The 215,981-nt window shown below is 42.5% G+C and overlaps 2 protein-coding genes and 1 long non-coding RNA gene across 3 annotated transcripts; 1 reads left to right on the forward strand and 2 right to left on the reverse strand.

Annotated features, from left to right (window-relative positions):
* Positions 1-56,812: 56,812 nt before the first annotated feature.
* Positions 56,813-119,573, reverse strand: LOC134355041 (calcium-activated chloride channel regulator 1-like). Its single transcript, XM_063064714.1, is given in 14 exon segments — positions 56,813-57,485; positions 61,208-61,444; positions 65,298-65,465; positions 73,098-73,368; positions 73,462-73,683; positions 73,768-73,874; positions 77,534-77,711; positions 77,795-78,019; positions 84,522-84,743; positions 85,639-85,795; positions 91,392-91,497; positions 93,929-94,079; positions 107,939-108,079; positions 119,404-119,573. Coding segments are annotated over 14 exon segments (2,835 nt in total). The 5' UTR covers positions 119,566-119,573; the 3' UTR covers positions 56,813-56,997.
* A 5,036-nt stretch (positions 119,574-124,609) lies between these two features.
* Positions 124,610-211,056, forward strand: LOC134355042 (outer dense fiber protein 2-like). Its single transcript, XM_063064715.1, has 18 exons — positions 124,610-124,852; positions 126,837-127,081; positions 127,416-127,521; positions 137,817-137,974; positions 140,960-141,086; positions 154,172-154,246; positions 156,037-156,108; positions 156,204-156,320; positions 161,419-161,604; positions 164,200-164,309; positions 176,572-176,707; positions 178,516-178,626; positions 181,386-181,490; positions 193,141-193,293; positions 193,697-193,797; positions 197,748-197,910; positions 199,461-199,586; positions 202,673-211,056. The coding sequence occupies exons 3-18, from the start codon at positions 127,417-127,419 to the stop codon at positions 202,871-202,873; spliced, it is 2,046 nt and encodes a 681-aa protein (XP_062920785.1). The 5' UTR covers positions 124,610-124,852; positions 126,837-127,081; position 127,416; the 3' UTR covers positions 202,874-211,056.
* LOC134355043 (uncharacterized) lies at positions 128,739-163,474 on the reverse strand. Its single transcript, XR_010019954.1, has 3 exons — positions 163,297-163,474; positions 132,380-132,523; positions 128,739-128,911 (listed from the first exon to the last, which is right to left on the reverse strand). It is a non-coding gene; the product is annotated as an uncharacterized LOC134355043 (long non-coding RNA).
* Positions 211,057-215,981: the final 4,925 nt, after the last annotated feature.

Genomic DNA, 215,981 nt, shown 5'->3' on the forward strand with positions numbered 1-215,981 from the left:
TGCAGCTTTTACACATTATTCTGCAATGTTTCACCTTGTTCTACTTCAGTGCACTGTGTAATGATTTGATCTGTTTGGGCAGTATGCAAGACAAGTTTTTCACTGTATACTGCTGCATGTGACAATGATAAATCAATTCTAATATCAATAATATTAGCTTATTTTTTCTAGTCAGTACAGTAGTATAGATGCTGTTAAACATACTGATAAAGCATGGAAAAAGACCCTTTCTATTGATTGATGTTTGACTGATTCTACGCCAAACATTAAGCATCCATTTTTGCACTCTCCCACTCCGATCCATTTGATTCTCTCCACTTTCCTATTGACCTTTCACACATTCGGAAAATCAATGTTGTGCGGCTAGAAATGGGCTAGCCCAAAGTGGAGCAATATTGTTCACATTTATTAGGACAAGGTCTTTTAGGAAGCAGCTTCTTTTCCCCAGACAGTGAGACTACTGAATGCTTTGCCACCACCCAGGTCTCATCACTTCTGAAGCACCAGTATTTACTTATTTAGAGATAAAGCACGGAATAGGACCTTCAAGCAGCACTCCCAAGCAACTACTGACATCCCCAATTTAACCCTAACCAGATCACGGGATGATTTACAATCACCAACTAACCAACCCAGAATGTATTTGAACTGTGGGAAGAAACCAGAGGACCCAGAGAAAACCCACATATTCCATAGAGAGGATGTACAGACTCCAATCCGACAGATGGAATCGATCTCTGATGCCCTGAGCTGTGAAAAACCGTCACGTAACCACGGTGTCATACTTTTTACTTCTGTCAAACTTCTGGAATATTTTATTACTTGTTAGTTCATTTGTGGGAATATTACTTTATGTATTGTGTGCGAGTTACGTGTACTGTGCTGTGCATCTTGGTCTGGAGGAACGTTGCTTCATTTGGCAGTATTATTGACTGAAAGTCAATAAACTTGAACTTGAACTTTGTGCGAATACTAGCAACTGACTTTCCAACAGGGTTTTATTGCGTGCTTGCACCAGCAGAATATGCTCCCAATGAATTGTGCAACATGAAAAATTCCATTCCACAAGCTTCAGGGATAGTCATAGTCATACTTTATTGATCCCAGGGGAAATTGGTTTTCTTTACAGTTGCACCATAAATAATTAAATAGTAATAAAACCATAAATAGTTAAATAGTAACATGTAAATTATGCCAGGACCAGCCTATTGGCTCAGGGTGTCTGACCCTCCAAGGGAGGAGTTGTAAAGTTTGATGGCCACAGGCAGGAATGACTTCCTATGACGCTCTGTGTTGCATCTCGATGGAATGAGTCTCTGGCTGAATGTACTCCTGTGCCCAACCAGTACATTACATAGTGGATGGGAGACATTGTCCAAGATGGGATGCAACTTGGACAGCATCCTCTTTTCAGACACCACCGTCAGAGAGTCCAGTTCCATCCCCACAACATCACTGGCCTTACGAATGAGTTTGTTGATTCTGTTGGTGTCTGCTACCCTCAGCCTGCTGCCCCAGCACACAACAGCAAACATGATCTCACTGGCCACCACAGACTCGTGGAACATCCTCAGCATCATCCGGCAGATGTTAAAGGACCTCAGTCTCCTCAGGAAATAGAGACGGCTCTGACCCTTCTTGTAGACAGCCTCAGTGTTCTTTGACCAGTCCAGTTTATTGTCAATTCGTATCCCCAGGTATTTGTAATCCTCCACCATGCCAACACTAACCCCCTGGATGGAAACAGGGGTCACCGGTACCTTAGCTCTCCTCAGGTCTACCACCAGTTCCTTAGTCTTTTTCACATTAAGCTGCAGATAATTCTGCTCACACCATGTGACAAAGTTTAATAACTTTTGTGATAACTTTTGCTGATGGGGTAGGATGAAGATCATATAAATAGTTTAGAAGAAAATAAATAATTAACAAAAGCTGTAGTCTAAAATAAAGAATAATTCATTACGTAGAACTGAGGCTGAATCCTTTCCCTTTAATGACACTATACCTCAAACCACTGCTGAACCTAGATGAACCCAAACCATGAAGGAAGTACAAATTACACAAAATGGCATATCACAGTTCAATGAGCCATTTACTGCAATCAAAGGAATTATGACCCTTGCACAAAGTATCACTCCAAATGAGGAAAAGTTCACTATTTCATAGACTATGTGAAAACAGGAAATCATGGACTGGTTAGCCTCACATCAGTGATAGGAATGCTACTGGAGCGGTTTCACTGAGATGAAATTTACTTGCATTAGGAAAATCATAGACTGATTGAGGACAATCAACATGGGCTTGTGCAGGGCAGGTCACATGGTACAAGCTTGATAGGGTTTTTATTTTGCAGAGGTGACAAAAGTAATTGATGAGAGTATCAATTAATGTGGTCTACATGGATTTTAGAAAGGAACTTGCCAAAGTCCTTTGCAGTCGGCAATCCAGAAGATTATGATGCATGAGATCTATAGTAATTTGGTAGTTGGTAATTGGCTTGTCCATAGAATCAGATTTATTATCACTATCTTATATAACATGAAATTTGTTGTTTTCTAGCAGTAGCTCAATGTAAAAACATAAAATTTACTATAAATTATAACATAAATATATTGCAATGTAAAATAAAGAGGTTAGTGGTGGAGGTGTACTGTTCTGGCAGGAAGTCCATGACCTGGGGTGTTCCTCAGGGAATTAGTGATGGACCTTCTGTTGTTTGTGATATAAATGTCTTGGATGAAAATGTAAATGGGTGGCTTAACAATTTTTCAATAACATGAAGACTGGTGGAAGTGTGAATAAGGTAGAGGATGCAGTAGAAAATAGATCAGTTACAGATAGAGAAGGGGAAGTGGCAGATTGAATTTAATCCAAGCGTGTGTGAGATGTTGCACTTTGAGAAATCGAATATGCAGTTAATAGCAGGGCCCTCTGCAGCATTGATCTTGGGGTCTAGGTTCAATTCTCACTGAAAGTGGCCCCGCAAGTAGGTAGAGTGATAAAGAAGGCATATGGCATGTTTTGCCTTCACTGGTTGGGATATTGAGTATAAGAGTAAAGAAGTGATGTTGCAGCTATTTATATTTTCGTTAGGTCACATTTGAGGATTGGTTCAATGGTTCCATTTAATTTTAGAGAATGTATACAAATACAACGTGAAATTCTCACTCTCCACAAACATCCTGGAAACAGAGGTAAAACCCAAAATAATGAATGACAGCAAAAAACATAAGAACCCCAAAATCTCCCTGCCCTGCTTGCATGCACAAGCAGCATCAATCATACCCCTTCCCACACTTATTTTGGCATAAAGCATCAACATTCCAAACACCCACCTTGCCAGCAACAGCAAAGTCCCCAAAGAGAGATTATGGTCTACAGTACATCAAAAACTAACCATTCACTCCAACATTTCAACATCCCTCAGGCTCTGTCTCTCACTAATAAGGGAGAGGCAGATATCACTTCCACAACAAGAAGGGAGACAGACTGTGACCATATCGATGTTATAGTCACAGTCTGAAGTGCTGCTTCTTACTTTGAGTTCCCTGACTCAAGAATTGTCAGCAAACTCTTCCTCACCATCGAGAGGGGAGAGAGGGGAGAGAGGGGAGAGAGGGGAGAGCGTAATCGATCACTGAGCGCCAAGGCCTCCAACAGCCTCTCACTGTCTCGATGTTCCAGTTCCCACATCTCCACACTCCCCTCCACTACCACCATCTCACTCTCTGCTTTCCACATGACTCCCTTGTCCATTTGTTCTTCCTGAATGATTTTTCTTCTAGCACTTATCCCTGCAAACTTGAAAGTGAAACACACACACCTCCTCTCTCATTACCATTCAGGGTCTCAAATAGTCCTTCCAGGTAAGTTGACACTTCATCTGTCAGGGTCATCAGAACCAAATAATTACTTTGGTTCTGTCTTCACTAAGGAGGACATAAATAATCTTCCAGAAATAGTAGGGGACAGAGGGTCCAGTGAGATGGAGGAACTGAGCGAAATACATGTTAGTAGGGAAGTGGTGTTAGGTAAATTGAAGGGATTGAAGGCAGATAAATCCCCAGGGCCAGATGGTCTGCATCCTAGAGTGCTTAAGGAAGTAGCCCAAGAAATAGTGGATGCATTAGTGATAATTTTTCAAAACTCGTTAGATTCTGGACTAGTTCCTGAGGATTGGAGGGTGGCTAATGTAACTCCACTTTTTAAAAAAGGAGGGAGAGAGAAACCGGGGAATTATAGACCGGTTAGCCTAACGTCGGTGGTGGGGAAACTGCTGGAGTCAGTTATCAAGGATGTGATAACAGCACATTTGGAAAGCGATGAAATGATCGGACAAAGTCAGCATGGATTTGTGAAAGGAAAATCATGTCTGACGAATCTCATAGAATTTTTTGAGGATTTAACTAGTAGAGTGGATAGGGGAGAACCAGTGGATGTGGTGTATTTGGATTTTCAAAAGGCTTTTGACAAGGTCCCTCACAGGAGATTAGTGTGCAAACTTAAAGCACACGGTATTGGGGGTAAGGTATTGGTGTGGGTGGAGAATTGGTTAGCAGACAGGAAGCAAAGAGTGGGAATAAACGGGACCTTTTCAGAATGGCAGGCGGTGACTCGTGGGGTACCGCAAGGCTCAGTGCTGGGATCCCAGTTGTTTACAATATATATTAATGACTTGGATGAGGGAATTAAATGCAGCATCTCCAAGTTTGCGGATGACATGAAGCTGGGTGGCAGTGTTAGCAGTGAGGAGGATGCTAAGAGGATGCAGGGTGACTTGGATAGGTTGGGTGAGTGGGCAAATTCATGGCAGATGCAATTTAATGTGGATAAATGTGAAGTTATCCACTTTGGTGGCAAAAATAGGAAAACAGATTATTATCTGAATGGTGGCCGATTAGGAAAAGGGGAGGTGCAACGAGACCTGGGTGTCATTATACACCAGTCATTGAAAGTGGGCATGCAGCTACAGCAGGCGGTGAAAAAGGCGAATGGTATGCTGGCATTTATAGCAAGAGGATTCGAGTACAGGAGCAGGGAGGTACTACTGCAGTTGTACAAGGCCTTGGTGAGACCACACCTGGAGTATTGTGTGCAGTTTTGGTCCCCTAATCTGAGGAAAGACATCCTTGCCATAGAGGGAGTACAAAGAAGGTTCACCAGATTGATTCCTGGGATGGCAGGACTTTCATATGAAGAAAGACTGAATGAACTGGGCTTGTACTCGTTGGAATTTAGAAGATTGAGGGGAGATCTGATTGAAACGTATAAGATCCTAAAGGGATTGGACAGGCTAGATGCAGGAAGATTGTTCCCAATGTTGGGGAAGTCCAGAACGAGGGGCCACAGTTTGAGGATAGAGGGGAAGCCTTTTAGGACCGAGATTAGGAAAAACTTCTTCACACAGAGAGTGGTGAATCTCTGCCACAGGAAACAGTTGAGGCCAGTTCATTGGCTATATTTAAGAGGGAGTTAGATATGGCCCTTGTGGCTACGGGGGTCAGGGGGTATGGAGGGAAGGCTGGGGCGGGGTTCTGAGTTGGATGATCAGCCATGATCATAATAAATGGCGGTGCAGGCTCGAAGGGCTGAATGGCCTACTCCTGCACCTATTTTCTATGTTTCTATGTTTCTATGTAACCATTGCTCCTGGTCATCATTGAAACCCAACAAAGTGTAAGGGATTACTGAGCACCTTCAATCCATCCTCCGCAAAAGGTAACATCTCCCAGTGACTACCCATTACAATTTGATTTCCTATTCCTATTCAATATATCAGTCCATGGTCTCCACCAAATTCTCAGAGAGACTTCAGCTGCAGGCAAATGTCACACTGGAGAAAGTTATCACTATGGTAAGGCAGAGTGAGAGTTTTTGTCAGCAACAGGCAGAACGCAGGCAAGAAAACAATGCTGAGGTAAAGCTAGAAGCTGTACAAAAATAGTACAAACAAGATGCAGTCAGAAAGACTAAAGAAAGAAGTGACAGTACAGCTCAGCTCAGTCAAGTGAAACAAAAAGCAAGTAAAATGTCCAATTGCAGCAAGTATCAAGTCCACATTGAAGAGTTCTGTACAGCAAAAGTAGTGAAATGCCACCAATGCAATACAGTTAGCCATTATACACACCAGTACCACACAAAAAACAGTCTTCAGGAGGTCAAAGAAGATGATGATTCAGGGGGAGAGCTTTCCTTGGGGCTCTAGATTGAAATCGACAAGGCTGGTGTACTATGGTTCAACTGGAAAATGACATTCAAAGTGGACACTGCGACAGATGTCTCAGCTATCCCCAAATGTCTGCTCACAAAACTGGTGAAGAAAACAGGCATTACGCTAATTCCGCAAAGAATGTGATCATAGGGCCATGGAAACAACCAAATTTAGACAAACTGGCAGTTGTCTGGAACATGGAACTACCTATGAATGTATCAAAGATCCCCAGTTTCCTTGGCATTGTAAACCGTCTGGGAAAAGTCATTCCAGTTTTGCCAGAGAAAACAAAGACACTACGTGACCTCCACTCTCAGAGAAATGTTAGGACCTGGGACGCACCACAGGAGAAGTCATTCTCATCAATTAAAGCAGAGTTTATCTCTCTACCAACAATGGCGTTCTTTGATCTAAACAAAGCAACCAAGGTCTCAGCAGATGCCTCAGGGAGTGGGGGAGTGCTCATGCAAAACCGTTGTGGGGTATGGAAACCGGTGGTATACGCATCAAGAGCACTGACTCCTACTGAACTCCATTATGCCCAAATCAAAAAAAGGAGATGCTGGCTCTCATGTGGGCTTGTGAACGCTTCAGCTACTACTTGATAGGCACTAAACTCCTGCTTGAAACAGACCTCAGACACCTTATCAGCCTCCTCAGCTTCTCAGCTCAAAGCACTTCAATGACTTACCTCCACATCTGCAAAGATTCAGAGTGAGACCTAAGCAACACGGTTATGACATTGAACATGTCCTCGGTATATCTTTCACAACACCAGACACTCAGTAAAGATGCCATGTAAAAGAGCATGGATGGAAGCTGACTCTCCTCATGGAAAATATTGACATCCACTTAGCTCAGGTAGATGAAAGCTTTCCGGCATCACAGAGTAAACTGGACAAAATTTGAGCTGAAAAAAGTCTAAATCTACAGCAAGGTCATGCAATACTGTGAGCTGTTCCAGAAGGAGCTCACTGACTAAAACCTTACTGGCTTGAAAGAGACACACTCACCATTCTTGATGGTTTGCTGCTGAAAGACTCCAGATTTGTCATTTCTGATTCTATGCACACAAAAATCACCAGTCAAATCCAACAAGTACATCAAGACATAGAAAATGTCACCTAAGAGCAAAGCTGTCCTTGTGCTGGCATGGTCTGAGCACACAGCTGGGTGATTATGTAAAGCAATGTGAAGCATACAGAAAATTGCACAAAATTCATGCTGAACTTCTCTGTCCCACAGAATTAAAAGACTTCCCATAGCAAATTAAGGGCACAGGTATTTTTGAGCTGAAAAAAAGATAAATATCTTCTCACTGTGGATTACTACTCACAGGATGTTGAGCTGTCCAAGCTGTCCTCCACATCCACAGCAGCAGTTATCTATCCATTCAAACACTTCCAGGAACCAAGACCAGATTAGTAGTTTATCTGCCCCACCACAGAGATGGACTCCATAGCCTAATAGTTTAGGGCAAGTGACTAAAGAGGCAGAATAATCCTCTCACTTTGCCAGAGTGTTCAGAGAGTCTATTCTGACCTCCATTAGATTTTGTGTTTTTAAAAGAGATCCAATGTTGAAAACACTTCACAAAATGAGACAGTTCTTAAAAAAAATGGAATTGGTGGGAAAAAAAGGAGAACCAAGAGTGACAGACCACTAAAGCAAAGAAAAAGACAGTTAGAATGTTGGCAATGTAAGGAGCATGTAATGTGCTATGGGTAAAGTGAACTGATCACTCAATTTCACTGACTATAATTTCAATGTGGTTCTACACACAAGTACCTACCTAGTTTTCCTCTTTTTTTCCCAAGGGGAGATGTGGTAGTTAATAGTTAATCCTATTCCACTCAGTTAGCCACCCCAACATGGGAGGAGTTCACATGTTGTACAAGCAGCATTATTAATAAAGTTCAGTTGTATAGCCTACATGCTGGCCTTCAGGTGTCTCTCTGCACCCTTGCTCAATATCGAACAAAATAGTCAACCTCTCGCCACACGCACCCCATCCTCTCTCTACAAAAAACACCCCACTCACGCAACCACTCCTCCCCACAACTCCACCTTCAGTCCCCCTCCCCAGATCCTACCTCCTACCCTAATCATCCCCATAGCTTCCTCTTTCTTCTTATAACCCCTCCCAACGTCTCCCTCAACACACCACATTTTTCCTTGCCCTCTCCCTCCCTCCTGCCTGTCACTTCCTAATCTTGACGTCTCCCACCAATAATCTCCTCAAATCCCCCCCTCTCTTTTTGTAGCTCACACAAACCTTGGCTAAGGTCCCTCCAGGTAATCTGACCACCAGAATGTTTGGTCCCCCTGCACTGAAGGAAGCACCTGGCTCTGGAGAACACTGCGGACACCAACCAGCATTCAGCTCTGCTCCACACCCGGCTGCACTGGAACCGGCCCTGCAATCTGCAGGCAGCCAATCAGCAGAGGCACCCGGTGTCAGGCAACAGTGGCTTCCAAACACCACTTGTCTCCCTGGCATCGGGACCAGCGCTCCCTTCCCGGGCTGAATCAGCAGGAAGAGACACAAGGTGGGGGAATGGGAATGTGTGGAAGGAAGGGATGGATGGATGAATGATTGAAGCAGGAGACTGTACAGTAGGAAATTAGAAGAGGGGTTAAGGGGGATGGAGCTGGGGTTTGGGGACAAGGGGAGAGACATTGGAGGAGGAGTTTGGAGTGGGGGTGTTAGGAAGAGGAGAGAGGACAAGGTTGGAGGAAAGAGTAGAACAATGGCAGGGGAGGGGTCAAGGGCGAGGAGCTTGGAGGAGGCGGTAAGGGGGAAGGGAATTGTAGATTAAAGTGGTTGAAAATGTAATGATACAAGATGGATTTAAAACCAGTTCTGCTATATCCCACACGTCTGAGGATCTGATTGTCTGATAGGTCTTCCTGTTTTTTCCGAGTCTCCGTCAGATGCCCAGAGTTACCTGGATTAACTTTCGCCTTCAACATCCTAATCGCACTATTAAATCATCAGTGCCTGATTGGAGGGTGTTAAACTGTATGGTTTTATTTTCTTTTTTCTTTTTTTTTGCTCTATCTGAGGGCAGATTTTTTTTTTTGTTCAATCAATATGGTTGCCGAGCTCTTTTTTTAGCTGCATCATTCCTTCTTCTTCCCTGAGGATTCTGGGTGGCTACACCCACAGCATCATTTTTCGTACATACCTGGAGGCCTTAAACTTTGTAATTTTTTTGCTAGTCTATACAGATATTTCATCTCCTTTCCTAATTATACGGTCTGGTGTATGTCAACAGTTTTTATATACATATATTTTTTCTTTGTATTATATCTTTTTCATTTTAGTTGGTGTACTTTTTGATTTTTTTCACTTTTCTGCTGTTTTACAACTTTAGTTGAACTTTTTTTATATATACACTTTTTTTGGAGTGTCTATCGAAAGTCTTGGGGGTAGATTTAATGCTTGCTTCTACCTGCTAGTCTATTTCAGATTTAGCTTTGGGATTATGGGGTGGGGGTGGGGGGCTTCACTTTTTTAGCTTTTCCTTCTTCGGCTACTCATATATTATTGAAGTATTTTTCGCGTCCTCTTTCTCGCTATCTCATGTTTACTCTGTTCCCTTTTCGGGTTCGTGGGTTGAACCTATTGTCAATCCTCCCTTTATTTGAGGGTTGACTTTAGGGCTTGTGGATTCTACTATTAATTTTGTCTCTTGGAATACCAACGGTCTTAACCATCCAATTAAAAGAAAAAAAAAATCTTCAAAGTATTCCAGAGCCTTAAAGCACATATTCTATTTGTACAAGAGACCCATGTGCAGAGGGGGGACAGATTACGTTTTTTTAAGTTCTGGAAGGATTATCAATATCATTCGAACTCTAATGCCAAAGTTAGAGAAGTTTCTATTTTCATAGATCCCTCAATTACATTTGTGCAACAGGATATTATCTCTGATCCGAATGGTAGATTTTTACTGGTTAGTGGTTTACTCTTTAATAAAAAGGTAGTTCTGGTCAATGTTTATGCTCCAAACTCGGACTGTCCGGAATTTTATAAATCGTTATTTAGTATTTTTCCAAATTTGAATGAGTTTTCACTAATCTGGGGCGGAGATCTTAACACTTGTTTATCCCCATTATTGGACTGTTCGGCCCCTATATGAACTGCACCCAATAATTCCACAACCTTAATTAATTCATTTCTCTCAGATTCGGGGTTGACGGATATTCTGCAGTTTTTACATCCCCAGGAAAAAGACTTCTCTTTTTTTTCCACATGTTCATCATTCATAGAAACATAGAAAATAGGTGCAGGAGTAGGCCATTCGGCCCTTCGAGCCTGCACCGCCATTTATTATGATCATGGCTGATCATCCAACTCAGAACCCCGCCCCAGCCTTCCCTCCATACCCCCTGACCCCCGTAGCCACAAGGGCCATATCTAACTCCCTCTTAAATATAGCCAATGAACTGGCCTCAACTGTTTCCTGTGGCAGAGAATATCACAGATTCACCACTCTCTGTGTGAAGAAGTTTTTCCTAATCTCGGTCCTAAAAGGCTTCCCCTCTATCCTCAAACTGTGGCCCCTCGTTCTGGCCTTCCCCAACATCGGGAACAATCTTCCTGCATCTAGCCTGTCCAATCCCTTTAGGATTTTATACGTTTCAATCAGATTCCCCCCTCAATCTTCTAAATTCCAACGAGTACAAGCCCAGTTCATCCAGTCTTTCTTCATATGAAAGTCCTGCCATCCCAGGAATCAATCTGGTGAACCTTCTTTGTACTCCCTCTATGGCAAGGATGTCTTTCCTCAGATTAGGGGACCAAAACTGCACACAATACTCCAGGTGTGGTCTCACCAAGGCCTTGTACAACTGCAGTAGTACCTCCCTGCTCCTGTACTCGAATCCTCTCGCTATAAGTGCCAGCATACCATTCGCCTTTTTCACCGCCTGCTGTAGCTGCATGCCCACTTTCAATGACTGATGTATAATGACACCCAGGTCTCGTTGCACCTCCCCTTTTCCTAATCAGCCACCATTCAGATAATAATCTGAATTTTAATAATAATTTTTGCCCCCAAAGTGGATAACTTCACATTTATCCACATTAAATTGCATCTGCCATGAATTTGTCCACTCACCCAACCTATCCAAGTCACCCTACATCCTCTTAGCATCCTCCTCACAGCTAACACTGCCACCCAGCTTCGTGTCATCCGCAAACTTGGAGATGCTGCATTTAATTCCCTCATCCAAGTCATTAATATATATTGTAAACAACTGGGGTCCCAGCACTGAGCCTTGCAGTACCCCACTAGTCTCCGCATGCCATTCTGAAAAGGTCCCGTTTATTCCCACTCTTTGCTTCCTGTCTGCTAACCAATTCTCCACCCACACCAATACCTTACCCCCAGTACCGTGTGCTTTAAGTTTGCACACTAATCTCCTGTGTGGGACCTTGTCAAAAGCCTTTTGAAAATCCAAATATACCACATCCACTGGTTCTCCCCTATCCACTCTACTAGTTACATCCTCAAAAAATTCTATGAGATTCGTCAGACATGATTTTCCTTTCACAAATCCATGCTAACTTTGTCCGATCATTTCACCGTTTTCCAAATGTGCTGTTATCACATCCTTGATAACTGACTCCAGCAGTTTCCCCACCACAGACGTTAGGCTAACCGGTCTATAATTCCCCCGTTTCTCTCTCCCCCCTTTTTTAAAAAGTGGAGTTACATTAGCCACCCTCCAATCCTCAGGAACTAGTCCAGAATCTAACGAGTTTTGAAAAATTATCACTAATGCATCCACTATTTCTTGGGCTACTTCCTTAAGCACTCTAGGATGCAGACCATCTGGCCCAGGGGATTTATCTGCCTTCAATCCCTTCAATTTACCTAACACCACTTCCCTACTAACATATATTTCGCTCAGTTCCTCCATCTCACTGGACCCTCTGTCCCCTACTATTTCTGGAAGATTATTTATATCCTCCTTAGTGAAGACAGAACCAAAGTAATTATTCAATTGGTCTGCCATGTCCTTGCTCCCCATAATCAATTCACCTGTTTCTGTCTGCAGGGGACCTACATTTGTCTTTACCAGTCTTTTCCTTTTTACATATCTATAAAAGCTTTTACAGTCTGTTTTTATGTTCCCTGCCAGTTTTCTCTCAATCTTTTCTCCCCTTCCTAATTAAGCCCTTTGTCCTCCTCTGCTGAACTCTGAATTTCTCCCAGTCCTCAGGTGAGCCACTTTCTCTGGCTAATTTGTATGCTTCTTCTTTGGAATTGATACTATCCCTAATTTCTCTTGTCAGCCACGGGTGCACTACCTTCCTTAGAAACATAGAAACATAGAAAATAGGTGCAGGAGTAGGCCATTCGGCCCTTCGAGCCTGCACCGCCATTTATTATGATCATGGCTGATCATCCAACTCAGAACCCAGCCTTCCCTCCATACCCCCTGACCCCTGTAGCCACAAGGGCCATATCTAACTTCCTTTTAAACATAGCTAATGAACTGGCCTCAACAGTTTGCTGTTCCTTGATTCCTTCTTTGCCAAACTGGGATGAACAATTGTTGTAGTTCATCCATGCAACCTTTAAATGCTTGCCATTGCATATCCACCGTCAATCCTTTAAGTGTCATTTGCCAGTCTATCTTAGCTAATTCACGTCTCATACCTTCAAAGTTACCCCTCTTTAAGTTCAGAACCTTTGTTTCTGAATTAACTATGTCACTCTCCATCTTAATGAAGAATTCCACCATATTATGTTCACTCTTACCCAAGGGGCCTCTCACGACAAGATCGCTAATTAACCCTTCCTCATTGCTCAAAACCCAGTCCAGAATAGCCTGCTCTCTAGTTGGTTCCTCGACATGTTGGTTCAAAAAACCATCCCGCATACATTCCAAGAAATCCTCTTCCTCAGCACCTTTACCAATTTGGTTCACCCAGTCTACATGTAGATTGAAGTCACCCATTATAACTGCTGTTCCTTTATTGCACACATTTCTAATTTCCTGTTTAATACCATCTCTGACCTCACTACTACTGTTAGGTGGCCTGTACACAACTCCCACCAGCGTCTTCTGCCCATTAGTGTTACGCAGCTCTACCCATATCGATTCCACATCTTCCCGGCTTATGTTCTTCCTTTCTATTGCGTTAATCTCTTCTTTAACCAGCAACGCCACCCCACCTCCCCTTCCTTCATGTCTGTCCCTCCTGAATATTGAATATCCCTGAACGTTGAGCTCCCATCCTTGGTCACCCTGGAGCCATGTCTCTGTGATCCCAATTATATCATAATCATTAATAACAATCTGCGCTTTCAATTCATCCACCTTATTACGAATGCTCCTTGCATTGACACACAAAGCCTTCAGGCGCACTTCTACAACTCTCTTAGCCCTTATACAATTATGTTGAAAAGTGGCCCTTTTTAATGCTTGCCCTGGATTTGTCGGCCTGCCACTTTTACTTTTCTCCTTAGTACTTTTTGCTTCTACCCTCACTTCACACCCCTCTGTCTCTCTGCACTCGTTCCCATCCCCCTGTTGTGAACTAACCTCCTCACGCCTAGCCTCTTTAATTTGATTCCCACCCCCCAACCATTCTAGTTTAAAGTCACCTCAGTAGCCGCTGCTAATCTCCCTGCCAGGATATTGGTCCCCCTAGGATTCAAGTGTAACCCGTCCTTTTTGTACAGGTCACGTCTGTGCCAAAAGAGGTCCCAATGATCCAAAAACTTGAATCCCTGCCCCCTGCTCCAATCCCTCAGCCACGCATTTATCTTCCACATCATCGTATTCCTACTCTCACTGTCATGTGGCACAGGCAGTAATCCCAAGATTACTACCTTTGCGGTCCTTATTCTCAACTCCCTTCCTAGCTCCCTATATTCTCCTTTCAGGACCTCATCCCTTTTCCTACCCATGTCATTGGTACCTATATGTACCACGACCTCTGGCTCCTCACCCTCCCACTTCAGGATATCTTGGACACGATCAGAAATATCCCGGACCCTGGCACCAGGGAGGCAAACTACCATCCGGGTCTCTGGACTGCGTCCACAGAATCGCCTATCTGACCCCCTTACTATCGAGTCCCCTATCACAACTGCACTCTTCTTCCTTGCCCTACCCTTCTGAGCTACAGGGCCAGACTCTGTGCTGGAGGCACGGCCACTGTCGCTTCCCCCGGGTAAGCTGTCCCCCCCCCAACAGTACTCAAACAGGAGTACCTGTTGTTAAGGGGCACAGCCACCGGGGTACTCCCTATTACCTGACTCTTCCCCTTCCCCCTCCTAACCGTGACCCACTTGTCTGCCTCCCGTGGCCCCGGCGTGACCACCTGCCTGCAACTCCTCTCTATCAACTCCTCACTCTCCCTGACCAGACGAAGGTCATCGAGCTGCAGCTTCAGTTCCGTAACGCGGTCCCTTAGGAGCTGCATCTCGATGCACTTGGCGCAGATGTAGACATCCGGGAGGCTTGGAGACTCCAGGGCCTCCCACATCCGACACCGAGAACAGCAAACTGCCCTCACACTCATACTGTCCCTCTCCTCAAATAACTACAGAAAATGAATGCCAAACCTTCCTCGCCTCGCCCGTTTCCGCCTAAACCCGTTGAGCCGAAGCCTTTAAGTCTTCACTCTGCTCCCGGCTCACTCCGCCACCCACAAACTACGCTGCCCGCTCTATGAGGCTCTGTTCCTTTTAAATCTGCCGCGCTGCACTGCCCGACGTCACACGCCTGCGCAGTCCCGCCTCTCAGAACGCCGTTGGAGAAAAAAAATAACGAAAATTTCAAAATTGTCTTTCTCGGCACTCCCACTCAGACTCCTTCTTCGAATCAAACCCGAAGCAGGATGTCTGCCCTTTTAAATCTGCCACGCTGCACTGCCCGACGTCACACGCCTGCGCAGTCCCGCCTCTCAGAACGCCGTTGGAGAAAAAAAAATAACGAAAATTTCAAAATTGTCTTTCTCGGCACTCCCACTCAGACTCTCAGACTCCTTCTTCTTACTCAAGAATTGATTATTTTTTTATTGACTCTCGTCTTATTTCTTCAGTAATTAAATGTGGTTATGACGCTATAAACATTTCGGACCATGCTCCACTTAAGCTTTCTATTAAATTATTGGCCAATGCTCATAATAATAGACAATGGTGTTTTAATCCGCTGTTGCTTCAGGACTTGGATTTTGTTAACTTCATGAATGAACAGATTGATCTGTTTTTTACAATTAACAGTACAGAGGATATATCCATGAACACCCTTTGGGATACTTTTAAAGCTTACATTTGTGGCCAGATCATTTCGTACTCTGCTGCTTTGAGGAAAAGGTTGAAGAAGGAAGAGCTTGCTCTTGTGGACAAGATTAAGGAAATAGATAAAAAAAATATGCTACAGCTCTGTCTGAGAAGCTGTATAAACAAATAACTGAACTTCAAATGGAACACAGTTTATTACTTTCCTCCTCTATTGCAAATCAATTAATGAAGACAAGAAGCAAATTTTATATACACAGTGACAAAGCTGGTAAACAGTTGGCTAATCAGTTGAAGACCAACTCTATTAAATTTCAAATTAATCAGATTTATAATCAAAAAGATCAACTGACATTTGATCAACCTGAGATTAATCAATCCTTCTTTGATTTTTATTCCTCTTTATATCAATCAGAATCTCCATGTGATTCTATACATATGTGTGACTTTTTAGATAACATAGACTTCCCTAAGATTTCACACGATATATGTCCTATGTTAGAAACTTCCTTCACTACTGATGAGATTAAGAATGTTATTTTTTCTATGAACTCCGGGAAAGCTCCTGGCCCTCATGGGTTTACCGTGGAATCTTTTAAATCTTTTGCACTCTCATTAGTCCCCTGGTTATCCAGGGTTCTGGAGGCCTCATTAAAACTTGGGAAACTACCAGAGTCCTTTTATAGAGCATCGATCTCTTTAATATTAAAGAAGGATAAGGACCCCGCTCAATGAGAATCTTATAGACCAACATCCTTGTTAAATGTTGATTCTAAGATTTTTTCTAAATTATTAGCAAATAGACTAGAAAAAAACACTTCATTATATTATTTCAGAAGACCAAACGGGTTTTATTAAGAATCGCTACTCTTTTTTATAATATTTGTGCACTTTTAAATATAGTCTATATCCCGTCACAAACTGATCCTGAATGCGTCATTTCCCTAAATGCTGAAAAAGCCTTTGACAGGGTCGAAGGGCCCTACTTATTTAAGGTGCTTGAAATATTGAACTTCAGCCTGAAATTTGTATCCTGGATCAAATTGTTATATCATTCTCCTATGGCGTCAGTTCGTACTAATACTCAAAGCTCACCTTTTTCTCCTCTTTTTCGAGGTACCAGACAAGGGTGTCCTCTTAGCCCTTTATTATTTGATATAGCATTAGAACCACTTGCAATTGCTATTCGAGAATCTCCTAACATTATTGGTATAACTCGTGGGTTAAAGTCTCATAAAGTATCACTTTATGCTGATGACTTACTCTTATATATTTCCAATCTTCAAAAATCTATCCCAGCAGCTTTAGATTTATTAGCACAATTTAGTCTTTTTTCAGGATACAAATTAAATCTTAATAAGAGTGAACTTTCCCTATTAATAAGCAAGTTTCCTTATATCAGAACCTGCCGTTTAGATTGGTTAATAATTATTTTTCATATCTTGGGATTAAAATTACCTGTAAACATAAGGATTTATTTAAGACTAATTACTTACCCTTAAGTGACCATATTACACAACTTTCCTTTAAATGGTCTCCACTTTATTTAACTTTGACTGGTTGTATTAATGCTGTTAAGATGTTTATTCTGCCAAAATTTATATATATATTTCAGGCATCACCGATTTTTGTTCCAAGATCCTTTTTTGATAAAGTAGACTCTAAAATCTCTTCATTTATTTGGCAAAATAAAAACCTGAGGTTGGGTAGAATACACCTACAGAAAGCTAAGAGAGATGGGGGCTTGGCATTACCTAACTTTAGATTTTATTACTGGGCAATTAATATTCGACACATGAAATTTTGGCTACTGGACCAAGATACACTATCCATTCCTAAATGGGTAGTATTGGAATTACATTCTGTTCAAGGCTGTGCACTTGGCTCTATATTAGGATCTTCTCTTCCTCCCGATTTGAAATGCTATAAGCAGGTTTGCAACCCGATAGTTAAACATACCTTACGTATCTGCTTTCAATTCCAAAAATTTTTTGATCTTAATCAATTTGTGCTAGCGCCTCCTATTATTGGCAACATGTTTTTTTCTCCCCTCCTCTACGGACCGTGCCTTTCAAATTTGGAAGACTAATGGTATATCACGGTTTTTGGACTTATTTTCAGATGGCTCCCTTATATCTTTTGAACAGTTATCTAACAAATACAATTTACCAAGAACACAGTTTTTTTAGATATTTGCAAGTTAGAAATTTCCTAAATACCACACTTTCTTCCTTTCCGGTGTTACCCCCTTCAAATATTTTAGACACTATCATCAACCTCAACCCGTGTCAGAAAGGTGTAATGGCTACTATTTATAATACTATCATGAAATTTAGGAAAGCTCCATTTGATAAGATTAGGACTGACTGGGAAAAGGAATTGGACCTTACTATCCCGGCTGAGGACTGGGCCCATATTTTACAACTGGGTAATACTTCCTCTATCTGTTCCAAACACTCCTTAACTCAATTTAAAGTTGTCCATAGAGCACACATGTCTAAAGATAAATTAGCTCATTTTTACTCTCATATTAACCCTCTTTGCGATAGATGTCATGGGGAGCTAGCTTCCTTGACCCACATGTTTTGGTCTTGTCCTACTCTGGGAACTTTATGGAAAGCCATTTTTAATATTATCTCAAAGGTTTTGAATAGTGATATTTCTCCCCATCCTATTACTGCTATCTTTGGATTACCTAAAACTTCTACCCCCGCACAGCGTGTAGAATGATTGCATTTCTTACTTTAATGGTGAAAAGATGTATTCTACAACATAGGAAGGAGATTAATGCCTCAACTATGTTTTTTTGGTTCTCTCAAATGATACTGTGTCTAAATTTGGAAAAAATTAGACGTAATCTTTATGATACTTCAGTTAAAGTTGAACAGACCTGGAGATCATTTATTCAATATTTTCATTTAATGTAACTTTTTTTTCTCTCTGAACATACATACATTCCCTTCGCGGATTTTATCTGTTATTAGCGGAGGTCGGGTTTGAGAACATGATTGTTTAATTTGTTCAGGCCTACTATTTACCTAGTTAGCCCATTGCTTTGCTTTGTAGGTTAGTAGCACGGTAGTCTTTTTTTCTGTTTTTTTTCTCGTTCTATTGGTATGTAGGGAAAATTAGTATGCAATTATATTAACTTGTTATTCTATAATTAACTTATGTTGTTTGCATTGTTTTTTTTGTATTAATATTACTTGTATATTTATATCTTAATAATGTATTGGTTGCTATATGTTTTACTCTTTGTGTACTAATTCAATAAAAAGATTTAAAAAGAAAAGAAAATTTAATGATCTAGGTCACCAGTGAGCTAACCAGCACACTAAGTTTGATCACTTACACCATTTCACAAAATATCTGTATGTTGTTTTGTTGAGTGAATGCCAACTGACCTAAAGCCAGGTTATGCTTGCAGGAGGTTGTATGATGTTGAAAGACCCGAAATACCCGATGATTCCAGGAACATCACTGAAGATGTGTCCAGAAGCATCAATAGATGTATGTACACAGCATATCCACTTCTTTAGTATGAGCTGAGAGATGAAAAACAAGCCAATAATTGAAACAGAAGTATTGGACTCAGCAACATCAATCTGCGGAAGGTGACTTTCATCAAAGATGAAGACGTGACGGCAGCTGGCAAGCCAGTATAAATGATGGAGAACATCGATGAAAACGCACCAATGGCTATACTTCATTAGGAGTTTGAAGAAATTTGCTATGTCACAAAAGACTCTCTTTCCAGGTTTTACGATATACTATGGAGAGCATTCTGACTTGTTGCATCACCATCTGATATGTAGTCTCCAATGTACGGGATTGTCAGAGGGTTGTATCCAGCCAGTACAAGCCTCCCCACCATCAAGGATATCGTCAAAAGGCAATGCCTCAGGAAAGTAGCATCCATCATGAAGGACCCTCACCATCTGGCTCATGCCCTCTGGCATCAATACCACCAGGCTGGAGGTACCTGAAGATGCACACTCAACATTTTAGTAACAGCTTCTTCTCCTCTGCTATCAGATTTCTGAATGGTCCATGAACTTGTGAACACTACCTCGCTGCTCCTCTTTTGCAATACTTGTCTATTTATTTAAGTATTTTTGTTGTAGCTACTGTTTGCAATGCCTCCACCGTACTGTTGCCACACAACAACAGATTTCATAACTTATGCCGGTCACAAGGAATCTGATTCTGATTCTGAATTGGTTAAATCGATCTGAATCATGTATATGTTTCAATATATTGGCAGGGATAATATATTGATAATCATAAACACGAGAAAGTCTGCAAATGATGGAAATCCAAAACAACACATACAAGATGTTGGTGGACAAGTCAGGCAGTATCTATGGAGATGAATAAATAGTCGAAGTTTTGGGCTGAGACCCTTCTTCAGGACTGAGAAGGAAGGGGGAATTGAATTGAATTGACTTGAATTAACACACATAAAAGTTGCTGGTGAACACAGCAGGCCAGGAAGAGGTACATCTCTAGGAAGAGGTACAGTCGACGTTTCGGGCCAAGACCCTTCATCAGAACTAACTGAAAGAAGAGCTAGTAAGAGATTTTGAAGTGGGCTGGGGAGGGGGAATAACCAGCTTAATCAAATATCTCAGATATTTTCTTTTCTCCCCTCTCCTATTCTCCAGGGTCGAAGCGCTTGGCAGAGATGATGCTCGATGCTCCGTGTCGGAGGGCTGGTCAGAAGCTCAAAGTTTTCGGACGGACTCAGAGTCGGCTGTGGTCAGGTGCTTCCAGGGTGCTGCATCGGCAAGTTTGCGGTGCTGGAGGTTCATGGCAGGGAGAGTTTTTCTTCCTTCTACTGTCTGCGTGAGATGATGGGACTTTCGAGAGACTTTGAGACTTTTTTTTACTGTGCCCATGGTCTGTTCTATATCAAATTACGGTATTGCTTTGCACTGTTGTAACTATATGTTATAGTTATGTGGTTTCTGTGATATCATACTGGAGGAACATTGTATCATTTCTTAATGCATGCATTACTAAATGACAATAAAAGAGGACTGTGTGTCCTCATAATCTAGTAATCTAATCTAATCTAATAATAAATGCCTGAAAGCACATACTGCCAAGATCAAGGATACCTTCTGTCCTGCTCTTATCAGAATCCTAAGCAAATCTCTTGTATAATGAGAGGGACTCTTGACCTCACAATCTACCACATTATGATCTTGAACTTTATTGTTTAACCCCTGCAGTTTCTCTGCAGTTTTTAACGCATTATTCTGCAATGTCATTGTTTCACCTTGTTCTACTTCAATGCACTGTGTAATGATTTGATCTGTTTGGGCAGTATGCAAGACATGTTTTTCACTGTATACGGGTGCATGTGACAATGATAAATCAATTCTAATATCAATAATATTAGCCTTATTTTTTTCCAGTCACTACAGCGGTGTAGAAACTGATAGGCATACTGATAAAGCATAGAAACAGACCCTTTCTATTGATTGATGTTTGACTGATTCTACGCCAAACATTAAACATCCATTTTTGCACTATCCCACTCCGATCCATTTGATTCCCTCCACATCCCTATTGACCTTTCACACATTCCAAGAAAATCAATGTTGTGCAGCTAAAAATGGGCTTAGCCCAAAGTGGAGCAATATTGTTCACATATAATAGAACAAGGACTGTTAGGATGGGAAGCAGCTTCTTTTCCCCAGACAGTGAGACTACTGAATGCTCTGCCACCACCCAGGTCTCATCACTTCTGAAGCACCAGTACTTACTTATTTAGGGATACAGCGCGGAAGAGGACCTTCGAGCAGCACTCCCAAGCAACTCCTGACAAACCTGATTTAACTGTAACCAGATCACGGGACGATTTACAATCACCAACTAACCAACCCAGAACGTCTTTGAACTGTGGGAAGAAACCTGAGGACCCAGAGAAAACCCACATATTCCACGGAGAGGATGTACAGACTCCAATCCGAAAGATGGAATTGATCTCTGATGCCCTGAACTGTGAAAAACCGTCACGTAACCATGGTGTCATACTCTTTATTTTTGTCAAATCTTCTGGAATATTTTATTATTTGTTAATTCATTTGTGGTAATATTACTTTATGTGTTGTGTGCGAGTTTCGTGTACAGTGTTGTGCATCATGGTCTGGAGGAACGTTGCTTCATTTGGCGGTATACATTGTTACGTACCCCGTAACTGGGTTGCCAAACCAGCAGAAATGGATCACTCAGTTGGAGTCTGGATTACTAGAACTAAGAAAGTTTTATTAAAGAAACAAGCAACACAGTAATCGAAAGGATAATAAATGCAACAGTTCAGCAATGATAAACACACATGTGCACAGAATTAAGATAACAGCATCAATCAAGCTCTAATCGTTGTCTAGGGGTAAATAACCAAATTCAAAGTGACACAAAGTTCAGTCCAATTTAGTAGTTCAGTTCGCAGTAATCGTTGCCATGGCGATGGACAACGTGGGGGGGGGGGAGAGAGAGAGAGAGAACGGGAATGACTGATCATTCAGAACGGCTTCCACTCACAGACCGGCGATATTGCTCACAAGCAGCTTTCCGGGCGGGTCCTTTGTGATGTCACCTAAGGTCACCGACTGTGACCCCTCCTCCAGATGCGGTCGATCCTCTGCAGTGAACCCGGCACCCAAGCAAGGGCGGACACACACCGGGTTCCCGCTGATCGTACCTTTCCACCCTGGTCGTTGTCCGATACTTCCCACTGACTCGTGAGAGGCGCACTGCTTCCAGGGTCTCGTTACCTCGGGTGTCGTGTGTGTCCTGCCTTAGCGAACCTGTCCCTTTTTATCCCCCTGCTGGGGTATCGCCTGTCCATCACTTCAAACAGTTCAGGGTTCAAAGGGGGAGCCGCTCCAAACAGCTCTCTCTCTCCTCCGTCCCTTCATTACACATCTCCAGATCGTCTGTCCATCACTTCAAACAGTTCAGGGTTCAAAGGGGGAGCCGCTCCAGACAGCTCTCTACACATCTCCAGGTGCTGTTTCATTGTGTCCCTTATCTCTCTCTTGAAGACAGGTGGCAGACCAACTGCTGATCACACAGGACAGCTAACATCTTATCTATGTGTATTCGTCACACTTCCCCCCTTTAAGGATTTTTACCGGGAGGTAAAAATTACAAACATGAATACATTATTTGATACACGCACGAATATACATCTTTATCAGCTATTTGGCTAACACAGCGAGTCTGAAGTCGTCAACACCTTGACAGACAGTCATCACATTTTCTGTTCCTTTTACACGTGTTATTAATAATCCCTTAGACCAGGCTCCAACTCAGCAAACTTCATAGTGGCCAAAAACACTGATGAATTGCGACCAATGTAACCTCTCATTTGGTTTTGTCCCGGACCACAATAACAAGGGTCGTCCCATTCCGACTCAGTTTTCTCTCGCAAGGGCTTAGTAGGAGGGGGGCGGGTATGGACCGCAGAGTTATTGCAAAACTTCCTACAGTACCCCACCATCTCCAAGAGCCTTCTGAGGGCCCTCTTGTCTGTTGGGGTTGGGAGATCAGCAATAGCCTGCACTGTAGCTTGCATCGCTGCCAGCTGCCCCTGTGACACCACAATTCCCAGGTAAGTGACCCTCGTGTGGCCGAATTCATTTTTTTCAAGGTTCACTATCAAGCTGGCTTCAGACAGCCGTATTAAATTGCCAATACACACCTCTGTGTTCATCAGCCCTTTAGTCACTGAATTACTCATTATATATGAGTGTTGTTTGCTAGGCTCACCTATTATAACAGACATCACCCAACGTCCCAGTTCTTTGCATTTCCTCGGGACAATCAAACACACGGGTGCGAGTCGTTTAATTACTTCTTCTAAAGATTCGCTTTGTTCGGGGATTAAGGGAGAGATCTTATCAGTAGACCTGGCCAAAACAATAGCCTTCTCCCATCTGATCGATCCCATACTAATCTTTTCAAAATGGTTTTTTCCTCTTATCAGGGGGCCCCTAGCTTCTTTGATTTCCACGCTAACACCGACTAGGCTTGTTAGCATATCAAAAGCCGGTGACCGTCTCAGTTCGCGTCGGTCATGATCAATAACATTCTTCCCCCTGAGCAGCCGGTAAATCTCTTTCATGATTCCACCAACTGTTTCCTCCAGCACTGCAAAATGTCCACCGGGGGGTACCTCGTGGGCCATGTTAAAAACCTCATCCCCATTACTCTTTTGCACCACCCCCCACTCCTCATCTGCGGGTACTGTACTTGATTTCCCTTTTTTCCTTAACACTTCCTCCTCCACACAATAGCCTACTAGTTCCCTTGTTAAAGCTGTGTCAGAGAGAGCTGTCTCTGCCAAAACCATCAGCCCCTCGTCTCGCTCCTGCGTCTGCACAAATTCTTTCCTGGCTACTGCTACGTCCATCCCAGCTCCCTCACTACCTCTTGTCTCACTACACCCCGTCTCATACAAGGTTGGCAGAAACGTTTCAGCTAAATTCACTACCGCAGCTAAATTCACTACCGCAGCCCCATGATGAATCTGTGAGTCCATGGGCGGGGCCTCACTGCTGGCAGCTGACCTGTCAATCTCACGACTGGGAACACGATTCCTCCGGCGATGTCATTACCGAGCAAGACTTCCACGCCTTTCATCAGTAATTCGGACCTCACCCCGATCGTGACTAGTCCAGAGACCAGGTTGCTTTGTAAGTGTATCTGGTGCAAAGGGACTGACTCTGTCCCTTCCCCAACACCTCTGATCTTTACCTCCCCAATCTGGGTCTCTGAGCTAAACTATAATACACTCTTCAGTATTAGTGACTGACACGCTCCCGTGTCTCTCCAGATCCGCACTGGAACTGGTTTTAACCCCTCCTTCACTGACACCAGTCCGGCCGAGATAAATCTCTGGCGCCCTTCCTGGACTTTTTCAGACCTGTCCTTCCCTGGCGGTTCGCTTAACAGCTCGATACAGCCATTCAACATTGCCGTTTTTCCTTTTCCCGTCTCCTTCTTTGGGGCAAAGCACCTGGACGCAAAGTGTCTGGCTTTCCCACAATTATAACAGACGACCCCAGGAGACTTCCTACCAGACTGCTCCCGGTCTACCTTATCCTTTTCACTAGTCCCCGGCTTACTTTCTGACTTTTCCGGCAGACTCTCCCCGCCGTCGTGACTACCCTTCTGGTAGCCTTTACTCGGGGCAAACTTCATTTTATGCGTCAACGCATACTCATCCGCTAATTTAGCAGTTGCGGCTAACGTGGCTGCCTCTTTCTCATCGAGGTAGGGTCTCATACCCTCAGGGACACAACCTTTAAACTGCTCAATCAGGATCAGTTGTAGCAGTCTGTCATAATCCCCCTCTACCCCCTTCGAGGCGCACCAACGCTCACAATATGTCTGCATCTCACGGGCAAACTCCAAATACGTGCGGTCCCACTGCTTCCTCGCATTCCGGAATCTCTGCCGGTATGCCTCCGGGACCAACTCATAAATCCTGAGGATGGCCTCTTTCACCACCTCATACCTCTGGGTATCTTCCGCGGACAAAGCGGAGTAAGCTTCTTGGGCTTTCCCTTTCAGTACACTCTGAAGTAACACAGCCCACTTATCCCTCCTCCAGTCCTGACTTATAGCCACCTTTTCGAAGTGGAGAAAGTACCGATCCACATCGGTATCATCAAATGGGGGAACCAGCCTAACCTCCTGGGTCGCCCGGAACCCTCCACCTTGGTTCGGCACGAGCCCCTGCTCGGCCCTTATCTTTAACTTCTCCAGCTCAAATTCTCTTTCCCTCTGTTTCCCTCTCTCTTCTCGCTCCCATTGCCTCTCTTTCTCCTCTCTCTCCAACTGTCTTTCTCTCTCTTGCCTTTCTACCTGCTTCTCTTCGTGTTCTAACTGTCGTACCCGGAACTCGTGCTCGAGTCTCAGTTTTTCAAGCTGTACCTGTACCGCGTCTCCAACAGGTTTTTCAATAGACACCACCCCCAGCTCACCTTGGGGAAACACACCTTTAGATACATAGTGCTCTACAATAGCTCTGTGTATCTCCTCTCTCCTCATTGTCGACTTCACCTTAGCAAGATTCAACCGTTTGGCCACAGCTATCAATTCCGATTTCCTGGCATCCTCTAATGCCTCCAAGGTCGGCGCCTTTATAAATTCCTCAGCCTCCATTTCTGCTGTTTGTCTTTTCTTTCTTTTGGGAATTTTAACACAATCAATTTACTCCGTCCCAAATTTAGCGTTCAAAATTGCGGACGAGAACCCCACTTATGTTACGTACCCCGTAACTGGGTTGCCAAACCAGCAGAAATGGATCACTCAGTTGGAGTCTGGATTACTAGAACTAAGAAAGTTTTATTAAAGAAACAAGCAACACAGTAATCGAAAGGATAATAAATGCAACAGTTCAGCAATGATAAACACACATGTGCACAGAATTAAGATAACAGCATCAATCAAGCTCTAATCGTTGTCTAGGGGTAAATAACCAAATTCAAAGTGACACAAAGTTCAGTCCAATTTAGTAGTTCAGTTCGCAGTAATCGTTGCCATGGCGATGGACAACGTGGGGGGGGAAGAGAGAGAGAGAACGGGAATGACTGATCATTCAGACACCACTTCCACTCACAGACCGGCGATATGGCTCACAAGCAGCTTTTGGGCAGGTCCTTGGTGATGTCACCTGAGGTCACCGACTGTGACCCCTCCTCCAGATGCGGTCGATCCTCTGCAGTGAACCCGGCACCCAAGCAAGGGCGGACACACACCGGGTTCCCGCTGATCGTACCTTTCCACCCTGTGCGTTGTCCGATACTTCCCACTGACTCGTGAGAGGCGCACCGCTTCCAGGGTCTCGTTACCTCGGGTGTCGTGTGTGTCCTGCCTTAGCGAACCTGTCCCTTTTTATCCCCCTGCTGGGGTATCGCCTGTCCATCACTTCAAACAGTTCAGGGTTCAAAGGGGGAGCCGCTCCAGACAGCTCTCTACACATCTCCAGGTGCTGTTTCATTGTGTCCCTGATCTCTCTCTTGACGACAGGTGGCAGACCAACTGCTGATCACACAGGACAGCTAACATCTTATCTATGTGTATTGGTCACAACATGTATACCACTGAATGTCAATAAACTTGAACTTGAACTTTGTGCGAATACTAGCAACTGACTTTCCAACAGGGTTTTATTGCGTGCTTGCACCAGCAGAATATGCTCCCAATGAGTTGTGCAACATGAAAAATTCCATTCCACAAGCTTCAAAGATAACTTTTGCTGATGAGGTAGGATGAAGATCATATAAATAGTTTAGAAGAAAATCAATAATTTAGAAAAAGCTGTAGTCCAAAGCAAAGAATAACTCATTACATAGAACTGTGGCTGAATCATTTCGCTTTAATGACACCATATCTCAAACCACCACTGAACCAAGATCAACCCAAACCATGAAGGAAGTACAAGTAAATTACACAAAATGGTATCAAAATGGCATATCATAGTTCACTGATATATGAGTCATTTACTGCAATCAAAGGAATTATGACTTTTGCACGAAGTATCACTCCAAATGAGGAAAAGGACACTAATTCATAGACTATGTGAAAACAGGAAACCATGGGCTGGTTAGCCTCACATCAGTGATAGGAAAGCTACTCGAATGGTTTCACTGGGATGAAATTTACTTGCATTTGGAAAATCATGGACTGATTGAGGACAACCAGCATGGGCTTGTGCAGGGCAGGTCACATGGTACAAGCTTGATAGGGTTTTTATTTTGCGGAGGTGACAAAAGTAATTGATGAGAGTGTCAATTGATGTGGTCTACATGGATTTTAGTAAGGAACTTGCCAAAGTCCTTTGCAGTTGGCAATCCAGAAGATTATGATGCATGGGATCTATGGTAATTTGGTAGTTGGTAATTGGCTTGTCCATAGAATCAGATTTATTATCACTGTCTTATATAACATGAAATTTGTTGTTTTTCAGCAGTAGCACAATGTAAAGACATAAAAATTACGAAATTATAATATAAATATATTGTAATATAAAATAAAGAGGTTAGTGGTGGAGGTGTACTGTTCTGGCAGGAAGTCCACAACCTGGGGTGCTCCTTAGGGAATTGGTGATGGACCCTCTTTTGTTTGTGATATAAATGTCTTGGTTGAAAATGTAAATGGGTGGCTTAACAATTTTGCAATAACATGAAGACTGGTGGAAGTGTGAATAAGGTAGAGGATACAGCAGAATACAGATCAGATACAGATAGAGATGGAGAAATGGCAGATGGAATTTAATCCAAGCGGGTGTGACATGTTGCACTTTGAGAAATCAAATATGTAATTAATGGCAGGACCCTCTGCAGCATTGATCTTGGGGTCTAGGTTCAGTTCTCATTGAAAGTGGCCCTGCAAGTAGGTAGAGTGGTAAAGAAGGCATATGACATGTTTTGCCTTCACTGGTTGGGATATTGAGTATAAGAGTAAGGAAGTGATGTTGCAGCTATTTATATTTTCGTTGGGTCTCATTTGGAGGATTGGTTCAATGGTTCCATTTAATATTAGAGAATGTATACAAATACAATCTGAAGTTCTCACTCTCCACAAACATCTTCGAAACAGAGGAAAAACCGCAAATAATGAAAGACAGAAAAAAAACATGAGAACCCAAAAATCTCCCTGCCCCACTCACTTGCACAAGCAGCATCAATCATACCCCTTCCCACGCGTATTCTGGCATAAGGCATCAACATTCCAACCACCCACCTTGCAAGCAACAGCAAAGCCCCCAAAGAGAGATTATGGTCTGCAGTCCATCAAAAACTAATCATTCACTCCAACATTTCAACATCCCTCAGGCTCTGTCTCTCACTAATAAGGAGAGACAGATGTTACTTCCACAGCAAGAGAGGAGACAAACTGTGACCGTATCGATGTTATAGTCACAATCTGAAGTGCTGCTTCTTATTTTGAGTTACCCGACTCAAGAATCGGCAGCAAAACCTCCCTCACCATCAAAGGGGAAAGGGGGGAAAGAGGGGCGAGGGGACAGAGAAGGGAGAGGGGACAGAGGGGGAGAGAGGGGAGGGGAGGAGAGGGAGGAGAGGGGAAGAAAGAGAGAGAGTAATCGATCGCTAAGTGCCAAGGCCTCCAACAGCCTCTCACTGTCTCGATGTTCCAGTTCCCACATTTCCACACCCTGCTCCACTACCACCATCTCACTCTTTGCTTTCTACATGACTCCCATGTCCATTTGTTCATCCTGAATGATTTTTCTTCTGGCACATATCCCTGCAAACATGAAAGTTAAACACACACATCTCCTCTCTCACTACCATTCAGGGTCTCAAATAGTCCTTCCAGGTAAATTGACATTTCATCTGTCGGGGTCATCCAGTTCAGTTGTATAGCCTGCATGCTGGCCTTCAAATTGTCTCTCTGCACCTTCATTCGATATCGAACAAAACAGTCAACCTCTCGCCACATGCATCCCTTCAAAAAACACCCCAATCATGCAACCACTCCTCTCCACAACTCCACCTTCAGTCCCTCTCCCCAGATCCTACCTCCTACCCTAATCATCCACATAGCTTCCCCTTTCTTCTTATAACCCCTCCCAATGTCTCCCTCAACACACTACAGTATTCCTTGGCCTCTCCCTCCCTCCTGCCTGTCATTTCCTCCTCTTGACTTCTCCCATCAATAATCACCTCAGATCCCCTCCTCTCTTTTTGTAGTTCGCACAAACCTTGGCTTGGATCCTTCCAGGTAATCTGACAACTGGAATGTTTGGTCCCCCTACACTGAAGGAAATGCACGGCTCTGGAGAGCACTGCGGACACCAACCAGCATAGAGCTCCGCTCCACCCCCGGCCGCGCTGCAACCGGTCCCACAGTCTGCGGGCAGCCAATCAGCAGTGGCACCCGGTGTCAGGCAACAGCGGCTTCCAAACACTGTTCATCTCCCTGGCAACGGGACCAGCGCTCCCTTCCCGGGCTAAATCGGCAGGAAGAGACACAAGGTGGGGGAATGGGGATGTGTGGAAGGATTGAAGCAGGAGACTGTACAGTTGGAAATTAGAGGAGGGGTTAAGGGGCATGGAGCTGGGGTCTGGGGACAAGGGGAGAGACATTGGAGGAGGAGTTTGGAGTTGGGGGTGTTAGGAAGGGGAGAGAGGACAAGGTTGGAGGAAAGAGTAGAACAATGGCAGAGGAGGGGTGAGCGGCTTGCAGGAGGCGGTAAGGGAGAAGGGAATTAGAGAAGGAAATTTAATGATGGAAGTCACCAGTGAGCTAACCAGCAGACTAAATCTAATCGCTTATAACATTTCCTTTTATTTCTAATTACACACAATATCTGTATTTTGTTTTGTTGAGTGAATGCCAACTGACCTAAATCCAGGTTGTGTTTAGTTTATATCCACTTCTTTAGTCTGAGCTGAGAGATGAAAAACAAACCAATAACTAAAGCAGAAGTATTGGACTCAGCAACATCAATCTGTGCAAGATAACTTTCATCAAAGATGAAGAAGTGATGTGGCTGGCAAGCCAGTATAAATGATGGAGAACATCGATGAAAACGCATCAGTGGCTATACGTCATTAGGAGTTTGAAGAGATTTGTTATGTCACCAAAGACTTTTGCCAATTTCTACAGATATACCATGGAGAGTATTCTGAGTGGTTGCATCACTGCCTGTTATGGAGTCTCCAATGTATGGGATTGTCAGAGGGTTGTATCGAGCCAGTACAAGCCTCAAGGCAATGCCTCAGGAAAGTGGCATCCATCATGAAGGACCCTCACCATCTGGCTCATGCCCTCTGGCATCAATACCACCAGGCTGGAGGTACCTGAAGATGCACACTCAACATTTTAGTAACAGCTTCTTCTCCTCTGCTATCAGATTTCTGAATGGTCCATGAACTTGTAAACACTACCTTGCTGCTCCTCTTTTGCAATACTTGTCTATTTATTTATGTATTTTTGTTGTAGCTAATGTTTGCAATGCTCCCACCGTACTGTTTCCACAGAACAGCAGATTTCACAACTTATGCCGGTCACAATGAACCTGATTCTCATTCTGAATTGGTTAAATCGATCTGAATCATATATATGTTTCAATATGTTGGCAGGGATAATAATGTTGATAATCATAAACACGAGAAAGTCTGCAAATGATGGAAGTCCAAAACAACACATACAAAATGCTGGAGGACAGGTCAGGCAGTATCTACAGAGATGACTAAATAGTCGAGACCCTTCTTCAGGACAGAGAAGGAAGGGGGAATTGAATTGAATTGATTTGAATTGACTTTATTTCTGATATCCTTCAGATACATAAGGAGTAAAAATCTTAAGGTAACATGTCTGTCTAAATGTGTAATTTATAGTAATTTATAATAAATATTATATACAACAAGATTGACAACATAACATACAAATACGGTTGTGTCAGCATGAATTAAGCAGTTTCATAGCCTGGTGGAAGAAGCTGTCCCAAAGCCTGTTGGTCCTGGCTTTTATGGTGTGCTACCATTTCCCTGATGGTAGCAGATGAAACAATTTGTGGCTGGGGTGACTCCACTCCCCAATGATCCTTTGGGCCCTTTTTACACACCTGTCTTTGTAAATGTCCTGAGTAGTGGGAAGTTCACAACTGCAGATGCACTGAGCTCTCTGCACCACTCTCCCTGCAGAGTCCTGCAATTAAGGGAAGTACAGTTCCCAATCCAGGCAGGGATGTAGCCAGTCAGGGTGCTCTCAATTGTGCCCCTTTAGAAAGTTCTTAGAATTTGGGGGCCTATACCAAACTTCTTCAACTGTCTGAGGTGAAAGAGGCACTGTTGTGCCTTTTTCACCACACAGCTGGTATGTACAGACCACATGAGGTCCTCGGTGATGTGTATGCCGAGGAACTTAAAGCTGTTTACCCTCTCAACCCCAGGTCCATTGATGTCAATAGGGGTTAGCCTGTCACCATTCCTCCTGTAATCCACAACCAGCTCCTTTGTTTTTGCGACATTGATTGTTTTCTTGACACCACTGTGTCAGGGTGATGACTTCTTCTCTGTAGGCAGCCTCATTATTATTTGAGATTAGGCCAATCAGTGTAGTGTCCTCAGCAAAATTAATTAGCAGATTGGAGCAGTGGGTGGCGACACTCTCATGAGTATACAGAGAGTAAAGGAGGGGGCTTAGCACACAGCCCTGAGGGGCAACTGTGTTGAGGGTCAGAGGGGCAGAGGTGAGGGAGCCCACTCTTACCACATGCCAGTGATCTGACAGGAAGTCCAGGATCCAGCTACACAAGGCAGGGTGAAGTCCAAGATCTCTGAGCTTCCTGTCTAGCCTGGAGAGAATTATGGTGTTGAATGTGAATTGTAGGTAGTCCGGCTTTACCGAATAAGTCGGCGACTATTATTAACTCTTTTATGTTGGATTCTGGGATTTCAGAAATTTGGAGATTTCTACATCCAAATGATAAGGAATTCTTCTTTTTTACATATGTGCATCGTTCTTTTTCCTGAATTGATTATTTCCTGATTGACTCTCGTTTGATTCCATATGTAGTTGATTGTAATTATGACATTATTGCTATTTCAGATCATGTTCCAATGAAACTTTCCATCAAGTTAATGGACACCTCTTGTACTAGCAGACAATGGCGATTTAACCCTATTTTGCTTCAAGATCAGGACTTTGTCAAATTTATAAAGGAGCAGATTGATTTCTTCTTTTCAACTAATACTACAGAAGAAGTTTCCAATGGAACTGTTTGGGACGCCTTTAAAGCTTATATCCGTGGTCAGATTATTTCCTATTCGGCTGGTTTGAAAAAACGTATTAACAATGAAATACTTCTGTTGGTTGATAAAATTAAAGAAGTCGATAAAAAATATGCTATTTCTCCCAGTGAGGAGCTGTACAAACACAGAGTTGAACTCCAATTGGAACATAGCTTATTATTAACATCCTCGATCGAAAATCAATTAATGAGAACTAGAAGTGATTTTTATGTTCATAGCGATAAATCGGGTAAATTACTGGCTAACCAATTGAAATTTGATTTGGTTAAACGTCAAATTACTAAGATTCGCAAGCAGGATGATACTTTCACAGTTGATCATGCTGAGATAAACCAAACCTTTCAAGAATTTTATACCTCTTTATATCACTCTGATTTTCCTCATGATTCTAATTTCATGCATGATTTTTTAAGTAAATTGAGTTTTCCGAAACTATCACCCAAAGATTGCCTATCATTAGAAACTTCCATTTCAGAGGAAGAAATAATAACTGCAATCTCATCATTGAATTCCGGTAAAGCACCCGGTCCGGATAGGTTTACAGTGGAATTTTTAAAATTTTTTTCCTCCATTCTTTCTTCCAAGTTGTCTAGAATATTCAAGGAAGCAATCAGTTTAGGTAAATTACCACAATCGTTTTATGAAGCCTCTATTTCCTTAATTCTTAAAAAGAATAAAGATCCTACTGATTGTGCATCATACAGACCGATATCTCTTCTGAATGTAGACTCTAAAATTTTTTCAAAAATTCTAGCAACTAGACTGGAGAAGGTGTTACCTCAAATTATTTCCATGGATCAAACCGGATTTATTAAAAATCGCTATTCATTCTTTAATATTAGGAGGTTAATGAATATTGTTTACACCCCCTCATTTACTACCCCGGAATGTATTATCTCATTAGATGCTGAGAAAGTCTTTGACAGAGTTGAATGGCCTTATTTATTTAATGTTCTTGAGAAATTTAATTTTAATTTGACATTTATATCTTGGATTAAATTGTTATATTACTCCCCGGTAGCCTCAGTTTGTACAAATAATTATAGATCTCCTTTTTTTCGTCTTTTTCGTGGTACTAGGCAAGGTTGCCCTCTTAGTCCTTTACTATTTAATATTGCTCTTGAACCTTTAGCAATTGCTATTCGTGACTCGCCAAATATTGTTGGTATTACCCGTGGAAACGAAATACATAAATTATCATTATATGCAGATGATTTGTTGTTATACATCTCTAACCCGGAGAAGTCAATTCCTGCTATCCTAGATCTGTTAGCTCAATTTAGTAACTTCTCTGGTTACAAATTGAATCTTAGTAAGAGTGAATTATTCCCTTTAAATAAGCATGTACCTATTTATGGACGTTTACCATTTAAATTGGTTACTGATTCATTTATATATTTAGGGATAACAATTACGAAAAAATATAAAGATTTATTTAAAGCTAATTTTTTACCTTTAATTGATCAGATTAAACTTTTATTTACCAAATGGTCCCCTATCTCTTTGTCTTTGATTGGTCGGATTAATGCTATTAAGATGATCATTTTGCCCAAATTTTTGTATATACTCCAATCGGTTCCAATTTTTATCCCAAAATCTTTTTTTGATAACGTAGATTCAAAAATTTCCTCATATATTTGGCAGAATAAAAATCCTAGGTTAGGTAAAAGGTATCTACAGAAATCTAAAAAGGAGGGGGGGCTCGCCCTCCCGAATTTTAGATTCTATTATTGGGCAATTAATATTCGATATTTAAAATTTTGGTTACAAGATTTGGACACATCTTTAAACCCTCATTGGGTAAATCTTGAATCTAATTCATTACAAGGGTTTTCCTTGGGTTCGGTTTTAGGAACTTTACTTCCTTTTACTTCTTTTAAATCATATAAACAAATGAACAACCCAATAGTTAAGCATACTTTACGTATATGGTTTCAATTCCGAAGATTTTTTGGGTTTAATCAATTTATCCTAGCAAGTCCCATTATATCAAATTTTCTTTTTCAACCTTCCACGATGGATCAAGCTTACTTTGATTGGAAAACCAAAGGTATAATATCTTCTCGCGATTTATTTTTGGATAATTGTTTTATGTCTTTTGATCAACTCTCTAATAAATATAACTTACCCAGATCTCACTTTTTTAGATATCTACAGATTAGAAACTTTTTAATTACTGTCTCCCTTAATTTTCCACATCCATATCCAATGGACACTTTGGAAAAAATCTTAGATTTAAATCTCTCTCAGAAAAGTGTAGTAGCAATTATATATAATATAATTATGAATTTATGTCCTGATGCTTCTAATAAAATTAAAGCTGACTGGGAAAGAGAACTTGAGATTAATATACCGACTGAAAAATGGGAAAAAATTCTTCAGTTGGTGAATTCATCCTCTGTATGTGCTAAGCAGAGGTTGATACAGTTTAAAGTAGTGCACAGGGCTCATATGTCCAAAGATAAACTATCTCGTTATTATTCTTATATTAATCCAATATGTGACAGATGTCATTTCGAGATAGCTTCTCTAACCCACATGTTCTGGTCATGTCCCTTGTTGGAGAAATATTGGAAAGATATTTTTGATATTATTTCAACGGTCCTAAATATAGACTTACAACCTCATCCAATTACTGCTACCTTTGGATTACCAATGATATACTTAAATAATTTAACTTCTTCATCACGAAGGATGATTGCATTTCTTACTTTAATAGCTAGAAGGTCCATTTTGTTGAATTGGAAAGAGATTAACCCTCCTACTGTATTTCATTGGTTTTCACAAACTATGGTGTGTTTGAATTTGGAGAAAATTAGAAGTGCAGTTTATGACCCTTCCATTAAGTTTGAAAAAACTTGGAGGCCATTCATTCAACATTTTCATTTGATGTAATTTGATCATTTCCAAACTTGTTTTATCTCTCTGTACTGTTGTTGGAGGAGATTGGAGTCGTCGACACTAAGGTTTTCTTCTTTTCCATTTTTAAGTTGTTAGTTTTGCCCAAGTCTTTTAGTTTAGTTGATTAATTTTGTTTTTCTTTGGGGATGGGGTTTACATTTTTTTGTTTTTTTTCTTTTTCATGATTTTTTTTCCCAGTTTTTTTTTGCTTTGTATTATCCATGGTTAGTTCTACATGTTTGGGAGCTTTGCTAATTTACACTACTTGGTTTTGCAATTACTTTTTTTAAGTGTAACAATATATCTCCTACTATTTGTATTATTGCTATGTTTTGTTTCTATATTTTGAAATTAATAAAAAGATTGAAAAAGAAAAGAATGTGAATTGTAGTCCAAGAACAGCATTTGCACATAAGTATCCCTCTTCCCCAGATGTACAAGGAAGGTGTGTAGAGCTGTGACTATTACGTCATCCGTCAATCGGTTGTGTCAGTTAGCAAATTGTAGGGGGTCCAGTGTGGGTGGTAGCATGCTGCAGATGTGGTCCTTGACCAGCCTCTCAAAGCATTTGCTTATTATTGAGGTGAGTGTGACAGGACACCAGTCGTTCAGACACGTTACCTTGGTCTTTTTAGGTACAGGGACAATGGTGGATGTTTTGAAGCAGGAGGACACTCTACACTGGGAGAGGGAGAAACTAAAAATGTCTGTAAACACATTTGCCAGTTGTGCCACACGCATCCTGAGTACCCGCCCTGGGATACCATCTGGTTCTGCAGCCTTGCGACTGTCCACTTGTTGGAAACAGCTGCGTACTTCGGCATCAGAGATGACCAAGCTGCAAGTCGCATCAGCTGTATGTCACTTCAGGGACTCAGTATTAGCGACATCGAGTTCAGCATAAAGAAGATTTAGCTCGTCTGGGAGAGCGGCAGTGATGTTGGAAACTCCACGCGCTGCATTTAACTTTGAAGTCTGTGATGGTGTGCAGATCTTACCATAAGCTGCATGTGTTGTTGGTGGAGAGTGGATCTTGTCCCTGTAATGGTGACGACAAAGGTGTGGGAAAGGGAAAGAGACAAGCTGGAAGGTGATCGGTGAAGCCAGGTGGGTGGAAAAGGTCAAGGACTGGAGAAGAAAGCATCTGATAGGAGAGGAGAGTGGACTATAGGAGATAAGAAAGGAGGAAGGTACCGGGGGAAGTGATAGACAGGTGAGAAAAGGTAGATTTGGGAAGAGAGGAAGTGGGGTGGGGGCAATTTTTTACTGGAAGGTGAAATTCATATTCATGCCATCAGCTGGAGGCTACCCAGGTGGAATATTAGGTGTTGCTCCTCCATCCTCAGGATGGCTGCATCTTGACACAAGAGGAGGCCATTGACCGACATGTCAGAAGAGGAACGGGAATTGGACTTTAAAAGTGTGGACATCGGGAAGTTTCACTTGCGCGGATGAAACAGAGGTGCTCGAAGAAGTGGCCCCCCAATATACAACAGGTCTCACCAATGTAGAGGAGGTCACATCAGGAGTATTGAACACAAGAGAGGACTCTTAACGGATTCGCATGTGAAGTATTGTCTTACTTGGAAGGGCTGTTTGGGGATAGAAATCAGGTTGTCGAGGTTCCCTGAAAGGTCAGCATAGGCTTGTGAACTGCATGCCGATACTTGCAAGCTGCTCCAAGCATACCACCATGTGTGCTGGTTGTTAATGCAAAGATCGCATTTGACTGTATGCTTTGATGCTGCATAACAACAAATTTCTCAACATAGGCCAGTGATATTAACCTTGATTCTGATTCAGATTCTGATAAATAAACTTGAATCTTGACCTTGAATTTTGAATCGTTATCTTTCCTATTGAATTTTATTTAGGATGAAGTCAAGACCATCTTTGCCTACAGTCAATGTCTATCTGAATGAAGCTACTCCTGTTTGTGTTTATATTCAGAAACCCAAGCTACTGCCTTCTATTGTGGAAGTAGGTAAAAATGATGTCAATCACTTACATGATTGGTACCTGATAATTACTCGGAGAAAGTCTTGGCTGAAAGGGGATGATGGAAGTTATTGTATATGGCATGTTGTGGCGATTTGTAATCTTCTGTCTAAAAAGAATGATAGTAGCAGATTAAATAGCAAAATATAAAAGAGAATTGGATAATCAATTAAAACCGAAATAACTTATTGACTGTGCAGAGGGATGGCATTACGAGAGCTGATATGGACATTATGGGTTGAGTGTTTGTCTCCTATATAATATCATTCTAGGAATCTAAATTTTCCTATTGGCACATAGATGAAAGAAAAATGGAGGGGTTATGAAAGCCCTAGATAGAGTAGACAATGAGAAGATGTTTCCTATAGTGGGGGTGTCTAGGATCAGAGGTCACAGCCACAGAATAGAAGGACATCACTTTAGAACAGAGATAAAGAGGGATTTCTTGAGCTGGGGAATTCATTGCAATAGACAGCTGTGGAGGGCATCATTGGGTATATTTTAAGTGGAAGTTGTTACATTCTTAGTTAGGAAGGGTGTCAGAGGTTACAGGGAGAAGGCAGGGGAGAATGGGATTGAGAGGGATAATAAATCAGCCATGATGCAATAGCAGAGCAGGATTAATGGACCAAATGGCCTAATTCTGCTCCAATGTCCTATGATATTATGGGAGAGAAGGGTTAGATTGATTTTCGAGTAGGTTAAAACGTCAGCAAAACATTGTGGGCAAAAATACCTGTAGTGTTGTATGATTCCAGCTCAGGTGCTTGATTGTTTTAGATATGCCGTGATACACCTTTGCCAAAGTACTAAATGCCGGCGAGTGATAAGGAGATAAGGATAAAGAAGAAATAAATACTTGTTCTTGTGCAGTACCTTTCATTTTCATTCCAGGACAACCCCAACAGCTTTACCACCAGCTATTCAGAGGCACAGTCACTGTTAATGTATAGGAGACCCAGTAGTCAGTTTCTTTAATGAGAAGCTCCCACAAACACCTGGCTGAAGATGACCCAATACTTCAGTAATGTAGACTGAAGGATAAATATTATGCACATATAATAATAGAGATGGTTTACCTCTTCTTCAAGTTAGTGCCAAAAGTGTTTTGATTTCCACTCTACAGAAGATAGAGTGCCTTGGTTGAATACAGGGGTTTTCTAACTTTTTTATGCCATGGACCAAAATCATTAGGCAAGGGGTCTGTGGACCTAGGTTAGGAATCCCTGGTTGAATATATCATCAGAAATGCCACCCTTCCCAATGGCACCTTCACTCCTTAAAGAGAGATTCTTCTGGACCACAACCTCTCTTATTCTCGACTTTCTTGCCAAACTAAACGGTGTCTCTGTACCCACCTTGGGTTCCATACTGAGGGTTGCACCTTCTCCCAGTTATTATAGGTGTCCAGAAGAAAGGTATCAGCTGAGTCAGAAAATTGGACAAAATCTCAGAAGAGGAAAACTAATGATTGCCACAAATCCAAAACTTTTCTATGGAGTCAAAATTGCAAACAGGAAGTAAGTTATCAAATTATTCTTATAAACAAAGGCACAAAGAGCTTGTATATCTATTTTTTATGAAAATAAAAACAAAAAGTTATTGGAAATATATCTTTCAGGGTGACTATGCCGCTCTAATTGGGCTAATTACTTGTATTAAATTTTAATTGTATTTAAACATGTCCTCTAGCCGAATCCGTCTATGCCGACCATGGTATCCACCAATCTTGCCCCGTCATTGGCCTACATCCTTCTTAACCATAGTTCCCTCTAAGCTGTGCGTGTGTGCATGCGCACACACGTTTTTCAACCAGTGCACAAAGAAAATTAATGTGTGCACAAAAGGTTAGTTACCTAAAATAATGCAGTAGTTAATAATTATACTTATTGAAAATAATCTTTTAGCTAACTGTTTCTGTTAACTAATTAGTCGGTTTATCAAATACCACAATGCACGTCACTAACTTACGTCACCTCACCTTTCCTGTTCCGGTTTGTACAGCTGCATCACGGCGGCAGCCATGTTTGGCGGACAGTGTTCATATCGTAAAGTTTACAAAGATCTGTTTCAAATCCTGTAGATAACTTACTAAGTTTTTGTTAGAAAAAATATTGATCTTTTTGGGCGTGAAGCGCAGAAGAACTGCAAATTTGTTTAAAGTTGAATGGCTTAACCAAATAGTAGAAACTGTTACACCAAAAGCTCATGAGGTCATGAATGTTCAGCTACGAGAAATATTAATGTCTGATTCGGAAACTGGAGTTATCTGTTTGTATTGTCGTGATACGAAAGTTGCTGGAAAATTTGCTAGTGGAAAGAAGTGACATGATATTTAGAAATTTGACTTTTTGAAGCGTCATTTGGCAAGTAAATCGCATTTGGATGGTGTACAAAATCTCCGGTAACAGAACCCGTCACTACCCGTTACAGGAGTGCTACACATGTTACGGTTGAGTGCAGATGAGTGAGAGCAAAAATGATCGAACTCAGAGGAGATCAAAGTTGAGGTACAAGAATGGTCAGCTTTTGATTCTCTGCAATTGCAGATTGTGACTTCACATTTGACGATGAACAAGTTAATGCCTTATGTCTAAAGTATCATGATTTTCTAGCTGAAAATATTGTAATACTTAAACAGTTTAATGATTTCAAATTTTCCATGCAAGAAAAAATTAAATCCAAACCAATTTCAAACTTTTCTCAAATGGTGGCATTTGTACTTCAAAATGAACAGTTTTGCGACCTTGCACAGTTGATGGACATTGGGGGAACCTTTCTTGCGTCTAGTACGGACTGCGAGCGAGGTTTCAGCCTAATGAATCAACTCAAAAACAAGCTGAGGAACCATTTAGGTGAATGTCATTTGGATATGTTAATGAGAATCAAAAGCTATCAATGCGATGGAAGTTCTATTAGTCGAGACAGAGTTTACAAAGAATAGGTAAATGCCAAAGACAGGAGAGGGAAAAAATAACTGAGTAACAAATATGACAAAAATTAAATATCTCCAACCTATTGGCATGAACATTGACTTCTCTAACTTCCGTTAATGCCCCTCCTCCCCTTCGTACCCCATCCCTTATTGATTTATTTATTTACTTATTTATTATTATTATGATAATAAATCATTATATGATTTTTTTCTTTCCCCTTTTCTTCTCTTTTTTTTCTCCCTCTAACTTCTTGCCTATTCTCTGGGCTTCCCCCCCTCCCCCTTTCTTTCTCCCTAGGCCTCCCGTCCCATGATCCTCTCCCTTCTCCAGCCTCGTATTCCTTTTGCCAATCAACCTTCCAGCTCTTAGCTTCATCCCCTCCCCCTCCTGTTTTCTCCTATCATTTTGGATCTCCCCCTCTCCCTCCCACTTTCAAATCTCTTATTATCTTTTCTTTTAGTTAGTCCTGATGAAGGGTCTCGGCCCGAAACATCAATTGTACCTCTTCCTATAGATGCTGCCTGGCCTGCTGTGTTCACCAGCATTTTTTGTGTGTGTGACTTAAATATGTATGTTATTTTGTTGTTCTGTGCAGTTTTATGTCAAGTATTTTGTAAACCTACATAAAACCTACATAAACTGTCCCATGTGTGCACACATACTTTTGTCACAGGAAAAAAAATTGCACAACATAAGATTTTTGCGCACACTGATTACTAAAAATTAGAGGGAACATTGTTCTTAACGCCTGCTATTCATGTACTTATCCAAATGATTGTCAATGTTGTTATTGTACCTGCCATGGGTGCTTTGTCTGGCAGCTCATTCCACATACACACCAACCTCTGCATGAAAAGGTTGCCCCTCAAATCCTTTCAAATCTTCACCTCTCACCTTAAACCAAAGCTCAATAAGTTTCTTTTCTAATGGAAAAAGCTATGTGCTTTTTATAACCTTTATGCACCTCTTGGTTTCATAGATTCCAAAGAATAAAATCCTAACCTGCATTACCTCTCCCTAATACTCAGGCACTTGAATCCTCGTAAATCTTTTCCACACCCTTTCCAGATTACAGATTGACCAAAATTGTGCACAGTACTATAAGTGTGATTCCACCAATATCTATATAATGTCCTCACTCATAAACTCAGTGCCTCTGACTGATCAGAGTCAGCGTGCCAGACACCTTCTTCACTTCTAAACCACGTTAACTTGTGCTGCTGCTGTCAGTGAACCATATACGTCAAGATCCATCCATTCTGCAACATTTTTGATTACATCTAGGATGTCTCCAGTGCATTAAATCCTGGCAAATTTGCTCCAAATTTATAGTACTTTGCAAAAATGTTAGGCACATGTAAAAAATACTCTGTAAAGTAAAGATGCTTTCAAAAATAATAAAATGAAAACTTTCTAAATATCAAAAAAATTACTGTAGACAAGTAAGTAGTAAAAAAACTATATCAAATCAATATTTGGTGTGACCACCTTTAAAACAGTATCAATTCTCTTCAGTTCACTGTTATGTAGTTTTATTAGAAAATTGGCTGGTAGGTTGTTTCAAGCATCTTGGGGAACTTGCCACAGTTCTTCTGCAAACTTTGGTTGTCAAACTTGCGGCTGTCTCTCCAGGTAATCTGAGACAGCCTCTGTGATGTTAAGATCAGGGCTCTGTGGTAGCCATACCATCTGAAACCATATAGGTAATCTAGAGTGCCTAAGACTTTTGTACGTTATTGTATGTCAAATACTAAATGGGATAGAGGTGCTTTGAAAAAGAATTTTATTTTATTCCAAGTTTGGTTGGAATTGAGGATGCAGAGGCAGATGCTCTCTTATCCTTTAGGAAGTAAATAAAGGGGCAATGGATTGCCAAGGCAATGGAGGTTCTGGAACAAGTGCTGGTAAATCAGATTAGTACAGATAGCTTGCTTGAATCTCAGCATGGACATGATACGTCAAAGGGTCTGAAACCTGATGATATGGTCCAATATGTATGAAACAGTCATCATTCAATTGAGAAGAATGGTATTTGATAAATTATATTGTATTTTTCACATAAACTTTCATGAGCAGAAGCTACAAATCCTTTTTTATTGATTTCCCAATAATCATGTGAAGTTATACTGGCCAAGAAAGGCTTTGAGGTGGTACTAGCTTTGCTGACTGCAAAGTTCTAAACTCAAGGATCTTTAGGGCTATCCTATATAGATAGCTGTGGAATCCTCAGGAAAGGGAGGTTATTCTGTAACCACCTTCTCTTCCAAGAGTAGTTGACTTCCTTGTTTATCCTCTGTGCTGTGCTTAGCTCCCAATACTTTGACTCAAGAGATTCTGGCAGTTTTGGCAGTTGGTCTGTGCAATCAAGTCAATCAAGATTTGAATAGATTAGCAGAAAGCCATTGATTAGACAATCAAGATTTGAATAGCTCAGACTCAGCAGAAAGCAGCTGATTGGGCAGTCGAGGTCAGGTGACCAAACATTTTGAAAAGCTCAAACAGATAAATAGAGGGATAGCTCAAGGGAGGCAGCCAGTGGAAAGCAGCCAGTGAGTGAGTGGGCCAGTGAAGGAGTGGAGCTTTGAGGCTTTGATTGAGAGATTCTAGCAGTTTTGGCAGTTGGTCTGTGCAATCAAGTCAATCAAGATTTGAATAGGTCAGCAGAAAGCCATTGATTAGACAATCAAGATTTGAATAGCTCATACTCAGCAGAAAGCAGCTGATTGGGCAATTGAGGTCAGGTGACCAAACATTTTGAAAAGCTCAAACAGATAAATAGAGGGATAGCTCAAGAGAGGCAGCCAGTGGCTGGTGTGTGAGTGGGCCAGTGAGGCTTTGAGGCTTTGAGGCTTTGAGGCTTTGAGGCTTTGAGGCTTTGAGGCTTTGAGGCTTTGAGGCTTTGAGGCTTTGAGGCTTTGAGGCTTTGAGGCTTTGAGGCTTTGAGGCTTTGAGGCTTTGAGGCGAAGGACAAGCTAGCTTGCAGTTAGTTTTTACAATGTCTCCTGAGATGGTGATGTGCCTCTCATGTGAGATGTGGCAGTCTTGGGGGAACTCCCCTCTCCCGCAGAGTCACATCTGCCAGAAGTGCATACGGCTGGGTGATCTGGAAGACTGTGTAAGGAATCTGGAGCAGCAGCTGAGTGACCTTTGACTTGTAAGAGAGAATGAGGCAGTCATAGATGAGAGCTACAGGGAGGTAGTCACACCTAGGCTGTCGGAAGCAGGTTGTTATGTGACAGTCAGAGGGGGGAAAGCGAAGGTGAGCAGACAGGTCGTGCAGAGCACCCCTGTAGCCATTCCCCTGAATAATAAGTTTACTGATCTGGATACTGTTGGTGGGGATGACCGACCAGGTGTGAGCCACGGTGGCAGGGCCTCTGGCACTGAGTCTGACCCTGTGGTGCAGAAGGGGGGGACGGAGAAGAGGAGAGCTGTTGTCATTGGAGACTCTATAGTCAGGGGAGCAGACAGGAGATTTTGTGGGCATGAGAAGGACACCCGCATGGTTTGTTGCCTCCCAGGTGCCAGGGTCCGAGATGTCTCTGACTGGGTGCATGACATCCTGGAAAGAGAGGGAAAGCAACCAGAAGTCGTGATACATGTAGGGACCAATGACATAGGCAGGAAGAGGGATGAGGTCCTGAAGTGTGAGTTTCGGGAACTAGGCTGAAGAACAGGACCTCAAGGGTGATGTTCTCAGGATTGCTGCCAGTGCTACGTGACTGTGATGGTAAGAATTGGAGGAGATGGCAGTTGAATGCGTGGCTGAGGAGTTGGTGCAGGGAGCAGGGTTTCAGATTTTTAGATCATTGGGATCTCTTCTGGGGAAGGTGGGACCTGTACAGATTGGATGAGTTGCACCTGAACTTGAGGGGGAGCAATATCCTTGCAGGTAGGTTTGCTAGCATGGTTCAGGAGGGTTTAAACTAATTTGCGAGGGGGATGGGACCCAGAGCGATAGAGCAGTGAAAGAAGTGCATGGAGTAAAGCCAGATCTAACATATAGAGAGGCTTTCAGGAAAGAGAAGCAGAATAAATGGTGTAAAGACAGTAAGGTAGAAGGGCTGAAGTGTGTGTACCTCAATGCAAGAAGCATCAGGAACAAAGGTGATGAACTGAGAGCTTGGATTCATACGTGAAATTATGATGTAGTGGCCATTACAGAGACTTGGCTGGCACCGGGGCAGGAGTGGATTCTCACTATTCCTGGATTTCAGTGCTTTAAAAGGGATAGAGAGGGCGGAAAAAGGGGAGGAGGGGTGGCATTACTGGTCAAGGATACTATTACAGCTACAGAAAGGGTGGGTAATGTAGCAGGATCCTCTTTTGAGTCAATATGGGTGGAAGTCAGGAACAGGAAGGGAGCAGTTACTCTACTGGCGGTATTCTATAGGCCCGCTGGTAGCAGCAGTGATACAGAGGAGCAGATTGGGAGGCAGATTTTGGAAAGGTGCAAAAATAACAGGGTTGTTATCATGGGTGACTTTAACTTCCCTAATATTGATTGGCACCTGATTAGTTCCAAGAGTTTAGATGGGGCAGAATTTGTTAAGTGTGTCCAGGAAGGATTCCTGTCACAGTATGTGGACAGGCTGACCAGGGGGAATGCAATACTGCATCTAGTACTAGGTAATGAACCGGGTCAGGTCACAGATCTCTCAGTGGGTGAGCATCTGGGGGACAGTGACCACCACTCCCTGGCCTTTAGCATTATCATGGAAAAGGATAGAATCAGAGAGGACAGGAAAATTTTTAATTAGGGAAAGGCAAATTATGAGGCTATAAGGCTAGAACTTGCGGGTGTGAATTGGGATGATGTTTTTGCAGGGAAATGTACTATGGACACGTGGTCGATGTTTAGAGATCTCTTGTGGGATGTAAGGGATAAATTTGTCCCGGTGAGGAAGACAAAGAATGGTAGGGTGAAGGAACCATGGGTGAAAAGTGAGGTGGAAAATCTAGTCAGGTGGAAGAAAGCAGCATACATGAGGTTTAGGAAGCAAGGATCAGATGGGTCTATTGAGGAATATAGGGAAGCAAGAAAGGAGCTTAAGAAGGGGCTGAGAAGAGCAAGAAGGGGGCATGAGAAGGCCTTGGAGAGTAGGGTAATGGAAAACCCCAAGGCATTCTACAATTATGTGAAGAAAAAAAGGATGACAGGAGTGAAGGTAGGACCGATTAGAGATAAAGATGGGAAGATGTGCCTGGAGGGTGTGGAAGTGAGCAAGGTCCTCAATGAATACTTCTCTTCGGTATTCACCAATGAGAGGGAACTTGATGATGGTGAGGACAATATGAGTGAGGTTGATGTTCTGGAGCATGTTGATATTAAGGGAGAGGAGGTGTTGGAGTTGTTAAGATACATTAGGATGGATAAGTTCCCGGGGCCTGACGGAATATTCCCCAGGCTGCTCCACGAGGTGAGAGAAGAGATTGCTGAGCCTCTGGCTAGGATCTTTATGTCCTCGTTGTCCATGGGAATGGTACCGGAGGGTTGGAGAGAGGCGAATGTTGTCCCCTTGTTCAAAAAAGGTAGTAGGGATAGTGCAGGTAATCATAGACCAGTGAGCCTTGTGTCTGTGGTGGGAAAGCTTTTGGAAAAGATTCTTAGAGATAGGATCTATAGGCATTTAGAGAATCATGTTCTGATCAGGGACAGTCAGCATGGCTTTGTGAAGAGCAGATCGTGTCTAACAAGCCTGATAGAGTTCTCTGAGGAGGTGACCAGGCATATAGATGTGTGTAGTGCAGTGGATGTGATCCATGTGGATTTTAGTAAGGCATTTGACAAGGTTCCACATGGTAGGCTTATTCAGAAAGTTAGAAGGCATGGGATCCAGGGAAGTTTGGCCAGGTGGATTCAGAATTGGCTTGCCTGCAGAAGGCAGAGGGTGGTGGTGGAGGGTGTACGTTCAGATTGGAGGATTGTGACTAGTGGTCTGTTCTGGGACCTCTACTTTTTGTGATTTTTATTAACGACCTGGATGTGGGGGTAGAAGGGTGGGTTGGCAAGTTTGCAGACGACACAAAGGTTGGTGGTGTTGTAGATAGTGTAGAGAATTGTCAAAGATTACAGAGAGACATTGATAGGATGCAGGAGTGGGCTGAGAAGTGGCAGATGGAGTTCAACCCAGAAAAGTGTGAGGTGGTACACTTTGGAAGGACAAACTCCAAGGCAGAGTACAAAGTAAATGGAGGATACTTGGTAGTGTGGAGGAGCAGAGGGATCTCGGGGTACATGTTCACAGATCCCTGAAAGTTGCCTCACAGGTAGATAGGGTAGTTAAGAAAGCTTATGGAGTATTAGCTTTCATAAGTCGAGGGATAGAGTTTAAGAGTCGCAATGTAATGATGCAGCTCTATAAAACTCTGGTTAGGCCACACTTGGAGTATTGTGTCCAGTTCTGGTCACCTCACTATAGGACGGATGTGGAAGCATCGGAAAGGGTACAGAGGAGACTTACCAGGATGCTGCCTGGTTTACAAAGTATGCATTATGATCAGAGATTAAGGGAGCTAGGGCTTTACTCTTTGGAGAGGAGGAGGATGAGAGGAGACATGATAGAGGTGTACAAGATAATAAGAGGAATAGATAGAGTGGATAGCCAGCGCCTCTTCCCCAGGGCACCACTGCTCAATACAAGAGGACATGGCTTTAAGGTAAGGGGTGGGAAGTTCAAGGGAGATATTAGAGGAAGGTTTTTTACTCAGAATGGTTGGTGCGTGGAATGCACTGCCTGAGTCAGTGGTGGAGGCAGATACACTAGTGACGTTAAAGAGACTACTAGACAGGTATATGGAGGAATTTAAGGTAGGGGCTTATATGGGAGGCAGGGTTTGAGGTTCGGCACAACATTGTGGGCCAAAGGGCCTGTACTGTGCTGTACTATTCTATGTTCTATACCCACTATTTGAGTGGTGGGTCCATTCTCCCAACCAAGGAGAGATACTTCCTACTAACAGTAGTTTAAGCACAGTTCATTTATTTTACTGGCATGTTTAAATCAAGACAAAACTCTTAAAACACATTTAAAACTCAGAGATCATGTATCTGATAAAAGATTTCCAAATTACAAACTATTTCTAAAACACAAATGATTTCCAATACACAGGTACAATTCCTATAAGCTAAAAAGATGTACCAACAAGTCGTAGACAAACAAATCGTCTGTCACAGAAATCAAAGGCAGAGGAATGAATTCTCATCACCTGTGTGCTCTGACCCAGCATTCCATGTTCTAAGGATAGTGCTGGTTGTTTGCTAAGCTCTCTTTCTAACTTCAGGCTGATTATTGCTTGCTATTTACATTAAGGTGTCGGCTGGTGGTGTAGGGGCATCATCTCTGGACTGCGAGGCGGAGGTTCTGAAGTTCAAACCCAGCCGGCTCCCCCTGGCATGCTTTCCATCCATGCAGGGTTAAGAGCTGGTGATCTCTTAGAAAAAAAAACTCACCTGGCAGAAGGCAATGGCAAACCACTGCTGTAACTTGCCTCGTACGCGAATTCCAACTACGTCAGAATGGCGTGGGAGGAAGTCGTCCGCTACCCAGAATAATTCCGAATGCGACCTACATTTACATTAAGGACTGAAGACTGGCTCCTGTTTATGACAAGAAGCTGAACAAAGAATACTAGTTGGAAGTTTAACTTACTAATCTCTACAAATATCAGCTTATGTCAGAAAGCTGAGCTCGGCAGAAAAGGCCCTGTGACCCTGCACAGTGAATATCAAGCACAGTTCAATAGCCTGTGAGCTTACTTTAAGATTAGGAAAGCTGGAGTACAATTGACCAAGAGTAGAACTAGGAAAAAGTTAAAGATTAGCCTTATTTGTCACATGCACATCAAAACATATAGTGATATGCGTCTTTTTGTGTGAACAATCAGCACGGTCTGAGGAAACCATGTTTTTGTCACCACCCTAGCTCGCTCATGATTTACTAACTCATATGTCTTTGGTATATGAGAGGAAACCAGAGCACTCAGAGGAAACCTTAATTAATTATAATTAGATCGTAATTATAGCATGGATAGGAAGACACGTGGATGAGAAAGCAACAATTTGAACATGTAAAAGAAAAAAAATAAATTATTTCTAACAGTGAGGTTAAAAATCATTTGAGACCCAAAATTACTGTAAATGCTGATGTCCCACATGAGCATTCTCTCATTTTATTTAACACCATGTAACTCACTTTCAAAGACTCTTCATCTCATGTTTTTGATTGTTATTGCTATTTATTTATATTTGCATTTGCACAGTTTGTTGTCTTCTACACTCTGTTTGGACGGACTTTCATTGATTCGGTTATAGTAACTATTCTATAGATTTGTTGAGTATGCCCACCAAGAAAATGAATCTCAGGGTTGCATATGGTGATAATAAAATTTACTTTGAACTTTCTTTTCATTCTGTTTATTTTCATCTAGCTGTGCCTTAAACATTGCTATTTAATGTAGTTGTCCTTAGTATCAATGTGTCCCACAATCAAAGCAGAGGGCAGAAAAATGACTCCTGAGTGGATTTGTTGGTTAATCTCTTTTATTTAGTATCCTTAAATAATATGATGATGCGGTATTATAGTGGTTAGCGGAACACTTTACAGCGTCAGTGATCACAGATCGGAGTTCAATTCCCTCTGTTGCCTGTAGAGGGGCCACATGGGGTTCCTCCAGCTGTTCCAGTTTCATCCCACGTTCCAAAGATATACAGGTTAGTGTTAGTAAGTCGTGGGCATGCCCACGTTGGCACTGAAAGAGTGGTGACACTGGCAGGCTGTCTGCAGCACATCCTCAACCCAAATGATGCATTTCACTGTACGTGTCAAAGCAACAAATAAAGCTAACCTAACCTAATCACTAACCCGAGAATTGTTTGACATGAATAATTTGAATATATGGAAAATATATCATTGTTAAATTGGAATATTTTGTTAGCATCCTTGAATGTATTTTTAATAGGGTGTGGAATCCAGTAAATTCAAGTTTTTGAAATTTTTAATTAAAGTTATATACGATATATACTGTATAACATTTATCACTTTAAAATTCAGAGACCAACAAAAGCTCTTAAAACCACCCCTGGCAGGATAGAAAAAGTCCCTACACTTTACCATTCCAGTAATACAAGCTTTAAAGAGGAGGCCAATACTTATGAAGGAATGAATCAGTGTGGGCAGCAGATTGACAGAATAATGGAAGACATGAAACAATTGAAAAATTAAGTAAATTTTGATAATTTTTCATTTAAAAAATAGATTGATGAAATTCTTTTTTAATATTGCCTCAAGCAGTGCGAGCTAATTATTTGCATTTTCCACTTGAACCTTTGATTGGAGAACAGTCTCTGATGAAGCATGGTGTAATAGCTTGAATCTGAAGGTGCACTGAGCCAAAAAAGCACCTAAATATTTGCTGTGTAATGGATAATAAATATATTGCAATTCACTTGGGGTAATTCATTAAATTTACATCTGTTACCACTAAAATAAATTGTTAGATTTCCCCCCAAAGCTGGACACATCAAATGAACTATTTGAGGAAGACTTGGATGTCTCCAATAAATCAAAATGCATAGCTGCAAATTTAGAAGCTGGACAGACATGAACAAGCAATAAAGCTTTCTGGGAGACCTTTGAAAAGTTACTGGGCTTGAAAGTGTAATTATGTGTGACTTTTGTGTGATAATGCAATGTAAAAGAGAATGCTTCAAGTTCCAAGTCCACTTATTATCAAAGTATGTGTAATATGCTGTAAGGGTTGACTGCTTATGTAATGGTTTTTCTGTACCAGCAATGTTTGGGTTATGGCTGGAGATAACAGGACTGTGGATACCTGTTAGCCAATCAGAATTTTGTTGCCCTGTCTTGTGATTCTGGAAGCAGTTGATTTTGCGGGGGGATAGGGAGGGAGGGGGGGATGGGGATGGAGGGAGGGGGAGAAGGGGGAGAAAGAGAGGCAGACAGACAGACAGAGAGACAGAGACAGAGCGAGAAAGATGAAAAGAGAAGACACGAATGGAGAGATTTGGTAGACTGCCAGACGGGGTGGACTCCGAGTGGGGTTCCGAAAGTCGGCGACGCTCGAAGGAGACTGATGGTGGAAGAAGGACTACTGAGTGAGCTTCAACTTTGTGCACAGACTGCTTAAATAAGATTTAGGCCCTTTTTCTTTTATATTTTATAGTGACGTCGGGCAGTGCAGCACGGCAGATTTAAAAGGGCAGACATCCTGCTTCGGATTTGATTCGAAGGAGGAGTCTGAGAGTCTGAGTGGGAGTGCCGAGAAAGAGATTTTTGAAATTTTCGTTATTTTTTTTCTCCAACGGCTTTCTGAGAGGCGGGACTGCGCAGGCGTGTGACGTCGGGCAGTGCAGCGCGGCAGATTTAAAAGGGCAGACATCCTGCTTCGGATTTGATTCGAAGAAGGAGTCTGAGAGTCTGAGTGGGAGTGCCGAGAAAGAGATTTTTGAAATTTTCGTTATTTTTTTTCTCCAACGGCTTTCTGAGAGGCGGGACTGCGCAGGCGTGTGACGTCGGGCAGTGCAGCGCGGCAGATTTAAAAGGAACAGAGCCTCAGAGAGCGGGCAGCGTAGTTTGCGGGCAGCGGAGTGAGCCGGGAGCAGAGTGAAGACTTAAGGGCTTCGGCTCACCGGGCTTAGGCGGAAGCGGGCGAGGCGAGGAAGGTTTGACATTAATTTTCTGTTGCTATTTGAGGAGAGGGGCATTATGACTGTGAGGGCAGTTTGCTGTTCTCGGTGTCGGATGTGGGAGGCCCTGGAGTCTCCAAGCCTCCCGGACGTCTACATCTGCGCCAAGTACATCGAGATGCAGCTCCTAAGGGACCACGTTACGGAACTGGAGCTGCAGCTCGATGACCTTCGTCTGGTCAGGGAGAGCGAGGAGGTGATAGAGAGGAGTGGAAGGCAGGTGGTCACGCCGGGGCCACGGGAGGCAGACAAGTGGGTCACGGTTAGGAGGGGGAAGGGGAAAAGGCAGGTGATGGGGAGTACCCCGGCGGCTGTGCCCCTTAACAACAGGTACTCCTGTTTGAGTACTGTTGGGGGGGACAGCTTACCCGGGGGAAGCGACAGTGGCCCTGCCTCCGGCACAGAGTCTGGCCCTGTAGCTCAGAAGGGTAGGGCAAGGAAGAGGAGGGCAGTTGTGATAGGGGACTCGATAGTAAGGGGGTCAGATAGGCGATTCTGTGGACGCAGTCCAGAGACTCGGATGGTAGTTTGCCTCCCTAGTGCCAGGGTCCGGGATATTTCTGATCGTGTCCAAGATATCCTGAAGTGGGAGGGTGAAGAGCCAGAGGTCCTGGTACATATAGGTACCAATGACATAGGTAGGAAAAGGGATGAGGTCCTGAAAGAAGAATATAGGGAGCTAGGAAGGGAGTTGAGAAAAAGGACCGCAAAGGTAGTAATCTCGGGATTACTGCCTGTGCCACGCGACAGTGAGAGTAGGAATGCGATGAGGTGGAGGATAAATGCGTGGCTGAGGGATTGGAGCAGGGGGCAGGGATTCAAGTTTTTGGATCATTGGGACCTCTTTTGGCGCAGGTGTGACCTGTACAAAAAGGACGGGTTACACTTAAATCCTAGGGGGACCAATATCCTGGCAGGGAGATTAGCGGGGGCTACTGAGGTGACTTTAAACTAGAATGGTTGGGGGGTGGGAATCAAATTAAAGCGGCTAGGTCTGAGGAGGTTAGTTCACAACAGAGGGATGGGAACCAGTGCAGAGAGACAGAGGGGTGTAAAGTGAGCGTAGAAGCAAAAAGTACAAAGGGGAAAAGTAAAAGTGGCAGGCCGACAAATCCAGGGCAAGCATTAAAAAGGGCTAAGAGAGTTGTAAAAGAGCGCCTGAAGGCTTTATGTGTCAATGCAAGGAGCATTCGTAATAAGGTGGATGAATTGAAAGTGCAGATTGTTATTAATGATTATGATATAGTTAGGATCACAGAGACATGGCTCCAGGGTGACCAGGGATGGGAGCTCAACGTTCAGGGATATTCAATATTCAGGAGGGACAGACATGAAGGAAGGGGAGGTGGGGTGGCGTTGCTGGTTAAAGAAGAGATTAACGCAATAGAAAGGAAGAACATAAGCCGGGAAGATGTGGAATCGATATGGGTAGAGCTGCGTAACACTAAGGGGCAGAAGACGCTGGTGGGAGTTGTGTACAGGCCACCTAACAGTAGTAGTGAGGTCGGAGATGGTATTAAACAGGAAATTAGAAATGTGTGCAATAAAGGAACAGCAGTTATAATGGGTGACTTCAATCTACATGTAGACTGGGTGAACCAAATTGGTAAAGGTGCTGAGGAAGAGGATTTCTTGGAATGTATGCGGGATGGTTTTTTGAACCAACATGTCGAGGAACCGACTAGAGAGCAGGCTATTCTGGACTGGGTTTTGAGCAATGAGGAAGGGTTAATTAGCGATCTTGTCGTGAGAAGCCCCTTGGGTAAGAGTGACCATAATATGGTGGAATTCTTCATTAACATGGAGAGTGACGTAGTTAATTCAGAAACAAAGGTTCTGAACTTAAAGAGGGGTAACTTTGAAGGTATGAGACGTGAATTAGCTAAGATAGACTGGCAAATGACACTTCAAGGATTGACGGTGAATATGCAATGGCAGGCATTTAAAGGTTGCATGGATGAACTACAACAATTGTTCATCCCAGTTTGGCAAAAGAATAAATCAAGGAAGGTAGTGCACCCGTGGCTGACAAGAGAAATTAGGGATAGTATCAATTCCAAAGTAGTAGCATACAAATTAGCCAGAGAAAGTGGCTCACCTGAGGACTGGGAGAAATTCAGAGTTCAGCAGAGGAGGACAAAGGGCTTAATTAGGAAGGGGAAAAAAGATTATGAGAGAAAACTGGCAGAGAACATAAAAACGGACTGTAAAAGCTTTTATAGATATGTAAAAAGGAAAAGACTGATAAAGACAAATGTAGGTCCCCTGCAAACAGAAACAGGTGAATTGATTATGGGGAGCAAGGACATGGCAAACCAATTGAATAATTACTTTGGTTCTGTCTTCACTAAGGAGGACATAAATAATCTTCCAGAAATAGTAAGGGACAGAGGGTCCAGTGAGATGGAGGAACTGAGCGAAATACATGTTAGTAGGGAAGTGGTGTTAGGTAAATTGAAGGGATTGAAGGCAGATAAATCCCCAGGGCCAGATGGTCTGCATCCCAGAGTGCTTAAGGAAGTGGCCCAAGAAATAGTGGATGCATTAGTGATAATTTTTCAAAACTCGTTAGATTCTGGACTAGTTCCTGAGGATTGGAGGGTGGCTAATGTAACCCCACTTTTTAAAAAAGGAGGGAGAGAGAAACCGGGGAATTATAGGCCGGTTAGCCTAACGTCGGTGGTGGGGAAACTGCTGGAGTCAGTTATCAAGGATCTGATAACAGCACATTTGGAAAGCGGTGAAATGATCGGACAAAGTCAGCATGGATTTGTGAAAGGAAAATCATGTCTGACGAATCTCATAGAATTTTTTGAGGATGTAACTAGTAGAGTGGATAGGGGAGAACCAGTGGATGTGGTATATTTGGATTTTCAAAAGGCTTTTGACAAGGTCCCACACAGGAGATTAGTGTGCAAACTTAAAGCACACGGTATTGGGGGTAAGGTATTGGTGTGGGTGGAGAATTGGTTAGCAGACAGGAAGCAAAGAGTGGGAATAAACGGGACCTTTTCAGAATGGCAGGCGGTGACTAGTGGGGTACCGCAAGGCTCAGTGCTGGGACCCCAGTTGTTTACAATATATATTAATGACTTGGATGAGGGAATTAAATGCAGCATCTCCAAGTTTGCGGATGACACAAAGCTGGGTGGCAGTGTTAGCAGTGAGGAGGATGCTAAGAGGATGCAGGGTGACTTGGATAGGTTGGGTGAGTGGGCAAACTCATGGCAGATGCAATTTAATGTGGATAAATGTGAAGTTATCCACTTTGGTGGCAAAAATAGGAAAACAGATTATTATCTGAATGGTGGCCGATTAGGAAAAGGGGAGGTGCAACGAGACCTGGGTGTCATTATACACCAGTCATTGAAAGTGGGCATGCAGGTACAGCAGGCGGTGAAAAAGGCGAACGGTATGCTGGCATTTATAGCGAGAGGATTTGAGTACAGGAGCAGGGAGGTACTACTGCAGTTGTACAAGGCCTTGGTGAGACCACACCTGGAGTATTGTGTGCAGTTTTGGTCCCCTAATCTGAGGAAAGACATCTTTGCCATAGAGGGAGTACAAAGAAGGTTCACCAGATTGATTCCTGGGATGGCAGGTCTTTCATATGAAGAAAGACTGGATGAACTGGGCTTGTACTCGTTGGAATTTAGAAGATTGAGGGGGGATCTGATTGAAACGTATAAGATCCTAAAGGGATTGGACAGGCTAGATGCGGGAAGATTGTTCCCGATGTTGGGGAGGTCTAGAACGAGGGGTCACAGTTTGAGGATAGAGGGGAAGCCTTTTAGGACCGAGGTTAGGAAAAACTTCTTCACACAGAGAGTGGTGAATCTGTGGAATTCTCTGCCACAGCAAACTGTTGAGGCCAGTTCATTAGCTATGTTTAAAAGGAAGTTAGATATGGCCCTTGTGGCTACAGGGGTCAGGGGGTATGGAGGGAAGGCTGGGTTCTGAGTTGGATGATCAGCCATGATCATAATAAATGGCGGTGCAGGCTCGAAGGGCCGAATGGCCTACTCCTGCACCTATTTTCTATGTTTTGTTTCTCTACTAACCATATTGTCAAAGTAAGAGTTATAAAGCTTAATGGTTTAATGCATATTGTGTACTGTTTGTTGTTTCGGGGTATTGATTTGTAACAGGGGACACATTGCGCAGCATCCACCCAAATGACATTTCTTAAGTTTGACCAGGCAGGGGGTTATCACCCCCTAGGTTAAGCCCCTAGGTGAAGCAAGTGTTACATATGTATACTATATACAACTTTGAGATTCATCTCCTTACAGGCAGCCACAAAACAAAGAAACACAACAGAACCCATTAGTGATCATCTTATGATCTAATAATGGAGAACCGGGAGCTGATTTAGACAGAATAGATCTGATTTGGGACTGTCAGCATAGCTTTGTAATTGGGAAGTCATTCTGACAATCCCTTGGGGTTCTCTGAGAAGGTAACCAAGAGGGCAGTGAAATGGATGTTGTCTATGCAGACTTTAGTAAGCCCTTCACAAGTTCTCTGATGGCAGGTTATTTTGGATGTATGCAATCCCGGCTGGAGATAGCAGATTGGATTCATAGTTGGCTCATTGGTTGGAAGCAGAGGGCCAAGGGTTGTTTCTCAGTCTGGAGACCTGGGTCTAGTGGTGTGCCAGGTGGGTTGTTGTTTGTTATTTATATAAATGATTCGGATGTGAATGTACAAAGCATGGTTTATAAGATTTTGATTCTGATGTAAATCCTACAAGCTGGATCCAATTGCCCTTGTTTATGCAACACACATTTCAACTATTGTTCCCAAATTTATTAACAATTGCCTATTGAAATTCTACACATTACACAGTAGGATCGGATACAATTCTCACAGAGAACAATGGAATGGGCATCTGTGATATAGCAATTGCTGTGAAGATGTGAAATGACAGTGAAATATGTGGAATATTAAATTTTAGTGCAGGACACACAAGACTCCCCTTGGTCTTTGTGGGAGGCTGGGTCAGAAACTTCATGGGCCTGGCAGAGATATTTTTAACGTTCTTACCCATGGGTGAGGTGCTGGACACTGGAATATAGCTAATATCTCTCAGTTCATGAAATGCTTTAAGAATAATCTGGGAAATTATTGGTCATTGAGTCTGTCATCAGTATTAGGTAGATTATTGGAAGGTATTGTAAGGGTCCAGATACTGTATATAAGTATTTTGATAGAAAATGCCTGATTAAGGATAGTCATCATGGCTTTGTGTGTGGTAGGCTGTGTCTAACCAATCTTACAGTTTTTCAAGGAGATTTACCAAGAAAGTTTATGAAGGAAAGACAGTGGATATTGTCTACATCGTATTTAGCCAGTCCTTTGACAAAGTCCTGCATGGGAGGCTGGTTCAATTGCTTGGCATTCAGGATAAGGTAGTAAATTAGATTTGACATGTGCTTCGTGGGTAAAGCCAGAAAGTGGGATTAGATGGTTCGCTCTCTGACTGGAAGCCAGCGGAGCAATGGTCTTCATTTGTCTACCATGTCCCTCTTCACCTGGTTTGATTTATACTCACCAGCCCCTACCTCAGCCCTCCTGTTCCCACTCACCTCCTCCCCCTCTACACGCTCAGGATCTTTATGCAATATGTCAACCATCCCTCTCTCACCACAGATGGTGCCTGGCCCGCTGAGTTTATCCAGCTGTTGAGTTTTGCCTCAGGTTACAGTATCTGCAGGTTCTTGTATTTCCACCTTTCCCATTTGTTTTTTCCAAAAATCAGGAATTAGATCCTGGCTCAATAACTGGAGGTAACATCTTAAATCTAACTCTTCCAAGGGGAATTAGAAGATAAACAACTTCTACCCAATTTATATAAGGCCATATTAACATTAGCTGTAAAATTTCTTTGTCCATTTGATCCCAAACACAATAGAGATTTGGAATGAAATACAAACAACCAAATATGATGTTTATACAAAAAAAATTCAATGGCATTTGTCCAACTTTTAAAATATTTATTGAATGCACATTACCTTTAAGGCTCTTAGTGTCAAATATGGATTCATTGAGAAACTGATTACTTGCATGTTGTAAATTAATAAAAAGACTAAATGATTTTGGTTACTCTCTGAGAATAATTAGAGTAAAATTAAGGATGATCAATTTTAACATACTGAAGCTGATTAGTGTTCTAACTGGGTGACTCTCTCTGACGATGTCTAGTAGCCACAATACACACAGTGATGGCAACAATCAGAGTCATTATAATTAGAATACAACCAGCTACTAGAAGAATTTCTGAAATGTTAATCACCAGAGATTCATTAGTTTGGGTAGTTGAGAGCAATGTGGTTGTGGGTGTGTGATTTGAATGAGATGTTGTTAGCGACTGTATCTGATTTGATGGTGTAGGTGGAGTAGATTGAATTCATGGAGTTAAAATCAAGGCAGCCTGTGCTATATTTGACAACTCCGAAGTATGGTTTGCTTTATCGTGTGCAATGATTCCAAAGTAGAGTACTGTCCCATTTTTCAGTTCAATATTCTCAGAGATCATAAACGATTCCTCCGATTTTGCAGTCTTTGGATTCAGCCCGTTGGTATTGACCTTATGAGCAGATTGAAAATCATTTTTCAGCTGTGTAAAGTTTTTACTCATCCGTATTTCATAGTAGGAAGCTAAATAAAGAAAAACGAATGAATGAAAGTTAATGAACAGTATAAAGATCACCAATTCAAACTTCGTTACTATCAGAGCAGTGCTATTAAAACATTCACTCAGAATTTGTTTGCCTTCATTATAATTTTTTGGGTTGTTTTCTATATTCTCTTTGGTACATTGGACATCTCCAGAAGTAGTTTGATGTCCTTTGGTATTGCACTGTGCCATTGACGTCCAATACAGTTTCTGAATCCATTTAAGTAACAGGAGGGCAGAGACAGGTTTAAGAAAGGCAGATTTCCTCCCCAAGGAACAATGGTGAACCTGATTGGTTGTGATGCACCCCTAGCAACGACTCTTGTCGGTGACCTTGACCTTGTTAGAGGGCGAAGGGAGTTCAGCAAGTGTAACCACAAGCACCTCACTCAGGTTGAAGCAATTGGCCTTGTGGCACCATTTCGGCTCCCTTCACTGAACTGATTTACACGTTGTTCAGGCACTTTACTTCCACACTAAAGTTGGTAAAGTCTGTAAGCATTCTGGAAAAAGACAAGAAGGGAAATAACATGCAAAATACGGGAAGAACTCAGAAACTCAGGCAGCATCAATACAGGGCAATAAACTGTTGACATTTCAGGTCAACACCCTTCATCAGGATTGCTTATTCATTAACTGTTTACTCCCTCCATAAATGTTTCCTGACTTGCTGAGTTCCTCCAGTATTTTGTGAGTGTTGCTCAATATTTCCAGCGTCTGCAAAATCTCTTGTGTTTAAATACGAAAGTAAACTGCAAAGTGCTGGAGGTACCCTGCAGGTTAGCTCAGGTGGTATCTATGGAAAAGAATAAACATTTGATGTTTCTCACTGAGACCCTTCATCAGGATTGGAGAAAAAAGATGTGAGATCAGACTAAGAAGATGGGGGGGGGGGGCGGGGGAGTGGAGGAAAATGTACAAAGCGGTAGGTGATAGGTGAAACCGGGAGAAGAGGAGTGGTGAAGTAAAGAGCTGGAAAGTCAAAGGGCTGGAGAAGAGGGAATCTAATAGGAGAGGACAGAACACCATGAAAGAAAGGGAAGAGGGAATGGAACACTGGGGAGGGGGGCGGGGAGTGATGGGAAGGTAAAGATACAAAGTGAGAGAGGGAAACAGGAATGATAACTGGAGAAGGGGAAGTTGGATGGCAGTTACCTGAAGTTTGAAAATTTGATGTTCATACCATCAGGTTGAAGGCTACCCAGACGGTATATAAGGTGTTGCTCTTCCAGCCTAGGTGTGGCCTCATCGCGGCAGTACAGGAGGCCATGGGCTGACAAGGATAAGTGCCAGGAGGGAGATCGGAGGGGAGGGACGAATGGACAATGGAGTCACGTAGGGAGCAATCTCCCTGCAGAAAGCAGGAAGTGGGGGAGAGGGAAGGATGTACTTAGTGGTGAGATTCCATTGGAGATGGAGGAAGTTATAAAGAAATATGTGCTGAACACGGAGGCTGGTGGGGTGGTAGGTGAGAACATGAAGCACCCTATCCCTGGTGAGGTGGCGAGTGGATGGGGTGGGGGCAAACGTGCGCGAAATGCAACAGGTGCAGATGAGGGCAGTGTTGAAGGAGGAGGAAGGGATGCCCTTCTCTTTGTAAAAGGAGGACTTCCCCTTAGTTCTTAAATGAAAAGCCTCATACTGAGAACAGATGTGGCGGAGACAGAGGTACTGAGAGAAGGGGATGGAATTTTTACAAGTAACAGCATGTGAAGAGGTATAGTCCATGTAGCTGTGAGAATCAGTGGGTTTATAACAGACATCATTAGATAAGTTGTCTCCAGAGATAGAGACAGAGAGGTTGAGACAGGGGAGAGAGATGTCGGAAATGGACCAAGTAAGTTTGAGGACAGGGTGGAATTTGGAGGCAAAGCTGATGAATTCGAGGAGCTCAGCATGGGTGCAAGAAGCTGAACCAAAGCAGTCGATGTAGTGTAGGAAAAATTGGGGAGTGATACCAGTGTAGGCTTGGGACATATACTGTTCCACTTAGCCGGAGAACAAGGCAGTCATAGCTGGAATCCATGGTGGTGCCCATGGCTACACCTTTTGTTTGAAGGAAGTGGGAGGAGCTGAAGGAAAAATTATTGGGAGTGAGAATCAGTTCTGCCAGACAGGGGAGAGAGGCGGTGGAGGGGAACTGGTTGAATCTGGTGTCCAGAAGGAAATGGAGAGCTTTGAGGCCTTCTTGATAGGGACTGGACATCCATAATGAAAATAAGACGATCGAGGCCAGCGAACTTTAAATCATTGGAAAGATCAAGAGCATGCAAAGTGTCATGGATGTAGGTAGGAAGGGACAGGGCCAAGGGAGACAAAACTGAATAAGGTGTGCAGATACAACTTCAGTAGGGCAGGAACAAGTAGAAACAGTGGGTCTATTGGACAGGCAGGTTTGTGGATCTAGGGTAGGAGGTAAAAATGGGAAGTGTTGGGTTAGGGAACTATGAGGTTGGTGGCAGCAAATAGGAGATCTCCAGAATTAATAAGGTCAGTGATGGTGTGGGAGGCAATGGCCTGGTGCTCCTTAGTGGGATCCTGTTTGAAGGGTAAATAAGAGGAGGTTTCTGACAGTTCTCGCTGGATCTCAGCAAGGTAGATGTCAGACTACTACAGCACCCTCCTTATCTACAGGTTTGATGGTGAGGTTAGAATTAGTGCAGAGAGAGTGGAGAGCAGAGCGTTTGGAAGGAGTAAGGTTAGAGTAGGAGAGAAGAGTGGTGAATTCAAGAAGCCCGATGTCCCATCAGCAATTTGCAATGAAAAGACAGAAGACCAGGGTGGGGTGTCCAGGAAGAGGAGGAGGGTTGAAGACAGGAAAAGGTGTCATTGGTGCGGAGTGCAAGGTCTTTGCCAAAGAAGTAGGCACGGAAATGGAGGGAGCAGAAGAAGAGCTCAGTGTCTTGATGGGTGCAGAACTCACTGTGGTGTGGGCACAGGGGGACAAAGGTGAGGTCCTTACTGAGGACAGAACATTCTACCACAGAGAGAAAAAGATCAGAGGGGATGGTGAAGAGCTGGCATGGATGAGAGCTGGGATCAGAGTGGGGGAAGGGGATTGGTAGCGTCTGAGGAGAGTAGAGGGTTTGGCGTGTTCAGGGAAGGTGGAGTGAGAGGAAGATGGAGTCTCCGAGGACCCAAGAGCTGGCGGTGGGACCTGAGAGACACGGGATTGCAGAGTGGTGCGGGTGGGGGAAGGGGAGTTTGGGGTTTCAGCAGCAGCATGTAAAACTCGGCCTGGAGGTGCTGTTGGTAACTGAAACGCTTTCACAACTGGGTTTAAAGCCAATTTATGTTAATCTTTGAATTTAAGTTAGAAAGTTTATTTGCATTGTGCCCTATTTCTAGTAATTCAGTTGAAGAGTACAGATTAAATTACAAATATTAACAGTTTTTAAATGGTGCATTTTTAAAATGATAAATTAATTCAGTACAGAAGCAAGCCCTTCGGTCTATCTAATCTGTGCCAAATTATTAGACTGCCTTGTCCCTGCACTTAGATTGTAGTCCTCCATACCAATCCCATTCATGTATCTACCTAAATTTTTCTTGAATGTAAATTGAACCTGCAAATGTAGAGATAAGAGGCCTCTCCATGTATGGAATTGATCATACAAGGTAATTATTGGTGAGAACTATTTAATGAGCGTGCTCAGAAATTAAATCCCACACTGTTTATACTTGAGAATATAATTAGAATTACCAGATCCTTGATCAAAATCATTGCCTGGTGCTGTCCAGTTCAGTTGTATTTTATCTTCAACTATTGCTGCTTTAAGATCCATGATTTTATTAGGGGGAAACACATCATGGGGTGATCCTGGAGGAACCTGACTTACAATAAATGTGCCACCTGACTTGACTCTCTTGAAACTTCGAAAGTTTGTCTGAGGATTGTCATCAACGGGCCGTGTCTTCAGCAGATTTTGTTGAATGGAGTCTAAAAGGAAACCAAATAAAGTATTTCAGAAAAAAAATCAAGATATTTTAATAAGGGACTCTGAAAATATAATGCAGATTGATCAGAATCAGGTTTATTATCACTGGCATGTGACGTGAAATTTGTTAACTTAGCAGCAGCAGCTCAATGCAATACATAATATAGAAGAAGAAAAAAATAAAAAATAAAAATTATAATAATAAGTAAATCAATTATGGTATACGTATTGTGAGGGGATCCTGGAGTGCCCCTATTAACTGTTTGGAGAGAGACATTTATCATTGATGGTTTGTTTGGAAAGGAGAGAGAGACAGAGTTATTTACCACTGATATGCTGCTTTTGAAAAGACAGAGAGAGGCGAAGATCCACAGTTGGACTGTCACTTTAAAGCATTGGAAGTAACTTTGGATTTCTACTGAGCTTGGAGTTGGAGACAGCACCGAGCAGCTCGTAAGTTGCTATGGTGACCGAAGGCAGTGTTATTTAATGGACACTCGATGTTATGATTTTCAGCAGGTTGTTGATATTTCTTCAAGGACAGGTTGCCTGCTTGTGCATTTCTTTGCAGACAAAGGAAGGAGGGACTCTTTGAGTGACAGGTGATGCTCAGCCTGGTGAAATAAATAGGAGGTCAGATGATACAGATCTCAGGACACATGATCTGGACACTGAATGAGCATTGTTGTGCCCGCAGAAAAAGTGGGTTTTGGAGGATCGATCAGGCGGATCGATCCAAATTGCTATTCCATCGGTGAAGAAGGGGTTGACTGGTGGGGAGTTGTCTATGTGTCCACCCTCGCCTGGGTGATAGCTCCACCACCGAAGACCGGTCCCCCTGGTTAAAGTCACAGTCGGTGACTTGTAAAGGATTTCAGAGGACAATGAGAAGATCGATGGCATCAGCTCACCTGAAGACTCAACTCACTCTGTCTCTCTCTCTCTCTCTCCATCACTACTCAACTAAATACCACGAACTGAACTGAACTTTAGTCAACATCATAAGACTGTATCTTTTTACCCCTGGACTTAAAGAAGCTTGGTTTTTTCATACATATATATTCCACACTTACTTTTATGCATAATCATTGCTAACCTGTTTGATTTATCTACATTTATATTATTGTATTGTGTAGTTACTAATAAATATTATTAGTTGTTAGCAATACGAGACTCCAAAGTGCTTTTCATCTCTGCTGGTTTCTTAACCTCTGTCACGGGGTACGTGACAGTATATTGAATAGATTAAAAATTGGGCAAAAAACAGAAATACCGTATATTAAACAAAGTGAGGTAGTGTCCAAGGGTTCAATGTCAATTTAGGAATCGGATAGCAGAGGGGAAGAAGCTGTTCCTGAATCACAGAGTGTGCGTGCCTTCTGGCTTCTGTACGTCCTGCCTGATGGTAAAAGTGAGAAGAGGGCATGCCCTGAGTGCTGGAGGTCTTTAATAATGGGCGCTGCCTTTCTGAGACACCGCTCCCTGAGGATATCCTGGATACTGATACCCCAAAGGCTACAGCCCAGTCTCTTTCCATTTTACACAGACCTAAGGAGGAAAGTTAAAACCCAGGGCAGGTTTGTTTTTTTACACCAAGAGTGGAAGGTATCTGGAATGCTCGACAAGGGGAAGTGGTGGAAGAAAACATAATTGCAATGTTTTAGAGGCATTTAGATAGATAAGCTTTGTCACATGCACTGTACATCAAAACACACATCAAAATACATCTTATGCGTCAAATCAAATCAGTGAGGACTATGCTAGATAGCTTACAAGTGCTGCCACACTTCTGGCGCCAACATAGCATACCATTAACTAACCCTAACCATATTGTCCTTGGAATGTAGGAGGAAACCAGAGCACCTGGAGGAAACCCACATGGTCACAGGAAGAATGTACAAACTTTTAACGGACAGCAGCAGGAATTGAAACCAGATCTTACAGCTGGAATTGTAATAGCATTACGAAACTACTATGCTAATGGGCCTGTACAGTGGAGAGCATTCTACCTGGTTGCTTCACTGTCTGAAATGGAGAGGCCATTGCTCAGGATCAGAAAAAGCTGCAGGAAATTGTAAACTCTGCCAACTCCATCATGGGCACTTGACTTCCCAGCATCCAGGACACCTTCAAAAAGTGATGCCTCAAAAAGGCCGTGTTATGTTTGTTCTTAATAAAGGTAAACGTGACGTGGGTTTACATTAGAGCATTTTATTACTGAAACGCTGCTCAACCCTATGCACGTGCGCAACCAGGTCACCATCATAGCTTCCAGTTCCAGGTGAACACCTCGCATTGCCCACTGGAAACTGAAGTTCTTTATTATGCACACATAATAACACAGGCAGCACCATCATTAAGGATCCCCATTACCCAGGCCAAGCCCTTGTTACCATCAGGGAGGAGGTACAGGAGCCTGACGGCAAACATTTAAAATTTCAAAAACAGTTTCTTTCCCTCCACCATCAGATCTCTGAATGGACAATGAATCTGTGAACACTACTTCACTATTTTTTATTTCCTTTTTTTGCTCTACTTATTTAACTATATACATATATTGCAATTTATAGTTTCTTTATTATGTATTGCAATATACTGCTTCTGCAAAGCAACAAATTTTTGTGACATTTTCCAGTGATAATAAAACTGATTCTGATAGGCTGCATCATTGTCTGTTATAGTAGGGTGGGAGGGCTACTGCACAGGACTGAAAGAAACTGCAGAGGGTTGTAAGTTTAGTCAGCTCCATCTAGGGTACTAGCCTACAAAGTACCCAGGACATCTTCAAGGAGCAGTGTCTCAGAAAGGCAGCGTCCATTATTAAGGACCTCCAGCACCCAGGGGATATCCTTGGATACCCTTTTCTCACTGTTAGCATCAGGCAGGAGGTACAGAAGCCTGAAGACACACACTCAGCGATTCAGGAACAGCTTCTTCCTCTCTGCCATCTGATTCATAAATGGACATTGAACCCGTGAACACTACCTCAATTTTTAATATGTATTTTCTGTTTTTTGTACAATCTTTAATCTATTCAATATACATATACTGTAATTGATTTACTTATTTATTATTAGCTTCTTCTATATTATATATGCATTAAACTGCTGCTGCTAAGTTAACAAATTTCACAATGCATGCCGGTGATAATAAACCTGATTTCGATTCTGATTTATTGATTTATATTGCTTTATGTTTTCAATTTCAACGTCAAACCTAAATTTTCACATTGGGAATTGAGGACTTAAACTAGGTTAACACTGAACTGCAGTGCACTCTCAATGTATGGTATGTCTTCATGCCCACTCTGTCTCCTAATTCAGAGAGTTAGCAGCTAACTTGTAAACATATCACTGTTTCCTCATCATCATGCTGAACTCACTACCAACAGAACTGCAATAACTTCACCAGAAAGTTCACAGTGCTTAATAATAGCAGACCACCAAAAGATTTTCAAAGAATATTAGCAAAGGTTTAGCTTCAAGATATTGATATCAAGCAGCGAGGACAGTGGACAACAGAGTACTGGAGGAGTCGAGTTTCAAAGAAAATTAATGACAGGAGGTTGTTCTGAGTTCTTTGGAGTTGTCAAGTCCAGGACTAGGAATGCAAAGGATGAGAGCTTCAGTGGCACTTGGGCTGAGGAAATGGTGAAAGCAGATGGTGTTACACTATCAAACATAGTAGAAAACATAGGAAAAAAATAGAAAACCTACAGCACAATACAGGCCCTTCAGCCCACAATGCTGTGCCAGACAAGTACTTACTTTAGAAATTACCTAGGGTGACCCATGGCCCTCTATTTTTCTAAGCTCCATGTACTAAGTGCTTAACATTTATCCATTAATACATTACCATTTTGCACATATCCTGGAATGTACATAGCATGTCCTTGCCGCCTGGCTGCAAATCTTGTGATCCCATCTTTTCCTTGAACAGATATTTTAAGGGTGTATTGTCCAGTTCCACCATAATCAACAAAGTATCGAGAATAAACACCATCATTTCTAACAATATCAGGGTCTAAAAATAAAAAGGCATATAAAGGTTTAAATAAAGGCATGCATGAAAACATGAAATACTAATTTCCTTTATAACGATCTACTTTAATTGCAAAGAGAAGTAATAAATGGAATAAATGGCTATATGTCAGACTGTAATGGATATTCACTGTTCTGGGCCCAGTCAAGCTTTTAGCCAAGTTCAGCTTTCTAACACAGCAGCTGACTCTTCCAAAGGTCTAAGAGTTCTTTTTGAATAAGTTAAGCTCCCAATCAATATTCTTTGCTCAGCTTCTTGTCGTAAACAAGAACCAGTCTTCAGTTCTTAAGGTAAATTACAAGCAATAATCAGTCTGAAGTTAAAAGGACAGCTTTGCAAACAAACAGCACAGTCTATAGACCACAGGCTGCTGACACACAGCGTGGGGTTGGCTGCTCAAGAGATGCAGTGTAAGACAATGGGTATGCGTTAATTGTGCCTGTATCAAACCAGACAATACCAGCTATTTCGTTCAAGGAATCTTGTAGATCAGATTGATACTATTACCTAGCGTGTTAAATAGCTAATCTATCACTACGTCCATGAAGGTTCTCAATTATCCAGGTCATTGTATATCAATCAGTAGTAAGTCAAGACAACTGGACTTGTTGTGTTGTCTAGAAGATGTTTTGCGTCTCCTCCGAGAGGCTTCTTCAATTCTGATCTATCTGTGAAATTCATTAACCCAAATGGCAGTGGAGGCCAATTCAGTTGCTATATTTAAAGCAGAGGCTGAATAAGTTTTTCATTAGTCAATGTGTTCAAGATTACAGGGTGGAGGCAGGACAATATGGTTGAGAAAGAAAATAACTCAGCCATGATCAATTGACAGAGTACATTAGATGGACCGAATCCCTAATTCTGCTCCTATGTCTCATGAACTAATTAATGGGTTCGCACAGAGTCAATATCAGTGAAGGACATTTTCTAGAAAGGATGCATTATTTCTTTGATAGTTTTTTTTTCCAGTCATTCTCGCTGCAGTGCACCAATGAACATCCAGTGAGATGGGGAACTTCTTAACCTACAAAACCTCAGTAGGCAATCTGCAGTACACAGATGACACTTGAGTTTTCATACACTTAATGGTGTATGTAATCTTAGCTTAAGTTGAAAGGTACAACAACATTGTGAGTAAAGCATTCAGACACAAACTTGAAATACCATAAGACCATAAGAAATGGGAGCAGAATTCGGCCATTTTGCCCATTCAGTCTGCTCTGCCATTTCATCATGGCTAATCCATTTTCCCACTAAGCCCCAATCTCCTTCCTTCTCCCCATATCCATGAGAAGGCCTTGGCGAGTAGGGTAAAGGAAAACCCCAAGGCATTCTTCAATTATGTGAAGAACAAAAGGATGACAGGAGTGAAGGTAGGACCGATTAGAGATAAAGATGGGAAGATGTGCCTGGAGGCTGTGGAAGTGAGCGAGGTCCTCAATGAATACTTCTCTTCGGTATTCACCAATGAGAGGGAACTTGATGACCTTGAAGACAATATGAGTGAGGTCAATGTTCTGGAGCATGTTGATATTAAGGGAGAGGAAGTATTGGAGTTGTTAAAATACATTAGGGCGGATAAGTCCCCGGGGCCTGACGGAATATTCCCCAGGCTGCTCCACGAGGCAAGGGAAGAGATTGCTGAGCCTCTGGCTAGGATCTTTATGTCCTCGTTGTCCACGGGAATGGTACCAGAGGATTGGAGGGAGGCGAATGTCGTCCCCTTGTTCAAAAAAGGTAGTACGGATAATCTGGGTAATTATAGACCAGTGAGCCTTACGTCTGTGATGGGAAAGCTGTTGGAAAAGATTCTTAGAGATAGAATCTCTGGGCATTTAGAGAATCATGGTCTGATCAGGGACAGTCAGCATGGCTTTGTGAAGGGCAGATCATGTCTAACAAGCCTGATAGAGTTCTTTGAGGAGGTGACCAGGCATATAGATGAGGGTAGTGCAGTGGATGTGATCTATATGGATTTTAGTAAGGCATTTGACAAGGTTCCACATGGTAGGCTTATTCAGAAAGTCAGAAGGCATGGGATCCAGGGAAGTTTGGCCACGTGGATTCAGAATTGGCTTGCCTTCAGAAGGCAGAGGGTGGTGGTGGAGGGAGTACATTCGGATTGGAGGGTTGTGACTAGTGGTGTCCCCCAAGGATCTGTTCTGGGACCTCTACTTTTCGTGATTTTTATTAACGACCTGGATGTGAGGGTAGAAGGGTGGGTTGGCAAGTTTGCAGATGACACAAAGGTTAGTGGTGTTGTAGATAGTGTAGAGGATTGTCAAAGATTGCAGAGAGACATTGATAGGATGCAGAAGTGGGCTGAGAAGTGGCAGATGGAGTTCAACCCGGAGAAGTGTGAGGTGGTACACTTTGTAAGGACAAACTCCAAGGCAGAGTACAAAGTAAATGGCAGGGTACTTGGTAGTGTGGAGGAGCAGTGGGATCTGGGGGTACGTGTCCACAGATCCCTGAAAGTTGCGTCAAAGGTAGATAGGGTAGTTAAGAAAGCTTATGGGGTGTTAGCTTTTCATAAGTCGAAGGATATAGTTTAAGAGTCCCGAGGTAATGATGCAGCTCTATAAAACTCTGTTTAGACCACGCTTGGAGTATTGTGTCCAGTTCTGGTTGCCTCACTGTAAGAAGGATGTGGAAGCATTGGAAAGGGTACCAGGATGCTGCCTGATTTAGAGAGTATGAATTATGATCAGAGATTAAGGGAGCTAGGGCTTTACTCTTTGGAGAGGAGGAGTATGAGAGGAGACATGATACAGGTGTACAAGATATTAAGAGGAATAGATAGAGTGGACAGCCAGTGCCTCTTCCCCAGGGCACCACTGCTCAATACAGGAGGACTAGGCTTTAAGGAAAGGGGTGGGAAGTTCAAGGGGGATATTAAAGGAAGTTTTTTTTCCACTCAGAGAGTGGTTGGTGTGTGGAATGCACTGCCTGAGTCAGTGGTGGAGGCAGATACACTAGTGAAATTTAAGAGACTACTAGACAGGTATACGGAGGAATTTAAGGTGGGGGGTTATATGGGAGGCAGGGTCTGAGGGTCAGCACAACATTGTGGGCCGAAGGGCCTGTACTGTGTTGTATTATTCTATGTCTATGTCTATATCCCTTCATGTCCTGACCAATCAAGAATCTATCAACCTCTGCCTTAAATAGACCAAATGACTTGAGCTCCACAGCCACCTTTGGCAAAGGATTCCACAGATTCACCATTCTGGCTGAATAAATTCCTCCTTATCCGCCATTCAAAAAGGACTCCGCTCTACTCTAAGGCTGACCCCACCAGTCTTAGACTCCCCCACCTTAAGAAACATCTCTCCACATCCACTCTATCAAGGCCTTTCAACATTCAGTAGGTTTCAATGAGGTCACCCCTCATGCTTCTGAATTCCAGAGAGTAGAGGCCCAGAGACATCAAATTCTCCTCATAGGATAAGCCCTTCAATCCCTGAATCATTTCCATGCAAACAACAGGATTTCTGCAGATGCTGGAAATTCAAGCAACATACATCAAAGTTGCTGGTGAACGCAGCAGGCCAGGCAGCATCTATAGGAAGAGGCGCAGTCGACGTTTCAGGCCGAGACCCTTCGTCAGGACTAACTGAAGGAAGAGTGAGTAAGGGATTTGAAAGCTGGAGGGGGAGGGGGAGATGCAAAATGATAGGAGAAGACAGGAGGGGGAGGGATGGAGCCGAGAGCTGGACAGGTGATAGGCAGAAGAGGATACGAGAGGATCATGGGACAGGAGGTCCGGGAAGAAAGACGGGGGGGGGGTTGACCCAGAGGATGGGCAAGAGGTATATTCAGAGGGACAGAGGGAGAAAAAGGAGAGTGAGAGAAAGAATGTGTGCATAAAAAAGAGTAACAGATGGGGTACGAGGGGGAGGTGGGGCCTAGCGGAAGTTAGAGAAGTCAATGTTCATGCCATCAGGTTGGAGGCTACCCATACGGAATATAAGGTGTTGTTCCTCCAACCTGAGTGTGGCTTCATCTTTACAGTAGAGGAGGCCGTGGATAGACATGTCAGAATGGGAATGGGATGTGGAATTAAAATGTGTGGCCACTGGGAGATCCTGCTTTCTCTGGCGGACAGAGCGTAGATGTTCAGCAAAGCGGTCTCCCAGTCTGCGTCGGGTCTCACCAATATATAAAAGGCCACATCGGGAGCACCGGACGCAGTATATCACCCCAGTCGACTCACAGGTGAAGTGATGCCTCACCTGGAAGGACTGTTTGGGGCCCTGAATGGTGGTAAGGGAGGAAGTGTAAGGGCATGTGTAGCACTTGTTCCGCTTACACGGATAAGTGCCAGGAGGGAGATCAGTGGGGAGGGATGGGGGGGACGAATGGACAAGGGAGTTGTGTAGGGAGCGATCCCTGCGGAATGCAGAGAGAGGGGGGAGGGAAAGATATGCTTAGTGGTGGGATCCCGTTGGAGGTGGCGGAAGTTACGGAGAATAATATGTTGGATCCGGAGGCTGGTGGGGTGGTAGGTGAGGACCAGGGGAACCCTATTCCTAGTGGGGTGGTGGGAGGATGGAGTGAGAGCAGATGTACGTGAAATGGGGGAGATGCGTTTAAGAGCAGAGTTGATAGTGGAGGAAGGGAAGCCCCTTTCTTTAAAAAATGAAGACATCTCCCTCGTCCTAGAATGAAAAGCCTCATCCTGAGAGCAGATGCGGCGGAGACGGAGGAATTGCGAGAAGGGGATGGCGTTTTTGCAAGAGACAGGGTGAGAAGAGGAATAGTCCAGATAGCTGTGAGAGTCAGTAGGCTTATAGTAGACATCAGTGGATAAGCTGTCTCCAGAGACAGAGACAGAAAGATCTAGAAAGGGAGGGAGGTGTCGGAAATGGACCAGGTAAACTTGAGGGCAGGGTGAAAGTTGGAGGCAAAGTTAATAAAGTCAACGAGTTCTGCATGCGTGCAGGAAGCAGCGCCAATGCAGTCGTCGATGTAGCGAAGGAAAAGTGGGGGACAGATACCAGAATAGGCATGGAACATAGATTGTTCCACAAACCCAACAAAAAGGCAGGCATAGCTAGGACACATACGGGTGCCCATAGCTACACCTTTAGTTTGGAGGAAATGGGAGGAGCAAAAGGAGAAATTATTAAGAGTAAGGACTAATTCTGCTAGACGGAGCAGAGTGGTGGTAGAGGGGAACTGATTAGGTCTGGAATCCAAAAAGAAGCGTAGAGCTTTGAGACCTTCCTGATGGGGGATGGAAGTATATAGGGACTGGACATCCAAGGTGAAAATAAAGCGGTGGGGGCCAGGGAACTTAAAATCATCGAAAAGTTTAAGAGCGTGAGAAGCGTCACGAACATAGGTCGGAAGGGATTGAACAAGGGGTGATAAAACAGTGTCGAGGTATGCAGAAACGAGTTCGGTGGGGCAGGAGCAAGCTGAGACAATAGGTCGGCCAGGACAGGCAGGTTTGTGGATCTTGGGTAGCAGGTAGAAACGGGAAGTGCGGGGTGTGGGAACTATAAGGTTGGTAGCAGTGGATGGGAGATCCCCTGAGCGGATAAAGTCGTTGATAGTGTGGGAGACAATGGCCTGGTGCTCCTTAGTGGGGTCACGATCGAGGGGTAAATAAGAGGAGGTATCCGCAAGTTGTCGCTGTGCCTCGGCAAGGTAGAGGTCAGTACGCCAGACTACAACAGCACCCCCTTTATCAGCGGGTTTAATAATAAAGTTAGGATTAGTGCGGAGGGAGTGGAGAGCAGAGCGTTCCGAAGGAGTGAGGTTGGAATGGGGACAAGGTGCGGTGAAGTCGAGACGGTTGATGTCCCATCGGCAGTTGGCAATAAAGAGATCCAGAGCAGGCAGAAGACCAGAGCAGGGTGTCCATGAAGAAGAGGAGGGTTGAAGACGGGAGAAGGGGTCATCGGTGGGGGTGGAAGAGTCCTTGCCGAAGAAGTAGGCTCGGAGACGGAGACGGCGGAAGAAAAGTTCCACATCATGGCGAACACGGAACTCGCTGAGGTGTGGGCGAAGGGAGACAAACGTTCATTTCCATGAACCTCCTTTGAACCCTTTTCAATGTCAGCACATGCTTTCTTAGATAAGGGGCCCAAAACTGCTCACATTACTCCAAGTGTGGTTTCACCAGTACTTTATAAAGCCTCAACATTACATCTTGGCTTTTATATTCTCGACCTCGTAAAATAAATGCTAACATTGCATGTGACTTCCTCACCACCGACTCAACCTGCAAATTAACCTTCAGAATCCAGCATGAGGACTCCCAAGTTGCTTTGCATCTCAGATTTTTCAACTTTCTCCCTTTACAGAAAGAAGTCTACACTTTTATTTCTTCTACTGAAGTGCATAACCATACACTTCTCAACACTATTCTATCTGCCACTTCTTTCCCATTCTCCTAATCCAAGTCCCTTTTTTAGCCTCTCTGCTTCCTTAAGACTACCTGCCCCCATTTTTCTTCACACTGTCCACAAAGCTATCAAATCTGTCATCCAAATCATTGATATATAATATCAAAAGCAGCTTGACCCAACACAGACATAGCCCTCCATTTTTCTATCATCCATGAGTCTATCCAAGATTTTCTTAAATCCCCTTGATGAACCTGCATCTTCTACCAGCCTGGGCAGGTACACACACACACACCACTCTCAGTGTAAAGAACTTACCTCTGATATTCCCCTCCTTTTATCTGACATGTTATCTGAGCTGGATACACTGCCTGGAGGCAGATTCTGTAATTATATCATTGGAGCACTTCACCAAGTCCAAGTACAACCTGGTCTATTTCAGTACAATAAATCATTCAAAATGAAATGGCAGTGCAGACTTGATGGGCTGAATGAGCTAATTTTGCTCCTATGCCTTATGGCCTTATGACTCCCTTATCTATCGTTACTTTAAGTTACAGCATTTGAGATGATATTGAGACCCTCAACTCCATGCATTGGGAGCACACAGAAGCCTGGTGTAAATGGAAGAAGGAGCAAATCTATGCACAAACCGCCCATCCACTGCTTAATTACGCATCTCCTGTCCTATCTGTGGAAGAGTCTGGGATTCCTTTTTTTTTAAATTAGCTTTACATCAAAACACACAGTGAAATACATCATTTTTCACATCAACGACCAACACAGTTTGGGGGCAGCTCAAACTGTTGCAATGCTTCCATTGCCAACATAGCACGCCCACAACTCATTAACCCTAACCATACATCTTTGGAATTTGGGAGGAAGCCAGAGCACCTGGAGGAAACCTACACAGTCACAATGAGAACGTATAAACTCCTCACAGATAGCAGTGTGAACACTGATGCCAACCACCTTGACAGCGTGCTGTCCTACATGAGACTGATCAGTCTCTACATCAACTCCAACATCAGTCACTTATGAATCCACAAAACCAGTGTGGAAGCCGTCCTTAATTCCAAAGTTCTAAAACATGCAGAAGCTATTTGTGGGAGGAGACCATATGCAAATCTTTCTTTTCTAATGAGCATAGTTTATAGTTCAATTGTACTTCAGGACCTGCTGTATTCTGTCACTTTCTGAACGGAACGTGAATAATGCTTTGTAATTGCATCCTTCTCTTTCTTTCATATGCACTTACCTGCGCCATCATCCAGAAGATCGATGCTGACAGAACTGCCGTCTGCCCGGTCCACCGTGGCTATCACATTTGCATAAAGGATGGGTAAGAAACCATGACTGACTTCTGCAAAAATGACCAGAGGTTGTGGCCATGTTGATTTATCTTGACTGACGTGTCCGTTGACAGTGACAGGGGGAACTTTCTCATCTGCCGCACGGGATGTCACTGTGATGGTTAAATCCTCAACTGTGGAAGCCTTATTCTGCATCGCATAGGTCCATTCTCCAGTCTGAAAGAAAAGTTAAGCCATTTTAATTTGAAACAAAGGAGACCAAAAGAAAAAAAAGAAAAAGATAAACGCAAAATCCAATAAGAGCCATACCTCTGCTGTGCCAGGAATGGCAAGCCTGCCTGTATGTAAAGAAGAGTCCATCTCGAAGTTTACATCTTTGTAAATCTTTCCACGAGGGTCTTGTACAAAGACAGATGGTACGGCATTCTTCCATGTGATTACAAAGGAAGTATCATTCCCAATGGTTTTATCAATGTAAACTGTGCCATTGAACCAACTATTCCTGTTAATGCTCTTTCCAAAACTTTCAACCTGTAAACCAAACAGGAAAAAAATGTAAACTGGTAATGTAGTGCATTTTCAACCAGTATTGGAAAGTTGTTCTCAGAAACAAACCTGGATTGACTGTTGGCCAAGGTTGCAATTTCCTGATACTAATCCAGTGAAAGCATCAATTAAACTATTTTCATCCAGATTATCTGTGGCTGAAAAGCTCAAACCACCTGATAATTGAAGAATAAGAAATTGTAGAATTAATATAAAGATCAGTAATCACTAAAAAGGGAAAACCTTTGCTTAAAATTTAAGTTTTGCAATTTTTTTCACTCCCTTTGCAATTTTTGCTCATTTCTTTCTCAATTTCTGCTAAAGCATTGTTTACACTTACATTTACATAATTTATTATATTATAATTTGTCCTTTACTGTGCCTATTGTCTTGTTTATTACTTATTGTACTGTCTTGCACTGTTTTGTGCACTTTATGTAGTCCCGTGTAGGTCTGAAGTCTAGTGTAGTTTTGTGTTGTTTCATGTAGCACCAGGGTCCTGAACGAACATTGTTTCGTTTTTACTGTGTACTGTACCAGCAGTTACGGTTGAAATGACAATAAAAGCAACTTGACTTGAATTGAAGTGATACTGTTGAATATAAGACGAATGAGGCAACAATTTGGCCCACAAGCCCCTCAACCTTTCCTATCATTATCTGCACAAATGTCTTAAATGGTGTTAGTATATCTGCCTCAACCATGTCCTCTGGCAGCTCGTTCCATATACACACCACCTTCTGTGTGAAGAAGTTGCACCTTTATGTCTCTGTCCTCTCACCTTAAACCTTTACCCTCTAGCATTTGATTCCCTTTTCCTGGGAAAAACAAGACCTGCGCATTCACTGTATCTTTGCTCCTCATGATTATTTACACCTTTTTAAGGCAGGGCCAGGAATTCATCTGTAACGGGATGAATCCCTGTCTCTGCACTAAAATGGACCAAGTTGTACTTGGATTTTGTGAAGTGCATTGATCATATAATCACAAAATCTGCTTCCAGGCAGTGTGTCCAGCTCATGACAACATGTCAGATAAAATCATTCATATAAGGGGGATGTCAGAAGTAAGTTCTTTACACCAAGAATGGTGGGTGTTTGGAACACCCTGCCCAGGGTGGTGGTGGAGGTAGTTACATCAGAGGCACTTAAGAAAATCTTCAATAGGCACACGAACAATAATAAAATGGAGGGCTATGGAGGAAGGAAGGGTTTGATTGTTCTTATAGTAAGTTAAAAGTTTGACAAAACATCATGGGCCAAAAGGACCAGTACTGTACTGTAATGTTCTATGTTCATTTCTTATCAACAGCTCTTTCCCTGACTACCTTAAATATACAGAAAGTAACATACAAGATACCGGAGAAACTCAGTGGGTCAGGCAACATTTATGGAGAGAAGTGAACAGTTGGCATTTCACGTACAGACCCTTTATTGGGACTGAAAGATAGAAGAAATATCCAGTATGAAGAGGTAAATGCAAAGGGTGTAACAAGAGCTGGCAAGCGATAGGTGGATCCAAGTGGAGAGAGCTGATGGGCAGACAGAGGAGAGCAGAGTGGAAGTAGTGACATGAGCCAGGAGGTGATAGATGTAGGTGACACAGGTGATGGAATCAAATAGGAGAGAAAGATGGAGTACAGAATCTAGGGAGCTGTGGTAGGCAAATGGGAGGGGAACCAGTGGGAGGAGTGAGTGGATGTACTTCCTTTGAAGTTGACACATCATCTAAAACTGTGACAAACTTGTATAGATGCATGGTGGAGAGTGTCCTGCCTGGTTGCATCATGGCCTGGAATGGAAACATCAATCCCCTTCAATGGAAAAGCTTACAAGAAGTAGTGGACACAGCCCAGTCTATTATATGTTTCAAAGGTACATTTAATGTCAGAGAAATGTATACAATATACATCCTGAAATGCTTTTTCTTCGCAACCATCCCTGAAAACAGAGGAGTGCCCCAAAGAATGAACGACAGTTAAATGTTAGAACTCCAAAGTACCCCCCAGCTCCCCTCCCTCCCGCATGTAAGCAGCAGCAAGCAACAATCCCTCCTCCCCCTACCGGCAAAAAAAAGCATCAGCACCCACCGCCGAGTACTCAAGAGTGAGCAAAGCATCAGCAAAGACACAGACTTGCAAGGACTACATTATCCACCTGGTAATTCAACATACCACAGGCTCTCTCTCTCTCTCCCCCCCCCCCCCCAATAAGGGAGAAACAGATGTCTCCATTTCGCAGCAAGCCCTCACAACCATTGAGCACATCCACAAGGAGTGCTGATGCAGGAAAGCAGCATCCATCATCAAAGACCCCCACCATCCAGGCCATGCTCTCTTCTCTCTGCTGCCAGCAGATAGGAAACACAGGAGTCTCAGGTCCCAGGCCACCAGGTTTAGGAACAGTTATTTACCCCTCAACCATCAGGCTCATGAACCAGAGGAGATAACTTCACTCACTCCAACACTGGACTGATTCCAAAACCTAAGGACTCAACAACTTGTGTTCTCAATATTGATTGCTTATTCATTTATTATTATTTTGTTTCTCTTTTCTTTTTTTTTATTTTGCACAATTTGTTGTCTTTTGCACATTCATTGTTTGTCAGGCTTTGTTGTGTGCATTTTTTCATTGATTCTATATATTTACTGTGAATGCCCACAAGTAAATGAATCTCAGGGTAATATAGGATAGCATATATAACAGGACAAACCAAAGGCTGACACTGACAGAACCACAAAATGTTATAATTATGTGGTTCTGTCAGTGTCAGTCTTTGGTTTGTCCTGTTTTTCTGTGATATCACTCTGGAGGAACATTGTATCATTTCTTAATGCATGTATGCATTTCTAAATGACAATAAGAGAGGACTGAGTGTTCTCATAATCTAATCTAATATATGTACTTCCACTGTGAATTTTCTTTGAACTTTGAGGTAGTGTAGGTGGAGGGCGGGAAATAAATATGGTGATAAAGGACTGGGGTGAGTGCAGCAAGAACGAGGTAGGACAGGAGGAGGAAGAAAAGGGAGACAAGGGGAGTTTACTGAAAGTTAGAAAATTCAATGTTCATGGCAATGTATTGCGTGTGGACTATTCAGGTGGAATACGGGATCCTATCCCTCTAGGTCGTGTTTGGTCTTACCCTGTTACAGGAGGAGGTGAGGACTCACATGTCAGTGTGAAAATGAAGAGGAGAATTAATAGAGGAACATCATTTGCCAGCCCTTACACCACCCCTTCCCATCATATTTTACAGGGCATCTCCCCTCTGCTCCCTCAGTCCAGATGAAGTCTTCTTCTGAAACGTTATCTGCCCATTTCCCTCAATAGATGCTACTTGACCTGTTGAGTTACTCCAGCATCGAGTGTGATGGCAGCACCAGCAGTCTCTTGCAGCTCAACCTTATGTGCACACATGTAATTAGAGGAAACTATAGGGGAACGTTAGAGGCAAGTCCTTTACACAGGGAGTGATGGGTGCAGGAAACACCCCTCCAGGGGTAGTGGCAGAGGCAGAAACATTAAGAGTATTTAAGAAACTCTTAGATAGGAGCATGTCTGATAGAAAAAATGCAGGGCTGTGTGGAAGGGAATGGTTACATTGATCTTAGAGTAAATTAAAACATCAGTAAAACATCATGGACAAAAATGCCAATACTGTGCTGCACTGTTCTATGTTCTAAGACATGTTGATTGAATAATCTTGCACACCATAAACTTATGTGGGCCTAAATGGTACTCAGGCTCAGTTCCAAACTCACTTAAAACATTGACCCGATATCAACCTGCCCAGTCAGATGTCATTATCAATCCATTTAACTGTGTATTCCTTGCCTGTCATAATGGATAGTTGCTCCAGTTCCACAGCTGCATTTGGACCTAATGCAATGGTGTGGATAATAGTTCCACTTTGTTCCACATCTCCAAAGCAACTGCTTATAGTAGAGTCCTCCCCAGCAACAAACACAACCAGTTCATCACCATTTGTGGCACCATCGTCTCCACGAAGTACCTGAACAACAATCAGTTCTCATCAACAGGGGGAAATAAATAACAATCATAAAAAATAATTCTTGAAAATTGCATCGTACTTACCTGAAAACCAGACCGAATCCCACTACAGATATTTATTCCACCACCTGCTGATGTAGGCAGAAAGTTTATAAGCTCCTTTCTCACATCATCATTTTCAATTCGTCTCAGATGCGTTCTAATAATTGCAGTGCTGTCAAAAGTAACGATGCCAACCTGGGATCCTAATTCAATGATCTGCATCAGGAATATCGAAGCTGCCTGTCTGAGCCTGGGAATTCGGTTTGCCTATTTTCATAAAGAAGATAAACTGGATTAGAAATTCATCTCCATGCTTTAATGCTATGTATCTCAGGGACTAATCAAATGAGCCTTTCAATATCATTTCAATAAAGTTCTATGAATTCCATCGTGGATCTAAGTGTAAGTAAAGTGGAGAAGAGAAGGTGGTTAAAAATTACCATTGGTAAAAAAAGAAATCAAATCATTAAAAAGAAGTGACTTAGGGTCAGAATGTGTTGAATCATTGTGGGTAGAGCTAAGGAACTTCAAGGGTACAAAGACCCTGATGGAGTTATATACAGACCCCCAGACAGTAGTAAAGATGTAGTCGATGAATTACAACGTGAGATAGAAAATCTGTGCCAAAAGGGCAATGTTACAATAGTCATTTGGGACTTCAATATGCAGATAGGTTGGGAAAAACATATTGATGCATGGTCCTAAGAGGGGAACTTCTGGAATTCCTGCGAGATGGCTTTTTAGAGCAGCTCGTGGTTGAGCCCACTAGGGGATCAGCTATTCCCAATTGAGTGCTGTTATATGAACCAGAATTGGTTAGAGAGCATAAAGTAAAGGAACTCATAAGGTAAGTGATCATAATATGATAGAATTCACCCTGCAATTTGAGTAGAAGCGAAAGTCAGATATATCAGTATTACAGTGGAGTAAAAGTAATTACAGACCCATGAGAGAGGAGTTGGCCAGAGTTGATTGGAAATGGACACTGGTAGGGATGATGGCAAAGCAGCAATATCTGGCATTTCTGTGAGCAATGCAGAAGGCGCAGGATATATACATCCCAAAGACCATAAAAACACAGGACTTAGAAGCAGAATTAGAATTAGGATCATGGCTGATCCTTTTTTTCCCCTCCTCAGCCCCATTCCCCAGCCTTCCCGTAATCTTTGATGCCTTGTCCAATCAAGAACCTATCAAGCTCAACTTTAAATACACCAAATGACCTGGCCTCCACAGCTGCCTATGGAAGTAAATTCAACAAGTTCACCACCCTCTGGCTAAAAAAATTTCTCCACATCTCTGTTTAAATGGACGCTTCTCTATCCAGAGGCTGTACCCTTTTGTCCTAGACTCTCTCACCATGGCAAACATTCTTTCCACATCTACCATGTCTAACCCTTTCAACATTCGAAAGGTTTCAATGAGATCTCCCTTCATCCTTCTAAATTACGGCAAGTACAGACCCAGAGCCATTAAATGTTCCTTGTATGATAACCCTTTCATTTCTGAATCATCCTTGTGAACCTCCTCTGGACCCTCTCCAATGCCAGCACATCTTTTCTAAGATGAGGGGCCCAAACTGTTCACAATACTCAAGGTGAGGCCTCGTCAGTGCCTTATAAAGCCTCAGCATCACATCACTGCTCTTGTATTCTAGACCTCTTGAAATGAATTCTAACATTGCATTTGCTTTTTTCACCACCGACTCAACCTGAACGTTAACTTTTGGTCCTTCTGCACAAGGACTCCCAAGTCCTTTTGCATATCAGATTTTTGGATTTTCTCTCCATTTCAAAAATAGTCTGCAAATTCATTTCTTCTATCAAAACGTATGACCATGCATTTTCCAACATTGTATTTCATTTGCCACTTTCTTTGCCAATTCTCCTAATCTGTTTCTCCTTCTTCAGCTTACCTGTTTCATCAACAACACCTGCCCCTCCACCAATCATCATATCATCTGCCAACCTGGCAACAAAGCCAAATATTCCACCATCAAAATCACTGATATACAGCATAAAAAGAAGTGGCCCCAACACAGAGCCCTGTGGAACACCACTTGTCACTGGCAGCCAACCAGACAAGGATCCTTTTATTCCCACTCACTGCCTCCTATCAATGCTCTAGCCATCTTCAGAACTTTCCTGAATACCATGGGCTCTTAACTTGCCAAGCACCCTCATGAGTGGCGCCTTGTCAAAAGCCTTCTGAAAGTCCAAATATACAACATCCACTGCATCCTAGAAATATAGAAAACCTACAGCACAATACAGGCACTTCGGCCCACAAAGCTGTGCCGAACATATCCTTACCTGAGAAATTACTCTGAGCTCCATATACCTGTCCAGGAGTCTCTTATAAGATCCTATCGTATCCGCCTCTACCACCATCACCGACAGCCCATCCCACGCACTCACCACACTCTGCGTAAAAAACTTAACCCGATATCTCCTCTGTACCTACTTCCAAGCACCTTAAAACTGTGCCCTCTGGCACTAGCCATTTCAGCCCTGGGAAAGGGACTCTGACTATCCACACGATCAATGCCTCTCAGTACCTTATACACCTCTCTCAGGTCACCTCTCATCCTCCGTCGCTCCAAGGAAAAAAGGCCAAGTTCACACAACTTTTTCTCACAAGGCATGCTCCCCAATCCAGGCAACATCCTTGTAAATCTCCTCTGCACATTTTGATGGTTTCCACATCCTTCCTATTGTGAGGCGACCAGAACTGAGCAGTCTGACCAGGGTCCTATATAGCTGCAACATTACCTCTCAGCTCCTAAACTCAATCCCACGATTGATGAAGGCCAATGCACCGTATGCTTTCTTAACCACAGAGTCAACCTGCGCAGCAGTCTTGAGTGTCCTATGGACTCGGACCCCAGGATCCCTCTGATCCTCCACGCTGCCAAGAGTCTTACCATTAACACTAACACAAAATACGCAGCAGATGCTAGGGTCAAAGCAACACTCACAACATGCTGGAGGAACTCAGCAGGTCGGGAAGCATCCATGGAAACGATCAGTCAACGTTTCGTCAATGTCAACGTCCTGACGAAGGGTTCCGGCCCGAAACATTGACTGATCGTTTCCACAGTTGCTGCCTGACTTGCTGAGTTCTTACCATTAAAACTATATTCTACCGTCATATTTGACCTACCAAAATGAACCACCTCACACTTCTTTATCTATTCCACTTGTAATCTCCTCAAAGAATTCCAGCAGGTTCGTCAGGCAAGATTTTCCCTTGAAGAAGCCATGCTGACTTTGTCCTATCTGCTCCTGTGTCATCAGGTACTCCATCACCTCATCCTTAACAATTGTCTCATCTCTCCTCTATTTTTTATATACCTGAAAAAGCTTTTACTATCCACTTTGATTTCCAAAACGGAAGAAGTAAGAACATAAGAAATAGGAGCAGGAGTAGGCCATCTGGCCCGTTGAGCCTGCTCTGCATTTAATAAGATCATAGCTGATCTGGCCATGGACTCATCTCCACTTACCTGCCTTTTCCCATAACCATTAATTCCCATACCATGCAAACATCTATTCAACCTTGTCTTAAATATATTTACTGAGGTAGCTTCCACTGCTTCATTGGGCAGAGAATTCCACAGATCCACCACTCTGGGAAAAGCAGTTCCTCCTCGGCTCCATTCTAAGTCTACTCACCCGAATCTTGAGGCTCTGTCCCCTAGTTCTAGTCTCACCAATCAGAGGAAACTACTTTCCTGCCTCCATCTTATCTATCCTTTTCATAATGTTATATGTTTCTATAATATCTCCTCCCATTCTTCAGAATTCCAGAGAGTATAGTCTCAGGCGACTCAATCTCTCCTCATCGTCTAACCCCCTCATTTCAGGAATCAATCTGCTGAACCTCCTCTGCACCACCTCCAAAACCAGTATGTCCTTTCTCAAGTAAGAAGACCAGAACTGCACGCAGTGCTCCAGGTGTGGCCTCACCAGTCCCTGTACAGTTGCAGCATAACCTCCCTGCTCTTAAATTCAGTCCCTCTAGCAATGAAGACCAACATTCCATTTGCCTTCTTGATAGCCTGCTGCACCTGCAAACCAATCTTTTGTGATTCATGCACAAGCACTCCCAAGTCCCTCTGCACAGCAGCATGTTGCAATTTTCTACCATTTAAATAATAATCTGCTCTTCTATTTTACCTTCCAAAGTGGATGACCTCGCATTTACCAACATTGTATTCCATCTACCAGACCTTTGCCTACTCCCCTAACCTATCTATATCTCTCTGCAGACTGTCCGTCTCTTCTGCACAATTTGCTTTTCCACTCAATTTAGTAACATCAGCAAAGTTAGACACACTACACTCGGTCCCCTCTTCCAGATCGTTAATGTATATCGTGAACAGTTGCAGGCCCAGCACCAACCCCTGCGACACACCACTCACCACTGACTGCCAACTAGAGTAACATACATATATCCCAACTCTCTGCTTTCTATTAGTTAACCAATCCTCTGTCCATGCTAATACATCACCCCCAACCTTATGCATTCATATCTTATGGTAAGTCTTTTATGTTGCACCTTATTCAATGCTTTCTGGAAATCCAAGTAAATAACATTCATCTGTTCCCCTGTATCCACTGCACTTGTTATATCCTCAAAGAACTCCAGTCAGTTTGTCAAACAGAACCTGCCTTTGCTGAATCGATGCTGCATGCCTCGCTATTTCTTCTTTATTGCCAGCTTCAAGCATTTTCCTAATTTCAGATGTTAAACTAATTGGCCTATAGTTACCGGCCTTTTGCCAACACCATCTTTTGAATAGTGATGTGACATTCACCGTCTTACAATCTGCGAGGGCCTGCCCAGATTCCAGAGAATTTTGGTAAATTATCACCAAAGCTTCTACTATAACATCTGCCATTTCTTTCAGTATCCAAGGATGCATTCCATCAGGACCAGGGGACTTAACTATTTTCAGGCCCACCTCTTTAGTGATAGCTCTCATATCAAGGTCTTCACCTCCTATCGCATCCATAACATCTCTTTTTGGCATGTTAGACGTGTTCTCCACCATGAAGACTGACACAAAATAGTCATTCAAAGCCGCTGCCATTTCCTCATTTTCCATAATTAATTCTCCCTTCCTGTCCTCCAAGGGACCTATGTTCACTTTAGCCACCCTTTTCCGCTTTATATAATTATAAAAACTTTTACTATCTGTTTTTATATTTTGTGCTGGTTTAATTTTATAACCTATCTTCCCTTTATTTATTGCTCGTTTAATGGTTCTTTGTTGCTTTTTAAAGTTCTCACATTCCTCCAGTTTCCCACTACTCTTGGTGACTTTGTACACACAAGCTTTTAATTTGATGAAATCCTTTATTTCCTTAGTTATCCAAGGTGGCCCCACCCTTACTGTTCTTGCTTTTAACTGGAATATACTTTCGTTGAGCACTGTGAAAAATCTCTTTGAAAGTCTTCCACTGTTACTCGACTGTCCCACCATATAGCCCGTGTTCCCAGTCTACACTAGCCAAATCCTCCCTCATCCCATTGTAGTCTCCATTGTTTAGGCATAATACACTGGTTTTCAATCTAACTACAGTTGTAAGAGAAACTCAAGCATACTGTGATCAGTCTTTCTCAACTACAAGATCACTAATGTTACCTGTCTCATTGCACAGGACCAGATCTAAGATAGCACATTCCCTTGTAGGTTCAGTAACAGACTGTTCAAGAAAGCCATCACGGATGCATTCTATGAAGTCTTTCTCTGAACTGCCTCGACCAACTTGATTCACCCAATCTATGTGCAAGTTAAAGTAGCCCATGATAATTGTTGTTCCATTCTTACATGCCTCAGATATTTCTCTGTTTATTGCTTGTGGCACTGTAATGTTACTGTTCGGTGGCTGATAGACAACACCCACCAGTGATTTTTTTTCCCTTTACTGTTCCTAATCTCTACCAAGATGAATTCAACATGGAACACGAAGATAAGCTATCCAATAATATTAAAGAGGATACCAAAAGTTTCTTCAGATATATAAAATGTAAAAGAGAGGCCAGCGTCGATAAGGGAAAGGAGAGAAGACAGGAGATTAGGGCTGAAAGGGAAAACGTATCAGCCATGATGAAATGTTGGAGCAGACTTAATGGGCCAATTGGCCTAATTCTGCTTCTCTATCTTCTGGTCTTATAGTCTTTATCCCTAGTCTGGCACAGAGGAAATACAGCATGTTCCCCTTAAACATTTCACCTTTCACCCTTAACCCATGATCTCTAGTTCTATTCTCATTCAACCTCAGTGGAAAAATCCTGCTTTCATTTACCTCATAATTTTGTATAACTCTATCAATTCTAGCTTCATTCTCCAGTGCTCTAGGGCGGGTATTCCTGGCTAGCGTCCACAGACCCCTCGGTTAGTGGTAGGTGTCTACGGCATTAAAAGAGTTTGGGAACCCATGCTCCAGGGAATACAGTCCAAATCTATTCAACCTTTCCCTAAATCTCAGGTCCTGAAATCCCGGCAACATCCTTGAAAATTTGGCCTGCGCTCTTTCAATGTTATTGACATCTTTCCTGCACTTCAGAATCTCTTGTGTTTTAAAATCCATCTGGTATTTTATAGCCTATTTCAGATTGATCCTTGAAATACTTTATCAGGTTCCAGCTTGCATGGACAACCAAAATGCTAGGATGAAGTCTCCAACTACATGATATTACACACAGGCACCTCAAATGAAGGGATTATTCCTCAGTATAAACCAACACCACTATTTCATACCACACCCATGCTTCCAGAGACATCAAGAACTAAGCATAGCACTCGATCCTTGACTTGCAGTAGAGTAAGTGTCGGCACAAGGGAAGTAATATCAGCTGGAGGGTTATTCTTGAAGTCCTCTGATTGACTGATCACGTCCCAAGTGCTCCTGTAATTGCACATTTTGTTCTGCATCGTTGGTGCTTCGGGATTATGGGTGTCACTGTCGCAGAATTCAACCACCTGAAAAATGAGGATGCAAGACATGTCACAGTGTCTGTCAGCATTTGCAGGTTGGTTTATTGGGTTTCACTTCAATTGGTGGAAATTTTACCCCTGAGCCAGAAAGCTGCCGCTGCTAGGCTTACTTGATGATCTGTGTCTGTGACCCCTTCTAGCTCTGCATTCCCTCTGCAAACTTTTCTTCCATGGTGTAATCTGATGACTTGAACCAATGACTATGTTCCAGAGGACCCAATGGGCACAATATGTAGCACTACTAGGGATCATCATGGTATCAAAGGTTAGCCTAATCACTTTACAGTGCCAACCGTAAGATTGGGTCCAATTCCCACCATGGTCTATAAGGAGTTTGTATGTTCTCCCCATGACTCCATGGGTTATCTCCGGCTGCTCTGGGTTCCTCCCACATTTCAAGACCTACTGTGTAAGTTGTGGGCCTGATACGTTGGTACCATAAGCACAGTGACACTTGTGCGCTGCCCTCAGCACAATCCTCACTGATTTGATTAGACACATTTCACTGCACGTTTCAATATACATATGATAGATAAAGCTAATTTGTTAAAATAAATCTTTATCATGCTTAAGAATTTGTCTTTATTTACACCAGCTATAGCTCAACAAAGTCCAACTTTATGAGAGAAAAATAAATCAATTAACTTTTAACATTGTGATACTGCAGTAACTAAGTTTGAGGAAATGTAATTTCTAAGTGGGGTAAATCATACTATTCTATTGGAATGAAAATCTGACTTGTGGCCTTCATAACACGTGCACCATGGTTACTTGACAGGGTACCTAAAATGAATAGAGATTTTGTCTTTTAATCAATTTACAAATGTTCATTTGCTGTTCCAGAAATTGTTTTCAGAAAGAAATTGCCAGTTCAACTTACATCTTTTAATCCTTGGAGATACATTATCGAAGCTGTTGTTGTCTGACTTTCATCTGGGAAAAACTTACAATCATCAATTGGGGGACCGATGATACCACAGGGAAAACAGGAAGTTCCTGTGCATGAGAGAATCTTTCCTGTTATCTCTTTAGAACACCTGAATGTGAGACAAACCAAAAAATATTTAAATTAATTTCCAGCATACACAAGAAACAAAAACTAAATCTGGAGATACAAATAACTGCAGATGTTGGATTACTCCACCGCAAAGTCTTTTCAAGGTAAAGCTACATTGAAAAAGTTTTCCTCCTCACTATATATTTGGACAGTTAAAGTTTTGGGTTAAGACTCTTCATCTGGATTGAAAGACGAAGTTGAGATAGCCAGTGAAAGAAAGGTGGAGGAAAGGGGTGGAGCAAGATCTGGCAGATTATAGGTAGATCTAGTTGAGAGAGCTGATGGACAAGAGAACTGCAGGGAATACAGAGGGGCAGCAGAGAGATCTGAATCTCTATGATGGGACTTCTGTGAGAACCCACCACTCACTGAACTAAAGGCCCGAAGGCAACCTGTCCTGGGGTCAGAGGTCTGTCTGTGTGTGGGAAAGGGGCTTGTTTTGCTGTTGTTTGTGGTGCTTGTGTTCTTCTGCTGAACATTGTGGGCATACTACGTAGGCAGTAGAACGTGTGGAAAGACATCCTTGGGCATGTTGCATGTTAATGTAGATGATGCATTTCACTGTATGTTTCCATAGACTATCAGACCATTGATATAAAACCAGAATTGGGCCATTTGGCCCATCAAGTCTGCTCTGCCATTTCATCATGGCTGATCCATTTTCCCTCTCAGCCCCAATCTCTTGCCTTTTCCTCGTATCCCTTCATGCCCTGACATTAAGAATCTATCAGCCTCTGCCTTAAATATACCCAATGACTTGGCCTTCACAGCTGCCTGGGGCATCGAATTCCACAATTTACCACCCTCTGGCTAAAGAAATTCCTCCTCATCTCCATTCTATATGGATGTTCCTCTGTTCTGAGGCTGTGTCCTCTGGTTCTGATGCTTCCACCACAGGAAACATCCTCTCCACATACACTTTATCGAGGCCTTTCAACATGACATAGTTTCAATTAGATCCCCCTTTCATTCTTCTGAATTCCAGTGAATAGCGGCCCAGAGCCATCAAATGCTCTGCATATGATAAGCCTTTCAATCCCAGAATCATTTTCGTGAACCTCTTTTGAACTCTCTCCAATGTCAGCATATCCTTCTTCAGATAAGGGGCCCCAAACTGCTTTCAATACTCCAAGTGAGGCCTCACTGGTGCGTTATAAAGTCTCAACATTACAACCTTGCTTTTATACCTTTGAAATGAATGCTAACATTGCATTTGCCTTCACCAGTGACTCAAACCACAAATGAATGTTTGAGGACACAAAATAATCTGCAGATGCTGGGGTCAAAGCAACACTCACAACACGCTGGAGGAACTCAGCAGGACGAAGGGTTCCGGCCCGAAACGTCGACCAATCTTTTCCACGGATGCTACCCGACCTGCTGAGTTCCTCCAGCATGTTGTGAGTGAATGTTTGAGGAATCCTGCACGAGGACTTTCAAGTCCCTTTGCACCTCCAATTTTTGAATTTTCTCTTCTTTTGGAAAATAGTCTGCGCTTTTATTTCTTCTATTAAAGTGCAGGACCATACACTTCCCGAACCTGTATTCCATCTGCCACTTCTTTGCCCATTCTCCTCACTTGGCCGCAAAGCCAGCAATTCCATATTCCAAATCACTGACACACAACATAAAAAGAAGCAGTCCCATCATAGACCCCAATCAGAAAAAGGCTCTCTTTATTCCCAGTCTTTGCCTCCTGCCAAACAGCCAATATTCTGTACATGCTAGGACCTTTCCTGTAATACCATGGGCTCTTCATTTGTTAAGGAGGCTCATGTATAGCACCTTGTCAAAGGTCTTCTGAAAACCTTGATTTAAAAAATAGGCTACACTTTTCGATGCACATGTGTTAAAGAGAAATCAGAATCACAATATCAACCTCGTCATTAATTTTACCCATCTGTATACAACACCTTCTTCTGTCAGTAAATGCCCATTGCAAGACCTAAGAATACTTAAATCACATCTCACTTCGAAAGAGCCAATATTCAAGGAAGACAAATATCGATGACAAATTCACCATGACTTCCAATGATCCAGTACAGCTTTTGGCCATCTGAAGAAAGCAGAATGTGAAGATCAACCCTTTAAGCATAGCATAAAGCTCATAGTTGACCAGGTAACAGTGACCCCTGCTCATTTCTATGTTTTTAAAAAATGGAGCACCTATAGTGGACACCTTGAAGTTCTTCATAAAACCAAGACTAATGTCATAAATTTCTCCAAATCTATAAGCAGAATAAGTAAACTAATAGAAACAACACACACAAAATGCTGGAGGAACTCAGCAGGCCAAGCAGCATCTATGGAAAAGAATAAATAGTCAACGTTTCCAGCTGAGACCCGTCATCATGGGCATTACTTTTGTTGTCCTTACATTTACATACGTAAGTATTTCTAAGGAGATCTGAACTATATCACTAGCCATTCTTGGCATTGAAACCTTGGCTTTCTGAGGATCAGACTTTCGCAGATCTGATTTCCTTTCTCTTGCCAGTCTCCAAATTCTCTTGGACTACATCGAGTGTTAATTCTCCCTTATCATGTTTGTTCATCAATGGCATCACTTAGGTAAAATACATATTTATGAAGAGCTCAGAAAGGGTGTATCTTAGGGATCTTTTCCCAAGAGCAGAGGTGTCAAAATTGAAATAGCACACTTTTATGATTCAGGGCAAGAGGTTCGGAAGAAAGCTGTCAGAGAACACCCACACTTCCCTTCCTTTGTCAGATTTCTGAATGGTTCATGAACCCTTAAACACTGTTTCATTATTCGTTCATTTTCACTATTATTTTGTAACCTATAGAACTTTTGTAACCTATAGAGCCTTCCCCAACCAGAAACCCTGGATGAGCCATAAAATCTGCAATCTACTGAGGGCAAGATTAGTGACATTTATGTCTGGCAACCAATTAAGATAAAAGATGTCTAGGTACAATCTCCAGAAAGTTATCTCACATGCAAAGTGGCAATTCCAGACTAAACTTGAATCACTATAGGATGCTCAATTGATCTGGCAGGGCTTGAATGCTATTACCTCTAATAAAGGGAAACCAAACAACAGATTCACTCCCGGATGAGCTCAATGCTTTCTATGCTCAGACTGACAAAAAAAAAATGGAGGAACCTTCATAAACTCCCACATCTCCCAATAACCCCATGATTTTAGTCTTTGAGGCTGGTATGAGAGCACCCTTTCGGAGGATGAACCCACAAAAAGCACCCAGCCCAGATGGGGTACCTGGTCAAGTACTAAAGACCTGAGCTGATCAACTACTGGAGTGTTTACTGATATCTTTAACCTCTAACTTCAGCAGTCTGAGGTACTCACCTGCTTCAAGCAGGCTTCAATTATACAGGTGCCCAAAAAGAACTTGGTAACCTGCCTCAATGACTATCATCCAGGAGCACTTACATCCACTGTGATGAAGTGCTTTGAGACGCTGCTGATGAAATGTATCAACTGCCTGTGATGTGATTTAGATCATCTCCAATTTGCCTACTAGCTGGTGCCATTTCATTGACTCCTCTCAAACCAAGAACATCAGGACAGCAAAGGTGCATACATCAGGATGCTCTCTATCGACTACAGCTCAGCATTCAGTACGACCATCCCCTGAAAAATAGTCAATAAGCTTCAGCTTCCAGCCCGCAATAACTCCTTGTGCACTTTGATCATCGATTTCCTCACTTGCAGACACCAGTCAGATCGGATTGGCGACAACATCTCCTCCACAATTACAATTAGCACAGGTGCATCACAAGACAGCGTGCATAGCCCCCTGCTTTACTCATTTTATATTTATGACTATGAGGCTAAGCACAGCACTAATGCCATATGTAACTTTGCTGAAGACACCACTGCTAGTGGCTGAATGAAAGATGATAAAATATCAGCACATAGGAGGGAGATTGTAAAACTGACTGAGTGGTTTCACAACAACACTCTCTCACTCAATGTCGGCAAGACCAGGGAGCTGATTATTGACATCAGGAAAAGGAATCCAGAGGACTATGAGCCACTCTTCATTGGGGAATCAGATGTGGAGAGGGTCAGCAACTTTAAATTCCTCAGTGTTATCATTTCAGAGGACCAGTCCTGGGCCCAGCACATAAATGCAATTATGAAGAAAGCACAGCAGTGCCTCTTCTTCTTTAGGAGTTTGCGAAAATTCGGCACGACATCCAAAACTTCGACAAACTTCTATAGATGTGTGGTAGAGAGTATATTGACTGGTTGCATCATGACTTAGTATGAAAATTCCTACAGAAAATAGTGGATATGGCCCAGTCCATCACTGGTAAAGCCCTCGCCACCATTGACCACATCTACACGGAGTGCTATCGCAGGGAAGGAGCATCCATCACCACCAGGTTCAGGAACAGTTATTACCCTTCAACCATCAGGCTCATGAACCAGTGGCATAATCTTCACTCGTCCCATCACTGAACTGTTCCCACAACCTATGGACTCACTTTCAATGAGTCTTCATCTCACGTTCCAGATATTATTTATTATTATTTATTTTAATTCTTTAGTATTTACACAGTTTGTTCTCTTTTGCAAATTGTTTGTTTGTCTGTCTTGAAGGGTGCAGTCTTTCATTGATTCTATTGTGTTTCTTTGATTTTCGGTGCATTCCCGCTGGAAAACACATCTCAGGGTTGTATATAGTGACTTATCTGTACTTTGACAATAAGTTTACTTGGAACTTTGAACAAATTTCATGTCATACAAGTCAGAAATTCTCAGAAAGAACTTTTTCCACTCAGAATGTGCTCTGGAATCCACTGCTTGAGGTGGTGAAAGAGATAGGTATTCTCACAATATGTAAGTATTTGAATCATTAAGGCTTGGAAGGCAAGTGCTGGTAAATGGTGTTAGTATAGATAAATTCTTGATGTTCAGCATGGATTCGGAGGGTCGAAAGGCCTGTTTTGGTGCTGCATGACTCAATGACTGTGATCAAAATGTGGCACAGGCATTGAAATGTACACACCAGTCAGATACATCAATCTGGGAGGACACAATCTTAATCACAAAAGATTTGGCTGGTGCTGGAAATCCGGAGTAACACACATAAAATACTGGAGAAACTTAGCAGGTCAGGTAGAATCTATGGAAAGGAATTAAGAGTTGATATTTCATGGATGAAAGCACAGAGTCTGTCTATGTACAAAAGACAAAATTACAAATTTTCAGTATAATCTCAAACTGTTCAACCAAAGTTTCAGCATTGCTTGATCAAAATGCATTTGTGCATGCACAGCTCACACAGAAGGATGCTTGCACCATGCGCTCCAGTGCTGCTTCTGCACCTGCTGATGAAGAGCCACTCCACTGCTATGCAGTTTAATGATTCAATCCCCCCCCCCCCCCCGAGTGACAGGCTACCTTTAAAATATTACTTGTCCACCCCATCTATTTGCCTCCTTGCTGCAGTGGAACACCAAACAATTAACAATTAAATTAAATTGTTAAGCTACATAATGGGTACAAAAGTAATCCTGAAGCAAAAACATAGACTTATTTTATACCATCATATCACATGACATATATTGAAGTGTAACTCACCCAGTTGGGCGCATTCTGTTGCCAGAAAAATTAAAGGGCTCCAAATCATTATATTCATCAAAAACACCCCACTGAAGATGGGCCCACTCATGTACAAACACTTTACCTAGAAAAATAAAAGTACATTGATACAATCAGATTTAAAACTAAACAACCACGTCCATCCATGGGGAACCTTGACACAATAAGTCATCTAAAAGTGCTTTACTGGAGCCTTATTCAACTATATATATATATAGAGATATTCGAAGGGGTGACCAAAAACTTGGCCGTAGTTATAAAGGAGGGACTTAAAAGAAAGAAGAGTGGTGAAGAGTGACAGCTTATGCACAGGAAGCAGATCAGCTGGCTGTTCATTAGAATGTGCAGAAACGGTGATTGGGTGCATGGTGCAAATCTGTTGCTGTGGAAGCCATGCATGTAAAAGCACATTTTTAACAAGTAATACCAAAACTTCAGCTAAACAGAGGGGTGCAGTGAGAAGAAATAATTGAACAAAATTGGTAGAGGAGAATGCAGTATCAAGAAAAAAAAGTTGGTAGGAATGGAACCCTTGTTTCTATTTTAGGAATTTGTGATTGTTCACACCACTGTTCTTGAATTCATTACAGAATCTAACTGTTTTGCAATGGAAATGAAAGCAATGTACATTCTGATTTGATAAAGCCAACAGTTCCCCTTTGAATTGCCAGTGTTAATAGAGATAATTAGGCTGACGTTTCTGCTAGCATCTGTCCTGTTTCAGATCTCCAGCATCTGCATGGAGTCTAAGAGCACCACAGCACAGAAACAGGCCCTGAGGCCCCTCTACCTATATCTAGCCCATCATGCTCAATACCTTTCTCATCCACGTACCTATCCACATGTCTCTGAAATGTTACAACTAAACCTGCATTTGCACCACTCTCTGAGTGAAGAAGCTCCCCCCTTAAATTCCTCTTAAATATTTCACTTTTCATTCTACACCTATGACCTCTATTTCTAGTCTCACTCAACCAGAGGGAAAAATCCTGCATGCATTCATCCTCTCTATACCCCTCAATTTTGTATACCTCGATAAGATCTCCCATCATTTTCCGCACTTCAGTGAAGAAAGTCCTGACCCGTTGAACCTTTCTTTAACCAGCTGTCAAAGTAATTATGGGGGAGGGAGTTGTAACTTAAGGCAGGACCCATTGATAAGCTCAGAATCAGCTTTTTGAATAGAGGAACTTGCCCACAGACCCACTTCAAATAAAAACATGGAAATAGGTCAGATTAGACTACCAACAGGTATTGGAAAATGTGGGCTATATTTTCTTACTTTGTGTTATCACCATTATAGTATTTTATATCAACTCCCAAAATTCACTAATTAGCTTTAACAGAAATTCAAGAGGTTGTGCAGATGCTGGAAATCTAGAGCAGCCCTCACAAAACGCTGGAGGAACTCAGCAGGTCAGTCACCATCTCTGGAAATTAATAAACCGTCAGCATTTTGGGCCAAAACCCTTCATTAGGACTGGAAAGAAGGGTGAGAGAAACCATAATATGAAGGTGGGGGAAACAGAAATAGTACAAGCCAGAAGGTGACAGGTGAGGCTGTGTGGGTAGGGGAGGGTGACTAAAGTGAGAAGCTGGGAGGTGATAGATAGAAAAGGTAAAGGGCCGAAGAAATCTGATAGAAGAAGAGAATGGAGAAAGGGAAGGAGGAGCAGGGGAAGTGATCGTCAGGGGAAGGGAAGAGGGGTTAAGAGGGAGGCCAGAGTGGAAAATCGAAGAAGTTGGAATGAGGAGGGGAGAAACAGAATGCCGTCAACTCCAAAACAACTCAGATTTTCCAGCCCATTTGATATAATACCTCCAAATATTTGTATTTCCCTTTTTGTAAATGTTATACAGCAGTATAACAGTTGTATTCTTGTCAGTGAACCCAATGAGTTCAAAGAGAGCAGAAAATAGAACCCAGTGAGCTTCAGGTTATGGGTATCAGATTGTTTCTGACCCACCTCCAATCACAAACCTATCCATTTCTGATATTCCTGACTTTGGCACTGACTGCGCCAATGACCTGCAGTCTGGAATATCTGCTCACACTTCAGACATAGATAGATGCCTGAAGAATAGATAGAGTGGATAGGCAGTGACCTTTTCCCAGGGTGGAAATAGCTAATACAAGGGGTCACATAGAGGATCATGTAGGAGGGACGGGTTAGATTGATCTTAAAGCAGATTAAAAGCTTGTCACAATATCGTGGGCCAAGGGTCCTGTACTGTGCTATAATGTTCATTGTTCAGACTAGTGAGGCTGCCATTCAGATTTCCCAATGATCATATACTGGATTATCAATGTTTTACTTTATTTAACATGTTCCGAAGTGTACTTCCTTAACAGAATTTTGATATTCAATGCTGCAATCTTCCAGCCTTGCCTGGAATATGATTAAGGGAAGATTTTGTTCTACTTCAGCACCACAAACTGAATACTGAAGGTTTATCATTTCAACAAGAAATTCCAACCAGTGTGTGTTGAAAACATTTTCCAGCAAAATTGTTACCTCGTGGACCATAAATAGGGATGACACTATCATTCAGCATGAAGCCAGGGGTCAGGTGAATATATCGGCCCCGCTCACCACATCTGCCATACTGGAGGGTGTACGGATCATCACCAAATTTAATGTGTGAATCAGCAATGATCACATCAGCCTAGTAAGATAAAGACAGGGAACTGAAGTAAAAAAAAAAGCTACTTTTAAACATAAAGAATATAAGCATGGACATACAAAGCGAGAAAAGAGTAGCTACAGAAAATGTTAAGACAATAAGACATCAGACAAGAATTAGGCTATTCAGCCCATTGTGTCCCCTCCTCCATTCCATCAAAGGATGCCTCTATAGTATTACAGTTAGTGCGACTCTATCACAGCTCGGGTTGTTGGTGTTCAGAGTTCAAACCCGGTGTCCTCTGCAAGGTGTTTGTACTTACAAAATACATTTATTATCAAAGAATATATAAATTATACAACCTTGATATCTGTTTGTTTACAGGCAGTCACAAAGTAAGAAACCCAAAAGAACCCAATTAAAAATAAAATCCAACACCCAATGCGCAGAGAAAAGGGGGGAAATAACACAAATCATGCAAACAATAGAAACAAGCAACAACATTACAAACAAAAATGAGTCTTTAGATCCAAACCCTGGAGCAGCCCAGAGGAGGCCTAAAGCCTCAGTGTCAGTCCATCATATTAGTGGGCACAGAGCGCAGTAGCTGGGGCAGTCTTCATAGCCTCAGCACCATGGAGAGAGGAGTGAACCTCGTGGGAGGGCAAGCAAAATCATCTCTCACCTCTGATCCCGACACCATGTTTTACCAGTCTATCTGGGCCAGTGACTAAATTGTCCAAACAATATACCTTACCTCATACTAGGACCCAAGCACCACTGCAGTGAAAGGCTCCGGTCCTAGACCACGCCACTCAGTGACTTGCTCTGGACCCAGGTTTTGCTGCCAACCTGGAAGCCACTCTCGATTTCTCTAACTCAGCTCGGTGCCCAGAGCAACCCAACCTCACACCTGGGTCAGTTGTACAGGCATCGGAACTCCTCTACCTTTACTTCTCCTCTCATAATGGCACACTCTGTCTAAGTCGATTCTGCAACATACCAGCACAGTTCATCCCCCAAATTCACTTCACCTTCACTTACCTCTTCATTGTTTGCGGTGATAATTTACCACAATTTACTTCAGGAAATATATTATTAATAATGTTCTTAGTTGAATATTTTGCCATTTGAACTACCACTGAGCTGACACACGCGTTCAGTAGCGCCTCCCCATAGAATGCGTGGACTTTCCCCTGGCGCTCCAGTTTTCTCTCACAGTCCATTTTTTGAAGAATACTTCTCTTTCTTTCTTTTTAAATCTTTTTGTTAATTTTCCAAAGTTATAAACAAAATAACAATGTTGATACAGAGAGATTGGAATAATCTTATTGTTAATAAGCATATACAGAGAAGATTTCAAATATCACAGGTATAATAGACTTCCAAACTCATGATGTAATCAATCATAGAGAAAAAAAGAAATAAAAAGAAAAAAATACAAAGAAAAACCCCAAAAAGAAACAAACAAAAAAGGAACTAAATATTAAACCCAAAAAAAGCAAACAGAACAAAACAAGGCTAGACCATTATCTTAAATCGAACACGTTCAATAATGTCATCAACTCCGCTCCTCCATTCATGTATTTTAAGTTAATAAGAAGGATTCGGAAAGGTCAAATTACATCATATGAAAATGTTCAATAAATGGTTTCCAAGTCTCTTCAAGTTTAACCGAAGGATCAAAAATATCACTTCTAATTTTTTCTAAATTTAAACATAATATAGTTTGGGAAAACCATTGGAATGTAGTAGGAGGATTGGTCTCCTTCCAGTTCAATAAAATGGATCTTCTGGCCATTAAAGTAACAAATGCATTCATCCAACAGGCTGAAGAATATAAAAATCTATGTTCTACCATTGGCAATCCAAAAATTGCTGTAATAGGGTGGGGTTGTAAATCAAAACACAGAATTGTTGAGATAATATCAAAAATATCTTTCTAATATTTTTCCAAAAGAGGGCAGGACCAAAACATATGAGTTATAGAAGCCACCTCAAAGTGACATCTGTCACAGATAGGGTTTATATGGGAATAAAAACGGGCTAGTTTATCTTTAGACATATGGGCCCTATGCACTACTTTAAATTGTATTAATGTATGTTTAGCACATATAGAGGAAGTACTGACTAACTGACAAATTTTATCCCATTTCTCTATAGGTAGGCAAAGTTGAAGTTCCCTTTCCCATTCATTTTTAATTTTATCAGATAGACCTGGCTGTAATTTCATAATTATATCATAGATAGATGCTATTAATCCCTTCTGAAGAGGATTTAAACCTAAAATTTTATCGATGATATCAGTAGGGTATGAGGTCGGGAAGGTAGGCAACATGGTATTTAAAAAGTTTCTTATTTGTAAATATCTAAAAAAATGGGATCTAGGCAAATCAAATTTCTTAGATAACTATTCGAAAGACATGAAACAGTTATCCAGAAATAAGTCACGAAAACATGTTATACCTTTCATTTTCCTTATCAAAAAGGCTTGGTCCCTAACCGAGGGTTGAAAAAAAATTAGGTATAATAGGGCTTGATAATATAAATTTGTTCAAACCAAAAAATTTATGAAATTGAAACCATATTCGTAATGTATGTTTAACTATTGGATTAACCATTTGTTTATTCAATTTAGATAGTACAAAAGGAAGTGAAGTTCCTAAAATGGAAGCCAAAGAGAACCCCTGTACATAGTAGCCTTGTGGAGTTGGAATTATATTCCAATCTTGTGTCCAAAATATTACATATAGAATATTAATTGCCCAATAATAGAATCTTAGATTAGGCAGTGCTGAACCACCAACTTTCTTGGATTTCTGTAAATATTTTTTCCTTAATCTGGAATTTTTGTTCTGCCATATACAAGAAGAAATTTTAGAATCAATAGTATCAAAAAAGGATTTAGGAATAAAAATTGGTATCGTTTGAAATAAATATAAGAATTTAGGTAAAATAATCATTTTAATAGCATTAATTTGGCCAATCAGTGATAGAGACACTGAGGACCACTTAGTAATCAGTTGTTTAACCTGACTAATTAACGGTAAAAGGTTGAACTTGAATAAATCCTTATGTCTCTCAGTAATTTTAACTCCCAAATAAGTAAAATAGTCAGTAATCACTCTGAATGGAGAACATCTATAAATGGGAACCTGCATATTTAATGGAAAAAGATCACTCTTCCCAAGATTCAATTTATAACCAGAAAAACTACTAAACTGAGCAAGCAGAGTTAATGCTGCCGGAATAGATTTCCTCGGGTTAGAAATATATAATAGTAAATCATCTGCATAAAGTGATAATTTATGTGTCTCATTTCCATGAGTAATGCCAAATATATTAGGGGAGTCACGAATAGCAATAGCTAGCGGTTCCAAGGCAATATCAATTAGTAGTGGACTAAGAGGGCAATCTAGCTCCAATCTTCTGCCTTCTCTCCCCAATCTCCTGCCTTCTCTCCGTATCCCTTCATACTCTGACAAATCAAGAACCTGAATATACATAAAGACTTGGCTTCCACAACTGCCTGTGGCAAAGAATTGGACAGATTCACCACTCCGGCTAAAGAAATTCCCCCTCATCTCCATTCCAAAAGGACACCCCTCTATTCTGAGTCTATGTCGTCTGGTCTTAGACTCTCCCACCACAGGAAACATTCTCTCCATTCTATCAAGGCCTTTCGCCATTCGATAGGTTTCAATGAGGTCGCCCCTCATTCTTCTGAATTCTAGGAATACAGACCCAAGGCATAGCAGGAATACTCTTTGCAACCATCTCTAAAAAGCCAGTGAAGAGCCTTGGCAGGGTGTTTGACAGTGGCCTGAAAGACACAACATCAATCCAGGCAACCTGTAAGGAACTGGAGGGTTGGCTGAAAGCAGTTGACTGGTCAGGACTACCTGGCAAGCTCAAGGCATGGCTATACCTGCACCTCATCCGACCAAGGATTCTTTGGTCACTGCTAGTACATGAAGTTCCAAACCCACTGTCCAGACCCTACAGAGAAAGGTCAACAGCTTTCATTTGGAGGCAGCTAGGATTGACCAGGACTCTCAGCAGCAGCAGCCTCTATGGAAAGAGCACCAATCTGCAGCTACCCTTGAAATGCTTGGAGGAAGAGTTTAAGGTGACAAAAGCCAGAGAGGTGATGCAATATAGGGAGTCTAGCGACCCGAAAGTGGCCTAGGCAGGGGTCATTGTGAAGACAATGAGGAAGTGAAGAGTGGAAGATACTGTGCAGCAGGCTGAATCTCGGCTGTGCCACAATGTCCCGGTGCGAGTGGTGAGCTGAAGAGGAGTTGGCCTGGGAAGGTATGACTCAGCGAAGGGAAGGAAAAAGCGCAGACTCATCCAGGAGGAAGTGAGAGCAGCTGTGGATGAAGAGAGATCTACCAAAGCAGTGGACACGAAGCAATAGTGAGCTTGGAGCAGGCCATGAAAAGGAGAGTGATCTCTGGTGAGCAAATTCCTTGTCCAACCTGCATAGGTGGGGAAAGTGTCGTGTACTGTTCAGCTAGGTCTCCTAATATAAAGAAACAAACTAGAACAACTTCAGAGTGGATCACATTATTAATGCATGTGTTATTTTACTTGCAAGGGGTGATATATTTCCAGCAAAGTTTCATCTGGAAATATAGCTCCAATGTTCTGTTTCAGCCGAAGAACTTTTATACTTTTTTTTACAAAAGCAGTGATTAGATTTCTCCATTCCATAGCATTACATTCCTTTGTCACCTTCATCCTTATCTTGTTTTTACATTTGACCTTCAGAAGCTCCATCCTGTTTGCTCCGCAAAATATCCCCTCGGCCAAAAATCAAATTGGCTGTCATCAAAGAAAGTAGTTTGCTCCCAGATAACACAAACACACTTGTAAGATTTCCATGCAAACCAGCAAAGTACCTTGGGATTTCTTAGACTCCATTTCATTACATTACATTTCACAAAAGTTACAAATTCATAAAATTCAGGGTTACAAATACACAGTACCTATAAAAACTATTCACCACCTCCCTTGAAAGTTTCATGTTTTATTGTTTAGCAACATTGAATCGGTTGATTTAACTTGGCTTTTTGACACTGATCAACAGAAAAGACTCTTTTGTGACAAAGTGAAAACAATTTTCGATAAATTGGTCTAAATTTATTACAGTTTTTAAACACAAAATAATTGATTGCATAATTACTCACCACCTTCAAGTCAGTATTGAGTAAATGCACCTTTGGCAATAATTACAGCCTTGAATCTGTGTGGATAGGTCTTTATCAGCTTTGCACATCTGGACACTGCAATTTTTCCCCATTCTTCTTTACAAAACTGCTCAAGCTCTGTCAGATTGCATGGGGATCATGAGGGAACAGCCCTTTTCAAGTCCAGCTACAAATTTTCAATTGGATTGAGGTCTGGACCCTGATTTGGCCACTCCAGGACATTAACTTCGTCATTTTTAAGCCATTCCGGTGTAGCTTTGGCTTTATGCTTGGGGTCATTGTCTTGCTGGGAAACAAATCTTCTACCAAGTGGCAGTTCTCTTGCAGACTGCATCAGGCTTTCCTTGTATTTTGCTGCATTCATTTTACCCTCTACTTTTTCAAGCCTTCCAGGGCCTGCTGTAGTGAAGCATCCCCATAGCATGGTGCAGCCACAACCATGCTTCATGGTAGAGATGAGGTGTTTTTGATGTGCAGTGTTCGACTTAGGCAAAACATAATGTTTAGTCTGATGGCCAAAGAGCTCAATTTTGGTTTCATCACACCATAGAACGTTCTTCCAGCTGACTTCAGTCTCTCTTCTGGAATGTCAGCCTTCTGGAAAACTGTAGCCAAGATTTCATATGCGTTTTTTTCAACAACGGTTTTCACTTTGCCGCTCTCCCATAAAGCTGCGACTGGTGAAGCACCCAGGCAACAGTTGTTGTGTGCGCAGTCTCTCCCATCTCAGTCACTGAAGCGTGTAACTGCTTCAGAGTTGTCAAAGGTCCCCTTCTTGCACGGTCACTCAGTTTTTGAGGATGACCTTCTCTAGGCAGATTAACAGCTGTGCCATATTCTTTCCATTTCTTGATAATTGACTTAACTGCACTCCAAGGGATATTCAGTGTCTTCGAAATTTTCTTGTACCCATCACCTAACTTGTGCTTTTCAATAACTTTTTTGAGGCGTTGCTTGGAGTGTCCTTTGATCTTCATGGTATAGCTTTTGCCAGGATACTGACTCACCAGCAGATGGACCTTCGAGATACGGGTGCATTTTTACTACAGTCATGCTTATTAACAATAAGAAAGCGGCCAGAGCGTGAGTGGGCCAGTGAAGAAGAGGAGATTTGAGGCTTTGACTCGAGAGGCTTCGACGAGAAGAGGCGGAAGACAAGCTAGCTCGCAGTTAGTATTTACAATGTCTTCTGAGATGGTGATGTGCCTCTCATGTGAGATGTGGCAGTCTTGGGGGAATGCCCCTCTCCCACGGAGTCACATCTGCCAGAAGTACATACGGCTGGGAGATCTGGAAAACCGTGTAAGGAATCTGGAGCAGCAGCTGGATGACCTTCGACGCATAAGGGAGAATGAGGCAGTCATAGATGAGAGCTACAGGGAGGTAGTCACACCTAGGCTGTCGGAAGTAGGTCGTTGGGTGACAGTCAGAGGGGGAAAAGCGAAGGTGAGCGGACAGGTAGTGCAGAGCACCCCTGTAGCCACTCCCCTGAATAATAAGTTTACCATCCTGGATACTGTTGGCGGGGACGACCGACCAGGTGTGAGCTACGGTGGCAGGGCCTCCGACACTGAGTCTGACCCTGTGGTGCAGAAGGGTGGGACGGAGAAGAGGAGAGCTGTTGTCATTGGAGACTCTATAGTCAAGGGAGCAGAGAGGAGATTTTGTGGACGTGAGAAGGACACCCGCATGGTTTGTTGCCTCCCAGGTGCCAGGGTCCAGGATGTTTCTGACCGGGTGCACGACATCCTGGTACGAGAGGGAAAGCAACCAGAAGTCGTGATACATGTTGGGACCAACGACATAGGTAGGAAGAGGGATGAGGTTCTGAAATGTGAGTTTCGGGAATTAGGCAGAAGGCTGAAGAACAGGACCTCAAGGGTGACGTTCTCAGGATTGCTTCCAGTGCTACGTGACTGTGATGGTAAGAATTGGAGGAGATGGCAGTTGAATGTGTGGCTGAGGGGTTGGTGCAGGGAGCAGGGTTTTAGATTTTTAGATCATTGGGATCTCTTCTGGGGAAGGTGGGACCTGTACAGATTGGATGGGTTGCACCTGAACTCGAGGGGGAGCAATATCCTTGCAGGTAGGTTTGCTAGCATGGTTCGGGAGGGTTTAAACTAATTTGCGAGGGGGATGGGACCCAGAGCGATAGAGCAGTGAAAGAAGTGCATGGAGTAAAGCCAGATCTAACATACAGAGAGGCTTTGAGGAAAGGGAAGCAGAATAAACAGTGTAAAGACAGTAAGGTAGAAGGGCTGAAATGTGTGTACCTCAATGCAAGAAGCATCAGGAACAAAGGTGATGAACTGAGAGCTTGGATACATACATGGAATTATGATACAGTGGCCATTACGGAGACTTGGCTGGCACCAGGGCAGGAATGGATTCTCAATATTCCCGGATTTCAGTGCTTTAAAAGGGGTAGAGAGGGCGGAAGAAGTGGAGGGGGTGGCATTACTGGTCAGAGATACTATTACAGCTACAGAAAGGGTGGGTAATGTAGCAGCATCCTCTTTTGAGTTAATATAGGTGGAAGTCAGGAATAGGAAGGGAGCAGTTACTCCACTGGGGGTATTCTATAGGCCCCCTGGTAGCAGCAGAGATACAGAGGAGCAGATTGGGAGGCAGATTTTGGAAAGGTGCAAAAATAACAGGGTTGTTATCATGGGTGACTTTAACTTCCGTAATATTGATTGGCACCTGATTAGTTCCAAGGGTTTAGATGGGGCAGAGTTTGTTAAGTGTGTCCAGGATGGATTCCTGTCACAGTATGTGGACAGGCCAACCAGGGGGATTGCCATACTAGATCTAGTACTAGGTAATGAACCGGGTCAGGTCACAGATCTCTCAGTGGGTGAGCATCTGGGGGACAGTGACCACCGCTCCCTGGCCTTTATAATTATCATGGAAAATGATAGAATCAAAGATGACAGGAAAATTTTTAATTGGGGAAAGGCAAATTATGAGGCTATAAGGCTAGAACTTGCGGGTGTGAATTGGGATGATGTTTTTGCAGGGAAATGTACTATGGACATGTGGTCGATATTTAGAGATCTCTTGCGGGATGTAAGGGATAAATTTGTCCTGGTGAGGAAGATAAAGAATGGTAGGGTTAAGGAACCATGGGTGACAAGTGAGGTGGAAAATCTAGTCAGGTGGAAGCAGGCAGCATACATGAGGTTTAGGAAGCAAGGATCAGATGGGTCTATTGAGGAATATAGGGAAGCAAGAAAGGAGCTTAAGAAGGGGCTGAGAAGAGCAAGAAGGGGGAATGAGAAGGCCTTGGCGAGTAGGGTAAAGGAAAACCCCAAGGCATTCTTCAATTATGTGAAGAAAAAAAGGATGGCAGGAGTGAAGGTAGGATCGATTAGAGATAAAGGTGGGAAGATGTGCCTGGAGGCTGTGGAAGTGAGCGAGGTCCTCAATGAATACTTCTCTTCGGTATTCACCAATGAGAGGGAACTTGATGATGGTGAGGACAATACGAGTGAGGTTGATGTTCTGGAGCATGTTGATATTAAGGGAGAGGAGGTGTTGGAGTTGTTAAAATACATTAGGACAGATAAGTCCCCGGGGTCTGACGGAATATTCCCCAGGCTGCTCCACGAGGTGAGAGAAGAGATTGCTGAGCCTCTGGCTAGGATATTTATGTCCTCGTTGTCCACGGGAATGGTACCGGAGGATTGGAGGGAGGCGAATGTTGTTCCCTTGTTCAAAAAAGGTAGTAAGGATAGTCCGGGTAATTATAGACCAGTGAGCCTTACGTCTGTGGTGGGAAAGCTGTTGGAAAAGATTCTTAGAGATAGGATCTATAGGCATTTAGAGAATCATGGTCTGATCAGGGACAGTCAGCATGGCTTTGTGAAGGGCAGATCGTGTCTAACAAGCCTGATAGAGTTCTTTGAGGAGGTGACCAGACATATAGATGAGGGTAGTGCAGTGGATGTGATCTATATGGATTTTAGTAAGGCATTTGACAAGGTTCCACACGGTAGGCTTATTCAGAAAGTCAGAAGGCATGGGATCCAGGGAAGTTTGGCCAGATGGATTCAGAATTGGCTTGCCTGCAGAAGGCAGAGGGTGGTGGTGGAGGGAGTACATTCAGATTGGAGGATTGTGACTAGTGGTGTCCCACAAGGATCTGTTCTGGGACCTCTACTTTTTGTGATTTTTATTAACGACCTGGATGTGGGGGTAGAAGGGTGGTTTGGCAAGTTTGCAGACGACACAAAGGTTGGTGGTGTTGTAGGTAGTGTAGAGGATTCTCAAAGATTGCAGGGAGACATTGATAGGATGCAGAAGTGGGCTGAGAAGTGGCAGATGGAGTTCAACCCGGAGAAGTGTGAGGTGGTACACTTTGGAAGGACAAACTCCAAGGCAGAGTACAAAGTAAATGGCAGGATACTTGGTGGTGTGGAGGAGCAGAGGGATCTTGGGGTACATGTCCACAGATCCCTGAAAGTTGCCTCACAGGTGGATAGGGTAGTTAAGAAAGCTTTTGGGGTATTAGCTTTCATAAGTCAAGGGATAGAGTTTAAGAGTCGCGATGTAATGATGCAGCTCTATAAAACTCTGATAAGGCCACACTTGGAGTCCTGTGTCCAGTTCTGGTAACCTCACTATAGGAAGGATGTGGAAGTATTGGAAAGGGTACAGAGGAGATTTACCAGGATGCTACCTGGTTTAGAAAGTATGCATTATGATCAGAGATTAAGGGAGCTAGGGCTTTACTCTTTGGAGAGAAGGAGGATGAGAGGAGACATGATAGAGGTGTACAAGATAATAAGAGGAATAGATAGAGTGGAAAGCCAGCGCCTCTTCCCCAGGGCACCACTACTCAATACAAGAGGACATGGCTTTAAGGTAAGGGGTGGGAAGTTCAAGGGGGATATTAGAGGAAAGTTTTTTACTCAGAGAGTGGTTGGTGCGTGGAATGCACTGCCTGAGTCAGTGGTGGAGGCAGATACACTAGTGAAGTTTAAGAGACTACTAGACAGGTATGTGGAGGAATCTAATGTGGGGGCTTACATGGGAGGCAGGGTTTGAGGGTCAGCACAGCATTGTGGGCCGAAGGGCCTGTACTGTGCTGTGCTGTTCTAAAAAAAAAGTTCTAAAAAGATTATTCCAATCTTTCTGTATTAACATTGTTATTTTGTTTATAATTTTGGAAAATTAATAAAAAGATTTTAAAAGAAAGAAAAGAAGATTGGAGCTGGAGGATAATTGAATCAGCCATGATGAAATGGTGGAGCAGATTTGATGGGCAAAATGGCCTAATTCTGCTCCTATATCTTGTGGTCTTAAAGCAGAATCTGTCTGTGCTCCGCCCTTCCTCAGCACCAATGATCTTGATTTTGTGGTCTTGAAACTCATCCTTGCCCAGCTGATGAGCTCTCCACTCCTTGCAGAGTCCACCTGGTTCCAGCCACAGGCTCCATGAAAGTTCTAATTGGTGGTTGCCATACACCAGACTTGGAGTGGGGACCACGGCACTCTAGTTTGGCAGACTTTGCAGTTATATTCATTGCAAGACCAAGGAGGGTCACAGAGATGGTACCACCTGTGATGACTCCAGTCTCCAGCCTGTGCCACCCCGATGTAGCTTGGCCTGATGAGCCTCTCTTTCTGAATTTGTTGTAGTAACCCAGGATGAGGTTTGCAGCTTTGCTCGGAACATGATGCTTGCCCATGGTTGTCTGCACCAGCCTGTAGGGGATTGATCCATAGGCATTGGCCAGGTCAAGCCAGAGCACCGCCAGCTCTCCTCTGTTCCTCTGCAGCTCTCGAATGAGTGGTCTCCACTCCTCTGTGTTCCAAACACCCAGGCGCTCCTGGAATACCTCCCTTCTGCACAGATTTATTGATGTAGCCATTGTTGGAGCCTTGTGACAAAGCTGAAAAAGATCTTTCCTTCGACACTGAGCAAGGAGATGATGCTGAACTGGTCAATGTTCATGGAGTCTTCTTTCTTTGGGATCTGCTTTCCATCAGCAAATCTCCACTGCTTAACCACCTTCCCTCTCCTCCAAGTGACTCTCAGTATCCTCCATGGTCTTTTAAGTTGTCAAGGACAGTGTATATAGACTTCGTGCAAGACTCTACTCAGTCCTGGTGCAGAACCAGAACTTGCCTTCCTCACTACATCTTGCACTTCTTTCAGGAGTGGTTCCCTGCTGTTGAATTCAGTGCTGAGTGGAGGTGGATCTATCACGGTGCTACAGATTGCTTCTTCTGATGGAGTCACCATATGTGGTCTGGATATGTAGGTCTGGTTCCTCCTTTGAGCATACCAAGGTCCCACTTAGCTTCTGACCCAGTAGTTGTTTGGTGACCCCAAACGGATTGTCTATGAAAGCTGCTCACCTCCTAGCTCTCACCTTGTAGCATCTTCTATGCACTCAGCTCTGCACAGAGTCATAAGCCTCTTCCTGAGGGTACTACACAGCTTTACAGCAGTAGTCTCTACTCCTCACTGGCCGCCTTCTACCGACATTTCAGGCACCTCATTTCCTGGTAAATTTTGTGCATCTTCCTCGCTCTCTGGTTCATAGTGTATTGTGTTCTGGATGACTCCTGTTCCACTGCACCAAACCTTTCCTCAGCAAAGTTGACTATGATTGCTGTCATAGCCTGTAGTCATCTTTCAGCGTCTCCCTTCGGTGTTGCATCCAGCATCCTGTCAAACTGACCCTAGACTGTCATCTCGCAGGTCTGTGGCTATTTTATTTGAGCCTTCTTAAAAGTTCTGCCTGTATGGGTTTGCAGCAACACATGGAAGCTCCAGCACCAGTGGTGAGACTCCGGGCCAGGCTCCTTCTGCATCTCACCATGTGCTCTCCCTATGCACTTTGTGGCTGCTTCACCCAACAGACATTTCATTTGGGACTGGTGAATCTTCAAGCCTCAGTTGTTGTTGCAGATCTTCCCACAAATGCATCCGACACTCATCATCAATTTTCCATTTGCCTGGTTTGTTGACCTTGGGTCAGTCAGGTTGGGGTAGTAATCCACCCCTTCGGGATCCCCAACGGGTGTGTTTCCATTCGATGATCTGTAGCTTGCTTTGGGTTTCTTTCTCACAGAAGATACGGCTTTGGTTACTAACCCTTCCCTCCCCAGTTGCCATCTTTCCAGGTTGTCAAAGTCTTTCCAGATAGGTTAATTGATCATTGTAAAATTGTCCCCTGATTAGGTTAGGGTTGTGGGATTGCTGGGGCAGGCTAACTCGAAGAGCCAGAAGGGTCTACTCCATGCGGTATCGCTAAATAAATTTTAAAAATCATGGCTGATTTATTAGCCCTCCCAACCCAATTGTCCTGCCTTCTCTCCGTAACCATTGACACCCTTACTAATCAACCTTTGCTTTAAATTTTTCCAATTACTTGGCCTCCACAGCCATCTGTAGTAATGAATTCACAGATTCACCATGCTCTGGCTAAAGAAATTCCTCCTCATTCTGTTCTAAAAGCATGTTTTTGTATTCTGAAGCTGTGCCCCCAGTCCTAGACTCTCCCACTAAAGGCACTTCCTTTTCTGAGTGTGTAATAATAAAAAAGTTTTTAAAATAATAAAAAATTAATGACATTTTCATTGGATTATCATTTTAAGCCAATATGTATTGCTAGATATTGATCACATCCAAATTTGGTTCAAGGAATTGAAACTATTAAGGGAAACATACCTACAACTTTAAAGGCTTGCAGAGATTTCACAATCTCAACAACAAACAAACAGCTCTTCACTTTGCAACTCTAAATGACCAATTCTGTATGTTGACATATGCCCATTTGTTCTCGGATCAATCTCATCATCTAAAAATTGGAAGGAAACCCATTTATATACAAGTGATGGTACAACTCTGAAATTCTTTTCTATGAATGCAAATTGAAGGGTCAAATGTTAATTTTACATCTGAGATTGATATCTTTTGTCATATAACAAAGCTATATGACAACATGTCACAGACAGCCATCACTTCACAGATTAAATTTAATCATGATTCAATAGAGTAAATGACTTAACTTTTGTTCGTAAGATAAAGAAAAATGCTGAAGAAGGCATGCGAATGATTATATTTCATTAGGAGTTCAGGAGATTGGGTATGTCTCAAAAGAACACAAAAGATTTCTACTGATATATCACGAGCTTTTTGATCGGTTTCACCACAGACTGGAATAGAGGCACCAATGCACAGGATCAGAAAAAGCTGCAGGGAGTTATAAACTCAACCAGCTCCATCATGGGCACTAACTCCTCAGCTTCGAAGACATCTTCAAAAAGTGATAACTCAAGAATGCAGCATCCATCATTAAGGACTCTCATCATACAGGACATGCCCTCGTCTCATTACTACCATCAGAGAGGTGTAGGGGAGCCTGAACACACACTCAGTGTCTGAGGAACAGTTTCTTCCCTTCTGTTATCAGATTTTTTTTATGGCCCATGAATCCAGCGTTATGCCTCTTTTATGTTATTTATTTATTTATTGTAACGGTTTTTTTCTCCTGCAGCAAAACAAAAAATTTCGTGACATATGTAAGTAATAATAGATCTGATTCCAATGGTATTATACATTAAGCTTTATGCCACAGAACATACAAGCATTAAGTCCCAGTGTGGATAACAGAATAGATGTTGAAAATAATAAAATGATGGAACCAGCAGTGCTATTGTTTCCGCTTTTACCTTCTCATAGGATTGTGTAGTTGGTCTTTGATAATGTGGTTGTGATATCCAAGTGATGGGCAATAAAATTTTCACATCTCGAAAATAAGCTCGCTGTTTAGTGGCAGCATACAGGAAAGATGAGGCTGAAGTTATCATCTCCTAAAGGAAACATAATTTTAGTAATATTTTAGAATATTTGGACAGAAAGAACGCATACAGCAGGATGTTCAGAATGCAACACCATCATCCCCCTCAAAACTAAACAATAATCTCCAAGACCTTGCCCGAATACATCCTTGTGCAATTGAATATTTGATTTCCTCACTTGCAGACCTCAGTCTGTTTGGATTGGTAACAACATCCTCTCCATAATCTCTATCAACACAGATGCATCACAAGGCTGTGTGATTAGCCCCTAGCTCGACTCGTTTTATACTTATGACTGTGCGGCTGAGCACAGCTCCAATTCCATATTCAAGTTTACTGATGTCTCCACCGTCATAGGCCAAATCAAAGGTGGTAATAAAGCAGCGTATAGGAGAGAGATTGAAAATCTAGCTGAGTGGTGTCATATCAACAACATCTTACTCCATGTCAGTAAGACCAAAAATTATAGATTTCAAGAGAAGGAAACCAGAGGTCCATGAGCCAGTCCTCATCCAAGGATCAGAGGTGGAGAGAGTTTGCCGCTTCAAGTTCCTCGGTGTTAATATTTTGGGGGACCTGTCCTGTCCCAGCATGCAAGTGCATTTACGAAGAAAGCACAACAGGGACTCTACTTCCTTAGATGTTTGTTCATTCAGCATGACATCTAAAACTTTGACTAACTTCTATAGATATGTGGTGGAGAGTATATAGACTGGCTGCATCACAACCTGGTATGGAAACACCAATACCCTTGGACAGAATACTCTACAAAAAGTAGTGGATACAACTCAGTCCATCATGGGTAAGGCCCTTCCAGCCATTGAACATATCTACATGACACGCTGTCACAGGAAACCTCATCCATCATCAGAGATCTCCATTGCTCAGGGCATTCTCTCTTCTTGCTGCAGCCATCAGCAAGAATGTACAGGAGCCTGAGGACTCACACCTCCAGGTTCAGGAACAGTTATTACCTGTCAACTATCAGACTCTTAAACCAAAGGGGTTAACCACTCAACTTCATTCACCCCCTCATTGAAATGTTCCCTCAACCTATGGACTCACTTTCAAGGACTCTTTATATCTAGTTCTTGATATTTATTCCTCATTTATTTATTTTTATTTTTATTTCCACAATAAAAATCTATAAAACATGAAGAGCTTCTCTTATCGTGGGATCCATTGATCAATAAAGACAGACATTGAAGATGAAATTCACCACCACCTTTGTGAATTTCATCATTGATGTCTTTGCTGAGCACCTGTAAAGTATCTTGCCATCTGAAGAGGATATGTAAATCCAACCACCTATAAGACAGCAGTAATCCCTGCTCTCCAATGTGCTTTTGAGAGCTGGACTACCTCCAACAGGTAAATAAAGAACCAAAAGGATGTTACCTCCATAATATCTTCCAAATTAACTTTGAAGATAAATGAACCAGTGGCAGTATCCTCTTCTAAGCCAAAATACATAGCTTTGACATTCTAATTACACCCAGCCAGTTCTGACAGGTAGGCAGGCTGTTCACATACTCAATACTAGGCTCCCAACAAAGACTCTCTCTTCCAAGTTTTATTACAAGAAGAGATTTCCAAACAGAAGGAAAAGATGTAATGATGGTTTCAAAGCCTGGTCTATAACCACTCAGACTAGAGCAGCGGTCCCCAACCACCGGGCCGCAGACCAGTACCGGGCCACAAAGCATGTGCTACGGGGCCGCGAGGAAACGATATGAATCAACTGCAACTTTCCTCATTCGCTGTCACGCACTGTTGAACTTGAACATAGGGTTGCCAACTGTCTCGTATTTGCTGGCCCGTATATTGGGCTAAATTGGTTTGTCCCGTATTTCCCCCGCTAAGGTAGAGCGTTCCTATGAAACGTTTCATGCCGAAATGGCGTGAAGCGAAGAAGCAATTACTATTAATTTATATGGGAAAATTTTTTGAGTGTTCCCAGACCCAAAAAAATAACCTACCAAATCATACCAAATAACACATAAAACCAAAAATAAATAACACTAACATATAGTAAAAGCAGGAATGATATGATAAATACACAGCCTATATAAAGTAGAAATAATGTATGTACAGTATAGTCGGGAAGATGAAGGCAACACCGATTTGTGGGGGAAAAAGATCGGCACATGCGCAACAGGTGCCTGCGCAAGGCTTCATGGTCATGTTAGTCTTTCCTGGGGTAAAGTGTCCCGGGATTTGACTGCTACTTTTGTCCCTTATTTGGGAGTGAGAAAGTTGGCAACCCTAACTGTAAAAGACATGCTGAGGTGAGTTTAACCGTACTTGAACACCGCCCCCCGACCCGGTCGGCTGGTCCGCAAGAATATTGTCAATATTAAATCGGTCCGCAGCGCAAAAAAGGTTGGGGACCCCTGGACTAGAGAATGACCATTTTGGATGGTACTGAGAGCATGCAGAGGCTCAGAAGAAACAGCAGGAGCACCACCTCATAAACTACCAACTCACATAACCTGCCCCATCTACAGCAGAAAATAAAAGGACATTATTGGTCTTAATACAGCTCATAACCCACAGAACTGTACTAGAAACAAATGATAGTTAACCCCATGGAATGCCCGGGTACATTCAAATGATAGCGTCAAGCCAACTCTTCCATGCTGACCAATTTCCTAACTGAGCTATTCCCATTGACCTACATTTGGCCCATAACTCTCCAAGGCTTACCTATCCAAGGACCTGTATAAATGACTTCTAAATGTTGTATTTCTATCCACCCCTACACCTTCAACTGGCAAATTGTTACATGTACCTACTGTATGTGGATTATTGGAACCTTTCCTGGGGAAGGAGTGAAAGTACAAGTGGGAACCAATATCCTGGGAGGGAGGTTTGCTAATGCTGTTGGAGAGGGTTATTACTAGATTTGAAGCGGGGTGGAAACCGAACTGAAGTGGTAGAGGAGGGGTGGATGGCGTAAAAGTAGAGACAGCTTGTGGGGAGTTTGTGAGGAAGGATAAGCAGCTGATAGAGCAAAGATGCACTCAGCCAGATGGCTTGAGGTGTGTCTATTTTAATGCAAGTATCATAAACAAGGCGGATGAACACAGAGTGTGGATCAATATGTGGAACTATGACATTATGGCCATCACAGAGACTTTAATGTGCCAGGCTTTAGATGTTTCAAAAGAGACAGGAAAGAGGCAAAAGAGGTGGGGGAGTGGCATTGCTAATCAGGGATAGTATCATGGCTGCCAAAAAGGAGGAACTCATGGAGGGATTGTCTACTGAGACATTGTGGGTGGGTGTCAGAAACAGGAAGGGGGCAATAACTCTATTGGGTGTTTTTCATAGAACCACCCCCCCCCCCAGTAGTAACAAAGACATCGAGGAGCAGATAGGGAGGCAGATTCTGGAACAGTGCAATAATAATAGGGTTGTTGTGATGGGTGATTTTAACTTTCCTAATATTGACTGGCATCTCCTTAGAGCAAGGGGTTTAGATGGAGTGGAGTTTGTTAGGTGAGTTCAGGAAGGTTTCCTGATGCAATATGTAGTTAAGCCAACTAGAGGAAAGGCTGTACTTGATCTAGTATTGGAAAATGAACCTGGTCAGTTGTCAGATCTCTCAGTGGGAGAGCATTTTAGAGATACTGATCACAACTCTATCTCCTTTACCATAGTGCTGGAGAGGGATAGGAGCAGACAATTTGGGAAAGCATCTAATTGGGGTAGGGGGAAATATGATGCTATTTGGCAGGAACTTGGGAACATAAATTGGGAGATGTTCTCAGGGAAATACACGGCAGAAATGTGGCGAAAGTTCAGGGAACATTTGCACGGCATTCTGCATAGATATGTTCCATTAAGGCAGGGAAGGATGGTAGGGTAAAAGAACCATGGTGTACAAAGGAGGTAGAAAATCTGGTTAAGAAGGAAAGAAAAATTTCCTATAGGCAGGCAAGCTGGACTGCACACAATTTTCTAAATGGAGTCTCACCAACATTGTACAACCCAAAGTTCAAAGTGCATTTATTATCAAAGTATGTATGCAGTATACAACCCTGAGGTTCATCTTACTACAGAGAGCCATGAAACAAAGAAACACCATGGCATCCAAAGAAAAGAAAACACCCAATGCACAAAAACAGGAACAAAAACGCAAATGGCAAAAAAAACAAGTGAAAATCACAGAATATACAACATCAAACCAGAGAGTTATTAAACAGTCAAGGAATATTCAGTTTAGTTCAGTTCAATTTAATGCTGTCATTCACTGATTGCTGCTACAGAGCCAGTCCACTCTGATCGAAATCGTACAATATAGCAAAGAGAAAGGGAGTAGCCAGAAACTGTAACATGCTGTTCCAATTCTTGTACTCAGTGCCCTGATCAACGAAGCCAAATGTCCCAAATGACTTCTTCATCATCTGTCTGCCCATGTCACCACTTCTAAGGAACTACATACTTGTCCCCTCAGTCTCTCTGTTCTATAACACTCTCCAGGGCTCTGCTATTTACTGAGTGGGTCCTGCCCTGGTTCACTTCCCAAACAGCAACACTTTGCATTTGTCTGAGTTGAATTCTATCTGCCATTCCCTTGTCCACTTTCCCAGTTGATCTATATCCTGTTGTAATCTTAGCCAACCTTCTTCACTATCCAGTAAAAAACCAATATTGGTGTCATTACAAACTATACTGGCCTCCTGTAAATTCTTAAACTTGGGTGCTATGGTAGGGTAGCGGCTAGCACAACATCATTACAGCTCAGGGTGTTCTAGATTTCAGTGTTCAAATCTGCAGTCATTCTGTAAGGAGTCTCTGTACGTCCTCCGTACATCATGGAATGCATTTCATTTGTCCAGGTGCTCACATTCTGATGATATACTGGGTATGTTAAGTGGTCATTGTAAATTGTACCGTGATTAGGTTAGGGTTAATCAGGTTTGTCAGGGGTTACTGGGGTGATGTGATTTGAAGGGCCAGAATGGCCTAATCCTCATTGTATTGCTAAATAAATAAATGAATAAACTCGCAAACTTACAAACGATGCCAACCAAATCATTAACGTAAATGATAAACAACAGCAAACCCAGCACCAAACCCTGCAGCACAGGCCTCCCTCCACGATCACCCTCCAAATCCCACTACCAAGCCAATTTTCTATCCATTCAGAATAGCCTGGGCAAGTAACTCTAATTCACTCTGCAGATAGAGAGCATTGCAGCCTCTGTCAACTGGTCGAGTGATTGAATGCTTAGGATGGTTCATGGATCACAATTCATCATGCTGCTTTGTCCTGGATCATGAGAGCTGTTGGAGATGCACTCATCAATGCCAGTGAAAAGTATGCTATCATGTTTCAGATTTGTGCCATGCAGATGGTGGAAAGGCTAACCACTGACTTGCTCTCAGGGCTATGCCAATTATGTGACTGGTCCAGTTAAGCCAATGGTCATCGATAACTTTAGGAGATTGAGAGTGCATGTTTCAATATCAGAAGGGGCTGTTAGCATATTGCTTCACAGTGCTAGTGATTGGCATTCAGTTCACACTGCTGTCTGTAAAGAGTTAGTACATTCTCCCCATTTTTCTGGGTGCTCAGTTTCCTCCCACATTCCACATGTGGATAGTAAGTTGTGGGCACGCTATGTTAGCACCGGAAGCATGGCGAGACTTGCAGGCTGCTCCAGCACATCCTCAGACTGTATTGATCATTGACACAAATAACGCATTATACTCTATGTTTCATAACACTCTATGTCTCAATATACATTTGAGAAATAGAGCCAATCTTTCTTCTTCCCTCAATGCCATTACATGTCAAATGTATGTGATTTGACATTCTTTCTGCATTGGAGATGATAATGGTGCAAATATTACTTGCCCCGATCAGCACAAGACCAAAAAATATAGAAGCAGAATTAGGTCATTTGGCCCATTGGAGGGCTCTACCATTTCAACATGGCTGTTCCAATTTTCCTCAGACCCAATCTCCTGTCTTCCTCCTGTATACCTTCATGCCCTAACCAATCATGAATCTATCAACCTCTGCCTTAAATATGCATAAAGACTTGATCTCCACAGCTGCCTGTGGAAAAGAATTCCACAGATTCTCCACTCTCAGGCTAAAGGAATTCCTCATCTCCATTCCAAAAGCATGCCCCTCTATTCTGAGCCGGTGTTAGACCATAAGACCATAAGACAAAGGAGCAGAAGTAGGCCATTCGGCCCATTGAGTCTGCTCCGCCATTTTATCATGAGCTGATCCATTCTCCTATTTAGTCCCACTCCCCCGCCTTCTCACCATAACCTTTGATGCCCTGGCTACTCAGATACCTATCAATCTCTGCCTTAAATACACCCAATGACATGGCCTCCACTGCTGCCCGTGGCAACAAATTTCATAGAATTCCATCCTCTTGTCTTAGACTCTCCCATTATAGGAACCATCCTCTCCACACCCACTCTATCAAGGCATTTCACCATTCCATAGGTTTCAATGAGGGCAGCACTCAAACCTTCTGAATTCCAGTTAATACATGCTCAGAGTCGTCAAACGCTCTTCATATGACAAGCCAGTCAATCCTAATTTCTGTTGACCCTCTCCAGTTTTAACACATCCTTTCTAAGATAAGGGGCCCAAACTTGTTCACAATACTCCAAGTGAGGCCTCACCAGTGCCTTATAAAGTTTTAACATTACATGCTTCTGTTTACATCTAGTCCTCTTGAAATGAATGCTAACATTGCATTTGCCTTCCTCACCACAGACTCAACCTGCAAATTAATCTTTAGGGAATCCTGCATAAGGACTCCCAAGTCCCCTTACATCTCACTCTTTTGTATTTTCTCTCCATTTAGAAAATTGTCAACCCTTTCATTTCTTCTACAAAAGTGTATGACCATACACTTCACAACACTATATTCCATCTGCCATTTCTTTGCACATTCTCCAAATCTAAGTTCTTCTGTAGCCTACTTCCTTAAACTACCTGCTTTATAACCACCTATCTTCATATCATCTGCAAACTTTGCAACAAAGTCATCAATTCCATCAACCAAATCATTGACATATAATGTAAAAAGAATTGGTCCCAACACAGCCTGCTGTGGAACACCACTAGTCAATGACAGCCAGCTCAAAAAGGCTGTCTTTATTCTCTCCTGCCTCCTGCTAATCAGCCACTGCTTTATCCATGCTAGAATCTCTCCTGTAATACCATGGGTTCATTGCTTGTTAAGAAGCCTCATGTGTCCACCTTGTCAAAGGCCTTCTGAAAATCCAAGTACACAACATCAACCAATTCTCCTTTGTCTACTCTGCTTGTTATTTCTTCAAAGAATTCCAATAGATTTGTCAGGCAAGATTTTCCCTATTTTATCATGTGCCTCCAAGTACCCTGAAACCTTCACTCTTAATAATCGACTCCAACATCTTCCCATCCACTGAGGTAAGACTTTCTTCTGCCTCTCTCTCTTTTTGAAGAGTGGAGTGACACTTGCAATTTTCCAGTCTTCCAGAACCATTCCAGGATATAGTGATTCTTGGTAGATCAGTACTAAAGCCTTCATAATCTCTTCAGCCATCTATTTCAGTACTCTGGGTTGTACACCATCTAATCCAGGTAACTCATCTACCTGCAGACCTTTCAGTTTCCATTGAACCTTCTCTCTAGTTATGAAAACTTCACACACTTCATGCTCCCTGTCATCTGGAACTTCCACCACACTGCTAGTGTCTTCCACAGTGAAGACCGATGCAAAATACATATTATGTCCCCCATTACTACTTCACCAACATTGTTTTCCAGCAGTCAGATAGCCACTCTCCCCTCTCTTTTACACTTTATGTATCTGAAGAAACTTTTGTGTTAATATTATTGGCTACCTTACTTTCGTATTCCATCTTTAACTTCTTAATTCCATTTTTAGTTGCCTTCTGTTCATTTAAAAGTTTCCTAATCCTCTAACTTCCCACTAATCTTTGCTCTACTATATGCCCTCTCTTTGGCTTTTATATTGGCTTTGTTGTGTTAGCCATGGTTGTGTCATCTTTCTTTTAAAATACTTCTTCCTCTTTGGGATGTATATATCCTGTGCCTTCCGAATTGTCCCAGAAATTCCAGCCATTCCTGCTCTGCCATCATCCCTGCCAGTTTTCTTTTCCAATCAATTCTGGCAAACCCCTCTCTCATGCCTCTGTCATTTCCTTTACTCCACTGTATTACTGGTACATCTGGCTTTAGCTTCTCCTTCTCAAATTTCAGGGTGAATGCGATCATATTATGATCACTCTTCCCTAAGGGTTCTTTTTCCTTAAACTCTCTAATCAATTCCAATTCAGTGCACAACACCCAATCCAGAATAGCTGATCCTCTAGTGGACTCAACCACAAGCTGCTCTACAAAGCCTTCTCATAGGCACTCTAGAAAGTTCCCGTCCTGTAATCCAGCACCAACCTGATTTTCCCAATTTACCTGTATATTGAAGTCCCCCATGATTATTGTAACATTGCCCTTTTGGCATGCATTTTCCATCTCCCATTGTAATTTGTAGGCCATATCCTTACTACTGTTTGGCAGGGGTGGCGGGTCTGTTTACAATTCTTATCAGGGATTTTTTTTTACCCTTGCAGTTCCTCAGCTCTATCCACAATGATTCTACACCTTCCAGCCTTAAATCACCTCAATCTATTGATTTGATTTTATTTCATTTTTTACTAACACAGCAATGCTGCCCCCTCTGCCTTCTGGCCTGTCCTTTCAATACAACGTGTATCCCTGAACATTAAGTTCTCAGCTATAATCTTTCAGCCATGATTCAATGATGCCTACACATCATACCTTCCAATCTGCAACTGTGATGCAAATTCATCTACCTTATTCTGTATAATGTATGCATTTAAATACAACGCCTTCAGTCCTGTATTCACCTTTTTCAATTTTGTCCACCTCTTACATTGCAACTCGTAGTGTTGACTGTAATTTTGCCTTACAAACAGCCCCTCCTCACTACACATTGCCTCTATTTGTAAACCAACTACCTCAGCACTATTATCCACCTTGCGTACGATACTTCTAGCATTGAAATATAGGCAGCTCAGGACACGAGTTACACCATGCTCAACCTTATGAGTACTAACTTTGAGGTCTTACTAACATCCACCTCCACAACCTCTCCACTAACTGTTCTGGCACTGTGGTACCCCTCCTCCTGCAACTCTAGATTAAACCCCACCGTACAGCATTAACAAACCTTCCCACTAGGATATTAGTCGCTCTCCAGTTCAGGTAAAAACCGTCTTTTCTGTACAAGTCCCACCTTTCCTGGAAGAGAGCACAATGATTGAAAACTCTTATGCCCTCTTTCCTACACCAGCTTCTTAGCCACATATTAAACTGTATAATCTCCTTCGTTCTGGCTTCACTAGCACATGGCATGAGTAGCGATCCTGAGATCACAACCCCCATGGAGAACCTCATCACTTATGTCATTGGCACCAACATGGACCATGACTTCAGGCTGTTCACCCTCCCACTTAAGAATGCCGAGGACTCGATTCAAGATTTCCCAACACTGGCACCTAGAGGCAACATACCATCCGGGATTCTCGTTCTCACCCACAGAACCTCCTGTCCGTTCCACTAACTAACGAATCTTCTATCACCACAGGGTGCCTCTCCTTCCCTCTTCCCTACTGAGTCACAGAGGCAGACTCAGTGCCAGAGATCCAACCACTGTGACTTTCCTGTTCGGTCAACCACCACACCCCCGCCCAACCCCAACAGTATTCAAAGTGGTATACCTGTTGTTGAGGGGGTGGCCACAGGAGTACTCTGTACTGGCTCCTTAACCCCTTTCCCCATTCCTGACTGTCACCCAGTTTTCTGTGACCTGCACCTTGGGTGTAACTACCGCTCTACATGTTCTGTAATTCACCTGCTCAGCCTCCCGAATGATCCGAAGTTCACCCAGTTCCAGCTCCAACTTCTTAACGTGATTTGTTAGGAGCTGCAGCTGGACGCACTTCTCACAGTTGTAGTCGTCAGGGACACTGGAGGTCTCCCTGCCTTCCCACATCCAGCAAGAGGAGCATTTCACAATCATCCATCTAATCGTATTGGTCAGGCTGCTTCATCTGCTGAGGATGTGCAACCATCAACGAACATCCACTTTTGACCATATGGTAGAAGGAAAGTCATTAATGAAGTATCTGAAGATGGTACCGTCCATTGGACAGTAGATTACTGTCCTGACGAGCTCCTGCAGTGATGTGCAGAATAATTGCCCTTTAATAATCAAATACATCCTCTCTGAAAGTATGACTCCAAGTTGGAGTGTTATACCCTAATGCCCATTGACTTCACTTATATCATGGTGCCATGATGCCACTCAGTCACGGTGAAAGGTGTCACTCTCACCTCACCTCAGGAATAAACTCTTTGACCACATTTGGATGAAGTTGCGATAGTCCTGACAAAAGCGTTCTGGATACAGGCTTAACACAGATACTTGTGAGAAGTTTAATGGTCTTCCTTTTTTTTAAACAAAAAGGGTTCTATAGAGTTTCTTTGTTTTGTGGCTACCTGAAGGGAGATGAATCTCAGGGTTGTGTACAGTCAACATACTTTGATAATAAATGTACTTTGAACTCCAATAGGTGAAGATAAATAGCAGAAGCTGAAACTGATATGGTACAATATTACACAGAACAACTAAGCAGTGCTCTTCGGAAAATTCACAACAGAAAATTACTTAGATTATGGGTTTATTGAGATAAGTGGCTACTAACTTAATTGGCTCAGCATGATATTGTGGGCCCAAGGGCCCAATCCTGTACCGATCAATGTTCTATGTTCTAAGTGTTGAGGAGATGAGCAACGATTCAGTTTAAGATTCAGATTCAAATTTATTTGTCATATATACATTGAAACATACTGTACAATGTGTCATTTGCGTTAACAAGCAGCACTCCCAAGTATATGTTGGAGGCAGCCCACAAGTGTCATCACACATTCTGGCACCGACATAGTATGCCCACCATGTTACTATTTTAATAGTGTTAAAATAACAATACTGTGATAAATGTAATAAAACAATTTCTAAACCTACAATTCTTTGGCAACAAGCTGCTCAGAAACAACCTGAGTTTGCAAAATGCACTATATGGTGCATCTTTCTTTTTATTATCAGCTATAGTGTTCTTGAATGGTATATACCCAAGAGATACAATTCCAAAATCGTTTGCACAAAATAAATTATGGAGTAGTTGAATGGGCTGGTTTCCCCAAACTTGCAATAGCATTTATACAAATAATACACCAATCTTGACTGATCAGAGCAAGAAATTCATACCTGAATTTTTGTAATGAGCTGTGGATCTTCTGGAATCCCAGGGTTAATAGCTATGACAACATTATCATAACCATTGTTCATTAGCTTCACCTCAGAACATCTTACCACGCAGACAGAGATAAGGCATTCCAAAGACAGGAGAAATATTTTTCTGAATTTCATGATTAGAGTCTTCACCCCCTCTGCATCCAAATGATCACACTTTTGAAATCAGTCTAATTTATACTAAACCATATCAACATATTTCAAAACATCAGCTAAAAATTTTATTGCTGGGTGCAGAATAAGGAAATCACCTTCAGCATTCAAATGCTCATGTGTTACTTATTTTTGTAACTGTAATCATGATTTAAATACAGAATCTCTTTCAAAAGATGGAGAGAAGGAACACAATAAATTTTCATATTATGTACAAGCAACATGTCAAATATGATCGCAGACAAGATTGGTCAGATGTTTCAAGCATCAGTTCTTCCATGATGCTGCCTCAGTAAAGCAGCTAGCATAATCAAGGATTCCACACATTTTCTCTTCTCCCCTCTTCCAAAGGGCAGCAATATGAAAGCCTGAAAGCACATACCACCAGGCTCAGGGACACCTATACCACTGTTATCAGAATCCTAAATGAAACTCATAAAATGAGATGAACTCTTGACCTCACAATCTACCTTGTCATGATCTTGAACTTTATTGTTTAACCCCTGCAGTTTCTCTGTGGCTTTTGCATTTTATTCTGCAATGCCATTGTTTTACCTCAATGCACTGTGTAATGACTGTGCAAGGCAAGTTTTTCTCTATATCTTGGTACATGTGACAATGATAAACCAATATCAATAATATTAGCTTTTTTTTTCTAGACAGTACAGCGGTGTAAGAATTGATAGGCATACAGATAAAGCAGGGAAACAGACTCTTTGTCCCACTGATTCTATGCCAAACATCAAACATCCATTTTTACACTATCCCATTCCGATCCATTTCGTTCTCTCCATATTCTTATCGACCCTTCTCACATTCCAAGAAAATCAACGTTGTGCACCTAGAAATGTGCTTAGCCCAGAGAAGCAAATGAAGTAGATGCTATACTGTTTACTTTTTAAACTTTTATTGTTAAATGTTAATCTTCTGGAATATTTTACTATTTGTTAATTTGTGGTAATATTACTTCATGTGTTGTGTACAAGTTACATATACTGAGTTGTGCACTTGATCTGGAGGAACACTGTTTCATTGGGTTGTACACACGCATACAGTTCAATGACAATAAACTTGAACTTTTCTGCATATTCTAGCATCTGACTTTCCAAAAGGATTTTCATGTGTACTTGCCTAGTAGAATATGCTCCCAATGATTTCAGTTGTGCAACATGAAAAATTCCCTTCCAGAAGCTGCAGAGAGAACATTTGTTGGTGAGGGGAGGATGCAAATTACATAAATAGTTTAGAAGAAAATAAATTAATAAGTAAAAGCTCTAATCTAAAACTAATAATAATTAATTATGTGGAATTAAGACTGAATCATTTTCCTTTTATGATACCATATCTCAAACCAAATCCTGAAGTAAATTAGGTACACAACAAAATGATATCAAAATATATGCAACCATATCACAATTCAAAGAGTCCACTGAGCCATTTACTGTAATCAAAGGAATTATGAACCTTGCACAAAGCATCACTCCTAATGAAGAAAAGTTCACTATTTTGTAAACAATGTGAAAACGGGAAATCATGGGCTGGTTAGTCTCACATCAGTGATAGGAATGCTACTGGAGCAGTTTCACTGGGATGAGATTTACTTGCATTAGGAAAATTGTGGACTGACTGAGGACAACCAGCATGGGTTTGTGCCTCTCTCATGCCTCTGTAGTCCCCTCTAGTCCACTGTGATACTGATACATCTGACTTCAGCTTCTTCTCAAATTTCAGGGCGAATTTGATCGTATTATGATCACTTTCTCCTTAAGCTCTCTAATCAATTCCAGCTCATTGCACAACCCTCAGTCCAGAATAGCTGATCCTCTTGTGGGTCGACCATGAGCTGCTCTAAAAAGCCTTCTCGTAAGCACTCTAGAAATCCCCCCTCCTGTAATCCAGCACCAACCTGATTTTCATGATTTACCTGCATATTGAAATCGCCCATAACTACTGTAACATTACTCTTTTGGTATGTATTTTCTTTTCCTCGTTGTAATTTGTAGACCACATCGTACTGTTTAGGGGTCTGTATACAATTCCCATCACAGTCTTTTCACCCTTGCACTTCCTTAGCTCTACCCACAATTATTCAACACCTTCTGACCCTATGTCACCTCTTTCAATTGTTCTAATATTCTGCCTGGTTAGTCTCAAAGTTGGTGCATTAACATTGGTTTCTCCAACTCCTAGTAATTTATCTCCTCCTACTTTTTCTTTCCATTCCTCATTCTGGTTACACGCTCACCCCTTTTCTCCTCCTCACCTGCCCATCATTCCCTCTGGTTCCTTTCTTTCACTTTCTTCCATGGTACACTGTTCTCCCCAGTTAGATTTTCTCTTCTTCAGTCCTTTACTTCTTCCATCTATCCCTTCCTAACTTTCCACTTCATACCCCTACCCACTCATCTACCTCACCTGGTTTCATCTATCACAAGCCAGCTTGTATTCTTTCTCTTCCACACCCACCCCCCCATCACCTTCTTGTTCTGGCTTATGCCAACGTTGACTGTTTATTCCCTTCAATAGATGCTGCCTGACCTGCTGAGTTCCTAAAGAATTTAGTGTTGTGAGACTCAGGTTTACAATCCTGTAATATTTCACTTTTTTTCAATGGTAAGGTCAGAAAGAGGGATGTTCACCGCACACTATTCACCATTTGTGACTCCTCAGATAATGACGTAGCCCACAACAAGCTGTAATACGACCCAGATAATATCCGGACCTAGGCTAATCAAGTCCAAGTTCAATTTTATTGTTGCATTTTGTTGTATATGTGGCAATGTTTCATCGGACCACAGTGCACCCACAATACATATATCACACACAGCACCTAAAACAAAATATTACCACAAATAAGTTAATAAAACATAATTCAGAATATATTGGAAGTGTGCAGCACAAGTAAACAGTAAAAGAGGGCGAGTGACATTCATGCCACACAAGTGCCCAGGAATGATAATGACAATATCCAACAACAGAAACTCCAGCTGTCACCCACAATATTCAATGGCATTACCTCACTACCAATATCATTTTGGGGGGGGGGGTGGTAGTTACCATTATCTGAGCCAGATACACAATGTGACTACAAGAACAGGTCAAGGGCTTGGAATCCTAGTAAGTAACTCATCTCCTAACTTCCTGAAGCCATACAAAGATGTTGCCAGTACTTGATGAGCTGAGTTATAGGAAAAGGTTGAATAGTTTATGACTTTATTCATTGTAGCACAGGAGAATGAAGGGAGATTTGATAGAGGTATGCAAGGTTATGAGGGGTACACAAAGGGCAAGTGCAAGCAGGCATTTTCCACCAAGATCAACTGAGACTAGGACTAGGTTAAGGGTGAAATATTAAAGGGGAACCTGAGGGGGAACTTCTTCACTCAGAGAGTGGTGTTGGATCGAGCTGTCAGCAAAAGGGGAGGATACAACATTTGAGAACTTTGGATAAATACATGGATGGGAGGGGAATGGAGGTCTATGGACCAGGTGCAGGTCAACGGGACGAGGCAGAATAACCATTGGCACTGACTAGATGGGCCAAAAGGCCTGTTTATGTGCTGTAGTACACAATAACTCCATCCACAAGATTCAAGTCAGGAACATGATGAAATACTCTCCACTTGCCTGGATGAGGGCAGCTTCAACAACACTCACAAGGCTCAATACAGTACAGGATATGATAAACACAAGGGATTCTGCAGGTGCTGGAAATCCAGAGCAAAACACCCAGCATGCTGGAGGAACTCAGCGGGTCAGGCAACATCGATGGAGAGGAATAAAGAGTTGATGTAGCAGGCCGAACAACACACATTGTTCGACACCCCATCCACAACTATTCACTGATACACAGTAGCAGCCATTTTTTATAATTTGCAGAATGCACACCAGCAATTCACCAAGACTCCTTAAACAGCATCTTCTAAACCTACAGCTTCATCCAGTTAGAAGGACAAGGGAACCAAAATTATAGGAAGCAGCACCACCAGGAAGATGCAATTGCTACCATAACAGTTGAAAATTTATGATTTTTTTAATCGTCAGGCACTAGGAGCTACACGGAAAACTTGTTAAAATTACATCAACATGCCAGACAGCATCTATGGAAAGAAGCACAGTCGACGTTTTGGGCCGAAATTGAGGTCCCTCCTGCCAAAGGATTTCAGCCTGAAACGCCAAACTGTGCTTTTTTACCGTAGATACTGCCTGGCCTGCTGAGTTCCTTCAGCATTTTATGGGTGTTACTCGGATTTCCCGTATCTGCAATTTTTCTCTTGTTTGTGATAAAATTACATCAAGTTTACTCATGATCTCATTCAATGATAACGCAGGTGTGATGGATTAAATATCTTATATACCTCGCTATAATACGGAATGAAACATTCCAAGTTTCCAAGCCTCGCTGTTCTTTCATTGGAAACATTCAAAAATAAAACTACTATTAAGGTTTCAGTCCAGACTCCATGGGCTATTCTCTCAGTCCATCGCTGCAAGTCAGCTAGTTCATTCCTTAGTCCTACACCCTTCTTTCGCACCGTCTACTAGCCCACCCTATAACCACGTTTCCCTCCCATACTCTAGCACCGCAGCACCTACTCTCAAATCCTCCTCCACCAAACTTCTCTCCCCACCACTTCCCCTGCGACGCTCTCCTGCCTGCATATCCTCTCTCGCAGTGCTTCCTCTCCTACATCTTTCCCATCCAGAAGCCCTCACATCACCTCACCCCATCACCTCGCTACAAAAACCTTACTCATGCTACCGCTCCACCTGCCTCCATAACCTCCCTCCAACACAGCCTTCTCACTCTCCCGAGATCCCTCCATCAATACCCTTCCTACCCAAATCAAACCCCTAGCTTCCCCTTCCCTCTCCCAATGACGTCTCCCCCAACGCACCCTCTCTTCCCCCCCTCCTACCTCTCCTCACCTTGACTTCTCCTCCCAGTAATAATTCCCCTCCTTTTCTTTTCTAGCCCGCACAAACCCTGGCTCGGATCCCTCCAGGTAATCTGACCACCGGAATGTTTGGTCCTCCCGCATTTGAGGAAACACACGGCCCCGGAGCGCACTGCGTACATCAACCAGTATTCAGCTCCGCTCCGCACCGCCCCCGGGCCCTGCAATCTGCGGGCAGCCAATCGGCAGCGGCGCCCGGCGTCAGGCAACAGCGGCTTCCAAACACTGTTCGTCTCCCTGGCACCGGGACCAGCGCTCCCTTCCCGGGCTGAATCGGCAGGAAGAGAGGCAAGGTAAGGGATAGGAATGTGTGGATGGATGAAGGAGGAGGAGGAGACTGGATGGTCGGAAGTTAGAGACGGGGGTTGAGGGGAAATGGAGCTGGTGTTTGGGGACGAGGGGAAAGGGATTGGAGGAGGGAGTGAGAGGCGGAGGTTGGAGTTAGGGGCGAGGTGGTTAGGAGAGGGGAGAATGTTGGCAGAAGGAGTAGAAGGTTGGGGGTGAGCCAAGGAAGGGGAGGGGGGAGAAAGTTGGAGGAAGGAATAGGAGGTTGGAGGTGTGGTGGGTTTGAAGGATGGGTCAAGTGGAAGGAGGATGGGGAAGGAGTGAGGGGCTTGGAGGATGCTGTAAGTAGGAAGGGAATTATAGATTAAGGTGGTTGAAGACTGAATGATCTAAGTCACAGTGAGCTAACCAGCACACTGTCTGATCACTTATTCCTTTATTTCTAATTACACAGAATATCTGTGTTTTGCTGAATGAACTCAAATTGACCTAAAACCAAGTTATGTTTAGCTTATGTCCATTTCTGTAGTTTGAGCAAAGAGAGCAAAGCTAAGCCTATAACTAAATCAGTAAACGTTGGACTCAGCAATATCAGAAGAAGTGAGTTTCATAACTTTCATCAAGGATGGAGAAGTTACAGCAGCAGGTGAGCCAGTATACATGACGGAGAACATCGATGAAAACACCAGCAGATATACTTCAGTAGGAGTTTGAAGAGATTTGCTATGTCACCAAAGACTCTTGCCAGCTTCTACAGATATACCATGAAGAGCATTCTGACTGGTTGCATCACCATCTGATATGGAGTCTCCAATGTACAGGATTGTCAGAGGGTTGTATCCAGCCAGTTCAAGCCTCCCCACCATCAAGGACATCATCAAAAGGCAATGCCACAGGAAAGTGACATCCATCATGAAGGACCCTCACCATCTAGCTCATGCCCTCATCTCAATACCACTGGGCTGGAGGTACCTGAAAGTGCACACTCAACATTTTAGTAACAGCTTTTTCCTCTGCTGTAAGATTTCTGATTGACCTATGAACTTGGGAACACACCCTCACTATTCGCCTTGCAATACTTGACTTTATTTATTTATGTATGTACTTTTTATTGTAACTCGTGCAAGATCTGTACTACTGCCACAAAAAAAAAACAAATTTCACAACTTATGCCATTGACAATGAACCTGAATCTGATTCTGAATTGGTTACTTCCATCTGAGTCATAGGTATGTTTCAATTTGCTGGTGAACGCAGCAGGCCAGGCAGCATCTGCCTGGCCTGCTGCGTTCACCAGCAACTTTTATGTGTGTTGCTTGAAATTCCAGCATCTGCAGATTTCCTTGTGTTTATGTTTCAATTTGTTGGTAAGGATCAAAGTCAGGTTGGTGGGGTTGCCTGAAAGGTCAGCATAGACATGTGAACTGCAGGACTTTCAAAGACTTTGGACAGGAAAAGAAAACGGGAGACAATAAGATTGTTGATGCTTGTGTTCTTGCAACCATTTCATCTTCTGGGACAAAGGTAATGGCAAGTTTGGAGAGTTGACATAGCAGGAGGAGAACTATTAATAAAGTGGTTTCATCTAACATGCAAGAACACAATAAGCTGCTAAAAGAGCATCAGACCCTGACGCAGGGTCTCAAGCCAAATCCAAATGAATTCTTCCCAGCACTTTGTTCTCTTCCTCCAGATTCCAGCATCTGCAGACTCTTGTTTCTCTAACTATCCTGAAGGTCTGAAAGAAATGATTGTGATTACATGATAAAACAAACACCCTACAAGATCATAATACCTAAATATGTCAGAATATTACTACAATACACCAGATTTACAGTATAGCACAACTAGCTGTTTCATAAAATTATTTTCAATATTTTAGGTATTTTAATTATGCGTACTGTATTTACTGCTTACTAAAGCAAGCATAATTTCTATTACCGGTTAAAAGCAAAGACTTTTTTAAAATCTGATTTTTTTTTTAAATTCTAGGGTTTGAGGCCTAGTGTTCAGGGTCCTGACACTGGCGAGTCTGGACTTCAAGGCAAGTGTTCACTGATCAGCAGGTCCTGGGGTTGATACCATCGATCAAGACCTGAGAATCAAATTTGAACTCCAGAAGTTGAGGCCTGTTGGCTAAAGCAAATCTGCAAATCTTTGCGAGTCTGCTGGGTTAGTCGAAGCCCCAGTGTCCGCGAGTCCGAATCAGAGGGTCTCTCCTGGAGTTGGAAGACAGTGTATGTATGTGGGAGGGACAAACAAAACTTGTTTTGCTGGTGTTGATTTGTTGTTTGTTGTGTTCTGTTTTGCTATGATCTGTCTTGTTCTGCTGAGCATTGTGGGCATTCTGTGCTGGTGCCGGAACGCATAGTGATACTTACGAGCGGCCCCAAGCGTACCACCGGGTGTGTTGGTTGTTAATGCAAAGGTCACATTTGACTATATGTTTTGATGCTGCATAACAACAAATCTCTCAGCATATGCCAGTGATAATAAACTTGATTCTGATTCAGATTCTGATAAATAAACTTGAATCTTGAATCATTATCTTTCCTATTGAAATTTCTTTAGGATGAAGTCAAGACCATCTTTGCCTACAGTCAATGTCTATCTGAATGAAGCTACTCCTGTTCGTGTTCATATTCAGAAACCCAAACTGTTGCCTTCTTTTGTGGAAGTAGGTAAAAATGATGTTAATCACTTAACATGATTGGTACCTGATAATTTTTCGGAGAACATCTTGGCTGGAAGGGGTTGATGGAAGTTTTTGTATATGGCATGTTGTGGCGATTTGAAATGTACTATCTAAAAAGAATGAGAGTAGCAGATTAAGTAGCAAAGTATAAAAGAGAATTAGATAATCAATTAAAACAGAAATAACTGCAGAAGGATGGCATAACGGGAGCTGACCTGGACATTATGGGTTAAATGTTTGTCTCCTATGCAATATCATTCTAGTAATGTAAATTTTCCTATTGGCACATAGATGAAAGAAAAAGGCCTAGATAGAGTAGACATGGAGAGGATGTTCAGTATAGTGGAGGTGTCTGGCTCCAGAGGGTACAGCCTCAGAATAGAAGGACATCACCTTGGAACAGAAATGAAGAAGAATTTCTTAAGCCAGAGGGTGGTGAATCTGTGGAATTCATTGCCACAGATGGCTGTGGAGGGAGAATCATTGGGTATATTTAAAGTGGAAGTTGATAGATTCTTAATTATCAAGGGCATTAAAGGTTACAAGGAGAAGAAACAAGAATGGGGTTGAGAAGAATAATAAATCAGCCATGATGCAATAGTGGAACAGGCTGGATCGGCCGAATGGCCTAATTCTGCTCCTATGTCTTATGGTGTTGTGGGAGAGAAGGGCAAGATTGATATTAGACTAGGTTAAAAGGTTGGCAGAACATCGTGGGTGGAAGGGTATGTTGTGTTACACCTTTACCAAAGTACTAAATGGGTGTGAGTGATAAGGAGATAAGGATAAAGAAGAAAGAAATACTTGCTCTTGTGTGTTACCTTTCATTTTCATTCCAGGACAACCCCAACAGCTTTACCATCAGCTTTTCAGAGGCACAGTCATTGTTAAGTGTCTAGGAGATGCAGTAGTCAGTTTCTTTCACGGGAAGCTCCCACAAATACCTTGCTGAAGATGACCCAATTATTTATTTTAGTAATCTAAGTTAAAGGATAAATATTACCACATATAATAATAGAGATGTTTTACCTCTCCTTCAAGTTAGTGACAAGGGAGTTTTGACTTCTACTCGACAGAAGATAGAATGCCTTGGTTTAATTATTAAACTTTAATACATCATCAGAAAAGCCACCTTTCCCAATGGCTCCTTCGCTCCTTAAAGACCTGGCTCCGAATCTTCTGGACCACAATTTCTCGTCCTTGACTTTCTTGCCAATCTAAATAGTATCTCTGTATCCACCATGGGTTCCATACCAAGGGTATTTTCTCCCAGTTATTACAGGTGTCCAGAAGAAAGCTGTCAGCTGAGTCAGCAAAATGGACAAAGTCTCAGAAGAGGAAAACTAATGATTGCCGCAAATCCAAAACTTTTCTGTGGAGTCAAAATTGCAAACAGGAAGTAAGTTAGAAAATCAAATTATTCTTTCCATGTAAGCAAAGGCAAAAATAGATTGTGCATCCATTTTGAAAATTTATATGAAAATGAAAACAAAAGTCTGTGGAAATATATTTTTGAGGGTGATGATTCTGGTCTAATTTGAAACATAGAAAACCTACAGCACAATACAGGCCCTTCGGCCCACAATGTTGTGCCAAATATGTACTTATTTTAGAAATTACCAGGGTTACCTATAGCCCTCTATTTTACTAAGCTCCTGGTACCTATCCAAGAGTCTCTTAAAAGACCCTATTGTATCCGCCTCCACCAACGTCGCCGGCAGCCCGCTCCACGTAATCATCACTCTGCGTAAAACAAAAAACTTACCCCTGACGTCTCCTCTGTACCTACTTCCAAGCACCTTAAAACTGTGCCCTCTCATGCTAGCCATTTCAGCTCTGGACAAACGCCTCTGACTATCCACACAATCAATGCCTCTCATCATCTTATACACCTCTGTCAGGTCACCTCTCATCCTCCGTCACTCCAAGGAAAAAAGACTGAGTTCACTCAACCTATTCTCATAAGGCATGCTCCCCAATCCAGGTAACATCCTTGTAAATCTCCTTTGCACCCTTTCTATAGTTTCCACATCCTTCCTGTAGTGAGGTGACCAGAACTGAGCACAGTACTCCAAGTGGAGTCTGACCAGGGTCCTGTATAACTGTAACATTACCTCTTGGCTCTTAAACTCAATACCATGGTTGATGAAGGCCAATACACCATATGCCTTCTTAACCACAGAGTCAACCTGCACAGCAGCTTTGAGTGTTCTATGGACTCAGACCCCAAATCCTTCTGATCCTCCACACTGCCGAGAGTCTTACCATTAATACTATAATCTGCCATCATATTTGACCTACCTATATTTGTGGGCACGTGGCCAAGTGATTAAGGCATTGGACTAGCAACCTGAAGGTCATGAGTTCGAGCCCCAGCCGAGGCAACATGAGTTGTGTCCTTGCGCAAGGCACTTAATCACACAGTGCTCTGCGACGACACTGGTGCCAAGCTGTATGGGTCCTAATGCCCCTCCCTTGGACAACATTGGTGTCATGGAGAGGGGAGACTTGCAGCATGGGCAACTGCTGGTCTTCCATACAACCTTGCCCAGGCCTGCGCCCTGGAGATTGAAGACTTTCCAGACGCAGATCCATGGTCTCGCAAGACTAACGGATGCTTTAATTAATGACCTACCAAAGTGAACCACCTCACACTTAACTGGGTTGAGCTCCACCTCCCACTTCTCAGCCCAGTTTTGCATCCTATCGATGTCCCGCTGTAACCTCTGACAGTCCTCCACACTATCCACAACACCCCCAACCTTTGTGTCATCAGCAAATTTACCAACCCATCCCTCCACTTCCTCATCCAAGTCATTCATAAAAATCATGAAGAAAGGGATCCCAGAACAGATTCTGAGGCACACCACTAGTCACCGATTTCCATGCAGAATATGACCTGTCTACACTCAATCTTTGTCTTCTGTGGGCAGGCCAGTTCTGGATCCACAAAGCAAGGTCCCTTGGATCCCATGCCTCCTTACTTGCTCAACAAGCCTTGCTAGTTGTGCTAATTACTTGTTAATTGGAATGAAATTTAATACATAAATTTCATAGAGAATTGTGTAGCATGGAATCATGCCCTCTAGTCCAATTCATCCATGCTGACCATGGTATCCACCAATCTAGCTCTGCAATTGGCCTGCATCCTTCTCAACCTCTCTGTTCATGTCCTTATCCAACTATTTTCAATGTTGTTATTGTACCTGCCATGAGAACTTTATCTGGCAGCTCGTTCCACGTACACACCAACCTCTGCTTGATGAAGTTGTCCATCAGGTCCTTTCAGATCTTCTCCTCTCACCTCAGATCAATGCCCTTTTAGTTCCTTTTCCAATGGAAAGGGCTATGTGCTTTCTTTATCCTTTATGATTTTATGCACCTCTCAGTTTCCTATATTCCAAGGAATAAAGTCCTAACCTGCATTACCTCTCCCTATAACTCAGGCAGTTGAATCCTGGCTGAATCCTCGTAAATCTCATCTACCCTCTTTCCTGTTTAATAATGGCTTTTGTATTACAGAGTGGCCAAAATTGTGCACAGTACTCCAAGTGTGATCCCACCAACATCTTATACAACTGCAATATAATGTTCCCGCTTGTAAGCTCAGTGCCTTTGACTGATGAGAGCCTTCTTCACTTCTTAACCACTATGTCAACCTGCGCTGCTGCTATCAGTGAACCACGTACCTGTACATCTAAGTTCATCTGCTCTGCAACATTCTCTTTATATTATACTCCCTGAATTACATCCGGGATGTTTCCAGTGCATTAAATTAGTAAATCCTGAGCAAATTTCTTGCACACTTACAGTACTGTGCAGAAGTCTTAGGCACATGAAAAAAAAATTATGTAAAGCAAAGATACTTTCAAAAATAATGACCAACCTTTGCCTTTAAAACTATATCAATCCTCTTTGGTACACTGTCATGCAGTTTTATAAGAAAATGGTCTGGTAGGTTGTTCCAAGCATCTTCTGCAGACTTTGATTGTTTCATTTGCTTCTGTCTCTCCAGGTATGTTGAGATCAGGACTCATCTGAAACCATATAAAAAATCTGCTCTGCCTAAGACTTTTGCACAGTACTGTATGTCAAATACTAGACAGCATAGACATAGTATAGAGGTGCTTTGAAGAAGAATTTTATTTTATCCCAAGTTTGGTTGGAATTGGGAATGTAGAGACAGATGGTCTGTTATCCTTTAGGAAGTAATTAAAAGGGCAGTGGATTGCCAAGGCAAAGGCAGTTATGGATCAAGTGCTGGTAAATTGGATTAGCATAGATTGCTTGCTTCATTCTCAGCATGGGCACGGTGGATCAAAGAGTGTGTTTCTGTGCTCTATGTCTTTGGAACTGGATTGTATAGCCCAATTTACATGAAATAGTCTTCAATTGTGAAGAATGCTATTTGATAAATTATTGTATTTTTCATATTAATCCTTCATGAAGCAGAAACTACAAAATTTGTTTTATTGAACTTCCCAATAATCATGTGAGAGTACACTGATCCAGAAAGTCTTCGTGATGGCATTGGGTTTGCTGACTGCAAAGTTCTAAACTCAAAGAAGATCTTAAGCGCTATCTGATAGCTAGCTATGGTCTCATTATTACAGAGAGGTTATACTGTAACTGCCCACTCTTGCAAGACTAGTTCACTTCCCTGCGGTGAATTTAGCTCCCAACATCCATTATTTGAGCAGTGGGTACCCCCTCCCTTCCAAGGAAGAGATACATCCAACTAGCAACGTAATTTAAGCACAGTTCATTTATTTTTAATGATACAAGCAGAAAGATGAACTAGAAAAACTCATACTCTCTGTAAAGATTAAGGAGAGCGCACCTAGAGGAAGACCTCAGCTTAAGTACAACAAAAGCCCAGCCAGGTGGCTACACATCGAGGAAATGGAAATCATCCAAAGAACGAGGGGTAGATCTATATGGAAAACCATGGTCACCAACGTCCGCATCGGATATGGTACCTAGACTGACAGACAGATACAAGATTAAATCCAGACAAAATTCTTAAAACACATTGAAAACTCACAGAGATTTTCCATCTTATAAAAGACTTCCAAGTTACATTTGATTTCTAAAACACAAATGATTTCCAATACACAGGTACTTTTCCTATAAGATAAGGTGACATACCAATGAGTTGTAGACAAACAAATTGTCTGTCGCAGAAATCAAGGCAGAAGAATGGATTCTCGTCATCCCATCTTTCTGTCATTCATCTTATTGATCCCTGACTGTTCCTAATAAGCCTGACAGCTCTCTTCATTTACAGTTTTTTCTGCCACTAGGTGATTAGCATATGATATTTTTTTCAATAACCTTTTACACAAACAATCTAAAAACAGCTGGAGACAGAGTTCCCAGTTACCTACAACTAACGCTGAAAGCTGACTCTCTGCATACAGAAACCTACCATCTACTAATAGATCACAAACAAGAGAAATTTCAAGCAACACGCACAAAATGCTGGAAGAATTCAGCAGGGCAGGCAACATCTGGGGAAAAGGGTGCAGTCGACGTTTTAGGCCAAAACCCTTCGGTGTGACTATTTGATGTGCTAAGTGATAGTATCAATCTGGTCTGCAAGCTTCCTTGAACTAAGTAACTTAACCAACTTTGTCTCGTTTGAGCAAGCCAATTAAAATTAAAATAATCCCAGTTGCCTTACACTGCATTACCTAAGCAACCAACTCTGTGTTGGCCAGTATTCTGTGTACTACAGACAGTCCTACTTGTTTGCAAAGCTCTCCTTTTAACTTCAGACTGATCATTGCTTGCTATTTACGTTAAGAACTGTGTATGACAAGAAGCTGAACAAACAATATTGGTTGGCAGTTTACCTTACTCAAAAACAATTCTTTGATCCCTAAAAGTGTCAGCTGAGCAAGGCAAAAAAGGCCAAGTGGCCCTGGAGGTGAATATCCATCACAGCGGGGATACATTTGACCAAGACTAGAAGTGGGACGAAGTTAAAGATAAGCTTTATTTGTCACATGTACATCAAAGCATACAGTGATCTGCATCTTTTTGCATCAAGAAACAACACAATCCAAGGAAACCATGTTTTAGGCACCAACAGAACATACCCACAAATTACTAACTCGTATGGTTTTGGAATGTGAGAGAAAACCGAAGCACCCAGAGGAAGTCCTAATTAATTATAATTATTGCATTGACGGGAAGACAAATACATGAGAAAGCAACAATCTGGTCAAATAAAAGAAAAATATCATGATATTTAGTGCATAGAGGCATATCATTTGAGTCCAAAAGTTACTGTTGGTGCTGATAGCCCACATGAGCAATATCTCACTTTCAAGAACAATTCATCTCATGTTTTCAACATTGATTGTTTACTTATTTATATTTGCATTTACACAGTGTGTTGTCTTCTGTACTCCAGTTGAACACTCTAATTGGGTGGTCTTTCATTTATTCTGTTATAGTAACTATTTAATAGATTAATTGAGAATGCCCACAAAAAAAAATAATCTCAGGGTTCTCCGTGGTGACGTACATGTGCTTTGAAAATCAAATTTACTTTGAACTTTGGTGAACGCAACAGGCCAGGCAGCATCTATAGGAAGAGGTACAGTCGACGTTTCAGGCCGAGACCCTTCGTCAAGACTAACTGAAGGAAGAGCTAGTAAGAGATTTGAAAGTGGGAGGGGGAGGGGAGATCTGAAATGATAGGAGAAGACAGGATGGGGAGGGATAGAGCCAAGAGCTGGACAGTTGATTGGCAGAAGGGATATGGGAGGATCATGGGACAGGAGGCCCAGGGAGAAAGAAAAGGGGTGGGGGGATGGGGCCAGAGGATGGGCAAGGGGTATAGTGAGAGGGACAGAGGGAGAAAAAGGAGAGAGAGAAAAAGAATGTGTGTATATAAATAACGGATGGGGTACGAGGGGGAAGTGGGGCATTAGCGGAAGTTGGAGAAGTCAACATTCATGCCATCAGGTTGGAGGCTACCCAGACGGAATATAAGGTGTTGTTCCTCCAACCTGAGTGTGGCTTCATCTTTATAGTACAGGAGGCCGTGGATAGACATGTCAGAATGGGAATGGGACATGAAATTAAAATGTGTGGCCACTGGGAGATCCTGCTTTCTCTGGCGGACAGAGCATAGGCGTTCAGCGAAACCATCTCCCAGTCTGCGTCGGGTCTCTCCAATATATAGAAGGCCACATCGGGAGCACCTGACGCAGTATATCACCCCAGCCAACTCACAGGTGAAGTGTTGCCTCACCTGGAAGGACTGTCTGGGGCCCAAATGGTAATGAGGGAGGAAGTGTAAGGGCATCTGTAGCACTTCTTCCGCTTGCAAGGATAAGTGCCAGGAGGGAGATTCGTGGGGAGGGATGGGGAGAGACGAATGGACAAGGGAGTCGCGTAGGGAGCGATCCCTGAAGAAAGCGGGGGGGGGGGGAGGGAAAGATGTGCTTAGTGGTGGGATCCCGTTGGAGGTGGCGGAGGTTACGGAGAATTATATGTTGGACCCGGAGGCTGGTGGGGTGGTAGGTGAGGACAAAGGGAACCCTATTCCTAGTGGGGTGGCGGGAGGATGGAATGAGAGCAGATGTGCGTGAAATGGGGGAGATGCGTTTGAGCGAAGAGTTGATGGTGGAGGAAGGGAAGCCCCTTTCTTTAAAAAAGGAGGACATCTCCTTCGTCCTGGAATGAAAAGCCTCATCCTGAGAGCAGATGCGGCGGAGACGGAGGAATTGCGAGAAGGGGATGGCATTTTTGCAAGAGACAGGGTGAGAAAAGGAATAGTCCAGATAGCTGTGAGAGTCAGTAGGCTTATAGTAGACATCCGTAGATAAGCTGTCTCCAGAGATAGAGACTGAAAGATCTAGAAAGGGGAGGGAGGTGTCGGAAATGGACCAGGTAAACTTGAGGGCAGGGTCAAAGTTGGAGGCAAAGTTAATGAAGTCAATGAGCTCAGCATGCGTGCAGGAAGCAGCGCCAATGCAGTTGTCGATGTAGCGAAGGAAAAGTGGGGGACAGATACCAGAATAGGTTTGGAACATAGATTGTTCCACAAAGCCAACATAAAAGGCAGGCATAGCTGTGATCCATACGGGTGCCCATGGCTACACCTTTAGTTTGGAGGAAGTGGGATGAGCCAAAGAGAATTTTTTAAGAGTAAGGACTAATTCCGCTAGACAGAGCAGAGTGGTGGTAGAGGGGAACTGGTTAGGTCTGGAATCCAAAAAGAAGCGGAGAGCTTTGAGACCTTCCTGTTGAGGGATGGAAGTAATATAGGGACTGGACTTCCATGGTGAAAATAAAGTGGTGGGGGCCAGGGAACTTAAAATCATCGAAAAGTTTCAGAGCGTGAGAAGTGTCACGAACATAGGTAGGAAGGGATTGAACAAGGGGGGATAAAACCGTGTCGAGGTATGCAGAAATGAGTTCGTTGGGGCAGGAGCCAGCTGAGACAATGGGTCTACCCGGACAGGCAGGTTTGTGGATCTTGGGTAGGAGGTAGAAACGCGAAGTGCGAGGTGTGGGAACTGTAAGGTTGGTAGCAATAGACGGGAGATCCCCTGAGCGGACAAAGTTGGTGATGGTATGGGAGACAATGGCCTGGTGCTCCTTAGTGGTGCCATGATCGAGGGGTAAGTAAGAGGAGGTATCCATGAGTTGTCGCTGTGGCTCGGCAAGGTAGAGGTCAGTGCGCCAGACTACAACAGCACCCCCCTCATCGGCGGGTTTTATAGTAAGGTTAGTATTGGTGCGGAGGGAGTGGGGAGCAGAGCATTCGGAAGGAGTGAGGTTGGAATGGGAACAAGGTGCGGTGAAGTCGAGATGGTTGATGTCCTGTCCTCTTATTTACCCCTCGATCATGACCATTTTGCCAATCAACTGTCCAACTCCTGGCTCCATCCCTCCCCCTCCTGTCTTCTATCATTTTGGATCTCCTCCTCCCCCTCCTACTTTCAAATCTCTTACTAGCTCTTCTTTCAGTTAGTCCCGACGAAGGGTCTCGGCCCGAAATGTCGACTGTACCTCTTCCTATAGATGCTGCCTGGCCTGCTGTGTTCACCAGCAACTTTTATGTGTGTTGCTTGAAATTCCAGCATCTGCAGATTTCCTCATGTTTACTTTGAACTTTCCTCTTGTTATGTTCCTTTTCATCTTGCTGTGATTTAAACATTGCTATTCAGTGTAGCTGCCCTTAATGTCAATGTCCCATAATCAAAACCAGAGGACAGAGAAATGTCTCCTGAATTGATTTGTTGAAAGTTCTCTTTAATTTAGTATCCTGAATTAATAAGATGGTATGGTACTGCAGTGGTCAGCACAATGCTTTACACTGTCAGCAATCACCGATCAGGGGTTCAATTCCCACTGTTGCCTGCAAGGAGTTAATACGTTCTCCCCCAGAACTCATGGGTTTCCTCCAGCTGTTCCAATTTTGTCACACATTCGAAAGATATACAGGTTCGTGTTAGTGAGTTGTGAACACTTGAAAGCATGGAAACCCTTGCTTCCCGCACTCCGTCAATGCAAACAATGCATTTCACTGTATATTTCAATGTACATGAACCTAGTTTAATACTTGTACACTAACCTAGTTTAATACTTAATCTGAGAATTTTTTTCATGTGAATACTTTGAGTATATGGGAAACTATATTATTGTTTAATTGGAGTATTTTCTTAGCACACTTGAATGAATTTTTAAGAGGGTGCAAAATTCAGTAAATTCTAATATTTATAATTTTTAATTAAAATTGCATTGCGCATGATTCATATAATATTTATCACTTTAAAATTCAGAGACCAGCATAAGCTCTTAAAGCCACTCCTGGCAGGATGGAAAAGATAGAAAAGGATAGAAAACACTTTACCATTCCAGCAATGCAAGCTTTAATGAGGAAGCAAATATTTGTGAGCAAATGAATCAGTGTGAGCAGCAGATTGACAGAGTAATGGAATACTTGAAACAACTGAAAAATTAAGTATGTTTTGATAATTTTTCATTTTAAAAAATAGATTGATGAGATTCTTGGATAATATTGCCTCAGGTAGTGCTAGCTAATTAGTTGCATTTTCCACTTGAGCCTTTGATTGGAGAATAGTCCCTGATGAAGCATGATGTAATAGCTTGAATCTGAAGGTGTACGGAGCAAAAAGACACCTCAGTATTTGCTGCATAGTAAACAACGAATGTATTGTAAATCATTTGGGGTAATTGACTACATTTGCCTTTGTAACCTCTAAAACAAATGGTTAAAATTTCCCCCACAAAAGCTGAACACATCAAATGAACTATTTGAGGAAGACTTGGACATCTCCAGTAAATCAAAATGCGTGGCTGAAGACTTTGAAGCTGAACAGTCACGAATAAGCAATAAAGATGGAGCTTTCTGGCAGACCTTTGAAAAGTTACAAGAACTGGACTTGAAAGGGTAATTATGTTTGTCTTTTGTGCGATAATGCAATGTAAAAGAGAATGCATTAAGTTCCAAGTACATTTATTATCAAAGTATGTTCTGTATACTATATACAACTTTCAGATTCATCTCCTTACAGGTAGCCACAAAACAAAGAAACCCAATAGAACCCATTTTTAAAAAAGAAGGCCGTCAAACACCCAATGTGCGGGGGAAGAAATTATTCAAACAATAAAAGTAAGCAAATAACATTCAGAACCGAAATCCACGAAAGTGAATCCACAGCCACAAACCCAGTCATCGTTGCAGCTGATTCAGGGGCCTGTTAGTTACAGGCCAACGCAGAGACAAATAAACTTTGCGGTGCAGCGAGCTGAACTGGCCCATCACTCACCTCTGGCCCCAACACCCTGACCTTTTCAATCTGGCCTGGCACTTAAATTGTCCAAACCCCTTGTCATTTCTTGTCTTGAACCCGGGTCCTGCCGTTTCAATATCTCTCAGGGCTGGGCCCTGCCATCTCAATTCAACTGTACCTGACTTTTCCAATTCAGCCCAGCACTTAAATGGATCAATAAGAAATTAGGTTGTCTGATATTTTAACTAGTATTCAAATAATGCACTCTTTGGTGAGAAACATAAACTCCACAAAAAAAAAGGAATCTGTTCCAGGATAGTTTAAGATGATAATCTGGCATTCAATTGAAAGGCTCTTAAACAAATGGTAAGAAGAATAATAAATTTTGAGGAGCACTGGAAAATGACTACAGATTTCAAAAGGAGGGAAAGATTGTATGAGTAAACTAAGAAGAAGTAAAATTCCACAGAAAAAAAGTAAAAATAAATGTGTGTGCCTTCAAGGGAACAATAAGGTGGCAAAGTGATTGAACTAATAGCTCCCGCAGAAGCTGTAAAACTAGAGTGGAATGAATAGTGAGAAGCTGCTAACGCTAAAACAATTGCACTGGAGAAATTAAAGAACTAAAATCAATCAAACTCCCTGGACCCTGTAGCCTGTGTCCCAGGGGGTCAATAAAAAAGTGGCCAAAGAGAAAGTGGAGACATTAGTGATCATCTTGTGATCTAATAATGGAGAGCTGGGAGGTGATACAGACAGAATGGATCTGATTTGGGACTGTCAGCATAGTTTTGTAATTGGGAAGTCGTGTCTGACAAATCCCTTGGAGTTCTCTGAGAAGGTAACCAAGAGGGTAGTGAAATGGATGTTGTTCATATAGACTTTAGTAAGGTCTTCGCAAGGTCTCTGACGGCAGGTTATTTTGGATGCATGCGATCCCAGGTGGAGATAGCAGATTGGATTCATAGTTGGCTCATTGGTTGGAAGCAGAGGGCCAAGGGTTGTTTCTCAGTCTGGAGACCTGGGTCTAGTGGTGTGCCAGATAGATTGTTGTTTGTAATTGATATAAATGATTTGGATGTGAAGGTAGAAAGCATAGTTCGTAAGCTTACGGATTAATACTAAGATAGTTGGTGTTATAGGTGGTGCAGAAGAATATGAAAAATTACAAGGGGAGTAGTTATTGATTAGCTAATTACGTGAGCTGAGAACTGGCTTTCAATCCAGGTAAATGTAAAGCATTGAATTTTGGGAGATTAAACCTGTATGGGACTTGTATAGTGAATGGTAAGGCTCCTGGTAGTGTTATGGAACTGAGGCACCTGGGAGAGCAAGTGCATAGTTCACTGAAAGTGGGGTCACAGCAGAAAAGTATTTGGCATTCTGGTTTTTATCAATCAGAGCATTGAGTACAAGAGCTGGGGAGTTGTGTTGCAGTTACATAAGACATGGGTGGGGCTGACCTTGGAGTGCAATGTACGGTTTTGGTAAATATTATAGGAAAGACATTATTAAACCAGAAAGAGTACAGAAAAAAATTACCAGGGTGTTGCCTGAACTTAGGGGCCTGAGTACAAGGAGAGGATAGGCAGAAAGTTGTGAATTCAGCCTGCTCCATCATGGGCACTAGCCTCCATAGCATCCAGGACACCTTCAAAAAGTAATGGGAGTAATCCATCATTAAGGACCACCATCACCCAGGTCATGCCCTCTTCTCATTGCCGCCATCAAGGAGGAGGTACAGGAGCATAAAGGCACACACTCAGTGACTCAGGTACAGTTTCTTCCCCTCTACCGTCAGATTTCTGAATGGACATTGAACCCATGGATTACTTTTTTGCATGATTTATTTAATTTAACTATTTAACAATGTATATATACTTTAATTCACAGTATTACAATGTACTGCTGCTGCATAACAACAAATTTCACGACATATGCTGCTGTTATTAAACCTGATTCTGGTTTTAATTCTGACTAGGACTTTAATTGCTGAAACATAGGAGATAGAGATATACAAGATCATGAGAGCCATAGACAGGGTGAATGTACTTAGTCAGTTTTCCAGGAATGGGGTGCTAAAAAATCTGAGATATAGATTTAAGACCAGAGGCAAGAGATTTAAAAGGGACATCAGGGACAGCTTCATGTCGGTATTTTGGTCTTTATTGCAAAGGGATTGGTGCACAAATAAGGGATGTCTTCTTTTCAAGGTACAGGGTTTTGGTGAGAGCTTTAGAAAGACCATGTTTTGTTTTGATCTCAATACCAAAAGGAGAACGCAGTTGCACCATTGATCAGCTGTATTTAAATCTGTGGTGAAGGATTTGTCTAAAGAGATGAGTTAGACAGAGCTTTATACCTGAAGCTTGGAAAAATAAGTTTGTGAATGTTGAAAAAGTAACCATCCTTTCCAAACCTGCAGCTTCAGAAAACTGAAACAGTTCAATCAGTAGGTGAGATACACAAGCACAATTAAAACTGACTGTCTGAGCTCTCTAAATTGAGTTTAAATTTGGAAATTGCTAGTGCACAATATGAAATGTGTTTATTCGTTAAAATTTCAGTCATTTTGGAGTTAATGTGTTACCGACAGGTGTGTGATTTGAATCCTCACTGATGAATCTTTTGTCACTGTTTAGGATGGAAAGAAAAGGTCTTGCTGAAGAGAGCAAGCTGTCAAAGGCACTAAAAGAAGCTGAAGCAACATGCATAGCTGCAGCAAAGCAAGTTGCAACACTAAAGAATTCCATTGCAGAGTTAATGCAGGTGCGCATAAAGTACAACAGGTAACTGAGAAAGCCATTCAGAGTGTCAACTTGTATAGCAAACTACTTGGTACTTGCTGGCTCCATGTGGCTATGACTAAGGCCAATTAAACCACTTGACAGATGAAAGCACGAAAGGCTAGGGATAACTAGTATGTTTCCTTACTTTCCAGCTCTGATTAAAGTTTCACTCTCAACTGATCCTGACTTATGACCTAAGTATCTCCGGTATTTTCTGTTTTTATTTTGAGTTTTCAGTAGTTCACAGATGGATGCTGCATAGAAGTTAGGGACATAATTGTACAAGACGGACAGAGTGAGAGGGAAGGAGAGACTAGAGAGGGAGAAGTCTTTGGTGGCAGGAAAAAGGACATTGCAGAATGATGGCTGAGAGAGCATAGACTTGGAGAAGGTATGAAAAATACAGAAGATGAGTGTATCTGGGAGGATTAGAGTGCGTAGCAAGAGGATGCTGTAGAGATTGCGGGGGCACTAATAGTAATCTTTCAAGAATCAGTAGATTCCAGTGGACTAGGAAATTGCAAATGTCACTCCACTCTTCGAGAAGGGAGGAAGGTAGAAGAAATGAAATCATAGGGCAATTAACCTGACTTCAATGGTTGGGAGGATGTTGGAGTCTATTATTAAGAACGAGACTTCAGAGTACTTGCATGCACGTGATAAAATAGACCAAAGTCAGCATGGTTTCCATATTGGTAGAAAGAATAAAGGTGCAAAGTATTTTCTAAACAGGGCAAAAATTCAAAAATCAGAGGTGCAAAGGTGGAAGTCCTTGTGCAGGATTCATAGAAACATAGGAATCTACGGCACATTACAGGCCCTTCAGCCCACAATGTCATGCCAACCATGTAATCTACTCTAGAAACTGCCTAGAATTTCCTTACCGCGTAGCCCTCTATTTTTCTAAGCTCCATGTACCTACTTAAGAGTATCTTAAAAGACCCTTTTGTATCCCTCTACCACCTTCGCTGACAGTGATAAAATAGACCACCTCTGTGTGGAAAAACTTACCTCGACATCCCCCTTGTACCTACTTCCAAGCAGCTCAAAACTATGCCCCCTTGTGTTAGCCATTTCCACCATGGGAAAACGCCTACGTGGCAGAAAACATTTCACATGTCTCATTCTCTTGCTCTTCACATACTTGTAGAATGCCTTGGGGTTTTCCTTTATCCTGCTCGCCAAGGCCTTCTCTTGGCCCCTTCTAGCTCTCCTAATTTCATTCTTGAGCTTCTTCCTGGCACCCCTGAAATTTTCTCCAGCTCTAACAGTACCTTTTTTGAACCTTTCATAAGCTTTTCTTTTCATCTTAACAAGATTTTCTACATTCTTTGTACACCACGGTTCTTTTACTCTACCATCCCTTCCCTGCCTCAAAGGAACATTTGTTTCCTGAACATTTGCCACATTTCTGCCGTGCATTTCCCTGAGAACATCAGCTCCCATTCTATGTTCCCAAGTTCCTGCCTAACAGCATCATATTTCCCCCACCCCAATTAAATGTTTTCCCAAATTGTCTGCTCCTATCCCTCTCCAGCGCTATGGTAAAGGAGATAGAGTTATGATCACTACCTCCAAAATGCTCTCCCACCAAGAGATCTGACACCTGACCAAGTTCATTTTCCAATACTAGATCAAATATAGCCTCTCAAGGGATGACTGCGCAAGCGCGTGGATGTCAGTGAGTTAGACTGGCGCAAAGTTTAAAAGGAGACAGCTTTACAGAGCGGGCGACAGAGTACGAGGGCTTTGGTTCAACGGGGTTTCGGTGATAACGGGTCTGTGAAGAATAGAAGCAGGAAGTATGTCTGTGAGGCCGGCGTTCTGTACTGGGTGTCAGATTTGGGAAGTGCGGGGGTAGACTCCCAGCCTCCTGGATGGCCTCATCTGTGCCAGGTGCATCGAGTTGCGGCTCCTTAAGGATTGTGTTAGGAAACTGGAGCTGCAGCTCGATGACCTTCATCTGGTCAGGGAAGGTGAGGAGGTGATAGAGAGGAGCTATAGGCAAGCAGTCACACCAGGGCTTCGGAAGACAGATAAGTGGGTAACAGTCAGGAGAGGGAAGGGAAAGAGGCAGATATTAGAGAGTACCCCAGTGGCTGTCCCCCTTAACAATAAATACTCCTGTTTCAGTACTGTTGGGGCGAATGGCCTACCTGGGGGAAGCAACAGTGGCCGCACCTCTGGCAGAGAGACTGACCCTGTGGCTCAGAAGAGTAGGGAAAGGAAGAAGGCCGCAGTAATAGGGAACCCCATAGTTAGGGGGTCAGACAGGTGATTCTGTGGATACAGGAAAGAAACGCGTCGCGGATGGTAGTTTGCCTCCCAGGTACCAGGGTCCGGGATGTTTCTGATCGTGTCCACAATATCCTTAAGTGGGAAGGTGAACAGCCAGAGGTCATGGTACATAATGGTACCGACGACATAGGTAGGAAAGGGAGGAAGTCCTGGAAACAGACTACAGGGAGTTGGGAAGGAAGTTGAGAAGCAAGACCTCAAAGATAGTATTCTAGGGATTACTGCCTGTGCCGCATGACAGTGAGTATAGGAATAAAGTGAGGTGGATGATGAATTCGTGGCTGAGGGATTGGAGCAGGGGGCAGGGATTCAGATTTCTGAATCATTGGGACCTCTTTTGGGGCAGGCATGACCTGTACAAAAAGAGCGGGTTGCACTTGAATCCCAAGGGGACGAATATCCTGGTGGGGAGGTTTGCTAAGGTTATTGGAGAGAGTTTAAACTAGAATTGCTGGGGTGTGGGAAACAAAGTGAAGAGACAGAGTAAGGCTCACAAATAGAAAAAGTTTGTAGACAGTGCAAGAGGTGATAGAGAAGGGATGCACTCCGACCGATGGTTTGAGATGTGTCTATTTTAATGCAAGGTGTATTATGAACAAAGTGGATGAGCTCAAAGCGTGGATCAGTACTTGGAGCTATTGTGTTATGGCCATTACAGAGACTTGGATGGTCCAGGGGCAGGAATGGTTACTTAGAGTGCCAGGCCAGACTATAGATGTTTTAGAAAGGACAGGGTGGGAGGCAAAAGAGGTGGGGGTGTGGCACTGCAGATGGCCTTCCCTTATCCCGAGAAGTCAAAGGTTAAAGGAGAGAGGTGAAACATTTAAGGGGAACCTGAGGGAGAACCTCTTCACTCAGAGGGTGTTGAGTGTGTGGAACGAGCTGCCAGTGGAAGTGCCAGATACCAATATTTAAGAGAAATTTGGATAAGTACGAGGATAGGAGGGGTATAGAGGGCTATAGTCTGGGTGCAGATCGATGGGACTTGGCAGAATAGTAGTTTGGTATGTATAACATGGACTGAAGGACCTGTTTATGTGCTGTAGTGCTCTGTGACTTCATGACCTGAATTCCCTTATCACCTGCCAGCTCATGCTCCTCATCCCTACCCCCTAACCCTTTTGCTCAGGCTTCTGCCCTCTTCCTACACAGTCATAATGAAGAGTCCTGGTATGAAACATCGATTCTTCATTTCCCCCCTTGGTGTTGCCTGCCTGGCTGAGTTTCTCCATCATTTTGAGTCAGAGGTATACTTACTGATCTGGACTGAATGCCCTGTCTTCCTGCTGCATGTTCTATACAATTCTGTGAAAGCATTTGCCCCTGTATCCCTTGTGAATAAAATAAAGTTTTCAACTTTTGGGGTTAACAGACTTGCAGGAGTAAAGGACTTGCTATTAGAGAAGAAAGGGAGTTCCACCATCGCTAATCAAAGGTTTAAACAGCCCCTCAAAAGCATGTGGAATCGAGTGGTAACAGGTGCATTGTTGCTACGGAAATATCTTTGTCAATAAAAATAATTCTAATGATTCCCTTTTGAAGTTGGAGGATATGGAGAGGCTAATTAGAATTCAAAATAGGACGAAAAAGTACTTTCTTGAACATGGTACTTCAGAGCAGAGGGAATTTGTGATGTCCTTTCATGTATTGTTGCAATGACCAGGGCCAGTGCCGTGCTCTGTGAACAGTGAAAAGGACTTGAAGGGCACTGCGTAAACGCTAGTCTTTCTATTCCCTTTAATTCTCTTACAGGCTCACTAATTGTGTACAAATTGCCTTTCAATCCTTTTGTCAGTCAGGTACAGCAAGAGTTATTAATCTCGAGAGTAGGAGTTGTCCCACGTACAGTGGTTGAGAAACAATTTCCCACTGTCAGAATTACCGCAATCGTGTAACATGAGCCCGATGAGATTTTAGCTAGTGCTTTTAGTATCTGTACTATGTAAAGCCTTGGTTCACATTTTTACTGTTATTCTGTAGGTATTTCATTTAGCAGTTCTGTAAGAGCAGTCTGTTCTGCTTTCAGCCTTTTTGGGGTATTGTTGAAGATAAGAGATGATGAGGAACGTGTGCCATCCAATTAGGATGGTTGAACTTGGGGGAGGTTTTATTTTGGTGAGGGACACTGAGGTTGGTCTTGGGGGTTTTGTTCAGTGGGAGATGAAGAGAGAAGTCGCTGGAGAGAACAGGTCGCCTGATTCGATCTGGTCCCAGGCCGTGATTGGATGAAGCCAGGTGTCGAGATCGACTGAGGATCAGGGAATATGGTGAAACACTGAGCTCCAACTTGTGCACATTTGACTGTTAAATTAGAATGAGCCCTTTTCTTTTTGTTTTTCTTTACTAACCCTTTGGTTAAGATTCATAAATATAATTCCTTTGATCGTATGCAGTGTACTGTCTGTCATTTTGTAGCACTAATTTGTACCAGGGTAGTAAATTACACAGCATCCACACAAACTGGGGTTTGAGATAGGGGAGCCATCTCAATCCAACAGGTTTGGTGGGACCGGAGAGTATCTTCCCTAGACTTATGCAGTCAAGGAAACCAGGGGGTTTCATTATGGGATCCAGGATCGATTTCGTTGGATGCTGTGAGATTGCCATGAGCATTGAGCCAGTGGTTGTGCTAAACTATTGTCTGGTTAAAGTGTGAGATATGTGGGTATGGACGCTGCAGGGGTTGAGCGGTGATGTGAATCCATGGGGTTACCAGTAAGGAATGTGTGTGTATTGAGTGGGGTAGACATTCGCATCCCTGACGAATTGTTAATTCAAACTTTAAGTACTGTTAAAGCAATAGGAGCAGTTACAATTATGGAGTGGAGGTTTGATAAAATGGCGGGCAAAGACTTTGTTTTAGTTCAGACTAGCGTGGACGTAACAGCAGTGGATCTGCCTGGTACTATTGGGGCCCCGGGAGAGAGGGTGCCATGGGCTGTCCATATTTTCCGGGAGGAGGGGAGTGTAGGTGATCTTGCCAAGTCAGAAGCCAAGTTTCCCATGGCTGGGGGCGGAGACTTAGAAACCATAGAAAACTACAGCACAGAAACAGGCCTTTTGGCCCTTCTTGGCTGTGCCGAACCATTTTCTGCCTAGTCCCACTGACCTACACATGGACCATATCCCTCCATACACCTCCCATCCATGTATCTGCCCAATTTATTCTTAAATGTTAAAAAAGAACCCACATTTACCACCTCATCTGGCAGCTCATTCCGTACTCCCACCACTTTCTGTGTGAAGAAGCCCCCCCTAATGTTTCCTTTAAACTTTCCCCCCCCTCACCCTTAACCCATGTCCTCTGGTTTCTTTCTCCCCTTGCCTCAGTGGAAAAAGCCTGCTTGCATTCACTCTATCTATTCCCATCATAATTTTATATACCTCTATCAAATCTCCCCTCATTCTTCTACGCTTCAGGGAATAAAGTCTTAACCTATCCAACCTTTCTCTGTAACTGAGTTTTTCAAGTCCTGGCAACATCCTTGTAAACCTTTTCTGCACTCTTTCAACCTTATTTATATCCTTCCTGTAATTTGGTGACCAAAACTGAACACAATACTCCAGATTCGGCCTCACCAATGCCTTATACAACCTCATCATAACATTCCAGCTTTTATACTCAATACTTTGATTAATAAAGGCCAATGTACCAAAAGCTCTCTTTACGACCCTATCTACCTGTGACGCCACTTTTAGGGAATTTTGTATCTGTATTCCCAGATCCCTCTGTTCTACTGCACTCCTCAGTGCCTTACCATTAACCCTGTATGTTCTACCTTGGTTTGTCCTTCCAACGTGCAATACCTCACGCTTGTCTGTATTAAACTCCATCTGCCATTTTTCAGCCCATTTTTCCAGCTGGTCCAAGTCCCTCTGCAGGCTCTGAAAACCTTCCTCACTGTCTACTACACCTCCAATCTTTGTATCATCAACAAATTTGCTGATCCAATTTACCACTTTATCATCCAGATCATTGATATAGATGACAAATAACAATGGACCCAGCACTGATCCCTGTGGCACACCACTCGTCACAGGCCTCCACTCGGAGAAGCAATTCTCTACTACCACTCTTTGGCTTCTTCCATTGAGCCAATGTCTAATCCAATTTACCACCTCTCCATGTATACCTTGCGACTGAATTTTCCTAACTAACCTCCCATGTGGGTTCTTGTCAAAGGCCTTACTGAAGTCCATGTAGACAATATCCACTGCCTTCCCTTCATCCACTTTCCTGGTAACCTCCTCGAAAAACTCCAACAGATTGGTCAAACATGACCTACCATGCACAAAGCCATGTTGACTCTCCCTAATAAGCCCCTGTCTATCCAAATGCTTGTAGGTTCTGTCTCTTAGTACTCCCTCCAATAACTTACCTACTACCGATGTTAAACTCACCGGCCTATAATTTCCCGGATTACTTTTCGATCCTTTTTTAAACAACGGAACAACATGAGCCACTCTCCAATCCTCTGGCACCTCGCCTGTAGACAGCGACATTTTAAATATTTCTGCCAGGGCCCCTGCAATTTCAACACTAGTCCCCTTCAAGGTCCGAGGGAAGACCCTGTCAGGTCCCGGGGATTTATCCACTTTAATTTTCCTCAAGACAGTAAGGACCTCCTCCTTTTCGATCTGTACATTACTTCAAAGACGGGTTGCTGTCATTTCTGCGAGGGGAAGGAATGGTCTAATGAGTCCTCCAGCGAGGGGGTCAGCATTCTGAGTTGGTAACGGCCCTTACCTCCGTGGCGAATAAATGGCCCAGTGCACAGGCGGGGGGGGGTCCTAGTTATCGTAGGCTGAGAGTATTCTCAGGAGTGAAGTCCACCCCTGAGGGGAAAGAGGAGTATGAGAGTAGGGCGGAGCAGACCTCTCTGATGCTGGATGAGTGGCAGTGATCTAATGATGTAAGAAGGCAGTGATTGGTGGAGAGTCTGAGGGGGCCGGCTGCTGACATAGTGAGATCCATAAAGACACAGAGCCCCTTTGCTACTTCTGCAGTATACATGCAAGTGCTAGAAAATGTGTTTGGTGCGACAGGAAGCCCAATGGAGCTTATGATGGGGTTTCAGAACATATTTCAGGAGAAGGGGGAGAAATTTTCCGGCTAGAGAGGCAGCAGAGTTGCTTGCGGCGTAGAGAGGCCATTCAACCGGTGGAGGTGAATCAGTTAAGAATGGACCAAATAGCGATCACAGGACATGATCTTTTCGGGTCTCTGAGTGTCTTGTAAGACACACCCCACCTCCGTGGTTTGTTGAGCTGATCAGAGGAGGAAAATGTGATGGAGGTGCTGGAGCCCTCCGTTACCAGGGTACAGTCCTCGGTGGTATCCCCCTTGGCTGGAGTGACCACTGATACCCCACCCCAGGAAATGGTAAAGGAGCTCGTAGCAGAGTTGAGAACTGAGATGGCCAGGTTGTTCTTGGCAGGTGTGGTCACCCTGTACGACAAAGTCAATAGGGAGGTGAACCCCACTGAGGGGAAGGACTAAGCAGAGGGCTGCTAGTGACCAGGGTCCCACAAGAAGGGGAATGACTGGTGAAGAAAGACACCAGGCAGGAGTGTGAAAGACGGGAAACCCCTCCGAGAGTGAGCCCCCGGATACCTAAGTGGGGAGAGACATTGGGAAACTTAGAGGAGACCCAGTGAGGGAATGGCCTGGCATCTCAGGGGGAACATGTTCCCAGCAATATACCAAAGAGCACCCTAAAGAAAAAAAACCCTATTCCTGAAGGTTTAGTGGGGCCAAGCTCCAGTGTATTGCTACGGATTGAGAGTATTTGTGCTAGAGCCATACTTGACACGGGCTGTCAGGTTACTTTGCTATACCGTTCGTTTTACAACCAGTATTTGACACATTTACCATTGACGCAAGTCAGTGCACTAGAGATCTGGGGTCTTAGTATGGATGACTATCCATATGGTGGTTACTTGTAAGTGAAACTGGAGTTTTTGGAGGCAGATGTGCTAGTAGCTGAGGTCCTTGATACATTAGTGCTGGTTTGTTCGGACACCACTGAGAAGGGCGAAGTTTCAATTCTTGTGGGGACAAATACTCCTATTGTGAGGAGGCTAGTGGGAGCCAGCAAAGAGAGAGTTGGAGAGAACTTTCTGAAAACACTGTCTATTCACCCTGTGTTCTGAGGTGCTTTTGAGGAAGTGTGTGGCCGCACTGGGCTGGATGATGAGCATAGACGAGGGACTGTGTGGTACACCCAGTCAAAACCAGTCGCGTTACAGCCTGGGGACGTAGGTAAAGTGACGGGAAACCCTAAATTTCCCAGAATGCCTGAGGCCGAGGCTGTCTTTGTGGATGCTCCGGAAGACCATGAAGAGGAGTCACGCTTACCTGCTGAGGTACTGGTGAGGCCCGAAATGCAGAAATCCTCGGTTGTACAGGTGAACAGAATGGCAGTGATTGTCAGGAACACTGCAGAGAGGGAGGTGATGCTTAGGCGGGGTGCGCCTCTTTTCCGTGATGGTAATCTCTAGTGTCCCTGTGAGACTAGTCAGGGAGAAACTCTTCGAAAAGGATAAGTTGACTGCTAAGTCATTCAACTTTGGGGACTCCCCGGTACCTAAAGGTTGGAAGGGGAAGTTGATAGAGAAGATGTTGAAGCTGGAAGATGTCTTTTCTACTGATGAGATTGATGTAGGTTGTTCCAAGAGCACTCACTACCCTCCGGGTGACAGAGGACACCCCATTCAGAGAAAGTTCGTGGTGGCTGGCGCCTGCAGAGGTGAAAAACGTTTGGCAACATTTGCGGAAGCTGAAGGAAGCTGGGGTCATCACTGAGTCCAGAAACCCCTATGTGTCTCCAATAGTGGTGACCAAAAAGAAGAATGAGAAGGTATGGGTGTGTGTGGACTATAGGACTCTGAACAGGCGTACAGTCCCCGACCATTATACAGTTTTGAGGATCGAAGATGCGCAGGGCTGTCTGGGTGTTGCAAAGTTGTTCAACATGCTGGACTTGAGGCGTGGGTATTATTAGATCCCCATGAGTGAGGCAGACAAACAGAAGAGTCCGCTGGGATCCTTCCAGTTTGAAAGAATCCCCCAGGGCATATCCAGAGCATCGGCGACTTTCCAGCGTGTCATGGAGAAAACGGTGGGAGATATGAACTTGCTTGACGTGTTGGTGTACCTGGATGATCTTATAGTGTTTGGGTCCACCCTGGAAGAACATGAAGCAAGGCTGCTGAAGGTGCTGTGCGGCCTGAAAGCTGAAGGGTTAAAATTTTCCCTGGACAAGTGCCAGTTCTGTAAAGCGTTTGTCAACTATATTGGGCACATAGTCTCACGGATTGGAGTAGCTATAGATCTGTCTAAGATACAGGTGGAGACAACCTAGCCGGGCCCCAGACTGTGAGCATCCTGCGTTCGTTGCTTGGATTCTGTGGGTACTATCCAGAGGTTTGTGAAGGACTGCTCTAAAGTGAGTCACCCTTTACATCAGCTTCTGTGTGGTGACCCCCGCCCCCGGGGAAGAAAGGGAGGAGGACAAAAGGAGAGGAGGGTAAAGATTATCTTAGCCCTTCAGAGCCCTTTGGAGCAAGATCGGATGCGAAATGTGAAGAGGCCTTTCAGTTACTGAAGGAGCTGCTGACAAAAGCGCCGGTGCTGGTTTTTGCAGACCCCCAGTGGCCGTATGTACTGAATACGGATGCCAGCAGAGAGGGTTTAAGTAGTGTCCTGTATCAGGATCAGGGCACAGGGTTGAGTCCTGTTGCGCTTGTCAGCCAGAGTCTGACGCCCTCTGAGCAAAACTATCCCAAGCACAGGTTGGAGTTCCTGGCATTGAAATGTGTTGCGGTGGATAAGCTTAAGCGATTATCTATATGGTGCCAAGTTTGAGGTGAGGACGGACAACAATCCCTTATATTCTGGCCTCAGTGAAACTAGCTGCCCATTGTCATCGGTGATTGGCAGCATTGTCTGCCTATGATTTCAGCCTGAATAACCAGCTGGGAAGTAGGAACATTGATGCCGATGCACTGTCCCGATGTGTGCATGAAGAGCTAGACAGGAACAGAGAGTGGGAGAGCGTTCCTGCTCCTGGAGTGAAAGCCATGTGCCAGTCTTCCATCACGGGGAAGGTAGAGGAGAGGCAAAGGCAGAATCGAGCAGTAGATATTTGGGAACTTCTGAAGCTTTCTACAACCTGACTGTTCTGAAGACAAAAGCAGTTGCTGGAATTGAGTCCTGGGAAAGTGGCAGCTGCTTAGTGTGATGACCAGGGCAGTGGTACCTTTTAATCAGCGATTGTGAAAGGGGACATGGCCCAAGTGGACAAGATGAAACACTCTGCGGTGTCTCTATTACTGAGAGAATGGCCCAGATTGGAGTTGAGGAGCCAGATCCGAGTTGAGGAACCAGATCCTATACAGGTCATATTGCCTGCAGACCAACCTCGGCATTCCCAGCTGGTTCTGCCAGAGAAGTATCGGAGGATTGTGTTGAAGTCACTTCACGATGATTCTGGCCACTTGGGGATTTAGAAGACCTATGAGATCAGAGATCGGTTCTACTGGCCCCAAATGAAGCTAGAGGTTGAAGAGTACTGCAAGTTGTGCATTCAATATATACGGAGGAAGATGCTGCCTACAAGAGGCGCTCCGTTGTCCAACTTGCAGAATGCGGGGCTGCTTGACTTAGTGTGAATGGATTTCCTGTTATTAGAGCCAGATGCCAGCAACATGATGAATGTCTTGGTTATTACAGATCACTACACGAGATATGTACAAGCCTTCCCTACCAAGGATCAGGGGATGTCCACTGTGTCCAAAGTGTTATGGGAGAAGTATTTCATTTATTATGGCCTCTCCAGGCAGGTACATAGCAATCAGGGACAGGATTTCAAGAGTAGGCTTATATTTGAGTTACTGAGCATGCTTGGAGTCGAGAAGTCAAGAACTAGGCCTTATCACCTGTAGGGTGATCCCCAGCCTGAGACCTTGCTAGACATGCTCGGAACCTTGGAGATTAGCAAAAAGAACAAGTGGAGTCAACATATTGGACACCTGGTCTACTGCTACAACTGTACACGGAATGAAGCTACCGGGTACTCACCATATTATCTGGTGTTTGGGCGCGAGGCGCGATTGCCCGTTGACCTCTGTTTTGGGACTGGCGAGGAAGATCTCCTGCCGAAGACTTATCTAAAGTATGTATCTATCTGATATGAGAAGGGAGCTGAAAAGGGCTTATCAATTAGTGAGCTCTCTGCTACCAAGCAGAATCAAGGAAATAAGAGGAGGTATGATCAAAAGGCTAGGTTCTCCAAACTCATGCCTGGAGACTGAATCTTCATAAGTTGGCTGACCACTAGGCATCTACTCCCTCTGTAGTGGAGAGTCAGGTGCCAAACGTACCAGCTTTCTGGGTGAAACCAGAGGATGAGAATGGGCCTGTCAAGATTCTCCATTAGAACCACCTTCTACCTTTGGGACAAGAGGTGCGTGTTGACCCTGAACCTGACCCAGATCCTACACCTAATAAGAGGAGTTGTGGGGAGTTGTGGGGAGACTGAAGGACCAGCAGCGGGAAGGATTAGCCCGACCCCTGCCCCTGAATGGGATATGGAGTCAGAGGATGAGGAAATGGGGGTGCGGTATGTGCCGCTTTGCGCTAACTCCCCACTAATTGAGGAAGAGATTTCCAACCCTTCTCACGCTGAGGCAGGTAAAATGGGAGAGACAGGCAGGGTTGCAGCTGGACCGTGAAGTGAGGCTGGGCTTTAAAGTAACTGGGAATGAAGCTGAGCTCAGCCGAGTAGCCTGAAGGCAGGAGTAACAGACCGGGGAAGGCCTCACCACGTAGACCTGAAGTTTCCCAAGGAGTGACTGAAACTGAAGAAGTAGATGATGGGATTAGGGGGTCTCAAAGAGTCGGAAGACTCCTAGATAGGCTGGCCAATGTAGCACTGAGGGAACAGAGTGTTGCGACAATCCCCGAGTGAGATATGTCACTACCATTTACAAATGGATTGGAGGTTCTGACATCACAAAATTCCTTTGAAAACGGTGTTATTAATGATGGGATGACAAATATTTCAAAGTCATGAGGACATGTCTATTTGTGGTGAGGGGAGAGTGTAATGCCCTGGTTCACATCTTTACTGTTATGCTGTAGGTATTTCAGTTAGCAGTTCTGTAAGAGCAGTCTGTTCTGCCTTCAGCCTGTTTGGGTTATTGCTGAAGATGAGGGATGATGAGGAATGTGTGCCATCCATTTAGGTTAGTGGAACTGGGGGGAGGTTTTTTTTGGTGAAGGATACTGAGGTTGATCTAGGGGCTTTTGCTCGGCGGGAAATGAACAGAGAAGACTCTGGAGAGAACAGGTCGTAGGATTCGACCTGGTGCGGGACCACGATTGGATGAAGCCAGGTGCCGAGACTGATTGAGGATCAGTGAATATGGTGAAACATTGAGCTCCAACTTGTGCACATTTGACTGTTTAATTAAAATGGGCCCTTTTTGTTTTTCTTTACTAGACCTTTAGTTAAGATTCATAAACATAATTCCTTTGATCGTATGCAGTGTACTGTCTGTCATTTTGTGGCACTAATTTGCAACAGGGTAGTAAATTACACAGCATCCACACAAACTGGGGTTTGGGGTGAGATGAGCCATCTCGATCACATGGGTTTGGCTGGACCAGAGAGGGTCTTCCCTAGACTTACACAGCCATGGAAACCAGGGGGTTTCAACTTCTTTGTGAGGGAGAGTCACTCTAATTTTTGCTTTTCCTTACAGCCAAGCATGGATTGTACCAGCATACAAGTGGAGGTATTGATGCAAAAGCTGATGAGGAGCAAATCTGAAAATATTGTGAGTATTTTACATTCATCGTTCAAGGGCAGCATGGTAACATAGCAGTTAGTAGAACATTATCCCAGCGCTAGTGACCTAGTTTCAATTCCAGCACAGTCTATGATTATGTGGGTTTCCTCCAGGTGCCCAGACTTTTCCCCACATTCCAAAGGTGTTTAGTAAGTTAATTGGTCATATGGGTGTAATTGGATAACATGCCTCATTGGAACAGAAGGACCTGTTACTGTGCTGTATCTCTAAATTAATAATAAAAATAAAGTCACTCTGAAATACTTCATTCATTCACATTTGGCATTCCTAAGTATTGGTGTAATGATCCGAATGAATTCAGAAAGGAAGCTGGTTTTCTTATTCGTCATTGACTTTGCACAGAAGGCAGTTTCTTGTTCTTTCAAATGAACACAACCTTCCTCACGATCGAGAACATCTTCAAAAAGCGGTGGCTCAAGAAGGCGGTATCCATCATTAGAGATCCTTACTATCCAGGACATTCCCTCCTCTCATCAGAGAGGAGGTGTAGGAGAACGAAGACCCACACTCAGCATTTTAGGAGCACTTTCTTCCCCTCAGCCATGATTTCTAAATGGTCCACGAACCCATGAACACTCCCTTACTATAAAAACAAGCAAGTCCAAAAACTAAAGCAACACACATAAAACGCTGGAGGAATTCAGCAGGTCACGCAGCTTCTATGGAGGTGAATAAACAGTTGACATTTTGGGCCGAGACTCTTCATCAGGATCTTGCTATTCTTCTTTCACATGAGTTTTTTATATATGTATTGAATTGAATTGAATTGACTTTATTACTTATATCCTTCACATACATGAGGAGTAAAAATCTTTACATTACATCTGTCTAAATGTGCAATTTATTGTAATTTATAATAAATAGTATGTACAACAGGACAGTCAATATAACATAAAATACAGTTGTGTCAGCATGAATTAAGCAATCTGATAGCCTGGTGGAAGAAGCTGTCCCAGAGCCTGCTGGTCCTGGGTTTTATGCTGTGGTACTGTTTCCCAGATGGTAGCAGCTAGAACAGATTGTGGTTGGGGTAACTTGGGTCCCCAATGATCCCTTGGGCCCTTTTTACACACCTGTCTTTGTAAATGTCCTGAATAGTGGGAAGTTCACATCTACAGATGCACTGGGCTGTCCACACCACTCTCTGCAGAGTCCTGCGATTGAGGGAAGTACAGTTCCCATACCAGGCAGTGATGCAGCCAGTCAGGATGCTCTCAATTGTGCCCCTATAGAAAGTTCTTAGGATTTGGGGCCACACCAAACTTCTTCAACCATCTGAGGTGAAAGGGGTGCTGTAGTGCCTTTTTCACCACACAGCCAGTATGTACAGATCACGTGAGATCCTCGGTGATGTTTATGCCAATGAACTTAAAGCTGTTCACCCTGTCAACCCTAGATCCATTGATGTCAATGGGGGTTAGCCTGTCTCCATTCCTCCTGTAGTCCACAACCAGCTCCTTTGTTTTTGTGACATTGAGGGAGAGGTTGTTTTCTTGACACCACTGTGTCAGGGTGGTGACTTCTTCCCTGTCGGCTGCCTCATTTTTATTTGAGATTAGGCCAACCAGTGTAGTGTCGTCAGCAAATTTAATTCTCAGATTAGAGCTGTGGGTGGTGACACAGTCATCGGTATGCAGAGAGTAAAGGAGGGGGCTTAGTACACAGATTCAATGTAAGTGGCTTTTATTAATTATTTTGTGTTTGCTCTGGGCAGCTGCCACAAAACAACATAATAAATCTGATACTGGTTCTTACAGCATTTAAAAAGTAAAGTCTTAAAAGCCGAGAGGAATGCTAAAGAAGTTTCAGAGATGTGCCAGAAAGAAAAGGTAAGCAGACAGAGGAGTTCTTGTTTAATCAGGAAAAGAGAGTAATTATTGTCAGTGTTGGTCTTTGCTTTAACCAAATGTAACTTCTTTTCCAGGATAATTCTTTCTTTGCAAAGCAGCTTTCAAAATCCATTGGAGCAACCCAAGCTCATCTACAGGGACAACTTCAAAATAAAGAGGCTGAGAGTGACAGGATGTTAGCTCAGATACTTGTAAGTTGCCTGGTAAAACACAGCAATTCTATAAGGGGACCACAGAAATTTAAAATATTGCAGTATAGTCGCCTCTAATTATTTTACAGTGATTTAGCGCAATTGAAAAGTGACCCAATCTTGAGAAAACCAGTGGCTATCGTTTGCACTTTTGTGAAAACACTAACTAGTTAATGATTTTAATCAGCAATACTGTGGGTTTGTATGTGGAAAATCCCCATATCCAGCTAATGAGTAGGCTGATGTACAGTTATAATTGTTGCATCTAATAATCTTACACATGAATTCGGCATTGCTAATATAAACTCTGAACTGATCCATATGGAACTGGTGATAAATCACACAATGCAATAATCAGAGGTGATTCGTATATGCAAGTTGTTGATAGGGAGAGACATAATTAATTATTCAGTAAAAGGACATTCTTGACACTGAGCCTAACATAGTCTCTGATAATGTTGACTTCTGAATGTAATGGTGCTATAAATCCCGTTTTATAGGGGCCATCTTCAAACCTTCTGCATGAAGCTGTCAAACCATACACCTCTGCCTTCATTTCCTTCAGATTAGCAAGGTGCGAAAAGTTTGAGTTAACTCATCAGTGAATTTAGTGGTGGGGGAGGTTGCTCTGCTAAAAAGTGCTCTCTGATTTGTGGATGACAAAGTAGCTCAGGTAGTAAAGCCACTGCCTCACAGCCCCAGAAATCCAAGTTCAATCCTTACCTTGGGTGTTGTCTGTGTGGAGTTTGCATGATCTTCCGATGATAGTGCAGATTTTCTCTCTGGGGTGGTAGATTAATTGGTCATTGTAAGTTATCACTGGTGTGTGGGGGGTAAAATTAAAAATTGGATTAATGCAGGATTTCTTAATATAAGGTACAAAAATGCACCAGTGTACATCGGCAATTCTCTGCGGGCTGCAGGACTGTTCTATAGATTTGTGAAGTATGCCCACAGAAAAAGAATCTCAGGGTTGTATATGGTGACACATACGTACTCTGATAATAAATTTTACTTTAAACTTTGAACTTTTGAAAGTTGATATTAATAGGATTAGAATTAATGTGGCGGATGGGTAGTGTCCAGGAAGGGGTAGCACCTCTGGTGAAGGTGCTTGTTGTGTCCACTCCAGGGCAGCTCACTCACCTTTGGTCCACACTGGACATTTAGCTTGTTCGTACCACTGGACCTGGACTTCTGAGGTCAAGAGAGTGTAATGGCATTTCCACTTTAAAAATTCTCCCACACAGGTTTCCTGTCATTATCAAAGGTAACGGACAACCACCAGTAAATGTGGGTTAGCGTAAATAGATAGTTGATAGTCATCGTAGACTCAATGAGCTGTGGGGCTTGTTCCCTTGCTGTATTCCTCCATGATTCTAAGAAAGAGAGGGGTGGACGTGTGCAGATGAAGACAACAAGGTCACGGAATCAGTGGCTGAGATAAGGGGCTATAATTTTTTTGGAGGTTATGGGTGAGAATTGAGGCATTAAAAACACTTGAAATTCTGGCTGCATTGGTTTCTTTAAGTATACCTATGAGTCGGCAAGTAGATCTGGTTTTCTGAAGTACAGTTAATATTGAATCTCGCTACTGGTAAATTTATATTGTAGTGGGAGTCCATTGGGTGTCAGGTCCTTCATTTCCAAAGTACAGAAAGAGTAGTTTATGCATGGACATTCTTAGTCACAATTTTTTTTTAAATCCAAAATGGTATGAACAGACTCCTCACCTATGAATATGTGTTTCCTTGCCACCATTTTGAAGCCCTGGTGCCCAAATTTCTGTGTCACAGCCTGTCGTTGATTTCATCCAAGGACATTCTTGGTCACATTTTTTTCTTAATCCAAAATAGCATGAGTTAACTCCTCGTGTGAGCATGTGTTGCCTTGCCAACCATTTTGGAGGCCCAGTGCTCAAATTTCTGTGTCACAGCTCGTGACACAGGCTTCGATACATTGGATAAAGTGAGGAATGGGTTTTAGAATAAAGTTGAACAATGGCTCCAATTTTTGAGGCCTTGGGATACTTAGGAACTTCTGCATAGCACTGACTAGATGGGCTGAAAAGCCTGTTTCTGTGTCATCGTGCTCTGTGACTTTATAAATTGAAAATATCACACAAATAAACTGAAGCAATGACTCTTGTTTTTTTTTAAATCACATCCACAATGTTGCACAGTTTGCATGGCCAATGTCATTCAGATAATCTTTAACAAGTCTTTGGTGGGAAGCCAATAATTTACAGTATATTGGAACAGGTGGTCTGTACTCTTACTAAGACAGACACTGCAAGTAAAAATTCGGCCAACATTGTTAGTCAGAGCTGGGGAGCAGCCAATACCTGCCAAAAGAACATCTACTGGCATTCTGACCTCTGCAAGGGACTGGCAGCTGTTGCTGGACCTCGAACGGCAGCTGAAGTTCCCCAACCATATCGCAGCCACCACCCTGCGACCAGACATTGTCCTAGTGTCTGAGTCTACTAAGCAAGTGGTGCTGCTGGAGCTGACAGTCCCATGGGAAGATCGCTTGGAAGAGGCCTTTGAAAGGAAGCTCTCCAAGTACGCAGGACTGGTCAGCGACTGTCAGCAGGCTGGATGGAGAGTGAGGTGTCTCCCAGTGGAGGTTGGTTGTAGAGGATTCGCAGCCCGTTCCTTAGTTAGAGCCTTCAGCAATTTGGGCATCGAAGGAGAGAGGAAGAGGAGAGCCATCCGCAGTACCACCGACGTGGCAGAGAGGGCCTCAAGATGGCTGTGGCTCAAAAGAGGGGAGCCATGGAATCATAAGTAGCCAGCCATCTGGACACAAGCTGGGGTCTGATCAGCTCCGGCTGGGTCACCTGGAGGAGGGTGTATGATGTTGAAAGACCCGAAACACCCGATGATTCCAGGAACGTCACTGAAGATGTGTCCAGAGGCATCAATAGATGTATGTACACAGCAGTAATCTTCAGCTCTAGAAACCCTGGAAATTGCGACATTGTGGTTTGGACTAGGATACCAATTCATCAGAAATGATGAAACATGGGCTGCACTTTAAGTGTATGTTAGAGCTGCAAACTGTTTCAGAATTGTAGTTCTAATATACCAGTATTGTGGGATTTGTTATCTATATTTAGCATTCTCCCTTTGAGAAGGGCTGAATCAAATTAGGTTACAGAAGCATTTCTATCTTTCTAACTAGTCAAGATAGGAATCTTGCAACCAAATCTAAATAAAGACACATAGTATATGATCTTTCAAGTTAACCTTTTTAAGATAACTGGATATTTTGAAATTGAATAATGTCATTAATGTGGATGTTAGAAGAGCAAGGGAATGGAGGTCGACTACAGGTTACTGTCACCCCCACATCATCTGTCTCAGTAACAAGGGCAGGTGATTAGACAACACTGGGCTGCATAGTAGCTTGTCTGCTGAGATGACAGCATCTGCTCCTAATGGGAGTCTGTGTTAATCCCCAAGAGAAAGGACGATGTTTGTTTTGAGCAGTGAAGCAGACAGAATAAAGTAATCTGACGTACAGGTTCCTGCTGGTAGAGAGAAGCAGGTTTGAAAACATGTTGGAAGTTGAATTGTGGCATTTCAAACGGCAGTGATTCATTACTTGGACAATGAAGATGTTAATCTAATATAACTGTAATAAATTGCAGGAGAGGAGCAAAAATCACTGAAATCTATATGTGGCCTATGTTACTTAGAGAGCCTTTACTAGCTGCAGTAGGTAACAGGCAGGCTAGGCTGGATGGTTTCTGTGAAAAGTAACATATAGATGTTTTTAATTAGAGACACAGTGTAGTAACAAGCCCTTCTGGCCCAATGAGCCCACACTGCCCAATTACACCATGTAACCAATTAACCTACTAATCCATACGTCTTTAGAATGTGAAAGGAAACTGGAGCACTCAGAGTCACAGGGAAAACATACAAACTCATTACAAAATTGAACCTGGGTTTATGGTAAACCATTGCATTAACTCCTTCACTACCTTACCACCTTACAATCCTGAAAGCCCATGCAAATACTGCAGAGTATATCATTATCAGATAATAGCAAAACTAATAGAGTTTGTGGGTAAAATTAACTTGCCTGCTACTTGTGTAGCCTGGGATAAAGTAGAAATTAAAAAATGGTGGAAATACTCAGCAAGTCAGGACGTATCTGTGAATCAAGAAGCAGAGGTATGTTTCAGATTGAAGACCATCAGAACTGGGAAAAAGGCAAAAGAAGCTTGTTAAGCTTCAAGACCAATGGGAGTGGTGGGAGTAAATGTCTTTGATTAAGTACATGCTGGATATACCTGGCGGACAAGTTATACACAAGGGTATTTGGTCTGTGAGTAAATGGAAGCAGTTGGAGTGCAAAGATCTCTCTCTCTCTCCCTCCCTCCATCCCTCTCTCCCTCATTAGCTTCCATCATTAGGGACTGTCACCTCTGAGACAAGGCCTTTTCTTCTTCCTACAATCAGAGAGAAGTACAAAAGTCTGAAGACCCACGCTCAATGATTTAGGAACAGATCCTTCCCCTTCGCCATTAGATTTCTGAATGGTCCCTGAACCCTTGAACACTATTCCTTTTTTTTTTGAACTGTTTATTTTGTAATTTATGGTAATTTCTATGGCTTTGCATTATAGTCCTACAGTGTAACAGCAAATTTCTTGACGTATGAGTCAGTGATAAACCCAATTCAGATTCTTGTAGAAGATGAGGTGTCACTGGTCCTCACTGAAACAGTACAGGAGGCTGCAGACCCAATAGTTTGGAGTGTGTGTGGGATGTTGAATTAAAGTGGCAGGCACCAGGAGCTCAGAGAGGCCACAGAGCAGTCACCCTATCTGCATTTGGTTTCTCCAATGCAGAGAAGACAACATTGTGAATACATAGCTTTGCAGATCATCATGACTTGGAATTCTTGGTATTCTCAAAGCTTTCTTTGAAATTCTAGTAGTTATCTTTACTATGTAACCTGTTGTGCATATTTTTAATTTCCATTTTTGTGAATACTGTACTTGCTTATTACAATTTTCACTTGCATACTCCAGAGGGTGGTTTGCAGATATTGGGTGAATTGTCAACATATCTTCGACATTTCAGAGGCTTGAGAGGACAATAATGGACAAGAGGTTACAGATTGAGCACCTGAGGGCACTGATATCGACTGTGAAAGATAAAATTAAAGAGGACAAAACTGTCTTAAAGAAGGCAGCACAAACTCAAAAAAGAAGAGCAGAGAGATTTGAAGCTGCCATGGGAAACCTTAATTCTCAAATGAAAGACAAGGTATCTTATGAATTTAATGTTTCTGTAAAAGCACTTTTCTTCCGTTTCTTCCATTTCAACATAAAGATGAAAATATTTGTATTCTAACAGTAGGCCAGTGATTTATCTCTGCATGTCTGAAACATATTGATTTAAAAAAAAGAGCTCTAATCTTGTTTAAAAACGTAAACACGAGGAATTCTGCAGATGCTGGAAATTCAAGCAACACACATCAAAGTTGCTGGTGAATGCAGCAAGCCAGGTAGCATCTCTAGGAAGAGCTACAGTCGAAGTTTTGAGCCAAGATCCTGACGAAGGGTCTTGGCCCGAAACGTCAACTGTACCTCTTCCTAGCGATGCTGCCTAGCGATGCTGCCTAGCCTGCTGCGTTCACCAGCAACTTTGATATGTGTTGCTCTAATCTTGTTAATTTGTTTGTCATCTTCCAGTGTTGTTGAATGTGCATTGAGAAAATAAAATTAACAGGGAAGCACTCAATCTGTAAGCTGGGCTCCCAATCACTACAATCACCCACTCTCCCAGCTTAAGGAACTTTGCATGGCTGGAGTTCCACACTGTCACCCAGAAAGATTGGATTGAAGATTGGCCCTGTAGTTTCGTTTGTTATGTGCCATGTCCTTTGACATGGGTGATCATGGTCTTTCCATGACTATGATTGTTCTCGGCAAACTTTTTTTATAGAAGAGGTTTGCTGTTGCCTTCTTCTGGGCAGTGCCTTTACAAGACAGATGACCCCAGCCATTATCAATACACTTCAGGGATTGTCTGCCTGGTGTCAGTGGTCACATAACCAGGATTTGCTATAGGCACCAGCCACTCATATGCAATCCACCATCTGCTCCCATGGCCTCACGTGACCCTGATCGGTGGGTGGGGGGGGTGCTAAGCAGGTGCTACACCTTGCCCAATGGCGACCTGCAGGCTAGCATAGAACCATAGAACCGAAGAACACTACAGCACAGAAAACAGGCCATTCAGCCCTTCTAGTCTGAGCCGAAACTTTATTCCGCTAGTCCCATTGACCTGCATCCAGTCCATATCCCTCCAGACCTCTGCCATCTATGTATCTATCCAATTATTCTTAAAACTTAAGAGTGCGGCCACATTTACCGCGTCAGATGGCAGCTCGTTCCACACTCCCACCACTCTCTGAGTGAAGAAGTTCCCCCTAATGTTCCCCCTAAACCTTTCCCCTTTCTCCCTAAAGCCATGTCCTCTCGTATTTATCTCTCCTAATCTAAGTGGAAAGAGCCTTCTCGCATTTACTCTGTCTATACACCTTCATAATTTTGTAAACCTCTATCAAATCTCCCCTCATTCTTCTACGCTTCAAGGAATGAAGTCCTAACCTGTTCAATCTTTCCCTGTAACTCAACTCCTGAAGACCCAGCAACAGCCTAGTAAATCTTCTCTGCACTCTTTCAATCTTACTGATATCCTTCCTATAGTTAGGCGACCAGAACTGTACACAACACTCCAAATTTGGCCTCACCAATGTCTTATACAACCTCACCATAACATCCCAACTCCTATACTCAATGCTTTGATTTATGAATGCCAGGATGCCAAAAGCCTTCTTGACAACCTTGTCTACCTGTGACGCCACTTTCAGGGAATTATGTATCTGATCTCCCAGATTTCTTTGTTCCTCCGCACTCCTCAGTGCCCTACCATTTACTGTGCATGTCCTACCTTGATTTGTCCTTCCAAATTGCAACACCTCACACTTGTCTGCATTAAATTCCATCTGCCATTTTCTGGCCCATTTTTCCAGTTGGTCCAGATCCCTCTGCAAGCTTTGAAAGCCTTCCTCGCTGTCCACAACACCTCCAATCTTAGTGTCATCAAAGGATCAAAGGGAAGGACTGCCTTATGTCTCCTTAATCGAGACGTTCCTCCCCACCACCCTGACTCTGTGCTACATCACGAGGTACAGACTGGAGGCTTCTGTGTGCCACAGGTTCAGTGCTGCGACCTTTGTAATTTATATCAATGATTTAGATGTGAGTGTATGAGGCATGGTTAGTGAGTTGTTAGGAGAGGTTGTAAAGACTATGACTTTTAATCCTGGAATGAAGGAGTGACCTGATAAAAGATATCCAAGATCATGAGGGGTATAAACAATGAGAAAATACATAATGCTGCTCCCAGGAAGGTGATTCATGAGGGGTATAAACAATGTGAAAATACATAATGCTGCTCCCAGGAAGGTGATGCTAAAAACAAGTAGACAGAGGTTTAGGATCAGAGGTAATAAATTCAAAAGGGACATTGCGGCAGCTTCTTCATGCAAAGGGTGGTATTTTTTTAAATTACTTACTGGAAATCGAGACAGACACATCAGCAACATTTAAAAACCATCTAGGTGAGTAGATGGATAGGAAAGAATCAGAGGGCTATGAGCCAGATGCTGGGAATTAGTGCTGGCTCACTTGTAACACAGTCAGCATGGATGAGTTGGACTGAAGGGTCTGTCTGCATGCTGTATGACTCCACAGGATCAGTACAGAGTGGGGTCATACCCAGGATGACTTCTCCAACTCTTTGCTCTCAAAACAACCCTTTGTTCTGACATTGATGTGAATCTTTTCTTAGGAAATGAAATTATTGGAAGCACAAAGGACCCTTGATAGCTGGAACAGACAGTACAGTGCAGTTGCAGAGGACAAAGCCCAATTAGGAACTGAAGTCATTTCACTTTCCGGGTGAGTAGACATGATGTAGGGTTTGCTTAAAAATAATGAAATGTTGTTAATCTCAGTTCTGCTTAGACATAGATGATCACAGAGTGATACAGCATAGAAACAGGCCCCTCAGCCCAATAAGTCCATGTCAACCACAATGCCCATCCAAGACAGTCCCACTTACCTGCGTTTGGACCATAATCCTTCCTAATCCGTTTACCTTTTGTTATGGTATCTCCTTCAATCACTTCCTCGAGTTTGCTCAGCAGACTCAATGGGCCGAATGGTCTATTTCTGCCCCTTTGTCTTATGGTCTCTGGCAGCTGATACCACATATACATCGCCAAGTGGGCTTTCATTAGGCAGACCGTTGGATGGTTGTAGAGGATGCTCTTGAAGTATTGTGTTCAGTTTTGGTCTTCTTGCTACAGGTAAGTAGTTATTAAACTGGAAAGAGGGCAGAAAAGATTTACAAGGTGGTTACCAGGAGTCAAAGGACTCAGCTAATGGGAGAGGTTAGACAGACTAGGACTTTATACTCTAGGAGCATAGGAGACTGGAGAGGTGTTTAAAATCATGAGGGACATTGATAGAATGCACTCAGCTTTTTCCCAGAGTTGAGGAATCAAGAACGAGAGGACTTAGATTAAGGTGAGAGGGGAAAGATTTAAGAGGAATTTAAGAATGACTTTTTACACAAAGTTTCAGTGACTTTTCTGATTTAGCAGCTAATTGTACTCTGATTGATTGTGCTTTTGTTTATTTTCTCTTAAGAGCCATAAATAAGCCAGGGTGCCCATTTGGAAAACAGCAAAGATAGTATAACAGGGACTTGTTCCCAATACTGAATTACAGTACTGAGCAGAAGTCTTAGGCACACCTATATATAACTAGGGTGTGGCTAGGCATGGCTCAAATACCATCTATAAATTTGCTGATAATACAACCATTGTTGGTAGAATCTCAGGTGGTGACGAGAGAGCGTACAGGAGTGAGATATGCCAACTAGTGGAATGGTGCCACAGCAACAACTTGGCACTCAATGTCAGTAAGACGAAAGAGCTGATTGTGGACTTCAGGGAGGGTAAGACGAAGAAACACATACCAGTTCTCATAGAGGGATCAGAAGTGGAGAGAGTGAGCAGTTTCAAGTTCCTGGGTGTCAAGATCTCTGATGATCTAACGTGGTCCCCAGATATCGATGTAGTTATAAAGAAGGCAAGGCAGCGGCTATATTTTATTAGAAGTTTGAAGAGATTTGTCATGTCAAGTACATTCAAAAACTTCTATAGTTGTACCACTGAGAGCATTCTGACAGGCTGCATCACTGGCTGGTATGGAGGGGCTACTGCACAGGACCGAAAGAAGCTGCAGAGGGTTATAAATCTAGTCAGCTCCATCTTGGGTACTAGCCTATAAAGTATCCAGGACATCTTCAGGGAGCAGTGTTGCAGAAAGGTAGTGTCCATTATTAAGGACCTCCAGCACCCAGAGCAGTCCCTTTTCTCACTGTTACCATCGGGTAGGAGGTACAGAAGCTTGAACGCACACACTCAGCGCTTCAGGAAGAGCTTCTTCCCCTCTGCTATCCGATTCCTAAATGGACATTGAATCTTTGGATACTGCCTCAATTTTTTTTAATATACAGTAGCCGGATGGTGGCGTAGTGGCATCAGCACCGGAATTCAGAGTGAAGGCTCCCGAGTTCAAATCCAGCTGGCTCCCTTGCACGCTTTCCATCCGTGCTGGGTTGAGCGTCAAGCTTGCAACTCGGCCTAGTAACAATAAGAAAGCCTGCTAAAAAAATTACCATCATGATGGCTCCACTCAGAGTTAAGGGCTTTCTTCTTCTTCTTCATTTCTATTTTTGCACGTTTTTTTCATCTATTCAATATACATATACTGTAATTGATTTACTTGTTTATTTATTATTTTTTTTCTCTGCTACATTATGTATTGCATTGAACTGCTGCTGTTAAGTTAATAAAATTTCATGTCACATGCCGGTGATAATAATTCTGATTCTGAAGACTTTTGCACAGTACTGTATTTGTCAAAGTGAAATGAGGAGCAAGTCTGTAAACGTGGCAGCAGAAAAGGATGTTGGGAATGGCAAGAGTGGAGCACCATGGGAGAAATGTGGAACTGGTGGCAGAGAGGAGTGCCAGGGGCAGGGGGTGATGTGGGTGCAGACACACCCAGCCCTGAGACCACAGGCAAGGCCATTTGATTGCAGACAATTGGTTTATTGATCATTACAGAATGCCTATGCTGCTTACCGCTCCCTCACCTCTCCCTTCCCCCTCCCCAAACATAATTCTGCTCTCCCTGCCCCCTTCCACCTCCCAGTCCATAATAACAGAATCAGGTTTATCACCACTTTCATGTGTTGTGAAATTTGTTTTTTTTTGTGGCAGCAGTGCAGTGCAATACATAAAATAAGTATCATAAACCAGGTGGATGAACAGAGTATCATAAACTAGGTGGATGAACTTAGACCATGGATCAATATGTGGAACTGTGACTTTGTAGCCATTGCAGAAACTTAGATGACTCAGGAGCAGGAATGGCTGCTGAGTGTGCCAGGTGTGACGAGAATACACATAGATTAAGATGTTAGCTGGCCTGTGCTGGCACCAGTGGGATCAGCAGTTGGTCTGCCACCTGTCTTCAGGAGAGAGAGAGATAAGGAAAACAATGGAGCAGCATTTGGAGATGTTAATGAAGGGGAAGGAGAGCTGTCAAGATCGGCTCCCCCTTTGAACCCCGAACTGTTTGAAGTGATGGACAGGCGATACCCCAGCAGGGGGATAAAAAGGGACAGGTTCGCTAAGGCAAGACACACATGACACCTGAGGTAACGAGACCCTGGAAGCGGTGCGTCTCTCACAAGTCGGTGGGAAGTTTTGGAAGGCCGGTTGCGGGACCAGGCCATAGACGCACAGGGTGGAAAGGCACGATCGGCGGGAACCTGGTGTGTGTCCACCCTTGCCTGGGTGCCAGGTTCACCGCAGAGAAACGATCGTATCTGGAAACGGAGGGGGTCACGGTCGGTGACCTCAGATGACATCACAAAGGACTCGCCCGAAAGCTGACTGCGAAGGTCTGTGTGTGGAAGCCGTTTTGAATATTCATTCATTCTGCTCTCTCTCTCCTTCCCTCCACTGTCTGCGAACTGAACTGAACTTTGCGTCACTTTGAAACTGGTCATTTACCCCTAGACAACGATAGAGCTTGATTGATCCTGTTATCTTAATTCTGTGTACATGTGTGTTTATCATTGCTGAACTGTTGCATTTATTATCCTTTTGATTAGAGTACTGTGTTGCTTGTTTCTTTAATAAAATTTTCGTAGTTCTAGTAATCCAGACTCCAACTGAGTGATCCATTTCTGCTGGTTTGGCAACCCAGTTACGGGGTACGTAACACAGGCTTTAGACGGTTCAAAAAGAACGGGCGGGGGGGGAGCGTCACATGATGACGTGGGATTGAGACGTGTAAATCCAGCTCTCCCGTAAAAAATCAGCAAAGTACCGTTTAAACAAAGCAAAGTTAATAAATACTTCCAAAAACTACTTATAAATTTCGCAAGACTACTTTATGATATGCCTCATAAACCGCAACAGAAGAAGTCTGTTGTTGCAAAGTCGCTGCGAGATGGGTAGTAAAAAGGGCCTACTGCGGCGATGGAGCCTCGGATTCAGGTTGGATCTCCTTCGGAGGAGATGCATTTTATCTCTGGCGTAGAAGAACAGGGAGCAATGGCGGCGGTAGCGGTCTCTAGGAAGAAGATGCCAGAAATGTGCATGCACAGATCGACACAATTCAAACTACAAGACCCGACGGCCACTGCAAGTGAGAGTGACTCAGAGTCAGAATTGGAATCCGCAGAGAATACAGATGAAGAAGAGGAGGAAGAACTGGAAGAGACTGGAAGTAAAGGAGGTGACAGAGACATAAGAGAGGCTTTATTGCAACTAATGGCTGAACTAAAAAAATTAAGAACAGAGCTTAGAGACGTGAAGATGTGCTATGATAAAGCTATGAAAAGACAGGATAAAATGGATAAGAAACTTAAGAAGATGGAAAGAACAATGGAGCATATTAACGATAGAGTAGAAAAAGCAGAAAATGATATGTTTGTCTAGAACACGGAAAGAAATCGACTCTTGGAGAAAGTGGACGTGTTGGAAAATTTTAGTAGACGAAATAATATTAGAATTGTTGTTCTTAAAGAAGGTATAGAGGGAGACAATCCAATGGAATTTTTTCAAAGATGGATTCCGGAAACCTGGCAAATGAAAGAGGAAGACCAATCAATTGAAATTGAGCGGGCACATAGAGCTCTAAGACCAAAACCACAAGATGACCAATATCCACGATCAATTTTAATAAAATTCTTAAGATTTCAATACAAAGAAAGGATTCTACAGGCAGCTGCTCAAGCTGCCAAGAATAGAAAAGGGCCATTGATGATAGAAGGGAAGAAAATTTTTTTCTACCCTGACGTAAGTTATGAACTTTTGAAGAGAAGGAAGAAATTTAATCCAGTGAAAAAAGTCCTATGGAATCACGGTTATCAATTTATATTGCGTTATTCTGCAACCTTGAAGATTTTTTTGGCTGGTGGAGAAAAAAGATTTTTTGACGATCACCGGAAAGCGGAGGAATTTGTGCGAGATTCTTTGAATATTCACCTGATACAAGATCAAACCCAGGGGAGCGAGATGGATTGAAGATGAAGACTGGGTCAAGGAACAGACCTGTTGGATTTTTAAAGGCGGATGAATATATAAATATATTATTAATTATTGGGCGGGGGAGAAAGGTTAAAATTTGAGGAATACTAGCTGGGAATAGTGACACTAATTTTTTTTTATATATATAATTTTTTTTTGTTACGGGGAGCTGGAAGAAATACTGACCAATCACTACGTTATTCATGTGTGCAAGCGTGGCAATAGCCACGACCTGCAAAATGGAGGGGTGTAGTGTTGTGTATCTTTTCATTCACAACATTAGTAGTGGGTTATTTTGTTATTTCTTTTTTTGTATCATATCTATCTTTTATTTCTTTCTTTTTGCCTGGATGATTGGGAGGGAAACGCATAGCAACATGGTGAATTTTAAAGAGAATCCCCAAGGAACTATGAGAGTTGAGAAGTTAAGTAATGTTTTAGATTGGAGTAACTTTGTTAAGAATAATGACTAATTTATTGAATTTTTTGAGTTTTAATGTTAATGGGCTTAATGGACCGGTGAAAAGAAAAAGAATCTTAACACATATTAAGAAAATGAAGGTAGATTTAGCCTTCTTACAGGAAACGCATTTAACAGAAACAGAACATCTGAAATTAAAGAGAGATTGGGTGGGTACTGTTGTTGCAGCTTCATTTAATTGAAAAGCGAGGGGAGTAGTAATTTTGATCAATAAAACGTTACCAATTAGAATACAAAATGTAATAACCGATTCTGCGGGGAGATATGTGATTATACACTGTCAACTTTTTTCTGAATTATGGACTTTCATGAATATTTATGCACCAAATGAAAATGATGCAAAATTCATAGAAGAAGCGTTTTTAAATTTGGCTGATGCACATGAAAAAATATTAATAGGAGGAGATTTTAATTTTTGCCTAGACCCAGTCTTAGATAGATCAACTAAGGCTTTAACAAAATCAAAGGTAGTAAAACTAACTTTATCTTTGATGAAAGATTTAAATTTGATTGATATATGGAGAAGAATTAATCCTAAAGAAAGAGACTATTCATTCTATTCTAATAGACACAAAACTTATTCAAGGATAGATCTTTTCCTATTATCAATGCATATTCAACACAGAGTGAAAAATATGGAATATAAAGCAAGAATATTGCCAAATCATTCTCCTCTATTAATGACAATAATAATGACTGATGAGGAAGAAGTGGCTTATCGATGGAGATTTAATTCAACATTATTAAAACATCAAGATTTTTGTGATTTTATGAAAAAACAGATCCAATATTTTTTGGACACAAACTCTCATTCAGTGGATGATAAATTTATACTATGGGATGCGATGAAAGCATACTTGAGGGGTCAGATAATAAGTTATACGTCTAAAATTAAGAAAGAATATATGGCAGAACTAAATCAATTGGAGAAAGAGATTGCAAAATTAGGAAAAGAATCTCAAAGATATATGTCAGAAGAAAAACGGCAACTTATCAATAAGAAGTTACAATATAATACGCTTCAGACATACAGAATGGAAAAAGCAATCATAAGAACTAAGCAAAGGTATTATGAGTTAGGTGACAGAGCACATAAAATTCTTGCTTGGCAGTTGAAAACAGAACAAGCTTCCAAAACGATAAATGCAATTAGAACAAGTGCAAATAAAATTACTTATAAACCTTTAGAAATTAATGGAGCCTTCCAAAATTGAATTGGGAAGAACAGAAGGGATTAGATATGCCTTTTACATTAAAAGAGGTTGAAGAAGCTTTAGGATCACTCCAAAGTAATAAATCTCCAGGAGAAGATGGTTTTCCACCTGAATTTTATAAAAAGTTTAAAGGTTTATTATTTCCTCCCTTTATGGAGTTAATACATTAAGCAGAAAAAATACGTAAACTCCCAGAATCTTTTTCAACAGTGATTGTAATAGTATTGCCAAAAAAAGACAGAGATCCTTTAAAACCAACATCATATAGGCCTATTTCTTTGTTGAACACGGATTATAAAATAATAGCAAAAATTTTAACGAATAGATTATCTAGATATTTACCAAAATTAATACGTGTGGATCAAACAGAATTTATTAAAAATAGACAATTGGCAGATAATGTAACTCGGCTACTCAGTATAATTCATTTGGCACAAAAAAGGGAGGAGATGAGTATTATAGTAGCCTTGGATGCAGAAAAAGCATTTGATAGATTGGAATGGGATTTTTTTATTTAAAGTATTAGAAAAATATGGATTAGGAACATCTTTTATAAACTGGATTAAAACTTTAAATACTAACCCTAATGCTAAAGTAGTGACAAATACTCAAATTTCAACACCATTCCAGTTAAAAAGGTCAACTAGACAAGGTTGTCCATTATCACCTGCTTTATTTGTACTGGCGATAGAGCCATTAGCAGAACTAATTAGAATTGATCCAGATATTAAGTGTTTTAGAGTTAATCAGGAGGAATATAAAATTAATCTTTCTGCTGATGATGTTTTGATTCACTTAACAAACCCACAGCATTTGTTACATAAATTATCTTCTAGATTGGATGAATATGGGAAAGTATCAGGGTATAAAATAAATTGGGATAAAAGTGAAATTTTACCTCTTACTAAAGGAGACTATAGCTAATGTCGATTAGCAACCCAATTTAGATGGCCGGTAAATGGCATAAAGTGTTTAGGTGTAAGACTTGATAATGATGTAAAGAACTTATATAAATTTAATTATTTACCACTATTGAAAAAAATTCAAGAAGATCTTGACAAATGGATGTTACTACCAATAACATTAGTGAGTAGAGTCAATGTTGTAAAAATGAATATATTTCCTAGATTACAGTATTTGTTTCAAACATTACCAATACAATTGCCACAGAAATTTTTTCAAGAGTTAAATAAATGTGTGAGAAAATTTCTTTGGAAAGGTAAGATGTCAAGAATATCATTGGAAAAATTGACATGTAAATTTGAGTTAGGAGGGTTACAACTTCCAAACTTTAAAAATTATTATAAAGCAAATCAACTTAGATTTATTGCATCTTTCTTTGATGATGGAAAACTGGCATGGATTAAAATAGAATTAGATAAAATAGGAGAAAATATACCTGAAGATTTTATATATAAATGGGAATCTAAATGGATACGGGAAAAGAAAGAATCTCCTATATTAAAACATTTGATTGATCTATGGAATAAGATAAATGTTGATAATGAAATACAGAAATCTTTATTAGCAAGGAGACCTTTGTTCCAAAACAGACTTATTCCTTTTACAATGGATAATCAACTTTTATATAATTGGTACCAGAAAGGGATTAGATCTATAGGAGACTGTTATGAACGAGGTATATTGATGTCATTTGAACAACTAAAGAATAAATATAAAATATCAAATAACACTTTCTTTTGTTACCTTCAATTAAGGGCTTACTTAAAAGGTAAACTGGGTCAAACAATGTTTTTGCCAAAACCTAATGAAATTGAAATTTTAATTCAAAAAGGAAAAATTAAAAAATTTATTTCTTGTATATATAATTTGATTCAAAAACAGATAATTAAACAAGGAATCCACAAGTCAAAACAAAAATGGGAAACGGATCTGAATATTAATACTGACGAAACAAATTGGTCAAGACTGTGTCTTGACAGTATGACAAATACAATGAACATTCGACTTAGATTAGTACAATATAAGTTTTTACACCAATTATATATTACACCACAAAAAATAAATAGATTAAATTCAAACCTATCTGATCAATGCTTTTGGTGAAATCAAGAAATTGGTACGTTCTTACATTCTACTTGGTCTTGTTCTAAAATTCAACGTTTTTGGATAAATTTAAGTCTTATTGGAACAAATTACTAGAACTCAATTTCCACATAACCCTGTATTATTTTTATTAGGTGATATTGAAGGGATAAAATCAAAACTTAAATTGAATAAATATCAGAAAGAATTCATAAAAATTGCACTGGCAGTAGCTAAGAAGGCTATAGCAGTTACTTGGAAATCTGACTCGTATTTAAGTATGAACCGTTGGAACAATGAAATGGCTAGTTCTATTCCACTCGAAAAAATTACTTATAATTTAAGAGATAAATATGAAACATTTTTGAATATTTGGCGCCCTTATTTACAAAAGATAGGATGGCATATTTAGTTGCTCCGATGATAAAGATCTTGGTCCCTTGGGGAAAGCAATAAATAAATATACTAAATTTATTTTGAATCCCATGGAGCATGTGGAAACCTTCCAATATCCAGGAGGTTTTTCTCTTTTTTTCTTCTTTCTTTCTTTCTTTCTTTTTTTTTCTTTTTAGGTAGGAGTATATATCGGGGGGAAGGGTTAAGGGGAGGGGGAGTAGATATTATCTTTTCATGTATTCATTTTGAAAACTCAATAAAAATTATACTAAAAAAAAAGAACAGAGAGGGAGGCAAAAGAGACGTGGACGTAGCATTGCTAATTAGGGATAGTGGCACGGCTGCAGAAAAGGAGGAAGTCATGGAGGGATTGTCTGCTGAGTCAGTGTGGGTGGAAGTCAGAAACAGGAAAGAGGCAATAACTCTACTGGGTGTTTTTATAGACCCCCCTCCCAATAATAACAGGGATATTGAGGAGCAGATAGGGAGGCAGATTCTGGAAGAGTTGTTATGACAGGAGATTTTAAAAGCAGATACAATGGGGTATTTTAAGAGCCTCTTAGATAGGCACATGGAGCTTAGAAAAATAGAGGGTTATGCACTAGGGAAATTCTGGGCGGTTTCTATAGTGGGTTACATGGTCAGCACAGCATTGTGGGCCGCAGGGCCTGTAATGTGCTGAAGATTTCTATGTTCTATTTATGTTCTATGTGGTACTATGCAAAAACCTTGGACACCCTAACTATATACTGTATACCATAAGACATAGGAGCAAAATTAGACCACTTGGCCCATCAAGTCTGCTCTGCCATTCAATCATGGCTGATCCTTTTTTCCTCCTCAGCCCCACTCCCTGGCCTTCTCCCCATAACCTTTAATGTTGTGGTCGTTCAAGAGCATATCGATGTCCACCTTAAATACGCCCAATTATCTGGCCTCTACAGCTGCCTGTGGTAACAAATACCACAAATTCACCACCCTCTGGCCGAAGAAATTTCTCCACATCTCTGTTTTAAATGGACACCCTCTATCCTGAGGCCCCTCTGTCCTCTTGTCCTAGACCCCCCGCCCCTTGGGAAATATCCTTTCCACATCTTCTCTGTCTAGGGCTTTTAACATTCGAAAGGTTTCAATGAGATCCCCCGTCATCCTTCTAAATCCCAATAAGTACAGCCCCAGAGCCATCAGATGTTCCTCATATGATAACCCTTTCCTTCCCGGAATCACCCTTGTGAACCTCCTCTGAAACCTCTCCAATGCCAGCACAACTCTTCTTGGATAAGGAGCCCAAAGCACTTCACAATACTCAAGGTGAGGCTTCATCAGTGCTTTATAAAGCCTCAGCATCACATACCTGGTCTTGTATTCTAGACTTCTTGAAGTGAATGCTAACATTGCATTTGCCTTCTTCACCACTGACTCAACCTGCAAGTTAACCTTTAGGGTGTCCTACACAAGGACTCCCAAGTCCCTTTGCTTCTCAGTTTTTGTGGATTTTCTTCCCATTTAGAAAATAGTCCGTACTACCAAAGTGCATGACCATGCATTTTCCAACATTGTAATTCACTTGTCACTTTCTTGCTCATTCTCTTAATCTAAGTACTTCTGCAGCCTACCTGTTTCCCCATTAATCTTTGTATCATCTGCAAACTTGGCAACAAAGTCATCTATTCCATCATCTAAGTCATTGATATACAGCATAAAAAGAAGTGATTCCAACACCAACCCCTGCAGAACACCAGTAGTCACTGGCAGCCACCAGGAAAGGATCCTTTTATTCCCAGTTGCTACCTCCTACCAATCAGCTAATGGTCTAACCATGTTTGTAACTTTCCTGTAATACCAGGGGCTCGTAACTTGGTAAGCAGCCTCATGTGTGGCACCTTGTCAAAGGCCTTCTGAAAATCCAAATATGTAATATCCACTGCATCCCCTTTATCTATTCTACATGTAATCTCCTCAAAGAATTTCCACAGGTTTGTCACACAAGATTTTCTCTTGAAAATCCAAGCCAAGTTTGTCCTATCTTGTCCTGTGTCACCAAGAACTCCATCACCTCATCTTTGACAATTGACTCCAACATCTTCCCAACCACTGAGGTCAGGCTATCTGGTCTATAATTTCCTTTCTGCTGCCTTCCTCCTTTCTTAAAGAGTAGAGTAACTTTTGCATGATATACTGTATGTGCCTATCACTTTTGAACAGTGATAGACCTTGATTAGTTCTTTCTCAGGGCTATCTAGCCAATGCCACTTTTCTGTTCTTTCCCTGACATAGCACGTATTTCTTCTTTCTCCCTTGACATTTGCTGTTGAATATGTCTCCACCTCCTTTTTAAGTTGACATTCTATATGATAACAATCTCCTCCTTAAAGTTGTTTCTACATTGCTAATTATCTGTATGATTTGATTTGTAAACAATTTCCTCTCTCCATTAAAAACTTGTCTTGCTTTGCTTCTTAGCCTAGTTTGTCACCTTTTAAACAAGCTAAGAAGTCCCCAAGAACTTTTCATGCCTTTGGATCAGAACTAGTTATCCATATGTGAAAAGCATTCCTGATTTAAGGATTGACATAGGGCACACCTAGTCTCAGTTTACTATAGTAGAGACATCCGATGTCAAGTGTTGTATTTCTTTTTCTATCTGAACCTCACAAGGAGACGAATGTATTTAACTCCTTAGGTGGATTGTAGATTTATACATCACAGAAATAGGCCATTCTGCTGAATTTGTCCATGCTGACTATGATTCACATTTAAGCTACTCCCATTTGCCTGCATTTGACTCATATCCCTCTAGAGCAGGGGATCTCAAACTTTTTTATACCATGGACCAATACCAATAAGCAAGGGATCTGTGGACCCCAGATTGGGAACCTCTGCTCTAAACTTTTCCTATCCATGTACGTAGACCAAATTTATTTTAAATATTGTTATAATGCCTGTATTGATCACTAACTCTGACAGTTTGTTCTATACATGTACTATACATTTTTTTAAAAAGTTGCTCCTTAAGTGCCTTTTAACTCTTTCCTCTCTCATCTTGTACCTACTCCTTCTAGACTTTGATTCCCTTTCCCTGGGAAAATTTGGTATGACATAGTTGACTCTGCTATTTTAACCTGATAGAACAAAAACTAGACAAAGAATCGATGTCAATAGTTCTAAATATGTCCTGCATTAACATTGCCAGTGTGGTTAGCAAGCTGCTGAGTTTATGGACTGTACTCTCCTTAATATTAAAACCAGAGTGGAAACATAACATTTCTAGAGTCATATAAATGAATACTATTTGTACATCTTGTGTGTACTTGGAAGGATTGTGCACTTTTTGTGTTTAAATGGGTGTGTTTACTGAAAATGTTGGTTTGTGATAATTCTGGTATTGCACTTTCTATTTCAAACAGGAAAGCAGATGCTCTAAAGGAGCAGCTTAAGAAAACTACAGAAAGGGCCACATGTGCAAGCCGTGAACTTCTGGACAAGCTGCACACTACCAGTTCAGAAAATGCTTGTCTCTGCAAGGAGAACGCACAATTAAGGGTTCAGTAGAACATTTAAACATTAATTTGGAATTGATACACGATTGATATGGTAACAACAGAAAAAGTGCAGAAGGATTTCCTAGGGTGTTGCTTTGAGTGGAATTTCAAGGAATGACTGGATAAGCTGTGTTTATTCTCACTGAAATGTAGACAACTGAGGGGTGACATTACAGGAGCTTGCCATTCAGGTACTCCTCCAAACTGCTCTTAAATGTTGCAGTCAAACCTTCATCCATCACTTACACTGGCAGTTTGTTGCACAGGTTATGTCATGTTTAATAAACTCCTTTCATTTTCTTTCTCTGCCCAGTTGAGAATACTATCATTTTAAAATAAAGTAGCCGATCTCCCTTGGCATTTCATGTCAAATTGTATGGATTGGCTTCTTGTTTCTTGGCAGTCCTACTATTTCTCAGAAAGTCAAGGTCAAGATATTTCTCAATGCCTGCATTTGTTCCTTGTATTATTTAAAATTCTATTTACTGTGCTTTTGAACACATACTTGTATGTGTTTTCGCAAATTAATGATCTTTAACATAAAGTCAGGAATTCAAATGGAGGTTTCCATTTAAATAGATTTTCTCACTGGAGCGAAGGAGGATGAGAGACAACTTGATAGAGGTGTACAAGATGATAAGAGGCATAGATCAAGTGGATGGCCTTTTTCCCAGAGTTAAAATGGCTAATACCAGAGGGCATAATTTTAAGGTGATTGGAGGAAAGCACAGGGAATGTCAGAGATAAGTTCCTTTTACACAGAGCTGTGACTGTGTACATTAGGGGCATTTAAGAAACTCTTAGATAGGCATAAGGACAATATAATAATGGAGGGCTCTGCAGGAGGAAAGTGTTAAATTTCTTTTGGAGTGGGTTAATAGGTTAGCACAGCATTGTGGACTGAAGGGCCTGTACTGTGCAGTAGTGTTTGGTGTTCATCAGCCAGTAACTTGGAAGACCACAGCCTATGAGGATTGAAAATAACTACTCCACCTTGGTACAGTCAACACTGGTGCAACTCAGGGATGTGCTTAGCCCACTTTTCTGCTCTCTCTACACCCATGTTTGTGTGGCTAGGCACAGCTCAAAAGCTGTCTATAAACTTGCTGATGATACAACCATTGTTGACAGAATCTCAGATAGTGACGAAAGGGCGTGCAGGAGTACGATATACCAACTAGTTGAGTGGTGTCACAGCAACAACCTTGTATCCAATGTCAGTAAGACTAAAGAACTGATTGTGGACTATAGAAAGGCTAAGACGAATGAACACACACCAGTCCTCAGAGAGAGGTCAGAAGTGGAAAGAGTCAACAATATAAAGTTCCTGGGTGTCAATATCTCTGAGGATCTAACCTGAACCCAACGTATTGGTGCATGATGCAGCTACAAAGAAGGCATGACAGTGGCATTAGGATTTTGAGGAGATCTGGTATGTCGCCAAAGACACTCGCAAAGTTCTGTCGGGTATGAGGGTCTACTGCACAGGATCAAAGTAAACTGCAGGGAATTGTAAACTTAGTCATCTCCATCAAGGGTACTAACATCTGTAGTACCCATGACATCTTCAAGGAACGATGTCTCAAAAAGACGACATCTATCATTAAGGACCCTAGCACCCAGGACATGCCCTCTTCTCATCAGGAAGGAAGTACAGACGAGAGCAAATTTCACGACATATGCTGGTGACATTAAACCTGATTCTGATTCTGACAGTAATGTAAATGTTGATTATTAGGAGGGAGGAACTGTTATAATTGCTGTGTGCTACTGAAAGACTTAATGATGCTATGACATTGTTATTCACAGGTTTCATTAGCAGCTTTAGAAGAAAGGACAACAGTAACAGAAACAGAACTGCAGCAGCTCAAAACCAAAGCCAAACAACAAGAGGAAATTGCTCTGCAATACGAAACTCGGGTAATAAAAGATACAACCAAAGCCAACTACTTAAAAAGGCATTGAAAAGCCTTTTTAAGCCATTGTGAGGTTGTCATAGATCCAATTGAACATTACGTGGCTGTACCAGCAAAATGGTGGGAAACGTTCTGTGCACAATGAAAGACTTAAATTTTGGTAATCAGTCCAATATCTTAAAACTATGAAATTATATTGTATCTCATCAAATGTGCTGTAAGTGGTTTGGTTGGATTGGCTAATACAACTTTGATGAGGAAGATGGTTATCAACAAAAATGAAGTTCCCTTTCTTCTATAAAAAGGGGTTTATTCTGAAGCATTTTGTTAGACTACATGAAGACTGCAGTGGATGACTGATGTGCCTAATAAATGGATGTGTTGTGATGTATATTCCAACAGCATGTAGACAGCAAGATAAATGTAAAAAGTGAATCAGAACTGTAGAATACTGTACCTTTTGGTCAAAACAGTATCATTTTTCCAGGAGCACTTTTTTTCCCAGTGTGGAAATATCAAACACCAAAAAGCATGCATATAAGGTGAGAGGGGATAAGTTCAAAAGAGACATACAGAGCAAGGATTTGTTTTCAGGAGTGTGCTGTCAGGAGTGTTAGTGGAGGCAGATAGGTGGAGGGGCCGGTAGTGCTGAGGAAACAGAGAGCCTGCAGAGAGGCTTAGATAGTTCAGAAGAATGGGCAAAGAAGTGGCAAATGAAATACAACGTTGGAAAGTCTAAGGTCATGCACTTTGGTGGAAGCAATAAACGGGCAGACTATTATTTAGATGGGGAGAGAATTCAAAATGCAGAGACGCAAAGAGACTTGGGAGTCCTTGTGCAAGATACCCTAAAGGTTAACCTCCAGGTTGAGTCGGTCATGAAGAAAGCAAATGCAATGTTGACATTCATTTCTAGAGGTATAAAATATAAAAGCAGGGATGTGATGTTGAGGCAACACTCAGAACACACTGGAGGAATTCGGCAGGTCGTGCAGCATCCGTGGAAAAGATCGGTCGACGTTTCGAGCCGGAACCCTTCATCAGAACTGAAGAGGGAAGGGGCAGAGACCCTATAAAGAAGGTGGGGGGAGGGTGGGAAGGAGAAGGCTGGTAGGTTCCAGGTGAAAAACCAGTGAGGGGAAAGATAAAGGGGTGGGGGAGGGGAAGCAGGGAGGTGATAGGCAGGAAAGGTGAAGAAGGAATAGGGGAAAACACAATGGGTAGTAGAAGGAGGCGGAACCATGAGGGAGGTGATAGGCAGCTGGGGGAGGGGGCAGAGTGACATAGGGATAGAGGAAGGGAGGGGGAGGGAATTACCGGAAGTTGGAGAATTCTGTGTTCATACCAAGGGGCTGGAGACTACCTAGACGGTATATGAGGTGTTGTTCTTCCAACCTGAGTTTAGCCTCATCATGGCAGTAGAGGAGGCTATGTATGGACATATCTGAATGGAACTGGGAAGTAGAGTTGAAGTGGGTGGCTACTGGGAGATCCTGTCTGTTGTGGCGGACGGAGCGGAGCTGCTCAACGAAGCGGTCCCCCAGTCTGCGTCGAGTTTCACCGATGTAGAGAAGGCCGCGCCGGGAGCATTGTTTAAATGACCCCAACAGACTCACAAGTGAAGTGTTGCCTCACTTGGAAGGACTGTTTGCGGCCCTGAATGGTGGCAAAAGAGGAGGTGTAGGGACAGGTGTAGCACTTGCGCTTACAGGGATAAGTGCCAGGTGGGAGATCCATGAGGAGGGACGTGTGGACCAGGGAGTTGCGGAGGAACCAATCCCTGCGGAAAGCGAAGAGGGGTGGAGAGGGAAAGAAGTGCTTAGTGGTGGGGTCCTGTTGAAGGTGGCAGAAGTTGCGGATGTGATGTTGAGGCTCTATAAGGCACTCATGACACCACACTTGGAGTATTGTGTGCAGTTTTGGGCTCCTTATTTTAGTAAGGATATATTGACATTAGAGAGGTTTCAGAGAAGATTCACGAGAATGATTCCAGGAATGAAAGGGTTAGCGTATGAAGAACATCTGGCAGCTCTTGGACTGTATTCCCTGGAGTTCAGGAGAATGAGGGGGGATCTCATAGAAGCATTCTGACTGTTAAAAGGCCTGAACAGATTAGATATGGCAAAGTTATTTCTCATGGTAGGGGATTCTGGGACAAGACAGCATGATTTCAGGGTTGAAGGATGTCCTTTTAGAACTGAGATGTGGAGATCATTTAGTCGTATGTAGCCCCCGGTAAGCCTCAGGCTCGCTCAGCTCGCGTCCGTCTAGGGGGAGCAGCCTTCAGCCCCGCCAAACTGGGTAATCAAGTTTGTATGGATGCTGTGTGATGTACCCCACCCCACTCCTCTCCTCGCCGAAGACCCTGGGCCTCGGACTCCCACTCGGGGTCCGTTCTGCCGCCCAGCTCACAGCATCGCGTCTCCTCTCTCTGTCCCCATCGTGCCTTCTGCTCCAAAGCCCGCGAACTATCGCTTACAGACACACAAGAAAGAATAACATCTATCCCAATTGGTTCGTTCTCTCTCTTATCAATAATATAACCTAAACAGGCAGAGAGAGAGAGAGAGAACTCCTTACATCACAGTTATTATTACAGAAAAGCCATTTTATTGTAACATAACAAAGAAGCCATTTTGTTAGCCTTTGCAGTAACATAAAAGAAGAAGCCCCTTACATCCTCATCTTATACATCTTACGATTTGAAAGTTGTATTTCTCATTTCAAGGTGTTGAAGAGACTGTTACTCACTCCTAACAATAGATCCAGTTTTTACGGATATCAGCTGATGAACTGAAGGGAGGTCTTGAAAAAGCTGCAGTGGAAAAGAGACGGATGAGAAAAAAGGGAGATACAGAAAAATGGAAGGCAAGTCCTCGAGTGCATTTTGCATATAATGTTGTCATTTTCCTTAATATCAAATCAAAGCAGATTGGCAGGTCTTCCTTTTTAATCTGATAGACCCGAAGAGACAAGAAATTTCTTGGGTTTTATGAGTGACTTCATTCCCCGGCATTGTGTAAATTTTTGCAGTAATTTTACTTTAATTTTTCTTCATTTAAAAAAATGTAGTAACTTTTAGAATATACTGTCTGATTTAACAGCAAGTGCTCTCAACAGAGAGCGAGTGAATCTCCATGAAAAGGGCTGAGGAAACCAAGCAGTAGGTGTGACTCATGTGGATCAAAGATAAAACATCAGCTTTAAAGATTAGCTGTCTTTGCTACATGTATATTGAAACATAGTGAAATGTGTTGTTTGGCATTGACAACCAAAGCAGTCTGAGGATTGTGTTAGACTCAGCTTCCGGCTCCGACTTAGCACACCCACAACTCACTAATTGTAACCGTATACCTTTTAGAATATGGAAGGAAACCGGAACACCCACAGGAAACTCACGTGATCAAGGGTACAAATGCCAATGATCAATGAAGTGTAAGGCCATTATGATAACTATTACATTTTAAAAAGCTGGCAGAGGTGTGATGATAGAAGGAATATTTCCATAAATATCAACAAACAATAGCCTGGATTGGAGGCAAAAATGTAAGTCAGTGTTTTAGGATGAGACCTTTGCATTGGGGCAGAGAGGAAACATAGAAACATAGAAACTAGGTGCAGGATAGGCCATTCAGCCCTTTGAGCCTGCACCGCCATTCAGTATGATCATGGCTGATCATCCAACCCAGAACCCTGTACCAACCTTCCCTCCATACCCCCGATCCCCTTAGCCACAAGGGTCATATCTGACTCTCTCTTAAATATAGCCAATGAACTGGCCTCAACTGTTTCCTGTGGCAGAGAATTCCACAGATTCACCACTCTCTGTGTGAAGAAGGTTTTCCTCATCTCGGTCCCAAAAGGCTTCCCCTTTATCCTTAAACTGTGACCTCTCGTTCTGGACTTCCCCAACATCGGGAACAATCTTTCTGCATCTAGCCTGTCTAATCCCTTTAGAATTTTATACGTTTCAATTAGATCCCCCCTCAATCTTCTAAATTCCAGTGAGAAACTGGAAGATTACCAGTATATAGCAGTATGAAAGAGGCTGTTTAAATAACAAAGCAGGATTTCAACAGGATAGGAAATAAAATGGCACACAGCTCCCATGAGAAATTTCTCTTTGGTAGTCGATATTTGCTGAAAGAAGTGTTTGTTTTCCTTATTATGAAACCATAAGGTGTAGCAAAGTCAGTAAATTAATTAAAGTTTGCTGTTTATAAAAACAAATTCTCTGAAAACTGCCAGTTATTCTTTTGTAATTTTGAAAAAGATTGATTTCTAATGCAATGTATGTTTTCTTAGGGCAATGACAGGGATCACTATAATTACAGAGGTGATACAGCACAGTGCAGAGTGAATTGAAAAAGGAAGGGGTTCTTCATTTCGTGTTTATCTTTTCCTACCAACAGGAAAGCTGAGTAAATTCTGTTTAGGCCAACATCTATTTAAATTATAAATTCTGAGAACTATTTATGACTGCACTTATATCTGATAAATCCTGATATTACTTATGTCAATTGACTATGTTGGAAATTAACTTTGTCTAAAGGTGACGGTTAATTGGCAGTGATGCAACTTTACTGACGTGGCAACGCACATCAGTGATTCACTGTATTCCTAATGCATGTGGCTTGATAGCTCTTCATGAACCCTGGCCATCTCTCTCTTAAGCCACATAGACAAGGTCAGCAGGAAAGAGTTTTTAACATTGGCCAACAGGAAATGGCTAGAAGTTCTTAGTGTCTCTGAAGAGTACATTTTCAATCAGTTGTCTGTCCAGCTGCTTCCATCAGAGATTTGCAGATGCATTCAAGATATTTAAATGAATTCAGCTGGATAAGCTAGATAATTGATAATTATTTTATTACCACATATAGCGAATGCAGTAAAAAGTTTTTTTTGTTTCCAAACCTACCAGACAGATCATTTCATACATTAATATTTATATTGAGGTAGTACCAAAGAAAAATTATGTAGAATATCGATTTCTTCAACTGCCAGTAGCTTCTCCCCCTATTCCTTCTCTCTTTTTCCATTCCCCATTCTGGTTCTGCTCTCATCCCTTCTCTTCACCTGCCTATCACCTCCCTCTGATGCCCCTCCTCCTTCCCTTTCTTCCATTGTCCACTATTCTCTCCGATCAGATTCCTTCTCCGTCACCCCTGTACCTCTTCAATCTATCCCCTCCCAACTTCTTACTCTGTCCTCCTCCCCCAGCACCTTATTCTGGCTTCTTCCTTCCCTTCCAATGCAGATGAATGGTCTCTGCCCGAAACACCCACTGTTTATTCCCTGCCATAGATGTTGTCTGACTTGCTGAGTTCCGCCATTTTGTGTGTTTTGCTGTAGAATGTAATGTTGTAGTTACAGACCAAGTGCAGTGCAGATAGGCAAAAAACATACAAGAATCCATATTTATTGTACAAGAGATCCATTTAAGAGTTTGATAACAGCAGGGAAGAAGCTGTCCTTGAGCCTGGTGGTACATATTTTCAAGCCTTTATATCTCCTGCCTGATGGCAGCTTTATATTGGCGGCTTTTCTGAGACAGCAAAAAGAGTAAGTAGAGTCAATGAGGGGGATGTTGGTTTTCCTTAATGTCTGGGCTGTATTCACAACTCTATAGTCCATGTTTTTTTATTGGTGGTGGTCATTGATGACATACCAAATTTCCTTGGCCTTCTGAGGAAGCAGAGGTGCTAAGTGAGCTTTCTTGGCTGTGGTGTCAGCATGATTGGAACGGGACAAATTTACGCCTGGAAGCTTGACACACTCAACCTTCTCCACCTTCAGCATTGATACAGACGGGGTGCTTCCTAAATTCACTGACCAGCCCTTTTACTGACATTGGGGTTCTATTTAATATCTGAGCATGTGTATAGTATCAAACCTGAAATTCTTACTCTCCACAGACATCCACAAAACAAAGGAAATACACTAGAATGAATGACAGGAAAACTTTAGAACCCCAAAGCCCCTCCTCTTCCCTGCCTTAGCAAAAACATGAGCCCACCATCCTCCATACATGCAATAGCAAAGTGTCCAAAGAGACCATGATCCAGAGTTCATCAAAAACTACTGTTCAACCCAATAGTTCAACATCCAACAGGCTCGCTCTCTCACTAACAAGGGAGAGAGAGGGGTGTCACTCATGCCACAGCAAGAGGGGAGACCAAAGGCTCACTGTTTCAATGTTACAGTCTGCAACACAGCTTTATTTTGAGTTTCTCTGTCTCAAGAGTTGGCAGCAGATTCTCTCTCTCTGTCTCAAGGGAGAGGGACATATTCCTCAAGTGCAGAGGCCTCTGATGGCCACACCCACTGCCTCGATGTTCAGATCTCCTTCAGTGCTGCACAAGGCTGCACCCCGAAGGCGTACGTCTTCCAGGCCACTCCTGGAGATGCTAGGCTGTTCAGCAAGCTCTGAGAGTGGGAACCCACCGCCAGATAGAACCGCAGTTCAAGTGCAGCTGTAGATCATGGACTCCGATAGACCCCAGCTACCTTGAAGAGGAAAGAAGAGGCATTAGAGAGCAGAAGGATTTAAACCATTTTGCAGATGAAGTGGTAGATGTCTTCTGGCACAATCTTTAGCTCCTCTGGAACACAATAAGCAGCAAAACTACAACTTAGGAGCTTAGGAGACAATGGCGCCTAATGGCGACTCCTTTGCTTGTGTCTTCGGAAACAGCTCTATTTCCATCTTTAATAGCTCTATTTTTCCCTTTCAGGGTTCTTTTCAAGACCCTGACCTGGAGTTACATGCTGACTTCGGTTCTTTGCAGGAATGAGACCTGCTCTCAGGGTCTCACAACTGGCCGCTATTCAATATACCAAGGACGCGGCCTAGAAGATTAGTGCACCTTCACAGTTTCAGGATTTTGTGGCTCTGCAGGTGGGCAGACTCGGTCGGTGCCTCTACAGGAAATCGATGTGTTGTGGGAGATGGATGATTGAAAGCAGCAAGCTGGCTGCTGGCTGTGTGCCAAGAGACCCAAGTTCTTTGGGCACAGAGCTTGGAAAAAGCAAAGCAAAGGACTTTTAACATCATAAACCAGCGAGTTGTTATGTCTCCCCTCTCGCTGTGAGACGGAGACATCTCTTTTTCCCTTATTAGCGAGAGAGAGAGCCTGTGGTAGGTCGAATCACCAGGTGACCGAGTAGTCTTTGGGGTACTGCAAGTCTGTGTCTTTGCTGATGCTTTGCTCTACGTTTGAGTGCTCAGTGGGGGGGCGCCGATGCTTTTTTTTGCTGGTGAGGGAGGAGGGATTGTTGCTTTGCTGCTGCTTGCACGTGGGAGGGGGGAGCTGGGGAGGCTTTGAAGTTCTAACATTTAACTGTCATTCATTCTTTGGGGCACTCCTCTGTTTTCATGGATGGTTGCGAAGATAAAGAATTTCAGGATGAATATTGTATACATTTCTCTGACATTAAATATACCTTTGAAAAAAAGAGACTGTGGTCTTGGCACCATGCCACAAAGCTGTCTACCTCCTTCCTGTACTTCATCTCACTGTTGTTTGAGGTCTAGTCCATTACAGTGGTGCCATCTCACTGTTGTTTGAGGTCTAGTCCATTACAGTGGTGCCATCTCACTGTTGTTTAAGGTCTAGTCCATTACAGTGGTGCCATCTCACTGTTGTTTGAGGTCTAGTCCATTACAGTGGTGCCATCTCACTGTTGTTTGAGGTCTAGTCCATTACAGTGGTGCCATCTCACTGTTGTTTGAGGTCTAGTCCATTACAGTTGTGCCATCTGCAAACCAGAAAACAGAGTTAGTGCAGAATCTGACCACACAGTTGTGAGTGTAGAGTGAGTTGATTAGGGGGCTGAGGACACAGCGTTGCGGGGCAACAGTGTTGAGTATAATCATGTCAGTGATGTTGCTACCTGTCATTATTTATTATGGTCTTTTTCATCAGGAAGATTCAGATTTATTTATTACATGTACATCAAAACATTCAATGAAATGCGTCATGTATATTAACAACCAACACACCTTAGAATGTGCAAAGGCAACCTGCAAGTGTGCCACACATTCTGGCACCAACATTCTGTGACCACAAAACACAGCAGAACAATACAGAGCACAACAAGCATCTTTCCTCACTCCCACCCACACATATGGACAGTCCTCCAGCTCCAGGACAGGCCTCTGGGCCCCCAGGCTTCAGCAACTGGGCTAAGACTTCTGTACTTCCAATCAACTTCAGGCTTTGATCTTTGCTATTGATTCCAGACTAGCCGATGAAGGGATCCTGCAGCTCGAACTCTGAGCGTATTGAATGACCGGTCCTCAAGCTTCCTGCTCACATAGACGTGCACCGATCTGGGATGGGCATGAACATTGAATTTTCCAACTTCCAGTAATTCCCTCCCCCTCCCTTTCCCCATCCTAGTTTCACTCTGCCCCCTCCTCCAGCTGCCTATCACCTCCCTCATGGTTCCGCCTCCTTCTGCTACCCGTTGTGCTTTCCCTTATTCCTTCTTCATATTTCCTGCCTATCCCCTCCCCCACCCCTTGAACTTTCCCCTTACTGGTTTTTCACCTGGCACCTACCAGCCTTCTCCTTCTCACCTTCCCCCCATCTTCTTTATAGGGCTCCTGCCCCCTCCCTCTTCAGTCCCGACAAAGGGTCTCGGCCCGAAATGTTGACTGTCCGTTTCCACGGATGCTGCCCCACCTGCTGAGTTCCTCCAGCGAGTTGTGAGTGTTGCATCAATCTGGGGTATTGCTGGCCTTCGTGCACGAAGCGAATGTCATGGACCCAGTTGCAAAAGGGAGTGTTGAGTCCTTGGTCTAATTGTTGCAAGACTGGGGCTAAATGCAGGCAAATGGGACAAGCTCGCTTTGGCAGCTTGGATGGCACAGGTCAGTTGGACTGAAGGGCCTATTTCTATGTTGTTTCCGGTCCTCTCAGAGTATTCTTAACTCTAGTGATTCTTGAAGGATCACTATTCATGCCTTCACAATCTCTTCAGCTACCTCTTTCAGAACCCTCTGGTGCAGTCTGTCCAGTCCAGGAGGCTTTTCCATCTTAATGTCTTTCAGCTCCTCAAGCACTAATACCAACAATCTAGCAATCTTAATTTTGCACCTTCCTTCCACTCTGCCCAAATTCCTGAATGACACATCTGCGACACTTACAGACTGCCCAGCACAGTCCTCACTAATTTGATGTGATGCAAAACGGCACATTTCTCTGTTCGTTTCAATGTACGTGTGACAAATAAAGTTAATCTTAAAATCTGTCCTTAATCTCTTCAACATTAACTCAGCCAAAACTGGAGTCCTATTTGTAGTTCTTGGCACCACACCATCGGAAAGATGTAATTACACTAGAGAGGATTCAAAGGAAATTAACAGGATAAATCTTTGTTTTATTTTGTAACAAAATCAGAAACAGATTTAATACCACTGACCTATGTCATGAAATTGGTTAATGAAGTGTAGCAGCAATACATTGTAATACATATGTTTCTATAAGGGAAATTACAGTGGTATGAGAGAGGAGTTGGCCAAAGTAAATTGGAAGGAGCTGCTGGCAAGGATGTCAGCACAGCAGCAATAGTATGTCTATCTGGGAAAGACGAGGAAGGTGCAGGACATGTGTATTCCAAAAATGAAGAAATACTCAAATGGTAAAATAGTACAATGGTGGCTAACAAGGGAAGTCAAAGCTATTGTAAAAGCAAAAGAAAGGGCATACAGCAAAGCAGAAAATAGTGGGAAGATAGAGGATTGGGAAGTTTTTAAAAACCTACAAAGAGCAACTAAAAAAATCATTAGAAAGGAAAAGATGAAATATGAAAGCAAGCTAGCAAATAATATCAAAGTGGATAGTAAAAGTTTTTCAGGTATCTTAAAAATAAAAGAGAAATGAGAGTGGATATAGGACCGCTCGAAAATGAGGCAGGAGAAATAATAACAGGGGACAAGGAGATGGCTGATGAACTAAATGAGTATCTTGCATCAGTTTTTACTGTGGAAGTCACTGGCAGTATGTCTGGTGTTGTAGTGTGTGAAGGAAGAGAAGTGGGTGCAGTTCATGTTACAAGAGAGAAATGCTCAAAAAGCTGATAGACTAAAAGTCACCTGGATCAGAGCAACTGCACCCTAGAGTTCTGAAAGAGGTAGCATTAGAGATTGTGGTGGCATTAGAAATGATCTTTCAAAAATCATTGGACTCTGGCATGGTGCCAGTGGACTGGAAAATTGCAAATCTCACTCCACCTTTTAAGAAAAGAGAAAGGCAGCAGAAAGGAAATGATAGACCAGTTAGCCTGCCCTCAGTGGTTGGGAAGATGTTGGAGTCAATTGTTAAGGATGAGGTGACAGAGTATTTGGTGACACAGGACAAGATAGTACAAAATCAGCACGGTTTCCTTCAGGGAAAATCCTGCCTAATGAAACTGTTGGAATTCTTTGAGGAGATTACAAGTATGACAGATAAACAGGATGTAGTGGTTGTTATATATTTGGACTTCAAGAAGGCTTTTGACAAGGTGCCACACATGAGGCTACTTAGCGAGGTAAGAGCCCGTGGTATTACCAGAAAGTTACTAACATGGTTAGAGCATTGGCTGATTGGTAGGAGACAGCAAGTGGGAATAAAAGGATCCTTTTCTGGTTGGCTGCCAGTGACTAGTGGGGTTCCGCAGGGGTCGATGTTGGAACAGCTTTTTATGCTGTATATAAATGATTTAGATGATAGAATAAATGGCTTTGTTGCCAAGTTTGCAGATGATACAAAGATTGGTGGAGGGGCAGGTAGTGTTGAGGAAACAGGTAGGATGCAGAAGGACTTAGACAGATTAGAAAAATGGGCAAGAAAGTGGCAAATGAAATATAATGTTGGAAAATGCATGGTCATGCACTTTGGTAGTAGAATAAATGTGTGGACTATTTTCTAAATGGGGAGAAAATACAGAAATCTCAGGTGCAGAGGGACTTGGGAGTCCTTGTGCAGAACACCCTAAAGGTTAACTTGCAGGTTGAGTCAGTGGTGAGGAAGGCAAATGCATGTTAGCATTCTTTTCAAGAGGTCTAGAATACAAGAGCAAGGATGTGATGCTGAGGCTTTATAAGGCACTGGTGAGGCTTCACCTAGAGTATTGTGAACAGTTTTGGGCCCCTCATCTTAGAAAAGATGTGCTGGCATTGGAGAGGGTCCAGGGGAGGTTCACAAGGATGATTCCAGGAATGAAAGGGTTATCGTACGAGTAATGTTTGATGGCTCTGTATCTGTACTCACTGGAATTCAGAAGGACGAAGGGAGGAATTTCGAATAAACAGAGTAGATGTGAAAAGGATGTTTCCCATGGTAGGAGAGTCTTGGACAAGAGGGCACAGCCTCAGGATAGAGGGGTACCCTTTCAAAACAGAGATGCAGAGAAATTTCTTTAGCCAAAGGGCTGTGAATTTGTGGAATTTGTTGCTACATGCAGCTGTGGAGGCCAGGTCGTTGAGTGTATTTAAGGCAGAGATTGATAGGTTCTTGATCGGACATGGCATCAAAGGTTACGGGGAGAAGGCTGGGAACTGGGGTTGAGGAGGAGACAGAAAAAAAGGATCAGCCATGATTGAATGGCGGAGCAGACTCAATGGGCCAGATGGCCTAATTCTGCTCCTATGTATTATGGCCTTATAATAATATAAGCTATAGATTACAATAAGAAGCACATAAAAAGTAAATAGTGCAAAAACAGAAGAGAAAAAATGCAGAGGAGTAATCTGATTGGGGTATATAATGAGGTAAATAATGAGAAAAGCAATAAGAAGAAAAGAAGAAATAAGAGGAAGCTAACCAATAATATAATCAAGGAACAAAAAGTTTTTTTCAGATATATAAAGAGTAAAAGAGAAGCAAGATTGTATATTGGGCCGCTGGAGAGATAATAATGGACGAAGAAATAGTGGACAAGCTTAATAAGTATTTTGCACCAGTCTTCACTGTGAAAGGCAACCTGAAAATTCAAGAGTGTCAGGAGGCAGAAGTGAGTGTAGTTGCTATTACTAAGAGCAGGAGATGAATGATAATACCAATGATGATAATACTAAGGGAGTTTGGGAAACTGAAAGGTCTGAAAGTAGATAATTCACCTGGACCAGATGGACTATACATTAGTCATAGTCATAGTCATACTTTATTGATCCCGGGGGAAATTGGTTTTCGTTACAGTTGCACCATAAGTAATTAAATAGTAGTAAGACCATAAATAGTTAAATAGTGATATGTCAATTATGTCAGGAAATAAGTCCAGGACCAGCCTATTGGCTCAGGGTGTCTGACCCTCAAAGGGAGGAGTTGTAAAGTTTGATGGCCACAGGCAGGAATGACTTCCTATGACGCTCTGTGTTGCATCTCGGTGGAATGAGTCTCTGGCTGAATGTACTCCTGTGCCCAACCAGTACATTATGTAGTGAATGGGAGATATTGTCCAAGATGGCATGCAACTTAGACAGCATCCTCTTTTCAGACACCACCATCAGAGAGTCCAGTTCCGTCCCCACAACATCACTAGCCTTACGAATGAGTTTGTTGATTCTGTTGGTGTCTGCTACCCTCAGCCTGCTGCCCCAGCACACAACAGCAAACATGATAGCACTGGCCACCACAGACTCATAGAACATCCTCAGCATCGTCCGGCAGATGTTAAAGGACCTCAGTCTCCTCAGAAAATAGAGATAGCTCTGACCCTTCTTGTAGACAGCCTCAGTGTTCTTTGACCAGTCTAGTTTATTGTCAATTCGTATCCCCAGGTATTTGTAACCCTCCACCATATCCATACTGACCCCCTGGATGGAAACAGGGGTCACCGGTACCTTAGCTCTCCTCAGGTCTACCACCAGCTCCTTAGTCTTTTTCACGTTCAGCTGCAGATGATTCTGCTCACACCATGTGACAAAGTTAGAGGCTTTTAAGAGAGGTTTGGATACTTACTTGGATGTAAGGAAGACGGAGGGATATGGGCGTGGTGTAGGTAGGAGGAATTAGTGTCTGGGTGTTTTTGATTTGCTTTTTAGCTGGTTTAGCACAACATGGGCTGAATAGCCTGGGTTTCATGTTGTACTGTTCTATATTCAATGTAAATAGGGAGTCTGCTGCGGAAGGACTTAGACAGATTAGAAGAATGGGCAAAGAAATGGCAGATGGAATACAGTGTAGGGAAGTGTATGGTCATGCACATTGCTAGAAGGAATAAAAGCATAAAGTATTTTCTAAATGGGGTGAAAATTCAAAAAGTCAGAGGAGCAAAGGGACTTGGGCGTCCAGTACAGGATTAATTTGCAGATTGAGTTGGTGGTGAGGAAGGCAAATGCAATGTTGGCATTCATTTCAAGACGACTAGAATATAGAAGCAAAGGTGTGGTGATGAGGATTTATAAGGCACTTATCAGACTGCACTTGGAGTTTTGTGAGCAGTTTTGGGTCCCTTATCGAAGAAAAGATGAGTTGGCATTGCACAGGGACCAGAGAAGATTCATGAGAATGACTCCATGAATGAAAGGGTTAAGGTATGAGTTGCGTTTGATGGCTCTGGGACTGTACTTGCTGGAGTTTAGAAGGCTGAGAGAGGATCTCATTGAAACTTGTTAAATATTGAAAGGCCCAGATAGAGTGGATGCAGAGAGGTTGTTTCCTATAGTGGGGGATTTTTGGACCTAATGGCACAACCACAGAATAGAAGGATGTCTATTTAGAACAGAGATGACGAGGAATTTCTTAGCTAGAAGGTGGCGAATCTGTGGAATTTGTTGCCACAGACGGCTGTGGAGGCCAGTTAATTGGATATATTTAAAATGTGGTTTGATAGGTTTTTGATTGGTCTGGGTGTGAAAGGATACAGGGAGAAGACAGGAGAATGGGGCTGAGAGGGATAACAAATCAACCATGATGGAATGGCAGAGCAGACTTGATGGGCCAAAAGATCTAATTCAGCTCCTTTGTCTTAGGGTCTTATGGTCTTAAACATTTCCTCCTGCCGAGGTCTAAACAAAGAGAATAGGTTTACAGTAAGGGATTGTTTCACCCAGTTGAAATCTGAACATACAGCCTGAACAGCTGGTAGAGGCGGGTTACATTTAAGATGCATTTAAATGAGTTCTTGAAATGCCTTGGCTCGAAGGCTGTGTCACATTCTAGCAAGTGGGATTGGTGTTAATTGGTACTTGATATTTGGCATGGATATTGTTTGATTCTGTAATCATGAGGACATTAACTAGAATGTTAACTCTGTTTCTTCTCTGTGGCTGCTGAGAATTTTGTAAGTTTTCTGTTCTTACTTCAGCATCTCAATATTTTGCTTTTATTGGGATGTTTTTTGCAAAGCTTTTCCATGGAAGCAATATTATAATAGTCTCCATATACAACATTACATTGTGGTGATTCCACCATAACGGTTGTTATGATCTGTTTAATCGGTTATTATTCTTCATTCACCTTTTTGCTCCCCATCCCTCATCTTCCCTCCACCACTTCCCACTCTAATGGCCATTGAACTCACGGTGAAGGTGTACAATGAAACGGAACCTCGTCTGAAGGAGCTGAGGCCCTTTCCTGAGCTGCTGAAGGCAGCTGAACAAAGGCTGCACGAGTGTGAGGAAAAGCTCCTGAGTCGCAAGAGAAGGTTCCCTGACTTATCCAAAACACTGACTGAGCTACAGGTGAAGGTGCCATTTCTAATGCGAAAACCAGTAATTGGTGGATGGATGTTAGCACAGTTGTTATCAGTTGAGTGCTTCGTCTGCCCAGCCTTTTGTAGCTTCAGTCTTGTGTGTACAAGAGTTTTTCTGGAGCCTTGGGACACAACACTTATTGATATTACTGTATATTGTGCAATGTCAGTAGCAAGGTTCTAGAAACAAGTGCTGAAATTGTGGATGGATTTCTAGTGATTGTTTTGCTTGATCTCTTTCTGCACTGTGTTTTCCATTTACTCTCTCTGCTCTGTCTTTCTGTTTTACTTACAAACCTGTAGTTGTTGCTAGTAATTTCAGCATTTCCTTGTGTGGCTTTCAGAAAGATTGGCGATCTTGTAGAAACCCTACATTTGTACCTATGTTGCAGGCCAGTGACCAGAGTTACAGAGAAAAATCCCCTTCGGAAAACTTGGAGTCCTTAAGGGAAGAGAAGCACACGTTGCTCCAGGCTTTGAATGTTCTTTCCTGGTAATCTCTCAACCATTTTAAATCCTGTTTCAGATAATCTTTTTCATTGCATGAGCTCATCAGATCATTTCAGAACCCGTCAATAAATCTTTTCTAATTTTGGCTTACCAGATGTGAATACACACGCCACATACTGTAGTTCAGCAGTGAAGCAGATGACATACACTGGTAGCTCCCTCCTGACGCTCAGGGATTTCATTCTATATTATAAACACAGGAGATAGTGCAGATACTGGAAATCCAAAACAACACACAAAAAAATGTCGGAGGAACTTAGCAGGTCAGGCAGCACCTATGGAGGGGAATAAACTGTTGACATTTTGCACCAAGTCCCTTCTTCAGGACTTTTTGCCATTTTATAATTTATGAAGCCCAGTTATGCTGATTTATATGTCTTAAAGAGTGGATCTTGTCTCCTTTTGATCTCCAAAGTAGTTACTCCCTGATGCTAATTACAGATCCCTCTTGACTCTTCTGTTGAAGAAGATGGGGGTGAGGGGTCACTTCCTCCAACAAGCAGTCAAGTCCTTGTCAAATGCAGCGGAAGAAAGCAGCAATTGGATTTGGATTAAAAGGAAAGACAACAACTGGGCTGCAGGATGAAGACAGGAGGGTATGGAACTGAGGGGGTGTATCTGGGATGCCAGGTAGCACCGTTGAGCCCTCTGGAGCATCGTGGGCTTATCAACGAAACGTCAAAGAAGGAGGGTGCCCACCTGATGACCCCAATGATGTATCTATCCTCCCTCCTTGTCACCACTCTAAACCCACTGCCAACATCGAGAGTGCCAACTTACCATAGGAATTGAAACATCAAGTCCTAGTAGCACACTGGAGGAACTCAGCAGGTTGGGCAGCATCCATGGAAATGATTAGTCAATGTTTTGGGCCGGAATCCTTCATCAGGACTGAAGAGGGAAGGGGCAGAGGCCCTATAAATAAGGTGGGGGGAGGGTGGGAAGGAGAAGGCTGGTAGGTTCCAGGTGAAAAACCAGTAAGGGGAAAGATAAAGGGGTGGGGGAGGGGAAGCAGGGAGGTGATAGGCAGGAAAGGTGAAGAAGGAATAGGGGAAACACAATGGGTAGTAGAAAGAGGCGGAACCATGAGGGGGGAGGGGGCAGAGTGAAATAGGGATAGGGGAAGGGAGGGGGAGGGAATTACCAGAAGTTGGACAATTCAATGTTCATACCAAGGGGCTATGGTATGAACTAGCCCTGAATAGTTCTGACCAGAACTTGTACCTACAGCCACTTGTTAAAGTCAACAGCCCATTAAATGTTCTTGCCATTTCTTTCTTCCTCCTCCATCTCCTGTCTCAAACTCGTCAACTTTTGTGTTTAGCAAATAGTTGCTGAGGCTGTCATGGCTCTTAAACTGGTATGTCTGAACCAGCTGAGGAAGGGGGCAAGGAGAGAGTGGGCATTATTTGACAACAATGATAAAAATGGTTGGATTATGTTTGTCAGTAAATGCTGATTCAGAAAAGAAAAACGAGTGACTTTAATTTTCACATTATACAAGTCATCATCTTGGTTGCTTCTGATGTGAAAATGGTAAACACATATTTGCCTCCTGGATTTAGGTTTACGACACATAGAAAAGGGGGCTCAGGAGGGGTGTTGGCTGCCTACCCAGACGGAATATGAGGTGTTGCTCCTCCAAACTGAATTTGGCCTAATCATGGTAGTAGTTGAGGCTGTGGTCCAACATGTCAGAATGGGAATGGGAAGTTAAATTGAAATGGGTGGCCTCTGGGAGATAATGGCTTTTTTGGTAGGCAGAGCAATGGTGCCTCAAACCTGATGGCATGAACATCGGTTTCTCCAGCTGCCATTAATTTTCCCCCCTCCTTTCTCCTTCTCTCTTTATCCATTCTTCATTCTGGCTACCCTCTTTCTTCTCCGCACCTGCCCATCACCTCTTTCCTCTATTTTTCCATGGTCCGTTGTCCTTTCCTTACAGACTCCTTCTTCTTCAGCCCTTTACCTCTTCCACTTATCCCCTCCCAACTTCTTTCTTCATCCTTCCATCTTCTCTCTCACCTGTCTCACCTATCTCCTGCCAGTCCTTCTCTTCCCCCATCTTCTTATTCTGGCTTCTTCCTTCCTTTCCAATCCTGATGAAGGGTCTTGGCCCGAAATGTTAACTGCTTATTCCTTTTCACAGATGCTGCCTGACCTGCTGAGTTCCTCCAGCATTTTGCGTGTGTTGCTCTGGATTTCCAGCATATTCAGAATCTCTTGTGTTTCTGCAAAAAAAAAAGCATTGATTCCTTGCAGATTTTTCCATGTACAGCTCCCTCACTCTTCCTGCAGAAAAGCTCTGGGTTTTTATGGAATGGGGTTGCTAGCCCTGTGCCCAACCCCCTTTCTTTCACAGCCAGGCTTGGGACTGTCCATGGCAGGGTAATTTTATTTGCACTATTTATTTATTTTGCAACTTGTAGTAATTTTTTTTTCTTGCACTGTACTCCTACCATGAACTGACAAATATTACGATGAATGTCTTTGATAATCCAGCTGCACAATGAGCAGCCATCGGAAGTAGTGAATGTGGGTTCGATTGCAACATTTAAGAGAAGCTTGCATACGTACATGGATGAGAAGGGTATGGTGGGCTATGGTCTGAGTGCAGGTTGATGGGAATGGGCAGAGTAACAATTTGGCAAAGACTAGATGGGCCAAAATGCCTGATTCTGTGCTGTACTGCTCTACAACTCTATAATAAACATGATTCTGGTTCTGGTCATTTCATACAAACAGGGAAAATTGTAGCAGGAATCCGTTAAGTTTGCTGCACCAGTTAATGTACTCATCCAATGGTGAATCTGTGAAATTCATTGCTACAGATGAGTGTGGAAGCTAAGTCATTGGGTATATCTAAAGCAAAAGTTGGTGGGTTCTTGATTAGTAAGGGTGTCAAAAATTATGGGGAAAAGACAGGAGAATGGGGTTGAGAGGGATAATAATTCAGCCATGATGGAATGGTGGAACAGATTTATAAGCCAAAGGGCCTAATCCTACTCCTATCTCTTAAGGTTTTAAGGTCTTTAACACTTGGATCCTCTGATTGAAGGGGTACAGTTGTGAAGGAAGTCCACATCTAATCATGCTGACATTCGGCATCAAAAAATAAAATCCCATTAACATCCCTCATTTAAGATTACCTTAATGGGGATTTGTAATTGGTTTCTGTAGGCCTTTAATTGCCAATAATCTGATCATATCCTCTTTGCAGTTGACCTGGATTGGATCTTCTTACTCAAACTGAATACCAGAGTTCTTTGAACACAAGACCTTTTCAATTGCTGCCTGCATTTCACATTCAGATCATCATTGACTAAATCTATTTGATGGCAATGTCGGCTGGATTCAAATCTAGTATACAAATAGAAGCCTGCCAAAGAAATTCTAAATACTTTTGTTTTAGTTGGTTAGCAATTTTAATAACCAGTGTACCATTGATGGGAGTATGCACATTTTCCAATTGCATTTAGGTTCTTTTTCCCTTCCCCATTCTGGCTTCCCTCTTACACCTGCTCTTCACGTCATCTGCTAACCACCTGCCTCTGATGCCCTCTTCCTTTCCTTTCTTCTTCAGCCCTTTAACTCTTCCACCTATCACCTCCCAGCTCTTACTTCATCCACTTCGCCCATCCACCAGCTTTCCCCTCACCTGGTCTCCTATCATCCTATCACCTTCTTGTTTGTTCTCCATCTCATCCCCCCCTCCCCCACCACCTTCTTATTCTGGTTTCTTCCTTCTTCCTTTCCAGTCCTGGTGAAGGGCATGGGCCCAAAATGTTGACTTGTTATTCCTCTCTCTAGATGCTGCCTAACCTGCTGAGTTCTTGCAGCATTTTGTGCACATTGCCTCTGCAGAACTTATTGTGTTTAGATTACCTTTCTAGCTTGAGTGCACTAAAGAATTGCAATCATTATTGATCAAAGGAAGCTAAAGGAGGTTGATATACAAAACCAAGAGCTGAATGAGACAATGGCAAAACAAGAAGAAGCAGTTTTACTCAGCAACTGCCAACTGGAAGAGCGATCAAGGGAATCTGCAGCTCTGAGCCGGCAGTTGGAAGCAGCATTACATGATGTCAGTGAAAAGGTATAAACATATCCCGCGCTGGAAGCTGTTAGATTTTCTGTTGGTGCTTGCCTTGAACAAAAAGTGAATTGTATTTTCCTTTAAGGGTAGGTATAAATGCAAACCAAAAGTTTTTCCCAGATGAGATTAATTTGTTCTTAGGTGCTGCTTGACGTTCTGAGTTCCTCCAGCATTTTGTGTGTGTTGCTCTGGATTTCCAGCATCTGCTGAATCTCTTGTGTTTTTGGTTTGTGCGTGACATAAGAGTGACTCATGTAAAATGTTGGAGGAACTCAGCAGGTCAGGCAGCATCTGTTGAGAAGAACAAACAGTCAGCATGTCATGCTGAGACCATTCATCAGAAGAATGACATTTGAGACCTGTGAAATTCATTAAAGAATTCAAGAACACTATAAAATAGGAGCAGGAGTAGGTCAGGCCCACTGATGCCTGACCCACCATTGATAATGTCTATGTTGTGCTAGTTTATCATCACCCTCAATTCCTCAATCTTTCAAATACTTATCTACTGCCATCTTAAATATACCTAATGGTCTGGCATCTGCCACTATCAGGGTCAAAGAATCTAAGTTCAATTTCAAGTTTATTGTCATTCAACCAAATACATGCACACCACCAAATGAAGCAACATTCCGTCGGACCAAGGTGCATGACAGAGTACATATAACTCACACACATAACACAAAGTAATGTTACCACAAATACTGTAAATTAACAAATAATTATGTGCATTTATGACACAAGACTTGGGTAGTGGCCAAGAGTTTAATAGTCTCACAGCCTGGGGGAAGAAGCTGTTTCCCATCCTAACAGTCCTTGTCCTAGAGCTACAGTCCCTCCTGCCTGATATATGGGGGTAGGTCGGTATAAAAGAAATTGTTGGATAGGTGAGAGAGAAGAATGGATGGAAATTCCCTATCCTCAGAGATAAGAAATTTCCCCATACTTCATTTTCAAATGATGGGCCCCTTATTTTACAGGTATGCACCCTTGGGTGGCGGGGTGGAGATGCATCTCTATCTAAGGAGGTATAAGACGATCCTTCCCTCCGCTGGCCTGCAGGTCACCCTTGGGCAAGGTGTAGCATGTGATCAGGTGGTGGATGGTCATATGAGCAGCTAGTGCAAATCAGAAGTCCTGGTTACGCAACCACTGATGCCAGACAATCTCTGAAGAGTATTGATAATGGCTGGAGTCAGCTATCTTGTAAAGACACCGCTCAGAAGAAGACAATGGCAAACCACATCTGTGGGAAAATTTGTCAAGAATAATCATGATCATGAAATGACCATGATTGCCCATATCATAGGACACAGAACATAACAAACCCTTGTTCATGGCTATTCCATTCAACATTTACCCTGTCAAACTCCTTTAGGATCTACATGTTTGATTAAGTTCACCCATCATTCAATTTCTCACTGAAGTTGAGTGATAAAAGTTTCACTGTACCCTTGTTGTTTCCTTTGGCATGGTTGTGATACCCCCTTGTTTATGGGTTTTTAAATCTAATTCCTCATTGATTAGACATGTTCCCTTCCCTTTCGCAGGTTAGGGAGATGAAAGACCAGGCTGCAGCTAGAGAACGAGCATTTCAGAACAGGATACTTGGACTGGAATCAGAGTTAAATAGGACGACAAATGACCTGAAACTGCTTCAACAAAGCAAAGATCATGTGAGTTTTGTGTACGTCATACATCGGTCAGTGTAAATACATCGGTCAGTGTAAACACATCGGTCAGTGTAAACACATCGGTCAGTGTTAAGGAGGGTACAGGCTTCACTGAGGAAACATCTGCAAGTTGAAGAAAAGAGCATGAAGCAAAATTACATTTATTCAAATGGGGGCGCAGCAAGAATCTCATGTGAAATCTGTGGGAAGCTGAGAAATCACTGCCAAGATATTTGAAAGGATTCTGCTACCTCTACGAGGGGTGATTGATAAGTTTGTGGCCTACAGTAGACGAAGTCAATTTTAGAAAACCTAGCCCATTTATTTTTCAACATCGTCCCCTCCTACATTTACACACTTAGTCCAGCAGTCGTGGAGCATTGGTATCTTGGACCTCCAGAAAGTGTCCACAGCAGGGGTGATTGATAACTTCGTAGCCTAAGGTAGAAGGAGATGAGTTGTACAGCTCTCGTTACATGCACATGCAGTTCAACTCTTTGAGTGAAAATGCAGAAAGTTTGAAGTTAATAACTCATCTCCTTCTACCTTGGCCATTTCTGGAGGTCCAAGATGCTGACTTCTACAAAGAAGGGATCCATATGCTCCACAACAGCTGGACTAAGTGTGCAAATGTAGGAAAAATAAATGTGCTAAGTTTTCTAAAATTGACCCCCTCTACCTTAGGCCATGAACTTATCAATCACCCCTTGTATGTCCTTGGCACTATTCTGCCTGTTGACAATAACAGTGGTTTTATTGCCATACCACTCCTTTCCTGTTTTACTTCGGAATGTGATTTCTGTACTGTTTGCTCCCTGTTGGACATCTAAAGTAGATGGTGGATGAAAATCTAATGAAATAAATGAATGATGCAGAACCTAGTGATAATTAGCAGCAAAGCAAAAGGAATGCCCAAATCAATAAATCATCAAGCAAAACCAAATCCTCTCAAACTGGCTTGCAGAATACCTCAGACTAAATCCATTTGTTGTGTCTGGTAAAAAGAACAAACTCCATATACTTTGTCATCCAGCTTCTTTTGTATGATGATATATTTAGCAGCAAGGCTTGAGTGAGTATGTCGGTACTGGTGCCACAGTAGTGTAGTGGTTAGTGTAATTTTATTACAGCTCTGGGGTGTTCCGAAGTTCAGAGTTCAGGGGTTCAGAGTTCAGTTCCAGCACTGTTCTAAAAGGAGATTCCATACATCCTCCCCATGGAATGCATGTGCTTTCTCCAGGTCCTCTGATTCCTTACACTGTCCAAAGACACACCAAGTTAGTTAATTGACCATTGTGAATTGTTTCATGACTAGGTTAGGGTTAATCGGATTTGTCATAGATTGCTGGGGTAGCATGGCTCAAAGTATGTTAGTCACTTTTTTTTCATTTTCCGGCATCTGCAGTTTTATCTGTTTTCTGCTAATAAGTATTCGTACTAGTGGTTTATTATTGTCATGCATACCAAGATACAGTGGAAAGCTTTGCATGCTATCCAGACAGATCATGCCACGTATAAAGGCATCGAGAGAGTGAAAAGTGGAACACAGTGTAGCAGGCACAGAGAAAGTGCAGTTCACGTCAACAAAGTGCAAAGGCTGTGACGATTTCAAGGTTCAAGTTTATTTGTCACATGTATATTGAAATATACAGTGAAATACACTGTTTACATTAACAATCAACCCACCCGAGGATGTGAGTGCTGGGACAGCCTGCAAGTGTCACCTCACACTCTGACACCAGCATAGTATGCCCACAGCACGATACAGAACGCAACAAGTAACTACAGCAAAACGAGCTCTGTTCCTGGACACAGGATGCTGGAACTCCAGAGGCACACACACAAAATGCTTCAGCAACCAGGCAGGTCAGGCAGCATTTATGCAGGGAGTAAACAGTTGATGTTTCGGGTTGAGCCCCTTCATCAAGACTTCCTTCCTCCCTGACGAGGTAGATTGAGAGCTCTTTGGTGCAAGAAAGAAACATTCAAGAGTCTGATAGTAGTTGGTTGGAAGCATCTTTGAATTTGCAAGTACATGCTCACAAGTTTTTGTATCTATTAATAGATTTTGAATCAGTACTTAATTTTGGCATAAATATGGCAGGCCAAAGGACTGGTCAAGAAAGGTCTGTGAGGTGAGAAACAGTTAATGTTGAATAAAGAAACAGAATTATAGAGAATGATGAGCTGAATGGAACAGCATGAGACAACATTGTACCAAGAAAGAAAGTAATCAATGTTGGGTGGAACAAATTCTCTGTACACATTGTGAGCACCTTTGGGCCCCTTACCTAAGAAAGGATGGGCTGGCATTGCAGGGGTCTAGTGGAGATTCATGAGTATGATCCAACAATGACAGTTAGCTGTTGATGGCTCTGTACCTGTACTCACGAGTTTAGAAGAGTGATCCAGGAAGGGGAAGGATCTCATTGAAATCTATAGAATATCGAAAGGCTTCAACAGAGTGGATGTGGGGAGGATGTGTCCTATAGCGGGGGTGTCTAGGACCAGAGGGCACGGCCTCAGAATGAAAGGACATCCCTTTATAACACAGGTGAGGAGGAATTTCTTTAGCCAGAGGGTGATGCACCTGTGGAATTCATTGCTGCAGACAGCTGCGGAGGCCAAGTTACTGGCTATATTGAAAACAGAGGTTGATACGTTCTTGATTAGTAAGCACGTCAAAAGTTATGGGGAGAAAGCAGGAGAATGATGTTAAATCAGTCATGATGGAATGGTAGAGCAGACTCAATGAACTAAACGGTCTAATTCTGATTCTCAAAGAGCAGTTAAGATCAAGAGCATACTACCTGTAAAGATAATGGAATGACCTTCAGCAGTAATTTTCAAAAGCTAATTGGAGCTGAACTTGAAAAGGCCTAATCTGCAAGTTAAGATGGAAAGGTGGATGTGGGTCAAATTGGAGAAAACTTGCAAAGAGCCAGTGGGTAAAACAGTTTGTAAAGATTCTTTGATCCATTAGTTTTCAAGTTCTTCAAAAGCAAAACAATGTAGATAAAGCTCTCCAGTGTTCTCTCTATAATGAAACTTTTCTTTCCAAGCTCAAGAGATGAGTCTTGCTTCCTCAGGCTGATCTAAATCATAAGATGCATCTGCAGGAGTTGAATCTCAGCCTCGAACAATCTGAGAATCAGAATCGGAGCATCCAGAACTACATCCAGTTCCTCAAAACATCCTACACAACGATGTTTGGAGACGGCGTACCAACAGATCTTCACACCGAGCCGATGCTTGACAATCTTCCCACAACTCTTTCCTCAACTGCATGACAATCCTTCCAGATGAGACGTATCAAAAATCAGGTTCATTGAAGGTCATGGAAATTGCTAATGATGTGAACATTGTGCTGCTGTCAACTATGATTAAACTGAATACCTTAAATGTTTTTTTAATAACTCGAAACTGATTTTAGTAATTTAATTTAAGACGCTTTAATGGATCCTCATAATTTTGTTCATAACCTATTCAAACAATATTGTTTCCTACTTAAAAATAAGTTAATCTCCTGTGCTGTCAACTGGGATACAGAGTTCTATAAATAACAATTTTCATAATCCTGTGCATTATTTTCAGGTTTAAAATATTGATGATGTATAAGGTTTTGTGAAATCATGAGTTCAATATCATCTTTTTGACTCCCTTTTGTATTTGACATTTTCCCTTCTTGCCCATCTTTGAGTTTATTGACAACTAGACCAGGTGGTTCATCCTTCACCTGTCTCAATTCCATTGTGCTTGATGGATATCTCCTAGGGCAGTAGCCTCTGCTCATACCTCCCGTGTCTTAAAGCAAATTGTGTCTTAGGAGTCAGAGACGAGACTGCAGCTGCTGGAATCTGGGTGGCATGGTAGCCAAACCATTAGCTTAATAATTTACAGTGCCGGAGACCCAGGTTCAATTCCCTCTGCTATGCATAAGAAGTTTGTATGTTTTCCTGTGCCCACATGGATTTCTTCCTGCATTCCAAAGATGTATGGGTGAGTAGGTTAATTGGTTACATCGGGTAGTGCAGGTTCGTTGGGCTGGAAAAGCCAGTTATTGTGCTGTATCTCGAAATAAAATAAAACCTGGAGGTTTGTTCCTGGCATATCATGAGCTCCACACTTGCATGTTTCCTGAGCCTGCAGTTGGCAAAAGGATGAAATCTGACAAACTCTTTCCCATGTTGGCCACATTCTCAATGTAGTCCACTCACTCCCTCCGGATCGAAGCTGTGGGAAACCAAGTGGGTCAAAGTTGCACCCATCCCTTTGCCTTTGTTTCTCGCTTCTTCACACGCCCTCCTTCAGCTCCCTTTTTCTCCCCAATGACTGGAGGTTTGGGAAATCTGTAAATGAAAAAAAGATTGGAAAAGAGCAGACCAGGCAGCATTGTTGGGGTGGGGTGAGGTGCTGGAAATCTGGATCAACACACAAAAAGCTGGAGGAACTCAGTGAGTCAGGCATAAAGTGAGTGAGAACAGTCTTTGCCCCAGAGTAGGGGAGAACAAAGCTAGGAACCATTCATTTAGAAGTAAAGGAGAAGGATTTAAATGCAACCTGAGGGGAAGATTTTTCACACAGAGGGTGGTGAATATATGGAATGAACTGCCAGAGGAAGTGGTTGAGGCAAGTACAATTACGTCATTTAAGAAACACTTGGACCGAATGCAGGAAGTTGGCACTGGCTAGGTGGGCACTGTGGTCAGCACGGTCTGGTGAGCCAAACAGCTTGTATCCAAGCTTTATTGCTCTATGACTCTAGACTGTATCACAGTTGAAAGTTACTGATTTTTAAATTTGCCTTGGGTATGTCTGCACCTTGCAATAATTAATTCTTTGGAAGTAATGTTTTGGCTGGAATATTGTTTGAGATATTTTGAGGATGTACAAAGTGCTAAATAAATACAAATAATTATCCTAAGCATACTGACAAAACATTCAGGTATTCTTAGACATAAGGGATTCTGCAGATGCTGGAAATCCAAAGCAACATGCACAAAATTCTGGAGGAACTCAGAAGGTTAGGCAGCAGCTATGGAAAGGAATAAACAGTTGACCTTTCAAGCCAACACCCCTCATCAGAACTGGAAAAGAAGGGGAAGAAGCTTCAATATGAAGATGGGGAGGGAAGGAAAAGAGCTTTGTTGAGCTCTGTCTGCAACAACCAGGAATTCCTGGTGGCCAACCATTTTAATTCCACTGCCCATTCCCATTCTGACATGTCAGTCCATGTCTTCCTCTACTGCCATGATGAAGCCCCTCTCGGGATGAAGGAGTAGCTCCTCATATTTCATCTGGGTAGCCTCCAACCCGATGGTGTGAACATCAATTTCTCTAATTTCAGGTTGTTTCTCACCGCTCCCCCTCCTCTACTTTTCCATTCCTCATTCTGGCTGCTTACCTTTTCTCTTCTCCTCACCTGCCTGCAGCACCCCCTGGTGCCCTCCTGTTCCCCTTTCTCCCATGGTCCATTCGCCACTTCTATCAGACTACGTCTTCTCCAACCCTTTACTTCATCCACCTAACACCTCCCCGCTTCTTACTTTATCCTTTCCGCGCCCATCCACCTGGTTTCACCATCACCTTCCAACTCGTACTGCTTCCCCTCCCCACCTTCTTCTTCCCCCTTCCCTTCCAATCCTGATGAAGGGTTTCAGCCCAAAATATTGACTCCTTATTCCTTCCCATGGATGCTGCCTGACTTGCTGAGTTCCCTCTGCATTTTGCAGGTATTCCTAGAACAAGCTGGTAAATTGACAAAAACTAAAGGCTGAACTGAGTGACAGTGATAGGACAGGGTGGGAATGATTATTTAATTTCTCTGTCATTCAGCTCTGGGACCTGTATTGCTTTGTCTAACTGAGACTGAATTAGAAGACATAATTAGCAAATATACACTGTCATTAAATCAGAAATTCCTTTTATACATCTTGTTCCCTCCACCCTGATAATTCTGCCTAAATATTGATGGCTATGACAGACATATTCGCTCACCCACATCCAGCCTCACTGGCTATGCGATATTGTGTTGTTCCTTTCTGATTGCCCCCTAATACTATTATCTAGACATCATAGACAAAATACAGCAGAAAATCAGGCTGTTGGGCCCAGCTCTTCCATGCCAAACCATTTAAACTGCCTCGTCCCATTGACCTGCACCAGAACCAGAGCCCTCCATACCCCTACCATCCATGTACCTATCCAAACTTCTCTTAAACAACATCAAGTTCAAATGCACCACTTGCGCTGGCAGCTCATTCCACACTCTCACCACCCTCCGAGTGAAGAAATTTCCCCTCATGTTCCCCTTAAACTTTTCACCTTTCATCCTTAACCCATGACCTCTAGTGGAAAAATAAAAAGCCTGCTTGCATTTACCTTATCTATACCTCTCATAATTTTGTATACCTCTACCAAATCTCTTCTCAATCTTCTACGTTCCAAGGAATAAAGTCCTAACCTATTCGATCTTCCTTATAACTCAAGTCCTCCAGACCCAGCAACATCCTTGTAAATTTTCTCTGTACTCTTTCAGCATTATTTACATCTTTCCTGTAGATAGATGACCAAAGGTGCGGCATTACAATGGAACTTAACAGCGACTCCTTTTCAAGCTCATCTGTGGAAACAGCTTAATTTCTACCTTTAATGTCTCTCATTTTCCTTTTCAAGGTTGACGGGGTTCTGTTGGAGCCCCTGACCTGGAGCTACACTCAAACTTCAGTTCTTTGCAGCAGTGGGACCTGTTCACAGGGGCTCATCACCAGCTGCTTTTGATACCCCGAAGACGCGGCCTAGAAGACAAGCACGCCTTCGGGGATCCGAGAGTTTGCGGCCCTGTGGATGAGCCGGCTCTGTGCCAGTACCACCAACTGAAGCACTGCTGGAGAAAATGGAACATCAGGATCAGCTGTTGGAAGCTCAGCAAATCTTCCTCCTCTCTCCAATTCTTGAGTCGGAGAACTTCGAGAAAGAAAGCGACGCAGCAAATCAGCGAGTTCTTTTGTTATGTCTGCCCTCTTGCTGTGAAAGGGTGACACCTCTTTGTTTCTTTATTGGGGAGAGAGAGAGAGAGCCTGTGGTATGTCAAAGGTTGAGGTGAACAATTAGTTCTTGTTGGACTGCAGCTCATGGTCTTTCTTGGGGGCTTTGCTATTGCTTGCTTTATGGGTGGAAGGTGCTGATGCTTTTTTTGTGCTGAAGTAAATGGGGGAGGGGAGGGTCATTGCTCTGCTACTGCTTCTGTGTGGGGGAGTACGAGAGGGCTTTGGGGTTGTAATGTTTTTAATTGTCACTCATTATTTGGGCACTCTTCTGTTTATGTGGATGTCTGTGAAGAACAAGAATTTCTGGTTTATGCATTCTCTGATATTAAATTGAACTACTGAACTATTGAAATTAGACCTTATCAACATCTTATACAACTTTAACATACAGTGTTACTCCATGGTAGGATTTTTCCAGCAAAGAGGTAGCCATTGTCGGAGGGAAGAGCACATCATTAGCCAACTGTTCTTTGCAATCATAGAAAGTTAATCACACAAAGCAGCCATTTCATTCCCTGAGTCTATGCTTGCAAAAATCAACAGCAATTATAAATAATAATTCAACTAATTCCATTCTAAAGGCTTTAACATTTAACATGCTTGATGATCGTTATAAAGATGAGATGGTAAACAATGGTCTGTATTCAATACTTAGCATGTGCTTTGATATTTTTAATCATTTCCCCTAATCCACCTTGTCACTATTTACCACACAGCCACTCCTATTGTTTATTTATGATTTACAACCACCTTATTCTTTAACTGACTAGACAAGAATCACTGGAACAGAGTGAAGAGTTTTGAGAGGTTGGTGTTGAGACAGATTGACAACAGCATCTCCACCACGATCTCCATCAGCACAGGTCCATCACAGGGCGGTGTGCTTAGCCCCCTGGTCTGCTTGCTTTATTGATTGTGTGGCTAAGCACAGCTCCAAAGCCATATTCAAGTTTGCTGATGACACCACTGTTGTTGGCCGAATTGAAGGAGGTGACAAATCAGCATGTTGGAGGGAGTTGGAAAATCTGGCTGAGTGGTGCCACAACAACGACCTCTTATTCGGTGTCAGCAAGACCAAGGATCTGACTATTGACTTCAGGAGAAGAGAACCATTGGTCATGATCTCCATCAGCACAGATGCTCCACAACGCTGTGTGCTTAGTCCCCTGCTCTACTCACTTTACTCTTATGACAGTGTTGCTAAGCAACAGCTCCGATGCCATGTTCAAGTTTGCTGAGGACACCACTATTGTAATCGCAATCAAAGGTAGTGATAAACTAGCATATAGGAAGAGATTGAAAATCAGGCTGAGTGGCGTCATAACAACATCCTCTTACTTATTGTTAGCAAAACCAAGCAGCTGATTATAGACTTCACTAGAAGGAAACCAGAGGTCCATGAGCCAGTCCTCATTGGTAGATCAAAGGTGGAGAGGGTCAGCAACTTTAAATGGTGTTACCATTTCAGAGAACCTGTCCTTCGCCCAACACACAAGTACAATTATGAAGAAAGCACAGCAGCACGTTTCTACTTCCTTAGGAGTTTGCTAAGATTTGGCATAATATCTACAACTTCGACTAACTTCTATGTGTGGTGGAGAGTATATTGACTGGCTACACCACAGCCTGGTATGGAAACACCAATGTCCTTGAATGGAAAATCCTGCAAATATCTGGGAGTTCAGATACATAATTCCCTGAAATTGGTGTCACAGATGGGCAGGGTTATAAAGAAGGCTTTTGGCATCCTTGCATTCATAAATCAAAGTATTAAGTATCAGAGTTGGGATGTTATGGCAAGGTTGTATAAGACATTGGTGAGGCCAAGTTTGGAATATTGTGTGCAGTTCTGGTCACCTAACTATAGGAAGGATATCAGTAAGATTGAAAGAGTGCAGAGAAGATTTACTACGATGTTGCCAGGTCTTCAGGAGTTGAGTTACAGGGAAAGATTGAACAGGTTAGGACTTTATTCCTTGCAGCGTAGAAGAATGAGGGGAGATTTGATAGAGGTTTAAAAAATAGTGAGGGGTATAGACAGACTAAATGTGAGTAGGCTCTTTCCACTTAGATTAGGAGAGATAAACACGAGAGGACATGGCTTTAGGGTGAAAGGGGAAAGGTTTAGGGGGAACTTCTTCACTCAGAGAGTGGTGGGAGTGTGGAACGAGCTGCCATCTGACGTGGTAAATGCAGGTTCACTCTTAAGTTTTAAGAATAAATTGGATAGATACATAGATGGGAGAGGTCTGGAGGCTTATGGACTGGGTGCAGGTCAATGGGACTAGCGGAATAAAGTTTTGGCACAGACTAGAAGGGCCGAATGGCCTGTTTTCTGTGCTGTAGTGTTCTATGGTTCTATGGTTCTAATAGTCCATCATGGGTAAAGCCCTCTTCACCATTGAGCGCATCTACACAAGCGTTGTCGCAGAAAAACAATATCCATCATCAGGGACCCCAACCACCCAGGTCATGCTTTCTTCTCACTTCATCAGGAAGAAGGTAACAGGAGCCTCAGGACTCACACCACCAGGTTCAACTACTCAACTGTCAGGCTCCTGAATCAAAGAGAGGATAACTTTACTCAACTTCACTTGCCCTATCATTGAAATGTTCCCACAATCTATGAACTCACTTTCAAGGACTCTTCACCTCATGTTCTCAATATTTATTGCTCACTGATTATTATTAGCTGAGGTTCAGGCATAGCAAAGCACACTCATTTCTCATTTGCTAGGAACTTTCATTCTATTCTATTGGTGTTTAGTATTGTGGCTTTCTAAAGATATACATAGATATTACTGTGTAGCCCTAATTGTTTAATGCTATTATGTAGTGACTTTGGGATGACACCAGTTGTAGATACTACTGTTGGGACAATGCATGCCTTGTTCATATTCCAAAGTCTTTCAGTTTCATCTTTAAATTCAGCATATTTCTGGTGTTTTTCACTTAATGATTTCTGTATGTTGTGTGTGTTTGGAATGACGATATCTATTTAAATTTTATTTTATTGAGATACAGCCCTTCCAGCCGCACTGCCCAGCAATTCCCCAATTTAATCCTAGCCTAATCACGGGACAGTTTACAATGCTCAATTTAATCCTAGCCTAATCACGAGACAGTTTACAATGGTCAATTCGTCTTTCAACCAGTATGGCTTTGGACTTTGGGAGGAAACAGGAGCACCTGGAGGAAACTCACACTGTCACAGGGAGAATGTACAACATCTTTGGAGGCAGTGGCAGGAATTGAGCCTGGATCACCTGTACTGTAAAGAGTTGTGCTAACCACTATGCTACCACGCTGCCTGTAGCTATTAATATTAATATCTGTTAATTAAGTTTTCTTTCTTGTTTATCCTGTATTATTATATCTGGACAGTTATTATGGATTGTCCTATCTGCAATAACTGATCAGTCATAATATAACTTATGGGATTCTAACTCTAAAACTGGATCCGGTTTGTATTTATAGAAAGGTATGATTTCATTTAGGAGTTTGTATTTTAAAGTAAGATTTTGGTGAATGATGTTTGCCACTTGATTATGCCGGTGTAAGTCATCAGATTGAGTTAAACTTCAACAGGATCTTGTAATGTGTTGGATTGTTTCTGGTTATAGTCTTGAATTTGTTGGTCTTTTGTTATATATTTTTGATGATTTTTTTTGTGTTAACCACCGGGTCCTGTATTGCCACAAGGCTTCTGTTTCTGGGAAGAGGTCTCCAACTCTGAGCTAGACGTTTGACCCTTACTTGTTGACATCTAGTCTGCTCAGATTGTGGAGATGTCTTCCATAGAGGGTCATGCTCTTCCATTGGTTAACTTTTTCTTCAATAGTGATAATGTCTTCATTTTTCTGGGTTGTGCTCTCATTTGTTTAATGGTGTATACGTCTTTTCAGAATTGCATATATTCACGTGGAGTACTGAATCCTGTTTTTGCTGGTGAAAATATATCTTTAGAAGTTTTATCTGACTATTGTGTAGATTTTTAATGCCTGTTATCCCTTTACCCACTTCTGCACCTTTGTTGTGTTCAATCACATGGTATTTGTCTCCATCTGCTGGTTCCTCTCTGTATCGCTAGTCAGTCACATACAGAATCTAATGATTCTTGAAAGATCATTGCTAATTCTTCAACAACCTCTTCAGCTACTTCTTTCAGAACTCTTGGGTGTCATCCATCTGGTCCAGGTGACTTATTTACTTTCAGACGTTTCAGCTTCCCAAGCCCCTTAGTAATAGCAACTGTGTTTGCTTATATCCCCTGACACTCTCAAAATTCCACCATACTGCTAGTGTCTTCCACAGTGAAAACTGATGCAAAATACTTATTCAGTTCATCTACCATTACCTTGTCCCCCCATGACTACCTCTCCAGCACCCCATTTTCCAGCGGTCTGATATCTACTCTCACTTCTCTTTTATTCTTTATATGAGGGGTGATTGATAAGTTCGTGGCCTAAGGTAGACGGAGTCAATTTTAGAAAACCTAGCACATTTATTTTTTAACATAGTCCCCTTCTACATTTACACACTTAGTTCAGTGGTCGTGAAGCATATGGATCTTGGACCTCCAGAAAGTGCCTACAGCAGGGGTGATTTATAAGTTTGTGGCCTAAGGTAGAAGGAGAGGAGTCATACAACTCTCGTTACATGCACATGCAGTTCAACTCTTTGAGTGATTATGCAGAAAGTTTGAGGTTAATAACTCATCAGGGGTGATTGATAAGTTTGTGGCCTAAGGTAGAAGGAGATGAGCTATTAACTTCAAACGTTCTGCATAAACACTCAAAGAGTTGATCTGCATGTGCGTGTAACAAGAGCTGTATAACTCATCTTCTACCTTGGGCCACAAACTTACCAATCACCCATCTGTGGACACTTTCTAGAGGTCCACGATCGATATACTCTATGACCGCTGGACTGTGTGTAAATGTAGGAGGGGACTATGTTGAAAAATAAATATGCTAGGTTTTCTAAAATTGACTCTTTCTATCTTAGGCCACAAATTTATCAATCACCTCTCGCCTATCTGAAAATATTTTCAGTATCCACTTTAATATTATTGGCTAGCTTAACTTCTTATTTCATCTTTTCCCTCCTTATGGTTTTTTGTTGCCTTCTGTTAGTTTGTAAAAGCTTCTGAATCCTCTAACTTCCCACTAATTTTTTCTCTATTATATGCTGTCTCTTTTGCTTTTATATTGGCTCCCTTGTCCACCACGTTTGCATCATCCTGCATTTAGAATACTTCTTCTTTGGGATGTAACTATCCTGCACCTTCTGAATTACTCCCAGAATCTCCAGCCATTACAGTTCTTCTGTCACACCTGCTGGTGCCCCCTTCCAAACAATTTTAACCAACTCCTCTCTCATACCTCTGTAATTATCTTTACTTCACTGTAATACTGATACATCTGACTTCAGCTTCTCTCTCTCAAATTACAGGGTGAATTCTATCATATTATGATGACTGACTCCTAAAGGTTCCTTTACCTTAAGCTCTTTAATCAAATCCAGTTCATAACCCAATACCCAATTCAGAATAGCTGATCCCCTAGTAGGCTCAACAAGAAGCTGCTCTAAAAAGCCATCTCATTGGCATTCTATAAAGTCCCCCTTTTGGAATCCAGCACCAACCTGATATTCCCAATCTTCCTGCATATTGAAATTCCCTCATGATTATCACAACACTGCGTTTTTGGCATGCCGTTTCTGTCTCCCATTGTATTTTGTACCCCACATCCTGGCTACTGTTTGGAAGCCTGTATATAACTCCCGTCAGGATCTTTTTACCCTTGCAGTTCCTTAACTCTACCCTCAAGGATTCTTCATCTTCTGGTCCTATATCATCTCTTTCTAAGGATTTGATTTCATTTTTTTACCAACAGAGCCACCTAACTCCTCTGCCAATCCTGTCCTTTGGATACTATCTGTATCCTTGAGTGTTAAGCTCCCAACTATGATCTTCTTTCAGCCACATCTCAGTGATGCCCACAAAATCATTCCTACCAATCTCTAACTGCGCTACAAGATCATCTACCTTATTCCATATACTGCATAAATTCATATACTGTATAACACTTTCAGTCCTGTATTCATCATCCTTTTTGATTTTGTCTTCCTTTTACAATGCAACTCATCCTACTGACTGCAATTTTTCCCGATAATCTGCCTGTCCTTCCTGGCAGTCTCACTCCACACTGCCTCTGCATGTATACCAACTGCCCCATCTTCAATCCTATCGCTTCAGTTCCCATCTCCCTGCCAAATTAGTTTAAAATCCTCCCCAACAGTTCTAGCAAACCTGCCTGCAGGTTCCCCCTCAGGTTCAGGTGTAATCTGTTCCTTTTGTATAGGTTATGCCTTCCCTAGACGTGATCCTAATGTCCCAGAAATCAGAAGCCCTGCGGCCTGCACCGGTTCCTCAGGCACCTTCAGTGATCCTTTTTGTACCCTCACCAGTGCGTGGCACAGGCAGCAATCCATAGTTTACTACCCCAGAGGTCCTGCTTTTCAGCTTTCTACTTAGCTCCCTAAATTCTCTCTTCGGGACCTTCTCCTTTTTCCCACCTGTGTCATTGTGGCAACATGTACCAAGACTTCTGACTGTTCACCCTTCCCCTTTAGAATGTGGCCAAGGTCTGAGATGTCCTTGACCCTGGCACCTGGGAGGCAACGTACCACATGGGTGAGTATCGTGTCCACAGAATCTCATGACTGCTCCTCTAATTATGGAAACCCCTTTCACTGCTGCAGTCCTCTCCCCACCCCCCCACCCTCTTCTGAGCCGCAGCACCAGACTCAGTGTCAGAGACCCAATCACTGAGGCTTCCCCTGGTACATCATCCTCCTCCACCACCAACTGTATCAACAGTGGTACTTATTACTGAGGGGAATGGCCACGGGGTACACTGTACTGGCTGCCCACTCCCTTTTCCTCTCCTAGGTACCTGTCTCCTGCAACTTAGAGGTGACTATCTCCTGTGTCTCCTATCCATCATCTTCTCAGTTCCCCATCTAAGCCAAAGGTCATCGAGCTGCAGCTCCAATTCCTTAACGCATTCTCTGAAGAGTTGCGGCTCGGTGCACCTGGTGCAGATTCGGTTTTCTGGGAGGCTGGAGGTCTTCCCAGAATTAGACGATGAGACATCGGTGCAGAATTAACCCATTCAGCCCATCGAGTCTGCACCATCATTCCATCATGGAATGAGCGCCAGTGAGAACGGCGAGAACAGTTCAAAAGGTGACAGTTATTTCTTCAGCGGTTTGAACAAGGCACGACTGTGCAAGCGCATGGAGGTCAGCCACTGAGAACAGCGAGAAGAGTTTAAAAAGAAGACAGATTTAAACAGCGGGCATCAAAGAAGTGGGCGATGGAGTAGCGGGAGACAGAGTAGGAAGGCTTTGGCTCAACGGGGCTTAGGCGATAAAGGGTCGAGGCAAGGTAGGTTATCTGTGTGGAATACAGACTGGAAGTATGTGTGAGAGGCCGGATTTCTGTGCTCGGTGTCAGATGTGGGAGGTCCAGGAGACTCCCAGCCTCCCAGGCGGCCACATCTGCGCCATGTGCATCAAGCTGCAGCTCCTTAGGGACCACATTAGGGAACTGGAGATGCAGCTCAATGACCTTCGTCTGGTCAGGGAGAGTGAAGAGGTGATAGAGAGCAGCTATAGGCAGGTAGTCACATCCGGGACCTGAGGAGGCAGGTGATTCTGTGGACATAGGAAAGAAATGCAGATGGTAGTTTGCTTCCCAGGTGCCAGGGTCTGAGATGTTTCTGATTGCGTCCACGGTATCTTGAAGTGGGAAGGAGAACAGCCAGAGGTTGTGGTACATATTGGTACCAATGACATAGGTAGGAAAAGCGAGGAGGTCCTGAAAACAGACTACCAGGAGTTAGGAAAGAAGTTGAGAAGTAGAACCTCAAAGGTAGTAATCTCGGGATTACTGCCTGTGCCATGCAACAGTGAGTATAAAAATAGAATGAGGTGGAGGATAAATGTGTGGCTCAGGGACTGGAGCAGGAGGCAGGGATTCAGATTTCTGGATCATTGGGACCTCTTTTGGGGCAGGTGTGACCTGTACAAAAAGGATGGGTTGCACTTCTTGAATCCCAGGGGGACCAAAATCTTGGCGGGGAGGTTTGATATGGCTATTGGGAATTGGCTATTGAGTAGAGGGATAGGTAAATACTAAGAGCAATGATCAATGATCAATCGCCTTATGAGCACCTTAGCTTACTGTTGTTGGGCAAGTCAGAAAGAAACCCTACCCGGCAACAAGTGACGTATTAGACATTGTCCTCTATCTGGCCATACAGAAGGGACATCTCAAAGTATAACTAAATATGGGAAGGATAGCGTAGGGGATAGAACGTTTGAGAGAAAGGGGAAGGTGTCAATATAAGGGACTGATGTTGTATCCAGGCTAGCTTTGGCAGAAAATATTTGTAACTAATCAATGATGATTTTACATCTAATAGTATATTAACATGTGATCGAAACTATTCTGAAACTGTCTTAACTCACGTAGTTGTAAGATTTTCTGTGGACGTAATGATCAATATTATAAATTGTGAAGAATTGTGATTATGAAAGGAGGGTAATGTCCGGACTGGCTCTTTGGGAGATCAGTCTGTAACTTCCCCCATAGTATGCTGTGAATAAACAGTAAAGTTTGAGAAAGTATTGCTTGTGTTATTGTGTTTGTGGTATCTGCGCTCTTGCATCGGGTCGATCCACCATGACAATTTGGCGAGTCAGCCAGGAGTCCAAGACGAGGCCTACCCACGAGACGGCGTCAGTGACCGGCTCAGTGGTAGTGACCTGAGACGGATGGGCCCACAGGATAAGATTTACCTTGATCTCTCTCATTAATTGTCCACCTTGGCGACCCCTTCTTCTGGCGGGTAATCCTCTGACGGAATCCTTCCGAAACCTGAGTTGAGGATCGCCCGAGTACCACAGGTCAGAAGATTCGGGGTAACAGAAGACCCAACTAGGTATTGTGAGTATTAAAGTCTGTTGAGTGCTGAAGAATTGGGCAGTAGATCATCAATGTGATCTAGTACATTTTTCTTTGGGTGCGTCACCGCGAATTGGGCAGTGGGTTAGTAGCAGTAACCTGTTACATTTTGAAGCTAGTGAGCATTCAAATTGACATGGGGGGTGGGGTACCAGGGTGCGTAGCGTGGTATATTGACCAGCACAGGACAGAGCAGAAGTCTGGCCAAACACAGGGGAAGAGGCTTTCCCCTGCAGTCTATCCGGATGTTATAAATACGTTTTGGGGTACGCTTACGACAATTTGCCTGTCTCTGCATCCAGCCTTAGACCGGTT

The sequence above is a fragment of the Mobula hypostoma genome, chromosome 12, assembly GCF_963921235.1.
Source record: "Mobula hypostoma chromosome 12, sMobHyp1.1, whole genome shotgun sequence".
Taxonomy (NCBI): domain Eukaryota; kingdom Metazoa; phylum Chordata; class Chondrichthyes; order Myliobatiformes; family Myliobatidae; genus Mobula; species Mobula hypostoma.

Excerpts from the sequence above, each read along its gene's own strand:
- LOC134355042 (XM_063064715.1), top strand. The coding sequence starts at position 127,417 with ATGAAGTCAAGACCATCTTTGCCTACAGTCAATGTCTATCTGAATGAA. Across the intron at positions 156,109-156,203 it reads AGATGTGCCAGAAAGAAAAG|GATAATTCTTTCTTTGCAAA; the intron begins GTAAGCAGACAG and ends CTTCTTTTCCAG. Across the intron at positions 181,491-193,140 it reads GAGATACAGAAAAATGGAAG|GTGTACAATGAAACGGAACC; the intron begins GCAAGTCCTCGA and ends CTCACGGTGAAG.